This window comes from Ranitomeya variabilis, chromosome 5 (genome assembly GCF_051348905.1).
Source record: "Ranitomeya variabilis isolate aRanVar5 chromosome 5, aRanVar5.hap1, whole genome shotgun sequence".
In the NCBI taxonomy this organism is placed as follows: Eukaryota; Metazoa; Chordata; class Amphibia; order Anura; family Dendrobatidae; genus Ranitomeya; species Ranitomeya variabilis.
In genome coordinates this window covers 126375792-126664149 of record NC_135236.1, presented here as the reverse complement: position 1 = coordinate 126664149, position 288358 = coordinate 126375792, and the positions used below count along the sequence as shown (strand labels likewise).

The window sequence follows — 288358 nt, the reverse complement described above, 5'->3', positions numbered from 1 at the left end:
GTTACGGAACGTTCCCTAAATGTCAGAGTTGAGACACAGGATTTGTAGGATCCTGGTCCAGCGGTGGCCATGTCGTAGTCCATGCCCTGCTGACCTCCTCCTTCCTGTCTGCGCCTCATCTCATTGGTAGGCTCGTCACAATGATGACATCACGCCAGGCCTACAAATCGGAGGAGGGGATACTGACAGGTAGGAGGAGGCTTGCAGGGCTCTGTTTGGAAACCATTGACTACCAATATGGCCACTGAATCAGGGAATCATCTCTACTTAATATAAGGGCCAATTAATGGCTGCCTACATTAACTATAGGAAGTTTCTCTAGCGGTAATGGTAATAAAGCCATATTTATTGTCACCTGCATGTTACTCGGCACCATAGCTCGGTCTACTTGTAGAAAGTCTCACCAGAAAGTGTGGATGAGCTGCAGAGCTTTCTCAGCCTCCTGAGGACTTGGCATAACAAGTTAGAGGGCCGTACGTTTCAATGTTTAAATTCAGTATAATTGCCGTCTTGTTAAACCCCCCATCCTGTTGTATCAGGTTGCAATATAAGAGCCCCGTTTCAATTAATGATAACCATCTGTACATGTGGATTTCTGTATATGCAGATGTTATTCTCACTACGAAACCCTCCCGGTGCAGAGGGGGCGAGGAGCAGCCGCGTAGATGTGTTCCCTTTTATTGCCTCCCGCAGCTGCACTTCCCTACTCAAAAAGCAAATTTTCAAGTCTAAATGTAGAATAGCGAGAGCGAGCGCGAATGCTTTTTTGCAAATGAAAGCATAGCGTTTTTCATTTAATGATCATCAGCCCCTGTGCAAAGGGTTAATGGGACAGCATTTAGATGGAAATGTTCAGATTGTTTTGGTCGAGTTCCAGAATTGCAAATAAAAACAGTTCTCAGTGAGAAAGGAAGTTGCTTTGTTTGTAAATTAAATGAAGGGTTAACGCCCGGTTCACTTTCGGGGCCTGTGACCTTCAGTTTGTCATCAGAGCGTCAGCTCTGCGGCACAGGAGTCCAGAGACATCTCCGTTCTCTGCTGGTGTATGGAGCCGTCATGCTTTTCACTCATATCTGTTGGTTTTCTTTGTGGTCCAAAGAGATTAAATGGCTTGTTCTGTGCAATTGGGAAATTTAGATTCTGGATTCCCCTGGGCCAGGGACTGGCGTGTCTTATGTCTAGATAGTGACAGTACAATATGTATGTATGTTATTAATATATAGCAGTCATACTATATAGCACTGTGTGCTTACAATTGCTCATTTTGCCTTTCTACCCTGATAATTCTTCTCTTTTCCATTAGGTCTATGACATCACATGATTAATAACTGACTAGCTGAATCCTTCTAAGCTCGATTTAGAAACAGGAGGTCAATTTCTAACGACTCAGCCAAATCATACGGAGATGGGAATAAGGGGCTGTGGATATCTAATCTCTGTTGAGGGGAAAAAAGGATTGGGCATGTCCAGGTCCAACTTGACTTAACCTTCTTTCTCCCAACATATGTAGTCAGGAAAAAGAACGACCGATTCGATGGTCCGCTGCCGCTAGGGTGTAACTATGATGGGAGCAGGAGTTCCATTTGCACCTGGGCCCTAGAGCCTAGGGAGGCCCCAAGGTCACTGTGCCCCATATGAGAAGACCAATTATAAAGACCAGCCTGCTGTTGAAGACCTCACTCATGGGCTTCAACCTACGCCATTGGCTCTTCCTGCCAACGTCAACATGTTGGGACGTTGTTTAGATGATGTTTATAGCCACCTGTGGACCATTAAAGGCAAAGTGTCGGTTCCCTAAACTGGCAGGAGAGCCCAGCCGCAGTCCGCATTAGGACACGTTCAGTATTTGGTCAGTATTTTACATCAGTATCTGTAAGCCAAAACCTGCAGTGGGACAATCAGAGGAAAAGTATAATAGAAACATTTGCACCACTTCTGTATTTATCACCCACTCCTGGTTTTGGCTACAAATACTGACAAATACTGAATGTGTGACCGTGGCCTTAAAGCTATTATACCTGCAGCCTTGGGGTCCTCTGACAATGTCTACGTAAAGTTTCTATGTTCTCGCAGTTTTCCAGGTTCTCTCAAGATGATGGGGACGGTGAGTGTAGACAGTGTCTGCAGTGATTATGTTGGCACTATGTAAACATAATAAATAGATTATTTTTTTTTAGACCAAATAGTAAGAACTTCATAGATCTCACTAAATAGGAATCCAAGAAAGTTAGTTGCCCAGTGAGAGATTATTCAGCACATTGGATGCAGGGATTTCTCCGGCCTCCTTCACACTGCAGAACATTAGCGTTGTATTTCACAATGCATCTACATTTTGCTTTGGGGGTGACGAAGGGCTTTGAACGCTTGTTCCATTGTGATCCTTAGCAAATGCACCCCAAATAGCTGAGCAGCCCTGTGGTTGGTGCGAGTTTCCCCAACAGAAGCTTCTTTCCATTGCTCAGGCAATAAATAGTTTTTCTCTTTAACCACAAACCATGTGACTTTGGAATCTGCGCAGGGAGTGGTGCACACACAGCTACTTCTGTGTACACTCAGCCCGCTCCTCTGCCATCTCACCGGGGGCTGTCTGTACGGAGCCACCACAGAGTTACCTCCATGGATGCCCGCTAGATTTGGGGCGCTGCCACTCAAGACCAGAGACTATCTCACAAATTGTAGTCTGTTCTCCTAATGATATTTGGGAAATCTGCTGTAACCCGTGCCGCACATAATAATAATAATCTTTATTTATATAGCGCCAACATATTCCGCAGCGCTTTACAGCTTAACAGTGTCAAACACAACAGTCATAAGTAACAACATTAACAATACAATAATTAAAGCACAATAAGACTCCCCTGCTCGTGAGAGCTTACAATCTACAATGAGGTGGGGGAGATACAAAGCTCAGGTGTGTATTTACAATGATGGTCCAGCCATCTTCAGGGGGTGGGGGGTAGATGGAGATAGTGAATGGGCTACACACACAAACATAAAATGACTTTGATTAGTGAACGTGATAGGCCGCTCTGAACAAATGAGTTTTGAGGAAGCGCATAAAACTGTGGAAGTTGTAGATGGTCCTAATATCTTGTGGGAGAGCATTCCAGAGGATTGGCGCAGCACGGGAGAAGTCTTGGAGTCGGGAGTGGGAGGTACGGATTAGTGCAGAGGTTAGTCGAAAGTCGTTTGCAGAGCGCAGAGGTCGGTTAGGCCGATAGACAGAAATGAGGGAGGAGATGTAAGGGGGTGCCGCACTGTGGAGAGCTTTGTGGGTGAGAACAAGTACTTTGAATTGTATCCTGTAATGAATGGGCAGCCAGTGTAAGGACTGGCGAAGAGCGGACACGTCCGAGTAACGATTAGCTAGATTCATCCAGGTGTCACTCTCCATAAAGGAGAGACAAACAAGGGAATAAAAGACGTTTACTAGGACCACAGCCGCTACTGCTACATTTCTTTAACTTGATAGGAAATATGTGGAAAAGTACTTCTATCATATGTGCTGTCTGACCACTTACAGTGTCTTGCAATATTTTGAGGTCGTCACTGCTTAAGAAAATAATTAAAGGAGCAGTTGTATAGAGCGCTATAGGACTATGTCGCGGTATGTCACGATATTACGCACGTGATATAGAACGATTAAGACTTTCGTAGACTCATATTTTGCTGTGCCCACTAGCCATATGCACCTATGTTAAGCGAGCTAGCCTAAAGCCATGCTTACCCCCCCTGAATTAGGCCTGGTAATTCAGTGACCTGACATTTTGGTTAAGGACTTAGAAGATATAGCACCCTCCATCCAAGAAACCTCATAAAATGAACATTTTAGCTTGTCAGACGCAATTATATACTGCTAATAGCACTTTAAAAGGAATCTGTCAGCAGATTTTTGCTATGTAATCTAAAGGCAGCAGGAGGTAGGGGCTGAGGTACAGATTTCAATGATGTGTCACTTATTTGGCTGTGTGCTGTTGTTTACTTACAGTGAAGGTTTTATCACAGGACATTATCACTGCCCTGGACTGGTACTCCAGTGAGCAGTTGTCCAACTCTGCCCTGTCTTCTGATAAGCAGCTCACTGTTAATAGACAATGTACATTGTAAGGTTTCTCTTACTGAGAGTGTTGGGGGACACTCGCTTGACCGCGATATTTAAGCACACAGCACGGGTTTATAAAAGAAAGCAGTCCATACGGTTTATTAAGCCACATAAACCGGGTTAAGCACAGTTCATTACATAGAATACAACAGGCACCAACAGTCTCTTTGGTACCTGACGGGAGCTCCTGCTCCACCTTGCCGACTCTTCCAACAGCCTTTGGGTAAGCTGCCTAACAGGGATCACCAACTCGCCTGGTCAATACACAGTAGTCAGTCCAGATCTCACCAAAGGACTCCAGCTTCCCCACACCGTAACGGACACTGGCTCTGCAGATCCTGGTCGTCACCTCGTTACCACAGGTCCTGGACCCCGTCCTCCACCTATCAGCTTAGGTCCTGGACCCCGTCCTCCACCTGTCACAACAGGTCCTGGACCCCGTCCTCCACCTGTCACAACAGGTCCTGGACCCCGTCCTCCACCTGTCACAACAGGTCCTGGACCCCGTCCTCCACCTGTCACAACAGGTCCTGGACCCCGTCCTCCACCTGTCACAACAGGTCCTGGACCCCGTCCTCCACCTGTCAGCTTAGGTCCTGGACCCCGTCCTCCACCTGTCAGCTTAGGTCCTGGACCCCGTCCTCCACCTATCAGCTTAGGTCCTGGACCCCGTCCTCCACCCATTACCTCAGGTTACCAGGATCACGCCAGTGGCCTAGTCCACGTTCTCAGGTGCTCTCCGGACCCTAGTCATTCCTAGGCCAATCCAGCACCATTCGGGACCCTAGTCATTCCTAGGACAGTCCCCGGGACCCTAGTCATTCCTAGGACAATCCCGCACCGTTCCCAGGTGCTTGCAGGACCCTGGTCATTCCCAGGCCAATCCAGCACCATTCGGGACCCTAGTCGTTCCTAGGACAGTCCCGCACCGTTCCCAGGTGCCTGCAGGACCCTAGTCATTCCCAGGACAGTCCAGCAGCTTCATCGGTCAGGTCCATACACAGGTTCCACACAGGAACCACACAGGACCTGCCGGACACACCCCCCATGTGACCCACATCCTGGTCACATTATATACCTGAAACCACACCCCTGGATGTGTGTGTGGATGTGTGGCTAGTCTGACCCTCCCGTCTCTCATGACTAGCCTAGTAAGTCACCCAAACTTAACTATACACATTACAGAAACTCTTGAGGGACTACAGGTCCCAGCATAAACACAAAACATCAGACTTACTACGCAGACTCCCTCTGCGACACATATCGGCCATTCACAACACTGCCGATTACAGGTTCACCACGAATATCACCACAACAGATACGCCTCCATGCATATCTCGCAGAGCGCACAGAGCGCCCCCTAGCTGCCACAGGGGTCACTACACCATCACATATATCACAACATAGAAAGCTAGGGTGTGGACAGGGTTGTGTCACAACTGCTGCACCCAGTAAACTAATGGACACATTGCTGGAATCAGGGTCCCTTTCTGTTCATTATTCTGCCTCCTGATGAGGTAGCAAAATTCTGGTGACACTATCGCTTTAAATACCATAAGGGGGTTACATTGTCTTCTATATTGAAGGCTGTTGTAATGTAAGAGTGGTGGTCACACATGCTCACTATCTCTACATTCACATGGGGACCTTTGGGATGACCATTCTTAGAATCAGTAAGGGTCTCATCACGTAGACCCCCAGTGAACATATGTCCATTATCTATCCTGTGGACAGGTGATAAATGTTGAATATGTGACAACCTCCTTAACCATCCAACCCTAGTGAAGAGCTGATGCGGAAGGTGTGATAATGAATACTCTGGCATTAAATCTGCAGTGTATTTCTGTAACCAAAATGGCAGAGCGCTTATGTGTTTTTAATACTGAGAGTGTAGTAAGGCTGTGTTTCCACGTATCTGACCATCTTAAAGGGAATCTGTCAGCAAGATTTTGCTATGTAATCACAGGACAGCATGAGGTAGGGGTTAACACACAGAATTCAAGAATGAGTCAGGTCAGGCTGTGTGCTGTTGTTTACTTACACTAAAGGTTTTATCACTTGGTGATTATCGTTGCTGTAACTAGCTAGTGTGCGCATGCAAGTCTGGCTCCGCCCCCTCCTCTGATTAGCAGCTTACTGACAGTGTACAGAGTCTGGTGTGGGCGGGGCTAGCTTTTCAGCTCTGCTGCTTTCCTAATAATAAAAACTCTTGAATGTGTCAGAACGGTTGCACTCAGTAAACTAGGTGATACCGCACTGGATTCAGGGTCTGTTTGCTTACATCATGCTGCTCTCAGATAAGGTAGCAAAACCCAGTGACAGATTCCCTTTAATTATAAAGTCCTACAGAATATGCTGGCGCTATGCAAATTACATTTAGTATGATTTTTTATTTTTATTATGTTGTTTTTTTTCCCTTCAGTGTTGTGCAGAAACTCTGAAGGAAAACTGTCGTGAGCAATGATTCCATAGTTGTCTGATATTTCCCATTCATCTGACACCTCATTATTCCATAGTTGTCTATGTGATATTTCCCATTCATCTGACACATCATTATTCCATAGTTGTCTATGTGATATTTCCCATTCATCTGACACATCATTATTCCATAGTTGTCTATGTGATATTTCCCGTTCATCTGACACATCATTATTCCATAGTTGTCTAAGTGATATTTCCCATTCATCTGACACATCATTATTCCATAGTTGTCTATGTGATATTTCCCATTCATCTGACACATCATTATTCCATAGTTGTCTAAGTGATATTTCCCATTCATCTGACACCTCATTATTCCATAGTTGTCTATGTGATATTTCCCATTATTCTGACACCTCATTATTCCATAGTTGTCTATGTGATATTTCCCATTCATCCGACACCTCATTATTCCATAGTTGTCTATGTGATATTTCATATTCATCTGACACATCATTATTCCATAGTTGTCTATAATATTTCCCGTTCATCTGACACCTCATTATTCCATAGTTGTCTATGTGATATTTCCCATTCATCTGACACCTCATTATTCCATAGTTGTCTATGTGATATTTCCCGTTCATCTGACACATCATTATTCCATAGTTGTCTATGTGATATTTCCCATTCATCTGACACATCATTATTCCATAGTTGTCTATGTGATATTTCCCATTCATCTGACACATCATTATTCCATAGTTGTCTATGTGATATTTCATATTCATCTGACACCTCATTATTCCATAGTTGTCTATGTGATATTTCATATTCATCTGACACATCATTATTCCATAGTTGTCTATGTGATATTTCCCATTCATCTGACACCTCATTATTCCATAGTTGTCTATGTGATATTTCATATTCATCTGACACATCATTATTCCATAGTTGTCTATAATATTTCCCGTTCATCTGACACCTCATTATTCCATAGTTGTCTATGTGATATTTCCCATTCATCTGACACCTCATTATTCCATAGTTGTCTATGTGATATTTCCGGTTCATCTGACACATCATTATTCCATAGTTGTCTATGTGATATTTCCCATTCATCTGACACATCATTATTCCATAGTTGTCTATGATATTTCCCATTCATCTGACACCTCATTATTCCATAGTTGTCTATGTGATATTTCATATTCATCTGACACATCATTATTCCATAGTTGTCTATGTGATATTTCCCATTCATCTGACACCTCATTATTCCATAGTTGTCTATGTGATATTTCCCGTTCATCTGACACATCATTATTCCATAGTTGTCTATGTGATATTTCCCGTTCATCTGACACATCATTATTCCATAGTTGTCTATGTGATATTTCCCGTTCATCTGACACATCATTATTCCATAGTTGTCTATGTGATATTTCCCGTTCATCTGACACATCATTATTCCATAGTTGTCTATGTGATATTTCCCGTTCATCTGACACATCATTATTCCATAGTTGTCTATGTGATACTTCCCGTTCATCTGACACATCATTATTCCATAGTTGTCTATGTGATATTTCAGAGCCGGATGAATAAACGCTGCATACAGTGCTTTCTGATTCGGATGTGGACACCAGATTGGTACACGTCTCTGCATCTAATGTCTCCAGCAAAGACAATAAAATAACTGATCACACGACCCAGGGGAGATTCTAGAAACAATACGAGAATACTATCAGAAGCTATATAACTTGGAGGGTATGCACTCGGCTAATCACGCCGGGGACATACAGGCTAAAATAGATAAATATGTAGCAGACACGCCACTTCCTAGACTTTCCACAGAGATAACAGATGAGCTAGAGGCAGACATATCGACACAAGAGGTGGATGAGGCCATAAAAAATACTCCAAACGGGAAGAGCCCTGGCCCTGATGGGTTTTCCCCCCACTTTTATAAACTCTTCAGAGAACAGTTAACACCACACATGACAAGGACTTATAACTCCATTTCTGAGTCCTCAGGGTTTACGCATCAATCTCTGGCGGCCTATATCACAGTATTGCCAAAATCGGGAAAAGATCCAACAGTGGTCTCTAACTATAGACCAATTTCTCTGATCAATATAGACATGAAATTATTCGCGAAGATCCTGGCCAACAGACTTGCACCCCTATTACCATATATCATACATTCAGACCAAGTGGGTTTCGTTCAGGGAAGAGAGGCACGTGATGGAGTGTTGAAGACTATATCTTTGATCGCTCATGCCAGGACCTACCGGAAGCACCTGGGACTGATATCGGTGGACGCCGAAAAGGCGTTTGACCGAGTGAGGTGGAGCTTCCTTCAATCAGCTCTCCGACAGATAGGGCTGGGGGACAGATTCTTATACAAAATTGCGGCCCTATACACGAACCCGTCAGCTACAATTAAAATTAATGGATGGCTCTCGGACCCCTTTAGGATTCATAATGGAACAAGACAGGGGTGTCCTCTTTCGCCCTTGTTGTACACGGTGGCAATGGAACATTTAGCGGTAGCAGTAAGAAATAACCCTAGTGTATGGGGTATCAAGATAGGCCAGAAGCATTATAAAACTTCATTGTATGCAGATGACCTTCTTCTATACATCTCCCAACCTCATATCACTATACCTGCATTAATGTCTGAATTCAAAAAGTACGGAGAGGTCAGTAATTTTAAGATAAACTACACCAAAACTGAGGCACTTAATATTACTTTGCCATCGGAAGATGTGGATAGGGCAAAGGAGAATTTCCCATTTAAATGGCAGGCTGGTGCCATTAAATACTTGGGCATACAGGTCCCCTCAGATCTAAATAAACTATACACACTAAACTACGAAACCCTACTGAATAAAACTATAAGGGATCTAAAAAAGTATGATCAAAAAATGATTTCGTGGTTTGGCCGCATAAACACATTCAAGATGGATGTGCTTCCCCGGTTCCTTTATGTGTTCCAGACGGTACCGATCACACCACCTCGAAGTTTTTTTAAGACTATTAAATCAGCTCTAATACATTTTATATGGCGTCAGAACAGATCTAGGCTGAGTTACAGAACATTGACGAGACCTAAATCACAAGGGGGGGCGGGACTTCCAGACTTAAAGACATACCACCAGGCCTCACAATTGATCCATCTTTTTGATTGGCATTATAGACGGGAGACCAAACAATGGGTTGGACTGGAACAGGAGGGGTACCTAGTTCCATTGCGGAATTTACCGTGGATAGTGACCAGAAATAAAGAGAAAATAGGGGAGGGTTTTCGGGATATGATGGCTGGCGAGATCCTTAAGAGTTGGGACATGCTAAAATATAAGAAAAAATTAATGAGCACAACTGTCCCATTGTCTCCTATATTCGCTAATCCTGATTTTCCACCAGGCCTTCACTGCGAGAGGTTTTTGGGATGGAGGGTGGAATCCAATCAAAGAATATATCAAATAATATCGCAGAAGGGTCTTTCCTCTCTCAACGAGCTACAAGACGAATGTCCTACTCGTACACTATCTTGGTTAGAGTATGAACAATTAAAATCATTTGTCAGACGAATTTCTGGTGGAGAAGTACCACCACCTTCTCTGACACAGTTTGAGAGGATATTCGCCCAGCAGACACCCCCATCGCATCAGATTTCTCTTGTGTACAAATTACTAAACGAGGAGACTTCAACAGTTATCCCGGGATATATTAGAGCGTGGGAGGCGGAAATGGGATGCACATTTACTGAGAGGGAAATCACATCGGCATACCGCTGCGCTCATGGGATGTCTCCGGCCAGCCATGCCCAAGAGAAGAATTTCAAAATTCTTACTAGATGGTACCAATATCCTGTGAGGTTGCATGCCATATTCCCCTCGGTGGCGGATGGGTGCTGGCGCTGTGGGAACGCAAGGGGAACTTTGTTCCATATTTGGTGGCAGTGTCCAGGGATAAAGAGTTTCTGGGGAGAAGTATTCTCGACTTACAATAAAATATCAGGAGAGGATATAAATCTTACTCCGCACATGGCCATCTTGTCCATGCTACCGGGACCAATAGCCAAACAAAAAAGTAGTCTCCTGAGGTTTTGCTTGACGGCAGCCCGCATGGTTATACCTAGACATTGGCGTACAACGAAAATTCCGTCCATGATTGAATGGTTAACAGAATTCTCACATATCCACCATATGGAGGAATTGTTTGCACAGGCTTTGGGTGATAACTCTAGGTACTTGCGGACATGGCAACCCTGGATTTTATTTAGGGACTCTGGGAGTTTCGGGGCTCTCATGGAGAAATGGGAGGTACTTTCCCGGCAGTGAGGTTTCTCCTTGGCTTTCCTGGGCTGGTTTCAGAGGGCTGCGGAGGCATGATCCTTCCTTTCCCCTTCTCATTTTTCCTTTCTTTTTCCTCTTTTCTTCTTATCTTTCCTTTAAGTCTGACGTTCTACCATAAGCAAGCTGCAGTCAGGGATAAATGATATATTGGGCGGATTCTATGGATAAATATAGCAATTGGAAATAGACTTCTGCTTAGCGAAATAATTATCGAAATGGGGCAACAGGTGGTGCACAATACGAGATGCTAAGAAAGAATAGAATAGTTGAGCAAGGAACATATACAGCAATAACTAATAAATATGATTCTGTGATGATACCATATTTGCGTGAAGTAAAAAACACGTACTATTTTGGAGAAGTTTTGTAACTACTTTAGTCTATATGTATGTTTGTATTTGTGATATGTTGTACTATTTTAATACTTTAATAAAAGAGATTAAACATAAAATAACTGATCAGACACAACTGATGAATGCAAACCCAAGCTAAGGTCAGATTCACATATTCGGGGGCGCATTTCTCAGACCCAACTCAGATAACTATATTTACTCATTTTACTACCTTAACCTCTCAGTGACCGGGCAAAATCTTTCAAATCTGACCAGTGTCACTTTATGTGGTAATAACTCTTTAACGGATTCAACGTTTCTCATTGATTTTGAGATTGTTTTTTCGTGACACATTGTACTTTATGATAATGGTAAATTTGTGTCTATATTTTCTGCGTTTATTAATAAAAATATCAGAAATTTTCAAACAGTTATAAAATTTGCAATTTTCAATCTTTTGAGTATCCCATTAATCCATTAAGATATACCACACAAAAACATTAATAAATAGTATTTCCCTTATGCCTGCTTTACATCAGCACCATTTGTAAAATGTTATTTTATTTTGTTAGCATTTTACAACGTTTAAAAATGTAGCAGTAATTTTTAATTTTTTTTCAATGAAATGTACAAAACTTATTTTTTTAGTGACATATTAAGTGAGTTTTGACATGACTTTGGGGGTCCTATACATTGGAAACCCCCCATAAGTGATACCATTTAAAAAAACAGCGCCCCTCAATGTGTTCAAAATTGCTTTCAGCTAGTTTATTAACCTTTCAAGTGCTTTTCAGGAATTGATGCAGAGTGGCATAACGGGAATGAAAAAAAATATTTTTAGCATCAAAATGTTGATAACTTCTGAACAGGACACTGTAGCCGGCAGACTTTAAGGCCATTATTTGGCCACGAATTGTCATCGCAACCATCAGGACCACACGATCATGATCTCAGGGTGCTGATGGGGTTAAAGTGGGTGCTCCGACTCTCTGTTAACCATCTAGATGCTGTAGTCATTATTGACAGCAGCATGTAAGGGGTTAAACAACTATTGTAGGTACTACCACTGATCATGGCTGTTGCAGCAAGTTGTCAGCTATATTGTACTGCTGATAGCTGCAGGATTGTCACCCGTTATGGATGCCAGTCTCTTATAACACAGGTCAGTAAAAAGATGTATTGGTGGTCACTAAGGGGTTAGATACCTCCATTAATTCCGCAGCACTGCTATGTCTTTGGTTTGTGGGAGAAAACCAGAGTACCTGGAGGAATCCCACACAAACATGGGGAGAACATACAAACTCCTTGCAGATGTCGTCCTTTGTGGGATTTCAACCCAGGATCCCAATGCTGTAAGGCTGCAGTGCTAACCACTGAGCCACCGTGCTGCATAGTTGCCCATCTAATACAGGTGCTTCTCACAAAATTTAAAATTTCATCAAAAAGTTAATTTATTTCAGTTCTTCAATACAAAAAGACAAACTCATATATTATATAGAGTCATTACAAACAGAGTGATCTGTTTCAAGTGTTTATTTCTGATTATATTGATGATTATGGCTTACAGCCAATGAAAACCCAAAATCATTATCTCAGTAAATTAGAATACTTTATAACACCAGCTTCAAAAATGATTTTAATATCTGAACTGTTGGCCTACTGAAATGTATGTTCAGTAAATGCACTCAATACTTGGTCGGGGCTCCTTTTGCATCAATTACTGCATCAATGCAGCGTGGCATGGAGGTGATCAGCCTGTGGCACTGCTGAGGTGTTATGGAAGCCCAGGTTGCCTTGATAGCAGCCTTCAGCTCGTCTGCATTGTTGGGTCTGTTGTATCTCATCTTCTTCTTCACAATACCCCATAGATTCTCTATGGGGTTAAGGTCAGGCGAGTTTGCTGGCCAATCAAGCACAGTGATACTTTTGTTTTTAAACCAGGTATTGGTACTTTTGGCAGTGAGGACAGGTGCCAAGTCCTGCTGGAGAATGAAATTTCCATCTCCAAAAAGCTTATCGGCAGAGGGAAGCGTGAAATACTCTAAAATTTCCTGGTAGACGGCTGCACTGACTTTGGTCTTGATAAAACACAGTGGACCTACACCAGCAGATGACATGGCTCCCCAAACCATCACTGATTGTGGAAACTTCACACTAGACCTCAAGCAGCTTGGGTTGTGGCCTCCACTCTTCCTCCAAACTCTGGGACCTTGATTTCCAAATGAAATGCAAAATGTACTTTCATCTGAAAACACCACCTTGGATCATTGAGCAACAGTCCAGGTCTTTTTCTCCTTGGCCCAGGTCAGACGCTTCTGGCGTTGTCTATTGGTCATGAGTGGCTTGACATGAGGAATGCGACACTTGTAGCCCATGTCCTGGATACCTCTGTGTGTGATGGCTCTTGAAGCAATGACTCCAGCAGCAGTCCACTCCTTGTGAATCTCCTACAAATTTTTGAATGGCCTTTTCTTCATCCTTTCAAGGCTGCGGTTATCCCGGTTGCTTGTGCGCCTTTTCTTTAAAATATTTTCAAGGATGCGGTTATTCCGGTTGTTTGTGCACCTTTTTCTACCACGCTTTTTCCTTCCACTCAACTTTCCATTAATATGCTTGGATACAGCACTCTGTGAACAGCCAGCTTCTTTAGCAATGACCTTTTGTGGCTTACCCTCCTTGTGGAGTGTGTCAATGACTGCCTTCTGGACATCTGTCAAGTCAGCAGTCTTCCCCATGATTGTGGAGCCTCCTGAAACAGACTAAGGGACCTTTTTAAATGCTTTGGAAGCCTTTTCAGGTGTTTTTTGTTAATTATTCTAATTTACTGAGATAATGAATTTTGGGTTTTCATTGGCTGTTAGCCATAATCATCAACATTAACAGAAATAAACACTTGAAATGCATCCCTCTGTTTGTAATGACTCTATATAATATGAGTTTTACTTTTTGTATTGAAGAACTAAAATAAATTAACTTTTTGATGATATTCTAATTTTGTAAAAAGCACCTGTATGTAAGGGGCCTTCTGATTCTCCCCTGTCAGATGGTCTTTTTGTTGGTGTAGAGATAAGCCTCTGCCAGAGAAGTCACAGCGGCTTTCTGACCACAAAGGAGCATTCAACTGAGCCAAGCCTTTCTGTGTATGGGGGTAGTTTCGGGAGATGGGCGGACATTCTTTTGGGTGAGAGTTATTTAATGTGTATGGTCAGTTTTAGATTGTCAGACACTTTTGGTGGTGGCTTATCTCCAATAATAAATGTAATTTTCCTATTCTATATCTGGCCAAGTCAGGAGGTATACACACAGGTCTGATAACTATATTTTTTAAGAGAAGAGGACAGCTAGTTTACGGATCTTTCTTTTTAGAAGGAACCACTGTTTAATGGAATATTAATGTTATTCCAGTTAATTGCAGTCAATCCTTCTCAGTGGTCCTGGGTGCAGTAGGAGCAGCGTACAGACGGCACTGGGGTGAGAGCTCCAGGCATTAATGCAATTACCGTAGTCTGAGCAGGAGGCTGGTTACAGTAATAGGCGGCACTCGCAGGTATCACATTGCTGCAGACAGTTTATTCAATCTCCACTCATGAACAGCGGGATCTCACTGTACCACCTTAACTCTTTGCTCCCCTGCAAACGTTTTCACGTGCAAAAGAAGGGCTTCTCGTTTATTGGACACGTGGCAGTATCCCAGGTGTCGTATGAGACATTTCAACCTTTATCCGTGTAATATTTGTGGTGGTGCATGGAGGGCCGTCTGTAGTCCATCATTAGGCTTAGGTCTGTCAATAAAGAGAAGTCGAATGTTTTTCATTTTAACTAATGAGATTAGACAAGAACAATATATTTTGTGGATGATATACAATATGTATTCTTTATTATAGGCACTTTGTACATTGTAGGATGGAGCATTATGTGTATCTATTGCTTATCCTTCATTACGTCCCCAGAAAAGTTCATGTCAAAGTTAAAATTTTGGTAAATACAGTATTTCAGGAATTTTCTGAGTTTGAATGTTTTCTTTTTTTCCTTCGACTCTTGTTGCCACAAAATGTATTAGTCATTAAAAAGTTAATTGATTCCCATTACACATTAGACAAAAGTTCGTGAAAATGAACAAACTATTTTTCTGCGAAAGAATGTTTTCCCAAAAAAATAATTTGTCATTGATCATGTATGGCCAGTTTGTCCAACTGTAGTATCTGTTATCGACTAAAATTGTATGTAGGCGAGGTGATCATTAACTCAACGATCGTTGACTCAACTTTCGTTCAACCATCGACTTACTTCCATCTATTGCAATGTTCTCTAGTTGTGTTTTTGTGGGTCCTCCAACATTAGTGTAAAAAACATTAGTGTAAAAAAATGGATGATAAATTGTGTGAAGTGTGGGATCTCACATAAGTGGGTTCACTGGTGACCATTGAGAGTCCACCAGTCACACGTGGCAGTATCACTATGTGAAATGGAGGTTTCTTCTCTGCTGCGGATTTTTCATCTGGATTTGCAGTTGGGAAATACTCACTATATTACACTATATTGCAATAGCAGCAAACTGGATTTGATCAAGTAAAATATTGAAATAAATCAGAGTGGAAATTGTCCTGCGGAGTGAGTTTTTATATCTGCAGCATGTCAATTTCTGCTGGGGATTTTACGCTTTACAATGCTTAGGGTAAAATCTTAAGTAAAAATACAACTGATTTTTTTTATTTATCATTTTCATTTTACTTGCAGCTTTTACCATTAGGTTTGCTGTTAACATGGCTTAAAAGGCAGAGCATATCTTTTCTATTCCTCTACCTTTTTATTTGTATTTTCTTTTTCCTTTTTTTTTTTTCTTTTTTCTCTTACACTAGGTATTGCTTAGAGCGACCCTAAAGGCCCCGTCACACATAGCGATTTACCAACGATCACGACCAGCGATACGACCTGGCCGTGATCGTTGGTAAGTCGCTGTGTGGTCGCTGGGGAGCTGTCACACAGACAGCTCTCTCCAGCGACCAACGATCAGGGGAACGACTTCGGCATCGTTGAAACTGTCTTCAACGATGCCAAAGTCCCCCTGCAGCACCCGGGTAACCAGGGTAAACATCGGGTTACTAAGCGCAGGGCCGCGCTTAGTAACCCGATGTTTACCCTGGTTACCAAAAAAAACAAACAGTACATACTCACCATCTGATGTCCGTCAGGTCCCTTGCCGTCTGCTTCCTGCTCTGACTGAGTGCCGCCGTACAGTGAGAGCAGAGCGCAGCGGTGACGTCACTGCTGTGCTGCGCTCTCACTGTACGGCCGGATTTTTTAACGGCTTCAGGTTTCAAAAGACGCAAAGCCATTAATAGAAGTGACTTGTCTAATTCAAGTTTTTCACTTGAAAGACACCACTGTTCTGTTCATACAGGTAAATAAGAAAAATGGCGCAAAAAAAAAAAAGTAAATGAGCCAGGAGAAGCGCTTCAGGAAAAACGCTGCCAGTGTTTTCATGATGTGTCTTCGGCTTGAAAAAAATAGGTTTGACTCAGTTTAAAAGATGTTGTATGCACATACCCTGAAGGATACATCTTCTTTTTTTTTTTTTTATTCTGCATTCTCCACTGAGATGAAAAATCAAAGTGTCTGGCCTCCAAGATTTCTGCAGTGGTCTCCAGAGCTCAGGAAAAAGAAGGAGCGGATAAATTATCACTGCATTTCCCTGACTTCCGACACAACTCCGACCCCACAGAACTGCCTCACTACTGAGCATGTACATAAAGTACAGCACAGATTCATCTCATCTAGAACCCCACAGCACTCATCACTACTGAGCATGTACATAAAGTGCAGCACAGATTCATCTCATCTACGACCCCACAGCACTGGTCACTACTGAGCATGTACATAAAGTGCAGCACAGATTCATCTCATCTACCACCCCACAGCACTGGTCACTACTGAGCATGTACATAAAGTGCAGCACAGATTCATCTCATCTACGACCCCACAGCACTAGTCACTACTGAGCATGTACATAAAGTGCAGCACAGATTCATCTCATCTACGACCCCACAGCACTGGTCACTACTGAGCATGTACATAAAGTGCAGCACAGATTCATCTCATCTACGACCCCACAGCACTGGTCACTACTGAGCATGTACATAAAGTGCAGCACAGATTCATCTCATCTACGACGCCACAGCACTGGTCACTACTGAGCATGTACATAAAGTGCAGCACAGATTCATCTCATCTACGACGCCACAGCACTGGTCACTACTGAGCATGTACATAAAGTGCAGCACAGATTCATCTCATCTACAACCCCACAGCACTGGTCACTACTGAGCATGTACATAAAGTGCAGCACAGATTCATCTCATCTACGACCCCACAGCACTGGTCACTACTGAGCATGTACATCAAGTGCAGCACAGATTCATTTCAACTAAAAACCGAGATCCTTAGGTCAAGAACAAAATAGATATTTATTGAACATTTCATAGCTTTCCTAAATGTTTATGAAAACATTTACAGCACATCCTGCACTGATCTACTGAACCCAATTTATTATATATTTTAGGAGTTGGTCTATTTTATACTGACTCCACCAAAATGGACACCGACTCCACAGGCCTGCTTTCCACTGCATTGGCCATCTGAGATGCAGGAGGACTAGAACGTTTGTCTCAGTGGCGGACACTAGGGAGGATCACTAAGACAAATGTATAATCACTTTTCAGTACCAAGGTGAAGGCTGTCGTTTACTGCAATGCATATTTATACAGTTAATATGTCACAAAAACACTCCATTCATCACAAGACTTTGATTCTGCGTCTCCAAACGTCGGTTGCTATATTTCTTTACTTGTTGGTTCCTATTCCTTTTATAGTCACCACATTTTTCTTTGCTTTACAAATTCAGTGATTACAAACTATCTAATTTCCATAGGGTTGGATTCATATACAGTGTTTAGTGGCGGTTTTTAGAGGTGCTCTAAGGGGGTTGAATGTACTAAGAGTGAAATATGAAAATCTCTGTGTACAAGGGGTTTTTGTTTTGGAGTTTGGGATTTTTGCCAAAATTCAAGACTGAAGAAATGACTTTTTTGTATGGACTTTTTCTCCTAACAGTATGTGCACATGGTGTCTCTTTCAGGCATATTCCGCCTTGATCTCACCTGAAAAAAATGCTCGATAAATATTAAAAAGAATGCGCATATTCACTACAATGCCCAAATGCCTTGCTGTGCACTGGTCCAGTCTATTGTCGCCTCTTTTAATTACTTCCGACTTCTAAAGCCATCAAATGGCTAAGGCCTGTTTCACACGTCAGTGGCTCCGGTATGTGTGGTGACAGTTTTCTCACGTACCGGAGACACTGACTCACGTAGACACATTAAAATCAATGTGTCTCTGCACATGTCAGCGTGTTTTCACAGACCGTGTGTCCGTTTGAAAAACACGGAGACATGTCAGTGTTCGTGGGAGCGCACGGATCACACGGACCCATTAAAGTCAATGGGTCTGTGTAAAACACGTACCGCACACGGATGCTGTCCGTGTGCCGTCCGTGTGCCATGCAGGAGACAGCGCTACAGTAAGCGCTGTCCCCCCAGCTTGTGGTGCTAAAGCCGCCATTCATTTCTTCTTTCCAGCAGCGTTCGCTGGAGAGAAGGAATGAAAAATCATTGTTTTTTTTATTTTTTGTGTGGTTGAAATAAAGATCCTTGTCACCACCACCCTCCCACCCCCTGTGCGCCCGCCCACTGGAAATAAAATACTCAGCCAGCTCCCTCGATGCTTCCTCTCAGCGTCGCAGCTTGTCCTGTATGAGCGGTCACGTGGTGCCGCTCATTACAGTGATGAATATGCGGCTCCACGTTCCATAGGGGTGGAGCCGCATATTCATCACTGTAATGAGCGGCACCACGTGACCGCTCATACAGGACAAGCTGCGGCGCTGAGAGGAAGCATCGAGGGAGCTGGGTGAGTATTTTATTTCCAACGGGCGGGCGCACAGGGGGTGGGAGGGGGTTGGTTACCGGGAACTTTATTTCAACTGCAAAAAAAATTAAAAAAAAACAATGATTTTTCATTCCTTCTCTCCAGCGAACGCTGCTGGAGACAAGAAATGAATGGCGGCTTCAGCACCCAAAGCAGGGGACAGCGCTTACTGTAGCGATGTCTCCTGCACGGTCCGTGTGGTACCCAGTCGGCACACGGGCGGCACACGGCTGCCGCACGTGTGCCACACTGATGTGCCACGTGAGCACACGGACACAGATAACTCCGGTACCGATTTTTCCGGTACCGGAATTATCTGGACGTGTGAGACTGGCCTAAAAGAAATGACTGGTGCATTTTTCAGACGGCTTCCAGGCCGACACTATTATATATTTATATTTACTTAATTTAAAAAAAATAACATGACACGCCAACGCAAAGAAAGTTCCATACATCAGAGCTTTCCGCTCAGGGTTCACATTGGGGAGATTTTTTGGGTGTATGCCCCAAACATAACCTAAGCACTCTTTTTTTTTTTTTTTTCTAGCTCAGATAAAAAGTGAACACTGCAGCCAATCAGTGGCCGCTGATTTGTTATAGAGTTCACCTAACATCCCCGCTAGATATTGATCCCACTAGTGGCAGACACAGCTCTGAGTACAGAAGGACCGGAGCCGGTATAGGAGGTATGGTTTTATTTTGTTGTTGGCTTTCTTATTTCACCATTGGACCCATAAATAAAAAGTTGTCCAAAGGCATCCATATAAATTAAAATAAGGTTAGGGCAACCGGTACTGATTTTTCTCTATTAATTTCTTAATTGCTAATCAGCTGAAAAATCCAACTTTCTTTTGCCTTGTGATTTCTGCTCGCAGATAGGTAGTCAGGATATTAGTGCTTACATGATTTCATTATCCCACTTGCCGAGTTATCCTCCGCAGCACTGGCGATGTGAAGGAGATTTACCGTGAGCCATAGCGTGGTACACCTGCGCGGGATTCTAGCCTGTATCCATTCTGGCTTCCACGTTATCATTAAATGTGTTCTTTTTTTTTTTTTTTTTTTTTTTCTTTTTTTTGATTGTTAGCAATTTAAGTCTGGGACATTGTACTTAATAACACTAATGACTAATGTTTTATGGAAAAAAAAAATCAAGAAGAAATTAAGAAATCCATAACACGCGGGATTGTCACATCAGGGATCCAATTAAAATTATCATTTAAAAAAATATATTGTTTTTCTAATGTAAACTTGTGGGTTATAGGAGAAACAAAATTAATAAGATTTAATGGACTGAGCGACCATTAATTTTAATTTATTAATTTATTAGCAGCCGTTATTTGTACGTAACAGCAGAGAAATGTTATTATTCTGCTTGATCTACTCACTGATATAAACAGCATCATGGAGCGCTTGATTTAAATTGAAATCAGATCGCAGTCCCCTCGGTTTCTCCTGTAATATCAGCTTGTATTAAACAATCTGAGCTGCGCTGTAAGTACCCGCTCTTCGCCACATTCTCGGAGAGAAGACAGGTTAACCCTTCCAATTAATGGCAATGCCGAGAAATATTCCTTTATGCAACGCTCACTTATCCATTATGTCAAGACATATAGTTAATTAAAAATGCACCTAAGCCGTTTCCATGAGACTGTCTGGAGCCTGTGTGGCTACAGGGATGAATTGATAGTGGTTTCCATGGCCGTGGCCCTAGAGAGTGATGATAACATGTGCATGTAATGTATTTTTCCTTAAAGTAAGAAAGTCACCAGTAGACATATGCCCTTAAAGGGGTTATCCAATACTGGACAACTCTTTATTAATTAGCTAGAAAAAAAACACCCAACATTTTCTCCTTCCGCATCAGTGCTGTTTCTGTGTACTCGCTTGTCTGCTGAGGTCAACATTCAGCAGAAGCATCATGTAAACACTGCAGCCAATCAGCGACTGCTGATTGAGTGCAGCGTTCCTATTTCATTTGAGTAAAAGAAGCAGTAATGCCCAGGGATGTGGAATCGGTAAGCCAAACCTCCGACTCAGACTCCTCAATTTCCATGACACCAACTCCGACTCCACCAAAATGGGCTCCGACTCCATGACTCCGACTCCAGAGCCCTGCCAGAGCTGTGAAGTCTTTAAGCCAAACCTCCAATTCCGACTCCTCAATTTCCATGACATCGACTCCACCAAAATGGGCTCCGACTCCACGACTCCGACTCCAGAGCGCTGCCAGAGCTGTGAAGTCTGTAAGTGAAACCTCCAACTCCTCTATTTCCATGACACCAACTCCGACTCCACCAAAATGGGTTCAGACTCCGACTCCAGAACCCTGCCAGAGCTGTGGAGTTGGTAAGCCAAATCTCCGACTCCTCAATTTCTATGACACTGACTCCACGACTCTGACTCCAGAGCCCTGCCAGAGCTGTGGAGTCGGTAAGCCAAATCTCCGACTCCTCAATTTCTATGACACCGACTCCACGACTCCGACTCCAGAACCCTGCCAGAGCTGTGGAGTCGGTAAGCCAAATCTCCGACTCCTCAATTTCTATGACACCGACTCCACGACTCCGACTCCAGAACCCTGCCAGAGCTGTGGAGTCTTTAAGCCAAACCTCCACAGCCCTGGTAATGCCAATGCAGGATGTAAGGCATTATTTTTCTTATTTTTTTTTTCCACCTCGATGAATGGGATGGTCCAGTTGGTGATAAATCTTTTTAAGATGTTTCTTCTCTTGAAATGTGAAGTCACTTTCGAAAACGCATGCAGAGTAGAAGTGACTCACCTTTTACTGAATGCAAAGTAATTCTAAGGCTATGTGCACATGTTCAGGTTTTTTCACGATAACGCTATAAAACTCATTAAAAACACATACATTATGCATCCTGTCATTTAGAATGCATTCTGCATGTTTTGTGCACATGGTGCGTTTTTTTTCCACGAAAAAAACGCATCGCGGTAAAAAAAGCAGCATGTTCATTAATTTTGCGGATTTTCCACGTTTTTCCCGCAATTCTATGCATTTGGAAAAAAAAACGCATGAAAAACCGCGTGAAAAACGAGAAAAAAACGCATGCGGTTTTCTGGCAGAAATGTTCGGTTTTTGTCAGGAAAATTTCTGCAAGAAATCCTGATATGTGCACATAGCCTAAGGGCTCATTCACACATCAGTTTTTTGGAGGGGGAGGGCGCTCTTTTGTCAGACGCTCTTTATGAATCAGGAGTGTCTAATCAGTGGTGTTTGTCACAACAGAGCTCTTACTCCAGTCTCTGGCATAGAATGTCTGGCGTAATACCTCAACATGTCATGAATTAAACAAGCGTTTGCATCCTGCCCCCTCGACGCGTCCTGTCCCACCCCATCTCCACCCAGTTTCATGGAGCTGGAAGAAACTTGCATGAAAACGACAAAAGTCGCTAAATGTTTATGGAACTTTGGGTTACCCAAAGTTTTTGAAACTTTTCAATTCAATTTAGCAAAATGTACTTGATGAATCGAGGCCATTAATCTGATGGGCAAATACCATATTTTCCAATCAAATATGGAAGCTTTACCATGAAATACTTTTCGGTACAGACTCAAGTTACTGTTATTTGATAAAAATAGTCCAGAGGCACTTGATTCAATTTACAGAACATTACAAAGATATTTTTTTAGTTTTGATTATGCTCCATAGAATAGTCACGGAAAAAAGAAAAAAAACTATCCCGTTATAACAATACAGTGCTATAATGGCAAGAAACCTCAATGGCTTTATTCATAAGAGAAAATGTGAGAATGGGGGCAAAAGGCAAGACACCGTGACCCATCCAAGAGCCTACAAGATTGAGAGACATTGTTGTAAAGAATAAGAGGCCGTATTTAAACTCAAAGGGGTTTTACCACTAACAAAGTTCATTTTAATCAATAGATCTCGGAATAATAATTTCCACAATTTGATGTCTTTAAATAAAATGTCCCTGTGCTGAGATAATCTTATGAATGTGCCCCTGCTGTGTACTGTGTAATGGCTGTTTCTGACAGTACAGGAACACGGTCTGATCATACCACATCTCCTGGGCAGGGGAGGAAGCAAAAGAGTTTAAAGATCGGACAGAATGGGATCACAGCTGCTTCTTTCTTTGAGGTATAGCATTTTTTTAAAAACAGGCAGGGAAATGTTTCACCTCACAGAAAGAATCAGCTGTGATCACGTGCTGTAATGTCTGTATACTCTCTTTTGCTTCGTCCCTATGGGTAAGTTCACACTAGGCGTTTTTTTTTTTCTTCCAGCGTTTTCTTTTTCTGCAGCAAAACCCGATCTCTTGCCAGGAAAAAAGCTGCAGGAAAAAAGCATGTTTTTCTTGGTTTTCTGCTGAATTTTTTGTGTGTTGCGGTAGTTTTGGCATGCTAGATTGGTCTCTGATCAGCACGTACAGTGTACAACATGTTAGTGTTGGGAAAAAATAGCCTATTCCATAGAATAATGCTTTGGTACAAAAAACGCAGCAAAACAGGACACCTGCGTTTTTTGGTGCGTTTTTTCACCACTCATTCAAGTCAATGAGTGAAAACACTGAAAGAAGTGACATGGTCTATGTCCTAAAAAACATGCAAAGCACAAATACTGATGACAAAAAAACAATGTGTGCATGAGATTTATGAAATCTCATAGGCTTTGCTGGTACTGTAAAAAGCAGCTGAAAATTAGCATAAAAAAGCAGCAAAAACACCCTGTGTGAACTTAGCCTATATATATATATATATATATATATATATATATATATATATATATATATATATATATATATATATATACTGTATATACTCGAGTATAAACCGAGATTTTCGGTCCATTTTTTTAGGCTAAAAGTGCCCCTCTCGGCTTATGCTCGAGTCATTGTGCCAGGGGGTCGGCGGGGGAGGGGGAGCGGCGGCTGTCTCATCATACCTGCTCCCGGCGCGGTCCCTGCTTCTCAGATTGTTTGACGCCGGCAGCTTGTTCCTGTGTTCAGCGGTCACGTGGTACCGCTCATTAAAGTAATGAATATGGATGCTACTCCACTCCCATAGGGGTGGAGCGCATATTCATTACATTAATGAGCGGTGCCATGTGACCGCTGAACATAGGAACAAGCTGCCGGCGCCAGAGACCATCGGAGAAGCAGGGACCGCGTCAGGAGGGGGGGGGAGGGTGAGGCATGCGATATTCAGCTGTTTCACCACCTGGCTCTGTCTTCTGCACCCTCTGGCTGTGACATTCAGGTCAGAGGGTGCGATGACGTCGTTGGTGCGCGCCCTCTGCCTGAACAGTCACTGCAGAGACCCGGAAGACACAGCGGCGCGCGGCGGTGGAACGAGGACAGGTGAATATCGCAAGTGCTGCGGGCCTGAGCGACGAGAGGGAAGTATGTCATTTTTTTTTTTTTTAATCGCAGCAACAGCGTATGGGGCATAATATGCTATGTAGCATCTTATGGGGCCATCAACCTTTATGGAGCATTATATGGGGCAAATGTTTCTATGGAGCATCTTATGGGGCCATAATCAACCTTTGTGCAGCATTACATGGGGCATAATATTCTATGGAGCATCTTATGGGCCCATCATTAACCTTTTATACAGCATTATATGGGGCATATTTTAATATGGAGCATCTTATGGGGCACATCATGAACTGTATGGAGCATTATATGGGGCTCCTGATTCAATATGGATATTCAAAAACACTTAACCTACTGATGTCTCAATTAATTTTACTTTTATTGGTAGCTATTTTTATTTTTGAAATTTACCAGTAGCTGCTGCATTTCTCACACTAGGTATATACTCGAGTCAATAAGTTTTCCCAGTTTTTTGTGGCAAAATTAGGGGGGTCGGCTTATACTCGGGTCGGCTTATACTCAAGTATATACGATATGTTAAAATGTTAAAAGAAACTTCAAAATCTTGTACTTTTAATAGCTACTAAGATTAGTTCTAGACTAAGGGTACGTTCACACAGGACTTTTTTGCTGCTTTTTTTTGCTGCTTTTTTTTATGCTAATTTAGGTGCGTTATTTTGGTGCGTATTTGGTGCGTTTTTTGGGTACGTTCACACAGGACTTTTTTGCTGCAGATTTTTGCTGCAGTTTTTTGCTGCAGATTTTTGCTGCAGTTTTTTTTTATGCCAATTTTCAGCTGCTAGGACACCTCACAATGGCTCTTCACACCTCACAATGGCTCTTCACACCTTACTACCAGGAACTCCCTCACAATAGATCACAATCAGGACACCTCACAATGGCTCTTCACACCTCACAATGGCTCACAATGGCTCTTCACACCTCACTAACCACACCCCTAAGCTCTTGGCTGTGAGATCCCTTCCTGCTGGCCATGATTTTCTGCACAAAAAAACGCAGCAAATAATGCTACATGCGTTTTTGCAGCGTTTTTGCAGCGTTTTTTTCATCACCCATTCAAGTCAATGGGTGAAAAAACGCTGCAAAAACGCAGCAAAAATGCTGAAAGAAGTGACATGCCCTATGTCCAAAAAAAGCAGCAAAGCAGAAAATACTGATCAAACAAAAAACCAACGTGTGTGCATGAGATTTCTGAAATCTCATAGGCTTTACTGGTACTGTAATAAGCAGCTGAAAATTAGCATAAAAAAAAGCAGCAAAAAAAAGCAGCAAAAAAGTCCTGTGTGAACGTACCCTTAGAGGTTGTCCACTACTTTTTCATTCATGACCTATCCTTGACCTATATCCAGACACTGCCAGAAGACATAGCGGCTCCGCAACTGAGCACTTCTGGCTGACGATGAACAACACTGAGAACAGATGATCGGTGGGGATGCCTGGTGTTGGACCCCAACTGATCAGACTTTTATCACCTATCCTAAGGATGGGTCATCAATGTAAAAGTAGTGGACAACAGCTTTAAACTTCCTGTGAGTCCTGTTCTGTACCAAAGACTTTTCAGCAGGCTCATCATAACAGACAGGATTACAATGAAAGTTAGCACTAATATACACCGCTGAAAAGACCAGATCCACCATTCACATTAAAGTCACAGCTCACGCCTCTCCCCTCTTATCACAATAACCTTTGCCCTAATCAGAGCATGCTCATTACATACGTCAATTTAACTAAGGATGGTGTAAGTCAGTCTACAGGAGACTTAACCATTATGAAATTCATACCTGCAGAAAAGTTTGATTGTATATGCAAATTAGGGTTCTCCCTCGGTGGTGAAATTTTGGCTGCACCATTCTGCCCCCTGCTGTCTAAACTGAATCCTCATTCCTCTACATCTGTACTGACACTGCAGGAGCCATACTGGTGCACTTGCACAGTGTCAGTGCACGTCTGCACTGACGCTGCAGGAGCCGTACTGGTGCACATGCACAGTGTCAGTGCACGTCTGTACTGATGCTGCAGGAGCCGTACTGGTGCACATGCACAGTGTCAGTGCACGTCCGCACTGATGCTGCAGGAGCCGTACTGGTGCACATGCACAGTGTCAGTGCACGTCTGCACTGATGCTGCAGGAGCTGTACTGGTGTACGTGCACAGTGTCAGTGCACGTCTGCACTGATGCTGCAGGAGCCGTACTGGTGCACATGCACAGTGTCAGTGCACGTCTGTACTGATGCTGCAGGAGCCGTACTGGTGCACATGCACAGTGTCAGTGCACGTCCGCACTGATGCTGCAGGAGCCGTACTGGTGCACATGCACAGTGTCAGTGCACGTCTGCACTGATGCTGCAGGAGCTGTACTGGTGTACGTGCACAGTGTCAGTGCACGTCTGCACTGATGCTGCAGGAGCCGTACTGGTGCACATGCACAGTGTCAGTGCAGGTGTACTTTCATCCCTCCCTCCTGTCTGTGGCACATACTCGCCGCACACTGGACCACAGTTTTATGGTTATGTCCCTTGCAAAACTATGAGTAGTAGTATAAATTAAGTTTTGGTGGTGTCTGACTTCCTATAAATGTATAATCTCTGCCCTGTATAAGATTTGGTCCCTACTTTGTATGGTAAAGGTCAAGCAGGGACAATTGTGAAAATTGCATAAAATTAAATGGTCCTATTTTAGTTTTAATGTCCATTTAAGAAGATAAAAACCAAAGTAGGCCAATTCCTTTAGATGGCTGTGTTCCCTAACCTCTACTGTTAAGAAGCCCTCAGCAAGCTGCATCCTTCAGTAGCCTTTGGGCCCATTCACACTTCAGTAATTTTCTCGTACGAGAAAATCTGTCCAAATTCAATCCTTGATATATTTTTTTTTTTATATAGATTTTCATCAAAGTTGCTTATTGGCGTCCGAGTGCTATCCGATAAATGTAATATTTTTTCACGAACCCATAGACTGGCATTGCCGATTTTGATCCAACTTTGGACATGTCCATGATTTTGCATGGACTACCTGGTCCACGAAAAGTCACGAACATGTGAACGGCCCCATTCACTATTATAGGTACGAGTGCTACCTTTGAAAATCAGAAACAAACTGAAAGAGCCCTAACTCTGAGATTTTCTTGGCACTTCTTATGCACTCAGGTTATTTCTTGTCTTTATTGAAGTTGATGCCCTATAATACGTTTTTTTTTCTCTATACTTCACACATTTGCAGAGGCTTTTTTTACATCTTTGTTAGGTCCTGCCATAATTTATTTTCTCCCAAATAGCAATATAAAAGGGCACTAATGTCGAGAACAGGGGTGGCTGTACAGAACTGTAGATGGTACTGTGAGGCTTTAATAAAAGTTCTGCATTGTAAATATATGTGAATTGATAAATTGCTTTTTTGTATTATGCGGCGTCCCCATCACTGAGCAGGTAGCTCTAGCTTGCATCCACAAATTAATTTTCCTCCTAGTTCTGCTCGCACGCTTTCTGTTATTGTCGGCGTTCGTTACGACCCAGCACAGTTCTACTAGAGCTGCTTCTTTCCGACAACTAAATAAGCTACATCTCTAGAGTAATTTTCTGCTCCAGACCTCGCACACGTAGAAAGGTGTGACAAGAGCGCCAGTGTTCCTAATCTTAACTACTGCAATTTTAGTCTGAAGTAAATATCTGCTCACCCAGCCGTGCTATCGTATTACCGCGCCGGCATGTCAACAGGTCCGGCTGCCGAGGACATGTGCATATGGGACCGATAGATGGAAATTGTTTATGAAGAAAAGATTGAATTTCCTCCGCGATTCTGCTGTGCGCTACCGAGAGGGATGGGGGAGATGTTCACATTTCTGTTCTTAGAACTGGAAGTTTACTTTAAAGTATAATTTACACTAATGGAGGGGTAAAGACAGACCAAGTATAGGAGAATATACTCGATACTGTAAATTTTATGGATAAAAGTCACAAAGCAGATCAGTGAGTGTAGAAATGCATTCGGCCAGCGCGCAGTTTACAGGTTCACGTCGAATTTTGCAATCTTCTGCTTCAAAATGGGGTTATGCAGCTGCAGAGGTGTGCGTCACAGTGCCAACCATGGGACGACCACAGTCCCTCCTGCACGCAGAAAAGCAGTAATGGGCGAATATACCGTAGATCATTTTATATCTAACCTCCCCAAAGATAAAAAAAAAAAGAAGCTATTTGGAGTTTACAGCTCTGACAAAAATTAAGAGACCACTGCAAAATGTTCAGTTTGTCTGATTTTTCTCCTTATAGGTATATTTTTGAGTAAAATGTAAATTGTTCTTTTATTTTATTTATTCTATAAACTTCTGACAACATGTCTCTGAATTTCCAAGCAATAAATTTTGTATTTTTTTTCTGAAAAGGAGAAATGGTCAAAATTAAAACAAATAACCAGTGTTTTCACACCTCAAATAATGCAAAGAAGACAAGTTCATAATCATTTAGAAACAACAATACTAATGTTTTAACTCGGGAAGAGTTCAGAAATCAATATTTTGTGGAATAACCATGATTGTTAATCACAGCTTTCATGCGTCTTGGCATGCTTTCCACCAGTCTTTCACACGGCTTCTGGGCCAAAAATGTAAGCAGTTCTTTGTTTGATGGCTTGTGACTATCCATCATCCTCTTGATTACATTCCAGAGGTTTTCAATGGGGTTCAGGTCTGGAGATTGGACTGCACATGACAGGGTTTTGGTGTGGTGGTCTCTTAATTTTTGCCAGAGCTGTCTATAGCCTGATTATCTATTTTTCTATTATATATTTATTTGGCGGAAAAGATAAAATATTCCTCCAAGAACTATCAAGAAAGATGTCCAAATAAAAACTAGTGCCGGAGCATTTGGACTAACGTCTCTGCACATCCGTCCTATTGCTGTGGGCATCATTTACTTTTTCCGAAAATGCTGTTACATCACTGAGTTTTTACCCTGATTTTGGAAAATCTGTATATACAGTATATTTTTTTCTAACCAAGGACCATGATATCCTGAAATAATCGATCTGCTGGATTATTGGGATGGTATACGAATACCAGGTAGTTTAAGAAGCGGCTCTTGGTAGACATCCATGGTGTCATGAACCATGTAGAGAAGTCTAGGTATCATGTCCGCAGGTAGTTTGTCAGGAATGAGCCTGGTAGGTCAGGTTTATGATTGCTGCAATTACTAGACAGTTAATCTAGTACATTTCCTTTTCATGGAAAGTATCCTTAAGTACAATTTGCCAACAATTCTGTGTTTGCTCCAGGCTTGAATTCTTGTGTAAAAAAAAAAAAAAAAACTTGTGAAAAATCAGAGTATATACATAATAGGATATACGGTGCCGAGCTGATTGGAGAAGAGCACAAAGGCGCATTGTGAAGGGAGAAGGGCCCGTCAGCACCGTTACATAAGCGCTAGGACATAAGCCAGTATTATTCCCGCAGGATTTAGCTGATACTCATTTTTCCTTTCAAATATTTTGATTCTATGATTTTTATATAATTGCTTGGTCATTACATCAACACCAAATATAGTGTTATGTATTAAGGTTGTTTGCACACATTAAGTATTCAGTGCCGAAATTTCAGCAGGAAAAGCACTGTACAAAATAAGCGTGTTTTTACGTCATTTTTGGTTCAGATTGTTTCCCACTCATTAACATGCGTGAAAGGGTTGGCAAGCTGCAGAATGAAATCTGCAAGTCAAAAATAAGCAAGGTGTGCATGAGACTTCAGGATTCTCATTCACTTTGCTGGCATGCCCTTCAGGCTCTGTGACAAATCTGCAACGTGTGCACAAGACCTAAAGATTGTGCAGCAGAAAAACGACGGTGCAGATCTATGCTCTGGAAAAGCCCTTTTCAGCAGACGCACCGAGGACGCGTGCTACTTGTAGGCCGAGAGCTGGGTGTGACCCCAGTGTGACGGTGTGCATACAGTACGACCACAGTAAGGCGCACCAGGCTGCACGCTTGCAGGTAGTAGTAAGTGCACTGCACTGTCCTGGTGTACATCAGGAATCACTTATATTACTATTTGTCTGCCATAGGCCCGTCATACAGAATTTACAGTCCCCCAAATTAAACAACCAGCCAAGAAAATATGGGTTTTCTGGATGGGAAAAGCTAAACCAGCTGGATTGTGCATCAGTGGGGTATAATAAGTGCGATATCTGCCGAGCCCGCTGGATACAGTTACAGACATGAGCTATAGGTTTAGCTTTGGAGATGTACTTAGCCTAATACTCCTAGTTAGCGTCCCTTTCCCAAAGAGTTTGCCGTCATCTGTGATCTGCAGGGAAAACCATACGTCTCATGAGAACAAGGAAATGGCATTCACAAAGTGGGCATCTTACGTCATTCCAGCTTTCATATGATTTTTATCACAAACTTCGTTTTATTATCCTCTGTGGCCATTTTTAACTTCATTTGATTCTTTTTATCTTTGTTTCTCATAGTGGTGAAATTTACAATACAGACATAGCTGTTAGATGCATGCAGCAAATGGTGTGAATTTAAAAGGGTTGTCCAGTAGAGAAAAATAATGTTACTAAAGTCTGACTTTAAAAATAAATAAATAATTAATTTAATTAACTTCTACTTGCTTTTCCGATTCCCTGTAGCTTCTATGTCAACTCTTACCCAGTCCCTACTGGTCTCCATTTCCTGGTCCCATCTCAAAACCAAATGTGGCAGGAAATACCGGCTCTGCCAGTCACTGGCAGCAGAAAGTGATTATCTCAGCCATTGATTGGTTGGAGTGCTGGCAGAAGTGACTTGCCTCAGCCAGTGATTGGCTAAATTCATAGCAGATGTGGCCTGCCTCAGCCAGTGATTGCTTAGAATGGTGGAATAAGTCACCTGCCTCAGCCAGTGATTGGTTAGAGTAGTGGCAGAAGTGACTTGCCCCAGCCAGTGATTGGTTAGAGTAGTGGCAGAAGTGACCTGCCTCAGCCAGTGATTGGTTAGAGTGATGGCGGAAAGTGACCTGCCTCAGCCAGTGATTGGTTAGAGTAGTGGCAGAAGTGACCTGCCTCAGCCAGTGATTGGTTAGAGTGATGGCTGAAGTGACTTGCCTCAGCCAGTGATTGGTTAGAGTAGTGGCAGAAGTGACCTGCCTCCGCATGTGATTGGTTAGAGTAGTGGCAGAAGTGACTTGCCTCAGCCAGTGATTGGTTAGAGTAGTGGCAGAAGTGACTTGCCCCAGCCAGTGATTGGTTAGAGTAGTGGCAGAAGTGACTTGCCTCAGCCAGTGATTGGTTAGATTAGTGGCAGAAGTGACTTGCCTCAGCCAGTGATTGGTTAGAGTAGTGGCAGAAGTGACTTGCCCCAGCCAGTGATTGGTTAGAGTAGTGGCAGAAGTGACCTGCCTCAGCCAGTGATTGGTTAGAGTAGTGGCAGAAGTGACTTTCCCCAGCCAGTGATTGGTTAGAGTAGTGGCAGAAGTGACTTGCCTCAGCCAGTGATTGGTTAGAGTAGTGGCAGAAGTGACTTGCCCCAGCCAGTGATTGGTTAGAGTAGTGGCAGAAGTGACTTGCCTCAGCCAGTGATTGGTTAGAGTAGTGGCAGAAGTGACCTGCCTCCGCATGTGATTGGTTAGAGTAGTGGCAGAAGTGACTTGCCTCAGCCAGTGATTGGTTAGAGTAGTGGCAGAAGTGACTTGCCTCAGCCAGTGATTGGTTAGAGTAGTGGCAGAAGTGACCTGCCTCCGCATGTGATTGGTTAGAGTAGTGGCAGAAGTGACTTGCCTCAGCCAGTGATTGGTTAGAGTAGTGGCAGAAGTGACTTGCCTCAGCCAGTGATTGGTTAGAGTAGTGGCAGAAGTGACCTGCCTCCGCATGTGATTGGTTAGAGTAGTGGCAGAAGTGACTTGCCTCAGCCAGTGATTGGTTAGAGTAGTGGCAGAAGTGACTTGCACCAGCCAGTGATTGGTTAGAGTAGTGGCAGAAGTGCCTTGCCTCAGCCAGTGATTGGTTAGAGTAGTGGCAGAAGTGACTTGCCCCAGCCAGTGATTGGTTAGAGTAGTGGCAGAAGTGACCTGCCTCCGCATGTGATTGGTTAGAGTAGTGGCAGAAGTGACTTGCCTCAGCCAGTGATTGGTTAGAGTAGTGGCAGAAGTGACTTGCCCCAGCCAGTGATTGGTTAGAGTAGTGGCAGAAGTGCCTTGCCTCAGCCAGTGATTGGTTAGAGTAGTGGCAGAAGTGACTTGCCCCAGCCAGTGATTGGTTAGAGTAGTCGCAGAAGTGACTTGCCTCAGCCAGTGATTGGTTAGAGTAGTGGCAGAAGTGACCTGCCTCAGCCAGGAATTGGCTTGAGTAGGCATTTTCTGCCGTTTCCAATGTATCGAGAAATAACTATGAAGTAGAGACCACTGGAACCAGGTAAATGTGGCAATATGAACATTTTTAATAGTCTGTGCCTTTTTTATGAATTATTTTTATCCACTTGATAGTTCCTTTAAGGTCAGGGTCATTGCGAGGGGTGTTCAATTTATCTACCTGAATATGAAAACAAAATTTTCTAAGAAAATTGAACTTACTACTGTTCAATGTAATCTCGTATATACAATTTCACTGTGTGTTTGGTTCTAATTGAAGCCGCATACATTTTGCATATCTCCTACTGGGAAAACATTTTGGCTTGTGCAAATGCATCCTGAGTTAAAGGGGTTGTCCAGTACTAGTGTAGAGACCGCAGGTAAAGAAGGATGCAGGGACAAATAGGAGCCAGAAAGCAAATAGCGTTTTTTAACTTTCTTTTTAACTTCCAACCAAAAAGATAACAAACGTTTTCCACGCAGGGAACTTATATACAAGAACACAATCTCGCAGTAAATCCCAATTATTATATGGCCGCCCTGAACTACACCCGTAGAACGCGGCAGCGCCTCACTAGTGACTCCCTACTAAGATAAAGTCAACAATGGTCACTTATCAGTGCTGGTTCAGCGATGTAGTCCTGACGGGGAGGCTCCGACAACGCCGTAGTCCTGATGGCGGAGGAAGGAGGTGTCTTCTTGCGACGGGCCCAGGCGTAGAGTCGAGTCCAGAATGTCTTTTGCGGTGCTGCGTTCCCTCCTGCAGGCGGACGTTGATCCGAGGTAACAGCCTCCCAGTCCAGAGAAGAGTCTTTTTGAGGAGGATTAGGAGAATAATCAGTATCAGTCACAGCTGAGACGAAACCATGCGAGTCTGTAGCACTCTCTGGCAAGGTGTTCTCAGGGAGCGCGGTAATACTGTCCCTGAGCTGGTCAGCACTACCCCTCTGCCTGGGGGGTCGCTGACGACGAATGCGTCTCTTTTTGGGGGCTCCAGTAATTGCCCGCAGTGTCTGTTGCACGTTTTCCCCCTGCTTCCTGCAAGTCTCACTGCGGCCTGCACACTCACAGCAACTGCGCTGCAGTTTCCTCTCCTCAGAGATTTCCCGCGCTTCTCTGCCCCTGCTTTCGCGCGTTTTGCTTTTTATCCTCTCCTCTCCCTGCGTCACTCTGCCTCCTGTCACATGAGCCTGGCTTCCCATGCACCCCTCAAATCCGTCCCCCGGAACCCCGACTCCCGGCAACAATGGTTCCACCCGTCTGCACAGCTCACCAGGTCCCTGTCCCCTACATTCCCCCACCCTGTATGCTCGCCAGTCCCTGGGCGAGGCCTTCGCACTGACAGGTCGCCCACCTGACGGATTGTTCCACACTTGGGTCTGTCTAGTGTGTAAGTCAGGACTGTAGCGAGTTGGGGGTCTACCGGCAGTAGAACGTTCAGAACGTCGTGGCTCGGGTCCTTGTGTAGGGGGTGTTGGGGGAATGTCGTCAGCGGAAGGGTGACTGGTCAGGGGTAGTGTAGTAGTCGAGATAGGGGGAGTATTTTGACGCCGTTCTTCTTCTTCATCATCTTCTTCATCCCACCAGTGGTTGTTGGGGGACTCAGTCGTAGGTGGCTCTTCCCTGATTGCGGATTCCGGGGTGTCCGAGTCAACAGAGCGACACAACCGGAGCATGTTGCGATGAAGAATGCGAGTACCTGTACTTCCGAGGGCCTCAGACTGCACTTCATATACAGGTCCATGCGGGTCTATACGGCGAAGCACCCGATAGGGTGTTTTTTCCCAACGATGGTCTAACTTGTTTTGCGGTCTTTGCTCTCGAACGAGTACTCGATCACCTGGCCGGAACTCTGGGGGTTTTGCTGTAGGGGTGCTCCGATGCTCCACTTCCCGAATTCGAGTGTGTACCAGTCGGTGTAAGGTCTGCAGCCGATGCCGATGATCACGCACCCACGAAGCCATCCCTGTTCGGGGGCCTTCTTCCTCCGAAGACAGTTCCAGATCTGTCATGCCTTTTCCTGGGCGCCCAAAGACCACTTCATACGGGGTGCGTCCTGTGACTTGATGAACTCTATTGTTGTAGACCCACACTAGGTCAGACACGTACTCCGGCCAGCGGGCCTTCTGATCTTGTTCTAGCGCACGCAGCATTTGAAGCAAAGTCCGGTTAAACCGCTCACAAGCCCCATTTCCCTGGGGATGATACGGTGTGGTGCGTGACTTATCAATGCCGTAGAGGCGATGCAGCTCTTCCATGACCTTGCCCAAGAAACAGGCGCCTTGATCCGAATGTATTCGCCTCGGACAGCCGTAAACTTGAATAAAGTTCTTACAGATAGCGCTCGCCGCCGACTCAGCTGTCTGATCACGGGTAGGGATGACTACCGCGAATTTTGAAAAATGATCTACCATAACGAGGCAGTGTTCGTAGCCTTGATGCGCTGCTCCAATGGTAATGTAGTCTATCATTAATACTTCAAAAGGGGCAGACGTCGTGATGCTCTGCACAGGCGCCCTTTCCTCCGGTGACTTGGTTAGCTCACATTGTCGACATTGTCTACAGGCAGTTTGTACTTCCGCAAGCAGCCGAGGATGATAGAACCGAGTTTGCAGCCACTTAAACGTCCTCTTCACTCCGAAGTGTGCCCCGGACTCATGAGCTTCTTTAGCAACTGCGGCCACCACAGGCCCTGGTAAGACCATCTGCCAGGTCGGCTCAGAATCTGCCAGAGCCATGGTTAAGTGGCATAAGAGCCCGTCCTGAAGAGTTAGGCGCTCCCACTGCCGCAGAAGAAGGTTCAGATCTGACGGGAGAATTTGTCCAGGGGTTCTCACGGGCAATAGACCATTCGTTATCCACTGTCGCAATGGAGCTAGTTCCTGGTCTTCCTGTTGTAGCCGTATCCATTCGTCCCGACTCTGAACCAACAGTCCTGCAGCCGTTCCGTTCCCGGTCTGTTCCCGGCTCACAGCCGTCTGAGCAGCGCCCCCGATGGCGTAGGGGATTTCTTCTCCCTCCAGCTCCTCATCTCGGTTAGTTCTTGGGGGATTTTTCCGCAGACGAGATAATGCGTCAGCATGAACATTCTCCGCTCCTCGCTTGTAAAGGATACGGTATCTGTACTTGGCCATCCGGGCTACCCAGCGCTGTTCTAGGGCACCCAATTTCGCATTTTCCAGATGTGCCAATGGGTTGTTATCCGTGCGTATCAGCACCTCGGAACCGGCCAGGTACTCAGCGAACCGCTCCGTCATAGCCCACACCACGGCCAGCAGCTCCACCTTGAAAGAACTGTAATTGTCTGGGTTCAACTCAGAGTCATGAAGAGACCGACTCGCATAGGCGATCACTCTCTCCCGCCCATCCTGAACCTGAGACAACACAGCCCCCAATCCCTGAGAGCTGCCGTCGGTGTGTAGGATGAACGGTTGCGAAAAGTCCGCATAAGCCAACACCGGCGGCTCCATGAGAGCTGTCTTCAAGTCCCGGAACGCTGCTTCTTGTGGCTCCTGCCATTGTATCTTCTTTCCCCGTTCCTTGGGGGAGCTTCCTTTCAGCAGGACTTGTAGATTGTGAGAACGGCGAGCAAAATTCTTCACGAAGCGCCGGTAGTACCCAGCGAGGCCCAAGAACGCCCGTACATCTTTAGCGGTCTCCGGTGTGGGCCACTCCTGGATTGCAGCAATCTTCTCCTGCGATGGCCGGACTCCTTCGGCGGACACCACATGCCCCAGGTACTCGATCTGTTCCCGGAACAAGTGACACTTCTGGGGCTTCACCTTAAGCCCGTATTTCAGCAACCGGTCTAGTACCTGTTCCAGTCGGCACAGATGTTCCTCGAATGTTGGGGCGTAGATGATGATGTCATCCAGATAAATGAGAGTGGCCTCGAAGTTCAAATCCCCCAGACACCGCTCCATTAATCGTTGGAAGGTACCTGGAGCGTTGGCCAGCCCAAACGGCATTCGATTGAACTCAAATAGTCCCATGGGAAGGATGAACGCTGTCTTAGGACGATCTGCTTCTGTCATCGGGACCTGCCAGTATCCGCTGGCTAGGTCTAAGGTGGAAAAATATTTGGCCCGACCCAGCACGGAGAGAGACTCCTCGATACGGGGAAGTGGATAAGAGTCTCGGACGGTGCATGCATTTAGCTTACGATAGTCCACACAGAACCGGAGCGTGCCGTCCTTTTTCCGCACCAGCACGATCGGGGCAGCCCACGGGCTCTGACTCTCGCGGATCACTCCCTTTTGTAGCATCTGGCCTAACAACGTCTTTACTTCCTGGTACATCTGCGGGGGAATCTGTCTGTACCGCTCCCTGATGGGCACTGTATCTCCGGTCGGAATTCCATGTTCGATGGCCGTGGTACAGCCAAAATCATCTTCATGTTGCGCAAACACTTCAGCATAGTGTCCAAGGAGCCGCTGCACTCGCGAGACTTGTGATGGATCCAGACCCGGTAATTCTGCTCGCATATGTTCCAGAATAGTTTGACCTTTTCGTAACGCTATCAGCTCAGGATCCTGTGTAGACCGAACACTGACCATCCAGGGATCAGGGGAATCCACCTTTAACTGTAAAGTATCTGGAGGAGGCATCACTTCTAACGGTCGTAACACTTTGGCCATCTCACTTCGGACCCGTAGCACGACATCGTGTTCGTCCACATTCACACATCGCACTGGTACGGCCCCATTTTTAACAGTAGCCAGAGATCGGGCCACCAGCAGTCCTGTGGGCAAAGGGGACGTAAAGGTGGGCTCAACCTGCACTTGCACTCCTTCCAGAGGGATGCGAGCTCGGATGGGCAGGGATATAACAGTCTGTCCTGGGGGAAACGTCACTTCTGCTGTCGGGGAGGTGATTACTTTCCCTAGTATGTCTCCCTCCTGAAAGGTCTCTTGCACACGGACTTCCCTCACTAACTGTCTGAACACGGAGCCTTGAGGTGTACTGGTCCCCCACTGATTGAGTGTCTCTTGTGTGGTCTCCCCTAACAGCAAACTGCCAAAGTCCTTCAATACATTCATCCCCAAAGTCACGATATGTTGTGGGCTGGGATCCCCCCGTGTCAACACAACCCCCCGGCGGCCCAGGTCTTTCCCACATAAAGATATTTGCATCCAGGTGACCCCTTCCACTGGGATGGGCAGCTGATTGGCGGCCTGCAACCGGATTACGGGGCCCCATTGGGGTCTGACTGACACAGGGAAGTGTTTTCTAAAATAGGCCTCGGGCATAGTCGTGACTTGAGATCCGGTGTCCACCAGACAACGTACAGCCCGCCCTTCAAACTCTGCCCAAACCAGGGGGCAGCTGGCAACCAAATTTTCGGGACTTTCACCACCCATCCGCGGGGATTCTGACTCCGAGCGTCGTCCCCTTAGCTCGGAGTCCTCTAGTTTAACGCCCGCCGTGACGAGGCCCTCCCTCTCCGGGGGCACTCCCGTGCGAAATGTCCTGCCTCCCCGCAACCATAGCAAGCATCGGAGACCGGATAATATCCTGAACGAGCGCCACGAGCTGGACTCCCAGACCCTTGCCCCCGGGGTAGCTCCCTTGGGCTTCGCGCATTTTTTTTTACTTCGGCCAGTTCGTCTCGGATTTGTTTGAGCTCCTGCCGCATCTCCTGAACCCACGACGGCTCACCCCCTCCTGGTGCAGCGGTCTGGATAACCCGAGCCTCTCCTGTCAGGACCGTCACCCCCCTCTCTTGCTCCCGGGTGCGGGCCTCATTGCCTATGTCGGAGAAAGTCAGGTGCGGGTCGACCCGCACTCGTTCACGTAGAGCCTGTTTGGTCAACTCATCCCGCAGTCCCGTCACCAGTTGGTCGCGCAGGGTCACGTCGACATGTCCCATCCCCATACCATCTTTCCGCACGATTGCAATGTTTAGCTCTTGCAGAGCATTCATGTACTGAGTGACAGTCTCGCCCTCTTTTTGTCGCCGTCCAAACAACCGGGCCCGCAGCTCTCCCACGTCGGTGGGATCCCCGTGCGTCCCCTCTAACACATGTAACACCCCGGTAAAAGTATTCCGCTCTGTGGGGGGTCTCAACATCACTGAATCTCGGGCCTCTCCGTCTAATGCCATAATGGCTACCTCAGCTTCCAGGGCCGGGGTCATAGGATGCATTCTCAACAGCCCCCTCATCCTCTCAGTCCAGCTCCACAACAACATGTTGCTCCCATTAAACTTGGGCAAATTGTTTAACATGGCCCCCAATGAGAGAGAAGCTCTAGGCCCAGCCTCATCCTCCGTATCTTCTGGCTCCTTCTTTGGATCCTGCATCCTGCCGACTACGCCAAATGTAGGGACGGCAGGTAAAGAAGGATGCAGGGACAAATAGGAGCCAGAAAGCAAATAGCGTTTTTAACTTTCTTTTTAACTTCCAACCAAAAAGATAACAAACGTTTTCCACGCAGGGAACTTATATACAAGAACACAATCTCGCAGTAAATCCCAATTATTATATGGCCGCCCTGAACTACACCCGTAGAACGCGGCAGCGCCTCACTAGTGACTCCCTACTAAGATAAAGTCAACAATGGTCACTTATCAGTGCTGGTTCAGCGATGTAGTCCTGACGGGGAGGCTCCGACAACGCCGTAGTCCTGATGGCGGAGGAAGGAGGTGTCTTCTGGCGACGGGCCCAGGCGTAGAGTCGAGTCCAGAATGTCTTTTGCGGTGCTGCGTTCCCTCCTGCAGGCGGACGTTGATCCGAGGTAACAGCCTCCCAGTCCAGAGAAGAGTCTTTTTGAGGAGGATTAGGAGAATAATCAGTATCAGTCACAGCTGAGACGAAACCATGCGAGTCTGTAGCACTCTCTGGCAAGGTGTTCTCAGGGAGCGCGGTAATACTGTCCCTGAGCTGGTCAGCACTACCCCTCTGCCTGGGGGGTCGCTGACGACGAATGCGTCTCTTTTTGGGGGCTCCAGTAATTGCCCGCAGTGTCTGTTGCACGTTTTCCCCCTGCTTCCTGCAAGTCTCACTGCGGCCTGCACACTCACAGCAACTGCGCTGCAGTTTCCTCTCCTCAGAGATTTCCCGCGCTTCTCTGCCCCTGCTTTCGCGCGTTTTGCTTTTTATCCTCTCCTCTCCCTGCGTCACTCTGCCTCCTGTCACATGAGCCTGGCTTCCCATGCACCCCTCAAATCCGTCCCCCGGAACCCCGACTCCCGGCAACAATGGTTCCACCCGTCTGCACAGCTCACCAGGTCCCTGTCCCCTACACTAGGACAACCCCTTCTCGAGCAAAATGTTTGGTCCCCATAAAATAACAAAGCCTATACTCGCCTCCCGCGCTGGCGCTGTTCCGCGGCGTTAGCACTCGCGCGGAGTTGTGACAAGTTACGTCAGCGCCCAGTCAGAGCTGGCGTCACTGTCCCTGTCTTCGGACAAATCGATCATTAAGAGGAAGTCTGGGCTGCATCTGATCCCGCACCTCCTCATCATGTTCAATTTGTCCGAAGGCGGGGACAGTGATGTCAGCGCTGATTGGGTGCCGGGCACCACGTGTCACAACACCACACGAGAGCCACGGGGAGAGCGAGTGCCGACACCGCGGGAATGGCACGGGAGGCGAGTATAGGCTTTTTTATTTTATCGAGGCCAAGGGAGGTGTATGACAAGGAGTTGTCCAAGTAGTGGACAACTTCTTTAAGTCTTCTCCCATAGAATATTACTGACACAATGCTATAGCAGCACAGCCTCCTCCATATAGCTCTGTGTCATTATCTGGAATTTATTACATTTTACCTATACTTGTGCAGAAGAGAACGGTACCACCTTCATCGTAGATGGCAGCATCTTCTAGGAATGTCAGGAATTACTATTCCGGGGATCCAGATTTTAATAGCACTGTATATGATTACTAGAGGGGAAAGTCGTGCTCAGGCATGAATTCTGTATTTAGAAAGAATTTACGGAAGAATCTTTAACTCTGCAGACTCAGTGATTATTATAAGTAATTATTGGGTTTGGACTTCTGGATCAGCTACTTATTATACAGCGGGTGAAATAAGTATCGAAAACGTTACCAATTTTGTAAGTAAATATATTTCTAAAGGTGCTATTGATATGAAATTCTCACCAGATGTCCATAATAACCCATCCAATCCACACAAGAAATCAAACCATAGATGTCCATTAAATTATGTGTAATAATAAGAAATGACTCAGGGAAAAAGTATTGAACACCCTTACTGAAGTTAGTTAATACTTCGTACAAAAGCTTTTGTTGGTGATGACAGCTTCAAGACACCTCCTGTATTCAAATCCTGAAGGTTCCATAGGTTTCTTCTATTAACTCTGAGCTTTAGTCCTTTCCATGCATTTTTTATTGGATTTATAGGTCCGATGATTGGCCTTCTAGCAGCTTTATTTTCTTTCTTTGAAACCAATTGATGAGAGTTTCCTTGGCTGTGTGTTTGGGATCATTGTTTTGCTGAAATATCCACCCTCGTTTCATCTTCATCATCCTCGTAGATGGCAAAAGATTTTTTTCAAGAATGTCTCGGTACATTTGTCTATTCATACGTCCTTCAAATAAGTTTGCCAGCCCCTCACCATGATGTTCCCACCCCCAAACTTCACTGTTGTTATGCAGTTTTGGGGGGGCATGCAGTGCCTTTTGACCTCCAAGCATGGTGTGTATTATGGCATCCAAAAGTTCAATTTTGGTCTCATCTGACCAGACTATATTTTCCCAGTATTTCATGGGCATGTCTAAATGTTGTGCGCAAACTTTAAACTTGCTTGAACATTCTTTTATTCAGCAATGGAGTCTAGTGTGGTGAGTGTGCATACTGGCAATGGAGGTTGAGTGCATTACTAGTAGATTTCTTTGAATAATTTTTTACCTACTGATTCCAGGTCTTTCTGTAGCTCTCCACAGGTGTTTCTTGGCTCTTAAATAACTCTTCTAATATTTATTTTTTTCTCCTCTGTCTGAAATGCTGTAGGGAACACCTAGTCATGGCCAGTTTGTGGTGAGAAGATGTTCTTTTCACTTCCAAATTATGACCCCAACAGAACTTACTGTAACCTTCAGTAGTTTAGATATTATTCTGTAACCATTGCCATTAGTATGCTTTGTAACAATAAGGTTACAAAGGTCTTGAGACAGTTCACTGGTTTTACTTATCATGAGCTGTTTCTTGTGTGGCACCTTGGTAATGAGACACCTTTTTATAGGCCATCAGTTGAACCAGCTGACATTATTTTTCACTAAGTGGCAGGATTGCTTTCTAATTACTAATAGATTTCAGCTGGTGTTGTGACTTTCCGTTTCTTTTTTCACCTCTCTTCCTTCATGTGTTCAATACTTTTTACCTGTGTCATTTCTCTTTATTGCACATTAATTAATTTATGGACATCTATGGTTTGATTAATCTGCATGTGTGGATTGGATGGGTTGTTATCAAGATCTGATGAGCATTTCATGTCAATAGCACCTTTAGAAATATATTTACTTAGGAAATTGGTGGCGCGTTCAATACTTGTTTCACCCGCTGTAACTAGAGCGGAAAAAGAAGTGTGAAAAAACAGTTAGGATCACCCAAAAAATAGTTATTTTATTAACAGAGCACAAACAGTGATATGATATAAAAGCAACACAGGAACCCACACGGTACTAAGACAAGTAGTCACAATAGATAGAAGTGACACTTAAACAGCCTCTATGACAGGCATAAGGTATGTAAAAGCGTATGCTCTTATATATAGGCTGTATTTTATTGGCTTTATACATGACTAATTAGTCCTATGTAGGGACAGAGTAATCAATGGCATCCATCAAATAAGACAATGTAAGCACACAAATACTCCTGAAAGATAATAGAGGGTGCAACACAATATGAAACACTGAACCAAAAAAAATAATGTCAGTGGGACCTGAAAGCAGCAACAAGCGATCTGTGAGGAGTAGGGACCCTCAGAGGTGTGTCGTTGGCTGGTCCCAGTTATATCAGTAGTGCCCTCAGTCTTTTCTCAGCATACTGCTGTGTCGGGGGATATACTTTGTATGTAGTGATGACAAACATGCTCCGATAAGGCGTAATCCGAGCACCCGCGGGTGCTAACAGTGTCTTCTGCATGCTCGGATACTATGTTCATGTCTCATGGATGTTCAACAGCTGCAGCACATGTGGGGATTGGCTGTTTGTTAGGCAATGCAGCCACGGGGGATCGGAACGTATTATTCGAGCACACCGAAGATCCTTTGTTAACACCCGAGCATGCACGGATAGCACTGTATCCCAGCACTTTCGCTCATCACTATTTGTAAGTCACTGTGGACGCTCATGTAATGAAAGGACCTAGGCTACAGCAACATTTAACCCCTTCACGACCTCTGCCGTACTATTACTGTGGAGGCCGGGTCCCCTGCTTTGATGTGGGCTCTGGCGCTGAGCCCACCTCAAAGTCAGGACATGTCAGCTGTTTTGAACAGCTGACATGTGCCCGCAATAGCGGCGGGTGAAATTTCGATTCACCCGCCGCTATTAACTAGTTAAATGCCGCTGTCAAATGCTGACAGCGGCATTTAACCGGCGCTTCTGGCCATCGGGCCGGAAATAAGCGCATCACCGACTCCCGTCACATGATCGGGGGTCAGCGATGCGTCTGCATAGTAACCATAGAGGTCCTTGAGACCTCTATGGTTACTGATGCCGGATTGCTATGAGCGCCACCCTGTGGTCAGCGCTCATAGCAATGCAGGAATTCAGCTACATAGGAGCGATCTGATGATCGCTCCCATGTAGCTGAGCCGATCGAGTGGTGCCAGCTTCTATCCTCCCATGGAGGCTATTGAAGCATGGCAAAAGTAAAAAAAAATAAAAAAAAGTTTAAAAAAAATATGAAAAAAAATAAATAAATAAAAGTTTAAATCACCCCCCTTTTGCCCCATTAAAAATAAAACAATAAAAAAAATCAAACCTACACATATTTGGTATCGCCGTGTTCAGAATCGCCCGATCTATCAATAAAAAAAAAGGATTAACCTGATCGCTAAACAGCGTAGCGAGAAAAAAATTTGAAACGCCAGAATTACGTTTTTTTGGTCGACGCGACATTGCATTAAAATGCAATAACGGGCAATCAAAAGTACGTATCTGCACCAAAATGGTATCATTAAAAACGCCAGCTCGGCACGCAGAAAATAAGCCCTCACCCGACCCGAGATTACGAAAAGTGGGGACTCTATGAGTGTTGGAAAATTGCGCAATTGTTTTTTTTTTTTTTTTAAGCAAAGTTTGGAATTTTTTTTTTACCACTTAGATAAAACATAACCTAGCCTGGTGTCTATAAACTCGTAATGACCTGGAGAATCATAATGGCAGGTCAGTTTTACCATTTAGTGAACCTAGCAAAGAAGCCAAACAAAAAACAAGTGTGGGATTGCACTTTTTTTGCAATTTCACCGCACTTGGAATTTTTTTCTCGTTTTCTAGTACATGACATGCTAAAACCAATGATGTCGTTCAAAAGTGCAACTTGTCCCGCAAAAAACAAGCCCTCACATGGCCATATTGATGGAAAAATAAAAAAGTTATGGCCCTGGGAAGGAGAGGAGTGAAAAACGAGAACGCAGAAACGGAAAAGGGCCGCCGCTTGAAGGGGTTAAACTGCAGAGAAAACAACTCTATCTGAAGATGATGTTGACTGAGTGAGATAATTTGCTGCTCTTTTTTTGTACTTTATGTAATATTTCTCAAAGACTTAAAGGGAATTTGTCACCAGATGTTTCCTACCTCATCTGAGAGCAATATGAGGGATGTGTCACTTAGGCTGGGGTCACACATGCGTGTTTTACGTACGTAAGAGCGCAAAAACTACGTACGTAAAACTCGCATTACATACGGCACAATGCTTCTCAATGGGGCTGCTCCTATTAGCCGTATATTACGGTTCAGTATTATACGGCGTTCTACGGCCGTACAAAATCGCAGCATGCTGCGTTTGTCAGCGTATTGCGCAAATAATACGCCAATGAAAGTCTATGGGGGCGAGAAAAATACGGATTCCACACAGACCTGCAGTGTGACTTGCGAGAAATACGCAGCGCTGTTAGTGAAAAGTCGGTAATTCAATTGCCGGCTTTTCATTTCTCCTGCACAAACCCGACAGGATATGAGACATGGTTTACATACAGTAAACCATCTCATATCCCCTTTTTTTTTGCATATTCCACACTACTAATGTTAGTAGTGTGTATGTGCAAAATTTCAGCGCTGTAGCTGCTGAAATAAAGGGTTAAATGGCGGAAAAAATTGGCGTGGGCTCCCGCGCAATTTTCTCCGCCAGAATGGTAAAGCCAGTGACTGAGGGCAGATATTAATAGCCAGGAGAGGGTCCATGGTTATTGGCCCCCCCGTGGCTAAAAACATCTGCCCCCAGCCACCCCAGAAAAGGCACATCTGGAAGATGCGCCTATTCTGGCACTTGGCCACTCTCTTCCCACTCCCTGTAGCGGTGGGCTATGGGGTAATGAAGGGTTAATGCCACCTTGCTATTGTAAGGTGACATTAAGCCAGATTAATAATGGAGAGGCATCAATTATGACACCTATCCATTATTAATCCAATTGTAGGAAAGGGTTAAAAAACACACACACACATGATTTAAAAGTAGTTTAATGAAATAAACACAGCGGTTGTTGTAATAATTTATTGTTCTCTCAATCCATCAGGAACACCCTCGCTTTGAAAAATAATAAACGCACAAGATACATACCTTCTGGTGAACCGTCTCGTCCCACGAAGTAATCCATCTGAAGGGGTTAACTAATATTACAGGCAGGAGCCCTGCTAAATGCAGCTGTGCTCCGTGCCTGTAATCCCCGGCGAATGAATGAAATGTAGGTCATTGACCTACATTTCCTTCAGTCGCGGTGATGCGCCCCCTGGTGGATGTCCTCATATGACCTGGAGCGTGGGAAAAAGTTCCCAGGCTGCAGTTCATGAGAACATCCACCAGAGGGCGCCTCACCGCGACTGAATGTAAGTATAGATCCTGCTTTCCTTTCAGCACCCGGGGGATTACAGGCACGAGCGAGTGGTTTATCGCAGCTCTGCCTGTAATATTAGTTAACCCCTTCAGATGGATTACTTCGTGGGACGTGATCTGACATCAGAAGGTATGTATCTTGTGCGTTTATTATTTTGCCAAGCGAGGGCCTGGAAATGGATTGCGAGAACAATAAATTATTACAACAACCGCTGTGTTTATTTCATTAAAATACTTTTAAATCATGTGTGTGTGTGTTTTTTAACCCTTTCCAACAATTGGATTAATAATGGATAGGTGACATAATTGACGCCTCTCCATTATTAATCTGGCTTAATGTCACCTTACAATAGCAAGGTGGCATTAACCCTTCATTACCCCATAGCCCACCGCTACAGGGAGTGGGAAGAGAGTGGCCAAGTGCCAGAATAGGCGCATCTTCCAGATGTGCCTTTTCTGGGGTGGCTGGGGGCAGATGTTTGTAGCCACGGGGGGCCAATAACCATGGACCCTCTCCTGGCTATTAATATCTGCCCTCAGTCACTGGCTTTACCATTCTGGCGGAGAAAATTGCGCGGGAGCCCACGCCAATTTTTTCCGCCATTTAACCCTTTATTTCAGCAGCTACAGCGCTAAAATTTTGCACATACACACTACTAACATTAGTAGTGTGGAATATGCAAAAAAAAAAGGGGATATGAGATGGTTTACTGTATGTAAACCATGTCTCATATCATGTCGGGTTTGTGCAGGAGAAATGCAAAGCCGGCAATTGAATTACCGGCTGTTCACAGATATCGCGCTGAATGAAATCTAAATACAGAATATATATATATGTGTCTCAATGACATATATATATATATATATATATACTGTATATATGTTTTCCCTAACATTTGAGCACATAAATCCATTAGATGTCGGTTTTGCAAGCCTGCGCGAAAATCTCGCAGTACGGATGCCATACGGATTACATACGGAGGATGCCATGCGCAAAATACGCTGACACACCCTGACTACGGATCACTATTTTGGGAACATTTCTCCGTATTACGGCCGTAGTACGGACGTATAATACGTGGCGTATTGTCTTACGCCATGTGTGACCCCAGCCTTACTGGGCTGATTGCTGCAGTTTTGATAAAATCTGAGTTTAGCTGCTGCAGATTCTAGCAGTTCTCTGAATACTGAGCTTTGTATAACCCTCTCACCCCACTGATTGGCAGCTTTCTGTGTACACTGTGCATAGGCAGAATTCTGCCAATCAGTGGTGTGGTTGAGGTAATACAGAGCTCATGAATATGGAGGACTACATGGCAGCCGGTTTACTAGTCCCCTAGTGATAATCTCCTTCTGATAAAACAGTCTTTTTTTTTTTTCAAAACTACAGCAAGCAGTCTAGTAAGTGAAACATCATTGGAGTCAGGGCTTCTGTCTCTACATTATATTGCTCTCAGATTAGGTGGCAAACACCTGGTAATAGATTCCTTTTATGGCCCCAAACACATTAAAGGTAGATCAGCTGAACCTAACGATTTTGATGACACTGGCCGACTACCAGTTTACTAAAAAAGTTGATGTCTCGGGAAAGAAGATTTGTGAATGTTAAATATTAAGGCCCGATTGCTTTATGCACGAAGGAAATATGCGACCATCAGAACAGTAGGACCTGCATTTATATGGGGAATTGGGGAGAAGAGTTTTCGGAATGAATGTTCAGCTGACCGCTATGTAAGGTGTGTAGGCCCCTTTACTTATGACTGCTACCTGGCTGCATGTAACAGCAAAGGCTTCTAGTTACTCAGTGGTTAGCACTGTTACTTTGTAGCGCTGGGGTCCTGGGCTCAAATCCCACCAAGGACGACATCTGTAAGGAGTTTGTATGTTCTTCCCGTGTTTGCGTGGGTTTCCTCCAGGTTTTCCGGTTTCCTCCCACACTCCAAAGACATACTGATAGGGAATGTAGATTGTGAGCCCCAATGGGGACAGTGATGATGATGTCTGTAAAGCGCTGTGGAATATGATGGAGTTATATAAGTAAGCATAATAACTAAATACTCAGCAAATAGATCTACAGAATAATTTTATTTTTTCAGTTTCCAGTGCAGCACTGGTCTAGAATCAGGGAGGGGGTTTTAGGAAAGGACTCCGTCTCCTTTACCGAGTTTCTCTTCAATCATTATGGAAATTTTTTTTTCTTTCTCAGATTTCCAAGAATGTTGAAAAAAAAAAATTTCCTTAATGCACTCCCTGCGATTAAAAAGAAGTAGCATAATTTCCTGCTGTGTCTAAAACCAAATATTACAACCCAACACTAATTGGATTAAAGTCCTTCCCTTTCCAGTCCGGGGAATTATAGTATTCACCACTTAAAGTATTATTTATGTTCATGTTTTACATGTTAAGGAGAAAATGTTTTGAAGTTTACATTTTTTTCTGTTGGTGCAATATATGCCAAATGAAATATGCACATAAGTTTGGCAATTTTATTAGAATTCTTGGTCATTTAATAGGAATATTGATAGTTAAGATGTGTATACAGATATAATTTATCATGCAAATTGCTTCTTTTTAAAGAGGACCCATCACTTGCTCAAAAAAATAGAGTTAAATTCCTCTTTAAAATTCCTGATATCCCTTGGTTCTACCACAGCTTTCCGTTGTGCTCTGTGTAAATCCATTGCAGAGAAAATCACATTTGCTGCTTTTGGAGTGCAGTATGTGAAATCTCTCCTTGCAGACCAACTCTCTGGTAGCTTACACTTTCAGCTCATTTATCCACACCTCGCCAGTCACCGTTTGGCAGCATCAAAGACTACTAGATCTGCTGTCAAGCTGTGTGTGAGGACTATGAAGACATGTTCAGTTGTAATATAAGAAGAGATTTCACATACTTCTCAGACGCAGCACACGTGAATATCTCTGCAATGGAGTAATGCTGCACAAAATAGCAACAAAATCAAGGGAGCTCAGGGATTTTTACTGGGCATTTAACTTCACTTTTTTGTGCGAGTGACAGGTCCTCTTTAAATGAGCAGTCAGTCGCGCCCCCCAACAACACATCCCCGACACAGAGAAGGGGTGGACGTTCAGTTTTGTGTCAAACTTGGCTAGAAGTAGAGAAGACCAGAACTGGCCGCTGGTTATTAGTGGATATCCTGACAAATACTTTGAGGTACGTATGAAAACAGTTCTGTAAATATAAGTATGTTCTCTTATTAAAGGCACGTGGAAGTGTAAAACCAGAGTTCATGAAGTCTATTCTTTTGTGCTGCTGATCCATCTTCCTGGTCTTGGTAATTGGTACTTGCCAATGCAAAGTACAAGGCGGGTATTAAAATGAAAGAGTGGATTGTACATTACAGCGGAAAAAAAACCAACCAAGAAATAGAAGAAGTTTCTTTTTTTTGGTAATGGAGTTCCACAAGATTGGAAAACGTGTCACGGGTTTACCGCGACAGAGAGGAGCCAGAAGACCACAGCGTCTGATTTCTCCTACTCCTGCACTGATTAGAAGCACTTCACCTTCATATTAAATGGTGCTGGTTTCTTTTAGTAGTGCAGGGGTTAATCTGTTCAGTGGAGAGCTCCTGGAAGCTTTCCTGCATTATGGCTCTCAGCTGTGCACTGTTAGCCACTCCTATATAATCTGGGCCCTAGCTAGGACTCATTGCCAGAGTTAGCTCATCTGCATGGTAATAGACGATGGTTGGTGGTTGTTGAAGGCTTTTGATTGATTTATCTGAGACAGTTGCTAGGTTTTGGGTGTGTGCTAATTCCCCTCCTCCTACTTTGGTTTTACCCCATCGTCTACTCCCTGGTCTTTACCTCTGTCTGTGTGAGTATATTTATATGATTGGTATTTTCCTTTATCCCGGTTTCTATTACCTTGTTATTCTGGTTGGTGTATTATGGTGCACTACTACTCCCCTCTTCCCTGAGTAGGAGAAGGGTACAGATTGAGGGCGTATTCAGGAGCTAAAGCAAGGTACATGGCCCTGGCGTCTTCACCATTAGGAGTAATCTGTGGAAAAGGGACAGCTAGGGTGCCCCTAGCGTTAGGGACAGGGAAGGAGCCTCTGGTCCCAGGACACCCGACAACAGAGTTGTGACAACATGGCTGCCTTCTTGAAAAATAGCCTCATTGCTGTTCACAGATTTTGCGGTTTTGCCACTTTTCCCAGTTTACATCACTGGACCTGAGCTGCAATACCAGACCATAGACAGATATAGTCAAAGCAGCCATATTTCCTAATCCTCAACAAACCCTTTAAAAACCCTCATCCTTCTCTATAAATGTACGTATTAGTTATAATCTCTTTCAGATTTAAGGCCAGATACAGTGATATCACACTTGTGTTCCCATAGTGAGCACTAGTAAACCAGAGGGGGAAATTGTAAAATTCTTAGTAGTGTCATTTCTTTATGGCATAAGCAGGGAGTAGCGTTAGAAGCTAGATTATTTTGACTCCATCATGTTTACACCTCAAGACAAAAAGCATCTACGGTAATTAATGCTTTTGTTTTGTGATTTTTGCTGGGTCGGTTCATATATCTGCCGTGCTAGAGCTGTCGTAATGAAGGAGCATTATTGTCAAGTGTCAGAAATGGTGGCAGCTCAGTTGTGGAGCAGTAGGCCTTAGCACTTCAAGAAACAGATCTGTAAAATATTGAAGTGAGCAGCCTTTACAGGGAACCTGTCAGTAGCATCAACCCTCCTGAGCCGTCTATAAGGGCATGTAAGTCATAGGAAGCTGAATAAAATGATACCTTGATGTTTATCTGATGTATTATTTCAGAGAAATCCACAATTTTCTTATATGTAAATGAGCTGTTCAGGGCTATGGACCGGACACTGATCTATCTGAGAATCTGCCTCCAGAGCTCGTTTTGATGAAAATGAGGCATTACCAGTGTGAGACAAGTAACTATCATAGAACAAGAGAACTGAACTTTGTTTCATTATAAACTCATTTGCTGCAGCTCTCACAGCTCTGCTGTATTACAGCCCTGTCTGCCTGTGAGCTGGAAGCTGCAGATGTGTCCGGTATAATCACACAGCTCTGCAGTGAGAGCAGAGATCGGCCTATATACACATCACACTGGTAATGCCTCCTTTTATTTATAATCTCTGGAGGCAGATTCTCATACAAATCAGTGTTCGGTCCTTAGCCCTGAACAACTCACTAATAAGAAAAATGTGGATTTTTCCGGAATGAGACATTGGATCACAACTATCAAGGTATCATTTTACTTAGCTTCCTATAAACTTCATGCCCATATTGATAGTTTAGGAGGGTTGATGCTGCTGACAGATTCCCTTTAAAGAGTTCTTTCACACAAAACTAGTGTTTCACTGCTCTATTTATTTTCCCTGAAAAAGTTAAAACTTTTTTTGTAGAGCACACCAGTCCAGTATATCCAGGAACTTGTTATCCACTCTTGTTGAGTGTTCCTCTTCCTCAGCATTCTACCATCTTTATAGGTGCTGGAACTTCTTCTCTCACTTACCTCCATGCGTTGCATTTGTCATTGTCTAATGGCTTGCCCTCCCTGACCTGATAAAATCATCTCTCCATTATGTATACAGATTGCCCCAAGGAGAGGGTTCCACTCCTGATTTTGGCTTATAAATACTGATCTCAAATATTGACCAAATCCTCAGTGTGTACGTGGCCGTATGAGTGATTTTACAGTGGTAAGATGACATAACTTACTATTTAGTGACTTGCAGATTTAGTTTTCTGAAGTTACAGTGATCGGTCTATTAGCAGTGGCGGAAGCCGGAGTTCTCCTGAATGGTGGCAGCCTGATCTTACCTGCACAAGCCGTGCCCACATTACCAATGCCTGCCATAAGCAGTGCCAGTCACGGGGCCATATCGCCATCTACTAGCACATAGTATGTCCCACACTGTGAGGATGTGATGTTACCTAGTTGTGGGCGCTCTACAAACTCATTCACTTCTCACATCCCCAGCAAATTTGGAAGGTCTCCATCTTTTCCATGTATCTTTCACTGCTATGTTGCGAACTCTGCCATAATGATCTGGGTGGTGACCTTACTGTGAGTTATGGTCAGTGGGTGGTTCATTATAGGTGGGATGGTAGGAGCGATGGAGGGCGAAGATTTGCCTGAACATCCTCATTCCCCATCACACCCAGTGGATATTATAATCAGTGCAGGGAGACTCCTCTGGCACCAGATGCTTTCCCTGGAAGGTTTTTCACATATGTAAATTGTTACGTTTTTTTTTTGTCCACTAAATTCTTTTTTATTATTATTTTCATGGAGGAAACTAATTTTTTTTTGTCCCTTACATTGTAAGTTTGTTTCGTTTGTACTCAGATCATGTGTTGGCATCCCGTCGTTCCTGCCTGTTACCTATGAGATTAGGGTAAATTTAGGAAGATATTTTAATTTCTTGAAATGTATTTCTTTTATTCCCTTGTTACAGTAAAGTCCTAAGGATAGGTTAGGCTTCGTTCCCACCATGATCTTTTGGTGCTTTTTTGATGTTGCAGATTTTTTCATCATTTCAGCACTAGATATTTAGGTTACTTGTGTTTTTTTTTACCTGTTTTATCGCATTTTTGGCACAACGGTTTTTGTCTCTTGTGGGTATGTCCTGTTTTAAATTAGGAATGCACAAGCTTTTTTGGTCCTGCAGGCCATACTATAAATTAAACAGGTATTACTATCTGTGACATATCGAAAGGATATATAAAAAGAAGCAAAAGATAAAACCATAGGTCCTTATTGCACAATTGGTCTATGTGTGCACATGGACAACACACGGTGTGATAGTACGCTCATCTAGGCAATCCCTTTAAATGTAAAGCACAGTTCTTTCACGGGGAAGCAGCGTGGAAGACCTAGACTGTGCCCACCATCAGTGGATGTTTGTAAGCAGCAATGCCGTAAACGATCTTCACTGTGAATGGAAACGTTGTCATCCCCATGATCCCTGGAATGGCGCGCTAGGCCTGTGCTGAGTGTAGGTGGATGTTTGGTTTGTGGTCGGCTCTCGGAGGTGGCAGTGCCCTCAGAATTTGCATTTCTTTGAACAACGACAGCTTTCATACTCTGCTGATCACTGTTCAGCTGAGCCGGAAACAGCTTGTGCTTTTCAGAGGTTTGTGCCTTTCGCTTTTGATGTGTGCACAAAGCTTGTGCAAGTTAGGACGTCAGCGCCAATGCAAACTGTATTTACTTAACTGGCTGGAAGTTGTAGTCCATCTTTATTACAAGTGTATTATACCCACATTTAATGGTGTCACAAATAAGGAAGAATTCATCATGTCCAGCCCTTCATCTTGTGGCTGCAAATATTGGCAAAAATGTAAGAGGGGGTCTTCAACAGTGCGATCCGTTCGTATTTTTGGAACATACATGATAGGACTGAAAATACAGCAGTGTAATTGCATCTTAGCTAAGTAAATACATTGCTGTACTGACCCTGAGGAGCAGCCGATATTTATACTCCAGAGCTGCATTCCTAATTCTGCACTGATAGGATCGCCCACTGGAGCAAAAATCGCAGAAAGAGCAGAGGATTAAATTATGAAAACACAGGTTTTACCGATTCTTTTCTCATAAAACTATGTATCAATCTGCTCAGCTTCCCTGCTCCATAATATGACTCCTGCAGATTCTACTACATTTTCATAGTGACATAGTGATGGATCCGTCACATTGAGGGAAAAGACGTTACCCATTGCAACTCCACTTTTTTAATAGGCTTAGTGGGGGTCAGTCATTTTACCAGAAAAAAATGCTATTTCTGGCACATTGGAAGATATTAACGACACAGACTTTAACACATATATGTGCAAAGCTTTATTTAAGTAATTGCAATGCAAAGAGGATATTGCTCAAAAAGTAGCCGTGTACCAATCCTAACCTGATAAAGGTGCTGGGGTGGCGTCTGACAATTTCTAGCAGATGCAAGACGTAATCAGTGTTTGGAGTGGGATATTTGTTCAATCTCTGTTTTCACACGTAGTAGGAGGTCAGAGAAAAATAGAGAAAACAAAGGCCCACTCCTATGACATTTGGGAAGTATGTATAAAGAATGGGAATGCTCTCTCCAAAATGAAGAATGACTCCTCAGAATGTGGGGTCACACAGGCTCTGTTGTCACAAGAAAGGCAGTCTGCAGGTCACAAGATGGAGATCCCAACTCATCTGTTCTTTTTAATGTCTTTATCATGTTAAAATACATTAAAATTGAGCTTGACGTTTCGCAGTTACCAGTTGCTTCCTCAAGAGTTTCCAGTAGTTCAAGTTGAAAGTTTGTTCTAAGTTTGGTTTACATGAAGCGCTAGACATTTATTTAGCCAAATTAGGGCTGTTGGAATATATAAGCAGCATTCACATATACATCAGTTGTTTTCTGTGTGGGCTGGATACAGCTCTGGTAAGTTGTGCACTTTGTCCAGCTGTCTGTTACGCCTGGCTGGTCCTAGGTATGTTGTGAGCAGTGTTTCTCTCTCCAGCTTAGGGAGGAGTCCAGTGTCACAAGTAATTGGTCATAAAACTGACTTTGAATAAACTTTGTCATTTATTTCCCTCCATCATTTTCCATACTAAGGGAAGGGGGGGGGGGGGAAACCCTGTATATATTGTAGACTAGAAACTCTGGGTCATTACTGGCTGATTTTGCAATTTGATATGTGGTATGTTAAAGTGATTACCTGCCACACGAGGAGCAAATTCAGACAGCTGCCGTAACCCTCACTCCAGATTAACCCCACATGTAATCTATACCTAAGAAGAGTTATTTTGTCACTTTTATGAGTAATCTCACCTGTCACTACTGTCAGCCTGATAGCAAGGCCTCCGATCACAGGCAATTTATACAATTAATGCCTTGAAATCCCAATCTGAGGATGATGTAAGTTTCCTTGGGTCTTCTGGAATTCATTTGGCTGCTCACGATAGACATTAACTCATTGTAGTAGCCTGTGTGATGATGGGAAAGAGGTGCATGGATAGATCTGGAGGAAAACCAGTAGTAAATGAAGACACGTTGAGTTTTTGCAGGGAGTGCTGGCCTCACTATAAGGCCACGTTCACACCTTCAGTATTTGGTCAGTAGTTTACATCAGTGAATATTTGACATTCTGTACCAGTAGGTTGTCAGTTCTTGGTGAAAACAGATACTTCTGTTCTGGTGTAAAACTCTTAAAAATGTTACTTTATTCTGTCAGGGTTTTGTTGCATTGCAGATTATTATAAAGGGTTAATTCTCCTGTGGAACACATGCATAGACCCTGTGTAATCCCTATGGAGTCCTGTGTGTATAATACTAATAGATCTGGTAATCTGTGGTGTAGGTGTAGCTGGGAATCAGTAGGGTTGTTGTTACTCATGTCGTTATTTTATAGCTTTAGGCAAAATAAAAAAAATGAGCAAGAGCATAGACAACTTTTTTAATACCCAAGATTCCTTTGTCATGCCCGTGCATATCTCGTTAAATGTGGTGTTGGTCTTCTTGAAGCAGCCAGTGCTTGCTATGTCTCTAACGGGAACCTGTCAGTCATTTCATGCTGCTCAAACCACGGAGACCGTGAGCCAGAGCCGGACTGCAGGATTGCACCAAGTGTCGGGTGTTTCAGAGAAAGCATAGTCTAAAGGGCACCTGTCGCCAGGTCTTTGCTATCCCATCTGAGAGCAGCATAATGTAGGAAGAGAGACCCTGATTCCAGCGATGTATCACTTAGTTTATTGGGTGCAGCTGTTGTGACAGAGTTGTTAGATGTAACAGAGCTCAAATGCTAGTCCCACCCCACTACAGCTTTCTGTTTATTGATAGCGAGCTGCTTATCAGAGGAATGCGGTGTGGTCGGACATGGGCTTATGTGCCCTGTGGGCTAAGCAGTGATAATCTCCTGGTGATAAAACCTTCATTGTATGGAAACAGCACACAGATCAAAAAGTGACACATCCCTAAAATCTGTGTCTCAGCCGCTACATCACGCTGTCTTAAGATTGCATAGGAAAAACCTGCTGACAGATTCCCTTTAAAGATCTAGTCCGGCGCTCCCCCCGTCTGTCCTCTCTGCATTGCACCAGGTGATTGCCGTATCTCTGGCATGTGTGCACATAAGGAGAGACCTGTCATTCACATGGAGCGAAGCCGGTCAGAGTTGGGCCGGACTCGTCTTGTCTCTATGGTCCGCATGTGGGTCTTTAAACTAGATTTTCTTTGAAACACTGGAGTGTTTCATAATAAGGCTATGTCTGATGTGTAACCTGTATTCAGTCTATGGTGAATGCGTCCTGTGTAACCTGTATTCAGTCTATGGTGAATGCGTCCTGTGTAACCTGTATTCAGTCTATGGTGAATGCGTCCTGTGTAACCTGTATTCAGTCTATGGTGAATGCGTCCTGTGTAACCTGTATTCAGTCTATGGTGAATGCGTCCTGTGTAACCTGTATTCAGTCTATGGTGAATGTGTCCTGTGTAACCTGTATTCAGTCTATGGTGAATGCGTCCTGTGTAACCTGTATTCAGTCTATGGTGAATGTGTCCTGTGTAACCTGTATTCAGTCTATGGTGAATGCGTCCTGTGTAACTTGTATTCAGTCTATGGTGAATGCGTCCTGTGTAGCCTGTATTCAGTCTATGGGGAATGCGTCCTGTGTAACTAGTATTCAGTCTATGGGGAATGCATCCTGTGTAACTTGTATTCAGTCTATGGCGAATGTGTCCGGTGTAACTTGTATTCAGTCTATGGTGAATGCGTCCTGTGTAACTTGTATTCAGTCTATGGTGAATGCGTCCTGTGTAACCTGTATTCAGTCTATGGGGAATGCGTCCTGTGTAACCTGTATTCAGTCTATGGTGAATGCGTCCTGTGTAACCTGTATTCAGTCTATGGTGAATGCGTCCTGTGTAACCTGTATTCAGTCTATGGTGAATGCGTCCTGTGTAACCTGTATTCAGTCTATGGTGAATGCGTCCTGTGTAACCTGTATTCAGTCTATGGTGAATGTGTCCTGTGTAACCTGTATTCAGTCTATGGTGAATGCGTCCTGTGTAACTTGTATTCAGTCTATGGTGAATGCGTCCTGTGTAGCCTGTATTCAGTCTATGGGGAATGCGTCCTGTGTAACTAGTATTCAGTCTATGGGGAATGCATCCTGTGTAACTTGTATTCAGTCTATGGCGAATGTGTCCGGTGTAACTTGTATTCAGTCTATGGTGAATGCGTCCTGTGTAACTTGTATTCAGTCTATGGTGAATGCGTCCTGTGTAACCTGTATTCAGTCTATGGGGAATGCGTCCTGTGTAACCTGTATTCAGTCTATGGGGAATGCGTCCTGTGTAACCTGTATTCAGTCTATGGTGAATGCGTCCTGTGTAACTTGTATTCAGTCTATGGTGAATGCGTCCTGTGTAGCCTGTATTCAGTCTATGGGGAATGCGTCCTGTGTAACCAGTATTCAGTCTATGGTGAATGCGTCCTGTGTAACCTGTATTCAGTCTATGGGGAATGCGTCCTGTGTAACCTGTATTTAGTCTATGGGGAATGCGTCCTGTGTAACCTGTATTCAGTCTATGGGGAATGCGTCCTGTGTAACCTGTATTCAGTCTATGGGGAATGCGTCCTGTGTAACCTGTATTCAGTCTATGGGGAATGCGTCCTGTGTAACCTGTATTCAGTCTATGGGGAATGCGTCCTGTGTAACCTGTATTCAGTCTATGGGGAATGCGTCCTGTGTAACCAGTATTCAGTCTATGGGGAATGCGTCCTGTGTAACCTGTATTCAGTCTATGGGGAATGCGTCCTGTGTAACCTGTATTTAGTCTATGGGGAATGCGTCCTGTGTAACCTGTATTCAGTCTATGGGGAATGCGTCCTGTGTAACCTGTATTCAGTCTATGGGGAATGCGTCCTGTGTAACCTGTATTCAGTCTATGGGGAATGCGTCCTGTGTAACCTGTATTTAGTCTATGGGGAATGCGTCCTGTGTAACCTGTATTTAGTCTATGGGGAATGCGTCCTGTGTAACCTGTATTCAGTCTATGGGGAATGCGTCCTGTGTAACCTGTATTCAGTCTATGGTGAATGCGTCCTGTGTAACCTGTATTCAGTCTATGGTGAATGTGTCCTGTGTAACCTGTATTCAGTCTATGGTGAATGCGTCCTGTGTAACTTGTATTCAGTCTATGGTGAATGCGTCCTGTGTAGCCTGTATTCAGTCTATGGGGAATGCGTCCTGTGTAACTAGTATTCAGTCTATGGGGAATGCGTCCTGTGTAACTTGTATTCAGTCTATGGGGAATGCGTCCTGTGTAACCAGTATTCAGTCTATGGTGAATGCGTCCTGTGTAACCTGTATTCAGTCTATGGGGAATGCGTCCTGTGTAACCTGTATTTAGTCTATGGGGAATGCGTCCTGTGTAACCTGTATTCAGTCTATGGGGAATGCGTCCTGTGTAACCTGTATTCAGTCTATGGGGAATGCGTCCTGTGTAACCTGTATTCAGTCTATGGGGAATGCGTCCTGTGTAACCTGTATTCAGTCTATGGGGAATGCGTCCTGTGTAACCTGTATTCAGTCTATGGGGAATGCGTCCTGTGTAACCAGTATTCAGTCTATGGGGAATGCGTCCTGTGTAACCTGTATTCAGTCTATGGGGAATGCGTCCTGTGTAACCTGTATTTAGTCTATGGGGAATGCGTCCTGTGTAACCTGTATTCAGTCTATGGGGAATGCGTCCTGTGTAACCTGTATTTAGTCTATGGGGAATGCGTCCTGTGTAACCTGTATTCAGTCTATGGGGAATGCGTCCTGTGTAACCAGTATTCAGTCTATGGGGAATGCGTCCTGTGTAACCTGTATTCAGTCTATGGGGAATGCGTCCTGTGTAACCTGTATTTAGTCTATGGGAAATGCGTCCTGTGTAACCTGTATTCAGTCTATGGGGAATGCGTCCTGTGTAACCAGTATTCAGTCTATGGGGAATGCGTCCTGTGTAACCTGTATTCAGTCTATGGGGAATGCGTCCTGTGTAACCTGTATTTAGTCTATGGGGAATGCGTCCTGTGTAACCTGTATTCAGTCTATGGGGAATGCGTCCTGTGTAACCTGTATTTAGTCTATGGGGAATGCGTCCTGTGTAACCTGTATTCAGTCTATGGGGAATGCGTCCTGTGTAACCTGTATTCAGTCTATGGGGAATGCGTCCTGTGTAACCTGTATTCAGTCTATGGGGAATGCGTCCTGTGTAACCTGTATTTAGTCTATGGGGAATGCGTCCTGTGTAACCTGTATTCAGTCTATGGGGAATGCGTCCTGTGTAACCTGTATTCAGTCTATGGGGAATGCGTCCTGTGTAACCTGTATTTAGTCTATGGGGAATGCGTCCTGTGTAACCTGTATTCAGTCTATGGGGAATGCGTCCTGTGTAACCTGTATTCAGTCTATGGGGAATGCGTCCTGTGTAACCTGTATTTAGTCTATGGGGAATGCGTCCTGTGTAACCTGTATTTAGTCTATGGGGAATGCGTCCTGTGTAACTTGTATTCAGTCTATGGGGAATGCGTCCTGTGTAACCTGTATTTAGTCTATGGGGAATGCGTCCTGTGTAACCTGTATTCAGTCTATGGGGAATGCGTCCTGTGTAACCTGTATTCAGTCTATGGGGAATGCGTCCTGTGTAACCTGTATTCAGTCTATGGGGAATGCGTCCTGTGTAACCTGTATTTAGTCTATGGGGAATGCGTCCTGTGTAACCTGTATTCAGTCTATGGGGAATGCGTCCTGTGTAACCTGTATTCAGTCTATGGGGAATGCGTCCTGTGTAACCTGTATTTAGTCTATGGGGAATGCGTCCTGTGTAACCTGTATTCAGTCTATGGGGAATGCGTCCTGTGTAACCTGTATTCAGTCTATGGGGAATGCGTCCTGTGTAACCTGTATTTAGTCTATGGGGAATGCGTCCTGTGTAACCTGTATTTAGTCTATGGGGAATGCGTCCTGTGTAACTTGTATTCAGTCTATGGGGAATGCGTCCTGTGTAAGGCTACTTTCACACTAGCGTTAACTGCAATACGTCGCAAATGCGTCGTTTTGCCGAAAAAACGCATCCTGCAAAAGTTCTTGCAGGATGCGTTTTTTGAGCATTGACTAACATTAGCGACGCATTTGCGACGCATTGCCACACGTCGCAACCGTCGTGCGACGGTTGCGCCGTGTTGTGGCGGACCGTCGGGACCAAAAAACGTTACAAAACGTTACAAAAAACGGACCGAGCCCGACGCTAGTGTGAAAGAAGCCTAACTTACATTTAGTCTATGGGGAATGCGTCCTGTGTAACCCCAGCCAAAAACATTTGTTCTGCCATCATGCTCTGATCCATGCTGCCTCTGGTTTGGGCAGCTTGAGGCTATGTGCACACGTCAGGATTTTGTCAGGATTTTGTCAGGCTTTTTCATCAGGTTTTGTAGCCAAAACCAGGAGTGGGTGATAAATACAGAAGTGGTGCATATGTTTCTATTATACTTTTCCTCTAATTGTTCCACTCCTGGTTTTGGCTACAAATCCTGACAAAATCCTGACAAAATCCTGACGTGTGCACATAGCCTAAATCAAGTGACCAGTTCCCTTTAAGGCGATCGCTGTGCGAGTGAAGCCAATCATAGTAAAACATGCAAAAATAAAGTGATGTCATGAAACCCATTAAAACGCTTCAGAAAAAAAAAGTGACTTTTGGAATGTAAGTGATTGTGAAATAGCTGGTGTGGGTGACATGGCATGGCTTGCTGGTGTACGGTCTGACAGCACTTACTAGCATTGCTTGTGCTGTGTTTGCCGTGTCTTGGCAGTCTACCTTCACAACCAATTTTAATATTCCCATAAATCTGAAATGAAGCAACTTTTGCTAAGGGTCTAACTTAAAATATTTCCCATTCGTTTTGTTTCCACAGCTCCTGTAAAGACTGTGTCTCCATGGTAACAGACAGCATATTCTGTGTATTGTAACCCTACAGCCTTACATTCTTTTCCCATTTGTCCACTACGTTGTGCTGCCGTACATTTGGTAGGTTATCTATAAGTAGATGTATGGCAGGATCTGACTACAGCGTTTGTTTGCTGTCTGTTACCACGGAGACACATAGGTGTGCATCGAAACTGGAGAAACAAAATGATGATTTTATATGAGAAAAATAGAAAACAATGTTTAGAAAGGTGGACATAATGTATGATGTAATAACGTGTAACCCTGGTGTAAACTGTCCTTGTTCCTGACCAGCTTATAAGCCCTCTTTTCTCCCATGGTATACAGAACGTGTCTAGCACTATGGCTTACTTGGCAGACGCCGAGGCCTTGTGATACACAGCCGGAGCACTCAGCTACCCAGGGACCAGACAGCATGGTCATGGTGACCTTCGGTATAGTTTCAGGAAGATATGCTATGTGTGAGCTAACAAACAGCAAAAACATTAGAGTATACATTCTACCCTAATATATAAAGTACTTTTCTAGTAAAAAAAAAGGCTTCAGAGCTGACGAAAGGGAATCTGTTACAATCATTGGGACATATTTGATACCAAACCTAATTCGAAAGGACAATAAAGGGAATATGTTTGCAGGTTTGTTATGTAATCTGAGAGCAGCTTGATGTAGAGGCATATTACCCTGATTCCAGTGATGTGTTACTTACTAGACTGTTTTGCTGTTGCCATAAAATCAGTATTTTATCAGTAGGAGATTATCAAAACAGGACTAGGTGTCTCCTAGCTCCTTGTCCAACGCTGCCTCCACTGTTGATTAGTAGCTTTCTGTCCATATAGATTGTACAGGGAAAGCTGCTCATGAGTGGTGTAGGTGGGGTATACAAATGTCAGCATTCAGAGCTCTGCTAGATCTGTAGCAGTTAATACAGGGATTGCATCACAACTGCTGCACCCAGGAAACCAAGAATCGGGGTCTCGTCCCTACATCATGCTGCTGTCAGATTCCCTTTAAAGATGGGACAACCCTTTGCCGGGTGTCACAACCGATTTTGCCAGGCGAAGACACAGACCACCAGAAGTTTCCTCTTCAGCAGGCCTTACATGGTGGCCATAAATGACTGTCCATTTAGTACAGCGAAAGGACAAGTCTATCAGAGCTTCCCTCCATGCTGGTTAATAGAGGGGGCTCAGAGTGGAGACACCCCATGCTATGATATCCATAATGCCTTAAACAGCCATACGGACAAAGGGGTGACTTTGCAGAAACAGGTTTCCCCCCCAAAGTAGGACTTGCTGCACTCTAACTCCGTTTCTATGGAGAAAGTAAGTGAATGTGTGTGTCTTTTCCCCCAGGACTAGCACAGTCTTGCTGTTGAGATTGGTGCGGGTCACCTTTGACTTACCCTTTAAACATGACTTTTAGAGCTTTTTTTGTTAGAGGAAAGATGTACATATACACACGGTCAAAATTGTTGGTACCCCTCATTTAATGACAGAACAGCCCACAATGGTCACAGAAATAACTTGCATCTGACAAAAGTAAATGAAAAATCTATGAAAATGAACAAATGAAAGTCAGACATTGCTTTTCTACCATGCTTCCACAAATTTAAAAAAAAAATAAACAATAGTGGCCAGATTGCCAGCATATTGGCCTAGCACATTTATGACCATGCCCAGAATCGTCACTATTAGTTAGCCACACGTCTCGCCTGCCTTTAATAATACTGGCCGGGTGTGCAGTGGGATTTTTGGTTTGTTTTTGTTTGGGGGAAAAAAAGGGAAAATCTTTTTTACATGAAAAGTTGATTTGATTTATAAGGAAATTTGTCTGGGCACATACTATTTTATTGAGCGTCCATTTTCTGACCACTATTACAGGAAATGTTATTTTGGCCCTAGATGAAAATGTTATGGGCTTGGTAGAAATTCTGCAGTTACTGGAAAGACTCGGTAGCGGCACTGACTAACTGCTTTATATTAAAACTTTAGGCAGATGGAAACTATTCCAGTCATTCATTCCATAAGATTACAGCCTTGCACACCGCTATTAGCAGAGGAAATTAGGAACTTTCTATCACATTGCTGCTTCATGCTTAGAAGGCACCCAATACAGAGGTGCCATTGTGTAGACAAGATGGAAGCCACATATTTCTGTGCTTCTTGTCCATGCTTTCTTTATTCTCCATATCCTATTTATAAGGATCTGGGAAGCAGAGATCTAACCTGCTGTTTGCAGAGCGTTTGCCCTAAAGGCTGATCTAGCCGCCCCATATATACTACATTGTTATGGGGCATACACATGACCTACAATCTCTCCTTCCCACCTTGACATTGCAAAGTTGTACCTCCTTTGTATGCTCCATGACAACCTTCCAAGCAGCCTACTAACAGAAGCTTAGATCTGAGCTTTCTTGGTCACCTGTGAACATGAGATACTAGTAATCAGTTGCCTCACTGGCATTGAGACATTGGGTGGTCATTGAGTATGAAATGGGGACTTCTCACTGTCCCTACATGGGGACGACTCACTGTCCCTACATGGGGACGACTCACTGTCCCTACATGGGGACGACTCACTGTCCCTACATGGGGACGACTCACTGTCCCTACATGGGGACGACTCACTGTCCCTACATGGGGACGACTCACTGTCCCTACATGGGGACGACTCACTGTCCTTACATGGGGACGACTCACTGTCCTTACATGGGGACGACTCACTGTCCTTACATGGGGACGACTCACTGTCCTTACATGGGGACAACTCACTATCCCTACATGGGGGCGACTCACTGTCCCTACATGGGGACTACTCACTGTCCTTACATGGGGACTACTCACTGTCCTTACACGGGGACTACTCACTGTCCTTACACGGGGACTACTCACTGTCCTTACACGGGGACTTCTCACTGTCCTTACACGGGGACTTCTCACTGTCCCTACACGGGGGCGACTCACTGTCCCTACACGGGGGCGACTCACTGTCCTTACACGGGGACGACTCACTGTCCTTACACGGGGACTACTCACTGTCCTTACACGGGGACTTCTCACTGTCCTTACACGGGGACTTCTCACTGTCCCTACATGGGCACGACTCACTGTCCCTACATGGGGACTACTCACTGTCCTTACATGGGGACTACTCACTGTCCTTACATGGGGACTACTCACTGTCCTTACATGGGGACTACTCACTGTCTTTACATGGGGACTACTCACTGTCCCTACATGGGGACGACTCACTGTCCTTACATGGGGACTACTCACTGTCCTTACATGGGGACTACTCACTGTCCTTACATGGGGACTACTCACTGTCCTTACATGGGGACTACTCACTGTCCTTACATGGGGACTACTCACTGTCCCTACATAGGGACGACTCACTGTCCCTACATGGGGATGACTCACTGTCTTTACATGGGGACGACTCACTGTGCCTACATAGTCTGCTGCCACCCTGTTAGGCTGAACAGAGAAATGTTAAGAAATTGTCTTTTCCATAACTGGATAATGATTTGTTGTAGGAATGGCGGTTTGGTGTAATACATATACTAATATACTCAGTCATAGAAAACCAAGCATCTATTACTGCTCACAGTTGACATCCTGCATAAACCAGCGGTAATCCTGTTCGCTATCATAGATTTAATTGCTGTAAAGAAAGGAACGATAGTCCTCACCATGAACAGAGTCCACGAATATAATGTAAGGAAGATTGGGAGACTTTCCATTCTGCGTTAAAATATCACAATTTAAAGCTGGTGGGTGTGGACCCCCTGTGCCACGGACCGGGCTTACCTTGGAGGGCATGACTAAGTATCTACCGGGTCTTCACTAAGGTCTCAGATGGTGAAGATAAGCTGGGCTGCCAGTAGACACCAGGTACCACTCCAGGGCAGTCCCGGGACTGCAGAAGCGGTTACAAGGTACAGGAGGGCGAGACAAAAGCGTAGTAAGAGGGTCCAAGGTTGTTGGAGGTAGCATGGGATCACAGAACAAAGCTGGAGTCGGGGATGGAGAAGTCAAGCAGGGCATGTAAACAGGTCAGTTCGATAATGTCGATATGTTTAAACGAGGTGCTAGCAGGCTAAGAACCAACTTTTGGGTGAGGAAGGGAGGTTGTAGTCATCAAATATATAAGGTGAGAGGCTGGGGATGCAAATCTCTCATATCAAATCACTCATAGCGATGGTAAAGTACTGGATGAAACACACAGTGAGTAGGGCAGTGCTTTGAAGGAATGCGGGTGGTTGGCGTAACACACGCCTTTAGACTCAGAAGAAGCGTGACACGCGAAACAGCTGTAGCCAAAATGGTCTCCACATTCTCTGTGTTATGGAAACCACAAGAAAGTGATATATTATCCAGGGCTGTGGATTCGGAGTCTGTGTCCATTTTGGAGGAGTTCGAATTGGAGTTGGAGTCGGTATATAATGGACCGACGCCAACTCCTAAAAATATAGAATAAATTGGGTTCAGTAGTTCAGCACAGGATGTGCTGTAAATGTTTTGGGAATAATTTGGGAAAGTTCTGAAATGTTCTATTACTGATCTAAGGATCTTGGCTTTTAGTTGAGATGAATCTGTGCTGCACTTTATGTACATGCTCAGTAGTGACCAGTGCTGTGGGGTCGTAGATGAGATGAATCTGTGCTGCACTTTATGTACATGCTCAGTAGTGACCAGTGCTGTGGAGTCGTAGATGAGATGAATCTGTGCTGCACTTTATGTACATGCTCAGTAGTGACGAGTGCTGTGGAGTCGTAGCTGAGATGAATCTGTGCTGCACTTTATGTACATGCTCAGTAGTGACCAGTGCTATGGAGTCGGAAGTCAGGGGAAATTGCGGAATCAGAGTCATAGGACGGAGGTTTGGTTTACTGACCCCACAGCCCTGATTTTTATCACATAGTGGTGAGTGTCCCAATCTTCCTTACAGGTGAAGGTGCAGGTTTCCCAATTCTTTATGTATATATTAGGGTTGAACAATTAATATAAATGTTCAATTCTCTAGTTGCCTACTCCTGGCCTAATGGATATTGATCATGTGCACTAAAGAAATACACCAGACACAGTCAGCTGTAACTCTCCTTGATCAATGTGTGGCTCAGCTCCAAGAAGGGAATTTATTAGTGAAAACACAATGTTATATATCTCCTGTAAGGGGGCTCGGTTAGCTCTAAAATGGGAGTGATCGGATGTATTCCATTGGTTAGTGGGTTGGGCATGAGCAAGTCCATGGGCGGATCCATGAGGTCATCAAGGTGGGTTGGTCCGTGAGGTCATCAGGATGGGCGTCGCTGTGGGTGGATCCATGAGGTCATCAGGATGGGCGTCATCTTGGATACCAGACCATGCGGCATGCTAAAACAGGAAATGGCGGCCATCTTCAGTGTCTTCATTGTTGTCTGAGGAAAACTTATGTAAGGTTAAACAATACATGTTATAGGTTGCTTCTCCCAATTACCTTATGTGTTGAGGTTAATTAAGTATTTGATCTTATGGCTCTCCTCAACAGTCCCCCCTAAATACTTTTTTAACCTTTTCTTTTATCTTGATCCCACCGTGGTTCCCTAACCCATCGATGTTAAGTGTTATTATGACATCAGATGCTTCATGACAATATGGATGCTACTGACACCAGAGAATGTGTGACCAATTATGGGTATAGTGCGGAGGTATATCGGAGCGCGTTACCCATGTCCTCGGGACTTTCTGGCCTGCTGGATCTATTACTCTCCAATCTTCCATCTCCATGGTTACTTACAGTAAAATACACATGTGACTAACCCTGATGTACACATCCTAGATCTGACCGTCTTGCCCGGGAGGGGGAATTGGAGTTTTCACCAGTTTGAGACAAGTTTTCCCTTGTGGAAAACCTCCCTTTGTAGCTGGACTTTGACAAGCAGGTCAGATCCTACTCTGTCCCTAACTGTCTAACAATTTTATAATGTGAGAGATGGATCCAGGAGGCGCTCAGCAACCCTGACTGAAGTAGGAGTAGTCAGGAGCACTTGGTAGGGACCCTCAAATCTCGACTCCAGGAATATCTTTCTGATGAACGTCTTTACCAGCATGTAGTCACCAGGTTAGAAAGTATGGGTACCGTCACTGGAATCTGGAACTGGAATGGATGATAAAACTTGTACATGTGTTATTGACAGTTCTTTAGTAACAACAATTGCATAATTTACAAGAGTATCACTTCCTAAGGCTAGCTGTTGTGGAAAATATTGACCCAATCTTGGAGGCCCCCCCCAAAAGAATCTCGTATGGTGTGAGTTTGGTGGGACCCCTTGGAGTGTTTATGACTGAGTATAAGGCAACGGGCAAAATGTCTGTCCAAGTCTGACCTCCTAACTGGCTTTCAGTATTTTATTTTTGAAGGCGTCATTCAGTCTTCCTACTTTCCCACTGCTCTGTGGGTGATATGGAGTATGTAAACCCAAATCAGCTCCCACCAATGTCCATAGTTCCTTAGTCAGAGCAGCAATGAATACGGGTACTTGGTCACTCTCAATTACTCTGGGACCCCATATCTGCAGACTACTTCAGTCATCAGTCTCTTAACAGTCACTCTGGCAGTCATGTTGTTTACTGGATAGGCTTCGGGCTATCCTGAGAACATGTCAGTCACTACCAGTACATACTCGCACTTCCCTACTTTTGGCATTTGAATACGAGCGATCTGAATTCTCTGAAAGGGATAGAGTGGTTTAGCCAAATGTTTCTGAGTAACTTTCTGAGGTGGTGCTGGATTGCATGTTGCACACACAAGGCAGGACTTGAAATAATTTTGGGTGACTGTAGAGATCCCAAGTGCCATATAAGTCTTCCAAATTAGGTCACTCATCTGATTCTTGCCTCTGTGGGTGATACCGTGTGCCCATTCTGTCACTGAGGGGTACAGATTACGGGGTAGACAGACCTTTTTGTTCATCCTCCAGACTCCATCTTCATCCTTTTTAGCTCCTCCTTCTTGCCATGACTTCTTTTCATCATCTGATGTCTTGTCTTGATGTAGATGGATAATCCTCATAAGAGAGGCTTTAGTCCCTTCTTCAGTGTCTTGTGACACGTACACCGCTGCTTTTTCTTTCCCGAATGGATGCACAGCATAGGTCTTTGCTGTTTTGTCAGCAAAGAAGTTCCCCCTTGCTTCTGGAGAATCCAGTCTCCCGTGAGCTTTGATCTCGATCACTGCAACCTCTGAAGGTAGATTCAGAGCGACCACAAGTTCTTGCATGGTTGCAGCATGTTTTACAGGAGTTCCACTGGACGTTAGGTATCCTCTGGCTGTCCAGATACTGCCGAAGTCATGAGCCACTTGAAAAGCGTATCTTGAATCCGTGTAGATGTTGACCACCTTCTCCGTCGCTTCCTGACAAGCCAGCGTCAAAGCTTTAAGTTCCGCTTCTTGTGCAGACATGTGCGGTTGTAGCGATCCAGCTGAGATGATCAGGTCATGTGTAACCACGACATATCCCATATGGAACCTTCCTGTTTTATCTGCAAATCTGGAACCATCAGTGAAGAACGTCACGTCAGCATGTGGGAGTGGGTCTTCAGACACGTTTTTCTGGGAGGCTACTTCTTCATGCATTTGTTCAAGACAGTCATAATCCTCTGAGTGTGTAGAGGCATCTTCTCCGAGAGCATCAGTATCATCCACATCCCCCCTGGAAAGAGGAAGCAGCGTGGACAGTTTGAAGATGCTGCAGCGGACAAGAGTGACATTATCCGGAACCAAGAGTCAACATTGGAGTCTCATATGATGCTGCACCAACAGATGTTTAGGTTCCAACAATAGCAATTATGTCGTGTGGAGCCATTAAGAGAACTGGATGTCCTCATATGATATCAGGATTTGGGATTCCAAGAGCTGGTGCAGACTGTATGGCCTGTTTAAGAGCGTAGAAAGCTTCCACGGATTTTGTTCATAGTGGAAACACTGACGTCTTGAGGTCATCGTACAATGGCTGCATCAGCTTTGAGGCATCTGGAAACCTTTTGCGACAATAATAATTGATAGGTCAGCCAACTCATCCGAGGCCCTTGTCTTAGGTTCTTGGCAGAACAAAATACCAGAGTCCCATGTCTCGTCATTGGCAAGTGAGTCATCATTGAACACGATATCCATAACAGGCCAATATGCATCGCCTGCTTTAAGATTTGGCAAGGAAATGAGATCTTGCCACATGGCTGAGTAAGTCCTTTGGATTTGAAGCATGCTCCTGTAGAAAGGCATTGTCTACTTTTCTGGATCTGGAAGCTGGTTCAACAGAGTAGCAGCTCGCTGGGGTGTAAACTTGACATAGAGGGTGGGCTCTTCAGACATGAGCATTGGCACTGTTGGTGGTGGCACCTGAGGCGGGAGTAGAGATGGCACCGCGAGTACAGATGTAATCCCTTGTTTATGAGGAGCAGGAGGAGGTAACAGTCCTGGAATGAGGGGCCCTATTTGGGCAGCTCCAGTATCATGGTGTGGGGTCCAGGTGATGCAGGCAGTCTTAAAAGCTTTAACAGTCCTGTCCTCATTACTAATTAACCTGATTTCAGAGAGGCAGCAAATGCTTGGGGGGCTACACTTGTTTATTATAATTTCAACAATTTCCCTTGTACATGCATGAACAGGGAAACTGAAAATGCCAACACCAATGGCGGGAATTGTCAAGGTCTCAATGTGCTCACTAATATTTGCATACTCTAAAATGCGAGTTATTGCTGCACGAAGTTGTTGAGCACTAACGTCTGGATGAATAGGGTCATAAGTAGGGGTCACAGCATGTATGATCATTCTACATGGAAGATTGCCAGCTTTAGTCACCGCTATGTCCCCAACAGCTATCTGACCACGTGACTCAACAATGATATGACTGTCAGCTTGAATAGTCGCCCCTCCTGCTTCCACTATAGCTCTAGCTACACCTCCATTGTGCTCTAACCGAGAATTGGCAGCATTAACAATAGCGTCTGTCTCCATTGTTGTTATGTCACCCTTTCCCACCACTAACAAGGGTCCCTCAGGAAGTTCTTTTTCAAAAATAGGTTGCCAACATTCCCTCCCCTTTGTGCTTCCTGTGCTATTGGTATCCCCCTCCCACATTGAGCCCCCCCTTGATGCAGTCGCCACCGTCCCATACAGGTGTGCGCTTGGCTGCGAGACAGCCTGTGAGGTACTGGGTATAGGGTTATGTAGGCTGCGTGAGAGTGCTGTTGTGGAAGCATTGGGAGGAGAGGCCGCTGCTTGGAGCATCTCATGTGGGTGTGCGGCTAAATTGGCAGTGGAAGTGACAGTAGAAAGGGTAGGTGCTGGGGACGATCCAGGTGGGAGGACTGCTGGATTCACAACAGGAGTGATAGGGGAAAGGGTTGGTGCCCCATTGGAAACAACTGAGATAGGAAACATGGGTAAAGCCTGTTCACTTCCCGAAGGAATATAGTATTGGCCGTTAGTGGTCATTACTGGGTAACAAGGATTTGGTGATGTGGCGTGTAGCCTTAGTCTGAGATGTTCACCACCAGAACCAGCACATTCGCAATCCACAACATGGCCGCCGTCAGAATTATATTTACCACCAACAAGATGGCCGCCATCAGAATTATATTTACCACCAACAAGATGGCCGCCATCAGAATTGTATTTACCACCAACAAGATGGCCGCCATCAGAATTATATTTACCACCAACAAGATGGCCGCCATCAGAATTGTATTTACCACCAACAAGATGGCCGCCATCAGAATTATATTTACCACCAACAAAATGGCTGCCGTCAGAATTATATTTAGCACCTGGCTCTGGGCCACCATTTTGGCTGCTATTACATTTAACACATTGGCCATTAACAAAATGGCCACCATTACATTTACCACATGGCTCTGGGCCACCATTTTGGCTGCTCTTACATTTAACACATTGGCCATTAACAAAATGGCCACCATTACATTTACCACATGGCTCTGGGCCACCATTTTGGCTGCTATTACATTTAACACATTGGCCATTAACAAAATGGCCACCATTACATTTACCACATGGCTCTGGGCCACCATTTTGGCTGCTCTTACATTTAACACATTGGCCATTAACAAAATGGCCACCATTACATTTACCACATGGCTCTGGGCCACCATTTTGGCTGCTATTACATTTAACACATTGGCCATTAACAAAATGGCCACCATTACATTTACCACATGGCTCTGGGCCACCATTTTGGCTGCTATCACATTTAACACATTCGCCATTAACAAAATGGTTTTGTAATACACAACTCAAAACTCTATTCTTTCTATTCCTTTTCTCTTCTACCCAATTTCCAATTTTTCCTTTTTTTTTTTTTTTTTTATACAGACTTTCAGAGACTCTTTCTCCTGCCCTAGCAATAGACAACAATCCATTATCTTCTAGGATACCTTTTCTTTCTTTCAAGACAAGCTTCCACTCCAGGGGCTGTAACCATCCCCCCTTCTGGCATTCCACACAATTTCCACTAATGTGCATGAGTCTAACTTGCCATCTGAATTTGGCTTAGTGCCCATACGGCAGAACTGCATTACTTTCTCCATCTTTCTATAGATACACAGTATATATATCTATCTATCAAGATAACAAACACCAAACAAACAATAAGACGGGGGAGATGACTCAAACCTGAGATTCTAAAGGGAACTGAGTCTGCAGTACCCAGTTCCTATTGCTTCTTGTCACGTGGTCCCTGTCTGACTTCCGTGCTCCGTACTTTACAAACCAATTATTCCCTACTTTGTCAAATTGCTCCCTAACTTACCGGTCCCCGTGCAGAGTCAACTCACTCGATGTCACGGGGCAAAAAAAAAGAAAAACTATAAATTTAATTGGCCCAAACTGAGCCAATTCGCTCCAAGTTTCAATGAGCCGCTACACAATTTATTATGCCCGAACTGAGCCAATTCGCTCCAAGATTTACCGGGCCCCCCTAGGCCGAGTCAATTCACTCCAGGTCCTAGTCTCTCTTGTACAGAACTGAAAATCTTATCACAGGCGACAACCGTATACCACAGACAAAAATTATTTTTCTACACTTGCTTGCTTTCCTTCTCTATAAAAAAACCCTGCTTATCCCGTTCCAAACACAATGCTTTTCCCAACTACCAGTCATCTCATTCTGTAAAAACCTGTTTTTCCTGTTTATCACTTGCCTATCCCTCTGTAAGTGAGAAAAAAAAACAAACAAACATTGCTTCTCTTTAACTTCTAGTCATCTCCCCTCTCCACAACATGTAACAGGCAGTAGGCAACTAAAACGTGACGGTTCTTGCAATTAAATGACCAGCAGCGGAGATACCCTTTCTGCCGTCTTACAGATACCAAGAAAACCGGACACGGTCAGGCAATCTGCACAGGATACCCTGAAGGACACAGGTAAAGACTACAGATTATAAAAAATCAGCAGACTTACCGTGTTCTGTTAAGGAGTTGATCAGTCTCCAGGTTCGGGGTACTCAGTGCATCCAGCCGTTCCACTCGCCGGTTTTCAGGGTTCAGGGCTCTTCCTCTGCTGGCCCCACGTTGGGCGCCAAATATTAGGGTTGAACAATTAATATAAATGTTCAATTCTCTAGTTGCCTACTCCTGGCCTAATGGATATTGATCATGTGCACTAAAGAAATACACCAGACACAGTCAGCTGTAACTCTCCTTGATCAATGTGTGGTTCAGCTCCAAGAAGGGAATTTATTAGTGAAAACACAATGTTATATATCTCCTGTAAGGGGGCTCGGTTAGCTCTAAAATGGGAGTGATCGGATGTATTCCATTGGTTAGTGGGTTGGGCATGAGCAAGTCCATGGGCGGATCCATGAGGTCATCAAGGTGGGTTGGTCCGTGAGGTCATCAGGATGGGCGTCGCTGTGGGTGGATCCATGAGGTCATCAGGATGGGCGTCATCTTGGATACCAGACCATGCGGCATGCTAAAACAGGAAATGGCGGCCATCTTCAGTGTCTTCATTGTTGTCTGAGGAAAACTTATGTAAGGTTAAACAATACATGTTATAGGTTGCTTCTCCCAATTACCTTATGTGTTGAGGTTAATTAAGTATTTGATCTTATGGCTCTCCTCAACATATACACAATATAAGGAATAGTGATGAGCGAATGTTCTCTGGTAACGTCTTATCCGAGCATGCTCGGGTGTTATCCAAACATCTAGAAGCGCTTGGATAATATATTTGAGTCTCTGAGGCTACATGATTTGTGGCTGTTAGACAGCCTGAACACATGTGGGGATTGGCTATTTGTTATGCAATCCCCACGTGTTCAGGCTGTCTAGCAGCAGCAAATCTGTAGCCTCAGAGACTCAAAGATATTATCGAAGGGCTTCTAGATGTTTGGATAACACACGCTGGGATATGACGTTACCAGAGCATATTCACTCATCACTATTCCTTATATTGTGTATTCAGAAAGTATTGGGACATCTGCACATAATACCTACAGGGCCTTTTATGACATTCCCTTCTAAATCCATTGGCATTAATATGGAGTTAGTTCCACCTTTACAGCTATAACAGTCTCCAATTTGTTGGGAAGGTTTTCCACAAAATTTTGGATTGTCTGTGGGAATCTTTGCCCATTCATCCAGAAGGCGTGAGGTCAGACACAAATGCTCTTCTGTAGAAGAATGGAGCTTCGACCATAACCTCTGTTCGCGTTCATCTCAAAAGTGTTTTATGGGGCTCAAGTTCTTCCGCACCAAACTCCATCAACCATGCCTTAATGGGTTAACCTGGAGCAGAAATGGGCCTTTCACAAACTCTGCCCACAAAGCTTCATGCAAAAAATCATCCAAAATGTTTTGTCATGCTGAAGCATTATCATGTCCATCAGACTGCCAGAATTGTGATTCCTCGCTATGTTGAATGTGAAATATCTCAGAGGGAAGAAATGTCATGAGGTGACTTGTTCCAACAGTGGCACTGGCACCCTATTACAGGAGAACGCTGGCATGAGCTCTTCAGAACCAGCCAGACGGATGGCGAGGGACAGTATTTATACACTTGAGACTGTGGCAATGGGACTGAATAAATAACCTGAACTGATTAAGACGTGTATCCCAATACTTTGTCCACATAGTGTACGGTAATACAACATCCATACTGCGATCAGTTACATCATTAGAAGCCTCGTTGTTAGACAGGATGTATATGGATCCAAACAGGTGCCAAGGATCTCGCTGCATAGTTTCGTAAAGCCCAGTTTCGGATGTGTAGTCAGGTAGGAGCCTAGTTTATTCTACAGACTGGCACTTATATATTTGTCATATATATTAAGAAACTTGCAAATTGTCTCTTCAGAGAGGAAGAGGACTAGAACTCTTTCTTATTAAAAAACTGAAATGTTCTTAACATATTTTGCTAATAAATCATCAGTAATCTATAATAGTAATAATAATAATCTTTTTATATAGCGCTAACATATTCCGCAGCGCTTTACAGTTTGCACACATTATCGTCGCTGTCCCCGTTGGGGCTCACAATCTAAATTCCCTATCAGTATGTCTTTGGAATGTGGGAGGAAACCGGAGAACCCGGAGAAAACCCACGCAAGCACGGAGAGAACATACAAACTCTTTGCAGATGTTGTCCTTAGTGGGGCTTGAACCCAGGACTCCAGCGCTGCAAGGCTGCTATCACTCCTTATACTATTGTGGTGCATTTAGAACATCCCAACACATTGTACCAGGTCTATGTACCATAAAACACCAGTGACAATAGTGACTGTGGATCCCACATTACCTTCATGCAGGTAAAATAAGAAGGGAATACATTGTCTGCTGCCAGAGGGGGAAGGAGACTGATTCTGTTCAGAGCCCACTCCAGCTGTACAGATTAGCTTCAGTACCAAATCAAACATATGATAAGGATATCTGTATTGAATATTTAATATTGTAAATTACCATAAAACACATACTAGACTCATTTCTGGACTTTGTGTGTGACCATTATTCCTATTGAACGAGATACAGTGGCCTCCTATTACGGTTTCACAGTAATAGGAATTGGCTGTATGTATATGGCTATCCCCCCAAAAATGTCATACTTGTGGGCGCCTCAGCTACTTTTATGACTAGTCTCACTGACATATTGTAAGGGGTATTGGTCAGGAAATCCCCCACCAAAGGGCCACGAGTGCATGGTATTGAGAGGGAAAGTACCCGGAGCACCACATGTAGATGTAGCACGCGTGCCTCACCATGAACCCACCAGTGGAGGCCAGCTCTGGGATTCCCTCAGAGAAGCCTGTCTGAGGGAGCAGACGCCTGCCCAGGGCCTATCTCTCATGCAGGGAGGTGTGATTGCTCATTTCCTGTGTTTGGAGAATGAGGTTGTTTTCTGCGGCTCTTACTGAGGCTTGTGTGGGTGTTGAGAACCTAATTCTTACTCAGGGGACCTCTCCATAACCTCCTCACCTACACAGGACGAACATCCATTGCTTTTTCACTCACGCGTGGGCTGTGCAAAGCCTTTGTTTGAGGTTGCACTTAGTCACCAGCTTGTGAAATCCTGTGAGGGCCCATTCATGTCTGTGTGCAGGCTGTGTAGACTTTCACTGCAGTCCGCACGTTCTGTGTTTGCGTAGGGTTATTCACTGTCTCTTCCTTTCTCCTTTTCTGTCATCCCTTGGGTTTGCTCACTGGGATCAGCTTGGCTTCGGATTTGGTCCAAAACTTCATGGCTGATATTGGGCCTGTGGTCTGGTATTATATAATCTGTGTTCACAAAGCTCTGCCGAATTCACATGCAGAATATCAGCAAGACCAAGGTGGATGGTAGCCGGCCTTCGTCTTTCCTTCATCCATCAGTCTTGGCAGGGTTCACATCATGGTTCAGTGGCTCCACGTTCAGTGGCTCCATCTGGGCTTAAGTCTGAACCCTTGCAAAACTGGCATATGTGCAGATGGGGCCATTGACAGTAATGATGCAGACTGGGTCACAATGTGCTCTGTCGTACATCATTTTCAGACGTATACGCCTGGTTGAGGCTGGTGGCAAGCCATAGTTTACTATGTCTTGGTGCCTGCCTCCCATAGGCATATATGACCGTAAATGGTGCACGAGAGAGCACATTGTGACCCCGCCATCATTACTGTAAAATGGCACCGTACCGTCAGCACATACGATCGAATCCAGTTTTGGAGATGTTCAGACATGAGCCTCGATGGAACGGAACCACTGAGTGTGGGGTAAAATGCCATGTGAACATACTCGTTGATTGCAGTACGCTGGTGTACACCACAAAAGTATAATATATCAAGTTGTGTTTGCACTCAATGAATAAAAACATTGTGAAATAAAAAACAAAGTAATACTCAACTGCTCAGTCCACGGCAGCTCCAACATTGACACGCCTGTGTTCTTCGCCTCCCTGCCCAGGTAAATTTGGGAAGCACATGGACCAATGTTATTGAATAGGGCTGATCAGATGACCGATTATAGTATCTTCCATTTTTTGGGGAATGCCTATTTACGTCTATAGGAGAGGAAAAAACGGATCCCGCACAGATAGTTTGATCTTGTAAACTTCTTCAAATGTTAATGTATAAAAACAGATGTAAAAAAAGGCATATGGATGACACATGGATGGCAAAATGAAAATCATCCATTTTTTCCAGGATGAAAACTGACAGTATTTCATAATCTCATCTGAACCTGGACCTAGTGCAGAGACTGCACAGTTTGATTCCATTGATATATGATGTTTGATAAATTTGGGGCACCTATAGACTAGTCTTGCGTTTACACCACCTATTATTCAGCGGACATTTCTAGTCACGGTGTCAGATGTTAGGCCACAGTCCTTTTCAGCCAAACCACATCCCCATTGTCAAACAAGACTTCTAAAGTGTCTAAAACACATAATACGTATGGTAGAAGTCATGAAAGACTGTTTTCTTTGCGCCAGTTGTACCAAAATGTGCCAGATGAAATGTGTCCTCCTGGAGCCTGGACTTACGCAGTTATAGCAAATGTGAGCAGTATCTAGTCTCTAGTTTGTCAGCCTCTAGATAGCAGTAATACTAAATATGTTACCATCTGGAGTGATTGCACCTTTTACTTGAAAAATGGCTTGCACTTTTATTTAGGTTAGATATTGAGGATATGAGGTGGCCATAGTATAACAAGTGGTGAGCAAAACAAAGCTTTCTCCCTCCGAAGCAGAAGTGTCATTGGGAAATCTTCCCATCAAATGACTGAACTATTAACATCCTCTATCAGAGCTGTACAGCACAATCTCGCCGCCCTCCCGTCCTGTACCCAGCAGACATAATACTGTAAACATTTAGACTGTCAGCAGTGATGACATGATTTCCCATAACCTTGATCTTCTTCCACAATCCATCCCTTCTAAGTTATCCGTTAGTGAAGCATGACTCTGAGGATAAAGCGTGAAGACAGCAGGTAACATCTTTCTGACTTCACTATCTTTCTTGAAGGTAAGCGCTCACATTTTACAGCAAGAATACACATACCTTACGTTCCTGCTTTTTTCCCCCTTGCAGCTATTCTCCAAACTGCTTTAACACCATATCTTATTGACTGTGTCTGCCTGCTCTTATGGGCAGTCTGTCAGTACAAAATGATTGCTACTGTTCAAACCAATGACGGGTGCTCGGTGCACCCTTGGTGTGGCCAAGCGGTTACGTGCACCTTCCCGGTAACTTGTCGTTCATCAATCTCTGTCTTCCTTGGCATTTAGTCACAGATCTGGCTTTAGAAAAACCAGAGGAATTCGTAGATAGATGAAAGTGAAGAAGGTGTACTAAAATGTTTGGCCACACCAAGGGTGCACTGAGTGCATGTGCTTGGTTTGAACAGTCATTTGCTGTAAATGTTTGATCGATGCGTGTCTCATCTTTGGGGCCCACACTTATCACAATAGTGAGACCTCGTCTTGAGCTGCTGTGAATGGAGGGGTCCGCACCTCCGTAGCTTTCTCCAGTAACTTCTCTAGCGGAGTTCTTATATTTTCACTCTAGTGGAGCCCCTGAAAGAACCATCCATGTAAATCCTCCTCTCTGCTGATTGCAATAGGTCGTCTTTCTCAAGATAGATGCAGATCCCCGACTTAGGACCCGAGTGCATCCACCATTTATGGCATAGCCTGCCGTAATGGCGGTAAGTAGACTACTCCTTCTCCAATGACAGATTTTCAGTTCCGTCCTATACTATGAGTCCTCGCCATCTTTATCGTTGAATGAGACGTTGATTGACGGTCAGCTAGACCTTATTGTCACTGCTTGCAGTTGATCACGTGAACAAAATGAGTTTAACTGTTCTAGACGACAAGACCTCATGACATTAGTTCCAATCATGCAAGGTTTTCCCAAATATTGCTGCATTATACTGCGCCAAACCCTGCCATGGTACAATGTCCTGCCTGTGAAAGTTGTGGATGAGTCAGCTGATCCCGCCAGTGACACTGCCACTATATAAACTCTTCTGTATACTGTGTACACAGATCTGGGGTATTGTGATTGTTATTGGGCTCATTCACAGAAAGTGAGGTAAGCTGCTCTCTGTGGAGGAAATGAGTCAGCGACCGTTCCTCGCACTGCAGTGGGGGATGAAGAGGAAGTGACTGGGACCAGTAGGAGGAGGATTACACTGCAGCGAGGGGCAGTGCGCTCTATCGGGGTCTCTCACACAAAATGACTGCTGTCACTGGCCCTAAAATCTGATTAACGGATCACTTTTAAATACTTTATTTTAGATAATTTTGGAGGTTGTTTTTTTAGAACAATTGCAAATTTGCACAATTATAAAAAAAAAAAAAAAGTTTTAACTAAATTAACTAAATACATGTTCTTCTCTTAAATTCAGTCCCTAAGGGCTTGTTCACACGTCCAATTTTCTCATAGGAAAAACCTGGTTTTCATGGTTAGCACTCATGCTTTTGATTTTTTTTTTCATGGGGCTGTGTACATGTCCATTTTTTTTTTCCTTTGACCAAGCGATCCATGGAAAATATAGGAGACCAATTTTGATCAAAATCGTCAATGCAAGTCTGAGTCCAAGAAAGAATTGGACCGCAGTCGGATGACATCAGAGTGCAGTCTGATTTTCATGGACTGACACAATGGAGAAGGTGGAGAACCTTTTTGTTTTCTCCACATACCAGAAAAACTGATGACACTCAAACCACGCCTGTGATCAAAGTCTGATCAGAATAGTCGGTCTGGATTTCTCGTACATGGAAAATACTAATGTCTGAATGAGCCCTAAGTGCTCAGTTCAGAGACTGACTGCAGGTGATGGGCTAGTCAGAAGAGATTCATTAAAGGGAAGCTATTATCAGAAAATGGCCTAATTGTTTAAAACAGTTTTTGTTTCATGTATTTAAAAAAAATAATTGTTTGCAGTTTTTTTTTAAATTCATTTCGCAATCTTTATTTTAAGAGGTTGTCCGGTCTAATAAGTCAGCAGTCACTTTGTGTGATTGCAGGCTTATGAATCCCCCCAGCACAAAGACTCGCGGACAGAACCCGTCTAGTGGTCGCGGCCTCGCTCCATACATTTGTATTAGGTGAGGCTGCACCCCGTCTAATGACGCGGCCGTCCAGTGTGCGCAGCCTCGCTCCATACAAGTGTATGGAACAAGGCCGCATCCACTAGACGGGCTCTGGCCGGGAGTATGCACAATTCATATATTACCGTCGTTCTCAGCTCCAAAAACCGGTGAATCCTCGCAGTGCACAGTACGTGCACTGGGGAGATTCAGAAGTCTGCAGTCACACAGAGTGACTGCAGACTTATCATTTTAGACCAGACAAACCCTTTGCGAGATTATCAATATTATTTTTTCTTTTAATGCTCACACTGGCCACTAGAGCTTTTTTAGACTCATCCTTCTTGTTGTTTCAGGAAACAACATGTACATTAGCCGCAATGAACAGACTCTAACATCCTTTTGTATTGATGCATCTAATGAGCGTGTGCAAAAGTCATTGTGGAGGGAGGGGGCGCAGGGTCATCTTTGACATCATATATTGTTATTGGTGGATTCTGTGTTATCAGCTGTTTATAGAGGTGTTATTGTAATTCTGCATGTGATGGTACGGAGTCTGCTGAAAATTCTTCCAGAAAGAGCAGGAAGTGTGAGTCTAAAAAAAACCAAGTGACCGGGTGTGAAAATTGCAAATTACCAATTTTTATTTTTTAATATAGATTGTAATATGGCAAAAAAACAAACCAACAATAAGTCATTTTCTGATGATAGATTTCCTTTAAAAATAGTGTTTCTTAGACTAAACATTCAAGTGAAACGTGCCAAATTTGTTAAGAGAAGTGTGTCTCTTAGGCTTCTTTCACACTTCAGTTGTTTGGCGTCAGTCACTTCCGACATAGTGACGGATCCGTCACAATTGTTGAGAAAACTGTTCCAACGGATCAGTTTTTTTCACGGATCCGTTACTTGGGGGTTGTCTGGGAAAAGTATCTACTTTTTGGAGCATGCGCAATTGAAAAAACGGATTGGGGCGACGGATCCGCCGAAATGACGGTCGCGACGGATCCGTCGCCCATACGCGGCCATTCTATGGAATGACGGACGCGACGGATCCGCTGCGAACCGTCATTTCGGCGTTGACAAAAAAACGTTTCAATGTCCGTCTATGTCTAGACAACGTCCGCCAAATTTCGACGGATCCGTCTCATGACGGATGGAACTGACGACCATCCGTCACAATCCGTCGCCAATGCAAGTCTATGGGAAAATAACGGATCCGCCAAAAAAAAATGACGGATCCGTTATTTGAGGAAACTGGCGGTTTTAGACTGACGCCAAAAAACTGAAGTGTGAAAGAGGCCTAAGTAACTGTGGCGCATCTTGGCCTGCTTAAGAGTTGGTCACGTTCTCCTGTTGCTTCAGCTTTCTTCATACATTGACCAGAACTTCTGTCCAAAAAATGGCGGCTCATGGAGAGGAGAGGAGAATGTGAGCAGTCCATCAGATAATCCTGGACTTGTCTCAGTCTGTGCCACAAAGTAAATCCGAGATCCATATCACTAGCTGCTGAGCTTGGCTTTGTGTTTCGTACCTCTTTAATCAATGGATTTAAGTGAAAACTCAGTAAAAACCTGTACTCAGTGTTTTTCCTAGTTTACAGCCTGAAGGGGCTGTGGTGGAGTATTGTCGGTGTTATTTGAATCACTTAAAGGTGTTTTCCCTCTTCAATTTGTTTTGACCCCATCAGCCTACCCTATTTTGAGCTAATAATATCAGCTGTCCTTATCCTCCCCAGCTCCAGGGATGGCTCCCCACTAGGGTTGAGCGAAACGGGTCGTGCATTTTCATAAGTCGCCGACTTTTGGCAAAGTCGGCGTCTCATGAAACCCAACCCGATCCCTGTGCGGGGTCGGCCATGCGGTACGCGATCTTGGCGGCAAAGTCGCGTTTCGTATGACACGTTTAGCGCCATTTTTTCAGCCAATGAATGAGCGTGGGCAGAGTGATGACATAGGTCTTAGGGGAGTGAACGCCTATCATCATGTTATCGCTTGTGTGCAGTAGGGATTTGGAATGTGCAATACGAAATTTTCTGTGCTGGGACGGAGAGAGAGAGAGAGAGAGAGAGAGAGAAACTAAAGGTCGCTCAACCCTACTCCCCACCACTGCTCCCGGTGACTGTTTACAGGCTTCAGCGATGACCTCACTAATGCAACGGCCTTGACCACTGCAGCCAATCACTGGGCTCAGCGACTCTGACCTCTGATGTAAACAGCACAAGCTGCTGAGCCCAGTGATTGGTTGCGTCGATCAAGTTTACTGTAGTTGCGGCATCACCACTGCAACCTTTGAGCAATCATCAGGAGCAGTGGATGAGAGCTGTCAAGATGAGGACGGCTGATATTATTATTACACAGGGAAAGCTATGGAGTGAGAAAATGTGAAGATGGAAAACCCCTTTAAAGATTGTTTGGATGAATGTAGCAGGTCTCTCTGCATAAGAGATGTGTTTGGTGTGGCAATTGTCTTGCTGCACAGAACAGATGAGGCTAGCATGAAACTAGTGCATATAGCAATTGCTTGTGTGCACTAGACTCCCTCTGGTCAGTCCATTATGTGCACGTAACAGCACATGGCCTGAATTACACTGGTCAGGGCATAGCCTTAAGGCCCCGTCTCACATAGCGATTTACCAACGATCACGACCAGCGATACGACCTGGCCGTGATCGTTGGTAAGTCGTTGTGTGGTCGCTGGGGAGCTGTCACACAGACAGCTCTCTCCAGCGACCAACGATCAGGGGAACAACTTCGGCATAGTTGAAACTGTCTTCAACGATGCCGAAGTACCCCTGCAGCACCCGGGTAACCAGGGTAAACATCGGGTTACTAAGCGCAGGGCCCTGGTTACCAAAAAAAACAAACAGTACATACTCACCATCTGATGTCCGTCAGGTCCCTTGCCGTCTGCTTCCTGCTCTGACAGTGCCGCCGTACAGTGAGAGCAGAGCGCAGCGGTGACGTCACTGCTGTGCTGTGCTCTCACTGTACGGCCGGATCTCAGTCAGAGCAGGAAGCAGACGGCAAGGGACCTGACGGACATCAGATGGTGAGTATGTACTGTTTGTTTTTTTTTACATTTACGCTGGTAACCAGGGTAAACATCGGGTTACTAAGCGCGGCCCTGCGCTTAGTAACCCGATGTTTACCCTGGTTACCAGTGAAGACATCGCTGGATCGGTGTCACACACACCGATTCAGCGATGTCAGCGGGACCTCAACGACCAAAAAAAGGTCCAGGCCATTCCGACACGACCAGCGATATCACAGCAGGGGCCTGGTCGCTGGTACGTGTCACACATAGCGAGATCGCTACTGAGGTCGCTGTTGCGTCACAAAACTTGTGACTCAGCAGCGATCTCGCTAGCGATCTCGCTATGTGAGACGGGGCCTTTAGGTACAGTCCTGCCCGAACACTTATTTGCCCCCATTCACAGGGAGTTATAAGTAAATAATAAACATTTGAAGGCTTTTTTCCCCAGAAGAAATATCTGATTGTTTCATCCACAGTGCACAGTTTTGTATCTGTCCCACTAATCCCTTTTCTCTAGCTACACAGGGTATGAGAATGGTTAAATCTCCTCACTAGTGAAACATTGTAAGCGTGGAGTCTAGTTCCCACTCATGAAATAAAGTATGTTTATCATCTCAGCTATTCCAGAAGTAAATAAGAATGGCGCTTCTGATTCCAGTCCTGCAGTATTTGTCTGTTGCTGTCTCGTTTAGGACCACCAAGTGAGCTCCCAGCCTGGAAGACCCTCCGTGTCCCAGGGTGAGAGTGTCTGATCCGGACGGTTTGTATATATGTGAGCTCATGCAGCATCCTGGGCTCGTCTTGTATGACTCCATAGTCTGATTATAGCTTTGTTTAGCTGTATGTCAGACACGTGGGCACGGCCTTCACTGTTCCTCATGGATGTTTCGTTTGAATATTTTTTTAACATTCCCATGGTTATCTAAATATATGTTTTGAAAAATGCCCTTGGTTTCCTATTGACAATCTATCTGAGACAAATGGAGAGAATATAATATAAATATATATATATATATATATATATATATATATATATATATATATATATATTTATTTATTTATTTATACATTAATAAAAGCATTCCATCCGGTCTTTAATGCTGTTACCAGTACTTTGAAGTCTGTATCGGCGTTCCGTCCTGTGGTGGTTGTAAACAATAGCTGCTTATGATTGGCGCTTTTCTGTAGTTTTAACATGACCCTTAAACTACATTTCCCAGTATGCTTTGTGCAGAGCCAGCCCTCTCTATACTCTTTTATGATGGGGCTTTGTACCTGCACTCCTGACAATACAAACTTCTTAGATGTTGTCCTTGGTGGGATTTGAACCCAGGACCCCAGCGCTGCAAAGCAACACTAACCACTGAGCCACCATAATTGTTTTGGAGAGTATCTTCTTTTGAAAGGTTTTAAAAGGGCAAAACATAAACCCTGGACAGACCCTTTTATAAAATACCACTAATTTGACTTCATCAGGTAAATGGTAACTTGAAAAAATCTTTGATACTCAGACCCTTCCCACAAGTTATTAAACATTCTTCAGTATACCAGGAAAATAAGAATGGTAATAGCCCACCATAAAGCTTATAAAAATATGTCACAGGAAGACAGAAGTAAGCATAGTAGGCAGAAACATATGTGTGAGCCCAGTATGTGATACAACTCGGTAAGATGGGAATGTTACATTGTAAGTCATGAATTATCAGAAGCAACAAAGTAGAATGTAACAGAAGCAGATCAAGGACCAGCAGAGAACAAGAAGGGAAATACCAGAGAAAATACACTGTGTTCAGAATTATTATGCAAGTTGTATTTTGATCACATGATACTTTTTATACATGTTGTCCTACTCCAAGCTGTTCAGGCTTGAGAGCCAACTACCAATTAAGTAAATCAGGTGCTGTGCATCTCTGTAAGGAGGAGGGGTGTTGTCTAATGACATCAAAACCCTTTATAAGGTGTGCTTAATTATTAGGCAACTTCCTTTCCTTTGGCAAAATGGGTCAGAATCGAGATTTGTCAGGGTCTGAAAAGTCCAAAATTGTGAGATGTCTTGCAGAGGGATGCAGCAGTGTTGAAATTGCCAAACTTTTGAAGCGTGATCACCGAACAATCAAGCGTTTCATGGCAAATAGCCAACAGGGTCGCAAGAAGCGTGTTGGGGGAAAAAAGGCGCAAAATAACTGCCCATGAATTGAGGAAAATCAAGCGTGAAGCTGCCAAGATGCCATTTGCCACCAGTTTTGCCATATTTCAGAGCTGCAACATTACTGGAGTAACAAAAAGCACAAGGTGTGCGATACTCAGGGACATGGCCAAGGTAAGGACGGCTGAAAAACGACCACCTCTGAACAAGAAACATAAGATAAAACATCAAGACTGGGCCAAGAAATATCTTAAGACTGACTTTTCAAAGGTTTTATGGACTGATGAAATGAGTGACTCTTGATGGGCCAGATGGATGGGCCAGAGGCTGGATCAGTAAAGGGCAGAGAGCTCCACTCCGACTCAGACGCCAGCAAGGTGGAGGTGGGGTACTAGTATGGGCTGGGATCATCAAAGATGAACTTGTGGGACCTTTTCGGGTTGAGGATGGAGTGAAGCTCAACTCCCAGACCTACTGCCAGTTTCTGGAAGACAACTTCTTCAAGCAGTGGTACAGGAAGAAGTCGGTATTGTTCAAGAAAAACATGCTTTTCATGCAGGACAATGCTCCATCACATGCCTCCAACTACTCCACAGCTTGGCTGGCCAGTAAAGGTCTCAAAGAAGAAAAAATAATGACATGGCCCCCTTGTTCACCTGATCTGAACACCATAGAGAACCTGTGGTCCCTCATAAAATATGAGATCTACAGGGAGGGAAAACAGTCCACCTCTCGGAACAGTGACTGGGAGGCTGTGGTGGCTGCTGCACGCAATGTTGGTCGTAAACAGATCAAGCAACAGACAGAATCTATGGATGGAAGGCTGCTGAGTGTCATCATAAAGAAAGGTGGCTATATTGGTCACTAATTTTTTGGGGTTTTGTTTTTGCATGTCAGAAATGTTTATTTCTAAATTTTGTGCAGTTATAATGGTTTACCTGGTGAAAATAAACAAGTGAGATGGGAATATATTTGTTTTTTATTAAGTTGCCTAATAATTCTGCACAGCAATAGTTACTTGCACAAACAGATATCCTCCTAAGATAGCCAAATCTTAAAAACCCCACTCCAACTTCCAAAAATATTAAGCTTTGATATTTAGGAGTCTTTTGGGTTGATTGAGAACATAGTTGTTGATCAATAATAAAAATAATCCTCTAAAATACAACTTGCCTAATAATTCTGCACACAGTGTAGAAGTAAAGAACCAGATAAAGAAAAAGGTGGAAAAAGTCTGTAGTATGGTGCCCATAGCATTCTTGAGGTTTGTACTGTACTCGGTGGTCTCGGTGGAGGTGGTCTCCTAAAAGTATAAAAAAATCCATCATAAATAGAACTTGTGGCGTCTTCCATCACATCCCGAATTGCAGGGGGATTTTTCCTCTTCATTCTATTGGAGAATGTTGGCCATGTTAGCTGTTGTGGAAGGTCTCACCACTCAGAAGATGGCCCCCTGCCTTTACTTCTCCCATAGCGTCGTATGGCCTGGTTATAGGTTATGTACTTGCAAATTTAGCACAGAACTCTTACATAGAGAATATGATAATTATCAGCATGGGGATCCGATAATCTCCACGGCCATACTATAAACAAAATACATGATAATTCCAGGGATGTCAGCTTTCCAGGTTTCCTGTATTGGGGGATTTGTGATTTAGTCTGAGTGTTGCTTAGATGTGTATGACCGACCTACAGGCTTCAATAGCTAGAAGAAGGTCACCCGTGAGATGATCGTAGAGATAATCCTCTGCGTGTGCTACATGTGTCCTGTAGAACTTCTTCACATGCAGATGGGGCAGACGTCGGCTGTGACTGTGGCAGCAAAGCCTTTTGCAGTTCATAAGTGGCTGACTTGGCAACAATAGGAGTACAAATGGCAAGTCTCCGCTCCACTGGCCTAAGGCCAAGACTGGCAGTCGCTTGTGGTCTTTAGACGTGTTTTCTGGCAGAGGGCAAGTCCCAGCTAGAGCTCCATCCCCTTAAAATAACTTTCTCAAATATCTGAGTATTGTGACCTGGAGCTCAGCACATTCTCAGAAGTGTTTGCAAGTAGAATCAGAGCATCAGTCAGTGAATTATTAGTCTGTCTGTTAACATTTTTTCTTGCATACTGTGTTTTTGCACATTCCCTTTATATAACGACAAAAAAGCAAATTATTGTCCATTTTACAGTTTAGTTTTAAGCTTTGAAAGGTCTGAAAACTGGTTTAAGCAAGTGAATACTAATGTCTATCCCACACATACTGGAAGAAAACCCACCTTCGATGTCACCGGGAACATTAAAAGGGCTGAAATCTGCGGTAAAATTCTGCAACAGAAATGGACGTACTGGATTGATTTGGATTTTTTTTTTAGGCTCTCAAAAATGACAAGTTTTTTTTTTTTAAATGAAAATGCTCCCTCTTTGTGCAGTTTTAGGAGCAGTTTTTGGTTTCTGGAGCAGTTTTCAAAAGTTTTTCAAGTGTATTTGGAGATTTTTTTTTGCATCATTCAGATTGGACAGTGCCTAGTTTGGAGCAGATTCCACCAGGCACTACTTATAAAATGACATCTAAGAAAACACATGCACCTTTTCTTTTTTTTTTTTAACCGGGTGTTTTTCAAAATCTGAAGCGAGCAAATATGACCAGCAAAGTAGATTTACAATAGACCTGAATAGGAAAAGATTTTCCAGCATTTTATTTGAAGTGGACCTGTTCCATAAGGTTCCTCAAAAAAATTCTGTGTGCGATTGTTGAAAAAAAAATCATTTCTAGTCAACAGTCCCAATTTCATAGATCCGTCCCAGGTCCCGGGCCCCAGGAGTGATGGGGACATGCTACATATCTGTATTATGTGAATGATATGTCATTGGGAATTTTCTGCACATTTCCGTTTAGCAGTCTCTTAATTTCTAAAGCAGAAGGAGCATCTATAGCCCGGTGTACGTTCTGTCTGTGACCACGAGAAAAGGAAACAAAGTAGAACTGTTACAAGTAGGAATCGTTATGTTCGTTGTCATAGCAAAGAATCCTAATATTGGGGTATTCACATTTTACACAGGTTTGGTGTCAACCATTAGTGCTAGAACGCTACACACTAAGCTCTAACAGATGGTATTGCCATGACTTTGGCGTTATCTATAGTTTATCTTATCCGGCCATTCCTCCCTTCTCAGCTCTGTGACCTGTCAAATTTCCTGTATGTGTGTTCCAAGTCCACTGATGTATATATAGATAGATTCCTCCCTCCGTGTGGTCTGTGCAGTACCTGACCGCCTCCTCATTTCTGTGCAGAGGACCCTAATAATAAATCATGTCGCTCTACAGATCATAATCTCAGTATGGTGTATAGATATACCATAATCTCAGTATGATGTGTATATATAGATATACCATAATCACAGTATGGTGTATAGATATACCATAATCTCAGTATGATGTATATATAGATATACCATAATCTCAGTATGGTGTATAGATATACCATAATCTCAGTATGATGTATAGATATACCATAATCTCAGTATGGTGTATAGATATACCATAATCTCAGTATGATGTATATATAGATATACCATAATCTCAGTATGGTGTATAGATATACCATAATCTCAGTATGATGTATAGATATACCATAATCTCAGTATGGTGTATAGATATACCATAATCTCAGTATGATGTATAGATATATCATAATCTCAGTATGATGTATATATAGATATACCATAATCTCAGTATGATGTATATATAGATATACCATAATCTCAGTATGATGTATAGATATACCATAATCTCAGTATGATGTATATATAGATATACCATAATCTCAGTATGATGTATAGATATACCATAATCTCCGTATGATGTATATATAGATATACCATAATCTCAGTATGATGTATAGATATACCATAATCTCCGTATGATGTATATATAGATATACCATAATCTCCGTATGATGTGTATATATAGATATACCATAATCTCAGTATGATGTATATATAGATATACCATAATCTCAGTATGGTGTATAGATATACCATAATCTCCGTATGATGTATAGATAGATATACCATAATCTCAGTATGATGTATATATAGATATACCATAATCTCAGTATGATGTATAGATAGATATACCATAATCTCAGTATGATGTATATATAGATATACCATAATCTCAGTATGATGTATATATAGATATACCATAATCTCAGTATGGTGTATAGATATACCATAATCTCAGTATGATGTATATATAGATATACCATAATCTCAGTATGATGTATAGATATACCATAATCTCAGTATGATGTATAGATAGATATACCATAATCTCAGTATGATGTATATATAGATATACCATAATCTCCGTATGATGTATATATAGATATACCATAATCTCAGTATGATGTAGAGATATTACATTGGTGAAGAAAAGAGGAATGGTATAACACACATTAAAGGTTCATCCATTTCTGCCGCAAACTCAGCAGCGGATTTTGCCTCTCATCCAAAACAAAATTCACACCATTTACATGTGGATTTTCTTGCAAATTTGCCTTGGATTTCTCCTTATTCATGACATAGAGGGAAATCTGCAATAAAAATCCCCAAACTACAATTCACATGCTGCAGATTAGAAATGTCAGTTTATGCACAGAAGTTCGGGCCACACGTAGCGAATCTAATGTGCTTTTTGCCTGATTTTTGTTTTCTTACCACTGACGAATGCGGCAACAGTAATGTGGCTTTTGTCTTATTTTTGTGCATAAAAGTATTCACATAGATCCATACCCTCTAAATACACCATATTCATGTGGTTAGACTAAAATTAGTTTAAAATGCACAGTAAGTTCCAATATATCTACTTTATTGGTGATAGAATTCATTATATGTGTACATTTATTTACTTGTAGAACATTCCTGGCGAAGATGAGCATTCTGGCATCTTCGAACTAGGCAGCGTGTCGAGACTATCATATCCTATTAGATTTCTGGACTCTTGTAGTGCCGAGCATTGCTGATAAGCGCGTATGCCTTCTCTTTGCAGATCTCTGGATGGTAGGCTGCAAGTGTCCCATCGGAAAGGATTGCCTCACGTCATATACTGCCGCCTCTGGAGGTGGCCGGACCTGCACAGTCACCACGAGCTCCGGGCAATGGAAATGTGTGAATACGCTTTCAACATGAAGAAAGATGAAGTGTGTGTAAATCCATATCATTACCAAAGAGTGGAGACTCCAGGTATGTGACGCTGCAGGCAATGCCATGACTAGTGAGTCATACAGGGTAACACAACTAATTACATTGCAGAGATAATTGGCATGGTAATTAGCCTTTTAATATCTTGGGTTTACCTGCTGTTTACCCATAAGGAAGCAGAACTTTGCTTTTCTCCCTTTTCACGGTTGGCTCCTTGACACCTTTTGGGTCCCATATACAGTAGACTAAGATCAGCCAAATCCACCGATATCGGCAGGTTCAGACGAAAGTCTAACCTGTATGGCTGCCCCCATCTCTCCCCCAAAGGTGATGCCAGGGAAGAGAGGGCTCTAGAGAGTCTAGAACAGTATTTCCCAAACTCCAGTCCTCACAGCTCCCAACAGGTCATGTTTTCAGGATTTCCATAGTGCTGCACAAGTGGGAGAACCCCTGATACTTTCATCACCTGTGCAATACTAAGGAAATCCTGAAAACATGACCTGTTGGGTACCGGGAGGACTGGAGTTTGGTCAACACTGGTCTAGAACATCAGATTTCTGACATCTGATCCTTCTCTTCTCCAGGGGAAAAGTCACTACCTCTGGAGGCCAGCAGTGATTTTCTCACAGAGAACGCCTGCCCTTCCGAGTGTTTTATATATGGGGGAGTTGGGAGAAGTAGCTGGCAGCCGTGTATGAGTTTCTCTGGAAGTTTCTGTTTTAGGCTGACCAAGTTGTGGATCATTGCATAGAACTATATCACCCTACTTTAGGTATATACAGTCATGGCCAAAAGTTTTGAGAATGACACCAAAATTATATTTTCACATGATCTGCTGCCCTCTGGTTTTTATTAGTGTTTGTCTGATGTTTATATCACATACAGAAATATAATTGCAATCATATTATGAGTACCAATAGGTTATACTGACAGTTAGAATGAGTTAATGCAGCAAGTCAATATTTGCAGTGTTGACCCCCCTTCTTCAAGACCTCTGCAATTCTCCCTGGCATGCTCTCAATCAACTTCTGGACCAAATCCTGACTGATAGCAGTCCATTCTTGCATAATCAATGCTTGGATTTTGCTAGAATTTGTTGGTTTTGTTTGTCCACCCGTCTCTTGATGATTGACCACAAGTTCTCAATGGGATTAAGATCTGGGGAGTTTCCAGGCCATGGACCCAAAATCTCTATGTTTTGTTCCATGAGCCATTTAGTTATCACCTTTGCTTTATTGCAAGGTGCTCCATCATGCTGGAAAAGGCATTGTTGGGCGCCAAACTGCTCTTGGACGGTTGGGAGAAGTTGCTCTTGGAGGACATTCTGGTACCATTCTTTATTCATGGTTGTGTTTTTAGGCAAGACTGTGAGTGAGCCGATTCCCTTGGCTGAGAAGCAACCCCACACATGAATGGTTTCAGGATGCTTTACAGTTGGCATGAGACAAGACTGGTGGTAGCGCTCACCTCTTCTTCTCCGAATAAGCTGTTTTCCAGATGTCCCAAACAATCGAAAAGGGGATTCATCAGAGAAAATGACTTTGCCCCAGTCCTCAGCAGTCCACTCCCTGTACCTTTTGCAGAATATCAGTCGGTGCCTGATGTTTTTTCTGGAGGGAAGTGGCTTCTTTGCTGCCCTCCTTGAAACCAGGCCTTGCTCAAAGAGTCTCCGCCTCACAGTGCAGGCAAAAGCACTCACACCAGCCTGCTGCCATTCCTGAGCAAGCTCGGCACTGCTGGTAGTCCGATCCCGCAGCTGAAACAGTTTTAAGGTACGGTCCTGGCGCTTGCTGGTCTTTCTTGGGCGCCCTGGAGCCTTTTTGACAACAATGGAAGCTCTCTCCTTGAAGTTCTTGATGATGCGATAGATTGTTGACTGAGGTACAATCTTTGTAGCTGCGATACTCTTCCCTGTTAGGCCACTTTTGTGCAGTGCAATGATGGCTGCACGTGTTTCTTTAGAGATAACCATGGTTCACTGAAGAGAAACAATGCAACCAAGCACCAGCCTCCTTTTAAAGTGTCCAGTGATGTCATTCTTACTTAATCATGACTGATTGATCGCCAGCCCTGTCCTCATCAACACCCACACCTGTGTTAATGGATCAATCACTAAAACGATGTTAGCTGCTCCTTTTAAGGCAGGACTGCAATGATGTTGAAATGTGTTTTGGGGGTAAGGCTACGTTCACACGATCCGTTTTTCACTGCGGATTTTTCCGGTCCTTTTTCGGGGAAATCCGCAGTGGAAAACGGCGGTGCTTCTCTCGGCGGATTTGTGTCCTTTTTCTTCTGCGGATTCCACTGCGGGTTTCCAACTGCAGTTTCCTATTGGTGCTGTTGGAAACCCGCAGCGGAATCCGCTGAAAGAATTGACATGGTACTTCTTTTTTCCGTTGGCAAATCCGCGCGGATTTTCCAGCGAAAAAAAGGATCGTCGGCACAGCGGGTTTTGTTTTCCATAGGGTAACATTGTACTGTACCCTGCATGGAAAACGGCTGCGGATCCGTAGCTGCAATTCCGCTACGGATCCGCAGCAAAAAACGGATCGTGTGAACGTAGCCTTAAAGTTCATTTTCTGGGCAAATATTGACTTTGCAAGTACAGTAATTGCTGTTAAGCTGATCACCCTGACATTCAGGAGTATATGCAAATTGCCATTAGAAAAAATGAAGCAGTAGACTTTGGAAAAATTAATATTTGTCTCATTCTCAACATTTTTGTCCATGACTGTAGATAATAAGTAACAATTTTAAAGGGGTTGTCCGGCCTCGAGGTTCAGTCTGCAGTCACTCTTTGTGACTGCAGACTTGTGAATCATCTCATCGTGTTTACTGTGTGCTACGAGGATTCTCTGGTTCCAGCGTTGATTTGCAAACACACGGTCAAGATCAGCGCAAGTGTATTGAGCGAGGTCGGACGCAGTCTAGTCGGAAGGTGCCTGTTAGTATGTAAATTGCATATTTGCAGTCACATGACTGACCGTGCCAGCATTGTGGAATCCTCACAGCGTGCAGTGTGCGCGATGTGAGGATTCACAGTCATAGAGTGACTGCAGACTTGCAGCTTAAGAACAGATAACCCCTTTAAAGCATTTGTATTTTTGCTAAGGGAAGCTACACGTATTGTATGATGCTGCACATGGGCCTTGATCACTATTGGGGTTACATTGGTCATTGCAGTATTCTTAGCAGCTTGAATAGTGGGATCTACAGCGCTATTCTTGCTGTTAGAAATAAACATACCCTGATGGGCCCCATTAAAGTAAATTAGGGAAGTTTGGTTCTTTCGAAAAAAATAAATTAAATGGACCATTACCTGCGTTATAAATGGAAGCCAGGTGCTGGTGTGAACAGTTTGCAGACATATAACTCTGCAGTGACATTTTTACATAGGGCTGTATAGTTTGCATCTGCACTAGAAATATACAGCTGCAAGTGTGTGGGAGTCTGTATGGGGGAACAACCAGGTATCCTATATTAAGGTACAATGTCCCCCAAAAGTCCCTTATGCTGTGTTTGTGTATTAAAAAAATGGGTTAAAGGGAACCCGGCAGGGGATACATGCTGCAGAGATGGTGGGCAGCATGTATCAGCAACTGGCTGAGCGATCACACCATTACGTTTGTCTCCGAGCCGCGCTATTGACTAGTGGTAGGAGTGGGTCCCCAGCGGCTTCCCCCCCGCTGACAGTGACTGACAAGCCTCAGCCTATATGCGCTTACAGAGGATCTAAACAGTATGTTTTTCTCTGAAACTTTGCAGTGTTTCAGAGACAGACATACATGGATGAGATCGCCCAGTCAGTAGCGGATACTTGCTGGCCACGGTTTGGGCAGCGAGTATCAGATGTCAGGTTCCCTTTAATGGAAAATCTAAGCAGAGAATTTCCGAATGGAGCGGTTTCTGACGGAGTCTCGCCACCTCTATTAGTGCTATTTACCAAATTATTTGTTGGGTAACGTAGCAAAAAACGTCCACATGTCTACAAAAACATGCTCTTCTGTATTTGGTAATTTGTCAACCAACATGGCAGAAGTGTTGAAGTCAATGGAAAAACCCAGCAGTGTAGTTAATGGCTGTGTGGCATGTGCTGTCCACGTGGACAGACATCACATGCAATTGACTTGACTCGCATTGTGCTGCCCCTCCGGTGGCACATAGTATACAGATGATTCTCCTAAAATTAGAATATCATCAACATTAGCAGAAATCAACACTTGAAATAGATCACTCTGTAATGACTCTCTATAATATGAGTTTCACTTTTTGTATTGAGGAATTGAAATAAATTAGCTCTTTGATGATAATCTAATTTAGTGAGAAGCACCTGTATATACGTGAGATGTTCTGTCTTCTGTTTGGACAAAAATGACGATTAAATATTTTGTTGTAAATTCTAAAAGGTACATCTTTGTCAGAATGGGTTGTCAGCAATCCCATCACCTAGTAATGAGTAATAATGGCTCCGTGATAATTATTCCATAACCTTACCAATGTAGTCCCTGGTTGTACAATCTAAATAGACACTTTAACTTTATTCTTTTCCTTTGTCTCAGTTCTGCCTCCTGTTCTAGTCCCAAGAAACGCAGATATTCCCACAGAATTCCCTCCTCTCGATGACTACAGTCATTCCATCCCAGAGAACACCAACTTCCCGGCAGGCATTGAGCCCATAAGCAGCTACATTCCAGGTACGGATGTATAGTTTCTCTCTAAATAATACAAATGTATAGGTGTTGTTGGAACGGTGCTACCCCACATGAATTATAAAATGTAACCACCTCCCCTTATAATAGCTGTATAATGGTAAGAGCATACACAGGAACGCGGGTATTTTGGGGGCTTAAATATCCCCAAAAATGTTCACAACTGCAGGTAAAATGGTCACTTGATTACTCAGCAATCGCAGCACTAGCGTGTTCATCTTGTGCTATAAATTATCATTTTCTGGGGGAAAGCTATGAAATGTAAATTAGTTTATACTTTTAACCCCTTAACCATATATGATGTACATACCTGTCACAAGCACATGTCACTTTGTGCTCTATGACCACTGCATACGCCATGCTGATCACACGTTACAGACGTTACAGCTCCTGTGTCATTGTGATTAGTGGCAGGAGCCCAGCTGATATGCACTGCCGACATAGAATGTTTTGCCAATCTCAGGTGTTTAACTACTTTATATACAGTACAGACCAAACGTTTGAACACACCTTCTCATTAAAGATTTTTCTGTATTTTCATGACTATAAAAATTGTAAATTCACACTGAAGGCATCAAAACTATGAATTAACACATGTGGAATTATATACTTAACAAAAAAGTGTGAAACAACTGAAATTATGTCTTATATTCTAGGTTCTTCAAAGTAGCCACCTTTTACTTTGATGACTGCTTTGCACACTCTTGGCATTCTCTTGATGAGATTCAAGAGGTAGTCACCGGGAATGGTTTTCACTTCACAGGTGTACCCTGTCAGGTTTAATAAGTGGGATTTCTTGCCTTATAAATGGGGTTGGGACCATCAGTTGTGTTGTGCAGAAGTCTGGTGGATACACAGCTGATAGTCCTACTGAATAGACTGTTAGAATTTGTGTTATGGCAAGAAAAAAGCCGCTAAGTAAAGAAAAACGAGTGCCCATCATTACTTAAAGAAATGAAGGTCAGTCAGTCCAAAAAATTGGGAAAGCTTGAGTATCCCCAAGTGCAGTGGCAAAAACCATCAAGCGCTACAAAGAAACTGGCTCACATAAGGACCGCCCCAGGAAAGGAAGACCAAGAGTCACCTCTGCTTCTGAGGATAAGTTTATCCAAGTCACTAGCCTCAGAAAATCGCAGGTTAACGGCAGCTCAGATTAGAGACCAGGTCAATGCCACACAGAGTTCTAGCAGCAGACACATCTCTACAGCAATTGTTAAGAGGAGACTTTGTGCAGCAGGCCTTCATGGTAAAATAGCTGCTAGGAAACCACTGCTAAGGACAGGCAACAAGCAGAAGAGACTTGTTTGGGCTAAAGATCACAAGGAATAGACATTAGACCAGTGGAAGTCTGTGCTTTGGTCTAATGAGTCCAAATTTGAGATCTTTGGTTCCAACCACCGTGTCTTTGTGTGACGCAGAAAAGGTGAACGGATGGACTCTACATGCCTGGTTCCCACCGTGAAGCATGGAAGAGGAGGTGTGATAGTGTGGGGGTGCTTTGCTGGTGACATTGTTGGGGATTTATTCAAAATTGAAGGCATACTGAACCAGCATGGCTACCACAGCATCTTGTAGCGGCATGCTATTCCATCCGGTTTGCGTTTAGTTGGACCATCATTTATTTTTCAACAGGACAATGACCCCAAACACACCTCCAGGCTGTGTAAGGGCTATTTGACCAAGAAGGAGAGTGACGGGGTGCTACGCCTGATGACCTGGCCTCCATAGTCACCAGACCTGAACCCAATCGAGATGGTTTGGGGTGAGCTGGACCGCAGAGTGAAGGCAAAAGGACCAACAAGTGCTAAGCATCTCTGGGAACTCCTTCAAGATTGTTGGAAGACCATTCCCGGTGACTACCTCTTGAAGCTCATCTAGAGAATGCCAAGAGTGTGCAAAGCAGTCATCAAAGCAAAAGGTGGCTACTTTGAAGAACCTAGAATATAAGACATAATTTCAGCTGTTTCACACTTTTTTGTTAAGTATATAACTCCCCCTTTTTTTATTCATAGTTTTGATGCCTTCAGTGTGAATGTACAATTTTCATAGTCATGAAAATAAAGAAAAAATTTTAAATGAGAAGGTGTGTCCCAACTTTTGGTCTGTACTGTACATCTATCAATAGTGACAGCAGCACATGAACAGTTTGACAGATGAAGAGCGCTCCCTCTGACAACTCATCAGCACAATTGTGGACTGTTGATTGGTTGCCGTGCCAACTGGAGGCCTGACAATAACCTCCGGGTATGCTATACAATAGAGCCTATACGATACAGCCGGAGACGTGGCCTGATAGACTGTCTGTCATGCACTGGTCCCTGGGGGGACTAATAAATGTTATAAAAACAAAAAGGAAAAAATGCTTTCAAGTGTATAAAAAAAAAAAAATCCTCCCCCAAGTCCAAGTTTTAAAAAAAGGAAAATGTTTAATCTAGAAAAAAATAAACCTGTTTTAAGTCACATAATTGGTATTGCCACGTCCTTAACAATATGTGCTATAACCCTATATCATTATCATGTCCTTGACAATATGTACTATAACAATATATCATTATGTTTTGCCCACAGTGAATGCCACAATAACAGATATTGCACAAAACAATGCCAGAAGTGCTGTTTTAAGGGGTTAAAAATGATTGTTACCTAAAACTTGTGATGTGGATATAACTTGAGCAAAAACTGGTTAATGAATTTACCCAGAACCCCAAGTTTTATGTGATTATTAGGGTCCAGGGTGTTTAATCACCTAAGGATATTGTCAGGCGATGCGGCGGTGGTGCAGAAGCCGTGCAGCCATTGCTTTACCAACCTGTAGCAGGCCATTCGCACACGGAATCTTGCGGTGACTGACCATCACAATGGGCGTAGTCTTGGCTACATTCGGCCCGCTGCACACACTGTGTGCCGTACACTAAACCTTGCTGACCTTGGCACCGCTCACTATTTGGTATTGCAGCCTCTGTGCTTAGTTCCCATGGCCCTGACTGCCCAATAAGGCTACATGTGAACAAAGTTTTGATACCGTTTCCTTTCTCTAAGTAAATAAATACTTTTTTTTCGGGTGGTGAATATGGTGGAGGTAGAGAGAATCTCCCGAATGCTGGTGTGCAAGCTGCCGAAATACCATTGGCGCTAATGGTGAACTGTAGATGTGTTTGTACGTATATATTCAGCATCTGAGTAATCTGTTCCTTTTGTTCAGAAACACCGCCTCCGGGTTACCTGAGTGAAGATGGGGAAACTAGCGATCAAATGAACCACAGCATAGACTCCGGTAAGGAACCCAAAATCTACACCGTGAAAACTGCTGATCTGTTTCTGGAGATGTTATAATAACTCCTAGCATTATTATTGTATTATTCTTATTTTAGGGTCACCAAGCCTATCTCCAAATTCCATGTCCCCTGCACACAGTAACATGGGTAAGTTATTGGTTTCTAATTTATTTTCCCACAAAATGTTTGGGATTATTGTAAGATAGTGTATTTGGGTGCAGGATCACAATATATGCCCTTTGTCTACTTTCCGGTATACCACACCGCCTCCGCCAGCAAGGCGCAAATGTGCTTAGAACATGTCTGACAGATAATAAATGTGGAGCAAAGCAGGAAAGAGCATTTAGGTGGATATCTGTACTTTGAAAGTCCATGTGTTCCTGGTGTGGTCATTGGTTGGCATCTTGACGCTTGTAGCTGACTATGCACTAAACATTTATTTTTTTTGTCACCCATGTGTCAGAAAATGAGGCGACATAGGGTATATGGCCATGCGGTACAGATGCGTACAGCTCAGCTGCAGTTTGCTGTAATAAACTTGCTGACTGCAGCATTTTACCTAGAAACTCGCCTCAAAGTGCCCTTTGTGCTAGAAAACCACAACAGTCAGCCCACGGCCCGCCTTAGGAGAAACACCGGCCTTCACAAAGCTGCAGAACGTGCAAGATTTATGTATTTCTATGTAGAGGTCTCCTGCAGTTTAAAGGGGTCTTCTCCTGTAACAAAGTGATAGCATATTACTAGGATGTGCCATCGCTTTATGATCTGATCTAACCCCTAGGACCCCCACTGAGAATAAACTAGACAGAGGGCATCGCTTTCATGGGGTTTTATTCTGTGTATGTGCCCCCCGGCCACCTGACATTACAGGGGGCCGCAGCTTTCCATTGAACAGTGCCCATGGAAGTTAATAGGATGTTTGTGTTTTTGTGTGGATGTAGACTAGAGATACTTTTGGAAGGTAAAGATCCTGAATCAAAATTGGTTTTCACCCTAAGGCCGCAGTGATTTTTGATCAGTGTTTTATGCCAGAACTAGGAAAAGAACATACAGAAAAAAAACTATCATTGAAAGACTGACCCCTCCTTCTATGTCTTGGAGACACTCCTGGTTTGGGCAAACAAATACTGATGGAAAATCACTGATGTCTGAATGAGCCCTAAGGATCTTCTAGTTTGTAAGGCCTCATTCAGACATCCGTGATTCACCTGCGTCGCCGATCTTTGTTTTCAAGGATAGAACATTTACTCATTATAGTCCATGGAGCTGTTCACATGTCTGAAAAAAATGGAGATATGTTCAAGCCACCATCAAGTCTGTGGGTCTGTGAAAAGCTTGGCTAGACCACAGATGTCATCCGTGCGGTATCAATGTGGCATCTGTGTGACATCCGTATGCCATCTGTGTGACATCCATGTGGCATCTGTGTGACATCCGTGTGGCATCTGTGTGACATCCTTGTGGCATCTGTGTGACAGCCGTGTGGCAACTGTGTGGCATCTGTGTGACATCCGTGTGACATCCGTGTGACATCCGTGTGACATCTGTGTGACATCCGTGTGGCAACTGTGTGGCATCTGCGTGACATCCGTGTGGCATCTGTGTGGCATCTGTGGGGCATCTGTGTGACATCTGTGTGACATCCGTGTGGCAACTGTGTGGCATCTGTGTGACATCCATGTGGCATCTGTGTGGCATCTGTGTGACATCCATATGCCATCTGTGTTGCATCTGTGTGGCATCTGTGTGGCAACTGTGTGGCATCCGTGTGACATCTGTGTGGCATCCGTGTGGCATCTGTGTGACATCCGTATGCCATCTGTTACATCTGTGTGACATCCGTATGCCATCTGTGTTACATCTGTGTGACATCCGTATGCCATCTGTGTTACATCCATGTAACATCCATGTGGCATCTGTGTGATATCCGTGTGGCATCTGTGTGACATCCTTGTGGCATCTGTGTGACATCCGTGTGACATCCGTGTGACATCCGTGTGGCATCCGTGTGGCATCTGTGTTGCATCTGTGTTGCATCTGTGTGGCATCTGTGTGGCATCCGTGTGACATCTGTGTGGCATCTGTGTGTCATCCGTGTGGTATCTGTGTGACATCCGTATGCCATCTGTGTTACATCTGTGTGGCATCTGTGTGACATCCGTGTGACATCTGTGTGGCATCTGTGTGACATCTGTGTGACATCCGTGTGGCATCCGTGTGGCATCTGTGTGGCATCTGTGTGGCATCTGTGTGGCATCCGTATGCCATCTGTGTTACATCTGTGTGACATCCGTGTGACATCTGTGTTACATCTGTGTTACATCTGTGTGGCATCCGTGTGGCATCTGTGTGACATCCGTGTGACATCCGTGTGGCATCCGTGTGGCATCTATGTGGCATCTGTGTGGTATCTGTGTGACATCCACGTGCTGTACGTTGTGCACAGATTAAAGTGAAGGAGATGCTTTGAGGTTTTTTGTTTTTGTTTGCATAGTAAAAGATTGAAGCCACACCAATGGTACAAACTAACCCATAGACCAAGAATAGATCAGATAAACACTGATCATAATCCATTTTTCATGTACTAAAACACAAAAACTGCATGTGTGAATAAGGACATAGTTTTAGGCTATGTTCACAAGTTGCGTTTTTGATGCGTTATTTTCCCACACTCAAAACCCACTCTCTTGGCAGTAAGAAGCTTGCTTCAAAAAATCAGGTTTTACTTAGTTTTTGCTTTGTTTTGGTCTTTTTTTTGCTTTGTTTTTATCAGGGTACATTTGTCTCTCCGACCTTAATTTTGTCTTAATTAGTTGCTGTGATCTGACGCTGTGGATCTGCAGAGTCCTGTTTTATGCCCAGTTTCAGTGAATGAGTTTTCTGGTAGCAGCGATGTCCACGGTCATTAAGGCTTGAGGCCATGTGCACACGTTCAGGATTGTTAGCGTTTTTTTCGCGTTTTTTCGCTATAAGGCCATGTGCACACGTTCAGGATTTTTAGCGTTTTTTTCGCGTTTTTTCGCTATAAAAACGTGATAAAAACGCGAAAAAAACGCTTACATATGCCTCCCATTATTTTCAGTGTATTCCGCATTTTTTGTGCAAATGTTGCGATTTTTTCCGCGAAAAAATCGCATAGCGGAAAAAAAAGCAACATGTTCATTAAAAATGCGGAATTGCGGGGATTCCGCACACCTAGGGGTCCATTGATCTGCTTACTTCCCGCACGGGGCTGTGCACACCATGCGGGAAGTAAGCAGATTATGTGCGGTTGGTACCCAGGGTGGAGGAGAGGAAACTCTCCTCCACGCACTGGGCACCATATAAGTGGTCAAAAAATAAGAAATAAAATAAAAAACAGTCCTATACTCACCCTCGATGTCCAGCGCAGTGTTCCCGCCTCTGTGCTGCATGCTGGCTGGTTCCTGTAGCTGGTGTGCGGAGAAGGACCTTGCCGAATGACGTCACTGTCCTGTGATTGGTCGAGACCGCTCACGTGACCGTGACGTCATGGAAGGCCCTGCGCGCACACATCAGCTATAGGAATGGACGCCGGTGAGGAGATCTGATGTCTGCGGGTGAGTATAAGCATTTTTTTTATTTTTTTTATTATTTTTAAACGTTCTATCTTTTACTATAGATGCTGCAAAAGCAGCATCTATAGTAACAAGTTGGTCACACTTGTCAAACAGTATGTTTGACAAGTGTGACCAACTTGTCAGTCAGTTTTCCAAGCGATGCTACAGATCGCTTGGAAAACTTTAGCATTCTGCAAGCTAATTACGCTTGCAGAATGTTAAAAAAACGCAAAAAAAACGGAAAAAAAACGCAAAAAAAAAATGCGGATTTCTTGCAGAAAATTTCCGGTTTTCTTCAGGAAATTTCTGCAAGAAATCCTGAACGTGTGCACATACCCTAAAAACGTGATAAAAACGCGAAAAAAAACGCTTACATAAGCCTCCTATTATTTACAGTGTATTCCGCATTTTTGGTGCAAATGTTGCGATTTTTTCCGCGAAAAAATCGCATAGCGGAAAAAAAAGCAACATGTTCATTAAAAATGCGGAATTGCAGGGATTCCGCACACCTAGGGGTCCATTGATCTGCTTACTTCCCGCACGGGGCTGTGCACACCATGCGGGAAGTAAGCAGATTATATGCGGTTGGTACCCAGGGTGGAGGAGAGGAGACTCTCCTCCACGCACTGGGCACCATATAAGTGGTCAAAAAATAAGAAATAAAATAATAAACAGTCCTATACTCACCCTCGATGTCTTGCCGCCTCCTCGCACGCTGCCGTTCGGTTTCTGTACCTGGTGTGCGCTGAAGGACCTCGCCGAATGACGTCACTGTCCTGTGATTGGTCGTGAGCGGTCATGTGACCGCTCACGTGACCGTGACGTCACGGGAGGTCCTGTGCGCACAGACCAGCTATACGGAACGGACGCCGGTGAGATGTCTGGGTGAGTATAAGCATTTTTTTATTTTTTTTATTATTTTTAAACATTCTATCTTTTACTATAGATGCTGCATAGGCAGCATCTATAGTAAAAAGTTGGTCACACTTGTCAAACGCTATGTTTGACAAGTGTGACCAACCTGTCAGTCAGTTTTCCAAGCGATGCTACAGATCGCAGGGAAAACTTTAGCATTCTGCAAGCTAATTACGCTTGCAGAATGCTAAAAAAACGCGAAAAAAACGGAAAAAAAACGCAAAAAAAAAAATGCGGATTTCTTGCAGAAAATTTCCGGTTTTCTTCAGGAATTTTCTGCAAGAAATCCGCAACGTGTGCACAAATACTAGATGTCCGCATGCGAGGTCTCTGCACTGGCAAGTTAATCCCAGATCTAGAGGGATTGATTTAGCCTTGTCCTGATTACTCCGAGCTTTCCCTGTGTATCTGTGACCGCGTGTGTGTGCACCGGAGAACGTGGGCCGCAGCCACCGCCGTTCCTTTATCAGTTGTTGGCCACAGACTCTGGTCTTTCCAGCTCTGTGACTCAGTCCTTCCCATCTGCTGTAAGCTCTGGCTCTCGCTAAGCATGAGCTGATCTGCCGTCCCTTTGTGATAGATGCCCAAAATCTGAATGATTCACAAGGCAGGAGATGCAGCCAGCTGAGTGTGTCAGCGCTGTGTAACATAAGGGTCAGATGACCGCTAGGCACGCCGGATCTGTGACGCCCCAATATCACCGCCACAGTATCTGCATCTGTTCTTTTCATCCACAGTAATATGACCTAGTCATTTTATTCTGCGAGTCACCACGATAGCGGCAATACTAACTGTATAAAGTTTTCTTTTTATTTTATGTTTCATTGATTTTAAATATCAAGTTGTGGTAGACCACATTCACACAATCAGGATTTGGTCAGTTTTTTACCTCAGTATTTGTAAGCCAAAATGAGGAGAGGAACAATCAGAGGAAAAGTATAATAGAAACATATGCACCACTTCTGTATCTATCACCCACTCCTGGTTTTGGCTACAAATACTGAGGTAAAAAACTGACCAAATACTGAACGTGTGAACGGGGCCTCAGAGCTTGTTTGATTTATTTATTTTAAGTTTGGACTTTGGACACCCCCATACCAAACATGTTTCTTTATATTTTTTTATTGTAAGAATTTAATGAGAAAGAGGGAGGCATTAAAAGTGTAATTTTTTTTTTTTTTCATTGAACAGTTTTAAAAAAATAGGGTTTAAATTATTTTATTTACTTATGTATTGCAGTATATTGTAAAATATTTATGGGTTTTAGGGGTCTCCCTTGAAGTATTCTCTGTAACAGGACTTTATAAGGGGCAAAAAGATGCAGAAATGGGGACCTTCAGTAGGCCCCTGGCTGATGTAGTATGACGCAGCACCATGTAAGATGTGTAAGGGGTTAAATTGTTTCAATCAGAGCTGCCAGTTACAGTCAGAAGCCATAGTGTGTGCTCAGCTCACCATGTAATATTGATCGTCTGAAGAGGCCAGGAATGGCCATTAAGGTGTTCACTTCTTTGATGCCACCTAGCACCGTGTCCCCTTCATTGTTGCCCAACCTAGCACAGTGTCCCCTTTATTGTTGCCCACCCTAGCACCATGTCCGCTTCATTGTTGTCCAACCTAGCACTGTCTCCTCTTCATTGTTGACCATCCTTGCACCATGTCCCCTTCATTGTTGCCAAATCTATTACCGTGTCCCCTTCATTGTTGCCCAATCTATCACCGTCTCTCCTTCATTGTTGCCCAACTTAGCACCGTGTCCCCCTAATAGTTGTCCCAACTAGCAGGGCTGTGGAGTCTGTAAGCAAAGCCTCCAACTCCTCAATTTCCTTGAATTCCACCTCTGACTCCCAACTCCACGACTCAGACTCTGGCCCCACAGCACTGGTCACTACTGAGCATGTACATAAAGTGCAGCACAGATTCATCTCATCTACGACTCCACATCACTGGTCACTAACTGAATATGTACATAAAGTGCAGCATAGATTCATCTCATCTATGACCCCACAGCACTGGTCACTACTGAGCATGTACATAAAGTGCAGCACAGATTCATCTCATGTGCGACGCCACAGCACTAGTCACTACTGAGCATGTACATAAAGTGCAGCACAGATTCATCTCATCTACGACCCCACAGCACTGGTCACTACTGAGCATGTACATAAAGTGCAGCACAGATTCATCTCATGTGCGACGCCACAGCACTAGTCACTACTGAGCATGTACATAAAGTGCAGCACAGATTCATTTCATCTCCGACCCCACAGCACTGGTCACTACTGAGCATGTACATAAAGTGCAGCACAGATTCATCTCATCTACGACTCCACAGCACTGGTCACTACTGAGCATGTACATAAAGTGCAGCACAGATTCAACTCATCTACGACCCCACAGCACTGGTCACTACTCAGCATGTACATAAAGTGCAGCACAGATTCATCTTCACTAGAAGCCGAGATCCTTAGATCAGGAACAGAATGGACATTTATAGGTCATTTCATAACTTTCTGAAATTCTCCTGAAAATTTTTTACAGCACATCCTGTATTGAACTACTGTCTGTCCATATACCAACTCCACCAAAATGCACACGGACTCCAACTCCACGACTTTGACTCCACAGCCCTGCCGGCACTGTGTCCCCTTCATTGTTACCCCAGCTAGGACCGTGTCCCCTTCATTGTTGCATAGGCTTTTACTGTGTCTCCTTCATTGTTTCCCCACCTTGCACTGTGTCCCATTCATAGTTGCCCAAGCTACCACCATGTCCTCTTCATTGTTGCCCCTGCTTGTTCTGTGTCCCTTTCATTGTTTGCAGCTAGCACCATGTGCCCTACATTGTTTCCCCCACTAGCACCGTATCACCTTCATTGTTTCCCCAGCTATTACAGTGTCCCCTTCAGTGGTGCCTCAGCTAGCACCGTGTCCCCTTTGTAGTTTACCAGGCACTGGAATTAGTTTACCACAGTTTATCCTAGTCAGTTGAATAGAATTAAGTTGTAATACCGGGGACTGCTGATGATAAAGCTGTGCCTGATAAACAATGAGGGGGGTGGCTCCTTCAAACAACGACCACAAGTGTGAAGGATGGCACCAGAGAGATCACACAGTATCCCACCGCTGCCACCATTTGTGAAGGATCTGCACCTCTCCACCCCACCTGACGTCAACGTGAGGTTCCGTACCCCCTGGGGACACGTAAGGTCAGCTTGGCACAGTTCTACACAGACACCACCTGTCCACACGGGCCCAGGAAGGCATAGGGAGGTGGCCCACACAGTGACTGACATGGTAAAACAGTCACCCACAACCCTTGACAGGTTGAGGGGCCCCTTTCGCTAGCATTCGTGAAATAGCGCTTGGTCAGCCCGGTAGGACTGTCGCCAGTTCCTCGCTTGATATACGCCTAGTTCATTAACAGGGTTATATCTGTCCAGAAACCAACCCCGGTAGCATGGAAAAGTAAACCAAAATACAGACTTGTGCATTCATGGATAGAGATAAAAGAGCAGCCCAAGGTTAAATTAGATATTTAGTTGCCTTAACGGCCCACTAGACAATACACTAAAGATTACACATATGCATTGCTCCAATATGCAAATACAAAACAGTACATTTTCGCTGCACCCTGTAATTACAGCTTAAAGAGAATGTGTCTGCAGGTTTTTGCTATTTAATCTGAGATCAGAATGATGTAGGGGCAGAGACCATGATTCTAGGCATTTGTCACTGGCTTAGCATATTGCTGTAGTTTCATTACAGGTAGTCCAGCTAATTGTGTAACCCCTGATTGACAGCCTGCTGACAATGTACTCAGGAAGCTGCCAATACGAGGTGTTGATGACGGTATACACAGCTCAGCAGTCATAGCACTGCTACATCTACAGCATGGAAACCCTGGATTCTATCCAAACCCGTAAGTGACACGTCACTGGAATCGGGCTCTCTGCCCCTACATTAGGCTGTTCTCAAATTACCACACAAAAAATACCCTTGATTATAGATTCCCTTTAAACGCATGTATCTCCAGATAACGTCATTATTAGCTGTGCTTCATATAAAGTGCGGCTTTAGGGTTAGCCCTTTGGAAAGTGGGAGTCTTTTCTGCTTAGATCATAGGACTGAGCCATGCAGTGTGACATGACGGTCTGACGGATGCCTCTGTGGCACAGGGAGGCAAAGTGATCACATATTAGTCCCAGGCCACATCTGTTCCCGATGAGTGTTGATATCTTTGTATATTTTCACAGTAAAGTGGATTGTCAGCGATTCTGTAAGAATAATATATTACGATAGCGCTGCGTATTAATATTAATATAAACATGCCCCTGAGTGCTCTCCTCCTGATCCCGGGGAAGTTGGCCGGATGCAGAGTTTAGGTCAGGCGGTTTTGCTTGGCAGCGAGCCAGGCCTGAATATACGAGGGGCCTGTCCTTATCAGAGGGGTTGCAGCATTGTGGGAGTGAGATCAGCCTTACTTCACTCACTCTGCTCTTCCTCTTCTTAAAGAAAGCTGTGGTTTCTGAGGTGAAAACCTCTATGGTGTATTAACATTAAAGTGTGCCATTTCATTGCTTCACTATGAGAACATCGCACAGAAGACTTCTTCTTTACTTTTAATATAGAGCTCTAAAAAAATGTTACTTAAAAGGAACTTGACAACGGATATATGCTGCCCGATCCCCGGCTGTGTGATTTCAGCCATATATTTTTAACTCTGAAATGCTGAGGCGCCTCAGAAATAAACATTGTTTAATAGTCACGTAGCTGGTGAGTGGTGGGTACCTGGTGGCTTCTGCCTGCCTGCTGCCATGGACTGACCGGTCTCTACCTATACACACACGCAGGGCAGCATGTATCAGCTTCAGGTTCTCTGTAACGCCATGTTCACACGTTCAGGATTTGGTGAGTTTTTTACCTCAGTATTTGTAGCCAAAACCAGGAGTGGGTGATAAATACAGAAGTGGTGACTTGTTTCTATTATCCTTTTCCTCTGATTGTTACACTCCTAGTTTTAGCTCACAAATACTGAGGTAAAATACTGACCAAATACTGAATGTGTGAACGTGGCATAAGAGGCATTCCCCCTACATAAGTGGGCAGATTTACCATGCTAGGAAAGCTTGGTAATAAGCAGCAATGGTGATCATATTGGTTGTAGCTGAGGCTATTCACTCTGGCATCTGTGCCTATTCTCATGGATTTTGTTGAGGTGTTCAGAAACAATGAGTTTTCAACATGGAAATGCTCCTTTTTAAGAGTATGTGTACACAACTGGCTGATTCCACTTAAAACCTGCCTGTTCAGCAAAAAATGAATGTAATGCAAACCCAATGTGAAAAACGACATTGCTGTGCACATGTTCAGTCTTTTAATCGCTTTAGGCTATGTTCACACGTTGCATTTTTGCTGCGTTTTTTTTTTAACGCAAAGTTTAATGTGAACCTGTTGTTGGCAGCATTTCACTAAGTAAACTACAGGCGTTGTCAGGTTGGGGTTGTTACACTGGTTAAAATGATACCTGGGGTGAAGAAATCAGTCTTGTGGTTCTTGTGTAATCAGTGTTAGACGTTTACAGTTAATGATATGTCCGTGCTTTGGGGCAGGACTGTAGGCAAAGTCTCATCTTCCTGCTCTAAGCCAGAGAAACCAGCCGGACCTAGCAAAATCCTGCTGACGACAGGTTCGCTTTAAAAATAACGCAGCAAAAATGCAACGTGTGAACATAGCCTAGAGCACGGGCATTTCATTAACTGCAAACTTATAAGGCCACAGTCCAGAACTAGCAGCAATTTGGATGCAGGGCATGTTCGCGGCGTCCACAGAGCTGCCGTCTATTGAACGCAGGTGAGTCCACATGTATTCACTGAACTGTGCTGATTCACAGCTTCCAGTACAGTCTATTGCCAGTCTCCGCAAGAGAAATAGACATGCTGCGGTCTGGAAAGAAGCACCGCATGTCCGTCTCCGCAGGTGAGCCGTGGGCGTCTGTGGACACATAGTGGACATGAGATTTCTAGGAATCCTATTCATTATGCTGTAACATCTGGATGCTGTGAGTTGGATGCTGCATAAATATGCTTCATCAAACCCGCAGCAACTCCGGATCATGGGCACGCGCCCTACCACTGATTAAACAAAAACCACAAGACGGAATTCTTCACCCCAGGTATCATTTTAATCAGTTTAAGAGCGCCAACCTGACACTGTCTGTAATTTACTTAGCAAAATCCTGCTGACCGGTTCCCTTTAAAGCTCTTAAGTTTCTTACAGAAAGCAGATTTCTTTGCTTTCTGCTTTGTTTTTGCTGCATTTTTATTGCTGTGTTTTTGTTAGGGTACATTTGTCTCTTGTGCATGCTGATAAAGTTTAGTGCGTAAAAAAAATCTAATTCAGATTCATCAGGTTTTGCACACCAAAATGAAGCACAACCTGATACCTGCATTTTTGCAGCATTTCCTGCACCATCTGTTGCTTTCAGTGGGTGAAAAACGCTGAAAGAAGTGACATGCTGCATTTTGCAAAAAACACAGCTCTTTCACAAAACTATCAGGAATAAAAAAAACAAGGTGTGTGCATGATATTTCTGAAATCTCATAGACTTTGCTGGTACTGCAAAACACAGCTGAAAATTTGCATAAAAAAAGCTGCAAGAACGCAATGTGTGAACATGGCCTTAGGGTTCGGAAAACGGTGAAGCATTTACAAGAAGTGACCCGTTCATTATGTAGGGGACATCATTTGGAAGCCACCAGCTCTTTATAATTTAAACAATAGTAAAAAGACTCCAGCACTGCAAAAACATGATGGTAAGTTCTCCAGCAAAGCTTTCCTGAAGCAGCTTCGTCCTGGGAAACCACAGCGGCTGCACCATCAGAATAGAGGCATCGCGTGCTCTTACCATAAGGGGCTGTCCGGTGAAAACAAGCTATGACGTATTCACAGGAATGGTTATTACTTACTGATGTTCAGGTTGGAATTGCTGTAGCTCAGACCAATCGTCAGAACAAAAAAATTGTATTCCCCTGTAAAAAGCCCAGCTCAGCGTTCAGCAGCCCCAAATTGAAGGAAAGGCCGCACGTGAGCGCTGCTGTCCCAGTCTAGTGGGGATAAAAGGGGACAATTCTGTGGATCAGTGCAGGCGCCAGCAGTGAGACCCCCACTGATCAATAAGTTATCATATATCATGTGGATAGGAGATGATGTGTTTTAACCGGAAACCCATTTCAAGGCTCCGTTCAAAGCTTCTCTTACCTGTTTTGTCAGAGATCCCAGCTCCAAAAATGGCAGAACCTATGTAAGTAAGGTCCATCAGTACCTGTTGGGTCCCATCTCATGCAGGCTCTGGCTTCCCATTATGGCTGCTGTTATGAATGGCAGCTACGTGTATGAACAGAGCCTTAGGCCGGCGTCACACTTGGCGTAAGACAATACGCCACGTATTATACGTCCGTACTACGGCCGTAATACGGAGAAATGTTCCCAAAATAGTGATCCGTAGGCAGGGTGTGTCAGCATATTTTGCGCATGGCATCCTCCGTATGTAATCCGTATGGCATCCGTACTGCGATATTTTCGCGCAGGCTTGCAAAACCGACATCTAATGGATTTATGTGCTCAAATGTTCGGGAAAACATATATACAGTATATATATATATATATATATATATATATATATATATATATATATATATATATATATATATATATATATATATATATATATATATATATATATATATGTCATTGAGACACATATATATATATTCTGTATTTAGATTTCATTCAGCGCGATATCTGTGAACAGCCGGTAATTCAATTGCCGGCTTTTCATTTCTCCTGCACAAACCCGACAGGATATGAGACATGGTTTACATATAGTAAACCATCTCATATCCCCATTTTTTTTGCATATTCCACACTACTAACGTTAGTAGTGTGTATGTGCAAAATTTCAGCGCTGTAGCTGCTAAAATAAAGGGTTAAATGGCATCTGGAAGATGCGCCTATTCTGGCACTTGGCCACTCTCTTCCCACTCCCTGTAGCGGTGGGATATGGGGTAATGAAGGGTTAATGCCACCTTGCTATTGTAAGGTGACATTAAGCCAGATTAATAATGGAGAGGCGTCAATTATGACACCTATCCATTATTAATCCAATTGTATGATAGGGTTAAAAAACACACACACACATGATTTAAAAGTATTTTAATGCAATAAACACAGCGGTTGTTTTAATAATTTATTGCTCTCTCAATCCATCAGCAACACCCTCGCTTGGAAAAATAATAAACGCACAAGATACATACCCTCAGCTGAACCGTCACGTCCCACGATGTAATCCATCTGAAGGGGTTAAAATATTTTACAGGCAGTGCTCCGTGCCTGTAATCCCCGGCGAATGAATGAAATGTAGGTCATTGACCTACATTTCCTTCAGTCGCGGTGATGCGCCCCCTGGTGGATGTCCTCATATGACCTGGAGCGTGGGAAAAAGTTCCCAGGCTGCAGTTCATGAGAATATCCACCAGAGGGCGCATCACCGCGACTCAATGTAAGTATAGATCCAGCTTTCCTTTCAGCACCCGGGGATTACAGGCACGAGCGAGTGGTTTATCGCAGCTCGTGCCTGTAATATTAGTTAACCCCTTCAGATGGATTACCTCGTTGGATGTGATAGGACATCAGAAGGTATGTATATTGTGTGTTTATTATTTTTCCAAGCGAGGGTGTTGCTGATGGATTGAGAGAGCAATAAATTATTAAAACAACCGCTGTGTTTATTGCTTTAAAATACTTTTAAATCGTGTGTGTGTGTTTTTTTAACCCTTTCATACAATTGGATTAATAATGGATAGGTGTCATAATTGACGCCTCTCCATTATTAATCTGGCTTAATGTCACCTTACAATAGCAAGGTGACATTAACCCTTCATTACCCCATATCCCACCGCTACAGGGAGTGGGAAGAGAGTGGCCAAGTGCCAGAATAGGTGCATCTTCCAGATGTGCCTTTTCTGGGGTGGCTGGGGGCAGATGTTTTTAGCCACAGGGGGACCAATAACCATGGACCCTCTCCTGGCTATTAATATCTGCCCTCAGTCACTGGCTTTACCGCTCTGGCGGAGAAAATTGCGCGGGAGCCCACGCCAATTTTTTCCGCCATTTAACCCTTAAATTTAATAGCTACAGCGCTGAAATTTTGCACATACACACTACTAACATTAGTAGTGTGGAATATGCAAAAAAAAATGGGGATATGAGATGGTTTACTATATGTAAACCATGTCTCATATCCTGTCGGGTTTGTGCAGGAGAAATGAAAAGCCGGCAATTGAATTACCGACTTTTCACTAACACCGCTGCATATTTCTCGCAAGTCACACTGCTGGACCGTGTGGAATCCGTATTTTTCTCGCCCCCATAGACTTTCATTGGCGATTTTTTTTTTTGCGCAATACGCTGACAAACGCAGCATGCTGCGATTTTGTACGGCCGTAGAAAGCCGTATATTACGGATCCGTAATATACGGCTGATAGGAGCAGCCCCATTGAGAATAATTGTGCCGTATGTTATGCGAGTTTTACGGACGTAGTTTCTGCGCTCTTACGTCCGTAAAACTCGCATGTGTGACGCCGGCCTTAGACTCACACGGGCTTCACGGCTTCCTTGCTCTTTCACAGCTATGATGCTGCATATTTGAACAGATTGACATAACTTCTGACATTCCATTTATCTATTTTTGGAAAAGATTAAAAATACTTTCTCAATTTTGGGAACAAAATGCACTTTATGATTCTGAAGCCTGAAAATGCAGATTATTCACCATGCAAGCAGTAATGTTGACTTTGTGCTTTGTGTATGCGCAGATCTCCAGCCTGTCACATATTGTGAGCCTGCCTTCTGGTGCTCCATCTCCTACTACGAACTCAACCAGCGAGTGGGGGAGACTTTTCACGCGTCCCAACCCTCCATGACAGTAGACGGATTCACAGACCCGTCGAACTCTGAGCGCTTCTGCCTGGGCCTGCTCTCCAACGTGAATCGCAATGCTGCTGTGGAGCTGACCCGGAGACACATCGGTAAATATAACGTATCATACGTGGCCGAAAATAGGGATTGAGCTCACTTAGAGGGCTCACATAACCTCCTGGACAATAAGCCAGAGACTGAGAGAAATTACTGAAAATGTCATCTGACCGGATTGTACAAAAAAAATGCTATTCACAATCGAAGTAGCGACTCCCTATTGTAAGAACCTAAGTGCAGTTTTACAGCTCACATAGAAATATAAACGTGAATATATTCAGTTCTACATTACATTGTACTCCAGAGCTGCATTCACAATCCTGATGCTCGTCTTTGGCAGCTGTCAGGCTTAGCTGAGCTCTCATTGTGCCCTGAGAGTTATTTATCCCTGTTGTAAAAACAAAATTACTGTCCTGCAGATCGCCAGAGCCAGCTCTCCACAGACATGGAGTGATGTGGGATTTCTGCTCCGCAGAATTGTGAATGCAGCTCTAGAATGAACTTTAGGCTGTAATGTAATGACACCGATACGGTGTTAGACCATGTAGGGACACACCTCATTCATATGTGGAAAAGCAACACCCAGTTGTCTATTTCTTCTTCTGCTTCAAGAGGAATAATAGGAGTAGCTCAATAAAAAATATGGGCAGCCGAACTAAAATTGTATGAGGAATACAAGTATTTTTTGGTACAGACATGTCAGGAGCAGGGATGAGCGGACCAGTGGAAGTTCAGGTTCTGGTACCCCACCTGAGCTTTATTCCATAGTTCGGTTCAGGTACCAGAACTGTACCCAAACTTAAACCAGAATCCGGACCCCAATCGGGATCAAACTTTCAGGCAGGAAGATTCTTTTTCTTTCCCCCTCAGACTTTAAGACATTACAACGGACTTCCGGGAGATGTCCATGTTTGATGTTTAGCTCCGGACACTTACCTGTAATTGTCTGGTACAAAGCCTGAACTTTTAAGTTCAGGTTCGCTCATCTCTGGTCGGGACGGCTGACCAGGCCTCTTTAACCCCTTCATGACCCAGCCTATTTTGACCTTAATGACCTGGCCGTTTTTTGCACTTCTGACCAGTGTCCCTTTATGAGGTAATAACTCAGGAACGCTTCAACGGATCCTAGCGGTTCTGAGATTGTTTTTTCGTGACATATTGGGCTTCATGTTAGTGGTATATTTAGGTCGATAATTTTTGCATTTATTTGTGAAAAAAATGGAAATTTGGCTAAAATTTTGAAAATTTTGCCATTTTCAAATTTTGAATTTTTATTCTGTTAAACCAGAGAGTTGTGACACAAAATAGTTAATAAATAACATTACCCACATGTCTACTTTACATCAGCATAATATTGGAAACAAAATTTTTTTTTTGCTAGGTAGTTATAAGGGTTAAAATTTGACCAGCGATTTCTCATTTTTACAACTAAATTTACAAAACCATTTTTTTAGGGACCACCTCACATTTGAAGTCAGTTTGAGGGGTCTATATGGCTGAAAATACCCCAAAGTGACACCATTCTAAAAACTGCACCCCTCAAGGTACTCAAAACCACATTCAAGAAGTTTATTAACCCTTCAGGTGCTTCACAGCAGCAGAAGCAACATGGAAGGAAAAAATGAACATTTAACTTTTTAGTCACAAAAATGATCTTTTAGCAACAATTTTTTTATTTTCCCAAGGGTAAAAAGATAAACTGGACCCCAAAAGTTATTGTACAATTTGTCCTGAGTACGCTGATACCTCATATGTGGGGGGAACCACTGTTTGGGCGCACGACAGGGCTCGGAAGGGAAGGAGCGCCATTTAACTTTTTGAATGAAAAATTAGCTCCAATCGTTAGCGGACACCATGTAGCGTTTGGAGAGCCCCTGTGTGCCTAAACATTGGAGCTCCCCCACATGTGACCCCATTTTGGAAACTTGACCTCCCATGGAACTATTCTAGATGTGCGGTGACCACTTTAAACCCCCAAGTGCTTCACAGAAGTTTATAACGCAGAGCTGTGAAAATAAAAAATCATTTTTCTTTCCTCAAAAATGATGTTTTAGCAAGCAATTTTTTATTTTCACAAGGGTAACAGGAGAAATTGGACCCCAAAAGTTGTTGCCTAGTTTGTCCTGAGTACGCTGATACCCCATATCTGGGGGTAAACCACTGTTTGGGCACACGTCGGGGCTCGGAAGGGAAGTAGTGACTTTTGAAATGCAGACTTTGATGGAATGGTCTGCGGGCGTCACATTGCATTTGCAGAGCCCCTGATGTGCCTAAACAGTAGAAACCCCCCACAAGTGACCCTATTTTGGAAACTAGACCCCCCAAGGAACTTATCTAGATGTGTGGTGAGCACTTTGAACCCCCAAGTGCTTCACAGAAGTTTATAACGCAGAGCCATGAAAATAAAAAATAATTTTTCATTCCTCAAAAATTATGTTTTAGCAAGCAATTTTTTATTTTCGCAAGGGTAACAGGAGAAATTGGACCCCAATAATTGTTGCGCAGTTTGTCCTGAGTATGCTGGTACCCCATATGTGGGGGTAAACCACTGTTTGGGCGCATGTCGGGGCTCGGAAGGGAGGGAGCACCATTTGACTTTTTGAACGCAAGATTGGCTGGAATCAATGGTGGCGCCATGTTGCGTTTGGAGACCTCTGATGTGCCTAAAAAGTGGAAACCCCTCAATTCTAACTCCAACACTAACCCCAACACACCCCTTACCCTAATCCCAAATCTAGCCATAACTGTAATCACAACCCTAACCCCAACACACCCCTAACCCCAACACACCCCTAATCCCAAACCTAATCCTAACCCTAATTCCTACCCTAACCACAATCCTAACCCCAACACACCCCTAACCATAACCGTAACCACAAGCCTAATCTTAACCCTATTTCCAACCCTAGCCCTAATTCCAACCCTAACTCTAATTCCAACCCTAACCCTAAGGCTATGTGCCCATGTTGCGGATTCGTGTCATTTTTGAAAAATCCGCAGGTAAAAGGCACTGCGTTTTACCTGTGGATTTACCGCGGATTTCCAGTGTTTTTTGTGCGGATTTCACCTGCGGATTCCTATTGAAGAACAGGTGTAAAACTCTGCGGAATCCGCACAAAGAATTGACATGCTGAGGAAAATACAACACAGCATTTCCGCGCGGTATTTTCCGCACCATGGGCACAGCCGATTTGGTTTTCCATAGGTTTACATGGTACTGCAAACCTGACGGAAAACTGCTACCAATCCACAGCGGCCAATGCGCTGCGGATCCGCAGCCAAATCCGCACCGTGTGCAAATAGCCTAATTCTAAGGCCGGGGACACACATAACGTATAAAAAAACGGTCCGTTTTTCACGGACGAGAATCGCACAAATGTTTCAAAAACAGTGATCCGTGTGCAGTGCGAGGATGCAATTTCCGTATGGCATCCGTATGGCATCCGTATGCCGCGATTTTCTCGCAAGCTTGCAAAACCGACATCTAATTGATTTATGTGCTCAAATGTTCGGGAAAACATATATACAGTATATATATATATATATATATATATATATATATATATATATATATATATATATATATGTCATTGAGACATATATATATATATATATATATATATATATATATATATATATACATATATATATTCTGTATTTATATTTCATTCAGCGCGATATCTGTGAAAAGCCGGTAATTCAATTGCCGGCTTTGCATTTCTCCTTCACAAATCCGACATGATATGAGACATGGTTTACATACAGTAAACCATCTCATATCCCCCTTTTTTTTTGCATATTCCACACTACTAATGTTAGTAGTGTGTATGTGCAAAATTTGGCCGCTGTAGCTGCTAAAATAAAGGGTTAAATGGCGGAAAAAATTGGCGTGGGCTCCCGCACAATTTTCTCCGCCAGAGTGGTAAAGCCAGTGACTGAGGGCAGATATTAATAGCCAGGAGAGGGTCCATGGTTATTGGCCCCCCCCCCCTGGCTACAAACATCTGCCCCCAGCCACCCCAGAAAAGGCACATCTGGAAGATGGCCACTCTCTTCCGGCCGGGGTCACACTAGCGTATTGCATCCGATGCGAGAGCATCGGATGCGATATGCTAATGACCCTCGGTTCCTGCTCGCAGCAGAGCAGGAGCCGAGTGTCATGCGTCTGTGCTCCGATTCTCTCGCACAGGGAGGATCGGAGCACATCTGCGGAGGAGGCGGAGAAATGAATTTCTCCATCTCCTCCATTGCTGGGGTCCGCTTTTAACGCACGTCACTCGGATGATATCCGAGTGGTGTGCGCTGTCTCACTCGCACCCATAGGCTTATATGGGTGCGAGTGAGCCCAGAGTTTTCCTCGGTCCGAGACAATCGCAGCATGCTGCGATTGTCTCGGACCGAAGAAAACGGCCGACAAAAAGTCGGCTGCTGGGAGCTGCCCCATATGTTAACATTGGTCCGAGTGCAATGCGATTTTTTATCGCATTGCACTCGGCCGTTTAAAACGCCAGTGTGACCCCAGCCTCCCACTCCCTGTAGCGGTGGGATATGGGGTAATGAAGGGTTAATGCCACCTTGCTATTGTAAGGTGACATTAAGCCAGATTAATAATGGAGAGGCATCAATTATGACACCTATCCATTATTAATCCAATTGTTTGAAAGTGTTAAAAAACACACACACACATGATTTAAAAGTATTTTAATGAAATAAACACAGCGGTTGTTTTAATATTTTATTGCTCTCTCAATCCATTTTCAGACCCTCGCTTAATCTGGCTTAATGTCACCTTCCAATAGCAAGGTGGCATTAACCCTTCATTACCCCATATCCCACCGCTACAGGGAGTGGGAAGAGAGTGGCCAAGTGCCAGAATAGGCGCATCTTCCAGATGTGCCTTTTCTGGGGTGGCTGGGGGCAGATGTTTTTAGCCACGGGGGGCCAATAACCATGGACCCTCTCCTGGCTATTAATATCTGCCCTCAGTCACTGGCTTTACCATTCTGGTGGAGAAAATTGCGCGGGAGCCCACGCCAATTTTTTCCGCCATTTAACCCTTTATTTTAGCAGCTACAGCGGCCAAATTTTGCACATACACACTACTAACATTAGTAGTGTGGAATATGCAAAAAAAAGGGGGATATGAGATGGTTTACTGTATGTAAACCATGTCTCATATCCTGTCGGGTTTGTGAAGGAGAAATGCAAAGCCGGAAATTGAATTACCGGCTTTTCTATAGAACACCGCTGCGTATTTCTCGCAATGCACACGCATGGTCCGTGTGTATTCCGATTTTTTCTCGCACCCATAGACTTGCATTGGCGAGTCTCGGCCAAGATACGCTGACAATCGCAGCATGCTGCGAGTTCCCTCGGATCCGAAATACGGTGGAGAAAATATCGGATGATGGGAGCTGAACCATAGATTAACATTGGGCCGAGTGCTATGCGATTTTTTATCGCATAGCACTCGTCCGTATTACGGTCTAGTGTGACCCCGGCCTAACCCTTACCCTAGTTCTAACCCTAATTCTAACCGTAGCCCAAACCGTAGCACTAACCCTAACCCTAGTGGAGAAAAAAGAAAAAATATATATTTTCTTTATTTTATTATTGTCCCTACCTATGGGGGTGATAAAGAGGGGGGTTCTTTTACTATTTTTTTTATTTTGATCACTGTGATAGGTTTTAGGGGGCAGACCAGGGTTTCCAGCCATGGCCGATGATATTGCAGCATCGACCATGGCTGGATTGTAATATTTCACCAGTTTTCATAGGTGAAATATTACAAATCGCTCTGATTGGCTGTTTCACTTTCAACAGCCAATCAGAGCGATCGTAGCCACAAGGGAGGGGGGGGGTGAAGCCACACCCCTGGGCTGAAGTACCACTCCCCCTGTCCCTGTAGGTCAGGTGAAATTGGAGTTAACCCTTTCACCCGGCCTGCAGGGACGCGATCATTCTGTGACACAGCATATGCGTCACAGGTCGGATTGGCACCGACTTTCATGACGCCTACGCTGTCACAGGTCGGGAAGGGGTTAAAGTGGTGTAGCCTCTGTGGAGCCCTGATGTCTGGTCAGTGCAGCCGAAGCAGATTCAGGAAGGAGTTAATCCATCTGGGAAGAATGCTAATCTTCACTGCTTCTCACATCCTCAGTCCATGTTACTTTCACCCTCCTACATTTCCCTGTGCAGTAATCAGGATTTGGGGGAGGACATAACATTAGTGCAGCCGAGTAGGGGGCCACTACCACCTCCAAATCAGCAAGAAGCTCTTCTCATAGACAGAACTACGGGACTACAAAGGGCCCATATACTGCTGTAAAGTCGTAGCATCCGCTAACCGTGGCCCTCACCATCCAGGGCACGGGCCTTTGTCTGCTCTGCTAGGGCGACTGTCCCACAACTCTTTCCAGAAAGTGAACATTTGTGCCTGAGACGAAGTAACTGGAACAATTCAGTCTTCTCGTTTATTCAGTGGTTACAAAAAATTGTTTCCATTCTGGACCTTTGAGTGTTAGAATAGAAGACCTCCCATAATACGAAGCCTGTCCAAGAAGCGCTGCAGGAACCGAGTGTGTAACCTCAGCACACAAGAGTTCCCCCTTCTCCCCACACTCCCACAAGGCCGACCCAAGCTACAAGACTGCGGTGCACCAAGAAGCATCTGCTCTTGTGTTACTTGTTGGTTTTTTCTTTTTATATTTATACTTTTTTGATACTGAGATGTTTTGCAATAGTTGCACTTATTTAAAGAAACAGCAACACAAAATATCATGACTTATATAAACCAGTAATAAAGTTAAGGAATGTCGAGTAAAGCTTGTGTACAGAGGGAAATAAGTCTACTAGTACTTTGTATCTCAAGTTCTCTTCTTAATAAATCCTTGATGTAGTGTATCGTACACTGTATATAATATATTTATACATGGTGAATCCATGATTGGCAATATTTTTCTCTGTGCTAATTACTTGTTGTCCCCTTTCCAGGCTGCAGTGATTTCCAGCCTTGATTTTCCATATTCTGTGAATAGTGATTGCACAGGCTGCCGCAGTGTGTGCAGAACCTCGGCCTCTATTTTCAGAATACAAAGTTGCCATAAACTGTCTGCATTGTGTTGAGGGAGATCTGAGGGCGGTGGTGGCTTTTTATTTTTCAAAACCTTGCCCTGTTTTGTTACACGGAGAGGTGGCTGTTTGGGTCATCACATGTGAGAGAATGCAGGCCTTTATTATATTAAAGGGAATCTGTCAGCAGTTTTTTTGCTGTGTAATCTGAGAACAACATGATGTAGGGACAGAGCCACTGACTCCAACGATGTGTCATTTACTAAGCCGTGTTTTGCTGTTTAAAGAAAATCAGTGTTTTATCAGCAGGAGATGAGATTATTACTACAGGACTAGATGTCTGCTGCATCCGAAGCTACTGCTCTGTGTAACCTCCCCCCCACCACTGATGAGCAGATTTCTGCCTATGCACAGTGTACGCAGAAAGGAGCCAATCAGTGGTGTGGATGGGATCAGCATTCATAGCACTGCTAGATCTGCAGAAGATAAAATTGTGATTGTATCAAAATGACAGCATGCAGACCAGCAAGTGACACATTGCTGGAAAATCAGGGTATGTGCCCCTGCATCATGCTGCTCTCAGATTATACCTGCTGACAGATTTATGGATGGGGCGGATGATAAATTAATTGTGACATTTATTTTCCTGTTTCTTCCAGGTAGAGGGGTACGTCTCTACTACATCGGCGGTGAAGTGTTTGCTGAATGCCTCAGTGACAGTGCAATATTTGTACAATCTCCGAATTGTAACCAGCGCTATGGCTGGCACCCCGCTACTGTGTGCAAGATACCGCCAGGTAATAGGAGTGCTTCTTATTATGTGACCCAGCATCCTGTGCAATGCAAATGCTCTAGGATTTCTCACGTTATTTTTACATTGGATGCACAGATTTATTATAGGGGTTGTCCGTTACTTCGGTACTGATGATCTATCCTTAGGCACAACCCTGGTGCCTCCACCCATCACCTGGAGTCGGCTCCGCCGGCATCCGGGGGCAAACAGTGTACAGAGCCAGAACACACAACTCCATACAGGGTTTAGTGGCCACTCAGGGGGACTGCAGCTCAGATCCTATCCACTTCAATAAGAGCTGATCTGCAGTACCCAAGAGTGGCCACTAAACAGTGTATGGAGCTTGCAGTTCAGGCTCTGTCCATTGTGTACACCGCTGCTGGCTGAGCTGATAACATCTGATCGGTGGGGGTGCCGGTTGTTGGATCTGATATTGATGACCTTTCCTAAGGGCTCGTGCACATGGCCATATTTTCAGTCCAAGTGCGATTTGACAAAACATCAGATTGCACTCGGACCAATGTTATTCTATGCGGCCGTGCATATGTCTGATTTTTCGGATATGATCACACTTTGATCAAACTCTGATCTGTGTGATTAGCATAATCCACTCGAATCTCTCCGATGGGAGGAGAAAATACGCTGGTGTGACCCTAGCCTGAAGATGGATCATCAATGTCAAAGTAGTGGAAAAGCCCTTTAACTTTTTACGTGTGGAGCAAAAATATCTTTGTTACCAGGAAATCTGATATTATTGCTACCAATGCATGTAATTATATTAAAATCAAACTGTTTAACGTGTTTCCTTTTATCTTTGTATTATTTGGTCTTCGCTCACACTTTATTTTGGGATTACTTTTAGTGGCACTGATGGGCACGAAGCAATAGACGCCCTAGTTTCCACCAATATAGTTAGATCTGTCTGTCATTGGGCCACATTGACTTCTCTTCTCAGTACAGTGAGGCTAAGCTTTACCACCCAAAAAAGTTTGTCAAAGGGCTAGTATTTTGCATATGTCTGGCCAGTTAATGTTTTGGGGCACATTGGATGATATTGTGATTCTTGGATGAGTATGATCCAGCATTCCTACTAATGGCGTTCTAGTAAGACCATGCATGCATTAAGAGCCTGACATTCGCAGATGTGAGAGTAACAGAAATCTCTGTCGCAGGGTGCAATCTGAAGATCTTTAATAACCAGGAGTTTGCTGCTTTACTAGCCCAGTCGGTGAACCAAGGCTTCGAAGCTGTGTACCAGCTGACCCGGATGTGTACTATACGGATGAGCTTCGTCAAGGGCTGGGGAGCGGAATACAGGTTGGTAGAAGAGCTGCTCGTTCTGTGTACGCAGGACATGCACCCGGCTGCTCGTTCTGTGTACGCAGGACATGCACCCGGCTGCTCGTTCTGTGTACGCAGGACATGCACCCGGCTGCTCGTTCTGTGTACGCAGGACATGCACCCGGCTGCTCGTTCTGTGTACGCAGGACATGCACCCGGCTGCTCGTTCTGTGTACGCAGGACATGCACCCGGCTGCTCGTTCTGTGTACACAGGACATGCACCCAACTGCTCGTTCTGTGTACGCAGGACATGCACCCGGCTGCTCGTTCTGTGTACGCAGGACATGCACCCGGCTGCTCGTTCTGTGTACGCAGGACATGCGCCCGGCTGCTCGTTCTGTGTACGCAGGACATGCACCCGGCTGCTCGTTCTGTGTACGCAGGACATGCACCCGGCTGCTCGTTCTGTGTACGCAGGACATGCACTTGGCTGCTCGTTCTGTGTACGCAGGACATGCACTTGGCTGCTCGTTCTGTGTACGCAGGACATGCGCCCGGCTGCTCGTTCTGTGTACGCAGGACATGCACCCGGCTGCTCGTTCTGTGTACGCAGGACATGCACCCGGCTGCTCGTTCTGTGTACGCAGGACATGCACCAGGCTGCTCGTTCTGTGTACGCAGGACATGCACCGTATATCTGGTAATCTGGGATTGGCGTTCTCCAGTCTTGTTTCTGTGACTGATTAGAGGGGATGACATTCTATTTCTGGGATCTCCGAAATGGATTTAGTTGTGGCCGTGCTGGGTTCGGCCTCCATGTCCGGGGAGGTGACACCAGTGTGACAAATGTCATTATACGGAGGGTGTAACGCACACTGGCTGCCAGAGTGTAACATTCTGCTATTGTGGGAGCAGCAGACAGTCAGAACAGATCTTCCCTTTGCCTGCTGGGTTCCAGATGTTCAGTGACCATTTACGTATTTAACTCCTTACAGCTGGGACGGCTTATGATATGCTGTGGCTAAACCAGCAGAGTGATTTTCCAGTGCCTGGTGTGCAGTGGGTTAAGTCTCATCTTCCACACTTGACAGCCAGTTTCAGTCCTGGCCCAGAGCCAGAGGAACTAATGGAACCCAGATGTGCCTCTGTTTGGCAGCCTCATTACAGATCCTGAGGTTTCTTGCTCACATTTCACTTAACTTCTTCCTTTATTAACCTATTCATTACCATGCCTGCAGATCTCCGTGCAGACGACTTGTCTAAATTCAGAGCTAGCCCCCTAATGCAAAGTTGATGTAATTAGCATATAACAAACACTATGCTTTACTTATTTTTTTTTTTAAGAATTTATTTTTCCGGTGCGTATGATGTTATTAAGTTCTGTAGAGAAGCATATGGGGAAAACCACCAGGGAAAAAACTGGATAACTAGAGCATTCTGCCTTTTACTAAAATAAAAACAACACTGATCCCCAAAAAAGCTACATAAAGCAAAGCAACAACCAGAACGCAGAGTATATAGCCTGTCTCCTATTACAGAGTGTCAAGAAGCATCTGAAAAGAATGCCACGAAAACAGTCACTGAAAACGTGTCCGCTGTTGTGTATAGAAATTCAGGTGCTTTGTAATAAGAAAAGAAAAAGTATCTAGAAGTAGTTCTGGATCTGAAAAGCCTACGAGAGATATCTTCGTTAGTAAAATAAAGCATCACTGAAAGCTCCTTTATCCCCAAAACTGCCCAAAAGCTGCATATGTGGACTTCTTACTAGTTTACTGGAGACTTTAAAATGATAACTGGTCATACTGGTTTTGATCCCCTCTAAAAACCAAAAAGAATCTCCAATAAAGCCACAAAAATGTAGCAAAACATTGTTAAAAACAGCATCAAAGTCAGTTCTCTGCTGCCTGCATGACAGCACGCCATGATGCGTCTAAGCAAATGGGCTCCGTTCCTTCTTCATTCAGATGTTGTGACTTCTAGAATTACTCCTCATATGTATTTGTGTCTTTGCAGGCGCCAGACTGTGACCAGCACCCCCTGTTGGATCGAGCTGCACCTGAACGGCCCCTTACAGTGGTTGGATAAGGTTCTCACCCAGATGGGTTCTCCAACCATCCGATGCTCTAGCGTCTCGTAGAGCAGCGTGTCTGGGTCACAAACTCAAAGACCTGGAAAATAACAGAACTGCACAGTCCACCTAGAGCGCGAGCTCCGCAGCACAAAGGCAAACCAATGTGGAACTGATTCTTGACTTCATTCATCTGGAACCCTTCCCCTCTTGCAGCTGGTATGTTACCGGCTCCCAGCATTACTTTGGAAAAGAAACACTCAGCGGTTTTACCCTGCCAATACTGCAGGGCACCCCGTGACATCACGTATATAGAGAAGACTGCAATACACAACTTCTACAGACTTGACATATAGTTATAATTGGGAAAGTCACTGAACCGCAGTGTAAAGACTAAGCACACGTTTTCTGATACAGGGTACAGTTTTTTACTACAAATATCTAACAAAACTCTTAAGTGTTAGGTCTTCTCTCCTCCACTAGATGTGACCGTGCCTTTAAAGTACCACCTTTCCCATGGACCTGTGCTGCAGGGGTGACCCGTCACCTTCACGTCTTTTGTTCAGTTTTCTTCTCATCTTCATGCATTATAAGGTAATTCTGTTCACCATGTTGGAACAGATGTGTATCCTAAACGTGGGACAGGTTTATAGATTGGACCGCGGCAGCATTACTGGCACCTAGGCTCGTAGTCAGGTCCTGAGTTGGAAAGCGAGTCAGACTGGTCTTAAATGTCCCAAGAACTTGTAAAGGAATGAGAACATTTTCTGAAGCGCTCACATGTGTGACTTAGTGTCACCGCCTGAGCGTGAAGCTTGCTGTTCTACAGGTACATCTCACTGATAAACCCAGCTTGTGGTGGCTCCGATCTTGCCACGCAGGGCACAACTGGGTGGAAACCATTCCAGCTCATCTGGATAGCACTTTGCTTGATATTTAATCCCAACTTCTCGGTCAGGCTGGTTACCTTTTCTTTACCTGCGCAGGTATCTGGTCCATGTCCTGAGGCTCCTTTTTTTTCCTCAGTAAAGAGCATGTGTTCCTCCACCTTGTGCAGGCCCTAGCGTGTCGTACTAGCCAAAATCTCTACAAAACAGCTAGCTGCTCATTTGTGGTGAGCTTACAGCCCTCTCTATGGGGTTGGTCCTTGTTACTTATGGTTTCTGAGATCTCAGAGGAACGCTCCTTCTGAAGTTTATTGTTCTTGGCTTGTAGGAGATGAAATTCATTTCTTGCTGTCTGTAGCTTCCGGTATAGAGGATACCGGTGAAGTGCACATCCTCCATGGCGTTGGCAGAGGTATATGTCTTCTCCTCATGTACCCTTCTCCAGCGCAGTCATCCAAAATCCCATTAGGAACAACCTGCGCTGAGTTCCATAAACTACTGCAGTATGTAGTTGAGGTTGGGGCCGGCGTACCATATATTTGTAGCTTATTTGCGGGTATTCACCCCTATCTCTTTGTAGCATGAAACAGGGTTGCTTACAACCTGCAAGACATTTTTTGTGTTTTGTTTAAGAAACTCCTACCATTTCCTTTTTTATGAATTTGGGTCTTTTATTTGTATGATATTTCTGCCTCTTTTTCTGACTTTTTGTTACTTTAAGTTCTGCTTATGTGTTGTTTATGTACTTCAGAATTATGTTGTAGCAGAACCCATCATTTATGTCATCAAAATACATTTCTGGTTTTGATTATCTAAAGTCTTTTCGCCTCATCCAATCACGACAACAAATCAGGAAAAAAATCAATATATTAGTGGTATTCTGCAGAACAAGTCCAGTACTTTTATCTTCTCCCCCACTTTCAATGATTGTGTAAAGTTCTGATTGTGAATGTAAATAAACCCTTTATAGCCATCCTAGCTGACCATGAACCACAATGCACACAGCAGCCATGGCTCTACCGAGCCGAGTGTCACAGCCTCAGACATATATTCACTGCTCAAAAAAACAAAGGGAACACTAAAATCCCACATCCTAGATATCACTGAATGAAATATTTCAGTTGTAAATCTTCATTCATTACATAGTGGAATGTGTTGAACAATGAAACATAAAAATGATCAATGTAAATCAAAATGAATATCCCATGGAGGTCTGGATTTGGAATGATACTCAAAATCAAAATGGAAAATGAAATTACAGGCTGATCCAGCTTCAGTGGAAATGCCCCATGACAAGGAAATTATGTTCATTTGTTTGTGTTGCCTCCATGTGCCTGTATGACCTCCCTACAATGACTGGGCATGCTCCTTATGAGGCGGCGGATGGTCTCCTGAGGGATCTCCATCCGCTAACTCCTGGACAGTCTGTGGTGCAACATGACGTTTGTGGATGGAGCGAGACATGATGTCCCAGATGTGCTCAATCGGATTCAGGTCTGGAGAACGGGCGGGCCAGTCCATAGCTTCAATGCCTTCATCTTGCAGGAACTGCTGACACACTCCAGCCCCATGAGGTCTGGCATTGTCCTACATTAGGAGGAACCCAGGGCCAACCGCACCAGCATATGGTCTCACAAGGGGTCTGAGGAACTCATCTCGGTACCTAATGGTAGTCAGGCTACCTCTGGCGAGCACATGGATGGCTGTGCGGCTCTCCAAAGAAATGCCACCCCATACCATTACTGACCCACTGCCAAACCGGTCATGCTGAAGGATGTTGCAGGCAACAGATCACTCTCCACGGCATCTCCAGACTCTGAGCACATGTGACAGACGTGACAGTGTGAACCTGCTTTCATCTGTGAAGAGCACAGGGTGCCAGTAGCGAATTTGCCAATCCTGGTCTGTGGCAAATGCCAAGTGTCCTGCACGGTGTTGAGCTGTGAGTACAACCCCCATCTGTGGACGTCGGGCACTCAGACCATCCTCATGGAGTCGATTTCTAGCTGTTTGTGCACACATGCACATTTGTGGCCTGCTGGAGGTCATTTTGCAGGGCTCTAGCAGTGCTCCTCCTGTTCCTCCTTGCACAAAGGCTGAGGTTGTTGCCCTCCTACGGCCCCCTCCACATCTCCTGGTGTACTGGCCTGTCTCCTGGTAGCGCCTCCAGCCTCTGGACACTACGCTGACAGACACAGCAAACCCTCTTGCCACAGCTCGCATTGATGTGCCATCCTGGATGAGCTGCACTACCTGAGCCACTTATGTGGGCTGTAGAGTCCGTCTCATGCTACCACGAGTGTGAAAGCACAACCAACATTCAAAAGTGACCAAAACATCTGCCAGAAAGCATTGGTACTGAGATGTGGTCTGTGGTCCCCTCCTGCAGAACCACTCCTTTATTGTGTGTCTTGATAATTGCCAATAATTTCCATCTGTTGTCTATTCCATTTGCACAACAGCATGTGAAATTGATTGTCAAACAGTGTTGCTTCCTCAGTGGACAGTTTGATATCACAGAAGTTTGATTTACTTGGAGTTAAGTGTTCCCTTTATTTTTTTGAGCAGTGTATATAAAGCTGTGACATTCGGGTAGGAAGAACAATGGCCGGTCTGTGCCAGGATGATTTTTTTTTTTTTTTTTACAGAATACCTTAGTATAAGGAGTATATAGTAGTAATAGTAGTATTCTAAACAGAGGCTAAAAGTATACTGTGTAGTTTAGTTTACTTTTTTTTGTCTCCAAAACAATGGGTAATTATACTATGCCCAAGATGGAGCCTTAAATTAGCGGATGTGAACAGAGTCTAAATTATCGAATGCCCGGATCTGGTCAGGGGCTTTTTTTTAAATTATTCAATAAAACAAAAATTCTGCCACAATTCACAATACATGTCACTTCCGCGTGCATGTCTTATTCATAGTTTCTAAGGTAGACTTAGACTAGAAGTTAAACTCTATAGACTTTAACATGTTGATCCAGAGGAAGGCGAAAATAATAAAAAACCCCATGAAGCACTAATACCTCCATACTATTTGCAAGCAGCAACTTTCGCCAGATTTAGGGACATCTACTAAGCATTGTACTTCACCTTTCCACTTAAAAGAGGTTGTCCGCTACTTTTACATTGATGGCCTATACCTAGGATAAATAATCAAAGTCTGGTTGTCCAGGGTTCGACACCCGGGATCTGTGTTGGCAGCCCCTGGCCTCAAGTACTTAGACGGCCAGCTCCGCAAGTAAATGTAATGTCCGCCGCAGTGTACTATACATCTGCCTCCTATTGATTTGAATAGGTGGCGGATGTGTAGTACCAAGCCCCGTTCTCTACAAGTAGACGGAGCAGTTCAGTGAGTACTTCTGTCTGGTGGCCACTGACATTGATTACAGCTGATCGGAGGGAGTGACAGATTTCAGACCCCGGACGATCAACCATCGATGACCTATCCTAAGGTTAGGTCATCAATGTAAAAGTAGTGAATAACTTCTTTAATTTTCTTGGAACTGTAATGCCCGACCTGTTGGTCAAGAAAGAGTACAGTGGAGATAGATGAATAAGAAGTAGGTGAGAAAGTGCATAGAGCATTTTGACCATCATTTGTGTGTTTTATCTTGTTCATTATAATAGAACATTCCCCTCCCAAATTGTTTAACCCATGTTGCTTTTTTCCAGGATAAAGCAATTTCAAATGGAACAGATGCTAGAACATAAGTAATAGTGAATATCGCCTTAGAAATGGCTATGAAAAGTGTTGGGCAGTATTTGAAAAAAAAAAGCCTCATAATATGGGAAATTCTTGCCAATTACAACTCCATAAATTGACTCTGTTATCTATTACTCCAAAAAAATGAGCTATTGGAAAGAATGATATCACCACTGTGTATTTCATTAGTAAATCCACAGAGATCAGCACACACATTATTTATGAGCGCGCCTCCCCTACACCCCACCAGCTCGGAGCCATCAATGTCTGATAATCCTTAGTGGGGAAGGATCCCGAGACTTTCCACAATCGGAATCCCAATTTAGGGTCTTGTTTTATTTTAAAGTGTTACTCATTGTATGATGTCACTGGAAACCAGAACATTTGCTGCTGATGAAGACCGCTTCCAGCCTGAAGTGCCTCAGTCTTCTCCTGGCATGTATATTTACCAGGTCTGAATTCAAACACTTTTATTACTTGGAAGTAGAACATGGAAAAAATTAAATATGAAGAACTAAAGGGTAAATTACAAGTAAAGTTTGTTGGATGTTAAAGAGTCGTGATCAGAAATTGTATTTTTTTTTTCAATGAATGAGTAACACAAAGAAGGCCTACCACAAAAACCATCAAAAGAAATAAGAAAATGAGAAAGAATAAGAGTTGTTTAACATCGGCAGCACCCTCCAACATCCCGACCTAGGACAGGGGAGTAATAGAGCCAGCACAGTCATCCACGTGGCCAGCCCCTGACCCAACAGTGATTTGTCCCTTGTGATTGGCTACAAGTATGGCTCTCCCCGACCTGTCTAAGGGAATCTGACGGCAGCATGTCACCCCTCACACTAGATTAGCGCATGTAGTCCAGCAATACCTTCACATGGACAGTCTGTTTCTCTGTGACTAATATGCAGATTAGGCTAAAGGTAGATCTGCTACTTTTAGGCCCAATATAATGGTTGATTTGTTCAGAACACTGACAATCCGTATTGTTTGTTTATTACTAAAAGTTTTCAATAAAAATTAAAGGGAACCTGTCAGCAGGATTGTGCACAGTAACCTACAGACAGTGTCAGGTCGGCACCGTTATACTGATTACAATGATACCTGGGTGATGAAATCCGTCTTGTGGTTCTTTTTGTTTAATCTGTATTTGTAGTTTTCAGTTAATGAGATTTTCGTGGGGGTTTGTGTCTCTCTGATTAGATATTCATCTGTATGGCTTATGACAGGTCACTGACCCCATCTGTAATATCAATGGAATTATTTTATCTGCTGATATAGATTTTATTCTGAAAAAAAAAATTCAATTGCGCCATCTTGGTGGAGACAATTTTTTATGTTTCCCCCTCTAGCAAAATGGCGCCAGCGGCACCCGCACAGTAGCATCTATCGGATCGCCAATACATACTACTGCTTAGGTGTGGCAGGCACCATTTTGAGAGATTTTTTTTCTGAATAAATGTATATTAGCAAATAAAATAAGTACATGGATTGTGATCATGCTAGAGCGCAGGCGGAATGTGATTTTTTTTTATTTCGTTTCAAACCCCATTTAAAATAGGGGGCAGGTCAGTGAGGGATCAGTGACCTGTCATAAGCCCATACTGATAAATATGTAAGCAGAGCACCATATAAAGCCGCGCCCATATGCCACCACGAGAATCTCATTTAGGCTTCTTTCACATTTCCGTCGGTACAGGGTCGTCACAAACAGTCGGCCCGACGTACTGACGGACGTTGTGCACAATTGTGCACAATGTGGGCAGCGGATGCAGTCTTGCGACGCATCCGCTGCCCATTGTGAGTTCCGGGGAGGAGGGGGCGGAGTTCCGGCCACGCATGCGCGGTCGGAACTGGCGGATTCGACGGACGGAAAAAAACGTTACACTGAACTTTTTTTTTGACTCGACGGACCGCAAAAACACGACGCATCCGTCGCACGACGGAGGCGACGTGTGTCCATCCGTCGCTAGTTCAAGTCAATGGGAAAAAAACGGATCCTGCGGGCACATTTGCAGGATCCGTTTTTTTTGCCATAACGACTGATTGCAATGGCTCCCAGAAGATGGAAGTGTGAAAGAAGCCTAACTGAGAACTACAAATAAAGATTAGACAACAACCACAAGACGATTTCATCACCCAGGTATCATTTTAATCAGTATAACGGCACCGACCTGACACTGTCTGTAGGTTACTGTGCCAATCCTGCTGACAGGTTCACTTTAGTTTGGAAAAAAAAAAAAGATCTGAAGCCTCTGTCACTCCAGCTCTATTCCTCACCTAGTGCCACCTCCTCCTGCTTGACTAGCAGCTATTTTGTGTGACCTCAAGGCAAATGAGCCAACAGTCAAGCAGGAGGCGGCACTGAGTATGCAATAGTGTTGGAGTGGCAGAGGCTTCAAATCTGCCTAATTTCCATATAAATAATAGAGGAACAGACTGGCACTCTAAAGATATTGTGTGACTTGTTTGAAAGAGCTACATGCTCATATAAATAGTTTGTGGTGTGAAATCCTGCTGATAGATTTCCTTTAAGGGATTTTACATTTATAGGTTCTCATAAGAATCAGCCAATACCAAAAGATATGGTGCTGTGCGAGGTTAAAAAACAGGGTTTTTGTATACTCACCGTAAAATCCTATTCTCCGAGCCACTCATTGGGGGACACAGGACCGTGGTGTATGCTGCTGACACTAAGTGAATGCAAAAAAAGGGTTAGCTCCTCTTCTGCAATATACACCACCCACTGGCTCTGGCCAGAAGCAGTTCATGCTTAGTGTCTGTAGGAGGCACACTGGAATCTGCTATTCACACCATACTTTTTTTATTTTTCAGTTTTTTACTTTTTAAACCTTTTTTATGAGGAAGACTGGGGCGACTGACCCTTTCACGGCCTCCCCGTATCCTCTCCTCCGACGTGGGATGCCAGGCCAGAGCTATCTTGGGGCGACTGTTCCCTTCAGGGTGCCGATCTCCCCACACCAGCAACAGATGTGAACATGGAGTGTCGCCTCCATGTACCCGCTTTCTGAGCCAGGCTACAGCCGGACATAGCCCTGTGAAATCCTAGGGGAGTGAACCCTTAGGATACACATAGGCCTCCATGGCGTCCGTGCTGCTCCCACTGCACCACCACTGATGGAACAGCGGTGCTGCAGGGAGTTGGACGGTCCCTCTCCACCTCCCTGGGGCGAAGGAGAAAAAGTAAAAATAAATACTGAAGGCAACCACCCAGAACCTTCAGTCAATTGATAGGGGTTAGATTGGAATGGCAGTGTGCATGTTTGACCTATAATCTAAGTTTCCTGAATTAATTGGCTTTTTCCTGCAGCTGTGTACAAAAGGAATGGCATGGTGACAGTGCTATTTTGTAAAAGGAGATTAAAGGTTCCCCATCAAGGATAAAAAAAAAACATCCATTCTGAGGATCAGTGCAGATGTCACCAGCAGATCAGTTATCACCTACACTCTACCTGAAGTTGTCATTTCAATGCTGAGTGTATATTAGATATTGAAGTACACAGTAAAAAGGTTTTCCCCATTTCATAAAATATCATTTATAGGACGGGTCATCAACTTCTGATCAGTTAGTGTCCAACTTTTGGGACCTATTGTAAAAATGAATTGGGTATAGGACTGCCTGCCCCTAACAAAAGCGCCCCATCCACCCACAGTGCAGGTTACTGCAGCATGACCCCATTCACATGAAGAGAGCGTGAATATCAAGCCCAGGTCACCCAGATGTTGACAGGGATATAAAACGGTAGTCTTAGGCCATGTTCACACAGTGCGTTTTTTACCGCGGAACCGCAGCAGTTTTGCCGCTGTGGTTCCGCAGCTTTTTTCCATGCAGGGTACAGTACAATGTACCCTATGGAAAACAGGAACCACTGTGCACACGATCCTGAATTTCCAAAAAAAAGCCGCGCTGAATAGCTGCGGGAAAAAAGAAGGAGCATGTCACTTTTGTCCGAAACTGCAGCGGTTCTGCACCCATAGACCTCCATTGTGAGGTCAAACCCGCAGTAAAACCCGCAGATCAAAAATATATCTGCGGGTTTTATTGCGGTTTGTGGTGCAGAACCGCTGCAGCAGGAAGTGCGGGGAAGCGGCCGGAAGTGCGTGGGCGGAAGTGCTTGGGCGGAGAGACATGGAGGCATACCGTCGCATGGGGATCGTGTCGGCCGTTTGATTGATTTGGTCTGTGTGTGTGTGTCCCCATGCGACGCTAGTGCCACCATTGTGCTAAGTCGCCGTATGGGACTACTACTCCCATCCGGTATTAGGATGGGAGAGTTGTCCCTGTGTCCGGCGACTTAGCACAATTGTAAAGTTACACAAAACAGCTACACACAATACACATACATGACACACAGTACAGTACATACAACACATAACATAGAGTATATACTCACCAACAGCACACTTGTAGGCGAAGCCCTCGATCCTCCAGGGAAAAATCCCAAAATAAAAAATCAAATCCATACTCCCTGTCCGCAGAATCCATAAAACGAGTGTCCCACGCCGATCGGCTGCTCTCCGGCGATACACTGCCAGGAGCGAAGCTCCTAGCCGTGTATCGCGTACTGTTCCGGAGTTCAATGGCTCCGGCGTCTCGGTTAACGGCAGTACAGCTGCGTTGAACTTTCCCACGCAGCACTGCCGTTAAGCGAGAGTGCCGGGGTCAATGACCGCCGGTAAACTCGCTCGCGCATGCGCAGTGACACACCGACAGGAACTATGGCTCCTGTCAGTGTGTTATACGTTATATATATGTGTGATACGTGGCACTGAAATACGTGATACGTGGCACTGAAATACGTGGCACTGAAATACGTGGCACTTAGGCTATGTTCACATTTGCGTTGTGCGCCGCAGCGTCGGCGCCGCAACACACAACGCAAACAAAAACGCAGCAAAACGCATGCACAATGCTGCGTTTTGCGCCGCATGCGTCCTTTTTTTGATTGATTTTGGACGCAGCAAAAATGCAACTTGCTGCGTCCTCTGCGCCCGGATGCGTGCGCTGCAGTGACGCATGCGGCGCAAAACGCAAGTGCGACGCATGTCCATGCGCCCCCATGTTAAATATAGGGACGCATGCGGCGACGCTGCGGCGCCCGACGCTGCGGCGCAGACCGCAAATGTGAACGTAGACTTAAATAGCTGGATCGAGCTGGATCCGCGGGCTGTGATCTGGCCTACGCTCAGCACTCTGCGGAGCGCTGTCATTCAAAACACGTCCACTCATTTTGGTGTTTAGTCCCAAAATGGAGGATGGAAGAAGAAAAGGGTTGGACAAGGAGATTACATCATTTCTTTTTTTTTTTTCCCCCCACTGCAGTTAAAAGCTTTATTTGTGTCAAACACAGACAATCTGCAGAGAAAACTGCATAAAAAAACGCATCAAAAACCGCATCAAAAAACGCACCAAAAACGCACCTGCGTTTTCTGCCAAGAGCTGCGGTTTTAGTCCTCAAAAAAAAGGATTGAAATCAGGAACGTGTGAACATACCCTTATATGGAATCACAGCTGGAAATCGACACCGTATCAACCACAGACCAGACACTCGCAGAAGAACTAGTCTTTATCAAAACTGGTTCACTGGTGGATGGATGCGCGTCATACAGAACATACCACTGTTTCCCCAACATCTCAGAGCAGGGATGGGCGAATGAATATAAAATAGACTATTCAGATTTGTTTCTAATAAATAGACAGTTGGGGATCACTGATGAGAACATGTGCTAGACATAGGGGGGACATTAAATTCCTTGCTTTGAAGGAAATATACAAAAAGTGAGGAACAATCACTATAAGCACAACAGAAATGTGACAGTGTTATTCCTCATGGCCTCTTCAGTATACACAACGCTTCTCCCGATCAGTTCTCTTCATCAGAAGAAATGCCTTCAATTTCATCCCGGTCTCCTCCAATGGCCATCCAGAATGCTTTGGCAACCTTTGAAACAAAAGAAAAAAAAGAAGGTCAAAGGAACAAGTAGTTCTACCGGAATTAGCTTTCCTTTTTACACTATGAATGATACTGATAGTGTTGGAAAGTTTGAGACACCGTTGACTTTCAGGTTGCCTACACAACAGAGAATGCTAGACTGCTCTCCATGGACTTTCTGGTTGGAGGTCAATGTGATTGGGGGTGTTCGATAAACAGGTTACCATCTCCACCATTCAGCTCCGTGAGCTACTGTGTTTCTATAACTCCAGGGTTGAGTCGTGCTGGGCTACGCCATTTCTGTAACTCCAAGTCACTTGTATTGGCTGTAACGGTAGCAGTGATGCCTGCTCAGATTTTTCCATGATCGGTGAACTATGTGCTGCACGTGGCCATAAATTGTCGGGATAGGAATCCCCACCTCTTTATGGTGCTCAGACATGTGCATACACTAATTATACACTGCTGTCTTACTGGTCATGGCAGTCATTTATAGTCCATTTAGAAAGGAATCTAGCAGCAGGTTTGTACTTTCCAGTTTGAGGGAAGAATAAAATCGGGACGGAGACCCTCATTCCAGGGCTGGGTAACTTCCTGGCTTCTTGCTGTAGTTTTGATAAAACTGTATTCCATCTGGTGCAGCTCTACTAGCCTCCCAATGGTGAACTCCCGCGATGTGGTAGAGATGGGAAAATTGATGTCCATCAGCCAGGTGAGTAACGTGTGACCGCTGTACAGCAGACCTGCTAAGCTCCAGACTCTCCAGCATTCACAGCTTTTCTTCCGATTGGCGAGGCTGGCCAATTGTGTGTACTTCATGCTATAATGATGAACTTTGGCTAGCCTGTCTAACCTAAAGTAGATCAGTGAACGTATGGAGGTAAAGAGATTCACAGACCTCTCGTCTAGGGGGTCACAGATTGCCGACGGGCTAGAATACTGCAAATAGATTCACCCATCTCTAAAGGGATCTCATTACTATCAAGGACGACATTGCAGGAGTTCATCATTGAGAGACCAGCAGATAAGAAAACACTTATCAAAACTACAGCAAGAAACCCCATAAAGGGACATAGCGCTGCAATCATGGTGTCTGGCCCCAATTTACGCTGCTCTCAGATGGGGCAGAGTCAATCTAGTCACAGATTCAATTCAAGTGATCAAACCCAACTAACTAATGAAAATTGGACAGTCAGTCTCAGCGACAGAAGCAATCTACAATGCCGTCTCCATTGCAGAAAGCAACGTGCAAGATATCGCCCTTTTACAATCAACATAATGGTGAAAAATACTGGAGCTGTGATTGGGTCTACGAGCACAGATTCGTATTATAGAGTCGGCATTACCACTATGCAACTTACCTTTTCTGCATGAAGTTTCCTTTGTTCGTGTGGCAAAGAGGCAGCTTTATCTGATGAGAAGAATAAAACATTTTGGAAACTTGTGTGACAATTGAATATTGGAAGGAAAAACTTCAAAGGGGTATTCCCATCTCCAAAATCCTTTCCCAATATGTAGTAGGTGTAACAATAATAATATTAGCAAATACCTCTAAATAAAAATGTAATATAGTTCTTCTAATTAGCTATGTTGCTTACCCCATGTGCAGGGCATTGCAGCAGCTTAGATACCCATGGTTATGACCATTAACAACTGACTGTCATTATATGAGTGGTCATAACCATGGCTACCCAACCTACTGCACATGGGGCAAGCAACATAGCTAATCAGAAAAACTATACTACTAATTGGAGGTTTTTGCTAATATTATTATTACTACACCTACTACATATTGGGATAAGTTCTCGGAGATGGAAATACCCCTTTAACTATGTAACCTTTTGTCAAAACTGTCAAAGAAAAATGGTCCTTGTTGCCAATAGAAACCAATCAATGATCAGCATTCAATTCTTAAACTGTATTGGGAACAATTAAAGCTGCACCGTGATTGGTGGCGACATGCTACAATGACAGTTTTACCGATAGTTATAAGCTAGAAGGCCATAGTGTGTAAGGACTTATTACTTTTAAAGGGGACAACTAGTAAATAATTGTATTTTTCCAACAGCAAGAAACACTTCACAATAATAGATTGATTAATGCTAATCTGCCAAATCCATACAGCACTCCAGTACTTCTGTTCCAGTCTCGCTTTACTTCCAGCTGATCACATGCAGTCTGAACACGTGACTATGAAAGCCAGTCATAGACCTCAGCCGTGTCACGTTAGCCAAGCGGCTAGACAGCATGTGATCAGCCGGCTAGGAAGTGGCGACACTGGCGATGTAGGGCTACTACACTGGGGAGTTCTGGCAAGTTTACTACTTTAGAGCAGGGGAGGCAGTGAAAGTTCCCGAGGGACCACATGAGAGACCATGACTACTGTGGAGGGCCGAACCAACAGGCTGAAATCAAAATTAATTCTGCTTGATATTAATATAAAATAATAATAATACGTTTATTATTGTATCACATAATCTTGAGCAGAATTAACAGTAGGATTCCACATACATTCTCCTATATACAGTACGAGCCCCCACATAGCCTCCCTATATACAAACACATTGTCTGATGGTAATGTTACGAGTCCAGACTACAAGGTCACTGTGTAAACACTGTCAAAAGTGGTAACCTCATTTACAGATGCAGGCAAAAGGCCTGGGGCCACTGGCTAATAGTCAATGTCAGGTGAATCAGCCCATACATTTGCCCTGCAGTTATATAGCTGAGCTTCAGGCAACTTTTGCTTGGACTATGAGAGGTGAATCAAAACAGAAACCCTCCTCCTCTCCTTATCCACAGAACACATTTAAAGATTATTCTGGAAAACCCTTTAAATAGGAACCGATCTGTCACCTTGAGAAACACTATGTGCTTACAGCTAGAGGATTAATCTGCAAGAAAATGGCATTTATACCCCGTGTAGCCCGGTTTCTGGAAGTGCGGACACTGAGAGAACAAAGTTTTATTCTCCCTGCAGCTGCTCGCTTCCAGTCATTGGGGCGGTGCAAGGAGCCGGCACAGTCACCCCTCACTATACACTGAACACACCTGTAATCACTGCCCACCACAGCCTGCTGTGCAGCATAGGGGTGCAGTGTGGATGTAGTGTGTGCAGAGCAGGCTGTCAATCAATGTACCGGGGAGGGATTACAGAGCGATGACTGTTCACAGCTCCCCCAAAAAACTTAATTTGCAACCTGTAGCCAGCTCTTCTAATAAACTGGCTGCACAGAATGTACCTGCAGATTAACCCTATGTCTGCAGGTAACTAGCATTTTTAGAGGTGACAGGTTCCCTTCATAATGCAATTTTGCTACCTAACCAAACATCTTTGGCAAAACCATATTGAACAGTAGTGCGATACCCAAAATCCTTTTCAACATGATGAGTGCTACCTTTCATTTCCTGAAGTTTATTGAAAAGTCGTCCGAAATTTTCCAGATCCCCTTCCCCGGACGTAAGGCTGGCAAGCTCTCGAATATCAAGATCCAGCATAGGGTCTGGGGATGACAACAGTTAGTTAAAACCTGTGACTTGCTTTACTTTATATTTTTCATGTATATTTTTTGCCGGATGAGGAGACCTGATGAAAAAAAAACAGCTCAAAAATAAAATGGAATCTCTGGAGCTGCAAGAAAGGACATTACACGACCTGTTGTAGGTTATTTTAAAGCGGACAGTCACTTCACATATAAAGCCCGCAGTGATTGGTTATATGGAGCCCGACTTCTTGCGCAAATGTGGGTATCACTGGCGGCTAATACATGTAGGCGACATTACACTAGTAGGCACGGTGAAGGGATGACTACAACATGACCCCCCTATACCGCTTCTTCATATGTTCCTCATCCATAATGCTTCCAATGTAATCCAACCACATGATTGGTAATGGAGATAAATCACTTCTTGTTGCTGCTCGGAAGGCCAAGATTTCTCTGGCGGAATCTGAAAATGATCATCAGGGCACATGATAGAAACCTCACCTACTACAGTATCGATCTGAGAATCACCAGGACTGCCGGAATCACCAGCTCGCCCCTGATCGGTGGAAGGCAATGTGGCGGCTCCACCGGACACCTGCAAGGAACCATTAACAATTTAGCTTGAATTTTCTAGATACTTTTGATCTGACATCTCAGGCATTTATGACATTCTGCGGATTTAGACACCAAACACACCACATTTGTTCATTGCCATATTGATCTTGATCATCCCATAAAACTCACATTAGCCTGTGGATCCCCATTATTCCCTGTGCTGTGGTTCATGGCCGCCAAGGAGCTGAAGATCCCGTAAGATGGTTCTAGAATTATAAGGAAATGGAGTAAGTCAACAAGTTGGGGGCACGTCTGAAAGACAAACACATGGAAGATCCAGAACAGGAGATTTGGGGGAGCTAAAATGCCATTCCATTAGGATGTGGAGAGAAAACAGATTTCACACAGAATCTTTAGAGGAAACCTATCCATTGCCGTGATCCGTGATAGGTTTAATCACTAAAATATGGTTTGTTCAAAATGTATTAGTTTCATGGCAGTGACAGTAGGACAGGCTTACCAGTAATACAGCTTAAAGACAAGCTGTCAAATTTTACAATACAACATTTATAAACAGATCTCATGGACCTGATGTGGCCGATGTGTTCATTTTGAAAATCCATGTATAATCCCATCTGAAATTTGAAACTCAAGCTGCTCCTATCTAGCCAGACTGACAGCTCCTCAGTGTCCCTCCTCCCTGCTGAGGTCGCACACTGCTCAGTACAACCTGTAGGAGGTGTGTGTTGGACTCATCACATGCGCATTTCACTATCAGGTTTATAGAACCATTCTAACATGGATTTTCAAAGTAAATACCTAAGACTCATCAGGTCTAAGACATATTGAAGAAATAATACAGCTTGTATTGTAGAATCTAGGGAGAGATTCGATTTAAAGAGGTTTAATCATTTTAAGAAGTGATGTCATGTCTCTAGGACAAGAATACCCTTATTATCAGTGAGGAGCCAACCATTGGGACCCTAACTGATCCTTAGAATTAAGGTCTAGTGCGCTCATTCACGGTGTTTGCCTGAATGATGGCACCCTGTCCTACTGATGTACAGGGAACCCCTTATGGTAACTGGCAGAGTCTCCAGCTTCGTGCAGAGCAGATGGCCGGGTGCATCACTGTGCTGCGGAACATCCTGCTGCAGTACCCGCTTAGGACCAGGTGGGGGCGCGTAGGCTGGACCAGCACAGATTATAAAGCAATATACTCTGGAGATATGCCAATGACCTTTTCAAAACCATTTTTTTTTTTAGACATTTTTCCACCACTTACCACTCTTCATCTCCACGTTGGACCATACATTGGCATTAAGAGCTTGAATTATCCGAGTGACACCAGTGGATTCTGGGAAATCATCTACACAACAGATTAAATGTAAGTGAACAGGATGAACATTCTTGGTTGATGGGCAAAATACCAACTAAAGTTGCCAACCTACCATCTTCATCTGGCAGCTCTTCAGGGTTCACTTCCACCAACTCGAAGCCATGCTGTATGCACCACTCCTGTGCCGCCTGTCGGCTGACGCCTGCGCACAAAGCAGTAACACCATTAACCACAACACCTACCCAGCAGGGCCTAAAATAATGGAAAATAATGCGGCCTAACAAGGAACAGAGAAGACTGACGCAGCCCCCTCTGCTGGACAGAGAGGGCTGCACGTGACGGAGCATATCTACTAACTCCATGATCATCATAGCGCTACTCCTCACCTGTATCACAGGCACGATCACACACCAAGATCATAACATCCAGCAGCCAGTCCTCCAGCAGTGGAAGCCAAGACTTCACCTTCTCCAAACCCGATTTCTGCCATTAAATGTGAGAATACAGGGTTATAGGATCACAATATTCACGATTCAGTCACCTTAATGTTTAAAGGGAATGTGCGTTATTGAAGGTGGAGTCCGATCTGCAGGCAGCACATTATAGAGCAGGAGGAGCTGATCACTCTCTGTTTTGTAGGAAATGTTTTAGTAAAACTTACTATTTGAAATCCCGAGTCCAGTGGGCGGTCCTACTAGTGATTGACAGTCTTCCCTGTATGACTGCATGCAGAGACAGCCGTCAGTAACAAGCTAGGACCGCTCACTGGACTCCTACACATAAAAACACCATGGATTTCAAACAATGAGCTGCAGTTTTGAATGTCAGCAAACGTTTCCTGACAAAAAAAAGCAAAAAAAATTATTGTGGAATGAAATAAAGAAAAAAAAAAAATACAAAGAATGCAAATCTGCCGTTGGGCTTCTACATTGAACACTGTAAAACTAGTAAAAATAACCTAGTAACTCTTTGCTGCCAGGTAATACAATTATGGTCATACCAAATGGTTATGCTTTTCTGCTTTAAGAAATAAGCATTTAAAAACAAAGAAAAAAAAAAAAAAAAAAAAAGGGGGAAAGTTAGTTTATGTCACCATCACTTTCTATTTTTCTAGAATTCTTTAGGTAAGCTGTCTCTGTTTTGGTTAATACCACTGTAATAATAATAATTTATGTACTACAACTTTGATAATTTTTATTTCTTTTTTCTCTCCATTTATTTTTTTCTCGTCTATGATGTTCACCATACAGGGTGAGTAATGTGACCTCTTATATGCCATGGTCACTTATCAATGTATCCAGGGGTTAAACTGTGGTGACCAGACTTTGCTCTGACCGCGGCAGATACATAGGACAGTACACCTGGTGTTCATAGATCTAGCACAGTTCTTCAGTGCACTCACTATATGCGCCCTGCGTCTGCCGGACATGTACGATGGAGCATGACAAGCGTTATTATTATTAGAGCGCAAGTGCTTTATAGCGTTTCACCTGTAAAATTAATCGGGACATGAGTATATGATAGCTAGTGGTCAATCATTTCATTACGGACAGAGGATACGCTGCCGTCAGTCACTGTTGGCGCCACTTATCTCCCTGGGCTACAATGATTGGGCAATTAAATTCCAACATATTCGTTGATCCTCCTGACAGCAGATGACCTGACTTTAGAGCGGCAGTCTTCCGGACTGATGCACAATACGACCCCCTGCATTTTCACCCTTTGATGTGTGAAGGGGCTCTATCATGGATGCAACTGCCCTCACAGCACAATTCATCCATGATACATTACCTCCATGAGTGTGGTAAGAAAATAACTTTCCCCCATTTACCCTATTTATACACTTCAGCTATTCGAGGAGTCAAGTGGTATTCTGTATACGGAAAGTTAATTGCAGATGACCAACCAGCTATGGTTCATTATATGAATGAAAAAGAACATGCAAATGGGATGACGCATCACAATTCACCTTTATTTTTATTAAAGCCGATATATACAGTGCTGTGCAAAAGTTGTGGGTGCGGAAAAATGCTACACAGTATAAATGCGTTAAAAAAAACAAACATTTTATCAATTAACAAAATGCAAAGTGAATGACCAAAGTAGAAATCAAAATCCCATCAATATTTGGGGTGACCGCACTTTGCACTTGAACACAGTTTTCGAAGGAACTCGGCAGGGAGGTTGCGCCAAACATCTTGGAGATCTAACCACAGATCTTCTGTGGATGTCGCTTGTGCAAATCCTTCTGCCTCTTCATGTAACCCCAGACAGACTCGATGTTGAGATCAGTTTTCTGTGGGGGACAAATCATTACTTGCAGGAATTCTTGTTCTTCCTGACGCCAAAGATAGTTCTTAATTCCATTGGCTGTAAATATCGGGCCAATCAGAAGCCTCCCTGATGCCATTGCACCACGGATAAGTATCTGCCAGTAATTCTTAATACTGAGGACTCCCAAACAAATGGACAACATTGAAGGCTGTAAATGATGCACTGGTTGACCAAAAAAATCTTAGCGCACACCAGAAAGAAACCTCATGCTTACTTTCCTTCTAAATTGGTAGATGTCCAGCAGTGCCGTCAGCTCAGAACCGGCATCAACCAGTGATATTCAGCCACACCCATCTACTATTTGTAAAGTCCGTCCAGAAGTGGTCGTCAATGAAGAATACCATCCAAAAAGCCATTACCTCAACACTGGAAAAAAGGCCAAACGACTCAACAAACATAGGAACTGGGGTGCAGAAAAATGGCAGCAGGGGCTCTGGACTCAGGAGTCAAAATGTGAAATATTTGGCTGTCACAAAAGGCAATTTGTTTATCAAAGCGCTAGAGAAAGGCACAATGAGTGTCTGCGGGTGACGAATGGCGGAGGCTCCTGGAAAGTCTCAGCCTGAATTTCAGTAACTGGAGTTGGGAATTTGGTCAGGATTAATGGTGTCCTCAATGCTGAGAAATACAGGCAGATACTTATCCATAAGGCAATACCATTAAGGAGGCGTCTTACTGGCTCCACATTTATTCTGCAGCAGGACAATGACCCCAAACATACAGCCAATGTCATTAAGAACTACACTGTGTGCAGAATTATTGTGCAAGTTGTATTTTGGTCACATGATACTTTTTATACATGTTGTCCTACTCCAAGCTGTTCAGGCTGAGAGCCAACTACCAATTAAGTAAATCAGCTGATGTGCATCTCTATAATGAGGAGGGGTGTTGTCTAATGACATCAAAACCCTATATGAGGTGTGCTTAATTATTAGGCAACTTCCTTTCCTTTGGCAAAATGGGTCAGAAGAGAGATTTGACGGGTTCTGAAAAGTCCAAAATTGTGAGAGGTCTTGCAGAGGGATGCAACAGTCTTGAAATTGCCAAACTTGAAGCGTGATCACCAAACAATCAAGCGTTTCATGGCAAATAGCCAACAGGGTCGCAAGAAGCGTGTTGGGCAAAAAAGGCGCAAAATAACTGCCCATGAATTGAGGAAAATCAAGCGTGAAGCTGCCAAGATGCCATTTGCCACCAGTTTTGCCATATTTCAGAGCTGCAACGTTACTGGAGTAACAAAAAGCACAAGGTGTGCGATACTCAGGGACATGGCCAAGGTAAGGAAGGCTGAAAAACGACCACCTTTGAACAAGAAACATAAGATAAAACGTCAAGACTGGGCCAAGAAATATCTTAAGACTGACTTTTCAAAGGTTTTATGGACTGATGAAATGAGAGTGACTCTTGATGGGCCAGATGGATGGGCCAGAAAGCTCCACTCCGACTCAGACGCCAGCAAGGTGGAGGTGGGGTACCGGTATGGGCTGGTATCAAAGATGAACTTGTGGGACCTTTTCGGGTTGAGGATGGAGTGAAGCAACTCCCAGACCTACTGCCAGTTTCTGGAAGACAACTTCTTCAAGCAGTGGTACAGGAAGAAGTTGGTATTGTTCAAGAAACACATGATTTTCATGCAGGACAATGCTCCATCACATGCCTCCAACTACTCCACAGCGTGGCTGGCCAGTAAAGGTCTCAAAGAATAAAAAATAATGACATGGCCCCCTTGTTCACCTGATCTGAACCCCATAGAGAACCTGTGGTCCCTCATAAAATGTGAGATCTACAGGGAGGGAAAACAGTCCACCTCTCGGAACAGTGTCTGGGAGGCTGTGGTGGCTGCTGCACACAATGTTGGTCATAAACAGATCAAGCAACTGACAGAATCTGTGGATGGAAGGCTGCTGAGTGTCATCATAAAGACACTAATTTTTTGGGTTTTGTTTTTGCATGTCAGAAATGTTTATTTCTAAATTTTGTGCAGTTATATTGGTTTACCTGGTGAAAATAAACAAGTGAGATGGGAATATATTTGGTTTTTATTAAGTTGCCTAATAATTCTGCACAGTAATAGTTACCTGCATAAACAGATATCCTCCTAAGATAGCCAAATCTAAAAAAAAAAACACTCCAACTTCCAAAAATATTAAGCTTTGATATTTATGAGTCTTTTGGGTTGATTGAGAACATAGTTGTTGATCAATAATAAAAATAATCCTCTAAAATACAACTTGCCTAATAATTCTCCACACAGTGTACTTTCAGCATAAATAAGAGCATGGAGTCCTAGAAGTGATGATTCCGCCCCCACAGAGCTTGGATATCAACATCATTGAGTTTGTGTGGAATTATATGAAGAGACAGAAGGATTTGCACAAGCTTACATCCACAAAAGATCTGTGGTTAGTTCTCCAAGATATTAGGTGTTGAGTTCCTTGAAAAACTGTGTACAAGTGTACCTAAGGGGTTGTGCCCATAATCTGGAATAACAGCTTTTTGGAGGCAGCTCACCTGCGCCGAGTCTAAAACTCTGCACCCTACATTACGAGCACAGTGGATGGGATTTCTATATATTCCATGCCCACTGTGCTGTCATTTGACATTATGTAATCTCACCAACAGTACGGGTTTACGAGCCGCAGCATGTCAGTTATTCGCAACAGAGACACTAGTCTCCGCTGCGTAGTCTCACCCATAGCCATTCATTACATGCGGTAAATCCACATGATTTACTGAACTGCATCCAAAGAGCTGAATTATCCTGATCGTGGGCACTCAACCTTAAAGATTTAATGGCAAACGGCGGTCACACCAAATATTGATTTAGATTTCTCTTTTGATCATTATGTTTGCATTTTGCTAATTAATATAAACAAACTATTAAGGCTTCTATTTTTTAAAGCAATCTTACTTTTGCAGCATTTTGTTTTCCACTCAAATTTTACACAGAACTGTATATATTATATATTAGACTTACACATACAGCAGAAAATCTGCACGTTTCAAATCCACCATGGCCTCGCTAGTAGCAGTTTTATTTCGTCCCCTATCTGATGCACCACAGGCAGAATACAGACAAGCAGAAGTGGCGGTCTGTACTCCGCTGACTGGGGCACAGCACTGAACAGCTTCCCCGCTAGTTTACCATAATTCTCACTAAGCATTTACAAATGTGGATTAGATGTGTATGCTTTAATATCTGAAGGTGAACTTGGATTTTCAGGTGGCTACATACTTCAAATTTCCACTCCGCAGACAAACAAGTAGTGGAAGCTATTTCAGAGTGTTTATCCGTTTTGGAGGAAAAAAACATTGCCTGAAATGTTTTCTTTGGTATCCACACATTTACTCAACAGCTGCTGAATCACTCATGTGAAAAGTTAGGGAAAAGTAGCAAACTCCTACAAAGCATACCCTCAGCCTCTACACATTACTTACCTCCTTTCTTCAGCTTTGACATACGATGCCCTCCACTGTTGGGTAGATGGGTCATTTTAAGGATTTTGCTCAACCCTGTGGCTTATCCTTTACCTCCCCGATACTTCAGACTTTTGGTAGGCCTCCATAATTGACCCTTGATGGTCTTAACCTCTCTATATATCAACCTTCTTCTGTTGTCATCTCCTATTCTTCACCTTTGCCATTTACCCATTTAGGCCTCTCTCAGCCTTTCTTCCTTCATTGAAGAGAACTTTACAACAACCCCAATAACCTTGATTCTGGGTATTTATGACCCATTTAGGCCATCAGCATTTAGATGGGTTGTCCATAGAAACCAGGTCTACTTGCTGATAGGTGGGTGTCCCATCGCTGAGACCTGCACTAATCGGTAGATTGGAGTATTTTGGCCCCATAACAAATTGGTGCTGTAGCTCAAATGCCTGACTGACGCTTTACTCTCTAGGGGGCCACCAGAAAAAGTAGAGTGCAGCAGTATGCAACCGCCTAAGGAGTTAATGGAGGGCGGGTTGGGCATGAGCTTCATCCTAAAGAGGATAAAAGTTCCCCAATCTCCTGATCTGTGAAAATCCCAGTGGACTGACTCCCACCGATTAGCAAGCTATCACTTATCCTGTAAATGTCGCTGTTCTTCTGAATCTGGTTAGTTTCTCTTTTGTTCCTGCTCTGCTCCGTACCTAAGATATGGCCCATTGTTCCCTGTGCGTAAAACTAGTCTTTCTATCCAAGTGGGTGTGGTAATCAAAACCTCTCCATGGGCCAGTTCTTGACAATCGCGCCTAGTTGTATAAAAAGACTAGATTTACGCACAAAGAAGAAGGGATCACATCTCAGAAACAGAGGTGTGTGAACAAAAGAAACACAGGATCCCCTTTAAGGGTTTTCAAAACATTGACTCGTGCAGAACATGGTAATGTCTACTTTCACTATGTGACCATGGACACTTACCGATGTGCTGTCAAAATATACAATGAAAGCCTGGACGGACTCTGCCACCGGAGTGGTAACATGTGCTGTGCTGGGTACAATGCAGATATTCACATTGGCAGAGTAATACTTGTTGTCTATCCTCCATGGGTACTGTCGCACGTCCTCGGCTTCTTGTACCGGTGCAGGAAGCTGTTCTGCTCCAATGATTTCTACAAGAACCAGAGAGTTTAATGTATGGAGCTAAGATGACTTGGAAGCTGGGGACCAAACTAAATCTTGTCAACTGGAAGAAAACTACAATAGTACATGGGGGACAAGCCGGACTCAAACTCCCCTCGACGTCACTGGGGGTCTACTTGTGCATAATCGGTCAACTTCTTTTTCATCTACAGATTTGCAAGACAAGTTTCTCTACTCTTCGTTATTATCAGATTGCCTCTGTCCATAGAAGAATGTTGGTGATTTAAGGTGGCGCAACTGCTTCAACCTCTTCATTCTCAGGATCGGCGGGGGTCATGGCAGTTAGATGTCCTCCAATCATTAAAGGGGTTTCCCACAAGCAAAGTTAATTTTAATCAATAGATTTTGGAAAAATAATAACTTCTACAATTGGATGAGTTGAAATAAAATGTTCCTGTGCTGAGATAATCCTATAAATGTGCTCCTGCTGTGTACTGTGTAATGTCTGTGTCTGACCGTACAGGAACATGGTCTGATCATACCACAGCTCCTGGGCAGGGGAGGAAGCAAAAGAGTATACAGATAGCTCTGATCCCCTGCTGTAATGTCTGTATATTCCTTTTGCTTCCTCCCCTGCCCAGGAGCTGTGGTATGATCAGACCATGTTCCTGTACGGTCAGACACAGACATTACACAGTACACAGCAGGGGCACATTTATAAGATTATCTCAGCACAGGTACATTTTATTTAAACACATACAATTGTGGAAGTTATTATTTTTCCAAAATCTATTGATTAAAATTAACTTTGCTCATGGGGAAAACCCCTTTAAATAATGGCTGATCCTGGTGACATGCACTATACCTTTTACTATAGGTCAAACACATGTGACTACTAAATTCCCAGTAACTAAATATTATTTAACTGTGGAAGCCACCATATAAATATTTTCCCATGCTTCAGCCACATTTTCTTACTAATGTCACTGACTCTTTTCCCATTGAAATTAACCATGTTGTATCGTTCACTCTGATATAACAGGTGGGATCAAAAAAAGAACCCAGTAGTGGCCGTTTAATCCCTCAGATGCTGCAGGTAACATCAACTGTGGAATCTGAGCATTTAGACAGAGCGGGGGCAACTGGCCTAGTACAGATCAGTACTGAAGTATTGCAATGCATTAATAGAGCGATTGTATGATCAAATTCCCTAGTGGGACATAAAATTTCAAACAAATTATAAAAAAAAGCAATATAAATAATGACAAAACTGCATGAGTTTCTACCCAGAAAAAAAAACCCTAAAACTTAAAATGGAATTAATAAGGCTATGTCCATACAAAATGATAGATGTCAGAAATGTGCGCCATTGTATCAGGAGCCTGCCTTGGATTTCCAGTTTAAACTGCAGATCCGCACAGGAATTGGCCACATTTATTGGGGATAATCAAAATGCCATTACCTAAAATTAAAAAAAATAATGGGCCTTGTTCTGCAAGTATTTTTATTGCAGATTTTGGCACTAAAAATGTACACATTTCAGGACCTCCCCCCAAAAAACACCTCTCCATGAGAACAGATTCCCATTCCTCTTGTCAAAGGGGAGTGTAAGTCTGATCAGAGGTGTGATAAGAAATATTGGACAGGTCCTTATCACAATTGTACCATGGATTTAGGAAGAAAAGCTTGGAAACGATGGTTTCTCTTCCAGATTCTCTGGCGGCCATGCACGTCATGATAAAGCAGAGTAGTCCTCCTGATCAGCCTTGCTTCTCCTATTGACTTTCTATTAAGTCTCCCAAACTACAGCACCGTGCCTCCTCGCAGACAGTTGTAAAACACAGAGCGGCCGCCTCAGACAGGCTGTGCCTCCAAAACAAATGTTATCCCAGGAATGTGCTTTGAACGTGTGCCTTCCGGGCCTGGCTACCAAGAGGAACCCAATGTGAGCGAGAAATGTGCACACAGCACCAACAAGGTTTCTGTCAGGTTTCCCGACAACTGGCTTTGCGTCACCTCCTTTATTGACAGATATTAAAGCCACCTCGTCCACAACTCCACCACAAATGCGCAACGCTCGGGTTATTCTACATGGGGCGTCCTATATTCTGGGCCCAACACACAAAAAACAGCACCACAAGCTGGAATGAAGGGAGACAGCCACTGCAAGCCGGCTACAGAAAATCATCGCAACGTTGGCCAACTCCACCCAACGTGTAAGCCTGGATATCAAGGTCGTGGCACACAACCGGCTCCTCAATTTACTCAGTGGAGGTTTTAGTTTGTAATTATTATTTCCTTACTGTTATGAAATTGAACTTTCCTGGAATATCTGGTCTGGTACACCACACATGTGGAGAGGAAGAGCTGCAGTGTAAAGCAGGGAGGGCAGCTCTGGTGGTCTCCCGCAGGACAGGGAGTGGTAATGTCCGTTTTTGTTTTATTTTGGGTCATCTGACTGCTGAAGTGAATGATTGGCTACAAACCCCAGGAATTTCTAGGAACGTAGTGATTTTACATGGGCATATAAACCGCCAGTAATGAGTTTAGGCTGGTGATCGTGAGGTGGGTCCGATAGCTCAACCCCACCAGTCATACAAGTTACATTATTGCCAGTTTATATGATGGGATCAGCTGCTGACCAATAATGATTAGGCTTCAGTCACATCCGTATGCAGTGTCCGTGTGCTGCCCAATTTTTTAATCTGACAGTACATGGACCCATAGAGGTGTTCACACATCAGTTAAAATGACAGCTCCGAGAATGAGATCTGTGAAACTCAGAGGATCTAAACAAATTGCAACTGCAGGCAGCAACTAACAGAATGGTTTTTAAAGGGAGAAATGCAAAGTCCTACATCTGGGCAAGAAAAATTATAAAAACATATACAGAAAGGGAGGAATAGAGCTAAGCAACAGCACGTGTGAAAAAGACTTGGGTATACTAATAGATCACAGACTGCACATGAGTCAACAGTGTGATGCAGCAGCAAAAAAGGCAAACACAGTTCTAGGCTGTATTAAGAGAAGCACAGAGTCTAGATCACATGAAGTAATAATCCTCCTCTACTCCTCCTTGGTCAGGCCTCAACTGGAATTCTGTGTCAGTTTCTGGCAACCACATTTTAAAAAAGACATTGGAAAACTGGATCAAGTTAAGAAAAGAGCGACCAGAATGGTGACCAGTCTGTAAACTAGGTCCTATGAGGAATGGTTAGCTTGCAGAAGGGAAGACCGAGAGGTGACTTAATAGCTGTCTACAAATATCTGAAGGGATGTCACACTGTAGAGGGATCATCCTTATTCTCATTTGTACATGGAAACACGATAAGCAATGGGATGAAACTGAAAGGGAGAAGATACAGAGTACATATTGGAAAAAAACAGTAATTAGACTTACTGGTAATTGTATTTCCAGGAATCCATCCTGACAGCACACTGGAGGACGTCCTTCTTATCCATGATGGGACAGGAAACACGAGAGGTTAAAAGGACCCTCCCCCTACCACCCTTCAGTGTTTTTCCAAAGTAACACATCTGGATGGATGCAAAAACAAGTTTTATTACAACAAAATAATCAATCATACAAATGTTACATCACATAAGTATAAAGATCAAACAATAGGGAGGGAACTAACAGTGCTGTCAGGATGGATTCCTGGAAATACAATTACCAGTAAGTCTAATTACTGTTTTCCAGGTCACCACCTGACAGCACACTGGAGAAATACCAAAGGAGAATGGTATTTAGGGTGGGACCACTGCTTGAAGTACCTTTCTACCAAAGGCCAACTGAGGCGAAACTACATCTAACTTATAGTGTTTAGAAAAGGTACTAAGATTAGACCATGATGCAGCTCTACAGATCTGGTCTGCCGTAGCCCCCCCTTTCTCCGCCCATGATGTGGCCATGGCCGTAGATGAGTGGGCTTTAAGATTAACCGGGGAATTTAGACCTTTAGCTTTGTAGGCTAAATCAATTGTAGATTTTATCCACCGTGCAATAGTCGCTTTAGACGCTTTTTTCCCCTTATTTGAACCCCTGAACTGAACGAACAAGTTATTGTCCCGTCTCCAGGGTCTAGATAAATCAAGGTACCTGAGTACTGACTCTCTTACATCAAGGTTATGAAAAAATCTTTCTTTTTGATTTTTAGGGAATTGGCAAAAAGACGGTAAAATAATCTCCTGATTCATATTAGTATCAGAAACGACCTTAGGGAGAAAGGCCGGATCAAGCCTTAGTACTATTTTATCATCAAAGATCTGTAAATACGGGTTCTGTACCGAAAGAGCCTGTAGTTCCCCCAATCTTTTTGCCGATGTGATCGCAACTAAAAATGCGGTTTTAAGAGAGAGTTTGTTAATGTCTATGTCTCCCGTTATATCCCAGGACTGATCACACAGAAAATTCAGGACCAGATTAAGATCCCACGGCGGGACTGATTTCCTAATGAATGGCCTTAGCCTCTGGACTGCTCTAGAGAATCGACTAATCCAGGGGTGGGTAGATAGAGAAAAATCAAAAAATACACTTAGGGCCGCTATTTGGACTCTTAATGTACTTGGTCTAAGACCTTTTTGAAATCCTGACTGCAAGAAGTCAAGAATTTTTGGGATATCTGGATGGTCAGTATCAACTGTCATCTTCCCACAGAATGTTTTCCATATTTTTGTGTAGATGGCAGATGTCACCGGCTTTCTGCTGGCTTGAAGGGTAGAAATGACGTCATCTGAAAGACCTTTTGCCCTCAAGACCTTCCGTTCAGGATCCAGGCTGCCAACTGAAGCGCTCCTGGGTTCTGGTGTAGAACTGGACCTTGTAGAAGAAGATCCTCTCTCTCTGGTAACAGGAGGGGTTCTTCCACCGATAGTTTTTTTAACAATGGAAACCAACTTCGTTTCGGCCAGTGAGGAGCTATGAGGATGACTTTGGCTCCGTCCTCGCAGATTTTCCTGAGTGTTCTTGGAATCAATGCCAGAGGTGGAAACGCATACAGAAGACCGTCGTTCCAGGGTTGTGACAGGGCATCGATCGCAGCTGGGCTTTCCCAGGGGTTTAGGGAGTAAAAGGTTTTGACCTTTGCGTTTTGCTTTGTAGCAAATAGATCCACAGTCGGCTTCCCCCAACGATGACAAAGATCTCTGAACACTTCGCTGTTTAGTTCCCACTCTGTAGGGGGATACACTTTTCCTGCTCAAGAAATCCGCCAACTGGTTCTTGGATCCCTCCAGATGTACAGCCGAGATTGACCGCACCGACTTCTCTGCCCACTTGAAGATCTGTTCCGCCAGATCCTGTAATGCCAGATGTCTTGGGCCCCCCTGATGTCGAAGGAAGGCTACGGTCGTCGTATTGTCCGAGAAGATTTTTACATGCTTGTTCTTCAGCAAATGTTGTGCCGCCGTTAAGACCTTCCAAACCGCATGCAACTCCCTGTGGTTTGATGACTTCTTGCTGTCCTTTCTTTCCCAACGACCTTGGAAATATCTTCCCAGGACATGACCTCCCCAACCTTCCTGACTTGCATCTGTCGTGACTGACAAACTCGGGGTTTGAAGCCATGGTACTCCCAGCCGGAGATTCCTGGAGAGAGTCCACCACACCAGAGATCTCTTGATCTGAAAAGAAAGATTCAGTCTTTGATTTAGAGAGTTTTGTCTTCTGTTCCAGCTCCTCAGAACTCCCTGCTGAAGCTGTCGGGAATGAAACTGGCTCCATCTCACGCAAGGGATGCAAGCCGTCATTAGCCCCAGTATTATCATCCCGTCTCTGATCGTATTTCGGCCTCGGGAGAAATGATGGACCTTTTTTACTATACCCTTTAGCCTGTCTTCCGGAAGGTAGGACATTCTTGTTTCTGAGTCGAGCATGACTCCTAGGAATTTTATTCTGGATTTCGGTATTAGATCTGATTTCTTCCAATTTATGATCCATCCGAGACTCTCTAGTGTGGAGATGAGGAACTGACAGTTGATCCTGAGCTGGTTTACTGACTCTGCCGCTACCAAAAAGTCGTCTAGATAAGGGATTACCATCAAATCCTGATTTCTCAGATATGCGACTACCTCTACCATAAGTTTTGTAAAAACCCTGGGAGCCGACGCCAGGCCGAAGGGGAGACAGCGAAATTGAAAGTGATAGATCTTCCCTTCCATGTTTACCGCGAACCGCAGGAACTTTTGGTGGTTTAAGTAAATGGGAACATGGTAATATGCACTCTTTAGATCTAGAGTGCACATCACCATACCCCTTCCCAACAGAGGAATGGTCGATCAAATTGACTCCATTTTGAATCTTTTGTATACCACCCAGTTGTTTAGGTGCTTCAGATTTATTATCGTTCTCGACTCTCCCGATGGTTTTGTTATCGAGAAGAGATTCGAGTAATGACCTCTGTACTCTTCTTGAGAGGGGACCGGAACAATTGCCGCCATTTTTAGGAGGTCCTGTATATCCGACCACATGGGGGGAAGATGATTTTAGATGTGTGCTGGACACCAGAAATCTTTCGGGCGGAAGGGAGGAAAATTCGATTTTGTACCCCTGGGACACCACCTGTAACACCCAAGGACTCGTTGTTATTTCCCTCCAACCTTCTAGGAATCCGGCTAGACGACCCCCTACTCTGATGGCGTCATTTTCTATGGTAGCTAGACCTCTGACCTGAGTAACTCGAGTCTTTGGTTTTGGGTCTACTGTCTCCCCCTTTCTGGTAGCTCCATCTACCTTGCTTCCCTTTACCCCTGTAATCCTGTTTCTGATTATAGCGGGGTCTCCGAAAGGGCTGGAATCTTTTAGGCTTTTCTTCGGGGAACCCCTTTTTTACATCTGAGGCTTTCTCTAAGATATCGTCGAGGACCGGTCCGAAGACCCTGCCCCCAGAGAAGGGTATGGAACATAGTTTATTTTTGGAGTGCATATCACCCGACCAGCTTTTGAGCCAGATAGCTCTTCGGGCTGCATTAGAGAGAGATTGACCTCTAGCCGCAAATCTAACAGTCTCCGCAGACGCGTCTGCCAAAAAGGTGGTTGCCAATTTTAACAGAGGCAGAGATTTCAGGATAGTATCTCTAGGAGTTTTGGCTATTAATTGATCCTGAAGATCATTTAGCCACAGGTCCATGGAGCGAGCCACTGATGTTGCTGCAATATTAGCTCCGATAACCGCCGAAGAACTCTCCCAGGCCCGTTTTACAAGTCCATCTGCCTTTCTGTCCATGGGCTCTTTTAAATTGGAAGAGTCCTCAAAAGGGATTGAGGTTCTTTTGGACACTTTAGCCAATGGAATGTCTATTTTAGGAATATCGACCCATTCTTTAACTTCATCCGGGTCAAACGGCAAGCGGAGTCGGAAATCTTTAGGGATAGTCAATCTCTTCTCCGCCTCTTCCCATTCCTCCAAAATCATGGATCTGATATGGGAATTTACTGGAAACACCTTCGCAGTCTGTGAGCGCAGGCCACCAAACATTTCATCTTGAACCGAACAAGATGGTTGTGGATCCTCAATTTGCATAGTATGCCTCACCGCCTCCAATAATTCTCCTGTGTCTGCTGCGGAGAATAAGTATTTTCTCCCTCTCTCTGGAGGGTCTCTGCTCTCCTCTTCCTCCTCTATATCCGATACAGCAGATAACGAGTCTCCTGAAGAGTAATCGACCCTCTGTCTTTTGCTCGGTCTCTCTGAAGGTGAGGCTTGGGGTAGTACCAGACCTGATACAGAAGCCTGGACCTCCTCTCTTATCATGGCTCTCATATTTGACATAAGAGAAGCCTGCTCCTCTCCTATGATTCTGCAGGTGCACGCTTCACATAGGGGTTTCTGCCAGGTATCTTTCAGCTTGGCTGCACAAATAGGACACTTTTTGCTTTTGCCCAGCTTCTTTAGCGATTTTTCTGGCAATGAGGCCGCCTATAGAAAAATAACAAACTCTAGGATAATGCCCCATTTTTTTTTTTTTATTTTTTTTTAGTATCCATGGTACCGGCCCCCTGCCTACTTACTAGCGCCGTGGACTCCTGCCCTTCTCTAGCTGCGTCCTCCATGATGCACCGGAGATCGCTTACTGCACATACCTTATATTTCTGCTCGTCTGTTCATCTGTACAGCGCTCCTGCGCTCACTACCGCTTCCTGTTTCGGAGACGCCGCCCGCCCCCCTCAGCCGCAAACCGGAAGTGACGCGCGGCCGGAAAGAGAGGATGGTGCAGCGCGGATTTCCTTCCCCATGCCGGCCGCATGGAGACGCCGACATCCGCAGAGGCCACCGGCGGGATCGCATGCACCAGGGGGCGTGACGGAAGGATCGAGAGCCCCCGGCAGGGGGAAGCGATCCTCATACCAGGAGCAGCGCTACACTGGTAGGCAGAGGGTCCCTCGGGCGGGTGTCAGCCAGCGGGTGCCTCATGGAGGGAAGGGTGAGGCAAAGCCCCCCCGATCCACAACCCCCCCGCACAGAACGGTAGCTTCCTCTCGCCGTTCCTATCCATAATGGGACAGGAAAAACACTGAAGGGTGGTAGGGGGAGGGTCCTTTTAACCTCTCGTGTTTCCTGTCCCATCATGGATAAGAAGGACGTCCTCCAGTGTGCTGTCAGGTGGTGACCTGGAAAAACACCTTTTGACAGTGAGGGCAGTAGCGCAAGTACCAGTGGGGCAGAAGGGGGCAGTCGCCCCAGGCCCTATGCTCTGAGGGGGCCACCTGGAGCTACGCTACTGAAACTGTATTGGCGTGCACAGCACACCCATAGTTTCTAAACTCTGCCATCCGGCCGCTTGATGAGAGTGGGAGAGTCACGCTCCCTCTCCCATCATCCCCTCCACAGCATCTGACAGGGGACTACTCGGCGCCCGCTGTCCAAAGATGTACGAGTGCTCGGAGCAGCAGGGGAATAAGGAGGAGAGATGAGTATTGTATTTATGGGGGTGCATTATACAACGGTATATGGAATTTGCCTATGGGGGGTGCATTATACTATATAGAGTGACGAGTCTGCTTATGGGGGTGCATTATATACCATATAGTCTGTCTATGAGGAGTGCACATTATACTATACAGAAGCCTATGGGGAGTGCACATTCTACTATACGGAGGCCTATGGGGAGTGCACATTATACTATACGGAGGCCTATGGGGAGTGCACATTATATCATACAGAGGCCTATGGAGAGTGCACATTATACTATAAGGAGGCCTATGGAGAGTGCACATTGTACTATACGGAGGCCTATGGAGAGTGCACATGATACTATACGGAGGCCTATGGAGAGTGCACATTATATTATACAGAAGCCTATGGAGAGTGCACATGATACTATACGGAGGCCTATGGGGAGTGCATTTTACTATACGGAGGCCTATGGGGAGTGCATTATACTATACAGAGGCCTATTGGAAGTGCATTATACTATATAGAGGTCTAGGGGGAGTGCATTATACTATATAGAGGCCTATGGAGAGTACATTATACTATATAGAGGCCTATGGAGTACATTATACTATATAGAGGCCTATGGAGAGTACATTATACTATATAGAGACCTATGGAGAGTACATTATACTATATAGAGGCATCAATCATACAGTGTTGGAGACATCAAACAGTTTGGGGGCTACTGTTGTGAACTCTATTTCTGGGCTCCCTCTTGTGGTCACAAGTGGTACTGTGTGAGTTGTCTTTCTGCAGGTTTGTGACTGGCATCAGCTGTCTCATTATCTGTGGGCTGGATTTCTATTTAAGCTCACTTGGACTCTCAGTCTATGCCTGCTGTCAATGTATTCAGTGCTATTCTGATTCCTTCTGACTACCTTGCTACCAGTCTCTTCAAGAGAAGCTAAGTTTCCGTTTTGTTCATTTTTTGATCATCAGTGTTCAATTTGTTTCTTGTCCAGCTTGCTTATATGTGATTTCCCCGCTTGCTGGTAGCTCTAGGGGGCTGAGTTTCTCCCCCCACACCGTTAGTTGGTGTGGGAGTTCTTGAATTCTCAGCGTGGATATTTTGGTAGGGTTTTCCACTGACCGCACAGTTCGCTATCTGTCTTCTGCCATCTAGTATTAGCGGGCCTCATTTGCTGAATCTGTTTTCATGTCCCTTTGGTGTCAATTGCTTCTTCCACTCCTTCTGAGGTCCCTGAGTTTTTGTCGGACTACCAGGATGTATTTGATGAGCCCAGATCCGGTGCCCTGCCTCCTCATAGGGATTGTGATTGTGCTATAAATTTGATTCCTGGCAGTAAGTTCCCTAAGGGACGACTTTTTAATTTGTCTATACCAGAACATGCCGCGATGCGGAGTTATATAAAGGAGTCTTTGGCGAAAGGACATATTCGCCCATCCTCCTCCCCTCTTGGTGCAGGATTTTTTTTTGTGGCCAAGAAGGATGGTTCTCTGAGACCTTGTATAGATTACACAGGTCAACAAAAAAAAATTTTTTTTCTGGTGTCCAAAATATTTTAATGAATTTGGGGTATTTTTGGGGTGCTGATTCTGAATATGCTATCAGTTTTGCCAGATTGGCTCAAGTTTTTGACATTTTTGGTATCTTATTTATAGCACTTGTTGGTAAATGCGACGCATCATCTCATTAATTTCTTTGGATTAGTACTTGAACTGAGCAGTTCTCAATATAGTTTTGTGTTAATTAGTGTTCTAAAAGTTTGTTCATAGCTTGATTTTTGCACTAACTTTATGTTGTTGTCTGTTTTCCAGTGAAAAGCATGAACTCATCAAGAAGAAGTTGTCTTAACGATCCAGACTCATTCTGTTACATTTGTGGTGAATACACACTGCCAAAACATAGAAGAAACATAACAGACTTCGTAAAAAAAGTGTATTTTGCCTATTTTGGGGTTATGCTTGGGGACCAAGACAAGTTTTGGGCACCACACATAGTGTGCAAAGCATGTATCGAATTATTACGAAAATGGAGCAAAGGACAAAGAAAAAGCTTCAAATTTGGTGTTCCAATGGTGTGGAGAGAGCCAAAAAATCATCATGATGACTGTTATTTCTGTGCAGTGCAAGTGCAAGGATTCAATAAGCATAAGAAACGAAAATGGGAGTAACATGGAATCTGCAAGAAGGCCTGTCCCTCATTGTGAAGATGTGCCTGTACCTGTGTTTACCATAAATAACAGTCATCATGATGATTTTTTAGCTCTCCACACCATTGGAACACCAAATTTGAAGCTTTTTCTTTGTCCTTTGCTCCATTTTCGTAATAATTCGATACATGCTTTGCACACTATGTGTGGTGCCCAAAACTTGTCTTGGTCCCCAAGCATAACCCCAAAATAGGCAAAATACACTTTTTTTTACGAAGTCTGTTATGTTTCTTCTATGTTTTGGCAGTGTGTATTCACCACAAATGTAACAGAATGAGTCTGGATCGTTAAGACAACTTCTTCTTGATGAGTTCATGCTTTTCACTGGAAAACAGACAACAACATAAAGTTAGTGCAAAAATCAAGCTATGAACAAACTTTTAGAACACTAATTAACACAAAACTATATTGAGAACTGCTCAGTTCAAGTACTAATCCAAAGAAATTAATGAGATGATGCGTCGCATTTACCAACAAGTGCTATAAATAAGATACCAAAAATCTCAAAAACTTGAGCCAATCTGGCAAAACTGATGACATATTCAGAATCAGCACCCCAAAAATACCCTAAATTCGATGAAATATCTTTGGCACCAAAAATGCTGTTGACCAGTGTTATCGTCTTCTAAATAAAATCACGGTCAAATTTCAGTATCCTTTGCCATTATTGTCTGATCTGTTTGCTCGGATTAAGGGATCCAGTTGGTTCACCAAGATAGATCTTCGTGGTGCGTATAACCTTGTGCGTATCAAGCAGGGGGACGAATGGAAAACAGCATTTAATACGCCCGAAGGCCATTTTGAGTACTTGGTGATGCCTTTTGGACTCTCTAATGCTCCTTCTGTGTTTCAGTCCTTTATGCATGACATTTTCCGAGAATATCTGGATAAATTTATGATTGTGTATCTGGATGACATTTTGGTCTTTTCTGATGATTGGGAGTCCCATGTGAAGCAGGTCAGGATGGTGTTTCAGGTCCTGCGTGCTAATGCTTTATTTGTGAAGGGCTCAAAATGTCTCTTCGGAGTACAGAAGGTTTCCTTTTTGGGTTTTATTTTTTCTCCTTCTACTATTGAGATGGACCCAGTCAAGGTCCAGGCTATTCATGACTGGACTCAGCCTACATCTGTTAAGAGTCTTCAGAAGTTCTTGGGTTTTGCTAATTTTTACCGTCGCTTCATCGCTAATTTTCCTGGCGTGGTTAAGCCCTTGACGGATTTGACCAAGAAAGGTTCTGATGTGACTAATTGGTCTCCTGCGGCAGTGGAAGCCTTTCGGGAGCTGAAGCGCCGGTTTTCTTCAGCTCCAGTCTTATGTCAGCCTGACATCTCTCTTCCTTTCCAGGTCGAGGTGGATGCTTCTGAGATTGGAGCAGGGGCTGTTTTGTCGCAGAGAAGCTCTGATTGCGCTGTGATGAAGCCTTGTGCCTTCTTTTCAAGAAAGTTTTCGCCTGCCGAGCGGAATTATGATGTTGGTAATCGGGAGTTGTTGGCTATGAAGTGGGCATTTGAGGAGCGGCGACATTGGCTCGAGGGAGCTAGGCATCGTGTGGTGGTCTTGACTGATCACAAAAATCTGATTTATCTCGAGTCTGCCAAGCGCCTGAATCCTAGACAGGCTCGTTGGTCGTTGTTTTTCTCCCGTTTCGATTTCGTGGTCTCGTACCTGCCGGGTTCGAAGAACGTGAAGGCTGATGCCCTTTCTAGGAGTTTTGTGCCTGACTCTCCGGGAGTTTCAGAGCCGGCTGGTATCCTCAAGGAGGGAGTGATTTTATCTGCCATTTCCCCAGATTTGCGACGAGTGCTGCAGAAATTTCAGGCTGATAGACCTGACCGTTGCCCACCAGAGAGACTGTTTGTCCCAGATAGATGGACCAGCAGAGTTATTTCCGAGGTTCATTCTTCGGTGTTGGCAGGTCATCCTGGGATTTTTGGTACCAGAGATTTGGTGGCTAGGTCCTTCTGGTGGCCTTCCTTGTCGCGGGATGTGCGTTCCTTTGTGCAGTCCTGTGGGATTTGTGCTCGGGCTAAGCCTTGCTGTTCTCGTGCCAGCGGTTTGCTTTTGCCTGTCCCGAAGAAGCCTTGGACGCACATTTCCATGGATTTTATTTCAGATCTTCCAGTGTCTCAGAGAATGTCTGTCATCTGGGTGGTGTGTGATCGTTTTTCCAAAATGATCCATTTGGTGCCCTTGCCTAAGTTGCCTTCCTCCTCCGATTTGGTTCCTTTATTTTTTCAGAATGTGGTTCGCTTGCACGGCATCCCTGAAAATATTGTGTCTGACAGGATCCCAGTTTGTGTACAGATTTTTTGTGCTAAGATGGGCATTGATTTGTCTTTTTCGTCGGCCTTCCATCCTCAGACGAATGGCCAAACCGAGCGAACTAATCAGACGTTGGAAACTTATTTAAGATGTTTTGTTTCTGCTGATCGGGATGATTGGGTGACTTTTTTGCCGTTGGCTGAGTTTGCCCTTAATAATCGGGCTAGTTCTGCTACTTTGGTTTCGCCTTTTTTCTGCAATTCTGGTTTTCATCCTCGTTTTTCCTCGGGTCAGGTTGAGCCTTCTGACTGTCCGGGGGTGGATTCTGTGGTGGATAGGTTGCAGCAGATTTGGAACCATGTGGTGGACAATTTGAAGTTGTCACAGGAGAAGGCTCAGCGCTTTGCCAACCGCCGTCGCGGTGTTGGTCCCCGACTTCTTGTTGGGGATTTGGTATGGCTGTCTTCTCGGTATGTTCCTATGAAGGTTTCCTCTCCTAAATTCAAGCCTCGCTTCATCGGTCCTTATAAGATTTTGGAAATCCTTAACCCGGTGTCTTTTCGTTTGGACCTCCCAGCATCGTTTGCCATTCATAATGTGTTCCATAGGTCTTTGTTGCGGAGGTATGTAGTGCCTGTGGTTCTTTCTGTTGAGCCTCCTGCTCCGGTGCTGGTTGAGGGCGAATTGGAGTACGTGGTGGAGAAGATCTTGGATTCTCGTATTTCCAGACGGAGGCTTCAGTATTTCGTTAAGTGGAAGGGCTATGGTCAGGAGGATAATTCCTGGGTTGTCGCCTCTGATGTTCATGCGGCCGATTTGGTTCGTGCCTTCCATGCGGCTCATCCTGATCGCCCTGGGGGTCTTGATGAGGGTTCGGTGACCCCTCCTCAAGGGGGGGGGTACTGTTGTGAACTCTATTTCTGGGCTCCCTCTTGTGGTCACAAGTGGTACTGTGTGAGTTGTCTTTCTGCAGGTTTGTGACTGGCATCAGCTGTCTCGTTATCTGTGGGCTGGATTTCTATTTAAGCTCACTTGGACTCTCAGTCTATGCCTGCTGTCAATGTATTCAGTGCTATTCTGATTCCTTCTGACTACCTTGCTACCAGTCTCTTCAAGAGAAGCTAAGTTTCCGTTTTGTTCATTTTTTGATCATCAGTGTTCAATTTGTTTCTTGTCCAGCTTGCTTATATGTGATTTCCCAGCTTGCTGGTAGCTCTAGGGGGCTGAGTTTCTCCCCCCACACCGTTAGTTGGTGTGGGAGTTCTTGAATTCTCAGCGTGGATATTTTGGTAGGGTTTTCCACTGACCGCACAGTTCGCTATCTGTCTTCTGCTATCTAGTATTAGGGGGCATCATTTGCTGAATCTGTTTTCATTCCTACGTGTGTCTTTTCTCCTTACCTCACCATTATTATTTGTTGGGGGCTTCCTATATCTTTGGGGTTATTTCTCTTGAGGCAAGTGAGGTCTTGCTTTCTCTTTAGGGGTAGTCAGTTTCTCAGGCTGCGTCGAGACGTCCAGGATTTTAGGCACGTTCACCGGCTACCTTTAGTGTGTTTGGATAGGATCAGGTTTGCGGTCAGTCCAGTTACCACCTCCCTAGAGCTTGTTCTATGTTTAGTAACTTAGCTAGTATTTCCTGTGATCCTCAGCCACTGGAATCATAACAGGCTACAAAGGGGTTAGTATACTGTGTAGGTGATATTATACAGTGAGAGGGCATCATACTATGTATAAGAGAGCATCATACTGTAAATTAAGTGATCACTTATCGTTATAGGGGAACTCAAGTTACTGTGACTGTTAAAGGGGCACACAGAAGGCATTATTACTTTCTAGGGGAGCAGAATGTAAACACTGTGTTCTAGGGAACTTACACACTGCATTACTGTATTCTAGAGGTTTGTTTACCAGCTAGAGGGCACATGTAAAACCTATTCATATACAGTACAGAGCAACAGTTTGGACACCTCATTTAAAGATTTTTCTGTATTTTCATGACTATGAAAATTGTAAATTCACATTGAAGGCATCAAAACTATGAATTAACACATGTGGAATTATATACTTAACAAAAAAAAGTGTGAAACAACTGAAAATATGTCTTATATTCTAGGTTCTTCAAAGTAGCCACCTTTTTGCTTTGATGACTGCTTTGCACACTCTTGGCATTCTCTCGATGAGCTTCAAGAGGTAGTCACCGGAAATGGTTTTCACTTCACAGGTGTACCCTGTCAAGTTTAATAAGTGGGATTTCTTGCCTTATAAATGGTGTTGAGACCATCAGTTGTGTTGTGCAGAAGTCTGGTGGATACACAGCTGATAGTCCTACTGAATAGACTGTTAGAATTTGTATTATGGCAAGAAAAAAGCAGCTAAGTAAAGAAAAACGGTCATCATTACTTTAAGAAATGAAGGTCAGTCAGTCAGAAAAATGGGGAAAACTTTGAAAGTGTCCCCAAGTGCAGTGGCAAAAACCATCAAGCGCTACAAAGAAACTGGCTGACATGAGGACCGCCCCAGGAAAGGAAGACCAAGAGTCACCTCTGCTTCTGAGGATAAGTTTATCTGAGTCAACAGCCTCAGAAATCGAAGGTTAACAGCAGCTCAGATTAGAGACCAGGTCAATGCCACACAGAGTTCTAGCAGCAGTCACATCTCTACAACAACTATTAAGAGGAGACTTTGTGCAGCAGGCCTTCATGGTAAAATAGCTGCTAGGAAACCACTGGTAAGGACAGGCAACAAGCAGAAGAGACTTGTTTGGGCTAAAGAACACAAGGAATAGACATTAGACCAGTGGAAATCTGTGCTTTGGTCTGATGAGTCCAAATTTGAGATCTTTGGTTCCAACCACCGTGTCTTTGTGCGACGCAGAAAAGGTGAACGGATGGACTCTACATGCCCGGTTACCACCATGAAGCATGGGGGAGGAGGTGTGATGGTGTGGGGGTGCTTTGCTGGTGACACTGTTGGGGATTTATTCAAAATTGAAGGCATACTGAACCAGTATGGCTACCACAGCATCTTGTAGCGGCATGCTATTCCACCCGGTTTGCGTTTAGTTGGACCATCATTTATTTTTCAACAGGACAATGACCCTAAACACACCTCCAGGCTGTGTAAGGGCTATTTGACCAAGAAGGAGAGTGATGGGGTGCTACGCCAGATGACCTGGCCTCCACAGTCACCAGACCTGAACCCAATCGAGATGGTTTGGGGTGAGCTGGACCGCAGAGTGAAGGCAAAAGGGCCAACAAGTGCTAAGCATCTCTGGGAACTCCTTCAAGATTGTTGGAAGACCATTTCCGGTGACTACCTCTTGAACCTCATCAAGAGAATGCCAACAGTGTGCAAAGCAGTCATCAAAGCAAAAGGTGACTACTTTGAAGAACCTAGAATATAAGACATATTTTCAGTTGTTTCACACTTTTTTGTTAAGTATATAATTCCACATGTGTTAATTCATAGTTTTGATGCCTTCAGTGTGAATGTACAATTTTCATAGTCATGAAAATATAGAAAAAGCTTTAGATGAGAAGGTGTGTCCAAACTTTTGGTCTGTACTGTATATATCGAACTATACAAGTTTGGGATCACCATAATCGTGCTGACAAGGGAACCCGGTCGCCAAGTCTTTTTTACTGCATAATGAACACCATGGAAACCAAACCAAATAAGCACAAAATTGGAGATGGGTTTTTCTTTTTCTTTTTTATCATCACTGAACCCCTTAGTTACTGAGTCATATATCCCTTTGGTTTTGAAAATATTTTTTCGTGACAATTTATCATAGTTCATGATAATGTTAAATTTAGGTTGATATGTTTTGGGATTATTTCTACAAATATTAGAAATTTAAAAAAAATTAAAAAAATTGCAATTTTCAAACTTTGAATGATTATCCCTTTAATCCCAATAGTCATACCACTCAAAAACATTAATAAAGAACAGTTCCTGCATGTTTGCTTTCCATCAGCACCATTTGGAAAATGTTATTTTATTCTCATTTTAGAAGGTTTAAAAATGTAGCAGTCATTTTTCATGGAAATTTACAAAACGTATTTTTTTTTAGGAACCTGTTCGGTTTTAAAGTGACTCTGGGGGTCCCATATATTGGAAACCCCCAAATGTGAGACCATTTTAAAATTTGCACCCCTCAACATATTCAAAATTGCTTTCAGGTAGTTTATTAACCCTCCAGGTGCTTTTCAGGAATTAATGCAAAGTGGCATGACAGGAAAGAAAAAGTGTATTTTTACCCCCTAAATTTTGATAACTTTTGAACAGGCCGCTGTAGCTGTCAGACTTTAGGGCCGTTATTTGGCATTGAACCGCCATGGCAAACATCAGGACCACGCGGTTAAGATCTCAGGGTGCCATTGAGGTTAAAGAGGGAGACCCCACACTCTGTTAACCATCTAGATGCCATAGTTACTGTTGACAGAAGCATTTAAGGGGTTAAACGACCATAGTCGGTGCAATCACTGATCGTGGCTGATGCGGCACGTGGTCAGCTATAGTGGACAGCCGACAACTGCTGGATTGTCCCCCTTCGGGAGAGGCTATTCTCTTATATCTCAGTAAAAAGACGTAGTGGTGGTCACTAAGGGGTTAATCTCACAGCCCTCATATGTCAAATGGAAGAATACACTGAATTGTGTCTCCTGGAAGAAGTGGAGGAAACGTGTCCTGAGTGGGGCATCTGCAGTAAGACCCCCACTACCCTATATAATGCTGATCCTGCAGGGGGCGAGCTATGGGGTCTGCGTACCCCAATAGTTACACCCTGGCTCTATGTACCCGGATACTCGGGGGAACTATGGCGGAGACAGAAGCCTTCCCTGTCATAGACTACAGCAAGGTCCGTCACCTCCAGCCCTCCCCTCCAATACACACACATGCGGCCTTACGTGTCACCAGGTCTTCCCCGGTAAATCCAGCAGCACAGCTAGTGAGCAGCACACAGGGGACAGAGGCCATGGCTGGGCCGCTGCCTCTTCCGTACTACTGCCCAACACACTTCCGCATGGCAACAACCCAACTTCCTCATGGCAACTGTCACACTTCCGCCCTGCCTTTCCCGTATTGTGCTAGATGGAACATTCCCTCTCCCCCTGTTTTAAATGGTATGCTCTGGAGTGCGTCTCGTCGTCATGGCAGCACAAGCAGCGGTGAAGGGCTCCGATCACCGGGTGGATCCATGGCGGGAGTATCGGGGGGCGCGGATCCTGTGGGCCGCCTGCTGGTTCAGGTAGGACCCTGGGGACAGTGGGAGGGCAGGTGTGACCGCATGGCGCCCAGTGTCTGTCACCCAGTACGGTCACTATACTGAGATAGATACAGCTCCATAGAGTTATACAGCATTGACCCCTCCCGCCTCCCCCAATATTCTCTTTTTTTTCCACTTCTTCCCATAACTTTTTTATTTTTCCGTCCACACAGCCGTACCACAGATTATTGTTGTATTTTTTTGGCGGGACAAGTTATAGTTTGGAATGACGCTGTTCGTTTTACCCCATATTGTACTGAAAACCAGAAAAAAATGCAGAGAAAAGGCAAAAAAATCCGTAATTCTGCCTTGTCTTGTGGGGTTTGTTTCTACGGTGTGTATTGTGCAGTAAAAATGCCAGAGCCGCATACAAGGAAGTATCGAAATCAGAGCAGCTTTATTTAAAACACGAGACCAAAAAACGCTGCTTCAAAAACGCAATGAATAAAACGCAAGTAACGTAATAGGCGCAAAAAATCTCCAAGAGCCTCATCACGGGAACGTAAAGTGATTTATCTGGGGAGTCTGCACCCTGCTGTTAGTCTGGGCCGCACACGCCTGTAAGAACTGCAGTCTGTCCTGTAAGGAGAGCCATAACATATCTGACATATGCAGAAGAGAAAGGACCCGTGGCCAACATGGCTGACTCTTGTATTACAGGTCCAGAATGACTTGGAACATCTGAAGAAGGATCTGCTGCAGACGGGTCAGGAGACGGGAGCCGCTGTGGATGTCCAGGCCCTGGAGACGGCCATTCATAGGACAGAACTGGGGCTAAGGGTAAGAAACCTATATGTGGTATATACGTGTCATCATTCCTTAAAATATACATGTCAATTTAAAGGAATTCTTCCCTTTCAACATTCTTTACCTGACAGGCTCCGTTTTATATGAAGCAACAAATTGAGGTTACATTTGCCCTCCTCAAGTCCAGAGCTGCCCAGATCTGTTGATTGACTACAGCAGTGACGTCACTTGGATAACGCTGCAGCCAATCACTGATTTCTGTGGCTCGTGCCTTTTACGTTGGCTGAGATGCTGAGCGCAGTGATTAGCTGCTGTACTGTTGAGTTGATGTCACCACTGCAGCCGATCAGCAGAGATGGGGGCAGCTGCAGAGTCGCAGTGCTGGACCCAGGGAGGATAAATATAAGGGACGCTCACATCTGCATACGTAAGGGAGCTGAGATTTGCAGCCAGAAAAGTTGGAGAGTGTCGTGCGTTTTCTCTCCTCGCCTAGCATCCATATGACATGCGTATGCAATGCGTTTTAACATCAGTTTTTACATACAGTAATTCTCTGTCATTTCAAGATAGTTTTCTAACTAATGATAAGATCTTATTTGCAGACATAGATAGATGATAGATGCCACTGAGATATATTATCAGTGCAGTACAGGTGGAGCTTACTGTACATGTATTTAGCTAATAAATATTTTTTTTTTTAAATGGCGTGGGGTCCACCCTATTTTTCTTACCCAGCTGAGGGAAAACCAACAGCCGGGGGCAGATGTTTATGGTCTCGGAAAGGAGTAATAAACATGGAGCTTCCCAGGCTATTTATATCAACTCACAACTGTCTACTTAGCCGTTACTGGTTATTAACAAGGGGTGACTTTCCCAAAAAATTACTTGTGGTCCCCCCCCCCTATTTTTAATAACCAGCAAAGGCTAGGCAGACAGCTGCGGGCTGATATTAATAGCCTAGGAAAGGGCCATTGGTATTGCCTCCTTTACAAACTAATAACATCATCCGCTCCAGAAATGGTGCATCCATTAAATGCACCATCTCTGGCACTTGGCCTCGGCTCTTCCCACTTGTCCTGGTGCAGTGGCAAGTGGTATAATAATAGTATTGGGTTGGTGTCAGTTCTGTAATGTCAGCTGACATCAGTCCCGGGGGTTAGTAATGGACAGACATCTGAAAGACACCCCCATTACTAACCCTGTCAGTTTAAGTTAAAAAACAAACACACAGAGTTATTTGAACAAAAAACTCCCCTACCCTCTTTTATCCATTCATTAATACCCAAAGAAAAATAAAAATCCTCACCTGTCCACTGATAATCTATATGTCCCGCCACGAGCCCAACTCAGCCACATCTGGATGCATTGCTGGGTGGTGACATAGAATGCTACCGCTCAGCCCTGAATCCTGGAGATGCTGTGCGTGAGAATGCGTCTTCACTACCAAGCGCTGACGTCAGGAAGGTGAGCAGAGTTCATAGCCGATGAACTGCGGTTGCCTTACTGATGTCACTGATCACACTATGAGAAATTTTAGTCCTCAACTGTCTGCTTTGCCTCAGCTTGTTAAGAACAATATGGGGACCACACGCCTTTTTTTCTTTTATTCCATCTATATATCTGTTCTATTCTTACAGTTCATGCTGTGAATTTACTGTTTTTGGCTGATGAAATGTCAGGTTTCCTATGAGATGGCTGCGTCAAAATCACGGCACACTCATGATCCATGTGCTGTGTGATTTTTTTCCTTTTATTATTTATTTTTTCTCGCATCCATTGACTTTTTTTGGGTGAGTCTCAGCCGTTTTACGCGGGCATATGTAGCATGCTGCAAATTTTTCCTCACCCCAATTCCAGATGAGGAAAAACTCGCAGATGAGCTTTGCCTAATTAATTAACATAGCAGCACGTGTAATGCAATGTCTTCTCAAATTGCACCTGCCGAGCTTAAACACAGATATGAGCGCACCCTTTCACAATTTATTTGGAAGTTGTTCCCTATCCATGGAATAAATAATAATTTCCCGATCGCTGCAATCCCCACCTTCTGAAAAAAAAACCCATGTTAATGGAGCAGTGGTTGATCATGTGCATCTCCATCCATTAATGGGAGTGCTGCTATCTCCGGTTCCATAGAGATTGCATGGAGTGGCAGTGCGCACGACTGACCGTCGCTCCATTCACATGGAGCTCTTCAGACTCAGGTTCTCGGGATCGGCGTGCGTCTCAGCGGTCCAACCCCCAAGCGATCGGGAAGTTAACGCCTATTGCATGCATACTAATTAAAACTTCCAAACTGTGTGCAACCCCTTTAAGTAAGGCTACTTTCACACTTGCGTCGGTACGGGTCCGTCACTATGCGTCGGGCCGACGCACGTTGTGAAATTGTGCCACGACGTGGGCAGCGGATGCAGTTTTTCAACGCATCCGCTGCCCATTCTGAAGTTCGGGGAGGAGGGGGCGGAGTTTCGTCCGCGCATGCACAGTAGAAAATGGTGGACGTAACGGACGAAAAAACATTCACTTGAACATTTTTTTGTGCTTACGGTCCGCCAAATACTGACGGATCCTGTGCATGACTGACGCGACGTGTGGCCATACGTCGCAATCCGTCGCCAAGTCAATGGGAAAAAAAACGCATCCTGGGGGCACATTTGCCCGGATTGTGACGTACGTCACAGGACGCAAGTGTGAAAGTAGCCTAAGATCTGACTTTAAAATGTGTTGCTTACACAGCTGTAGGGTTTGTATGGGCCTGTCGGAGCTCTCCATGCGTGAGCAGAAATGGATTCAGGCTAGTTTTGAGCTTCTCGCCCTACACAAGAATAGCTTTATTTACTGACTGCAAGCTGAAATCGTAAAAGCTGTAAAGATTATTACAAAGTTGTACATTTTGTAAGCTGATCCGTGAAAACAAAATGTTGTAAATTACTGATGAATAATGATGAGCAAACGTGCTAGAATAGTGTGTTATCCGAGTATCTTGGGTGTGCTCGAGTAATATGTTCGAGTCCTTGCAGTTGCATGTATTGAGGCTGTTAGACAGCTGCAATAGTGATGAGGGAACGTGCTTGGATATAGTGTTATATGAGCATGCTCGGGTGCTAACTGAGTGACTTCGGTGTGCTCGAATAATATGTTCGAATCCCCACGGCTGCATGTCTCCCGGCTGTTTGACAGCAGCAATGCATGCAGGGATTGCCTAACAGACAGACAATCCCCACATGTGTTGCATCTGTCAAACAGCCACGAGACGTGCAGCCGCAGGGACTCAAACATATTATTTGAGCATGCGGAAGATACTCGCCCAAGATAACATGTTATCTGAGCACGTTCACTCATCACTACTGATGAACTAATGCTTTGTGTAGATGTGTTGCAGATTTCTCTGCCTAAATTCACACTTGCAGTGTTGTCGGTTTGGCAGAAGCACACCCAGGACTACCTAAGTTACATCAGCTGCAGCCCAATGACCATTGTGCAGGACAATAAGGAGAAGTATACACCAGCTGTCTATAAATGGTGAGTGCCCCCACGGATGTACATTAGTGCCAGTGGGGTGATAAGGAGTCATAACTGCGCAATTTCATAACATTTATTACATAGGACTCCTCAGCATGAAGCTGCAAAACTGAACCAGAAAGCATTGGCGCCAGATCTCCTGGACAGTGGACCACATCCTCCACCAAGTCACGTGTCCCCCGGGCAGCAGGTCAGTCCAGTACAAGTCAGGTACTGTAGGTTGGGATTGTTGTGTTAGCATCTCATCAAGGAAGGTGACAGATTGTCATGTAGGAAATCTTATCAGGAGCCATTGTCTGCTACTGTCAGTCATACCCTGCCGTTAACACTTTTGGTGTTTTCACCCCAGTTTCTCCAAGCTTCTACAAAATGGGCTGAGCAGGGGGTATGACACCACGGCTTGTAATGACGATTTGTGATGTTCTCTGAGCAAGAAATCTTACTCCAGTCAGGAACCAGTTCTGATTTCTGGTGCGTGCACCTATTAACGAATCGGGAGCATCTCACTCCACCACATCGTCTCATCGAAACCGAAGAGAAAATCGCCAGTCCTAATTAATCATAGCCGTCATATTTTAAATAAAGTTTCTTTGTTTTTGATACTTCCTGGTATTTGGCTTTGACAAAACTTTATTAACACACTCATGTGCGTTACATGCATTTTTTTTAGTGAGTTTCCGGATATGTTTTTTTGTGCCTGCAGATTTTCTGCATCTAATGTAAGTCTATGGGGAAAATCTGCACATAAAACTCAGCGTACCCGCAAGAGAAATTGACATGTTGCGGGTTTGAAACACGCACCGCAGATCGGTTTACGCAGCGTAAATAAATCCCATCCACATTGCTGGAACTGTAAGATTCTGCGTCAAAAATTCATTCTGGGAACTTAACCTTCAGCATACCACCTATGACCATGGGGGAGCCATGTTTTCTGGAGTTATCACTGCTTGTCATAATCTGGACATCAGACAATAATTCTAAATTTGCCTGCCAGCTGTAAAGTTTTAGTGAGAGAGGGGAAAAGGTTTGAGCCTCCGCTATAATGAAGCCCCATGTAGAAGGCCAGGTCCAGAGAAAAATATGTTGAATATCAGAAGCAGGCTAAGGCTGCCGTCACACTATGAGTATTTGGTCAGTATTTTACCTCAGTATTTGTAGCCATAACCAGGAGTGGGTGATAAATACAGAAGTGGTGCATATGTTTCTATTATACTTTTCTTCTGATTGTTCCACTCCTGGTTTTGGCTTACACATACTGATGTAAAATACTGACCACATACTGCTAGTGTGACGGCAGCCTAATAGTTGTTTTAGAAGTTGATCTTCGCCAAAATCCTCCTCAAATACTGCTTTAAAAACACCTAAAAGACTTTTCCTATTAATTTCTATTGGACATCATCTTTGTGTGTTCATATGAGGAGTTTTCAGGATTCTTTTTTTGCCTGAAGAGGTTTCGAATAACTCCTGGTGGAAAAAGAAGCACAACCTGATGAAATCCGCTCCAAACTATCAATAGGCTACGAAAACACTTAGCAAAAATACTGTCCAGAACCTTTTAAGGAAAAAAATACTCCAAAACTCCCCAGAGAAGGAGCGTTTCCTGAAGCAGTTTCCACTTAGGGGCTGGTTCATTGAGATCGGCGTTATACAAGCCAAGGAATCCGTCAGCAGGTTTTGGCTATATAATATGAGAACACCATGAGGTAGGGGCTCAGACTCTGATTTAATAATAATAAATAATAATCTTTATTTTTATATAGCGCTAACATATTCTGCAGCGCTTTACAGTTTGCAGACATCATCATCGCTGTCCCCATTGGGGCTCACAATCCAGGTTCCCTATCAGTCTTTGGAGTGTGGAAGGAAACCGGGGAACCTGGAGGAAACCCATGCAAACACGGGGAGAACATACAAACTCCTTGCAGATGTTGTCCCCAGGACTTGATTTGAAGCCAGGACTACAGCGCTGCAAGGCTGCAGTGCTATCCACTGAGCCACCGTCCTGCCCTGATTTCAGTGATATGTCACATACTAGACTGGGTGCTGTTGTTTCAGTACTATCAGTGTGTTATCAGCAGCACATTATGACTGCTGGACTAGCTGCCCTCGTGCCCCCTGGTCCAACCACTGATTAGCAGTTTTCTGTCAATATACAATGTATATAGAAAGCTGCCAATCAGTGGTGTGGGTGGGGTCAGCTTTCTGAGCTCTGCTACATCTACAGCAGAGAAAAACTCTTAGGCTATGTGCACACGTATTCTGGTCCTCTGCGGATTTTTCCGCAGCGGATTTGATAAATCTGCAGAGCAAAAACGCTGCGTTTTTGCTGCAGATTTATCGCGGATTTACCGCGGTTTTTCTGCAGATTTCACTGCGGTTTTACAACTGCGGTTTTCTATAGGAGCAGCTGTAAAACTGCTGCGGAATCCGCAGAAAGAAGTGACATGCTGCGGAATGTAAACCGCTGCATTTCCGTGCGTTTTTTTCCGCAGCATGTGCACAGCGTTTTTTGTTTCCCATAGGTTTACATTGTACTGTAAACTCATGGGAAACTGCTGCGGATCCGCAGCGTTTTCCGCATCGTGTGCACATACCCTAATTGCGTCACCCAGTAAAGTAAGGGTATGTGCACACGTATCTGTGAGGGCTGCGGATTTTTCCGCAGCGGATTTGAGAAATATGCAGTGCAAAACCGCTGCGTTTTTTACTGCGGATTTATCGCGGTTTCTATTGCGGTTTCCGCTGCGGGTTTACACCTGCAGTTTTCTATTGGAGCAGGTGTAAACCCGCAGTGTAATCCGCACAAAGAATTGACATGCTGCGGAATGTAAACCACTGCGTTTCCATGCGTTTTTTTCCGCAGCATGTGCACTGCGGATTTCGTTTCCCATAGGTTTACATTGTACTGTAAACGCATGGGAAACCGCTGCGGAAACGCTGCGGATCCGCAGCAAAATCCACAGCGAGTGCACATAGCCTTAGTGATACATCTCTGGAATCAGGGTCTATTTCCCTACATTACGCTGTTTCCCAATGGAGAAGCAAAAACCTGTTGACAGATTACTTTTAATTAAGGGACATGCAGGAGTAAGATGCATCTGATTAATTGAAAAGCGCACACCACTTAATGAGTTAGGTGCATTTTACAAGTGCTGTGTGCCTCCAACAGAGATGTACTCTAGCCAGGGATTGGAGTACATTTCTGGAGTAAGTTATGTCACCAAAATGACAACTTTGCGTGCATTAGACAAACAGGCGTAGGCACGCCTTATGTCACCCACCAGAATTTTGGCATAAACACCTTAATGAATTAATTATTCGAGTTTTTAAATTCCTCAAAAAACTTAGCATGAACATATTTGAAGGCCAAGCTCAGACCGGCCTTAATGCTGGGCCGGCTGTCAGTCAGTGCCAGGGATGCGGTTACGGCTGTCGCTCTCTATACACAGAGTAGTGACTGAACCCGCACCAGCGTCGCCCCTGTGACTGGAAGCCGAACACTGCCAGGGGGATTAAAGTTTGTTTCCTCCCGCCAGCGGGGCTCTCAGTGCCGTCACCGCAAGGTGTTAGAATGCTATTAACATCAGTGGATCCGTGAAAAACAAATGCAACACAAATAAAAAATGTATATTTTCCATTTTCATCTGAGTCTGATGGATCCCCATAAACTAATATAACAAGAGTCTGATGGGAATGAGAACAGGACCTGCTCGGAGTCTCACGGGCCGGACACACAGATCCATTTTTAAAACTGATGCGTGTATGGATCGATGAAACGCTATGGGTCCGTGTTCTGTCCACTGAATAAACGGACCACACATTGACGGGTTAATGGATGTGTGAGTGTAGCCTTAGCGTGACCCTTGGGAATTCCAGTAAATGTTATGTCACAGGTCTTTTTCTTACATATTCCATATGTTACATGTGAGTCAGTATTTGTGAATTCCTATTTTCTAACTTGTTTTCTATTTCTGGCTTTTTTGTGTTATTTTAATATGGAGGAAAGCACACACATGGCTGCCCTCCTACAGAGTGGATTCTGGGAACTCTGCACCCACAGAGGCTCCTGAGCTCCCCTGTAGTGGTCACAGCACTTATGAATCACACTACAATGAAACTTGGTTCAATAGCAGTACCTCTTTGTTTTATTTTATGACCGATCATCATTCATACAAAGATTTGTTCCAAGACTTCGCCATACACATTTCCGATGAAATTGTATAACGTATCTGGAAAATAAAGCCATCCATTTTTTATATATAGCAAAAAATAACCCTTCGATAATCGTGAATCAACACCCACGCGAGAAGCTAAAACAAAAAAAACAACAATATCTTTCATTTTTTGAACACTCAGCACTTATACATTATGCCATTGGCAATAGTTGAGCGCCATCGATTCTTTGGAACGACTACAAACGTTCATCATTCTAAACTCCATCGCTCTTCGCTCTTTCGTCATCCAAAATCCCAAGGAAAAATGATCGATTTTGTCAAAAATTGTCCGTTTTGTCCAACTTCAGGCTAATGTGTATGGGGCCTCTAACCTAAGTGCAAAAAAGGGCAACATGTCACACTCACTCTGCAAATTGAACACAGATCCTCAACAAACTTTTCCTCAATCTCCCAATGGCCAATGCTGATAGCTCAATAGCAAAAATGTAATATTAGATCCCAGGAGTATGAAAAATAAAAACATTTGCTCCTACTAGTAGCTGCATCATATATTTCATTTCATGCAATGCAAATGATTAATTCATATTGAGCATATATTGTATAGCACCATTAATTCCACAGCCCTTTACAGACATCGTCATCACTGTCCCCGATGGGGCTCACAATCTAGATTCCTTATCAGTATGTCTTTGGAGTGTGGGAGGAAACCCACAGGAAGAACATACAAACTTCTTACAGATGTCGTCCTTGGTGGGATTTGAACCCAGGACCCCAGTGCTGTAAAGTAACAGTGCTAACCACTGAGCCACTGTGCTGCCCTATACTTCAGGTGTACAGTATATCAGGGATTTATAGAGCATACGTCGGCATAGAATCACATAGCTGCATAGTAAATACATTCCTAATTTTACTTTTACCTGGTCAGTAAATGTAGCTGCAGTTCTAATTAATATCCCCATACTTGTAAAATTGGAAATCATTCCCATTTTTCATCTGATACTTCTATGATAGAATCACCCAGGATAGTCCCTTACAGATTGAAACCTATCCCTGTACCCGATATATTATGGCTATTCTGTAGAATAAAGGAACCTTATTTAATTGACCCATTGCTGCCACCTGCACCTCCCTCGGGCAGAAAATTGCTTGCGGCAGCGACTCTCCAACACCTGCTTAAAAATACATATCCTGTGACAGGGCACACGCACCTCATTTCTTAATGGAGTGAGAGTGCTGCTTTACCAGCTGTTCCTCATGCCTGGCATGCAGGCGGGCGCCGTGTTATTATTAACTAGTTAGGGTTCCAGCTGGGAAATTGCCACCTATAATTTGCCACCTTCTATCCTTCAAACAAGGTAAGCCTCGGTTGGCATAATAAAGCTTAGATCCTGATGGTGAAATGCCGTGATTGAGTAGGCCACAGCTGCGACGTGCGTGACAGTCGCAGAGTATTTGGCCGCAGCTTTATTTCTCCTTTCTGAACACGTTTTGCAAGATTTTATTCACTTATAAGGCCTCATTCAGATGCCCGTGAATCACGTATGTATGCCATCTTTGATTTTCACAGCTTGAACTCATCCCATTATAGTCTATGGAGCTGTTCGCACATCAGTGGTTCTGTAGACCACGCATCCTCAAAAGAATGACGGAGACTGGGTCATTTTTTTGTCTGTGTCATGGGTCAAAATTTTCATTTTTTTATGTTTTCATGTGTGAAAAAATACTGATGAAACACTGGCAGTAAAAAGTGACAGACTGGTTAAAATGATCAAAAACGGTCAATGTTTTTACATACGATAAAAAAATCCCTTATGGTCGAATAAGGACTGATAAAGCTGTTATAGTCATGTTTATTCTGTTAGGAAAACCGTGTAACATAATGTAATATTATATATCTATAGCTAAAGATGGCATTTCTGTAGCTTTCATCATAAGAATTTTCACAATAATTACAATCTCATCATAATATAGACTTATTCCAGTAGTTGGGCCCTTACTATGCAGCCTTTTTTGTATAATTTCATATGGAGGCTGTGACGCAGTGAGGGGTACGGTGCTGGATGGCGATATATTCCTTCCATCAAGTGCCTCTCGCACTGGTGAACAGCAGGGAAGGAGGTCAAGATCGGGCCTGGACCTTCTCTGCTATCCTGGGTTTTTTGGGTAACGCCCGGATTGCACAGCTGCAGGTCTTAGGACAGCATAAATAGACAGAACTCCTCATAGTGTGTTTTTGGGTTGAGAAAGCTGAGGGATGTTTTGTTTCAACATCAGACCTGACTGGACTGGCACGTCCGGGCCCTAACCTGTGTTGTTTAAACAAGCCGGACTTTTGCTTTGTCTGATGAAAGACTGTGTTTTTTTTCTGCTGCTAGTATGAATAAAACGCTGAGCTGGAATTGAAAACCTGCGTGTGCTTCTTTACTGTTTCCCTGCCATTGCCGACCGAATCCCCACGATTGGTGGCTTGAAGCGGGCACACACAGTGAGTCAAGCGCTAAAACCAGATGTTTGTGCTTCTGGCCGGCTGCCTGTGTATGTCCTGGGTAAAGGGATTGTGGCAAACCCAGATGGGGATTTCAGCAGAGATGGAGGCAGTGGTTCAAGCGCTCATGAAAGCCACCTAGCAGCAACAAATATTTTACCAACAATAACTGGAAACCACCCAGCTGCTGGTACAGCACCTGACGGCACAAGAGACAGTAGGAACTCCGCGGGCAGTGCATGATATCTGGAAAAACAGTCCATTTGGCAATCCCCCAAAATGGAATAATCAGATGACACTGATGCCTACCTGGACATGTTTGAGAGAGTGGCCGAAAGCGGGTGGGTTTACCCCAGGATCAATGGGCAGAAGTCCGTTTCTGACATGAGGACCACAGAAGACCTACTGTGACTTACTGGCTGAGCAAGCGATGGACTACACAATCTTCATGGGTGAGATCCTGGCACGACTTGGCAGAAATGTGTTGGTTCTGGCTCACCTCTTCCGATAAGCCTACGACCTGCAGTAACCACCACTCGACCAAGCCACTGCACGACCAGCTCTGCCCTCGCCTATTGTATCCTCACCTAACCCTTGTAGATTGTGGGCCCTCGCGGGCAGGATCCTCTCTCCTCCTGTACCATTGTGACTTATGTTGTACTGTACTTGTTTTTATTATGTATACCCCTCCTCACATGTACAGCACCATGGAATAAATGGCGCTATAATAATAAATAATAATAACAATAATAATCTTGTGCATCAGTGGGAGTTTAACTATTCCAAACCGGCGAGGTCGCAGTGTTATGACTTATTGATACTAAAGTGGTTGCAGCTCGAGGTGTTGTGTCCCATTGCCATTTTGGACCACATAGTGACTGACAAATTCTGGAGGGCCTTACCACACCCCCTCCAGCTCTGGTTCGAACAGGCGTCCCCTAGTAATGTGCTCCAGATGGTGAACCTTATAGAGGGGTATGGGGCTACCTCACCTTGAAATTAGCCAAGACCAAGGTATTGTGAATTCTGTCCAGTGTGTCAGGTGACCAGATCCCAGCTGCATTTCCAGAGTCCTTTTGTACCTCTACTAATTATAGATGTACCGTTCGAAAGAATAGCCAAGGATACGGTAGGGCAAGTAATTAAGTTCATCAGTGGTCATCAGCATATTCTGGTAGTCCTTGATTATGGTATCCGGAGACCGTTACTCTGCACCATATGTCTGCTAAACTCATAGCCAAAGAACTAATGGGCATGTTCTCTCGGGTGGGTATACCTAAGGAAATTTTGACAGACCAAGAGACTCCCTTAATTTTTAAGGTCATGAAGGAACTTAGCCAGTTGCTAAATGTTAAACACTTGCATATGTCTGTTTATCATCCACAAACAGACAGCAGAAAAGTTTAACAAAACATTAAAGAACATGCTCAAATAAGCTGTATTCAAGGACAGAAAAGACTGGCGTCTTCTGCTGCCCTATTTATTTTCGATTTGCGAAAGGTGCCCCAGGCATCCACGGGGTTCTCGCCCATCGAACTGTTGCATGGCAGACATCCCCGGTGGTTGTTTGACATGGCCAAGGAGGCAAGGGAGCAAGAACCAACCCCGCATAAGAGTGTGATTGAACACGTCGCAAAACTACAGGTAAGGATGGAGACAGTTCTGTCTCTTGTCTGGAAGCCTTTGCTGTAGTAAGAATAGCGGACTCTCTGTCCATTAAACAGGTTCAGGAGGCCCGGAAATTCGTTAGGCAGAATACAGATGTCTCCTCCACACTCCTTGGGCGTACCTCGGTAATCTAGCATGACATTCTCACTGAGCCCCAGGCCACAGTCCATCAAAAGCCGTATCTGGTGCATGAGGCTCGGCAACAAGCCATCGAGGAAGAGGTGAAATTGATGCTACGACTAGCTTGCTTGACTAGCTAGCTTGATAGTACTAATACCTAAGCCGCATGGAACGTAACAGTTCTGTAATCTCTTCCGGAGACTCAATGAAATATCAAAATTTGTCGCCTACCCCATGCCTCGGGTGGACGAGTTGATAGAGCGAATGGGGCAAGCCCAGATGTTTTCAGGTCCTAGACTTCACAAACGGGTATTGGCAAGTGCACTTGATTGAGGCCGCCAAGGATAAACCGGCCTTTATCACACATGAATTGCTGTATCAATATAAGGTATTACCTTTTGGCTTGCATGACACTCCGGCAACATTCCAGCGGTTAATGGATATCCTCCTCTGTTCCCTTCGTCGGTATGCCTCAGCATACCTTGATATCATGGTCTATACCGCTAACTGGGCAAGTCACCTACCGAAGGTGCAGGTGGTAGTGTACTCCCTCCGGCAAGCGGGGCTGACTGCCGGCTCAAAGAAATGTACCATAGGGTTAGGAGAAGCTCAGTACCTAGGGTATATCGCTGGATAGGGAATCCTCAAACTACAGGTGAAGAACATAGAAGCGATACAGAACTGGCCCTGCCCTCACACGATGAGTAGATTTATTCACAATTTTGGCACACTGTCGTCTCCGTTGACGGACTGCCTAAAAGGGAGGAAATCCGCAGTGGTCCGATAGGATGCTCAGCCCGAGGAGGCTTTCGTGACATTGAAGTCATTGTTGTGTGGGACACCTGTCCAGGTTACCCCTGACTTCAAAAGGGAGTTTATCATACAGAAAGATGGCTCGGAAGTAGGACTAGGCATGGTACTGTCTAAGAAATAAAAGGGGAAGAGCACCCCGTGGGTTACCTGAGCCGAAAGCTCACCCCAGCCAAAATCAGGTACAGTGTAGTGCCTCGCCTTTAAGTGGGCACTCAGATCTCTTTTATTTGCTGGTGAAGACAATCCGCTTGGTAACGATCATCCGCCTCTTACGTGGATGAGTCAAGCCAGGGAGGGGAATGCTCAGGTCACCATATGGTTCCTGTCCCTACAAAATTTCTGTTTACAGTGGAACATTGGGCAGGCAAGCTACAGGGGAATGCAGATGCCTTATCTAGAGTCCACTGTATGAGGTTTGTCCATCCCCTCCTGGTTGAACAAAGGGGGAGTATGTGGCGCATTGAGGGGTATGGTGCTGGATGGGAGCTATATTCCTTCCAGCAAGAGCCTCTCACACTGGTGAACATCACGGAGGGGGGCCAAGCCCTGTCCTGGACCTTCTCTGCTTTGCCGGGTTTTTGGGAGTAACCCCCGGATTGCAGAGCTGCAGGACTTTAGGACAGCATAAATAGACAGCTAGAAACCCTCAGATTGTGTTTTGGGGTTGGGAATAGCTGAGGCATGTTTTGTGGCAACATCCGGCCTGAATGGACTGACACGGCCGAGCCCTAACCTATGTTGTGGAAACAAGCTGGACCTTTGCTTTGTCTGATGTAAGACTGTTTTATTTTTCTGCAGCCAGTGTGAATAAAACACTGAGTTTGGACTGAAAACCTGGGCGTGCTTCTTTACTGCTTTCCTGCTATTGCCTACCAGAGCGAATCCCCACAAGGCAGAGAGTATATAGCTAACTGATTAGCCTGGTAAATAATTTGCGCTCTAGGCTCCTTGCGCTCGGCTGTGCTATATCTGCTACACTGGCAGACAATCCTTTGGCTTAAATGTATAGACCCCTTTTGACTTCAGAAATATCTCAGTTTTTATTAAGAAAGAAATCGAAAAATCACATTTGCTTCTACATTCCTCAACATTACTATTATAACACCAAGAAGGAAGTCACGGAATTTTGGAAATCGCAGCTTTGATAGCCATGTCAGTGATATGCAGAAATGCTCACACTCCTATATATGATAATGGTTATCAGTGCACTATGGTGGTACATTAGCAAACTTGACAATAATTTTTATTTTGCTGGGAGAGTCCTGAGAATCTGAGGACAAAAGAGGTGGGGTTGTTTAGGCAAACCTCCACCCCCTCCAAAAAATATAATAAATCATGGCAGTTCATGTATTTTTGAGCAATATTGAATTAAAGAACACAATATATTGACATAATCAGCAAGGGTGAAACTAGTAGGTGCTGGCATGGCATGTGCCCCTGGTATGGTGTTCCAGGGGTGCAAAGAACCACTCTGCTTCAACCGAAGTATGCAGATACAGAACAAGGGCAAAATATTAAATTAATGTTTACTTAGGGTGAAGGTAAGTCTAGATAGAATACTAATAAACAGACTTAACTGTGTTTTTTCAGGAAAAGACTTTCCTTCACACAACCCTCGTAAAAGAATAAAAATCAGCTTGGCACAAAGATGTGTCTAGCTGGAGGCTCTATCAGTCAGCAAGAAAATAACATGTGGCTTTGTGGTGGGCATGCTGTGTGTATTGTATGTATGTCTCTGGGGGTCATTTATAAGATTTATAGATACATTCACATGTAGAAAATAGTATTGCAGCATAAATAACAATTCCATACGTGTGACCGGTATTGTTTCTGCAGCGTGTGCATGGATTTCTGCAATGGAACAGAAGCAGACATGTTTGTATAGTTTTTACCTCAATTTTGAAAATCCAAGGCAAGTAAGATGTGATTTTAATTTGTCTTCACATTGCGGGAATGCAGCCTTAGGTCAGTTCAACTGGTGTATTTTGATCATTATTTTGCAGGCCTTCAGCTTACATAAACCCCTCTGTAATACTAAAGTATCCTCCTCTGTGTTGATTATTTTACAGAGTTTAGTGTCATCTGCAAATATTGAAATTCTACTCTGTATGCCCTCTACAGGGTTATTAATAAATATGTTAAAAAGAAGAGGGCCCAATACTGACCCCTGTGATTCAACTGTTTCCTGTTACTTAATCTCTGTATTCCATTAATAACAACCCTCTGTTTCCTATCGCCGAGCCAGTTGTTATCCTAATTGTCCCTTATTCCCATTTCTCTTGTTCTATGTATCAACCTTTTATGTGACACAGTATCAAACAGCTCTGAAAAGTCAAGCTAGAGGACATCCACTGCATTACCCTGGTCCAGCCCGGAACTTACCACCTCATAGAAGCTGATCAGAATAGACTTAAAGGACCCATCTCTCATAAACCCATGTCAATGTTGGGTCATGAGCTTATTCTTACTGAGGATAGCATCTTTTAGAAAACACTCAAACATTTTGCCCACAGTTGAGGTTAAACTTATTGGACTATACTTTCCAGTCTCAGATTTGACCCCCTTTTTGAATATTGGCCCCACATTTGCTGGGTAGAAAAGCACAAAGAAGCAATCATCAGCTCACCGGGTTGTGAAATGCCTGGGAAGAGGGTGCGGTGCACGGGGGCTTCAGGCTGGTTTCCTGAGCAAGTGAACCATGAAAAAATGTGGAAAATCCAGCAACCGCAAGGTGCATTAAAACATCACCTTTATTTGTAGATTATTTGTAGATTAAAACATGAACGAAACAAAATTAAAAAGACATATTAGCGCTACCGTTGACCCATTTTTAGCTACTCTGGCCCTTAATCCTGACCACATTTGCCAGTCGTGTGGTACAAATGCTGTTATTATGGAATCCTTGAATATTTTATACTGGGCTTTTTTTTCTGCAGCGTGTGAATGAGATTTCATGCCTCTGTAATACACACTCCGAAAATATGGAATGAAAATAGGTCGTGGGAACAGACTCAAACAGTGGTGGGGTCTGCATTCAATTACCTCTGCACTCAACATTTTTTTTAACACCCAAAAAATTGTAAGGCAACCTATATTTTACATTATTTGTCTCGCAACATACATAAATGTACATAAATGTCTGTGCACACGTCGAGAAGAAAAATGTTGACAACTGAATGCTTGTATTAAAATTCTACTTTTTCTAATTCTGCCCCGTGTGTCCGTCTGTCTTGCAGCACAAGCTGACTTTGAGCACACGCATCATGTGTAATCCTGAGAACCTGACTCACCGTGACCTCCTCAGTCAGAGCTATGGGATCAGCCTGCCCCTGATCAGCTGCAAACCGAAAACATCTGTAAGTCTGCCAGCCCTAATATTCTCCTCCTCACAGTCACAGCGTCTTGTAGGAACAGACAGCACCGCGTCCTGTTACTTTTTGTAACTTAAGCATACAGATCTGCTTGCTCATCAATGAAAATGGTAATAGGGATTAAACAACCCATCCATGGTCCTTACTGTAGACAAAGCCCGGATTATCGTCTGCTTACTGTAGGGCTTTGTCTCTCATACATCTGGGTGTATTGCAAAAGTAAAACCAGACCGACAGAATACATTTGATACAGAGGTTTATTATTCAGCTTCATTGTATCTTCGTGCATATTAAAGGACCTCCTCACCCAGAACGAAAAATTACAGGGAGAGAAAAGCTGTTGAGTTTCTTTCTTATGACAAATTAGTAAACCTTCTGTTTAGCCATTTGAACAGTGTCATTGAATGTGTAACCAGCTATATATACAACTTTATGGCTATAGAATTGCAAACCTCTGCCTATAATTATATTGAAAAGTAGTTAAAGGGCTATTTCCATCTCCAAGACTCTATCCCAATATGTAGTAGGTGTATTAATAATAATATTAGAAAATACCTCCAGTTAGAAATATAGTATAGTTCTTCTGATTCTCAGTCACTTACCCCATGTGCAGGACATTGCAGTAGCTTAGATAACCATGGTTACGACCACTCATACAGTGACAGTTAGTTAGCTGTTAGTGGTCGTAACCATGGATATCTAAGCTACTGCAATGTCCTGCACATGGGGTAAGTGACATAGAGAATCAAAAAAACTATGCAATATTTCTAACTGGAGGTATATGCTAATATTATTGTTATTACTATACCTACTACATATTGGGATAGGATCTTGGAGAAGGGAATTACCCCTTTAAATTAGACTATAATACACAGTTAAAAAAAATCTATGTCAACACATACTTGCTAAGCGTATTGACCTTCAGGCAAATTCCTGGCTATTAGTCTATTGGCGCTTTAAATGTAAATTTTAGTACATATTCCGAATTATAAACCAAACTTAAATGAAAGCTAGCATTAGAAAATGATCTAATGATTAAATCAGTTTTTTTGAGTTACATATATTTTTTATGTTTTTTTAAACATAGCGCAATCCGTATTCAAACTAAAAATAGAAATCTTGCAATTTTCACGCTGGCCACCAGGGAAAATTACAAGCTTACTAATTTAATTAAGATCATGATATGAAAAAAGAACATTGCCAAATAAAAAAAAAAGATACATGTACCACAAACACCTGAATTACACAATGTCACTTTCTGATGATAGCTTCCCTTTAATAGTTTCATATAAGCCTTCTTAAAATTAACATCCACCCAGTTTTGTATTTTTTAACACTTATAACAAAAAAAACCCACAATAAATTTCAAACAATTGCATTTTTTAGACCTTTTTTTCTAATGTTTTTCAAAGCAAATCCTATGGCTACCAAAACAAGAAGCAGCAGGACATTTTGTTTAATTCATGCATTCATTTCATCATCACATGCTCCCCCACTAGCGGTCATTTTTTTTTTACCAAAGTGCTGTTCAGTTTGTGAGGAAAGCTGCATTAAAGGGAATCTATTTTGCGGTGTAATCTGAGAGCAGCATGGTATAGGGCCTGATACCTTGATTCCAGTTATGTGTCCCGTATTAGGCTGTGTGTTGCTGTTTCAATAAAATCAGTATCAGCAGGAGATTCACTACAGGACTCTGTGTCCCATGCCTCCTAGTCATCTGCTCTGTATAACCCCGCCCCCACCACTAATTAGCAGTTTTCTGCCTATGCACAGTGTACACAAAAATCTGCCAATCAGTGGTATGGGTGGGTTATACAGGGCTCAGCATTTGAGCAATGCTAGATCTACTGCAGAGAAAACAGTGATTGTATCAAAATGAAAGCATGCAGACCGGCAAGTGACACATTGCTGGAATCAGGGTCTCATCCCCTACATCATGCTTCTCTTGGATTACATAGTAAAAATCTGGTGACAGATTCCCTTTAACAAGAAAAGGTGGCCAACCTCTTTAACTAAAAGATCGGAGGGAGTGCAACTACTGAAACTCCCACTGATCGGCAGAATAAGCGACGTCCACATGTGCGACTTGCCCTTTAATCACTATATGACTGCAGTGATAGCCTGGCGTTGCACATGCATGATTGCCCCTTTAGTGAAATGAAGGCCACACATCCCTTCTCCTGGCGACCATTGGGGTCTCAGTGGTTGGATCGCCACTGATCTTGTGCTTATTCTGTGGTATATGAGAACATGTATCTGGAATACTCCTTTTATTTAATATCTCATAAGAAAGCAGCAGAGAAAAATGGCAAGAAAAGCGATGAAGAACGCTGTGTGTGACAACGGCCTTCTGGTTCCTGAGATCTCGCCCATGTTCCCAGGGCTCCTGGATGGAGAATGTGGTTAGTTAGGGCTTCACGGGTGGCAGCCTTGGATTTCACTCCAGTTTCCAGCTGAAATAATCACAACACTCCATTTCTACTGCAATATAACAAATAGTGTAAAGAGCATGAGCTGACCGGATCCCGGCCCCTGCTGGGCTTGTTCCCTAGATTTTAGTAGATCACTGACGGCATTGTGCAGGGGTCTCCCGTGCTGAGATACCCAGCTGTCAGGCAGCGCACACCACCAGGAGAAACACTGGAATAATATACATTTCATGCCCTTGTTGGAGGTTGTCACGGAGGTTTACTTTCATTGTAATCAAATTGATGTTTCCATTGCAATGTACTTACTAAACCAGTAATGAGAAGCGTGACAATTTCCCTGATCGGATGGGAGGTAATTGTGTGTGTAGGGATGGGGGCCATGATATTATACAAGAGAGAGGGGGAACAAACAAAAAACAAGCCCGGAACTAATTGCCGGAGAGTCGGAGCTGATTGGAGTCAGCGTTCCTTCCACCTAGAATCTGGGGACGCTCCGCTATGCTCCATCTGGGATGACAAGGAGAGGAGGATTCTGCTGGTAAACAAATTAATCTTTGGAAAGGTCACCATTTGTTTAAAGTTTGTATCCAGTGCTTGTCATGTGGAATGTGAGATTGGCTGTCATTTCGCACGGTGAGCCTCCGACATTGCTTCTCCACTACACACAAATCCCTGGAAACCGCTCGGTGCCTGCTTGCAATGCCATGGACGGCTGCGTTACATCTGTCTCTGGACAGGCAGCGCGGGCCACCACTGAATTCCAATAAGATGGGCCCGCTCTTCTCTGCCTGGCCCTATGCCCACGTGCAAAGCATCAGGCAGATTGAGCCAGCTCCTATCTTCCTCTCGCAAACCCCCATCCTACCATCCTTTTCTCCTTTCTGCACCGCTGGTGTCACCCGCTCTGCGAAACAGATGTGGCGTTAGCAAAAGTTCTGCATGCGTTCCCCTTACCACACCTGCCGGGTACATTGCCGATGAGGACCAGAAATGGCTCTGGTGCCACAGGCAAAAAATGGCTCTATTTCTAATAGTGCATAGTGTCTGGAGAGTTTCCAGGGAACATGTCACCTCTTCCTGACAGGCTAGTACTATAACAGGACGTAGCAGAAATGATGCATTCCCAGCGTTCACTGGGTTAAATCTTCCTCCTTACAGGTGCCCATTGAGAGGGTCGCCAGAGGCCCCACCGTCAGTCATCTGTCCGTCCTGCCCGCCTCTCATCGTATGGACGCCTCTCTACCTCCACCACCAGTGCATGAAAAAGACATGCAGAAAGGTGAGAGGTGTGAATGCAGACCCCACGGCCACCACACCGGGGGACAATTACCACTAACTGCCACCTGCTTTCCCTATGGCCAGTGACTACATAATGTATGTGGGAAATTAGCCCCATCAGCTGAGATCAGGACATCCGACGTCCTCTTATAAAGATGGAATTCATTATTGTTTGTATTTATTCTTGTTGATGATTTCTGTTCCAAAGTCATCGGTGAAAAATATTCTTTCTGAAAAGTGACAGCTGGTGTGCAATACAAGGAAGCCATTTTCCCAATTTATTTATTTATTCAATTTCCTGTATTTTACGTATGTTCTGTTTGCACTGGAATTGTTACATTTATAGTATAACTATTATTATACTATATATTATATACTATGCTGTAATATATTACCTTCTGTTGTATCCTTAGCCTGTACAGAAAACATTAGAGCTCTGTGATCACTTATAGACGTTGTTCTGTTTTATTAGATGGGTAAAATTGCAAAGTGTTTGTAAAAACAAGCACATTTACCACTTCTTAAAAATCCTGTCAGTTCTTAAGAACGGAGGTTTTTTTTAATTGTATAGTTTACTGCTTCTTGCCTAGGTTACTGGCCACCTCTGCAGACTATCAGAGGTGGCCGGTTTCCTAAGCAAGGCGTGCAACACAAGTTTATTGCAATATTGCTGGATCCAAGCAGTTTCAGAGCCCCTCCGCTCCACATATGCAGCATAGACAAAGCTGCCAGTGTTAGAGAGCGCACTGTTTGGATCAGCAGCCCAGACTGGCCGCCGTCCTGAACTTTCAGTCATCACAAGCGCACCGCTGCACCCAGCTAGTAGGAAGCTGTGAGGCAGGGGAGTGGTTCACTCCTGAAGATCAATAATGAGAAAACTCTGATTTATGTTCACTGACACAAATGAGAAGATGGAGAAATCTTGTTCTCCATCTTTTCCTCACAGTGTGCTCTGATTTGCTCATCTGAGAGAATCTGAGCAAACTCTGATCAGTGCATAATCAATAAGATTCTCTCGGATGAGCGAATATGCGGTCGTGTGACACCAGCCTAATCGTTATGTTTCCCTTTGAGATTTGCCTCTGGCAGATGTCTAATCATCTCTCCCTAATGGAAACATATGCACACTTATCTGAAGTGAGCGTGAATGTGTATGGGGAAAGTCAGCAAAGAAAGAGCATTCAGCTGGCTGCTAACTAAGGTGTCTGTCCGCCTTCACAAGACCATCAGTAAATGGTAAAAGCAAGCTGCTGTGGATCAATCTGTACTCTGACCGAGGGGCTGCACGACAATTGCCCCTGACGGTTCTTTTCAGACCAACCCTAAGGCCGGCGTCACACTGGCGAGTTTTACGGACATAAGAGCGCAGAAATTACGTCAGTAAAACTCGCAAAATAAACGGCACAATTATTCTCATTGGGGCTGCTCCTATCAGCCGTATATTACGGTTCAGTATTATACGGCTTTCTACGGCCGTACAAAATCGCAGCATGCTGCGTTTGTCAGCGCATTGCGCAAAAAAATCGCCAATGAAAGTCTATGGGGGCGAGAAAAATACGGATTCCACACGGACCAGCAGTGTGACTTGCGAGAAATACGCAGCGGTGTTAGTGAAAAGTCGGTAATTCAATTGCCGGCTTTTCATTTCTCCTGCACATACAGTAAACCATCTCATATCCCCTTTTTTTTTGCATATTCCACACTACTAATGTTAGTAGTGTGTATGTGCAAAATTTCAGCGCTGTAGCTGCTAAAATAAAGGGTTAAATGGCGGAAAAAATTGGCGTGGGCTCCCGCGCAATTTTCTCCGCCAGAATGGTAAAGCCAGTGACTGAGGGCAGATATTAATAGCCAGGAGAGGGTCCATGGTTATTGCCCCCCCCCTGGCTACAAACATCTGCCCCCAGCCACCCCAGAAAAGGCACATCTGGAAGATGCGCCTATTCTGGCACTTGGCCACTCTCTTCCCACTCCCGTGTAGCGGTGGGATGTGGGGTAATGAAGGGTTAATGTCACCTTGCTATTGTAAGGTGACATTAAGCCAGATTAATAATGGAGAGGCGTCAATTATGACACCTATCCATTATTAATCCAATTGTTTGAAAGGGTTAAAAAACACACACAGACATGATTTAAAAGTATTTTAATGAAATAAACACACAGGTTGTTTTAATATTTTATTGCTCTCTCAATCCATTTGCAGGCCCTCGCTTGGCAAAATAATAAACGCACAAGATACATACCCTCAGCTGAACCGTCACGTCCCACGATGTAATCCATCTGAAGGGGTTAAAATAATTTACAAGCAGGAGCCCTGCAAATGCAGCTGTGTGCTCGTGCTTGTAATTCTCCGGCGAATAAATGAAATGTAGGTCATTGACCTACATTTCCTTCAGTCGCGGTGATGCGCCCCCTGGTGGATGTCCTCATATGACCTGGAGCGTGGGAAAAAGTTCCCAGGCTGCAGTTCATGAGAACATCCAGCAGGGGCGCATCACCGCGACTCAATGTAAGTACAGATCCAGCTTTCCTTTCAGCACCTGGGGGATTACAGGCACGAGCGAGTGGTTTATCGCAGCTCGTGCCTGTAATATTAGTTAACCCCTTCAGATGGATTACCTCGTGGGACGTGATCGGACATCAGAAGGTATGTATATTGTGCGTTTATTATTTTGCCAAGCGAGGGCCTGCAAATGGATTGAGAGAACAATAAATTATTAAAACAACCGCTGTGTTTATTTCATTAAAATACTTTTAAATCATGTGTGTGTGTGTTTTTTAACCCTTTCAAACAATTGGATTAATAATGGATAGGTGACATAATTGACGCCTCTCCATTATTAATCTGGCTTAATGTCACCTTCCAATAGCAAGGTGGCATTAACCCTTCATTACCCCATATCCCACCGCTACAGGGAGTGGGAAGAGAGTGGCCAAGTGCCAGAATAGGCGCATCTTCCAGATGTGCCTTTTCTGGGGTGGCTGGGGGCAGATGTTTGTAGCCACGGGGGGGCCAATAACCATGGACCCTCTCCTGGCTATTAATATCTGCCCTCAGTCACTGGCTTTACCATTCTGGCGGAGAAAATTGCGCGGGAGCCCACGCCAATTTTTTCCGCCATTTAACCCTTTATTTTAGCAGCTACAGCGCTGAAATTTTGCACATATACACTACTAACATTAGTAGTGTGGAATATGCAAAAAAAATGGAGATATGAGATGGTTTACTGTATGTAAACCATGTCTCATATCCTGTCGGGTTTGTGCAGGAGAAATGAAAAGCCGGCAATTGAATTACCGGCTGTTCACAGATATCGCGCTGAATGAAATCTAAATACAGAATATATATATATGTGTCTCAATGACATATATATATATATATATATATATATATATATATATATATATATATATATATATATATATATATACTGTATATATGTTTTCCCGAACATTTGAGCACATAAATCCATTAGATGTCGGTTTTGCAAGCCTGCGCGAAAATCTCGCAGTACGGATGCCATACGGATTACATACGGAGGATGCCATGCGCAAAATACGCTGACACACCCGGACTACGGATCAATATTTTGGGAACATTTCTCCGTATTACGGCCGTAGTACGGACGTATAATACGTGGCGTATTGTCTTACGCTGAGTGTGACGCCGGCCTAAGGCCACGTTCACACTCTCAGTATTTTACCTCAGTATTTGTAAGCCTAAACCAGGAGTGGAACAATCAGAGGAAAAGTATAATAGAAACACGTCACCACTCCTGGATTTATCACCCACTCCTAGTTTTGGCTTACAGATACTGAGGTAAAAAACTGATCGTGTGAACATGGCCTAAAGGGGATGTCCAGAATTAGAAAAACATGGCCACTTTACCAAAAACAGCGCCACTCCTGTCCTTAGCCACTGTGTGGTATTGCAGCTTAACACAACATCTTTCACTTCAGTGTAGCTGAACTACAATGCCAGATGTAACCCACAGACGGAAGGAAAACAGCCATGGTTTTTTTGTTTGTTTTTTTGCGTTTTGTTTTTAACTGTGGACAATTTCTTTCTGAAATATCAAGCATATAACGTGTATTTTACTCTATTTATATTTTACAGTTTTACAACTAAATACATAACCTTTACTGTATTTGGACAACTTATTTTAAGGGTTCTTCCTAAGTTAGTAAGTTTCCCCTATCCACAGGACAAGGGGTCAATGATCACTGGGGATTCGACCGCTGTGACCCCCGTTGATCCTGAGACCTGGGCTCTGCACCCGGCTGTGTAGTGTGGTCTAGAGGCTTGCATGCGTGACCCTTGCTCCTGTCATAGGGATTGCTGGAGAAAGCAGAGCAAAGCCACGCACACGATTTCATAGCTTAATACTGTATTAATCTACAAAAAATATTTTAAAGTGAATGTGTCACCAGGTTTTGCCACCTAATCTGGGAGCAGCATAATGTAGAGACTGGAGCCCCAATTCCAGCGATCTGTCACTTACTGGGCTGCTTACTGTAGTTTTGATGAAATCACTATTTTATCAGGTGATTAATATTAAATCTGCTGCCGGGTAGTCCTCCATATTCATCATCTTTGTGTTACCCCTGCCCTCAACACTGACTAGCGGCTTTCTGCCTATGCAGTCAGGGCCGGCGTCAGCAGGCAGGGGAGGCCCACTCGCCGTCGGGGACACCGGAACGCTATGGGCGCCCAGTGCCAATGCTGGTGCCTGCAAGTGGGCATCCCACGGCTTGCTCCAGGCCTCGGCACTTGCGATACTTACCTCTCCCCGCTCCACTGCTGCGGTGTCTTCCGCATCTCCTGACTGTCACGTTCAGGTTAGAGGGCGCGATGACGTCACGTCTGTGTGTCCTCTGCCTGAAGGCCAAGGAAAAAGAAACCGAACATGTGGAGTTTTAGGGTTAAAATACCTTTATTGGTGAGGGTAATAAGAAGTAGCACTACATACAGAAGAGTTGCCTGTACAGGTTAAAAAATGAATGAAACATGATTATACATAATGATAAAAAATATATTAAAAATGGAGCCGCAAGAAAATAGATGAAAAAATAGTATATAAATATATCAGCATAAATAGCGAAGTATTAGATAATTTAAGAAATAACAGGGGCCCACAAGAAATTGCCTCACAGTGATAGTGTGACTAAAAATTGGATCACAATATCAATGTGACTGAGATAATAACGCAGTCTGGATACAAAAAAATGTATATATATCAGAGGTACGAATAGCCAGGCTATATACAATAGAAATAGGTGCAAATGCATCAGCAGCAAAAGTAATACATCACTTCATCTAATATATAGCGTGTACAAAATATAGGAAAGACAAGTGAATAAGAACAAGATATGCAAGACCTGTGAAGGAGGAGTAGTGATTGCAATATATCAATAGAGCAAGTTAATACAAGCATGTTGGAGTAATCCAGGATAAGATGGAATAGTGTGGACATGGGCACAATATTACCTGTGTGGCTCACGGTCACTGGTGCGGCACACACCACGCGTTTCAGAACGTATCATGAGCAGTCACAGTGCAGAGAGAGGGAAGACGCTGACACTGAGGAGTCAGCGGCCAGCGACGAGAGGCGAGTATTTCATATCTTTTTTTATGTTTGGAGCATCATATATGGGGACCATCACATACTAGAGCATCATATATGGGGCCCATTATATACAGAGCATTATATGGGGCCCATCTTACACTGGAGCATTATATGCTGCCCATTATATATGGAGCATTATATGAGGCTGATCATGTAGCATAATATGGGACCCATTATACAGCTCTGGCAAAAATTAAGAGACCACTGCAAAATGTTCAGTGTCTCTGATTTTTCTCTTTATAGGTATATTTTTGAGTAAAATTAAAATTTTTCTTTTGTTCTATAAACTTCTGACAACATGTCTCAGAATTTCCAAGCAGTACATTTTGTATTTTTTTTTCTGACAAAGAAAAATGGTCAAAATTGAAAAAAAAAAACCAGTGCTTTCAGACCTCAAATAATGCAAATAAAACAAGTTCAGAATCATTTAGAACCAACAATACTAATGTTTTAACTCAGGATTACATTGATTACATTCCAGAGGTTTTCAATGGGGTTCAGGTCTGGAGATTGGGCTGCCCATGACAGGGTTTTGATGTGGTGGTCTCTTAATTTTTGCCAGAGCTGTATATGGAGCATCATATGGGGCCCATTATATATGGAGCATTATATGAGGCCCATACTGTATGGAGCAATATATGGGGTCCATTATATACTGTATGGAGTATTGTATTGGACTCATACTGTATGGGGCTCATTATACTCTATGGGGCCCATCCTATACTGTATGAAGCAATATATGGGGCCCATCATATACTGGATCATTATATGGAGCCCATCATATACTGTATGGAACATTATATGGGACCCATTATGTATGGAGCAATATATGGGGCTCATTATTCTTTATGGAGCATTATATGGGGCCCATTATACAGTATAGAGCAATATATGGGGCTTATTATACTGTATGGAGCAATCTATGGGGCCTATTATATACTATATGAAGCAATATATGTGGCTTAATATACTATATATGTATAATATGGGGCCCATTATTCTATATGGAGCAATATATGGTGCCCATAATACTGTATGGAGCAATATATGGGGCTCATTATACTGTGTGGAGCATTGCATGTGGCTCATTATACTGTATGGAGCATTATATGGGGTCCATTATACTGTATGGAGCATTATATGGGGCTCATTATTCTGTATGGAGCATTATATTGGGCTCATTATACTGTATGGAGCATTATATGGGGTCCATTATTTTGTATGGAGCAATATGTGAGGCTCATTATTCTGTATGGATGGAGCACTATGTGGTGCCCATAATACTGTATGGTGCAAAATGTGGTGCCCATAATAATGTATGGAGCAATATATGGGGCTCATTATTCTGTATGGAGCAATATATGGGGCACATTATTCTGTATGCAGCAATATATGGGTCTCATTATTCTGTATGGAGCACTATGTGGTGCCCATAATACTGTATGGAGGACTATATTGTCAGGTTTGTGACCTATTGTAGAATTTACAGTAGATATCACTCATGTAATGTAAGAAGTGAAATCTTTGGCATTGTAATATACCTATATTTCTCTGCTGTATCTGTGCACCATGAGTTGTGGTATGTGTTAAAGGGGCCCACTGAGACTCTTTCGCCCGGGGCCCACAAAATCCTGGAGCCGGCCCTGTATGCAGTGTACACAGAAAGCTGCCAATCAGTGATGTGGGCGGGGTTATACAGAGCTCAGCATGTAGAGAACTGCTAGATCTGGAGCAGATAAAACGGGGATTTTATCAAAATGACAGAAAGCAGCCGAATAAGTGACACATCGCTGGAATTAGTGTCTCTCCCCCTACATTATGCTGCTCTCAGATGGAATAGCAAAAACCTGGTGACAGATTCCCTTTGCTAAGATATATAATTTGTGTTAGCCCAGTGCTGCATTCATAATTCTTCAGGAATGATGGCAATGAGATGTAGAAAAAGCAATGAGCTAGTTCACATGTACACAGCTTGGTCAGTGTGTGGACAGGTAATCGGTGGCTGTACCCATAAAAGCACAGAGGGCCTCAATATGAACCCCATCGGCACTTTCTACATCTACACGGCACCGTGGCCACCATGTGTGTATTTACCCTCCTTTACTCACTACATTATAGTAGCTCAGCTAATCTTTGACACTTCTTTCATACACAAGTTTTTAAGAAACACTTCTAAATGTCTCCATGTATGTTAAGCATTTTTCTTTTTTTCCTTTCGATTTGTGGATTTTATATTTTGTAACATTTGAAATGTGCTGTTTTTGTGTTGCTTTTCAAGTCTACATAAGGCCCCACATCCGTGTCTCCAGTACGTGTGGTGACAGTTTGCACACGTACCGGAGACACGTACACACGTAGATCCATTCAAATGAATGGGTCTGTGCACAAGTCAGTGTGTTTCCACGGACTGTGTGTCTGCAGGCAAAACACCCTGACATGTCAGTTTTTTGCCGTCAGCACGGATGGCAAAACGTCCCACACACGTGCACACGGAGAGCACACATTGATGTCATCCGTGTGACACGGACGGCCGCCGGGGAAGAAGCGCTACAGTAAGCGCTGTTCCTTGGAGGCAGGTGCTGAAGCCGGCTCTCATCATTCTCCCCTGCTCTGCCGGCGAGCAGAGGAGAATGATGAGCATTATAGTAAAATCTGAACCACAGCAGGTGGTGGCTTTTGGGACTGTTACCCCCATCATCCAACACCTGCTGCCGCTAATAACAGTGACAGTAGGTGCGGATGATCGGGATATTCCACAGCCGCTTACTGTAGCGCTTCTTCCCCGGTGGCTGTCTGTGTGGTACTGATGCGGCACACGGGTGGCACACGGTTGCCACACATAGTATACACACAGATATCTCCGGTACTGTTTTTTTCCAGTACCGGAAATAAACGGACATGTGAAAGGAGCCTAAGGCAGTGAAAAAGCGTCATAAAAACGCCATACCCAGAGCATGTTGGTGTTAAAAAAAAATACCATTGACCCCAAGAAATTTACAGATCAAAACATTTTGTATAAAGTATTAATATTATTATTATTTATTATTATAGCACCATTTGTTCCATGGCGCCTCACATGTGAAAAGGGGTATACAAAAAAAAATTTGAGTAAAGTAATCTTAAACAATATAAGTCACGACCGGTACAGGAGGAGAGAGGACCCTGCCCGCGAGGATGCACAACCTACAAGGGTTGGGTGAGGATACACTAGGTGAGGGTACAGCTGGTCGTGCAGTGGCTTAGTCATATATATATATTGCTATATATATTTCACTTTGGACTATCGTTTCACTTGTGCACACACTGCCACAGTTGCCATATCTTACCCATGTGTGTGAATGGAAACATGACTGCTCAAATTTTCATATTTGTGGTCATGTGCCAACTAGACTCTCCCGGGAAAGTCTAGTCTGCATGTGACAACAAGTATATATAACAAACATACAGGGGAATCCTGACAGTGTCCTTACCGCACGCGGTCATGATTCTGCAGTCACATACAGCGATTTGACTTCACATTTCAGCCCTGAAAGCGTCTTTAAGTACAAGGCAGGTGTCTGATTACAAACTGGTTGAATGGTTCCGATGAAAGCTGCAGGACTGTGAATAAGTTCTTGTATACAGAAGTCATATTTTTCAGATTTTCGATACACTTACGATAATGCTCCTTCCTTAGGAATCCTGAGTCTGATACAGAGAGGCCTTATTCCTCCAGCTGCTCGTATTACGTTGGTTCCTCCTGCTATAAAGCAACAACCTCTGCCCGTGCATGGTGTCCATGCAAGAAGAGCAGCCACGCTTCTGCAAGGCAAAGGTAAACTTTGGGGGGAAAATGTATTTAAAAGGAGTCTGCCAGCAGATTTCTCCTGAGAACTAAGAATGACAGATAGTCCACCTAAACACATGTGAAAACTATTTTTTATTGTTAATGATTTGTGTGCAAATGATGTTGCATATGTGCAGTCTCAGGCCAGGCAAGGAACACCAGGTCCATGTGTCCTGAGTGATGGTGTCAGTGCTGAACTGCACCTGTCCTGGTTGTTCCAGGTGCCCAGTAGGGTGTCTGGTGGGGGTATTGGCTTCTCTAAGTTACTGTGGTATATTCATGAGGGGATGGCTCCTCCCGAATCTGGCCCCCGAGGGAGATGATTGACAGCGAACCGCTACTCCTCTGCAGACACAGCAGCCTATCAGTCACTTTGAGGAGGTTAGGAGGCAGGCAGAGGCGGAGGGAGCGCTCCCCTCATTAATCATCTGATTTATTTATTAGGGCCCCAATTCATCAAGCCGTTTTTTGGCGTAAAATTTAAATTTTACATAGGATAAGCTATCAATAGAAAACTAATGGCCAACCTCATTGCTTACCATGATTACAACTGACAGAGGGCGCTTGTTCCAAATTGTTAATTTTTGTTTATACCTATACCTATAATTGGGAGTAGATTTAACCTTTTATAATAAAAAAAGCGAGATAGGAATATTGATTCCCAAATATTTTCAATCCAGTATACTGTTATCTATTGGCATTATTACTGACTTTAACCAATTTGGGACTCATCCAGAATATAGTCCAAACTTTCCACCAAGCTCCCGGTAACGACTCTTGTACCTTCTTCTCCTAGACGCACACCTTTAAATGAATTTTGCGCACACTGTTCATGAAGAATGGCGTGAAAAAGTCAATCTCGATGACTCCAGGCTTATAAGTCCGGGGTATTCTGCCATGTCTCTCATTCGCTAATTAGCACGGGCTTAGTTTTGGAAATATTATTTTCAAAAATTACATCAAAGGTGGTGTGAGAAAATCAGTCACTGTTTCTGGAGTTCAAAAAAAATACTATGTGCTGCCTATAACATGATAGAAGTCAACTGATTCCCCATCATTATAACACTCTTTTTTTGCGACTTACACTTCCAAGCAGAACATACAGAGATTTTTATTACCACCCGAATTATTTTGAACCAGAGAATTGCATTACTTCATTAGAAATGATCTTTATATTACCAATTACGCACTCTAGTACAGTAACCAAGGCCCTCTCTAGAGTAAGATTATCAACGTGACCAATACCCTTTTTAACACATTATTGTTGTTCTATCACCATAGCCTCTGATATTACTGCTTGGAATGACCATGGCCTCCTAATTATTGGTTTATATATGACCTAATTAAGCAAAACCCATCTGTCCGATCACCCAAAGAATGTAAGAGCAGGCAACGACATTTTCTAACTCCAATGTGACGCCATGAGTTTGGATTCTCCTATTAGTTCATCTCATGCCATAGCCACTGAATTTAGAGAATTCTCTGCTCAGAACGTTTTTTTTTTACTGTTATTATACTGTATATTCAGCAAATTACACGCACTGAGTTTGTTTGTTTTTTCTTAAATGAGGGGTCATGTAAATGACAAGAAAAATTAGGGCTCCATTCCTCAATTTTTCCACAGATTTTTCGAAGTATTTTTAAAGCTGCAGATATACAATAATACATGTGGTAGATCGGCTCACTTGGCTTCACATAGAGGTAGACACAGAAACGCTGTCTCTTTAAATCTTCCACTGGTTTATTAAAGGTACTGCATAAACTAGTGCAGTTTTAGCAAAACGAACACATTTTTTCTGGCCTAACGGGAAAACAAAAACATAAAGTATGGCACAGTCTGTATTCTGCGGGACATAGCTCTGGAGCAAACAACCAAAGTTCAGCTTTCCTTATCATGAAAACAGAGCTCTGCAGCATGCACCTCCAGACATACCCAACACTGAATGAGCCAGAAGGCGGGGTATTTATCCTCCGGACTCCACTCACTCTACAGCTGCTCACTCAACCTAGCCCTAAACATGGCTGATTAACCCCTCTCAGCACTTTGTGTACTGGAGTGTTTTCCTAGGTTCATATCACTGAAGCTAACAACCACAGTGATACAGATCTCTCCTCCAGTACTTTGTCAATGACTTTGTCACACACCATACAATACCTGAATAATGCTTCAATAGAGAATTTAAATAATATCGCTATCATATACTTCCCCTGGAAAAAGGCCAATAATACTCCCAGTATTGCTGTCCAAATAATATCATCTTATAGATCTGTAATCAGCAGAAGACACAGAGGACTGTGCTGCTGCCATTCTTTAGCTGCACAGCTCTCTCTATTGCTTCACAGACAACTGGAATTGGAATATTTTTCAGCTCAACCCTCGGGTCATCTGTGGGATTAGTCCTCAGAGGCCTCAATGTAAAGGGAGCCCTGTCCAGTTGGCCAAACTAGTCATTACCATCTTAATGGGTATTTATGACGCTAGTTTTCAAGTTGGTAAGCTCTATGTTTGTATACATTTTAAGGGTTGTCTGGTCTTATACAAATCGCAGACTCCTGTATTCCCTGTGTGGGTGGGTGGTCACATAACTTTCATGTATGCAATTTGCATACTTGCGGTCATGTGCCAACTAGACTCACCCAACTTCTGGTTGGCACGTAACTGCAAGTATGCAAATCGCATATATGCAGTCACGTGACGGCCCACCCGCACAGGGAATACTCGAGAATCATGACATTGTGCACACTGTCACGACTTAGCAGCCCGCAATCACATGGGGTGGATGCAGACTTTTCTTCTGAGATCAGACAACCCCTTTAAAGGCAGTTTTACATTTTTCAAGTTTCTTGAGCCTATAGGATTGTGCTATCAAAAAATAATAAAACCACCTTTGCTCTAATGGCCGATGTAGAAGGCACGGGCAGTTGAGCCTAGTGATTAGCTGCAGTGGTCACTCCTGCTATAGTCATGACATCATTGCTGTAGCCTATAAACAATAAACTGGGGGTAGTAACAGGGAGATGGCGCTGGAGCAGGGAAAGGTGAGGAAAGCCCCCCATACACATTAGAACAATGTGAACCAAGCAAACGAACAGCGACACCTCCGGCTGACGGTCTAATGTATGTGGGGGCCCTGAACCATTGATTATCTGGGGATTTAAGGGCTCTGCATATCAGATGTATGGTCAGTTCTTTTTCTCCAGGAGGAGCTGCCACCGGATATGCCTTACTCATAGATAACACAGGGCTGCACCTGTGTATGGGAGCGACAGCCGAGATGGCTCCTCGACCAACCATCAGCTGAACCATCGATCAGTCTACAGCTACCTAATGTGTATGGCTGGCTGATCGCTCATTTTATTATTTTCGGCTAGCTCAAGACTATGGGCTAAAGGAACTTGAAAACAGAACTTACTCATACACCAGGTCCAGGGTGTATTATATATTTTCTCACGCTGTGTGCATTTCACCATCTTACAGTCAGAAATGCTATGAAGCCAGCAAACCCAACCTTGGAAGCGGAACACATCCGTAAGAAAGCCAGCAGTCCCTGTGATGAATCTGAGAGTCCGATACCAGACAGTGGTGTAGAGACCCCTTCAACACCCCATAATGTGTCAGCCAAGACTACAAGGACATTTACCAATGTAATGTGGAGGGAGGAGCAGGGCGATGGATCTCCGGAGTCACAGGTAGTTGATTTTAAAATCATTATTTCTTTATATACAACCATTGCACGCAATGCTGTAGGGATGAAGAAGAAGAAGGGCAGAAAATAAGTCACTATTTATGCAATAAATGTGACATTTTAATTAAACGATCTACTGTATTATACCAGATACTGACTACATATGTTAAATGTTGGTAACAGTCAGATTATAGTGATCTTCTTGGTGAAAAAATTGAAAGTCACCATGACAGAATCCTGACAGACCCTATTATAAGTCATTGGGGTCCATCATGTGTTTTACAATGGATCTGATACAGGTGCATCTCACAACATTAGAATATCATCAAAAAGTTAATTTATTTCAGTTCTTCAATACAAAAAGTGAAACTCATATATTATATAGAGTCACTACAAACAGAGTGATCTATTTCAAGTGTTTATTTCTGTTAATGTTGATGATTATGGCTTACAGCCAATGAAAACCCAAAAGTCATTATCTCAGTAAATTAGAATACTTTACAACACCAGCTTGAAAAATAATTTTAAAATCCGAAATGTTGGCCTACTGAAATGTATGTTCAGTAAATGCACTCAATATTTGGTCTGGGCTCCTTTTGCATCAATTACTGCATCAATGCGGCGTGGCATGGAGGCGATCAGCCTGTGGCACTGCTGACGTGTTATGGAAGCCCAGGTTGCTTTTATAGCAGCCTTCAGCTCGTCTGCATTGTTCTTTTGCTCACCTTATGTTAGCTAGTAACACCATTCTCTTTTCCAGGATGCATGGGCATTAGCCCCATTTACTCCAGACACTGGTCACTGCTTCACCATCCATAATGGTTTAATAAACGACAAAGCGGCAGAATTTTTGGCCTTTAAACTGCATTACTGTCTCGGCTGGGAAAGCTTTCTGCCCTTTTTGGAGAGCTTGCAGAAGTTGCTCCAGGGCTATGCCGTACCTACAGCAGTGGTAAATGGAGACAAGATGAGAGCAGCTACTCTGGATCAAGAGCTGGGCAGGACACCATCAGTATCCCAGCTTCTATCTGTCTTGGAAAACAGATCCTGGGTTCAGAATTTCCTGAGCAGCCCTGGACAGCGTTATAAGGGCAGAGATGGAAAGGCGGCCGCAGCTCAGAAGATCCAGGCCACATGGCGAGGCTACAGAGACAGAGTGGCATACCTAGCTTATCGACGGCAGAGGTGGGCCGCTGGGATAATTGTCATTGCTTGGCTTCTGCATGTACAAAGAACCCGGGTAAAGAAAATGTTAGGAGAGTCCAGGGAACGTCATTTACAGAACTTTCGATCCCGAAGAAAGGTGAGCAATTGGTGGATTTTTCAAGGTATAATATATAAAAATTTTATTTTATATATAATTACTGTCATTTAATTATATTCATTAGACTTAAATAATATAAAGTAATCTTTTGTATTTAATTTTATTTTTATTTATTAGACTTAACAGTGAAAAAGGGAAATCAGATACTTGGTTTTTTGTTTGTTTGTTTTTTTATTAACGTATACTTCCTGCTTTGTCTTGATAGAAAGTGTAGCACACTATGAGAACTTATCGTAGCTACAATGAATGAGAGTTAGTTTCATACTCTCATTTTCAGGATCCTCATCTCTGGGTCCAGACTCCGTGTCCTGTATTACCTGGAGTCTATATAGTGATTTGAATAGGCACTATGTAATGCATATACAGTAGGGGAAATAAGTATTTGATCCTTTGCTCATTTTGTAAGTTTGCTCACTGACAAAGACATGATCAGTCTATAATTTTAAGGGTGGGTTAATTTTAACATTGAGAGATAGAATATCAAAAATAAAATCCAGAAAATCACATTGTATAAATGATATCAATTTATTTGCATTTTGCAGTGAGAAATAAGTATTTGATCCCTCTGGCAAACAAGACTTAATACTTGGTGGCAAAACCCTTGTTGACAAGCACAGCAGTCAGATGTTTTTTGTTATTGATGATGAGGTTTGCGCACATGTCAGGAGGAATTTTGGTCCACTCCTCTTTGCAGATCATCTCTAAATCATTAAGATTTTGAGGCTGTCGCTTGGCAAATCAGAGCTTCAACTCCCTCCATAAGTTTTCTGTGGGATTAAGGTCTGGAGACTGGCTAGGCCACTCCATGACTTTAATGTGCTTCTTTTTGAGCCACTCCTTTGTTGCCTTGGATGTATGTTTTGGGTCATTGTCTTGCTGGAAGACCCAGCCATCACCCACTTTTAATGTCCTGGTGGAGGGAAGGAGGTTGTCACTTAGAATTTTTACGGTACATGGCTCCATCCATTCTCCCATTGAAGCAGTGAAGTAGTCCTGTGCCCTTAGCAGAGAACCCCTCCCAAAACATAATGTTTCCACTTCCATGCTTGACAGTGGGGATGCTGTTCTTTGGGTCATAGGCAGCATTTCTCTTCCTCCGAACATGGCGAGTTGAGTTAATGCAAAGACCTCAATTTTTGTCTCATCTGACCACAGCACCTTCTCCCAATCACTCACAGAATCATCCAGGTGTTCACTGGCAAACTTCAGACGGCCTGCACATGTGCCTTCCTGAGCAGGGGTACCTTGTCGGCACTGCTGGATTTTAAACCTTTACGTCGTAATGTGTTACCAATGGTTTTCTTGGTGACTGTGGTCCCAGCTGCCTTGAGATCATTAACAAGTTCCCCCGTGTAGTTTTAGGCTGATCTCTCACCTTCCTCATGATCAAGGATACCTCACGAGGTGAGAATTTGCATGGTGCCCCAGATCGAAGTCGATTGACAGTCATTTTGTATTTCTTCCATTTTCTTACTATTGCACCAACAGGTGTCTCCTTCTCACCCAGCGTCTTACTTATGGTTTGTAGCCCATTCCAGCTTTGTGCAGGTCTATGATCTTGTCCCTGACATCCATATAAAGCTCTTTGGTCTTGCCCATGTTGTAGAGGTTAGAGTCTGACTGATTAATTGAGTCTGTGGACAGGAGTCTTTTGTAAAGGTGACTATGTAACACAGCTGTCTTTAATGCAGGTAACGAGTTGATTAGGAGCGTCTAACTGGTCTGTAGGAGCCAGAACGCTTAATGGTTAGTAGGAGATCAAATACTTATTTCTCACTGCAAAATGCAAGTAAATGTATATAATTTATACAATGTGATTTTCTGGATTTTATTTTTGATATTCTGTCTCCCAATGTTAAAATTAACCTACCCTTAAAATTATAGACTGTTCATGTCTTTGTCAGTGGGCAAAATTACAAAATCAGCAAGGGATCAAATACTTATTTCCCCCACTGTACGTCTGCAAAGTGTCATGTATAGGACGATACCCAAAGGTAATAATTAGGTATTACAAAAAAGATGGCAAGCCATGTCAGGGCAGTGCGAGCTTCTCCGGAGAGCATTTAAATGTTGTCATCCTGAGCGCCTCCTGTGATTACTCCGCAACGTTCTGACATGCGGCACAGGAGGTTTAGAAATCACAAGAATCGCTCAGTGCTGGCAATCGAGTGCTCGGCGCGGAAGTTCATACTGCTCTGGACCATCTGCCATGAAGTGCTAACGTGGATGCAGGACCAAGGTAGTCCAAATCTTTTTGCTCACGTCTATCAAATCAATCGAGGCTGTATTAACGTGTCGCGGCCAGGGCGTGTTTTTTGCCCTGATCACTGTAAAATCGTTGTGGTTATACCACAATAATGAAAATAAAATGTACCACGGTTGCAATGTGAAAAAAGGTGCAATGAGAAAAAAACAATCACATTAACAGCCAAAGATTTGAGAAGACTCAAACGGGAAGCGACCAGGAAGCCATTATCCTCCAGTGCTGTCATATTCCAGAGCTGCCACCTTCCTGGAGGCCCAGAAGTACCAGGTGTTCAGTGCTCAGAGACATGGCTGTGGTAGGGAAGGCTGAAACCTAACCACTACTGAGTAACACTGGGCCAAGAAATTTCTGAAGACAGATTTTTCAAAGGTTTTATGCGCTGATGAGATGAGTGACTCTTGAGGACCAGATTGGTGGGTCCAGGCTTGGATCAGCAATGGTCACAGTCCTCCACTTCAACTCAGACGCCAGCAAGGTGGAGGTGGGCACTGCTATGGGCCGGTATTATTGATGATGATGAGCTAGTTGGACCTTTTCAAGTTGAAAATTGGCTCTAAATCAACTCCTGAACCTACAGCCAATCTTTAGAAGACACTTTTTCGGACAGTTGTACAGGAAATGTCTGCATCTTTCACGAAAACCAAGATTTTTATGCAGGACGATGCTCCATCGCATCATCGAAAGACTAATGCCATGGCCCCTTCCTCACCTGACCTAAACCCTATTGAGAGCTCATGACTGTTGGTGACAAAAAACGCGGTCACTGATATATTTTTTTAATTTTAGGAATGTATTTTAGTACATTTTCAGTTGTTTGGTTATTATTCTCACAATAACAGATGAAAATAAACGATTGAGATGGGAAAACTTACATTTTTCATTTAGTTGCATAATGGTCTGCACACAGTGATATTCTCCTAAGAAAGACAAAACCTCACTTTTACTGTCTTAAATATTCAGGTTTATTAACCTTATGTTTGGACCAACATCAATGTAGTTGTTCAATAGTAATATGAATTATCAAAAATACAAATTCCCTCATAATTGAGCGCACGGCGTATAATGTAATCCTAATGACGAGGTACACGTGACATCTGAGGCTGTATAACCAGTCATAAAAATCCAATCACTGTAAATATTGACGCTTTACAGGTTCATTTGTCGCACACATCGCTCTGTATCCTCTAATCTGCAGCTTGTGTTTAATTATCCGCTCTCATATCATCCAGGCAATTAATAAATACACAAATATGAAAATAAATTAATGTGACAAAACATGACTATAAATTGACGGACCATTCTGCAGCACGAGCGCCCTGCAGCTACATGAGCATGAATTGACACGTAATGTACACTTCAGTCCTCCTCTTTAGCTTTATTCCACTTCTCATTTTATTTCCAGAGATTTCAGAGGAATTTTGAAGATTAGGATTTCTCATTTTGGGGGAATCTTTTCTATGGTCGATTTTCAGTAGTGTTTATTTAATGTAAGGAAAGACCATGACCCCTATATAAAATGCCTCCGTAGACAACACATTTGCAAACATAGGCCTATTTACCCTTCCTTCGTGCATCATTCATCTGGATTTCTGGATTATTTCTTTATAGAATATCACACAGCCTGCGTTACTTCATCTAGTGTACTTTTTGTATGTAATGAGGGACTTCTTTCTGTTTCATCTTCTCTCCATTATTGGCAAATGGCTTTTTTTTCACTGTTCTTTATGATGATTTGATCCAAGTGTTATGGTTCTTGTCTATTGATTACTTTCTAGAAATGGATCAGTCTCCATTATTTAAGGTTATTTTGTTGAATATCATTATATGACTGCACTTTTCATGGACAGCTTGTGTGTGTACATATATATATATATATGCACTGCTCAAAAAAATAAAGGGAACACTTAACCCCTTCCCGACCTTTGACGCATACGCTGCGTCATGAAAGTCTGTGCCTTCCCGACCTATGACGCAGCGTATGCGTCATGGAGGGATCGCGTCCCTGCAGATCGGGTGAAGGGGTTAACTCCCATTTTACCCGATCTGCAGAGACAGGGGGAGTGGTGCTTCAGCCCAGGGGGGGTGGCTTCACCCCCCCGTGGCTACGATCGCTCTGATTGGCTGTTGAAAGTGAAACTGCCAATCAGAGCGATTTGTAATATTTCACCTAAAAAACTGGTGAAATATTACAATCCAGCCATGGCCGATGCTGCAATATCATCGGCCATGGCTGGAAATACTAAAGTGACCCCCCCCACACCCACCGATCGCCCCCCCAGTCCTCCGTTATGGGGTCCGGTCCCCTCCGTCCGCCTGCCGGCTCCCCCGTCCTCCTGTCCGCTCCCTCCTCGCTCAGATCCCCCCCCCCCTGTGCTCCGATCACCCCCCCTGTGCTCCGATCCACCCCCCCACCACCCCTCCATACTTACCGATCCTCCCGGTGTCCGGCCGTCTACTCGCTGGGCGCCGCCATCTTGGAAAATGGCGGGCGCATGCTCAGTGCGCCCGCCGAATCTGCCAGTCGGCAGATTCCTTACAAGTACATTTTGATCGCTGTGGTAGGTTCTATCACAGCGATCAAAATAAAAAAAATAATAAATAACCCCCCCCCCCTTTATCACCCCCATAGGGACAATAATAAAATAAAGAAATTTTTTTTTTTTTTCCCACTAGGGTTAGGGTTAGAACTAGGGTTAGAACTAGGGGTAGGGTTAGGGTTACGGGTAGGGTTAGGGGTAGGGTTATGGCATGTGCACACAGAGCGGATCGGCCGCGGATCCGCAGCGGATCCGCAGCGGATCCGCAGCGGATCCGCAGCGGATTGGCCGCGGATCCGCAGCGGATCCGCAGCGGATGGGCCGCGGATCCGCAGCGGATCGGTAGCGGATTGGCCGCGGATCCGCAGCGGATTGGCCGCGGATCCGCAGCGGATCCGCAGCGGATCGGCCGCGGATCCGCCGCGGATCCGCAGCGGATCCGCAGCGGATCCGCAGTGGATTGGCCGCGGATCCGCAGCGGATCCGCAGCAGATTGGCCGCGGATCCGCAGTGGATCCGCAGCGGATTGGCCGCGGATCCGCAGCGGATTGGCCGCGGATCCGCAGCGGATTGGCCGCTGCGAATTCGAAGCAGTTTTCCATCAGGTTTACAGTACCATGTACACCTAAGGAAAACCAAATCCGCTGTGCCCATGGTGCGGAAAATTCCGTGCAGAAACGCTGCGTTGTATTTTCCGCAGCATGTCAATTCTTTGTGCGGATTCCGCAGCGTTTTACACCTGTTCCTCAATAGGAATCCGCAGGTGAAATCCGCACAAAAAAACACTGGAAATCTGCTGTAAATCCGCAGGTAAAACGCAGTGCCTTTTACCTGCAGATTTTTCAAAAATCGTGCGGAAAAATCTCACACGAATCCGCAACGTGGGCACATAGCCTTAGGGTTAGGGTTGGAATTAGAGTTAGGGTTGGAATTAGGGCTAGGGTTTGAAATAGGGTTAAGATTAGGCTTGTGGTTAGGGTTACGGATAGGGTTAGGGGTGTGTTGGGGTTACAGTTGTGGTTAGGGTTGGGATTAGGGTTACGGTTGGGATTAGGGTTAGGATTAGGGTTGGAATTAGGGTTACGGGTGTGTTGCGGTTAGGGTTGTGGTTAGGGGTGTGTTGGGGTTAGGGTTGTGATTAGGGTTATGGCTACAGTTGGGATTAGGATTAGGGGTGTGTTGGGGTTAGTGTTGAAGTTAGAATTGAGGGGTTTCCACTGTTTAGGCACATCAGGGGTCTCCAAACGCAACATGGCGCCACCATTGATTCCAGCCAATCTTGCGTTCAAAAAGTCAAATGGTGCTCCCGCCCTTCCAAGCCCCGACGTGCGCCCAAACAGTGGTTTACCCCCACATTTGGGGTACCAGCGTACTCAGGACAAACTGGGCAACAACTGTTGGGGTCCAATTTCTCCTGTTACCCTTGCAAAAATAAAAAATTACTTGCTAAAACATAATTTTTGAGGAAAGAACAATTATTTTTTATTTTCACGGCTCTGCGTTATAAACTTCTGTGAAGCACTTGGGGGTTGAAAGTGCTCACCACACATCTAGATAAGTTCCTTCGGGGGTCTAGTTTCCAAAATGGGGTCACTTGTGGGGTGTTTCTACTGTTTAGGCACATCAGGGGCTCTGCAAATGCAATGTGACGCCCGCAGACCATTCCATCAAAGTCTGCATTTCAAATGTCACTACTTCCCTTCCGAGCCCTGACGTGCGCCCAAACAGTGGTTTACCCCCACATATGGGGTATCAGCGTACTCACAACAAACTGGGCAACAAATATTGGGGTCCAAATTCTCCTGTTACCCTTGTGAAAATAAAAAATTGCTTGCTAAAACATCTTTTTTGAGGAAAGAAAAATGATTTTTTATTTTCACGGCTCTGCGTTGTAAACTTCTGTGAAGCACTTGGGGGTTGAACGTGCTCACCACACATCTAGATAAGTGCCTTGGGGGGTCTAGTTTCCAAAATGGGGTCACTTGTGGGGGGTTTCTACTGTTTAGGCACATCAGGGGCTCTGCAAATGCAATGTGACGCCCGCAGACCATTCCATCAAAGTCTGCATTTCAAATGTCACTACTTCCCTTCCGAGCCCTGACGTGCGCCCAAACAGTGGTTTACCCCCACATATGGGGTATCAGCGTACTCAGGAGAAACTGGACAACAACTTTTGGGGTCCAATTTCTCCTGTTACTCTTGCAAAAATAAAAAATTCTGGGCTAAAAAAATATTTTTGAGGAAAGGAAACACATTTATTATTTTCACGGCTCTGCGTTATAAACTTCTGTGAAGCACTTGGGGGTTCAAAGTGCTCACCACACATCTAGATAAGTTCCCTTGGGGGTCTAGTTTCCAAAATGGAGTCACTTGTGGGGAGTTCCTACTGTTTAGGCACATCAGGGGCTCTGCAAACGCAACCTGATGCCAGCAGAGCATTCCATCAAAGTCTGCATTTCAAAACGTCACTACTTCCCTTCCGAACCCCGACGTGTGCCAAAACAGTGGTTTACCCCCACATATGGGGTATCATCGTACTCGGGACAAACTGGACAACAACATTTGGGATCCAATTTCTCCTATTACCCTTGGGAAAATAAAAAATTCTGGGCTAAAAATCATTTTTGAGGAAAGAAAAATTATTTTTTTATTTTCACGGCTCTGCGTTATAAACTTCTGTGAAGCACCTGGGGGTTATAAGTGCTCACTATGCATCTAGATAAGTTCCTTGGGGGGTCTAGTTTCCAAAATGGGGTCACTTGTAGGGGAGCTCCAATGTTTAGGCACACAGGGGCTCTCCAAACGCGACATGGTGTCCGCTAACGATTGGAGATAATTTTCCATTCAAAAAGTCAAATGGCACGCCTCCCCTTCCGAGCCTTGCCGTGCACCGAAACAGTGGTTTACCCCCACATATGAGGTATCGGCATACTCAGGAGAAATTGCCCAACAAATTTTAGGATCCATTTTATCCTGTTGCCCATGTGAAAATGAAAAAATTGAGGCTAAAATAATTTTTTTGTGAAAAAAAAGTACTTTTTCATTTTTACGGATCAATTTGTGAAGCACCTGGGGGTTTAAAGTGCTCACTATGCTTCTAGATAAGTTCCTTGGTGGGTCTAGTTTCCAAAATGGGGTCACTTGTGGGGGAGCTCCAATGTTTAGGCACACGGGGGCTCTCCAAACGTGACATGGTGTCCGCTAAAGATTGGAGCCAATTTTTCATTCAAAAAGTCAAATGGCGCTCCTTCCCTTCCGAGCCCTGCCGTGCGCCCAAACAGTGGTTTACCCCCACATATGAGGTATCAGCGTACTCAGGACAAATTGGACAACAACGTCCGTGGTCCAGTTTCTCCTTTTACCGCTGGGAAAATAAAAAAATTGTTGCTAAAAGATCATTTTTGTGACTAAAAAGTTAAATGTTCATTTTTTACTTCCATGTTGCTTCTGCTGCTGTGAAACACCTGAAGGGTTAATAAACTTCTTGAATGTGGTTTTGAGCACCTTGAGGGGTGCAGTTTTTAGAATGGTGTCACTTTTGGGTATTTTCAGCCATATAGAACCCTCAAAATGACTTCAAATGTGAGGTGGTCCCTAAAAAAAATGGTTTTGTAAATTTTGTTGTAAAAATGAGAAATCACTGGTCAAATTTTAACCCTTATAACTTCCTAGCAAAAAAAAAAATTGTTTCCAAAATTGTGCTGATGTAAAGTAGACATGTGGGAAACGTTATTTATTAACTATTTTGTGTCACATAACTCTCTGGTTTAACAGAATAAAAATTCAAAATGTGAAAATTGCGAAATTTTCAAATTTTTTGCCAAATTTCCGTTTTTTTCACAAATAAACTCAGAAATTATCGACCTAAATTTACAACTAACATAAAGCCCAATATGTCACGAAAAAACAATCTCAGAATCGCTAGGATCCGTTGAAGCGTTCCTGAGTTATTACCTCATAAAGGGACACTGGTCAGAATTTCAAAAAACGGCAAGGTCATTAAGGCCAAAATAGGCTGGGTCATGAAGGGGTTAAAGGGAACCTACCACCCCGTTTTTTAAAAATTAGATAAAAATAGTGTGAAATAGGGGCAGAGCTGGGCTTTACATTAGGGCCTTTTCGGTGCCTTTACACCCCCGTTAGGCTGCCCAAATACCTTTTGTGAAGTGGCCGTTTTCTGCTGTCACTCAAGTGGGTCAGGTCGGATGGGCGTGGTCACAGCGCTGTTTGTCCCCCAGGATCCTGCTCATCATTACGTTGGTGGCGTAGTGGTGTGCGCATGTCCAAAGAAGATCCACTGCCCAGGAGATGAATAACGGCGCGGTCTTCGCTATTCAGCCGTTTACCGTGGGCGCGGCCATCTTTCCTGTGGCCGCGCCTGCGCAGATGGAGCGCTCTGCTGCCCGGGACTTCAGGAAAATGGCCGCCGCGATCTCCATCTGCGCACGCGCGGAATCCCGCGGTCATTTTCCTGAAGTCCCGGGCAGCAGAGCGCTCCATCTGCGCAGGCGCGGCCACAGGAAAGATGGCCGCGCCCACCGGTAAACGGCTGAATAGCGAAGACCGCGCCGTTATTCATCTCCTGGGCAGTGGATCTTCTTTGGACATGCGCACACCACTACGCCACCAACGTAATGATGAGCAGGATCCTGGGGGACAAACAGCGCTGTGACCACGCCCATCCGACCTGACCCACTTGAGTGACAGCAGAAAACGGCCACTTCACAAAGGTATTTGGGCAGCCTAACGGGGGTGTAAAGGCACCGAAAAGGCCCTAATGTAAAGCCCAGCTCTGCCCCTATTTCACACTATTTTTATCTAATTTTTAAAAAACGGGGTGGTAGGTTCCCTTTAAGCGATAGAATATAACTCCAAGTAAATCAAACTTCTGTGAAATCAAACTGTCCACTTAGGAAGCTACACTGTTTGACAATCAATTTCACATGCTGTCGTGCAAATGGAATAGACAACAGATGGAAATTATTGGCAATTATCAAGACACTCTCAATAAAGGAGTGGTTCTGCAGGTGGGGACCACAGACCACATCTCAGTACCAATGCTTTCTGTCTGATGTTTTCGGTCACTTTTGAATGTTGGTTGTGCTTTCACACTCGTGGTAGCATGAGATGGACTCTACAACCCACACAAGTGGCTTAGGTAGTGCAGCTCATCCAGGATGGCACATCAATACGAGCTGTGGCTAGAAGGTTTTGCTGTGTCTGTGCAGCGTAGTGTCCAGAGGCTGGAGGCGCTACCAGGAGACAGGCCAGTACACCAGGAGATGTGGGGGCCATAGGAGGGCAACAACCCAGCAGCAGGACCGCTACCTCAGCCTTTGTTTAAGGAGGAACAGGAGGAGCACTGCCAGAGCCCTGCAAAATGACCTCCAGTAGGCCACAAATGTGCATGTGTCTGCACAAACGGTTAGAAAACGACTCCATGAGGATGGTCTGAGTGCCCAACGTCCACAGATGGGGGTTGTGCTCACAGTTCAACACCGTGCAGGTCGATTGGCATTTGCCACAGAACACCAGGATTGGCAAATTCGCCACTGGCACCCTGTGCTCTTCACAGATGAAAGCAGGTTCACACTGAGCACATGCGACAGACGTGACAGAGTCTGGAGACACTGTGGAGAGCGATCTGCTGCCTGCAACATCCTTCAGCATGACCAGTTTGGCAGTGGGTCAGTAATGGTATGGGGTGGCATTTCTTTGAAGTGCCGCACAGCCCTCCATGGGCTCGCCAGAGGTAGCCTGACTGCCATTAGGAACCAAGATGAGATCCTCAGACCCTTTGTGAGACCATATGCTGGTGCGGTTGGCCCTGGGTTCATCCTAATGCAGGACAATGCCAGACCTCATGTGGCTGGAGTGTGTCAGCAGTTCCTGCAAGATGAAGGCATTGAAGCTATGGACTGGCCCGTTCGTTCCCCAAGCCTGAATCTGATTGAACACATCTGGGACATCATGTCTCGCACCATCCACCAACATCACGTTGCACCACAGACTGTCCAGGAACTGGCGGATGCTTTAGTCCAGGTCTGGGAGGAGATCCCTCAGGAGACCTTCCGCCCGCTCATCAGGAGCATGCCCAGACGTTGTAGGGAGGTCATACAGGCATGTGGAGGCCACAAACACTACTGAGCATCATTTCCTTGTCTTGAGGCATTTCCACTGAAGTTGGATCAGTCTGCAATTTGATTTTCCACTTTGATTTTGAGCATCATTCCAACTCCAGACTCCATGGGATATTCATCTTGATTTACATTGATCATTTTTATGTTTCATTGTTCTCAACACATTCCACTATGTAATGAATAAAGATTTGCAACTGGAATAGTGTTCCCTTTATTTTTTTTGAGCAGTGTATATATATATATATGTTTTTTTTCAACAGAAACATTGCATATTTGTATATCTGTGATCCTCTAAATACTTTTCTAGAGAGTTTGGCGCATGTTTTTGCCTCATTGTGTATGCATCCTTTGAACATCTTTGCTATAAAACCGTTTTTGCCTGGTCAATAAAAAAAGAGTTGATTTATGTTCCCAGAGACAACTCCAATCTTGTCCATGCACTATGTTTGTTATTGCTTTTCTTAAAGGGAACATTTCACCAGGTTTTTGTTACCTCATCTGAGAGCAACATGATGTAGAGAAAGAAATCCTGAATCCAACGATGAATAAATTAGTTTACTGAGTGCAATGATTCTGACACAATCACAGTTCTTAGATTTAGCATGAAACAAAGCTGAGAAAACTGCCCCCGCCCACACCAGTCTCTGTATGTACATTGTCTATAGACAGTGAGCTGCTTATCAAAGGAGGGGGCGAAAGCACCATGATGTAATTACAGAGATCCTGATTCCAGCAATGTGTCACTTACTATGCTGCTTGCTGTAGTTTTGAAAAATCACCGATTTATCAAAAGGAGTATATTGCTGGTGGACTAGTAAACCTGCTGCCATGTAGTCCTCCATATTCATGAGCTCTGTATAACTCCGCCCCACCACTGATTGGCAGCTTTCTGCTTATACACAGTGTACACAGAAATCTGCCAATCAGTGGTGTGGGCGGGGTTATGTAGAGCTCCGCATTCAGAGAACTGCTAGATCAGCAGAAGATAAAACTGTTATTTTATCAAAATTACAACAAGGAGCCCAGCAAGTGTCACAGCTGGAATCCGGGTCTCTGTGCCTATATAACTTTACTTTCAGATGAGGTAACACAAACTTGGTTAAAGAATCCCTTTAAGTAATGGTTAACCCAGTAAACCCTCTGCTACAGCTCCTAATGTTTGACTTTTGAAATTTCTCAAATCTACCAAAAACATAAAAATTGGTCATAATTGTATAAAAAATCTGTTCTACTATGGAGTAACCATTGGGAATGTTTTGCTATTGTTATGCAGATTTTAAAGGGGTTGTCCAGCAGGGCATCACTTTTCCCAGACTAGTCCTGGCATGGATCTTCTGATCACATGACATCCGCCATGAAATCCATGTAAACGTGATGAAGCCGGTGTATCTTCCCCAGCCTCATCAGTGCGCTGCGCGTGCCAAGCAAGGCTACACTGTTGACCACTCTGCACGCAGCTGCCGAGGAGGATCCTTTTTAGGTTCCTAACCTCCACTTTTCTGGTTGCCAGCGTCCTTACTATATAAACTGACTAGCTCAATCCTTCTAAGCCCTATGTAGAAATAGGAGGTCAATTTTCCCTGCATGAGTCATCAGTCACTGCAGAAGCCCCTGGTAGTGTGAGGACAGAGCAGCTGGGTCAGGAGATGAAGAGGGAATGATAAGTGCAGGGACAAGAGACTTCCTGTTCCAGATAGAGCAGAGAAAAGAGAAGAATTAGCTGGGTAGAAAGGCAAAATGAGCAATTGTAAGTACACAGTTCTATATAATATGACGACTGCAATATATCAAGAGGTTAAAAACTTTGATGGGAGGAGGAGAGCTTCTTTAACAGACCCACCACTTGTAGATCCTGAGCCATGGCGATCTCATGACAACGCTTCCTCCCAGGGCTTAGCCCTTCTCCAGCCTTGTCATAGGCTCAATAATTGGGTCCCCATCACCCTTCACCCCAGTGTGCACAGAAATTCCTCCATCTATGTGCACCGGTTAGGATGGGAATGGTGGCTCGGAGGATTGCACATCTCTAGTGGGAAGGATAGAGTTATAATGTTGTGGGGCGGGCGGTGCGATTTGTAGGGTCACTGTCATCCAGATGTTGGAAGCTAATGGCGCAGAGATGGCCTAATTTATTCCGAGAGGAACAGATTGTACATCCCGTCTACATTTCGATATCAAACCTCTCCTCACTTACGGTGGGATTAAACACCTCTCTGCTGTCATTGCTCCGTCAAGAAGTATTTAACACGGCCTTTTAATTAGTGCGCACCATTTCATTTATATTTGCTCTACCTCCCCCCACCCCACACTTTCCGTGTTAATTCATATTCTTTTAATTAAAGCGAGTACGGCCTTAATCTCCCCTCACCAGCCGCATCATGCAGCCTCCTAATTAAATTAATTGGGGAGGGAGGGTGTGTGTGTGGGGGGGGGGGGGGGGCGGAGATGTTTTTAAAGCATATAATTAAATCAATTAATATAATTTAAGCTTGGATTAACCGTACGGCAGGATGAAGGAAGGAAGCTTAAGACCCCCCTCGCCCTCTCTCCGATAAGTGTGTTCCAGACTGCCTCTCTCACTCATTGCTCTTCCCTTGATTTTTTAGCATCTGGCATCCAACTGGAATCACATCAGGACGTGCAGGAGGAGCATTATCCATATCCCATCATTAGGTAAAGAGCTCTTAGCCTCCAGATCTATCAAGCACCTCTATTACCCAGCACATTACGCTTCCCTGATTGAGTTCAGCGCGGGGACCTTCTCTTATTCAGATGGGTCTCTGCAGGAAAATGTTCTCGACATGATGAGAGTGATATTACCAGGCCCGCACTAGAAGCGGCGTTTAATTCGGGGAGTTAAACAAATAAACTCATTATGGGATGTGGGGGATAAGGAGGGAGATGAGCAGCCGAGGGGCCATTTCCTATAATTTGCTTTTCATCTGTGTGAAATGAGTTAAGAAACTTCTGTGTGTGTAATGAACAGAGCCGTGTGACTACATGTGTATTGTGTGTTCCACGTATGTGCATTGTGCCCTCCCAATATTTCTAGCATTCATTGCCTTTTTACAAAATGCACAATTTGCCTCTAGTTTTGGGAGCACGGGTCCACAGCTTGCGTCTGTGTTACTGACTGCGCTCCTGCTTCTCAGATATTCCAAACATTCACCTACCGTAGCCCCCCGCGGGTCAGGTACCCCCTCGCCCCGTTCTCACGCTTGTCGCTTTGGGATATCGCTTGTACAATGTTTTTAATCAAATGTGCAGTCAAAATGATAAGCTACATTGTCGGAAATTATTTAGTTCTAATTACCAGCAGATGGGCTGCTTTATCTGCACCTAGGGCGCGCGAGCAAAAGGAAATGCTGTGTGAACAAGAATAATTAAGAAGTTGAATAGTGTTTTTTTTGCGCTTAAATAATCTGCCGTTTCATGTTAATTAGCACTAATGTAATTATTTAATTACATTTATGAATTAGAGGAACTTAAAAAGAGGGTTTCCGTGCAAAGTGCAGGCAAATAGGTGTGCAGGGGCCCCTAGGGAAACCTTCCCCCCCACCACCACCACCACCGCCGCCGCCACTCCGTGAGAGCTGGGGATGCAGACTGTACACCGCTCCTCTATCTGGGTTACTAGTATGGGCTTAGTGAGTAATAGTGGCAGCTAGGAATAAAATGGCTATGAGGAGCAGCCAGACAATTTTACGGTCATTTAACATTTTAACCAACATGTTTTAGGACCCCTGGAACCTACAATACTCAGTTCAAGACTTTCTCTGATATGTTGACAGCTATCATAGCTGTGAAAAAGCTTCTCCAGGGTTAAAAAAATGCATCTCCATGGATTGTCTGGTATTGCAGCTCATCCCTGTTTAGGATAGGGCTATATGATAACTTTGGCCAAGCGACAGGTTGCACGGGCAAAGATTGCTATACGCCACTGCTACATTGCGAAAAGTGCAAGTGATTCACAAGGTACCATAATAAGCAAAAGAAAGTCTAATTGATTGGGACTTATTGTGAGTTCCTTGCAACTGGCAGTATGATGGCTCAGTGGTTAGCAGTGTTGATTTGCAGCGCTGAAATCCTGGGTTCAAATCCCACCAAGGACAACATCTGTAAAGAGTTTGTGTGTTCTCCCCGGGTTTCCTCCCACACTCCAAAGACATACTGAGAGGGAATTTAAATAGTGAGCCCCAATGGGGACAGTGATGATGTCTATAAAGCGCTGTGGAATATAATGGCGCTATATGAGTAAGAATAATATATGCGGTTAATAAGATGGGTTGCAATGCCAGCCCATTTACTTGCATTATGTTGCATTCTTTAGCTGTCTCATGGCCAAACTTGCTGTGTATCCCCTTCCTTAAAAAGGTTATCCATCTCTAAAAAAAAATAAAAAAATTCACCTGTCCTGTAGATCCAGCACAGATGGCGGTCCCCCTGGTCTTTGTTTACATGTGGCCGGCACTTGACTACTGAAGCAAATCAGTGATCACGGCTCCCATTGCTTTACAGTAAGGCCAGTGTTATGGCACGTGACCACTGAGGCCAGTGAAGGCCCCAGCCAGTGACCATACAGCTCCTTGTAAACAGAATAGGAGGACCGCCAGAGCGTCACCGCTCGACCTGCAGGTAATCATTGGCAATGTCCTTCTTTTCTCAAATTTGCAACAGTTTTTTTATTTTGATTTAAAAATGTGATAATCCCTTTAAATGCATGGGACTAAACTGCAGTACTGAACACAGCCATTGGCCAGAATGGCGCTAGTGAAAAGCAGACCTTATGTTTTAATTATGGTCAAACCTCCTGAAGAAAGTAAAGCAAAAATTTCAGTTGTAGAATAATATCTTTGCAAATTCCATAAGTAAGAAATCCATTACAACCAGTATTAAAATACACACAAATGCCATATTTATTAATGCAACACATTGTACACCTTCTTACACACCTTCTTATTATACACCTTCTTATTACACACCTTCTACTTACACATCTTCTTCTTACACACCTTATTACACACATTCTTACACATCTTCTTCTTACACACCTTATTACACACATTCTTACACATCTTCTTCTTACACACCTTTTTCTTCTTACACACCTTCTTACACACTTTCTTGCACACCTTCTTCTTCTTACACACCTTCTTCTTACACACCTTCTTCTTACACACCTTTTTCTCCTTACACACCTTCTTACACACCTTTTTCTTCTTACACACCCTCTTCTTACACACCCATTTCTTACACACCTTTTTCTTCTTACCTTCTTCTTACACACCTTCTTCTTACACACCTTTTTCTTCTTACACACCTTTTTCTTCTTACACACCCTCTTCTTACACACCTTCTTACACAACTTCTTCTTACACACCTTCTTACACACCCTCTTCTTACACACCTTCTTACACACCCTCTTCTTACACACCTTCTTACATACCTTCTTCTTACACACCTTCTTACACACCTTCTTACACACCTTCTTATTACACACCTTCTTATTACACACCTTCTTACACACCTTCTTCTTACACACCTTATTACACACATTCTTATGCACCCTCTTCTTACACACCTTCTTCTTACACACCTTATTGCACATCTTCTTACACACCCTCTTCTTACACACCTTCTACTTACACATCTTCTTCTTACACACCTTATTACACACATTCTTACACATCTTCTTCTTACACACCTTTTTCTTCTAACACACCTTCTTACACACCTTCTTCTTGCACACCTTCTTCTTCTTACACACCTTCTTCTTACACACCTTCTTCTTACACACCTTCTTACACACCTTCTTCTTCTTACACACCTTCTTACACACCTTTTTCTCCTTACACACCTTCTTACACACCTTTTTCTTCTTACACACCCTCTTCTTACACACCCTCTTCTTACACACCTTTTTCTTCTTACACACCTTCTTACACACCTTCTTACACACCTTCTTCTTACACACCTTCTTACACACCTTTTTCTTCTTACCTTCTTCTTACCTTCTTCTTACACACCTTCTTCTTACACACCTTTTTCTTCTTACACACCTTCTTACACACCTTCTTACACACCTTCTTCTTACACACCTTCTTACACACCTTTTTCTTCTTACCTTCTTCTTACACACCTTCTTACACACCTTCTTCTTACACACCTTTTTCTTCTTGCACACCTTCTTACACACCTTCTTCTTACACACCTTCTTACACACCCTCTTCTTACACACCTTCTTAGACACCTTCTTACACACCTTCTTCTTACACACCTTGTTCTTACACAGCTTTATCTTACACACCTTCTTCTTACACACCTGCTTTTTCTCACACACCTTTATTTCAGAAGAACTTTGCTGGAACTACACAATGCTTCCTAAATATCCCACATACCGTGAACTCCATGTTCCCAACAGATTTCCAACATGTCGGCCATGTGCCCTGTTGGATCGTGATCCTGAATAATTGGTAATGATTTATTCTTGTCCATTTCAGGCTACACAGAAAGACAGAGAAGTCAGACCCCGGACCTGCATATCCAGCAGAACCTGCAGATCGGGCGGCTGTGCGACATAGCAGGTGACTCCCAATCTCTATGGTCTGGTTCGGTGGGGAGATTTCCCAAGTCTAGTGAAGAACATAGGAGCAAAGCTGTTATTTATTTGACTCGAAAATGAGAAATGATGTGTGAAATAGTTTGCTGTGGGCAATTATATGGAGCAATAGGAGTAATTACTGGGTGCAGTTACATAAAGCAATGAGTAGATAGAGATATAGATTGTGTATAGAGCATTAGAAGGAACCAGAGCGAGAAGTTATTGTAATTGAGCAAGAAAAAGAGTTATAGACAGTCACGCATCTGTAAAATAATGCAAGGGATAGAAAGCGATTGCTGTCTGAAATACTATCTACTAATAATCACAGAGGACTAATAAATAAATGATAGATATGAGACTGAGAAATGCATAGATTTGACATAGATACGAGAGATGGATGGATAAATAGACGTGAGATAGGTGTATTATTATTATTATTTATTATGCTTTGCTCATATAGCTCCATCATATTCCGTACATACATACATTATGGGCACTGTCCCCATTGGGGCTCATAATCTACATTCCCTATCAGTTCTCCCACTCAAACACCGGAAAAACAAACTTTAATGATAATAATAATAATAATCTTTATTATTAACATACAAACTACTTGCAGTGGGATTTGAATTTTATTTCTATAGTGCCAACATATTCCGCAGCACTGTACAAATCCGTGGGGGGGATATGTACGAACTATATAAGACTTTACAGATCAATACATCATTCAACAACTAAAGAAGAGCAATCTTACAATCTATGAGACATATATGAGATACATAGATATTGATTTTTATTTATTTTAGTCACTTATATAGCACCAATAATTCCACAGCGCTTTACAGACATTATCATCACTGTCCCCATTGGGCTTTCGATCTACATTCCCTATCAGTATGTCTTTGGAGTGTGGGAGGAAACCGGAGAACCCAGAGGAAACCCACACAAACACGGGGAGAACATATAAAGTCCTTACAGATGTTGTCCTTGGTGGGACTCCAGTGCTACAATGCTACAGTGCTAACCACTGAGCCACCCTGCTGCTGCGATATGAAAGAAAGAAGGGAGATGTGAGCTAGATATGTATCAGATGCAGAGATATGAGATACAATAATTATCTGTGTAGATAAATGCATGGTTCTGAGATTGATACATACAGTGGAGGCATAGAAAGATAGGAGCTATATTATGGAAAAACATGGATATGTGAGATATTAGACAGTTCCCGGATACATCCATAATCTATTTTGTAATTTAATTAGAAAAGTGAAGGCCCTCACAAGTGACATGGAAGACGTGTTTCATATTTCTTCTATTGGTATCAATGTATTTCCATACATATTTATAGAGTATAATGACGATATTGTAGAGGGAAGTGCACAAAAATGTACATATATATATATGTGTGTGTGTATATATATATATATATATATACACATGTATGTAAATGTAGAGATCTATACATCCAAGAAAATCTTACTAGGTGATTGTGGGTTTATTGTGTGCCCTTGCTATATTACATCCTGTATTAGCGTGGTAGTTATTAGATTAATTACTATAGACTTTGGGGTGTAATAAATATTCTTTATTAATACACGGTTTTGTCTGTTAGTCGTCGTTCATACAATACATAGTATAAGGAGCAGAAAGCGCTAAGGCGTCACTAAGTTGTATATTAATTGTTAGTAGTCAAAGCTGACATTAATCATTAATATCGGACCAGAGTAGAGGTGCAGGAGTCCCCCTAATATTTTGGCGGGGACTTCCCTCTGTACCAGATATTATGAGAACAATGGATTTTATTCTCGTGTGCTGTAGTATACGGATACTGACTCCTTTTTCGTTACCTAATGCATATTCCATTGATTCGAGGCGCCGGCTGTAGGAAGTGGAGCACACACCATTACATATGCAGAAACACTAACGGCACAATGATAAATGCAAGTAATGGCCCTCTGTATACAAAACGTCCTGATTAGTCAGGATCCTGGCATCGCCTGTGTTTATTGTGGGCTTTTCTCCTGTAGACCCCAACGTGGATGTCATCTATATTTCCCCTGTGAAACTGGATGAGGAGACGGAGCAATATTACCGCAAGCTTCTGGGTCTGCGGGCGGCGGTATTATCTGGGAACCCCCAGGACGCCACTGAGCTGCATGACAGATTTACCATCCTCACCCCTGAGGCTGTGGACAGATTCCCTGTAAGTCCTTATGGCAACTAACATCATATCACAAGCAAATCAATGCTGGAATAATCTTTATACTCTATAGGGTGATATAGGCCGGATATACATGTGTATACAGGAAGATCGGCCCCTCTGAGACCCCGCCATTCTCCAGTCTGCCCCTTACACAACACATTTTGTCTCTTTTTATCTCCATTTGATTCTCTTAGTGTTACTGCCACAATATAAGCCAGGAGGGCGCATGGGATGAGTTAGCGTTATACAAAAGGCTGGCAGCTTCTTCTCCGAGTGACAGAAGGATAATTCTGCGTGGATCAAATAAATACAGATGTGTAGTAATTAGTTGTATTCCCAGAGAGGCCATTTCTGAGGCACTAAAGATGTGAGCGATTATAGTATCACCTCAACAGCTTTTATCAATTTAAAGAGCTCAACTACAGCGGAGGTCACAACCCAGCCACGGATTAATCAGGGGGGATTCTGATGGCTAAGCAGGGGGCGCAGCCAGTGCTCGGAGAGAGGCAGCTACCCTGGAAATGGTGGAGCTCCACGGCTCATAGACCTTTCATATCTCTACTATAAAAAATATATATAATCTGTATATATATATTTGAAAACAAAATATTTATACCTAGATAGATAATAAATATATATAAATATATATATATATATATATATATATATATATATATACATATATATATATATATATATACACATATACATATATATGTAAATATATACATATATGTAAATATATTATCTATCTAGGTATAAATATTTTGTTTTCAAATAGCTGAAGCCATGTATTTAAAAGACAAAATAAAAAAAATAAAAAATTTACATTTATTAGTTTTTTCTGTATCATTTTCTATCTCAGTTAAAAAAAATCCATTTCTAACATATATAAAAAAGTAAATTCAGTCTGACTAGTTTACATGCATTATATTATTCTAATCATTACGTTTATTAAATGATTACATTTTTGTAAGACATATTGCATTTATTATTGAGATGTAATTATCTGAGATATTTGTAGAAATAAATCCATGTTCTCCTGTGCCCTCACACTGTGATATGTATATGAATGACTGGTATATAATGGAGCATGGTATATTTGTATGTGTAAGATGTGAAGTTGTTACTGGTTGTGGCTGCTGCCCACTAGTGGTGAACAGCTGTGCTGCAGCTTCAGACCAATACTGATATAAAACATTGGTATCGACAAACCACAGACGAGTATAGTCCTTGAATTAACGTTTATTCCATGCAAAAAAAATCACAAAGGAAACTTCTCTTAAATAGTAACAATAAAATGAGAACCACTGGAAACCAGTTATCAAAGGACACAATGTGACCAGCACAATTGCCAACGCCTTTAGTGTAAACCAAGTAATGATTAGTCGGTGCCTCTCAAATCACATTTACATGGGGACCTTCGCAAGAGCAGCCGTGGAGCGCAAACATACAGAGCCGCCATGGAGACGGAGTCTGCGTGCCACGCGCCAGTCGCCACCCCCACAAAGATCCGGACCAGGGAAGCCGCGCATGCGCACTACGGACCAAGAGGGACAAGCGGAATTCAAATAGTGCAAAGAAAGCTGTGTAATAAAGTGACGGTGCATAATTGGTTTTAAACAGAATAACACGTGAGATAAGCTATGAAGTTAGTCATAAGAAAACAATCACGGAAATACAACCACCATATTTAAAGTGACAGCGTAAAATAGTGCAAAATGTGATTGCTGTCTATTCAAAAATGTGACAATTAAAAATATACCATGCAGGCATGAATAAGGATGAGTGTACAAAACATAACCAAACAGGTTAATTATAACAATAGAACACTTGGAGAACATGAAGTGCATCAACACAGATAAATTTAAATATTGCCCAAATCCCAATAAACATAAAAAAATATAAAAATAATGCAAAGAACGTCACACATTCCTGTGATTTGCTGTTCCATTCAAGTATGGATATGAAGATCCAGAAATTCATTTTGTAAAAACTTCTTTTATGGCGTCCATTGGATGGAAGATGGTCTCCATAGGAAGAGAGCTGAAGTCACAGTTCAGTGTATTAGGCAGGACGCGCATCATTCAGGCATACATACATCAAAAGGCCAGGTCTAGGATATTAAGAAAAAGTGGTTATAAGAACAGCAAGAAAAATGAAAATATACATATTAAGATTAAAAAAAATAAAAAAAACCAAAAATGGCCAAAACCCCACCCCCCCCTAAAAAAACGTGTTTGATGTCATTATAGAAAAGACCCGAAACCGAAACCCTCATTGAGGCCACCCGGAGTAACTGTATTGAGTCGGTAAATCCAGCGACTTTCTACCCTAGCCAGGGCTTTGAACAGGTCACCGCCCCGTGGGCTCAGAGACACCTGATCAATTGCTTTGATTTTAAGTTTGCTGGCATTACATTCGTGATGCAGAAAAAAGTGGCGGGGAAGAGTTTTTAGTGACTCCACATCCTTAGCCATCTTGGCTTTCTCTATATCGCGTACGTGTTCTCTTGTTCTTATCTTGAGTTCACGGGTAGTCATCCCAATATATACTTTGTTACATGGACATTGGGCGTGATAAATTACCCCTTTTGAGGCACAAGTAAGTCGATGGCGAATTTTAAAAATGCGATTGCCCTGAGAATTAGAAAAATCTTTGCTCTTGATATGGTTCTGACACCCTTTTTCAGAAAGTACACGGAAAAAAGCCATGTGTGAGATCACTTGCTCCTTTCACTTTTTTATCATTTGGAGAGTAATGACTTCGGACAAGTAAGTCACGGAGGTTGTCCGATCTTTTGGCAGTGATCAATGGTCTATCTTGAAGGATATTTTTCAAAATAGGGTCAGAACGTAAAATGACCCAATGCTTAGTTACAATTTCCACAAAAGCCTTCCATTGACAATTGAAGGGGGTGATCAAGCTCACCTGTGTATCTTCATTATTTTTGGATGAGGTCTGATAGAGGAGATCATTGCGAGATGTCAAACACGCTCTTTTATAGCCCCGACGGATTTGTTGATGGCTATATCCTCATTCCCTGAAGCGGCCATAAAGATCCCAAGCCTGATTTTCTTTGCCTGATGAAGAGACGTATGTAGTCTCGAAAGCTTGCAATTTGTTACCATCTTTTCAGTTAGCCATTAAAAGGTATCAACCACTGAGGACTCTCAATTCTGCCGTGTGATTTCTAGAAGTGTGTTCTAAAAGTGTGGATTACATTAGAATTAAAACCTGAAAGATGTATACAGACTGTGCCCTGCTACCTGCCACCATCGCACTCTAACAAGCATCTCTATTCTTCCAACAGGTATGTTCATCCAGCTCTCCTACATGAAGCGCACATAATACATCACCCAGCTTTGCGCATAGACTTTCCCCTGCTCCTAGCATTGTGATGGTATGTTCATCCAGCTCTCCTACATGAAGCGCACATAATACATCACCCAGCTTTGCGCATAGACTTTCCCCTGCTCCTAGCATTGTGATGGTATGTTCATCCAGCTCTCCTACATGAAGCGCACATAATACATCACCCAGCTTTGCGCATAGACTTTCCCCTGCTCCTAGCATTGTGATGGTATGTTCATCCAGCTCTCCTACATGAAGCGCACATAATACATCACCCAGCTTTGCGCATAGACTTTCCCCTGCTCCTAGCATTGTGATGGTATGTTCATCCAGCTCTCCTACATGAAGCGCACATAATACATCACCCAGCTTTGCGCATAGACTTTCCCCTGCTCCTAGCATTGTGATGGTATGTTCATCCAGCTCTCCTACATGAAGCGCACATAATACATCACCCAGCTTTGCGCATAGACTTTTCCCTGCTCCTAGCATTGTGATGGTATACCTTTCAGCTAACCCCCAACTTACTGTGTGATATTTATGACCTTGTTTACTTAGTCTTGATTGTATGCATCTGGTCGACCCTTAATTCTCTGACCAAGATGAGCAGAGACCACTCCTCTCTGCTCCACACCTGACCGCACTTAGTTTTCCATATATTGCATAGCACAAGTCCGCAGGACTTTAGTCTGCCGTGTGATTTCTAGAAGTGTGTTCTAAAAGTGTGGATTACATTAGAATTAAAACCTGAATTGAACCTGAAGGGAACTGAAGGTAACTGGCCTGACACTGTAAACAATGTTTCTGTTTGTTGTCACTTTTACCCCTATAATCTTTCACTTTCTGCAACCTCCCCCAATCCCCACACCAAGTAAGGAACTGTTCATCTCCTCTTCAATCCTCCCCATCCATCTTACCTCCTCCTCAGAACTGTTCCTTAACATACAATCCTCTGTCTCAAAGCACAGGCAGCCCCCTCACGCTCTCTCCTGCTCCCACCTGCTAACACTATCTCTGCTCCTTCTCACTGCTGGTGATATCTCTCCAAATCCTGGTCCTCCTCACCATATTCCCACAGTCATTTCTACCTCCCATCCACGCTCCATCACAAACTTCCGTAACCTCTCTAACCTTATACCCATTCGCCCAGCCCCCGCTTCCCCAGTCCCACTAACAGGAGCTCTGTGGAACGCTCGCTCTGTCTGTAACAAGCTTTCCTACATCCATGATCTTTTTGTTACTACCAAACTTTCCTTCCTCGCCATCACCGAAACCTGGCTCACCCCTTCTGACACGGCCTCCCCTGCTGCACTCTCTTACGGTGGCTTCCACCTTTCTCACACACCCCGCCCCAGCAGCAAGCATGGTGGAGGAGTTGGTTTTCTCCTGTCAGATAACTGCTCCTTCACCACAATCCCACTGCCACCCTCTGTTACCCTCCCTTCCTTTGAGGTGCACTCTGTGCGCATCTACTCCCCCTCCAACCTCCAACTGGCTGTCATTTACCGCCCCCCAGGGCCAGCCACCACCTTCTTTGACCACTTCACCACCTGGCTACTTCATTTCCTTTCTGCGGACATCCCCACTATCATCATGGGCGATTTCAACATACCCATTGACACTTCCCTCTCAGCTGCCACTAAACTTCTATCTCTCTCTTCCTCCTTCGGCCTCACTCAATGGTCTTCTGCAGCCACTCACAAAGATGGTCACACACTGGACCTCATCTTCACCCGCCTCTGCTCCCTATCTAACCTCTCTAACTCGCCTCTTCCTCTCTCTGACCACAACCTTCTCACATTCTCATCTCTCTCCACTCCATGTCTAGAGTCCCCACCCCACAAACTTTCACACCCTCGCAGAAATCTTAAACATCTTGACCTACATTCATTCTCTGAATCCCTCCTCCCTCTCACAGACATAATTTCCATACACAATGCGGATGACGCTGCCGCTCTATATAACACCACAATAGCTGTAGCTTTGGAATCTGCTGCCCCACTTACACATACCAAAGCTCGCAAAATCAACAGACAGCCCTGGCACACCAGCCTGACCAAAGAACTGAGGCGAGCTTCCAGGGCTGCTGAGCGCAGATGGAAAAGATCCCACTCCAACGACCACTTAATCGCATTCAAACAGTCCCTCACTACTTTCAAGACCGCACTCGCCACAGCTAAACAAACCTACTTCTCATCTCTCATATCCTCCCTATCTCACAACCCTAAACAGTTATTCAACACCTTCAATTCTCTCCTCCGTCCCCCAGCACCTCCTCCCTCCTCACTTATCTCTGCTGAAGACTTTGCCTCATTCTTCAAGCAGAAGATTGATAACATCAGAGACAGTTTTGGTCAACAAGCCCCAGAGCCCTTCCTCCCAACTTCCCTACCCTCCACCTCCAAAACCAACTACTCCACCATTACAGAAGATCAACTCGCCACTCTACTCTCAAGATCGCATCTCACCACCTGTGCACTTGACCCGCTCCCAACCCACCTCATCCCAAACCTCACCACAATCTTCATCCCAACCCTAACCCATCTCTTCAACCTATCACTAACAAATGGTGTTTTCCCCTCAAGCTTTAAACATGCCTCCATCACACCTATCCTCAAAAAGCCCTCTCTTGACCCATCCTCTGTATCTAGCTACCGCCCTATATCACTTCTCCCCTATGCCTCAAAACTACTGGAACAACACGTCTACCTTGAACTGTCCTCCCATCTCTCTTCTTGCTCCCTCTTTGACCGCTTACAATCTGGCTTCCGGCCACACCATTCCACTGAAACTGCCCTAACTAAGGTCACCACTGACCTTTTAACCGCCAAGAGCAAGCGACACTACTCTGTTCTCCTCCTCCTCGACCTGTCGGCTGCCTTTGACACAGTGGACCATTCCCTATTATTACAGACCCTCTCATCCCTTGGCATCACAGACTTGGCCCTATCCTGGATCTCATCATACCTAACAGACCGGACATTCAGCGTCTCCCACTCACACACCACCTCCTCACCTCGCCCCCTATCTGTCGGAGTCCCACAAGGTTCAGTCCTTGGGCCCCTGCTCTTCTCCATTTACACCTTTGGCCTGGGACAGCTCATAGAATCTCATGGCTTTCAGTATCACCTCTATGCTGATGACACACAGATCTACATCTCTGGACCAGATATCACCTCCCTACTAACCAGAATCCCTCAATGTCTGTCCACTATTTCATCCTTCTTCTCCGCTAAATTTCTGAAACTTAACATGGACAAAACAGAATTCATCATCTTTCCCCCATCTCACGTGACCCCCCCAACGAACCTATCCATTACAGTAAATGGCTGCCCACTCTCCCCAGTCCCACAAGCTCGCTGCCTCGGGGTTATCCTTGACGCTGATCTCTCCTTCAAACCACACATCCAAGCCCTTTCCACTTCCTGCCGACTTCAACTCAAAAATATTTCACGAATCCGTTCATTCCTCAACCAAGAATCTGCAAAAACCCTAGTCCATGCCCTCATCATCTCTCGTCTTGACTACTGCAACCTCCTGCTCTGTGGCCTCCCCTCAAACACTCTCGCACCCCTCCAATCTATTCTAAACTCTGCTGCCCGACTAATCCACCTGTCCCCCCGCTATTCTCCGGCCTCTCCCCTGTGTCAATCCCTTCACTGGCTCCCCATTGCCCAGAGACTCCAGTACAAAACCCTAACCATGACGTACAAAGCCATCCACAACCTGTCTCCTCCTTACATCTGTGACCTCATCTCCCGGTACTTTCCTACACGCAACCTCCGATCCTCACAAGATCTCCTTCTCTACTCCCCTCTTATCTCCTCTTCCCACAATCGTATACAAGATTTCTCTCGCGTATCACCCCTACTCTGGAACCCTCTACCACAACACATCAGACTCTCGCCCACCATCGAAACCTTCAAAAAGAATCTGAAGACCCACCTCTTCCGACAAGCCTACAACCTGCAGTAACCACCGATCAACCAACCGCTGCACGATCAGCTCTATCCTCACCTACTGTATTCTCACCCATCCCTTGTAGATTGTGAGCCCTCGCGGGCAGGGTCCTCACTCCTCCTGTACCAGTTATGACTTGTATTGTTCAAGATTATTGTACTTGTTTTTATTATGTATACCCCTCCTCACTTGTAAAGCGCCATGGAATAAATGGCGCTATAACAATAAATAATAATAATAATAATAATAATAATTCTAAATATTTTTCAAAGCCTGATTTTGAAATTTTTCCTGGCTAGAGCAGATACGTGTGATCCGCAGATGTTGTCCGATTGGAATTCCATTAATGGTAGATTGGCGATGCGATGAACTCACGTGTAACAACGTGTTAGTAGCTCTAGGCTTCCGATACACATTAGTCTCTATCAATCCCTGAGAGGAGACACAAACATCCAAGTCCAAAAAATTAACCTGTCGGCCATAGGAAAAGGTGAGTTTAATATTAAGATTGTTTGCATTAAGTTTGGCCATAAACCAATTGAGTTGTTCAATTGTTCCCTCCCATATAAAAAATACATCGTCAATATACCGGATCCAGTGGTGCACCTTGTCAATGTGCTCCACTGGATCACTAAGGAAAATATCCCTCTCCCAGGCACCCAAAAATAAATTAGCATAGGACGGAGCACAGGCGGCCCCCATGGCGGTTCCCTGAAGCTGGAGATATATTTGATCTGAAAACATAAAACAATTATGTGTGAGTATGAATTGAAGAAGCTGTAAAATGAAATTAGAGATAGGTTTCTCTACATTTTTTGCATGTAATAAACGTTAATTCAAGGACTATACTCGTCTGTGGTTTGTAAATACCAATGTTTTGTTGTGATTATACTATTTGGAGTTTTTTGTCCTCTCTATGAACTTTTGGGACATTTGTTTAGTGTCAATACTGATATAATGCTAATTTGACTACAGTATCCTATAATGTGAAATCTTCTACATTACAGTCATGACATATTTTATCAACTTGGCAATTATTTTTGCCATCTAGCGTAACACTACAGTAAATGGGATTTTCTAAAAAATAATCCCTTGCACACTATGCATTAAGGAGAAATACATAAAAAATACTTGTAAATCCCTTTGAATTACGTTACCTCCTTTACACCATATGTATTACTGATAACCTCAGTATTGTAGCTTCTTATATTAACAATGTGTTTTTATTCTCAGATATACAGTGAGGGAAATAAGTATTTGATCCCTTGCTGATTTTGTAAGTTTGCCCACTGACAAAGACATGAACAGTCTATAATTTTATGGGTAGGTTAATTTTAACATTGAGAGATAGAATATCAAAAATAAAATCCAGAAAATCACATTGTAGAAATGTTATAAATTTATTTGCATTTTGCAGTGAGAAATAAGTATTTGATTCCTCTGGAAAACAAGACTTAATACTTGGTAGCAAAACCCTTGTTGGCAAGCAGATCAGTCAGACATTTTTTTGTAGTTGATGGTGAGGTTTGCGCACATGTCAGAAGGAATTTTAGTCCACTCCTCTTTGCAGATCATCTCTAAATCATTAAGATTTTGAGGCTGTCGTTTGGCAACTCGGAGCTTCAACTCCCTCCATAAGTTTTCTATGGGATTAAGGTCTGGAGACTGGCTAGGCCACTTCTTTTTGAGCCACTCCTTTGTTGCCTTGGCTGTATGTTTTGGGTCATTGTCTTGCTGGAAGACCCAGCCACGACCCATTTTCAATGTCCTGGAGGAGGGAAGGAAGTTGTCACTCAGGATTTTACGGTACATGGCTCCATCCATTCTCCCATTGATGCAGTGAAGTAGTCCTGTGCCCTTAGCAGAGAACACCCCCAAAACATAATGTTTCCACCTCCATGCTTGACTGTGGGGACAGTGTTCTTTGGATTATAAGCAGCATTTCTCTTCCTCCAAAAATGGCGAGTTGAGTTAATGCCAAAGACCTCAATTTTTGTCTCATCTGACCACAGCACCTTCTCCCAATTACTCACAGAATCATCCAGGTGTTCATTGGCAAACTTCAGATGGGCCTGAACATGTGCATTCTTGAGCAGGGGGACCTTGCGGGCACTGCAGGATTTAAAACCTCTAACGGCGTAATGTGTTACCAATGGTTTTCTTGGTGACTGTGGTCCCAGCTGCTTTGAGATCATTAACAAGTTCCCCCCGTGCAGTTTTAGGATGATCTCTCACCTTCCTGATGATCAAGGATACCCCACAAGGTGAGATTTTGCATGGTGCCCCAGATCGAAGTCGATTGACAGTCATTTTGTATTTCTTCCATTTTCTTACTATTGCACCAACAGTTGTCTCCTTCTCACCCAGCATCTTACTAAGGCTAGGTTCACATTGCGTAATTGGGTGATCGCTAACAGACTGCGTTGCACGGCGAAAATGTTGCAATTAACGCCGTGCAACGGGTCCTTTAGCGCACCCATTGACAGCAATGTTGTTTCTGCCTGAAGCGCATCGCTAGCGCGTGCCTTTTTCGGCTCGCGCTAGCGATGTGCCGTTCTTTTGTGGCGCGCCTCGGATGCTGCTTGCAGATCAGGGATCTGCGAGAGCGGGGACGTTAACGCGACCCCTAAACGCGACCCCTACAAATACATTGCGTTAGCGCAATCCGCTAGCGCTAAACGGATTGCCCTAACGCAATGTGAACCTAGCCTTATGGTTTTGTAGCCCATTCCAGCTTTGTGCAGGTCTATGATCTTGTCCCTGACATCATAATGAAGCTCTTTGGTCTTGCCCATGTTGTAGAGGTTAGAGTCTGACTGATTAATTGAGTCTGTGGACAGGAGTCTTTTATAAAGGTGACTATGTAAGACAGCTGTCTTTAATGCAGGTAACGAGTTGATTAGGATCGTCTAACTCGTTTGTAGGAGCCAGAACTCTTAATTAATGGTTGGTAGGGGATCAAATACTTATTTCTCACTGCAAATTGCAAATAAATTTATATAATTTATACAATGTGATTTTCTGTTTGTTTGTTTTTTTATATATTCTGTCTCTCATTGTTAAAATTAACCTACCCTTAAAATTATAGACTGTTCATGTCTTTGTCAGTGGGCAAACTTACAAAATCAGCAAGGGATCAAATACTTATTCCCCCACTGCACAAGATATGGGGTATATAAAGTATGCGGTATATATATTATGCAATATATATATAGTATATACGTGTGTGTGTGTGTGTATATATTATTCTATATAAGCAAGGATAAGTAAATAAGAACTATTACACATAATCCTAATTATATATAACTATTATGTAATTAATAATGTATAGTTATTCATCTTACTTATATAGAATAATATTCCGCAGCGTTTTACAGACATTATCATTACTGTCCCCCTTGAGGAGCACAATCCAGGTTCCTGATCAGTCTGTCTTTGGAGTGTGGGAGGAAACCCACACAAACACGGGGAGAACATACAGACTCCTTGCAGATGTCCATGGTGGGATTTGAACCTGGGACCCCAATGTGGCAAAGCAACAGTGCTAACCACTGAGCCACCGTGCTGCCATTGTACAATATATGCTACATTTACAAAAACATAATATAAATTACAAAGCAGTATAGGCCTGCAATATTAGGGTGCGGTTTTTCATAGAAGCAGTCCCAACAGTTTACATCCATTTACATCCAACTGATCTCTTTGCTTTTCTACATGTCCATATATTCTTATGCCTTAATACAGTCACAATTTATATATCGAAATTAAAGCGATTTAGAGGAGCAGACATCGATGGTCTCTCACTACCCGACCTCCAGGCCTAGCTGTAGCGCCCCCGTACATCTGCTGCTCCTAGAGAACAGTAAGAGCAATGCTGCCCCTTCATTGTGACCATCACTGGGGGTCAGGGGTCCGGCCCCCACTATCACATTGTAAACTTTTAGCTATTGTTCTCTTTTGTACATCTTCTTCTATAATATTGGTAGAAATATATATACCGGTAACTTTTTTTAGTATCCTTAAATGAATGGTCTGGCCAAGCAGGCACTAGCAGAATGTCTGGTCGCCTTCTAATTAGAAGGGGAAGGGAGAGAGAGAAGTTCAGAAGAATAAATATAAGAATAATGCTCTCTAACTTTCCCTTTTCTATTTCTGTCCTGTGCTATTGCAATGGCCCATTACATGGTAAGTTCTTTTCTGCACTGATTACCTTTATATACCATTGTTTCCTAAACATTGATCTTTTTAACCAAGTTTAGCCAGTCTAATATTAACAAACAAGAATTAGACATCCATTTACTTATCTCCCCCGGAATAGAATTTTATATACAAATATAAAAATGTTATTTTATTTCCTCCAAACCTGGGAAAAGTCCAAAGAAAACAATGTACGGTATATATTATGGGAAAGTCTTATCTTTAACCTAGTTCAATAATGGCAAATCCTTTGTCCAGTAGATATACATTTTTTCACAAAACATTATATATTCCCAGTTAGCATTTTCCTTTTAATTGTGAGTTATTTCTCAAGACCAAGGAGAAGAAGTACCGTATACGGCCTGTGAATAATATTAAATTGAGAACAATTATGTTATATAGGAGCTTATTTTTATACTAGGAGCTTATTTTTATACATAGGTTTTCAATTATCCGAGGGTATTAGGTCAGCTCCCAATGACCATTTACTTTTTTAAGTCTTTTTTTTCCCCCCTCCTAATTAGAAGGGAGATGACTGTGGGTGGGCGAGCGTTTTAATTATAATGCATTGTTTGTAGTGATGAGCGAACGTCCTTGGATAAGGTGTTATCAGAGCATGCTCGAGTGTCTTCGGCGTGCTCGGATAATATGTTCAATTCCCCACGGCTGCAAGTCTCACAGCTGTTCAACAGCCGCAACACATGCAGGGATTGTCTGGTAGACAATCCCTGCATGTGTTGCAGTTGTCAAATAGAAACGAGACATGCAACTACGGGGGCTCGAACGTACTATTCGAGCATACCGAAGTCACTCGACTAGTATCTGAGCATGCTCATATAACACCTTTTCCGAGCATGTTCGCTCATCACTAATTGTTTGTCATTGTTTCATCCTGCAATATCTTCAATTTTATTAGAAATTTTCTATTGAATTGTATCTATCTTCATATAAATAAATAATATTACTTTGTGTGTGTGTATATATATTATTATTATTATTTATTGCACTTATATAACATCATTAATTCTACAGCGCTTCACAGACATTATCGGCACTGTCCCATTGGGTCTCACGACCTATATTCCCTATAAGTATGTCTTGGAAAACCCACACAAACACGGGGAGAACATAGACTCCTTCCAGATGTCGTCCTTGGTGGGACTTGAGCCACTTTACAATTTTCCAGGGTTATCTCCATACCACCCAGTTGTAAAGAAAAACCATGGTCACAAGATCACTTTCACCATCTTACTTAGAGTCGATCTTTAAAACCAATTGTAAACTGAGAAGAATATTAAATATTACAAAGAGATGAAAAATAAAAATTAAAGTATTGCAAAATAGAATGACTTCCCAATCTCTTTTCCCCATGACAGAATCACCACATGTGCCTTTCCACGCTACTCAAGTACAGTCCAAAGACTTTGCAGCGCATTCGAAACTTGACTCAAGGCCGGGAGACGTACATTGTTGGCAGAGTCCCACACGTTGATGATCTGACCGTGGCAGACATGCTTGGGGTCCCTGTCCTAGGCACGGAGCCCGACGTGGCACATCTCTACCGCACCAAGTCAGGAAGTAAGCGGATATTCACAAGTGCCAACATTCCCACTCCTCCAGGACAGTACGATATCTATAGCCAAGAGCAGGTGAGAAACTTTGCCAATTATGTAAAACTAGATGGTGGCCGATTCTAATGCATCAGGTATTCTAGATAATGTATGTAGTTTATTTATGAAGTTTTCAGAATAATGCAATTTATACACAGGATTCGGCCAGCCGGGCGCGTCCAATTAGCGAAGCGTGGTTCAAATTCTGCGCCAATTCACGGCCGGACTGCGCCTGTCGCTGATTGGTCACGCCCAGCCGCGAACAATCAGTGAAGCCAGGGCCGGCTCCAGGTTTTTGAGGGCCCCGGGCAAAAGAGTCTCAGTGGGGCCCCTCTCTTTAACACATACCACGATTCATGATGCACAGATACAGCAGAGAAATATACCACAGCCAATTAGCGGATAACACAGCCCACGTAGTATATACCACAGCCCACGTAGTATATTGCCCAGCCACATAGTATATAGTAAAGCCCCCGTAGTATATAGCACAGCCTCCGTAGTATATTACACAGCCCACGTAGTATATAGTACAGCCCCCGTAGTATATAGCACAGCCCCGTAGTATATAGCACAGCCCCGTAGTATATTGCACAGCCACGTATTATATTGCACAGTCAAGTAATATATTGCACAGCCACGTATTATATAGCACAGCCACGTAGTATATAGCACAGAGGCGTAGTATATAACACAGGCCATGTAGTATAGAGCACAGCGATGTACTATATTGCCCAGCCACGTAATATATACCACAGCCACGTAGTATATAACACAGCCCATGCAGTATATAACACAGCCCACGTAGTATATTGCCCAGCCACGTAATATATTGCACAGCCACGTAATATATTGCACAGCCACGCAGTATATAGCACAGCCACGTATTATATAACACACCCCATGCAGTATATAACACAGGCCACGTAGTATAGAGCACAGTGATGTAGTATATTGCCCAGCCACGTAATATATACCACAGCCACGTAGTATATAGCACAGAGACGCAGTATATAACACAGTCCACGTAGTATATAGCAATGTAGGCACCATATCCCTGTTAAAAAAAAAAGAATTAAAATAAAAAATAGTTATATACTCCCCTTCCGTCGGCCCCCGAATCCAGGCGAGGTGTTTACCGATGCTCCTCGCGACGCTCCAGTCCCAAGAATGTATTGCGGTCTCGCGAGATGGATGACGTAGCGGTCTTGCATGACCGCTACGTCATCATCTCGCGAGACCGCAATGCATGGACCAGAGCGTCGTGAGGAGCAGCGGGAAAGGCGACAGAAGGTGAGAATATAATGATTTTTTATTTTGTTTATTATTTTTAACATCAGATCTTTTTACTATTGATCCTGCATAGGCGCATCAATAGTAAAAAGTTGGTCACGCAGGGTTAATAGCAGCGTTAACGGACTGCGGCATAACGCGGTGTAACGCAGCCATTAACCCTGTGTGAGCGCTGACTGGAGGGGAGTATGAGGGGGCACTGACGGAGAGTAGGAAGGGGCAAATTCACGGCCGGACTATGCCCGGCCGGCTGCGACCAATCAGCGACGCGGGATTGCCGTGACAGTCAGACAGACAAACAGACGGAAGTGCCCCTTAAACGATTATATAGGTAGATGCCCTTATAGTCCTGGAATTATGTGTATTTTACCCATGGCTCCTTCACTTACAGGTCACTGATGTCTCTAGGGCATGTATGATTTCTTATTTATTATCATTTTTTACCTCCATCATATCATCGGGACAGATTTTTAACACTTGAAAGTAAAGAGTGAACTATCCTCATTTGCTGGGGTCAGAATACACATTCATCTATTAATTTGTGGTGTTGATCCTGATGATGGCAAAAATTAACCCCTTAAGCCTCATTCAGGCATCTGTGACTTTTCATATGTCCAAAACGCCAAATCCACAACACCCCCCCCCCCCCAAATTAAAACGCTTCTCCTATACATTGCAGTGTTCATCACGGACAGCCATTAGTGATTTTCATGGATCCATAGACTTCCATGACTCTTTTTGCAGGCACAGGGTCCACAAAAAACCCCACAGGCTTGTGAATAGTACCGTAGACTTTAACGGGCATCTGTTCTATTTGTGAAAAACGCAGAACGTGCCCATGACTGATGGACGTCTGAATGGGGCTGTTGGGGAGATTTTCATTGTTGTACGAGGATACAGCTGCATGTCTGGGCAGATACTTTCTATCCTAAGTCATGGGTCAAGGCTCCTTAAAGGGTCAATATTGACTTTTAGGATAACTACTTCCTAAAGGTGGTACTTGGGTTCTAGTCCTCTTCCTCTCTATTTGCATATTTAATTTGCCAGAGGAGCATTGCATGGCCTATAAGTCTCCTTATACCAGTTTGGCACTTTCCTCAAGCAGAAACATTAAGCTTTAAATCCCCTAGGCAGGTACACAAGCCTTGATAAAGGTCCAAGAAGGACCGAAAAGTAGTCTGCAGTAAGTATTATTGATTATTAAATGCAGAACTCCCGATAAAAAGTTTATTCCTAACTGCATGCCAAGGGCCGTGATTTACTATTACTTACTCTTGAGGATTGACGTCCTACCACTGAGCACCGGGACAGAGCCATGAGTGCTCACCCTACACAATTCCCACCAACTCCTTCTTTACTTGAATCCATTAGATCACCTATAAATGCCTGATTATTTTTAATATCATAATTTTATCTTTTAAATACCTGAGGCAGGGCATTTCATAGGTCAACATCTTTTTTTTTCTCTGTAGTGTAAAATCTATTTTGGTAAACCCTTCTCTCCATCATAGTTACATAGTTATTAAGGTTGAAGGAAGACTTTAAGTCCATCTAGTTCAACCCATAGCCTAACCTAACATGCCCTAACATGTTGATCCAGGGGAAGGCAAAAAAACCTATGTGGCAAAGAGTAACTCCACCATGGGGAAAAAAATTCCTTCCCGACTCCACATACGGCAATCAGACTAGTTCCCAGGATCAACGCCTTATCAAGGAATCTAGTGTATATACCCTGTAACATTATACTTTTCCAGAAAGGTATCCAGTCCCCTCTTAAATTTAAGTAATGACTCACTCATTACAACATCATATGGCAGAGAGTTCCATAGTCTCACTGCTCTTACAGTAAAGAACCCGCGTCTGTTATTATGCTTAAACCTTTCCTCCAGACGTAGAGGATGCCCCCTTGTCCCTGTCTCAGGTCTATGATTAAAAAGATCATCAGAAAGGTCTTTGTACTGTCCCCTCATATATTTATACATTAAAATAAGATCACCCCTTAGTCTTCGTTTTTCCAAACTAAATAGCCCCAAGTGTAATAACCTATCTTGGTATTGCAGACCCCCCAGTCCTCTAATAACCTTGGTCGCTCTTCTCTGCACCCGCTCCAGTTCAGCTATGTCTTTCTCATACACCGGAGACCAGAACTGTGCACAGTATTCTAAGTGTGGTCGAACTAGTGACTTGTATAGAGGTCATGTATGCCCCCATGTTATAGCGACTCCAGGTATGAAAAGATTATTAGACAGCTCTCTATACTAACCATGCTATATTTATACATAGTAATTACTTCACCCTCCAAGCCATTGCTTCACTTGAGAATTGTTCTAAAACTTTTTTTGGGTGTCAAGCCTTTTTCCACCATATAAAAGAAATGTATGAATCTCAGTTCATTTTGTCACTATATCATAAATCAGTATTTTAAATTAACAAAATTAGAAACTGACAATTATCCTCCTTGAACCATTTTGCTATTATTCATATTAGTGGACCAAAAAAGTAATACTGATATGGTCACATGACACCCATAGCTAGAACCACTGTATGCCAAGAGTGTCCTTTTTCCTAACTTAATTTTACCGCAAAACAAAAAAATGCTAAACATTGTATGAAGGGTATAGAAATATAAGATTAAATGAACAGTAGTATTGGATCCCACCTCTTAATCATTGAGTTCAGACTTTTCATACAGTGCCACGTCCACTGGTGTACAATCTCCAGCCCCTCGCCAGGCCGTCGGCCTTTAATAACATTTGTGACTGTACAAGTCATTCTGAAGAGCTCACCGATACCGTGTGGTCCTGTAATAGGATGCCACGGGTTTAATAAGCTGGTTAACAAATTTGTTCCCTCCTGAATATTCCACCATCAACTGGAAATGTTTAGGAACTGCAGCAACTCGGCCACAAAGTACAGACCATGTAAAGTTACAGATTAGGGTCACCGAGTCCTTAGCAACATTGTGCATAAAAGTCACCAAGTCTCTGCTGACTCAGTGACTACATATCTCTAAACCTCCTGCGGCATTAATGGAGTTATCCAGTGACATCACAAGCTGCGCTCTTCCACATTGGAAGTTATTGGTGCTGATGGCATTAAGACTAGTCCACTATCGGCAGGTATTGTGCACATGTCCTAGTCTAATGAACAGGACACGTGTCTGATACATGTCAATGTACCCGTCTCAGCAGTTGTGCAGGTTGTAACTTCAACACCTGTCACTTTTGATACGGAAATGAGTGACTAGATATTGCCAGATATCTGGTTAATATCAACAGGAGCTTCAAAACATGTTTTTTATGGCTAAGAAACTGTATCTAAGCCTTACATCACGAAGAACATTGCCACAGAACAAGCCACCATCGGACTCTGGAGCAGTGGAAACTTCTTAAAGTGAACCTGTCTGCAGGCATTGTCATGTTGACATTGTTACACTGATTAAAATGATACCTGGGGTGAAGAAATCTTGTGGTTCTTGTGTAATCAGTGTTAGAAGTTTTCCGTTAATGATATGCTGTGCTCCAGGGTGGGACTGTAGGCAGAGTCTCATCTTCCTGCTCTAAGCCAGAGAAACCAAGGAAAGACCTAGGAAAGACCTGCCCACAGGCTGCCCCAAAACAAAAACACGTTCCTCATCATATAGACAAAGAGAGACAGCCTGTTTGTTTTTCGGGGTGGCCTGTGGGCAGATCTTTCCTTGGTTTCTCTGGCTTAGAGCAGGAGGATAAGACTCTGCCTACAGTCTGGCCCTGGAGCACGGACATATCATTAACTAAAAACTTCTAACACGGATTACACAAGAACCACAAGACTGATTTCTTCACCCCAGATATCATTTTAACCAGTGTAACAGCCCCAACATGACAGTGCATGTAGTGTACTTAGCAAAATCCTGCTGACAGACTCACTTTAAATGGAGTGACGAATTGCACTTCTTTATGTGGCAGTCTTAGTAGCCCCTTAGTTCCAGGGAAGGGAAATCTTAATGCTTCACCATGCAAAAGACGTTTGGCAAATTGAAGCTTTCAACTTTGTGGGAACAGATTGGAAAAGGCCCGTTTCTGTCCCAGTGTGATTATACCTCCAGAGTACAAGGTCTATATTGGCATGGTTGGATGACTTTGGTGTGGAAGAACATGACTGGCCGCACAGAGCCCTGACCTCAACTCCATCCAAAACGTTTGGAATTTACTAGAACAGAGATTGTGAGCCAGGCTCTCCCGTCCAACATCTGTATCTGACCTCACAAATTCTCTTCTGGAAAAATGGGCAAAAGTTCCCTCAGACACTCCAAAAATCACGTATAAATCATGTTATAACTGCAAATAAGGGACCAACTCCATAATGTAAGGATTTCGCAGGGGATGTGATAAAAGCTTCTATAGGTGTAATGTGTAGGGTGGTCCAATACTGTGGTCCATGTAGAGTACCAATGACTACGGCATTTAGTTACATACATTGGGGCTATATGTTCTGTGTGTGGCAGGATGATTTCTGCTAAACAAGCACCATGTATGTGATTTTATGGATCTTTAGTACAGAAGACTTTCTGGCCCAGGATGATATTGTCGCCCAGAAGCCATGCTGTGTGTATCAGAGAATCAGAGAAAGTGTACCAAAATTGCATTGTGTGAGCAAGGTGTGAAGGAATAACTTTTTGATTCAGTCATAGGAATGTACAGTTCCTCCTTGTAGGTAAAAAGGACCATTCCTTCTCTTGTCTAACTTTCCATTGCCTGTAGAAGGGGTGAGCCACTGAAAATGTCACATCCCCATTGTAAATAGAAGATGAAACCAAGCTGCCATCTTCACAGGTGCCATCAGTTGTGTCTGTCTGAGGGAGGTAAGGTGAAAATATATTGGGGCCAAAAGCACCTGTTAAATATTAAGCCCATTATTATTTACCTCGTAATATATTCTGGTGAGACCAAAGCCTTATGGCTAAAACCATTACCACATGTGGTGGCTATTGGCCACATGATTTGTTGGGTGCAGCCATTGGCCATCGGGCTGAGGGGTCTTACCCTGAGACCCAATATATTGTTCCTTATTTCTTTATATAAAGTTATCATACAAACAAGTGTGAATACTACACAGGTCATGGTGAAATAGTAGTTTCTTGTGGTGATTACAGCAAAACTAAAAACAATTAATAAGAATGAGGCCTTATTAAGAAATTGCAAATCTGCTGCGTTTTGCTGTGATTTTCTGTTAATAACTTCATTAGTTTGGCAGCATTTAGACCGCAGACCATCCTGGGGGGTCTTCTGTGCATCTGATTGAAAGCAGTATTGGACTGATGAAAAATTGTGACCCATGTCTCTCCATGAGTAGCCACCATTGGCCATCTACCCCTGACAGCCGCTGTCCTCGATCACTAATATTTCGGAGTGTTTGATCTGGTATGTGGATGTAGATGATGGGCTTCTTAGGCCAACCATCTACTTCTATTTACTCCATTGTCCTCCTTTGTGTACAGCCATCCATATTATATCCTACCACTGATCTATCGCATTGCTTAAGGCTACAGAAACCTAGTATATTATGGAACACGGAAGTGTAATGATTCCCCAAAGGTTAAATAGACTCAACTTTGCCATATAAGCCTGTTTATAAACCTATATATGTCATGTTCCCCTTTGTATATTGTCCTTATTGTTTTGCGTTCTTCAATATCTGCATTTCTACCATATTCACAGTTCTTCAGTTCTCTGAGCCAGCTTATAACCGATAATCTGCTGGTGACCCGCTGGTTATTTAAAGTGGACAATGAATGTGGCAGCAACGGGAGCGCTTTTTGTGACACTGCTGCACACCTTCCATCTTATGCCTGGGCAGTGAAGGAGCGTCAGAGGTACAGCGCCGAAACCTGGAGGCAGAAGTGGTCACAGGTGAGTCCATTTTCCAGGTAATGTCCCCCAAACTCATCACAGATGGGGTTAACAGACCTGCATTGTCAGTAACAGCAGCTTCAAAGCCTCGGGATCCCGCACACCGGCAATGCTTTAATGTCCTGTTATTCCCCGACCTGTTCTGTTCCTTAATGAGGACAATGTAAGAGTGTCATCGGCAGCGGCACAGCCGGTGAACGCTGGCAGGTTATTAAAACATTACAGCATCTTGATGAAAGACTTTCCTGCAGGCTAAGAACGACAGAACAAGACTCCATTCCACTGCGATGATTAGAAATGAGTGTATGTCTCTGAGCGCTAAATTATGTTAATAGTTACAAATTGAGGTATTTGCATAACAGTTTATGATACATAATGACAAGTTCCCCTTTCTCTGTGTGTGTCACATCATTGAGACCTGTGCCTGCGAAAGAAGGATGAAGCAGATAGATGATTGAGAAGCTGTCCTTGTCATCTCAGGCTGGCGCTGCCATCCTCAATACTCCATGGCCACCACCCACCATTGCTCCTTTCACTATTTACTCCAATCGCTTGTAAAATGTGGCCCCCTAATATCTGCTAGTGCTCTAAACAAGCACAAATGCAATTTATCACTATGTGTTTATCTTACATTATATTGGCTCATCTAGATAGAGATATTGATACTTGTATTCTCATCAACTCGAATATTGAAACCACCGCCTGTAACTAATATTGTGTAGGTCACCTTTGTACCCCTAAAATATCACACATCCGCCAAGGCCCCACTGAAAGTGACCTTTGGTATCTAACCCCAGGACAGCAGCAGATCCGCTTCAAAAGGGTTGTCTCTGTTCTGAAAATCACAGTCCCTGGCGCCATTTGTTGTAAAAAGTCAAACTGCACCTTATTGACCATCCCCAGGTCCATCGCTGAGTCTCTGCCACCGCTACCGGTCTCTGATATTGGTTGCAGCACTGACGTCACATCAACAGCGTAGCACCGAATCCCTGAGCACAGCGCCTCTGGCCTTGTACATGGGCCCTACTCTGAGCTCACTGATGGTCAGTGTGACGTCACTGTGCACCTACCGGCGGACCTGTGGACAGGGAGTAAAGCTATTTTTTAGACCAAACTGAATGGTATTTTCTGAAAGGAGACATCTGATGAGTCCTATTGTGTTGTGAGGTGGAGCCTTCATGGAATGGACTTGTTTTTCCAGAATATCCCACAGATTCTCAATTAATTTGAGAATTTGAAGGCCAAGTCAACACTTGAACTCTTTGGCATTTTCCCTACACCAGTCACAAACAATTTTTGCAGTGCGATAGGGCAGATTATCCTGCTGAAGAAGGCCACTGCCATTAAGGAACATTGCTGCCATGAATGGTTGCACTGTTTAGGTAGTGACATGCACGCCAGGAGCCAAGGTTCTTCTGCCAAAATATCAACTAATGCATTGCACTGTGCCTCTAGGTACCATCTCTTCCCCTGGTAAGTGACACACATGTACTACCTGCCTACTTGACGTGAACGACGCGATTCATCAGACCAGGCCCACTTCTTCCATTAATCCAGTCTAGTCCTGATGCTCATTGTACTTGCTTTTGGTGGGGGACAGAGGTCACCATGGGGTACAGCCCCATACGGAGCAAGCTGTGATGCACTGTTGTACAGACACACTTCTGTCTCGGCCAGCATTAATGTTCACCCGATTGTGCGATCGTACAGTAGCTCTTTGGGATCAGCCAAGAAGCCTTTGCTGCCTGTGCACATCAGTAAGTCTTTGGCACCCATGATCTTTCTCTGGCTTGTCTTTTTTGGACAACTTTTTGTAGATAAATAAAACAAGTGTCAGCTCAACACTCTAGATAGAATCCCACCCATCCACAGAATCCCCTAGGCAGGACAGAGGTCTAATTTTCTTTTTTTGGGGTAGGTACCAACCACTGCATACTATTTACACCCCACAACACCTGTCATTTTGGAGAATCTTTGTCAAGCAAAAGGACCTAAGAATAGATTGTCAATGAATGCCCTGTGGGGGTCCGAATTCAACAAGTCTCGTTGACACGTCATGGTGTTGATGTGCTGGGGTCACGGGTGTCAGACTTCCAGTGTTCAAAAAAAATTGATGGCTATTCCTAAGGAAAGGCCATCAAATTTGTTTGTACCAGAGAACCCCCAATCAAAAATCAATCTCAGGAGGCTAAGAAACTAAGTTGGGGTATTCCAAATATGATGCATCATATAGACAAAATGTTGTTTTTTTTGTTTCCCCGTAACAAATTTAGCATAAATCCATAGTTCAAGCTAATGTAAGTAACTTTGTACTATATCTTATCTATCTTATAAGAGAATTATGCTTCTTTCTCCACTTATGAGCCTCTTTTCTGCCTACTTCCTGAACTTTTTATTCACTATGAAAAAAGAACACCTTTTCTTATACTTTATGGAGAATGGAGGGGCAGCAGGAGTGAGGAGCAGAGTGAGAAAACAAGCAAAGATTGTGCTGATCTTTCTGCCAAGTCTTGTATCCCACCACAGAACTGGATTTGAGAACAGCATGAAGTAAGGGCAGAGACCCTGATTTTTTTTTTTCTATAAAATCTGTTTTATCTGCTGCAGGACTACCAGTTCTAAGCTCCATATAACCCCACCTACACCACTGGCAGCTTTCTGTGTATACTGTGTGTAGGCAGAAAGCTGGCAATCCGTGGTGGGGGCAGGAATATGTAGAGCTCATGAATATATAGGACTACATGTTGGCAGGTTTATTAGTCCTCTAGTGATAATCTTCTGCTGATAAAACACTGATTTTTTTTCAAAACTACAGTAAACAAACTAGTAAGTGACACAGGGTCTCTGTACATTAGGCTGTTCTTAGATAAGGTGGTGAATTTAATTGGTCAACCATGTACTGGATTAAATAACAATGGCTACTTCTGAAAATGATACGACAACCGTCTTCCATTATATTCGGTCCAAATAACTTCAATTGAGTTGGGCAGTAATTGTAGATGTACTGCCCGGATGGTACAAATTATTAGTGTTTTTAAAGAATTTTGCCACTTTGCTTGACCAAAGGTCTGTTTACACACCGACGTAGGGCACGACACGACCGCTGATCGGGAACTTTTCATTTGATTGCCTGTTTACACAGGCAGATCACTATACTAGATCACTCCGTTCGCACAGGATGCCATGGTTTACACAGCACAGTGCCTTGCCAAGAAAGATCATCTTTTACTTTGCACAAAAGATCATCTCACCCGCTGAACGAGTGTTTTGCCTGTTCATCAGGTGATGGGCAACTTGTTAACTCTGCAGAATAATTGCGAGACCATCGTTTTCAACAGCGCTTGATCACAATTATCCTACAGTGTATATATGTAAGGAAAAAGAGGGGAGAACATTTTGGCATAAAAATGTAATCCATATTAACCATCTAAGTGACAAAGGAGTCTGCGCCGGATGTATCGTTAATCACGAGCTGCTGTGATAAACTCACCGCAGCTAGCTTAATTCTAAATTTAGGAGATTATCAGTTCGTCTACCCCATTATATACATATTTTTATAACGTCTGCAATTATTTGATTTTTCGAGTGTAGCGCCCACATTTATCAAAATACTGACGAATAAATGTTGCTGATATAATTGAGTATTTTCGTCTTGATCTGTTCCGCCTGTACTACAAGCGATAAATCCCATGGTGCAGTACAGCCTACCTCTTCAACACCTCTCGCGCCCCCCCTTCCATCTTTTGTGGGCAGGCAAAAAAAGGGTTAAGTAATCTTTCTCACTGTGGGGTTTTGGCTGCATTCCCCATATCTAGGGCAGTCATCAGACTCCTGCTGTTCGCTGTGTTCTGCTGACAAATGACGAGTGTGAATTCCTTATGGCATCCCCTGTTTGCAGGAAAATGAGATCAGACTCAGACAACAGACCCTCATGCCGCCCCTTAGCCAAACCCTAAGATCAGGAGATGGGGGTCGAAAGCGTGACCTGCCATAACCCCCAATATTTCTATAGGGAAAGTCCGGCTCGTGGATCCGTCCCTGCGCGAGATGATTGACAGTAAAGATCTGAAATAATATGCCGATCACAATGGCAGGGTGTTAATCAGTTCTGAATATCCCTGTCTGGAAATGAGCGTTAAATGCTTATTCTTATGAGAACCTTGCCCTGAGGGGCTGCATTTAAAAATCTATTGTTCAGAGCAAGTCTCCCAAACGGGGGTCTTCCCAGCAGCGAGGCATTAGCACATAATTTCCAAATCAGCTTGCAAAGAAATATGATGTTTACAAAGCTCCATAGACGTTGTATAATCACTATATCTTAAAGTGCTACTATTTGCCTTAAATATTGATACAAGAGTCCTAGATGGCGTGAATTAACCCCGTAGATGCCAGTAAAGTGCACATTGGGGGGCTAGATATACAGGGAGCGATAAGTTGTAAGCTAGTAAATCAAAGGAGACATGAAAATATATGAAGACAAAGATGTATACTTAGCCGCAGTGATCTATGGGGATGTGGAGGCTGATAATAATATCATGAAAAATGATACGGCGATAAAGAAAATGATATAATAACGCACAGGGCAATTTAATAAGCAGCAATATAATATCATGTAGAGCAATGTGTTTGTGGGCCCCCCAGGTATCAATCTCACGTTCTGCTCACTATTGATTTAATTCACTTGTATCCCTCCGTGTTAATTTTTCATATGCTTACAAAGCAACCCTTTGATTTTCTGTCACTCGTTAATTACACTGTTTTGCCATTAAATAGAAGGCTTTGTGTAAACTAATTACTAGGTAATCATCGTCGACCGCGAACGCGCCGCTTGTACCTTTTTATTCCATCCTACAAAATAAAATAAAAAAAACACAACAAAAACCGTTTCACCGTCTGCGCTCAAGCCCCCTCTCCACTTGCAATCATTAGCTCCCACTAATTCACAGCGTTACTGCCGAAGAGAGGGGGACTTGTAATTGTGGCCATATCAGTACTGTTAATTACCGAAGTAGAACATTGAAATGATGCCAAGGACCATTGTTAGAAGCAAATAAAAAAAAAAAAAATCACACACAGACCCAAGGAAAAAAAAAAGAGTTTGAAATGTTATTTTCACCATCTGGGGAGCAGAATAGAGAAAAACAGCAAGAAAACAGCAGTGACAAAATATCCTAGCTGCAGCTCCGGGCTTCATGGGCCAGATGGAGGGAAGAGATTCCACCCCATCAATTGGATGCGGAGGGCCAGGTTCCAGCAGCCGAGCGGAGATGTGCAATGTGTTCTTCTTACAGGACCGTTGTTAACTCATTTTCTGCCAGAGAAGAAGTATTTCGGCATTCTTTTGTTCGGCGCCATAATGCAAGATTCCATAGAATCCTAGAACGTTAGAGGTGGAACAGACCTCCAGGGTCACCGCGTCCAACGCCGGATTCACGAAACCATAATTTCTTAGTATCCCACACAGAGAACATGCCAGTACAAACCCTACTATCCCCTGTGAATAGTACTGCCATTTTCAGTATAGGCATACTTGTGTACAGTTCTAATAATTAGCATAGACAGTAATTTTTCATAAATCGACAATAGTAATGGTGAAGGTGCGTTATAGTCATATGTGACTGATATGCCACTCTTTAAAGGGGTTGTACACTACTCGGAAAACCCCTTCTGAATCCCCTTTGTGAAATAATAACACTTATACGCAACCCCTTTTAAGATAGCCAGTACGACATTTCCTTCTTAAACTAGACTAGGTAGCAGGATTTTGCTATGGTGAAATGTTGCATGCTTCTATCGAGGAAGTTACTTTACCCAAAATGTGCATCCTATGTGATTTTTTTTTTAAGCTCCTCTAAAGAGTACCTATCCTGTCACCCAAATCTTGTATGAAGGCATGATATCGCTGTCCTCATTCACCACAATAAGTTTAAACTGCTTTTGGTGCAAACACCAGCCTAATGTCTGCAGGAACTGTCTCCATTATCTTGCCATCCTCTGCTTTTAAGTGAGTGTATCCTCTTCATCGTTGTTCTGCCAGCACTATAGGACCTAGAATTCCCTTTACCCCAAGGACAAGTATTACTCCTACTACTGTCTAGTGGCTCGCCTGCACTGAACTGAATGCTCGCCTCTCTGACACACAGTATGGCAAACAGGAGCGCTAGAGCAAAGATCTGCCCCCCGCCTCCCGGTAATCTGTATCGGGGTCTCTGATAGAGACACATTACACTTTAACAGCAGTAAGATAGCAAAGGGAGACCCCTAGTGGCCAGCATTGGCTTGTGATTTTTCTTGGGTAAGACATCACAATTTATCCATTTATCACATCATCTGTGATTTTTTCCCTTATGTACGGCACTACTGTATAAATAACATAGCGCTATACAAAATAGAGCAGGGGTGGGAGATTCATTTTCCCAAAGGTCCACACGACAGACCATGATTATTGTGGAGCCCGAACAAATACGCTGAAATTAATTCTGCTCAATATTAATATAATATAAAAAAATAATTATTAATAATTGTATGACTTAATATTGAGTAGAATTAAGTATGCCGACATCCCCCATATACAGTGTGACCCACACATAGCTCCCTACATACAACAGGAGCCCCCCACAACCCCCTCATTCAACAACCAAAGCAATCAATCTATTCGGCCCATACATATGTAAACTATAACAAAAAAAACTTTAAAAATTCTCTTATTTCGTTTAAAAACCCAATACATAAATACACACACATTTACATGGAAACCCAGTGATTTAGAAAAAAAGAGCAGAAATGAGGGAGATAGGGACTAGTTTTGCCCTTCACAATTCCCTTCCTGACAGCGGAGGTTGGCCCATAAGTTGAAATGGTATGGCGCCCCTGCTCCTCATTGATTGCCCCTATGTATCCCTACCACTGCTCTAACTGCACGGAGTGGTATGGATGGATTTCCGAGCAAAGGGAACCATGATCACTGGGGCATACTATGCTTCACTGCTGCGGAAATTGCGGGAGGCCATCAAAACCAAGAGAAGGTGTCCGCCTTCTGCAAGACAATCCACCAGTTCATAACTCACATGTTGCCCAAATGGAAGCATGCTCCTGTGGCTGTGAAATTCTGCCGCATGGCCCTTGGCCCCATGGCACCCGACCTCACACCATCGGACTTTATCCAGATGATGAGATTCTGATTTCCAAAGTCACAACGTGGCTTATGGAGCAACCCGTCGACTTCTATAAGCGAGGTGTTTACAGTTGCTTAAAGAGGTGGGAGAAGTGTGTGTCCATAGGTGGCACCTATGTAGAGAAGGACTAATAACTGTGCCAAGTTTCATTGCTCTCAGTCCACAGGAAGTGAGTCACGGGAAATCTTTAATGGACTCCCCTTGTGTCTATATATACAGTGGGTACGGAAAGTATTCAGACCCGTTTACATTTTTCACTCTTTGTTTCATTGCAGCCATTTGGTAAATTTAAAAAAAGTTCATTTTTTTTCTCATTAATGTACACTCTGCACCCCATCTTGACTGAAAAAAAAAACAGAAATGCAGAAATTTTTGAAAATTTAATAAAAAAGACTTAGACTGGAACTCTGGCCCCAGTACTGGGAAGCAACAGTGTTAACCACTGATTTATATATTACCCATAAAAGGAAATACCGCATACAATGTACTAAAAATGAATAGTACTCCCAAAAATATTACGGAAACACTCAGTGCACCTAAAATGCTAGCTAAATAAGCCTTAGCATACACAATATGTAAACGATATCAGTACGTCACTTTCAGTTGCACACAGTGAATTGTATCATACAGGGAAACCATCATGACTGAATTGCATTTATTGTATGCACACTATACGATCTGATGCAGAATTGATTCTTTGTTTTTATTTTTTTCCTTTGAAGCTGCTCCCCATATGTCTACCGTGCATACAATCCATCTGTGTATTTATTGGCATAGGAAATGGATTTTAAGTTAAGATTACAATAATAATATAGATTTATGTGCAGCTAATGAAAAGAAGCAATAATGTCATAACATATAGAATTATTTATCTTACACGTTTATATATATAAATGCCTAGAGAATAAGGGTGAGAAGAGGCAAATATCTGCTGAATGCTATCATCATTTATTCATTACCCAATATTTATATATCAGTTACATCCAACCGAGGGTACGCTCACATCACTTCCTGTCCCGAGAGGGGCTCACAATATAATATACCTATATATAATAATACCTTTATCCTATTGTCTTTTTGTACAAATACAGCTGTACTTACCCTCTGCAGCCACAGGTGCAGCTTTCCGCTGCTGCTTTCCGCTGCTGTCTCTGGTCTTTGTTGATATGGCTGCAATAGTGACGTCACTTTGGCATTTGGTGATCGCTGCCATCTACATTGGCATCACCCCTGCGCCCAGTGATTGGCTGCAGTGGTCATTAAATGTCAACATAATGTCAACGCTGCAGTCATATTAACAAAAAACAGAGGCAGCTACGGCTACGGTGAGCAGTGGCTGGATATTTTTATGTAGAAAGAGCCAATGTTAAAAATACAAAAAATGTGATAACCCCTTCAGGCATTTTTACTTTTTCTAGGGTCGTTTTTATTGGATTCCAATAAAAGCAATTTTGAGAAGATGCCTACGTAAATTTTTGTAGGACATACAAAGGCCATGCACGGTCTGCTGTCCTTCAGATGTGATACTGATAACCACTACAGAACTTTTGTTTTATGGCACAGGAACTACGAGTGTCTACATAAGGAAGGGGTCACACTTGCGAGTGCAATGCGAGAAACTTGCGTGAGTCTGTCTCCTCAATACCCGGCACTGCCGCCGGCACTCGGACAGGAGGGTTCAGCTGCATAGAAATACATGCATCCGCATGCTCCAGTCCTGAGTGCTGGGTATTGATGCGATAGACTCGCGTGAGTTTCTCGCATTGCACTCGCAAGTGTGTCCCCGGCCTAATCTTCACAGTTAGGGTTCGGGCACACAACCGATCATATTGGATGAGTTCATGGGATTCCATGAGGCTGTGCAAATGTTCGATTTTTTCCTTGAACTGAGTGGTCCTAGGAAAATATCGGAGGCATGTCTGATTTGATCTGAGAGTCGGATCAAAATCTGCAATGTAAGTCTATGGATATGTGAAAAACATCGGACCACATGACGTCCGAGTGTGGTCCAATTTTCACGGACTGACAGAATACAGAAGGTGGAGAAACTTTTTTTTTTTTTTGCTTTTAAGTTACAAGAAAAACTGATGCCATTCTGATCAGAGCCTGATCCGAATAATCGGACCGTTTTTCTCGGAGGAACCTACCCTCATGATGTATATATTCTACTTCTTGCTCTTGATGTAATGTAATGTTGTGCTTCTCATATCAATTTCACTCCCACATTAGGAAAAGGCCCTGCAGAGGATTGCACAGGAACTTCCACAGGTCTTGGCGCACTATGCACAGCCAATAAACAGGAGCCGTTATCCAACATGGGACTCGTTCCTACAAGTATTAGTGAGCCAAGGTGAGTGCTCGACTTTGTCCTCTTGACACCAGTTGAACTTGTGACAGTAAATTGAATGACATTTTCACCCCGTAAAGGCAATCGGTCAGCAGAATATCACATTCCAAACTATTCATATGCGCATGTAGCTCTTTTCAAGAAAAGTCCAGCAATACCTTCATATGGCCAGTCCGTTCCTCCATTACTGAGACATCAACATTTTAATTAATATGCAAATAGGACAGAAGAATTATTTGAAGTTCTGAAAGCTCTGTCACTCCAGCTCTACTCCCTGCCCAGTGTTGCCGCCTCCTGCTTTACTGACCGTCTCTACGATGTGTGACTTCAGGCAAAGGAGCCATCAGTCAAGCAGGAGGAGACTGTGCTGGGCGGGAAATAGAGCTGGAGTGACAAAGGCTTCAGATCTTCACCCTCATTTGCACATCAATCCAAACACTGAATTCTCAGTAACAGAGGAACTAACTAGTCATGTAAAAGGTATTGCTTGTCATGTTTTTTAAACAGTTGCATGTGCTTATGCATTGTTTTGGGGAATTAAATCCTTCTGACAGACTCCCTTAACCCCTGGAGCTTTTTTCAGTTTTGCGTTTCCTTTTTCGCTCCCCTCCTTCCCAGAGCCATAACATCTTTATTTTTTCGTCAATATGGCCATGTGAGGGCTTATTTTTTGTGGGACGATTTGTATTTTTGAACGACACCATTGGTTTTACCATGTCGTGTACTATAAAACAGGGAAAAAAATTCCAAATGCGGTGAAACTGCAAAAAAGTGCAGTCCCGCACTTGTTTTTTGTTTGGCTTTTTTGATAAGTTCACTAAATGCTAAAACTGACCTGCCATTATGATTCTCCAGGTCATTATGAGTTCATAGACACCAAACATGTCTAGGTTCATTTTTATCTAAGTGATGAAAAAAAATTCCTAAAAAAAAAAACAAAATTGCGCAATTTTCCGATACCTGTAGCGTCTACATTTTTCGTGATCTGGGGTTGGGTGAGGGCTTATTTTTTGCGCGCCGAGCTGATGTTTTTAATGATACCATTTTGGTGCAGATACATTCTTTTGATTGCCCGTTATTGCATTTTAATGCAATGTTGCGGCGACCAAAATAATTTAGTTCTAGCATTTTTACTTTTTTTGTCGCTACGCCATTTAGCGATCAGGTTAATCCTTTTTTTTATTGATCGGGCGATTCTGAATGCAGCGATGCCAAATATGTGTAGGTTTGATTTTTTTTTTTTTTATTGAATGGGGCAAAAGGGGGGTGATTTGAACTTATTTTTTTTTATTTTTTCATATTTTTAAAAACATTTTTTTTTTACTTTTGGCATGCTTCAATAGCCTCCATGGGAGGCTAGAAGCTGCCACAACTTGATTGGCTTTGCTACATAGAGGCGATGCTCAAATCGCCTCTATGTAGCAGAATTACGGATTGCAGACTACATGCACTACCGACCCCATTCCCTCACATCTCCTCCAGTCTCTCTCTCCAGTCGTCAAAACTCACCTATCTACAATCTTTAATCTCTCCCTCTACTCTGGCATTTTCCCCTCCTCCTTCAAACACTCTATCATTACTCCATTACTAAAGAAACCCGCCCTCGACCCATCCTGCACAAATAATTACAGACCGGTCTCCAATCTCCCCTTCATCTCTAAACTATTGGAGCGCCTGATCTACTCCCGCATTACCCGCTACCTCTCCACTCATTCCCTCCTAGACCCTTCACAGTCTGGTTTCCGCCCCCTACAGAATCTGCACTCCTCAAAGTGACCAATGACCTTCTGACAGCAAAATGCAAAGGTGATCACTCTCTGTTCATTCTTCTTGACCTTTCTGCAGCTTTCAACCCTGTTGACCACCCTCTCCTACTCTCTAGGCTCCAGTCACTAGGCATTAAGGACACTGCTCTCTCCTGGTTCTCTTCCTATCTTTCTGACCGCTCCTTCAGTGTTCTGTTCGATGGCTCCACTTCATCTCCTCTTCCTCTCACTGTCGGGGTACCCCAGGGCTCAGTCCTTGGCCCCCTTCTCTTCTCCCTCTACACGGCCCCAATTAGACAGACCATCAGCAGATTTGGCTTTCAGTACCATGTTTATGCCGATGACACACAACTATACACGTCATCCCCTGACCTTACCCCCGCTGTACTACAGAACGCCACTGACTGTCTGTCTGCAGTCTCCGACATCATGTCCGCTCTCTATCTGAAACTTAACCTCTCCAAAACTGAACTTCTTCTGCTCCCACCATCTACTAACATCCCTAAACCTGACCTTTCCCTCTCCGTGGGTGGCACCATAATAACACCCCGGCAGCAGGCACGCTGTCTGGGTGTTATGTTTGACACCAATCTCTCCTTCACATCCCGTATACAATCTCTTGCCCGCTCATGCCGCTTACACCTAAAGAACATCTCTAGAATCCGCCCTTTTCTCACCATGGAGACAACAAAAACCCTCACTGTCGCCCTAATCCACTCCCACCTGGACTACTGCAATGCTCTATTAATTGGCCTCTCCCTTACTCGACTTTCCCCTCTCCAGTCCATCCTTAATGCAGCAGCCAGGGTCGTCCATCTAGCTAATCGGTATTCAGACGTGTCCGCTCTTCGCCAGTCGTTACACTGGCTGCCCATTCATTATAGGATCCAATTCAAAGTACTTGTTCTCACCCACAAAGCTCTCCACAGTGCGGCACCCCCTTACATCTCCTCCCTCATTTCTGTCTATAACCGACCTCTGCGCTCTGCAAACGACTATCGACTAACGTCTGCACTAATGCGTACCTCCCACTCCCGATTTCAAGACTTCTCCCGCGCTGTGCCAATCCTCTGGAATGCTCTACCACAAGATATTAGAACCATCCACAATTTGCATAGTTTTAGGCGCTCGCTCAAAACACATTTGTTCAGAGTGGCCTATCATGTTCCCTAATCAGTCATTTTATGTTTGTCTGTGTAGCCCATTCGCTATCTCCATCTACCCCCCACCCCCTGAAGATGGCTGGACCATCATTGTAAATACACACCTGAGCTTTGTATCTCCCCCACCTCATTGTAGATTGTAAGCTCTCACGAGCAGGGGCGTCTTATTTTGCTTTAATTATTGTATTGTTAAAGGGAACCTGTCACCCCCCCCCCCCCCAGTCGTTTCAAACTAAAAGAGCCACCTTGTGCAGCAGTAATGCTGCATTCTGACAAGGTGGCTCTTTTAGTTCTGGGTGCTGTAACTAGAGAAGTAATCAGTTTTATAATTTGTCAGAAATACCTTGTCTTCAGTCAAGTAGGCCGGCGTTTCCCCCCTGCTTCAGACAGCACACAGCTGTCACTCACATCTTCTTGGCGCCGGGCGCCGCCTCCTCCTCGCCGCTGTTTTCAAAAGTAGCCGGCGCCTGCGCTCTCATCCCCTGCCTGGTGCAGGCGCAGTGAGCGCTGGCCGTCTTTCCTCATATGCAGCCCAGCTGACTGCGCCTGCGCGGCTGCCCTGCCTGTGATTCCCAGCCCCGCAATCTGACTGTAAACCCCCCGGGGAATGAATGGAAAGCGGGGTGACCTGTAGTTGCCTTGAGTCGTGGTGAGGCGCCCTCTGCTGGATGTCCTCATATGAACTCGAGCGTGGGAACTTTTCCAAGGCTCCAGTTCATGAGGACATCCAGCAGAGGGCGCATCACCGCCACTTAAGGTAACTACAGGTCATTCCCCTGCAATAGATTCATTCCCGGGGTTTTACAGCCACGAGCACTGCTTTAGCACAGCTCCTGGCTGTAAAATGATCTAACCCCTTCAGATGGATTTACTTCGTGGGACTTGATCTGAGCGACGGAAGGTATGAGATATTGTTGCTTTTTTATTTTTCCTTTGTTACAGAACGAGGGTCTTCAGGTGGATTACCAGTATAATAAAATATTACAATACCCTGTGTCTTTATTTCATTAAAATACTTTTAAATAATGTGTGTGTGTTTTATTAACCATTTCGTACTATTGGATTAATAATGGAGAAGTGTCATAATTGACGCCTCTCCATTATTAATCTGGCTTAATGTCACCTTACAATAGCAAGGTGACATTATCCCTTCATTACCCCATATCCCACCGCTACACAGGAGTGGGAAGAGAGAGGCCAAGTGCCAGAATAGGCGCATCTTCCAGATGTGCCTTTTCTGGGGTGGCTGGGGGCAGATGTTTTTAGCCAGGGGGGGGCCAATAACCATGGACCCCCTCTAGGCTATTAATATCTGCCCTCAGTCACTGGCTTTACCACTCTGGCGGAGAAAATTGCGCGGGAGCCCATGCCAATTTTTTCCGCCATTTAACCCTTTATTTTACAAGCTACAGCGCCCAAATTTTGCACATACACACTACTAACATTAGTAGTGTGGAATATGCAAAAAAAAAAGGGATATGAGATGGTTTACTGTATGTAAACCATGTCTCATACCCTGTCGGGTTTGTGAAGGAGAAATGAAAAGCCGACAATTGAATTACCGGCTTTTCTATAGAACACCGCTGCGTATTTCTCGCAAGTCACACTGCTGGTCCGTGTGTAATCCGTATTTTTCTCGCTCCCATAGACTTTCATTGGCGATTTTTTTGCGCAATACGGTGACAAACGCAGCATGCTGCGATTTTCTACGGCCGTAGAAGACCGTATAATACGGATCCGTAAAATACGGCTGATAGGAGCTGGGACATAGAGAATCATTGGGCCGTGTGTAATGCGTATTTTACGGATGTATTTTCTGCGCTCATACGTCCGTAAAACTCGCTAGTGTGACGCCGGCCTTAGGGTAATGGGAACTGGTGAGCGATTCATTAAAATGCAGCTATCAGAGATTGACTGTGTCATTTGAGGCTATGTACACACAATGCGGATTTTGCTGCGGGTCCGCAGCAGTTTCCCTTGAGTTTACAGTACAATGTAAACCTATGGGAAACCGAAAAAGCTGTGCCCACGCTGCGGAAAAAAACGCGCTGGGACGCAGCGGTTTACATTCTGCAGCATGTCAATTCTTTGTGCGGAATCCGCAGCGGTTTTACACCTGCTCCATAATAGAAAACCGCAGTGGAATCCGCACAAAAGCCGTGGTAAATCCGCTATAAATCCGCAGGAAAACGCAGCGTTTTTGCCCTGCGGATTTATCAAATTTGCTGTGGAAAAATCCACAGTGGACCATTCTACGTGTGCACATAGCCTAAATGGTTAGCAGCAGAGATCGGAGCCCAGCTCTGATCGCTGCTGTTATCAGGTGCCGACTGCGTTACAGTCTACGCCTTTGGAGAGAGCTCCGCTCCTAAACTCACACTCGTGGAACAGTTATTTTAATTTTCACTAAGGGGTTAAAAAAGACATCTGAAATGTAAAAACGTGTCCCTTTAGTAACCCTAAACATAATAATCTAAAAAATACAGATGATTTACATTTGCTTGTATGTTTTCTGTTTAGTGTCTTTTTCTTCTGTTTATTCCAGGAGGCGTTATTGAGGCGTTCCCACCGGCAGACAGTATTACCTGCCTAACTATAGACCTGCTGATCAGCCCAGATGGAGAAATCCACATGTTGTCCTGTGGGGACCAGATTCACAGCTTCAGCCCATTGCATTGTGTAGGCAGCTCTGTTCCTCAGTGCTCCGTGCCCCCCGACATACTGACGTCAATGTGTGATGGCATCGGAGAGGCCTGCAAGACCCGTGGGGTACTTGGATATTTGTCCTTAGAACTGGTAACATTCATAGACCCTCAGAGTCTTGAGCAAGTGGTAAGATGCTAACATACCGTATATGTTATATATATATTGTGTATACGCACCTTTAGAGGACTGATCTGAGTTTTCATGGACACCCATGAGGCCTTACTTCACCTCTAAGGCTACTTTCACACATCAGGTTTTTTGTATCAGGCACAATCCGGCGAATCTTGGAAAAAACGGATCCGGCGCAGATTGTGAAAAACTGATGAGACGGATCCGTTTTTTCGACGGATCCGGCTAGCATATCTAGATATTTGGATAAAAAAAAAATTGGCGCATGCTCAGTTTAAAAAACCGTAATCCGGCGCCGGAATCTGTCATTTTCCGGATCCTGCACCTTCCGGCTCCCATAGGCTTCCATTCTAGCAAACAGTCGGAAGTGCCAGATCCGGCGCTTCCTGCTTTTTCGCCGGAGACAAAAAACGTTGCTATGGACGTTTTTTCCAGAAACTGGAAACGACAGATTTGCCGGATCCAGCGATAACCGGACAAAACGCAATGTCATCCGGCACTAATACGAGTCTATGGGAAAAAAATGGATCCGGCGGCAACATTCACCAGATCCGTTTTTTTGAAATTTAGCCGGATTGAGCCTGACAGGCTACTTTCACACATCAGGTTTTCGCTAACACATCCATAGATGTTTCTTTCTTCTCAAACCTCACTTGTCTCATCACAGATTTCCTTTTCGTTAGATTTCATAAATTTTCCAATATACATTCTGCAGAAGTTCCTCATGATTTTCAGGATCTCTGCTGTCTGTCCATCTTTATCTCTTGCCAAGTCCTGCTCACACAATTGAACGGCTCGTTATAAGGCATACATGTAGTAGATTGTTCCAAGAACAATGTGCCGGAAACCATCTGCAATTTGGCAAAGTTTTGAAATCTTATTTTTCAACTATATGGCAAGTACAGATCATGGTAAACCACGTGCGAATTTTGCTGCTCAGTTACCATCCGCATAGCAAAAACCCGATAAAAGTGTAACTGATAACTGCAGCAATTCTTGCTCCCTTGTGATGACCACGTACCACTCATTTTTATCCAGAAGAAGCTACAGCAATCAGAAATCTTGAAAACTTTGAGGAAATGATAAAGAAAATATATTAGAAAAGTATATAGCTTATTATATTATATTTTACAATGAATAACTTTTGCTGAAAATAGAATACTTTTTTAAAGAGAATCTCACCAGATTTTTGCTATGTAATCTAAAAGCAGCATAATGTAGGGTCTGAGACTGATTCCAGCGATGTGTCACTTCCTGGTCCCCTCGCTGTCATTTTGTTATAATCAGTGTTTTCTTTGCAACAGATCTAGCAGTGCTCTGAATGCTGAGCCCCATATAACCCCACCCACACCACTGATTAGCAGGTTTCTGCCAATTCAGTGTACACAGAAAGCTGCCAATCAGTGATGGGGCGGGGTTACACTGAGCAGAAGACCAGGAGGCACAAGACACCTAGTCTTGTAGTGATAATCTCCTGCTGATAAAACACTGATTTTATTGAAACAGCAACACACAGCCTAGTAAGTGATACACCACTGGAATCAAGGTCTCAGTCCCTACATTATGCTGCTCTCAGATAACATAGCAAAAACTTGTTGACGGATTCCCTTTAAATTTCTTGGATTTTTAATATTACCACAATACCAATTAACCCTTACTAATATGTTTGCATATCCTTTGTATTCCAAACCAGGTACTGCTTAGATAATAAATAAGCTTAGATAAAAAAATTACAAATACACATTTAATGAATGAATTAGAAGCCTCTGCCACACAGACACTGCCAGAGAGTTGTCAGCTGTATACAATGCATTGACTTTAATCACTGCCCTTTTTGACAGCTATCACCTAGTCACACCGCTTAGTAAAAGTGGCAATATGACAGAGCTTTGTTCCTGGCAGCAAAAACAATGTGAATTGTTGTGGTCATGTTTGTCCATCTCTAAATAACAGAAGTGGACAGCCCCCTTGTGGGCAGCTCGTTACCAGCTGCCGATTAGCGCTCCCCTCGCCCCCTGGAGCAGATCCTTACGATGACGGATTGGATCTTTAATAGCCCAGCAGATTCCTGCCAGTTGGTTATTAAGGAGAATCCCGGCAGTGATTCATTTAGAGGGCATTTGCTTGTGAATATGATTTAGAAATTAGCAGGAGTTTAGCAAGAGGCTGAGACTGGCTGACCTCTTAATAATGTTATAATGATGCCATTTAACATCCGCCGCTTACACCACTGACTCAGCTCAGTGCCACCAGAGTCGTTTCTCGCTGGCAGGCAGCACATAGGGGGAGACCCTAAATCTGACCCAGCATTGAGCACTGAGCAGGACAGATGTCCGTGTGCAGAATGTCAAGTAAGCGAAGTGGCCGACCTCTTAATTGTGACTATTGCCTTTGCTCACTATGACCTTGCAAAAGTCATTACACTCTTATACCAAGAATGCAAATGCAAGACAGCAATTTCCCCCGAACTGTGCACATGCGTGCTTCATGTGTTCATGTTACAGAAGCTGTCCATTAAAGGGGTCAATACAGATGGCACATTGCTGAAGGGAGGCAGCTGCTTTAAGACCACTCCTGTCAATGTGCTTGGGAGCTCCTAATTAAATGGCTCCCCTCTGGCAACATCCCTGATCTAAAAGTATAAACCATGAAGTTTGTAGACCACTGATTTTATTTTCCGCAGGCGTCTTCGGCATTAGATTACAGGGTGTGCCGACCAAATAGCCTAGTTATGTCCCGCTTGGATTAATGGCAGTCGATAGAACTTGATTCTGCTCATTGATCAGGACATGGACATGAGCTGTGTGTCAGACATTGTTCATTTTCTTTCTTTAGATTTGGGCAACAGACCTAGACTTGTGTTATAGTGATCAACTAGCAATGACCCAACTTTTGCTCTATCTTACCAATGGGACACTGGACTGTAGAAACAGCCGCCTGACTGTGCCACTGGTGCCAAAGAAAGTGGGACGCCCCAGACACAACGCTCAACCAGCACAGGTAAATCCGAAGATCGTCTCGCTTCCTTTACCTTCTCCGAATTATAAAAAAAATAGTCTACTTACAGGGCGAAGCATACGTCAGAGCGACTTGTACCATCAGAATATAGTATGCTTACACCCAGTCTGTCCCAGTATCACATTAGTAGGGTCCACTAACAATGACGGAGCTGTAATGGTCTATGATTGTCCTATCCCTTCCTGTACTACTTCCTGACGCGCGATTAGACGTAATCCACCAGTCATTTGATCATGTCTGTTTATAAAAGATTTCATGACTGGGAAATCTGTGTGAGTCGCCAGAGATGGAGGTGTAGATAATTGGTAGAGGTCAAAGAAGCAGAGGAACCTTTTAATATCATGGTCATGGGGGAACTGTGCCGAAAATCGTGCAAATCTTTAATATGAAAACATACTCTAAATGTGAGTGAACTTTGCTGAAATCTTTCAGAATTAATTGCTGATTGTGTATATGAGCAGAGCTCACTCTGGTGATTTGATCAAGCTCTTTCCCATGATCTGATGTTTGTGGTCATATCCACAAGATATGCCATAATGGTATGGTAAGAGTGGATCCCAACAATAAGACCCCCAACTATGTCAAGTACGGGTCCCTGATGCGCGGTACTCTCAGTGGATAGAAGGTCAAAATTCCCATACTGGTCTGTGGGCGTCTCTCCATTAATTTGTATGGGAATTCTGACCACCAATTCACTGACAGCCGCGCCAGATGGGACTGTGTGCTGAAGGTAGATTTGGGTTTTGTTGGTGCCACCTTTATCTGCCATTTATTGCATATATGTTCAAGATAAGAATACAGCTATAAAATAAAATGTTCTTCTGTACGGTCACTGGTATGTTATCAGTAGAGTGCTCATTTCTGTGATGGTGGGCATAGATACAGATAAGTAAATATTTAAAGACCACCAATGCAGAATATTACCCCAAATATACAGCACTGTGCCACCAACTGGACAGTGTAGGTTGTGGACAATGTAATTTGGTTTATCCGTCACCACAAACACCATCAACACACAAAGCCAATCGGCCAAACAACCACAAAGAAGTCAGAATATATTAAAAAAAAAAACACATGTACTTTATTACATTACACTGACAAGAATAAAAATGGATCACGCAGTGCATGAGAGGACAAGACGTGGTCTACAATATCAATAGGAGTCTAAAATGTAGAACGATGAGCACCCAAAACCCAGGCTGAACAGTAGAGGTGGCCACTAGGTCAGATAAAGACAATCCAGGAAACTGGTAATGTACAGAACACACAGGTCAAAAGTGAGCACATACCCCTGCTTGCTGGGATTCTGCCCACTTGATGCAGATAAGTATAAGGGCTCGTTCTGACGAGTATGTTACACGGCCATGTGCTGTCTGTGTAAAGATTGGACGTCACAATGACCAATCTAATTCCATAGAGATGTTCATATCAACGTTTTTTCACATGGATCGGGTGTCTATGTGAAAAAAATCACATCATGTACTATTCTCTTCCATGTCTCGGGTGAGACTCAATCAAGTCTATGGGTGCAAAAAAAAAAATTAGATCCCATACAGAACATCGTAAGACCCGTGTGCCATCTCATTTTTACAGATACATTGCCATTATTAACCTAATAAACTGATCATGTACATTTTTGAATGAAAACAGATCACACCCGGACATAAAAAATAGACATATAGATGAAAAATTGCATGAGTTTTCTGGATGAAACGCAGTCAATTTTCGATACTCTTGTCTCTTTCATATGAACAATCCTATGATCAAGATACAGTAGTCTGCAAAATAATTTCCACATGATGGTCCATCGAAGTAATAAAAAAGAAATCTGACAAAAATACAGCTACTAGGGATGTTCATGCAGGCTCTGCGGCTATATTCGGCCTTGTTAGGATCGTGCTTTGTGCTAACAGTGTCATAAGTAAGAGAATTTATGGTTTTGATCATGAACTCGCAGACTGGTTGGATGTGTGGGCAGCTGAGATTCATTCCTGCCATATCCACACAATTACTGATGTTCTATTCACATCTTTTCCGTCCCGTTCCTGCTGTTTTCTCATTTAATGAAGTTTATCTCCTCTTCTCCCCTTTCAGTAAGACGCAGTGTAGTGTGACTCACCACGCTCTTACCTTTCTAGCCCTCACTACATTAACACCCACTTTTCCCTATTTATGAACCCCCTTCAATAAAAGAATACATTTTCTCAGTGCTGCTGCTCCTGTAATTATGTATAAAACCAATCACTCATTATTTGCAAGATAGATGAGGCTAAATAAGCACAGCATTAATAATTTACAAGACTCTTCATTATGCCAGTGTATGGGCTGTGAAGACCCAGCAAGAGCAATGCCAACCCTTAAACAATGGCGTTCCATCACCGCCGCCCCATCCTGCTTCACGCTTGTTAAACAGAGACATGGATTATTCTATCAAACGCTCCTCGAGTTTCTGCCCCCCCACTGCAAGTGAACAGCTTCTGAAATGCACCTCCTATAGTCCCCCCTCTGCACGTTAATGACTCCAACCATGGGTGATAATAATTCTGCAAATATTATAAACATGATTAGCTTGCACTCGGAGATTGATTGCGGCAGAGTTTTCCAAGTGCTCTTGTCAAGGTTCACGCTGGCATTTCATTATATTCGATGGGATCAAATGTACCGAATGATCTGTAAGGTTGTGATATACAGGCACTCCTTCAAGGCTTACACATTGTGTGATCGCATGGTCAGAATAATGTAGGCAATATGGGAGAGGGGACTAAAAAATTACACTAATCAAACCACTAGTATTAAAAAATCGGGAACCAGATTTATGATAGTTGTCTAAAAACATAAGTGTGTTTAGGGAAATTGGTTAAAAAAAAAATAGCAGTAGTCATTTGTTCAAACCCTTCCAGCGTCCGCGCCACTGCTCCGGTAGACCCCTATGGTCTTCATTTATTGGTCCTGCAGTGATGACATGCAGGACACCTTCTGGTCAGTTCTGCCAATCCCTGACCTCAGTAATCCTATGCTGTTCTAGCCACTAAGGCCAGTGATTGGTTGTGGAGGTCACATGCAAGGACAACATGTTATCACTGCCGCCCGGGATGTAAAAGGAGACCACCGGAGTGATGGTTCTGGAGCTGCAGAAGTTTTAACAGATGAGTATTGATTTTTTTTAATTATTTTTCAACTTCCCTACACTTAAGCTGGTTATTCACATTAAAAAACTGTCAGCTGAATGGTCATTTAGCTAACAGCTCTCTCCCAAAACTCCGCCATACACCAGACCACTTACACTGACGGACCGCGAGAGAAGTTTGGCAGAGGCTTATCCTTTGGCTAGGTGATAACTTGTTTTCACAGGACAACCCCTTTAGGTATCCAAACAACCATATATGACCATGTGTAAAACTATTCTAAATAATGCATCACATAAAGTGGAGCTTAAATCGTGTAGGTTTGTCCACCTTAAAGAAGCATTCCTTACATAGTTTTTTTCCTCTTAATATATTGCATTCATCACATTATATAGTACTGTGTACTTACAATTGCTCATTTTGCTTTTCTACTCACTTAATTCTTCTCTTTTCTCTGCTCTATGGAGAAGCATACTCCTTGTCAACAAGTCATTTGCCTCTTCAACTCCTGTCCCAGCTGCTCCGCTCCTTCCCCCTGCCAGGGACTTTTGCAGTGATGATTCATGCAGGGAAAATAGACTTCTGAATATACCAGAATATACTGTACTTTCATATACAGTAAACTTGATCTGAGGTATCACAGGAACCGTTTCTATTTAAAGTCTGGCTGGATCACTTCATTCCTTATAAACCACATCACAGTGGTTTATGAGGAATTAATCAATAAAACATAAACCAACAAGTCCATGCAATAGTGGTGGTTGGCCCGTCTGGCTTAGAGTCCAGCTTTATAGTCCTGTAGCAAAGGCACTCAATCCAGGAGATCTGCACACCTCCATACACACAGCCATGTGTGAGGCTAACAGCTCTCAATTTACAAAGTCAACCACACCCAGGGGTGGAGATATGGTGAGCAGCCAACTCTCCTAACTCTTCAGCTACTCACAGTCAGTCAATCTGTCATGGACAATTAACCTATTTTAGTTTTACATGTACTAAAGCATTACTCCAAGTTTATCTACCAAACACTGTGTCCAACAGCCACTTTACAAACCTCCCCCCTCTGCCTAAAGCCATGGGCTTGGCACCTTCTTCCACTAGTTATAGGATTCTCGAGAGGACATAGGTGCTACCATGTAATTCCTGGCTACATGTTCCACGTGCAAGCGAAAATCCTGCAGGGCTAAAAGCTAGAAGGTAACACAAGCATTTTTCTCTTTTTCCTCCCTCATCCACCTGAGTGGGGCATGGTCTGACACTAATTTGAATTTCTGCCCTAAGAGATAGTATCACAGTGTGTCCATCGCCCACTTTACAGCTAAGCATTCCTTTCCTACAATGGAATAATTGTTCTCACATTTTGACATTTTCTCAAGTAAAGAACAGGATTCTCTTCTCCATGTAGCTCCTGAGAAAGGATCGCTCCCAATCCGACTTCTGAGGCATCTGTTTAGAATACAAATTCCTTGTTAAAGTCGTGGGCAATCAGCTTACACAAATCTACTTTCAGTTCTTGAAAATCTGTCTCCAGCTCCAACATCCATTTGGCCATGACTGATTTTGTCCTCTTAAGGAGATCTGTCAGGGGTACAGCCACCATGGCAACGTTTGGAATAAACCTCCTGTAGTACCCTACGATTCCCAGAAAGGCCTTTACTTGCATTTTTCAGAGTGGTTTCGGACAATTTTGAATTGCGTCCATTTTATTGATCTGGGGTTTGATGTCGCCTCTACCTACTACATATCCAAGGTATTTGGCCTCCTCTTCCACATGGCACATATTTTTGGATTTATAGAGAACCCGCCTTCCTAAGAGCATAAAACACCATCTAGACCTTTACTAGATGGCTACCCCAGTCTGGGTTGAAGATTATGTTATCGTCCAGATATGCAGCAGCGTAATTTTTATGGGGTGCGAGGATCCAGTACATGGCTCTCTGAAAGGTGGCCTGAGCTCCCTGTAGTCTGAACTGCCAATATCCCTTTGTTAGCTCCAAGGTGTTTATGTACCTTTCCGGACCAAGTCAGCGAAACACGGCATTGGATATAAAGTGAACTTGGAGACATTGTTCAGCTTACGATAATCATTACAGAATCTCCATTCTCCATCGGGATATCAAAATACAGCTGCTGGCCAAGCACTGTGGTCCCAGGCAATCTGCCTGGGGGCCGGATAAAAAGGTAATCGATGGCTGTAAATGGCCCACGGGCCTGAGGTTCCCCACCCTTGGTCTATATAGTCCTGGTATCAACAAATGCTCCACTATTTCCTCTCTGACCTTAGTAACCTGGTACAATAACTCCCCATTCATCATAAAATAAGGAAATCTAGTGTCTTCCACCGGCTCATGTGCTATGCCGTTTAAAACAGTTAAATTATTGAATACTTCTTTTAGAGTTAGGCCTCTATGATGGGTGGACCCAATATATTTTCTCTGGTCACCCCTATCTCAGGAATATCTGCCTCAGGGAATACTATCTCCTCGTCTCCTACCATTGCACAGAAGGGAAATGCGTCAGACTCTGGAGGTAGTGAGACTTCCTTAGGGCCAACCCGTCTCATACCCAAGCAATCTAGGCATCAGAATGGAGTGGGTTGCCTCCCTAAGGAACCGTTAACCCCCTGATACCTTTCGACCAGTCCGATAAAAGTCATCGGCGTTCCTGGGATATACCTGGGCAACTCAAGTCTGCATCGAGCTCGGAAAGGAGTGTACAAAGCGGTCCATTACAACTTTCTCTACCATCTGCGCCGGGGTAGAGGATTCCGGCTGCAACCAATTAGAGTCCAGCTTCTTATTCCAGTCCTTTAGCAAAGGCACGCAATCCAGGAGATCTGCACATTTCCATACACACAGCCATGTGGGAGACAAACGGCTCTCAATTTAAAAAGTGAACCACACCCAGGGGTGAAGATTTGGTGAGCAGCTGTCTCTCCCAACAATTCAACTGCTCAGAATCAATCTGTCATGCCCGGTTAGCCCCTTTTAGTCCTATATGTACTAAATTTATATTCCAACCACTTGGTTTCCGATCTGTATTAATTGCACCTGTTTTCACTCGTTACCTGTATAAAAGACACCTGTCCACACACTCAATCACTCACACTTCAACCTCTCCACCATGGCCAAGGCCAAAGAGCTGTCTAAGGACACAAGGGAAAAAAATTGTAGACCTGCACAAGGCTGGGATGGGATACAGGACAATAGGCAAGCAACTTGGTGAGAAGGCAACAACTGTTGGCGCAATTATTAGAATATGGAATAAACACAAGATGACTGTCAATCTTTCTCGGTCTGGGGCTCAATGCAGGATCTCTCCTTGTGGGGCATCGCTGGAGTCCTGGGTTCAAATCCCAGCAAGGACAACATCTGCAAGGAGTTTGTATGTTCTCCTTGTGTTTGTGTGGGTTTCCTCCTGGTACTCAGGTTTCCTCCCACACTCCAAAGACATACTGATAGGGAATTTAGATTGTGAGCCCCATCGGGGACAGCGATGATAATGTGTGCAAACTGTAAAGCGCTGCGGAATATGTTAGTGTTATATAAAAATAAAGATTTATTATTATTATTATTATTATTATTATGAGAAAGGTCAGGAATGAGCCCAGAACTACATGGGAGGACCTGGTCAATGACTTGAAGGTCCCCCTGCTCACGCCAACACGTGTCCAGGCCCGTTTGAAGTTCACCAATGACCATCTGGATGATCCAAAGGAGGCATGGCAGAAGGTCATGTGGTAAGATGAGACCAAAATAGAACTTTTAGGTATCAACTCCACTCGCCGTGTTTGGAGGAGGAAGAAGGATGAGAACAACGCCAAGAACATCCACCCAACCGTGAAGCATGGTGGTGGAAACATCATACTTTGGGGGTGCTTTTCTGCATAGAGGACAGGACGACTGCACCATATTGAAGGGAGGATGGATGGGGTCATGCATCTCGAGATTTTGTGCAACATCCTCCTTCCCTCAGTAATGGCATTGAAGATGGGTCGTGGCTTTGTCTTCCAGAATGACAATGACCCAAAACACACAGCCAGGGCAACTAAGGAGTGGCTCCGTAAGAAGCATTTCAAGGTCTTAGAGTGGCCTAGCCAGTCTCCAGACCTAAACCCAATAGAAAATGTTTGGAGGGAGCTGAAACTCAATGTTTCCCAGTGACAGCCCTGAAACCTGAAAGATCTGGAGAAGATCTGTATGGAGGAGTGGGCCAAAACCCCTGCTGCAGTGTGTGCAAACTTGGTCAAGAACTACAAGAAAGCTCTGTAATTGCAGACAAAGGTTTCTGTACCAAATATTAAGTTCTGTTTTTCTATTGTATCAAATATTTATTTCATGCAATAAAATGCAAATTAATTACCGTATATACTCATGTACTGTATAAGCAGAGATTTTCCGCACATTTTTTTTGTGCTGAAAACGCCTCCCCTCGACTTATACACGAGTCACGCTCTCAGAAAGCCGGAGGGGGAGCGGGGAGCCGGCGGTCAATGCTCAACCTCCGTCGCTGCATCTTGGTCCCTGCATCTCTGTCCGGGAGCCGGCAGCTTTCCTGTTCCTTTGCTCAGCAGTCAGGTGGTCCCGCTTATTAAGGTAATGAATATGTACACGTCTCCACTCTCATAGGCGTGTAGCGCATATTCATGACCTTAATGAGCGGTACCCTACAGCACAGGAAGAAGCTGTCGCGCCAGGACAATGGAGATGCAGGGACGTTCAGCGACGGCGCGAGGAGGGTGAGTATGACGGAGGAGGACGCCGAGCCCAGCATACAAGATGGGACAGGGGAGCCATGCATACAAGATGGTATGGGGGGAGCCATGCATACAAGATGGGATGGGGGGAGCCATGCATATAAGATGGGACAGGGGAGCCATGCATACAATGAGGGGACGGGGGGAGCCGAGCCATGCATACAAGATGGGACGGGGGAGCCATGCATACAAGATGGGATGGGGGGAGCCATGCATACAAGATGGGAGGCGGGGGAGTCATGCATACAACAGGGGGAGCCACACAGAGCAGGACAGGATGGGGGGAGCCATGCATAGCGGGATAAGAATGAGGGGACAATGCATACCCAGCTTATACTCGAGTCAATAAGCTTACCCAGTTTTCCGTGGCAAAATTAGGTGCCTCAGCTTATACTCAGGTCGGCTTAAAGTTTTTTAAAGATTCTGTTGCTAAGTTGAAGTGTAAATACAATAAAAATTACAGACCTCTTCATTCTTTTGTAGGTGGGAAAATTTGCAAAATCAGCAGTGTATCAAATACTTCTTTTCCCCACTGTGTATATATTGTTCACTTTTAGTGGGTAGAAATCAGCTGCTATTATGTCTCCTATACACACAAACAAGAAGGTTTTCTGTTCCCCTTTTTCTGTGTAACATACCCTGTGAAGCACAGTAGCAGTATAGGTTGTAGCTGTAAATCCAACACTGTAGTCAGAAAAACACTTACTAGAAATCTGTCTCTGCCTCTTTTCCTCATGTTTCTCCTGCCTCTTCCTTCCCTTCTCCATGGACTTCAATAGGCTACTGTAATCTGATGTGTCAGTGAGCTGGCAGTCCATTTTGTCTTGAGACAGAGTATAGCTGTTTTTCCAAGTGGGTGATGACTTCATGAGGTTCCACTTATACTGGTATGTGGAGAAAGAAGGATATTTGTCTGGCAAATTTTGTAATTTGTCTCTCTATAGTGGCTTGATCTATTGATTTATGCAAAATTTGTGAAAACAACAGTGCCATGGCAGATGTCATGTTACAAGTGCTTTAAATTGACCATGAAAAATCAATATGTACAAGAAATAATGTGCATATACATCAGTGTGTACATGAAATCAGCTAGCCCTACAGAAGAGAAAGCACGCTCCTTTTAAATCACATACAAAATAAATAAAATATATACTGACCTCTGTTCCAGAGGTAGGAACATCTTTCTCTAAGCAAGAACATTAAGAGATGGAAGTGTCACCCTTGTGAATTGATTTGCAGATTACAGTTAAACTGCGAGTTGCAGGTATTCTTTTCTATATTTCTGGCGAGTGCTCCTGTGTCCTCTATGAGAAATTTCTCCTAGACTCGTCTGGTGGTGTCTTATCTCGCAGAGAATAATAGGATCGGCAGTACGAAATCAGACATGACCTATACTTATCTCCACCGACAGATGAGACACCTACACATATCTGTCAGCCGATCCCTATTGTATCTGCTACTTTGACCAACATCAGTCTAATGTTTATGGTGACATTAACTCCTCTGACAACCAAAAAAAAGTCAGAAGACTGTAGGTAAACCTGCCATCCAGAAGCCACCCTTAGAGGTCTGGCAAGCTGAGATCCCGATCCCGGTAGTTGTCTGTGGAGTCCATGAAGAAAAAAATGTGACTTCTAATCCTAAAGAGACACTACTTTATATAAAATGAGGAAAATCAATCATGACCACCAGTAGACTCCTGAGCCACTATTAAATGGAGCAAATTAAATACTAGAGTCTTAAAGTCAAGACACAGGCGTGTGTCTAAATGGTCCTTAAATAGGTCCAGGAAGATGATGCAAAACTGTCAGCAGAACCAGGGGAAGGTGTTGTGAATTCTGCTCTTGGGCTCCCTCCGGTGGTTGTAAGTGGTAGCGCTGCTGTCTCTGAATCGCAGCATTTATCAGGTGTTTTCACTTTTTGCAATTTGGACAGGGCTATTTAGTCTTGCTTCACCCTTTAGTCAGTGCCAGTTGTCCATTGTTCCTGGAGGATTCACATCCCTGCCTGGTCTCTTCTGCTTTGCAGTTCTTTTCAACAAAGATAAGTTCTGGCCTTGATTTTTGCTGTCCACATGCTGTGGTCTTATTGTTCAGTTATTTTCCATGTTTTGTCTTGTCCAGCTTGGTCTGTATAAGGATTTGTTTAGCCAAGCTGGTATCTCTGGAGATGCAGATATACCCTCCATGTCTTTAGTTATCTGTGGAGTTTTTGTATTTTCTGTGGTGGATATTTTCTAGTGTTTTAATACTGACCGCATAGTACTCTGTCCTGTCCTTTCTATTTAGCTAGAAGTGGCCTCCTTTGCTAAATTCTCATTTCAGTCTGTGTATGTTTTTTCCCTTTCCTCTCACAGTCAATATTTGTGGGGGGCTGCCTGTTCTTTGGGGATTTTCTCTGAGGCAAGATAGTTTTCCCTTTTCTATCTCTAGGGGTAATTAGTCCTCCGGCTGTGTCGAGATGTCTAGGGAGCGCTAGGTACATTCCACGGCTACTTCTAGTTGCGGTGTTAGGTTCAGGGTCTGCGGTCAGTACAGGTACCACCTTCTCCAGAGTACGTCCCATGCTGCTCTTAGGCCACCAGATCATAACAGGAAGGAAACTGAGCCCAGGGTACCCGGGACAGGTGTTTAATACTGGCTCTGTGTTACACCACTGCCTGCATCCCTGCATGGCTTCCCATCCCCCATCATGCAGGGACAGCGAGTTACCACTCCTGGGCGTGCTGTAAGCTCCTTGTCCTCTGCTTGCTGTGCATTTTTCCTGATAGCATAATTAGGGCTTCCTGGTTCTTAAAGAGACAGTGTGTGCGCTCATAATGTGTTCCCAGCCAGTTGCTGGGAGTCACTTAGTACTTAAGGCACCTCCACATGTTGGGAGGTGCCTGAGCAACATTCTCCTTTAGTGTTGGTGCAACTACTAAGTTGCCAGATCCTGTCCCTGTTTCTGAATTCTGAACCTGTTTTCCCTGGGCTGTATACCTGACCCTGTTTCCCTGGGTCTGTATGCCCAGGCCTGTACCCCCAAGCTTGTGCCTGTGCCTGATTTTGACCGTATTAGGACCTATCCCTGAACCTGTTTGTATCTAAATCTGGATCTTTCGCTAAACCTTCTGTTTCTATACCAGTACCTATCTCAAGACTCTCTGTGCCTGAACCAGTACCTATCTACCTATCTCTTATCCTGCAGTATCTTATGCCGCACCTATCTCTAAAACCTGCAGTGTCTGAACCAATACCTATCTCCAAACCAGCTGTGTCTGAATTAGTACCAATCTATATTCTGTTGTTGCTGTGCCACATTAGTGAACTGTTGGTACAATTGCTGCTTCATTGTAAGTATTCTTTGTGAATCTGGTCCTGTCTGGCCTGCCTGTACCTGTCCTTGTGTTTGTTCTGTGTGTTCCTGACCCTGTCTGTTCTATGTTACCCTGATCTTGTCCTGCTGGAATCTGCAGTTCCCTGCCTGTCTGCACCTGCGCTTCCCTACCTGACCACACCTGCGGTTCCCTGCCTGTCTGCACCTGCAATTCCCTACCTGACCACACCTGCGGTTCCCTACCTGTCCACACCTGTGGTTCCCTGCCTGTCTGCTTCTGCGGTTCCCTGCCTGTCTGCTCCTGCGGTTCCCTGCCTGTCCGCTCCTGAGGTTCCCTGCCTGTCTGCACTGTTCCCTGCCTGTCCGCACCTGCGGTTCCCTGCCTGTCTGCTCCTGCGGTTCCCTGCTTGTCCGCTCCTGAGGTTCCCTGCCTGTCTGCACTGTTCCCTGCCTGTCCACACCTGCGGTTTCCTGCCTGTCTGCTCCTGCGGTTCCCTGCTTGTCCGCTCCTGAGGTTCCCTGCCTGTCCGCACCTGAGGTTCCCTGCCTGTCCGCACCTGCAGTTCCCTGTCTGTCCGCACCAGCGCTTCCCTGCCTGTCCGCACCTGCGGACTGGAACCTTTCCCGTCTATGATCCAGTTCTTCCTGAAGCTGTTCCTGTCCGTCCAGTCTGAACTGGGTCCTATCTCTACCAGTATATCAGCCGTGCCTGCCTGCACCTGCCAAAATATCAGTCGTGCCCACCTGCACCAACCTGCCTGTATACCAGCCCTGTCTGCCTGAAACTGCCTGTCCGTGAATCAGCTGTGCCAGTCAGTATACCTACAGTATCTGGCTGCACCTCCCGTTACTGTGTCCTGTCCCTTTGCGTGTCAGCTTGCGTGCGTTCGAGGTCTGTCCTTAAGTAGCACCTGGCGTCCATCGGGAGTCAAGTCTAACCCCACCATCAGGGGCTCTAGCAAAGAGTCAGGTGTTTGCTTAACAGCGCCCCTCCAAGCTCTCCTCAGTCCACGACCCACGCGTGCCGCCTGCATGCGTAACACTACAGGGAAACCAACGAGGTAGCGTTCTTACTCTTGATGGAGTTATGTTTATATACATATAATTTTGTGTGGGCCACAAGCTCACTTTAAGGCATTATCCTTTTTGCTATTTTGGATGGCTCGATGGGCGGCACATAAACTGTAATAAATATCTACTTTTAACACAACCGTTAGAAGTCTTTTCTGTAGACGGGGAAGGCAGTGTAAACACAGGGAACACAATGGACCAGGTCAGCTGTAAAACTCAGCCATCGATACCCTGCTCTTTGATTCCTCACAAAGGTTTTGGATTACAGCCTATAAAAGGTATTGATCAGAGAAAGCCATAAAGAGCAGTGCACACATGGTGCCCCTGTGGGAGACTGTAAGAGAACAGGCTGCACCATTTTTATGTACCCCATCATTCAATGTCCTTTGTGATACACGGACAGGGACCACTTGTGTTTACTGAACACAGACGCAGGTACATAAGTGCTTTGTCCCCTATGTGAGGCTACAACATATCACTATTTCTCTTGTGGATTATTAGACTGAAACGAAGACCTCTTTTTCCATGGTAGAGTACTGATCTGTGCAATTACTTCAAGGACAGATGTATCCTCCTTCAGTGACGCTAGATGCAAATAGTACGATGTGATGTCAGCAGAATAAATGTCCTGCAACGGAGGTTTAATAAAAAAAGTCATCTCTCTCATGGGAAATTCTGTTTTTTCTCTATTCCAGACAATAATTTTAGACCGAGTTGCCGTTCTCAGCACCCGGATGGTTCACACAAACCTTTCACTTGTGTATTACAATGTCTTCTTCCAGATGTGTAAAGCCCATGGCATTGGTTATGATGTAAAGGTGAGATATAAAAGTATAGATAATATCCATGTGCTTAAAATGGAATAATATTAGTGTAAATAGCTAAAATGTGCAGCTGATCTCCTTCCGTAGAGCTCCAAAGAGACTTTCTGTTAATTTACATTGGCCACACTGTGGTTCATCCGTGGCACAATGTACATTCAGACACATCCATGGCAGGTCCTGTAGCTTTTAATGTTGCCTGCAGTTTTAGGCAGGTGTAGGAAAGATGCTTTAAAGTAATGCTTTCAAAATTAGAAGTGTTCATTTATTTTTGTCAATTTAACAAAATGCAAAGTGAATGAACAAAAGAGAAATCTAAACCAAATCATTATTTGGAGTGAACCCCTTTTGCCTTAAAATTAGCATCAGTTCTTCAAGGTATACTTACACATGGTACTCCAAGATGTTTGGTACAACCTCCGTGCCGAGTTCCTTCAAAAACTAACGACAGTGCTAAATAATAATTATAATATTATTTCTATAGCGCCAACATATTCTGTAGGACTGTACAGTTAAGCGGTGACATGTACAGTGACACACAGTTCAACAATTACAGGAGTAGTGAGGATCCTGCTCACAGGCTTGAAATCTATAAGGAAATAGGGGGGACACAATAGCTAGAAAATACCCGTCATGTGTGGTCCAGCCATCATTATAATAACTAGGGGTTCTCATATAAGCTGTATGATCCGGGCATCAGCTGGTATCTAAGTATACAGTTACCAAGTGCTATTGGATTCATGGAGGATGTGGAGACTGATGAGTAGGAAGGACCAGATTATGTGGAAAATTTAGAAAGAGGGAACAGGGAAGAGTTAGATTAGTGAATTGAGGTACTAGGCCTGTCTAAGGTGTTTTTAAGGCACTTAAAAATGTGGGAGTTAGGAATTAATCGGATCATATGGGGTAGTGCATTCCAAAAAACTGGTGCAGCATGAGAGCAGTCTTGGAGATGGACTTGCTAGGTTCAGATTATGGAGAATGTTAGTCTTAGATCAGTTGCAGAACTAAGAGAATTGGTAGCGTAATAGACAGAAATGAGGAAGGAGATATAGGTTGGTGCAGAACTGTGGAGAGCTTTGCGGGTGAGAGAGATAAGTTTGTATTGTATTCTGTACCTGACGGGCAACCAGTGTAATGACTGGCACAAGGTGGAGGCATCAGTGTAGCGGCTGGACAGAAATACAACCCTGGCTGCCGCATTCAGGACAGATTGGAGTAGTGAAAGTTTAGTTAGAGGGAGACCGATCAATAGAGAGTTGCAGTAGTCCAGCCCAGAATGAATAAGAGTGGCAGTAAAAGTTTATGCAGTCTCAAAGGTGAGAGATGGTCAGATTCTGGAGATGTTTTTAAGATGCAGGTAACATGAGTGAGTGAGCGATTGGATATGGGGAATATAGGAAAGTTCTGTCGATGTAGACTTGTGCAAATCCGTATGTCTCTTATCAGTCCAGCGCACTTACTACCATATTTCTTCACCGCAGTTTCTATGTTTTTGTGCACATTTGAGTGTCTTAACCTTGTTTCCATGTTGTAGCTGTGGTTTCTTGGCCACGGTTCTGCCAAGATATAGATGTACCTGTGTCCCACTGGTTGCTGCCTGTCAATGACCTAACTAGAGTCTGATGGGCCCTGGTGCAAAATTTGGATCTGGAGCCCCACCTGCATATTGTCCAGATGTATGAGCCCCTGTAGCGATCTAGATGCTATAAAGGCATACGTGTTCGCCCCTCATGTAGTAATGTCCCCATTCTGCCGTTATCCTGTAATAATTTCCACATCCTGGCTCCTTCTTGTTATATTGACTCCATCATGGGCTCCTTCTTGCAATGTCCTCAATCCTGAACCTTTTCCAGTAATAATGTTCTCCATCTTGGACCCCTTCTTGGTATAATGTCCTCTATGCTGGGCCCCTGCTAATAATATTGTCCCCATTCTGGTATAATGTTCTCCATCCTAGGCCGCATCCAGTAATAATGTCCCCCATCCTGGTATAATGTCCCCAATCCTGAGCCCCTTCCAGTAATATTGTTCCCATCCTGGTATAATGTCTTCCATCCTGAGCCCCTTCCTATAATAATGTCCTACATTCTGCTGCTCTTTTCCAACATATTTTTAAAAAAATCTACAGTACATACCAAAAGTTTGGACACACCTTCTCATTTAAAGATTTTTCTGTATTTTCATGACTATGAAAATTGTACATTCACACTGAAGGCATCAAAACTATGAATTAACACATGTGGAATTATATACTTAACAAAAAAGTGTGAAACAACTGAAATTATGTCTTATATTCTAGGTTCTTCAAAGTAGCCACCTTTTGCTTTGATGACTGCTTTGCACACTCTTGGCATTCTCTTGATGAGCTTCAAGAGGTAGTCACCGGAAATGGTTTTCACTTCACAGGTGTGCCCTGTCAGGTTTAATAAGTGGGATTTCTTGCCTTATAAATAGGGTTGGGACCATCAGTTTTGTTGTGCCGAAGTCTTGTGGATACACAGCTGATAGTCCTACTGAATAGACCAGTGATGGGCAAACTTTTGAGCTCGGTGTGTCAAAATTCGCCAAAAAACCGAACATAACTTGGGTGGTGTGTCACCTTGATAAAAAAAACATAATTTTGCGACATGTATAGTTTAAATAACAAATATGTATAATTATAATTATTTAACTTACCTGCTTAGTGACTTCTTTGTTCATCTGTCAGTTGGTTTCTTTTGTTGGTCTTGCTATTATTTAACTTGTGTGGGGTGCCGTGAACTAAGATAAGTGAGGGGGAGGAGGAATTCTTGCGATGGCGAACCTGTGGCACTCCAGCTGTTGCGGTGGTAACTCAGATATTCTCTTAATAATTGCATCTTTATTCTGCATATCATGAAATAGAACTGGTGCACATCTTAAGAGAGTATCTTTAATAAATTCTCCCTCACTGAGTGCTTTTCCATGCTGAGCTATGGAGTGAGCAATGCTCAGACTTGCAGATGTTAAATTTGTAGAGCTTTTTACAAATTTAAGGATGGAATTAGATTGGCTCTTATGAAGGTGTAGCTGCCTGGAAACGTATTCCTTCCTTTCATCCTCACTTTTTTTCAATAGCTGGGAATGATTAGTTTCAAAATGTCTATTTACATTCCACGTTCTGCTTACTACCGTTTCACTACATAGAACGCAAAATGATCTGCCATTTTTTTCTATAATGCCATACATCTCAGTCCATGTCTCTTGAAAGGGTCGGCTACTGCTACTACCACTCCCTTTACTTAACTTTGGTTTTTTATTTTGTGGCTTCTCCATGAGAGAAGATTTATAGTTAGCCCTGCAGGCAATTAGCAGAAATAGGGGTTAATAAGGATGCACCACAAACAGTAATGGTGGTGAAATGGAGTCTGTACTATGCTGCAAGATGGCGTTCCTAATGGCGGGAAACGGCACCCATAGCACAGGCCTCTTCCAGCCTCCCCCTCACTTACCTCAGTAATGGCCAATGACACCCCACAGTTCACTGGATGATGGTTGCTGTAGTAGTCACAGGGCCTGCAGACAGCAATCACAGGGCCTGCAGACAGCAGTCACAGGGCCTCCAGACAGCGATCACCTCAGGCCTCAGAAGTGCATCCCAAGTGCAGCCTGGGACCTCCGGCCGGCGCAGCAGGGAGCAGCGCAATGCCGCCCAAATAACAGAGCTAGGGCGCAGAGCGTCTAGGCATGGGACCGGTAGGTCCGATCTTTCCGGCCGGCAAAGCAGGGAGCAGCGCAATGCCGCCCAAACAACAGAGCTCCGGCGCAGAGGCTGGGACTTCCGGGAGCTGCGCCGGGCCTACCGGAAGTCCCAGGCCTAGACGCTCTGCACCGGAGCTCTGTTGTTTGGGCCCACAGACCTCCTGCATGGCATCCGACCCGCACGGAGGCCTGGGACTTCCGGGAGCTGCGCCGGGCCTACCGGAAGTCCCAGGCCTAGACGCTCTGCGCCGGAGCTCTGTTGTTTGGGCCCACAGACCTCCTGCATGGCATCCGATCCGATAAAAAATCGGAACGGCTTGCCATGCAATGTAAGGAGGCAATTTCTATTGGGCCGCGGCCGGCGGCCTGCGTGTCACTGAAAATGACTACGCGTGTCAGCACTGACACGCGTGTCATAGGTTTGCCATCACTGGAATAGACTGTTAGAATTTGTATTATGGCAAGAAAAAGCAGCTAAGTAAAAACCGAGTGGCCATCATTACTTTAAGAAATGAAGGTCAGTCAGTCTGAAAAATTGGGCAAACTTTGAAAGTGTCCCCAAGTGCAGTGGCAAAAACCATCAAGCGCTACAAAGAAACTGGCTCACATGAGGACCGCCCCAGGAAAGGAAGACCAAGAGTCACCTCTGCTTCTGAGGATAAGTTTATCCGAGTCACCAGCCTCAGAAATCGCAGGTTAACAGCAGCTCAGATTAGAGAACAGGTCAATGGCACACAGCGTTCTAGCAGCAGACACATCTCTACAACAACTGTTAAGAGGAGACTTTGTGCAGCAGACCTTCATGGTAAAATAGCTGCTAGGAAACCACTGCTAGGGACAGGCAACAAGCAGAAGAGACTTGTTTGGGCTAAAGAATACAAGGAATGGACATTAGACCAGTGGAAATCTGTGCTTTGGTTTGATGAGTCCAAATTTGAGATCTTTGGTTCCAACCACCGTGTCTTTGTGCGATGCAGAAAAGGTGAACGGATAGACTCTACATGTCTGTTCCCACCGTGAAGCATGGAGGAGGTGTGATGGTGTGGGGGTGCTTTGCTGGTGACACTGTTGGGGATTTATTCAAAATTGAAGGCATACTGAACCAGCATGGCCACCACAGCATCTTGCAGCGGCTTGCTATTCCATCCGGTTTGCGTTTAGTTGGACCATCATTTATTTTTCAACAGGACAATGACCCCAAACACACCTCCAGGCTGAGTAAGGGCTATTTGACCATGAAGGAGAGTGATGGGGTGCTACGCCAGATGACCTGGCCTCCACAGTCACCAGACCTGAACCCAATCAAGATGGTTTGGGGTGAGCTGGACCGCAGAGTGAAGGCAAAAGGACCAACAAGTGCTAAGCATCTCTGGGAACTTCTTCAAGATTGTTGGAAGACCATTCCTAGTGACTACCTCTTGAAGCTCATCAAGAGAATGCCAAGAGTGTGCAAAGCAGTCATCAAAGCAAAAGGTGGCTACTTTGAAGAACCTAGAATATAAGACATAATTTCAGTTGTTTCACACTTTTTTGTTAAGTATATCATTCCACATGTGTTAATTCATAGTTTTGATGCCTTCAGTGTGAATGTACAATTTTCATAGTCATGAAAATACAGAAAAATCTTTAAATGAGAAGGTGTGTCCAAACTTTTGGTCTGTACTGTATATATACTGTATATTCTTCTTACCTTCCCGGCTCCCACAATGCTTGGCTTCCTCTTCTATAGCCTGCAGCATAAAGCTACTTTCACACTTGCGTTTTTAGCAATCCGTCGTTTTGGGCAAAAAACAGATCCTGCAAATGTGCTCGCAGGATGCGTTTTTTGCCCACAGACTTGTATTAGTGACAGATGGCCACACGTCACGTCCGTCGTGCGACGGATCCGTCATGTTTTGGCGGACCGTCGTCCCAAAAAAACGTTCAATGTAACCTTTTTTTGTCCGTCGTGTCCGCCATTTTCAACCGCGCATGCGCGGCCGAAACTCCACCCCCTCCTCCCCGGACTTCAGAATAAGCAGTGGATGCGTTGAAAAACTGCATCCGCTGCCCACGTCGTGCACAAATTTCACAACATGCGTCGGTACGTCGGCCCGACGCATAGTGAAGGACCCGTACCGGCGCAAGTGTGAAAGTAGCCTAAGCCAGCAGCTGACCTTGGCATGCCCACCAGGAGCTGAGCTTGACGTCATTGCTGTATGCTGCCCGTGATGGGCAAACCGACTTCAGCTGCCGGCCCCTGAAGGATCATATATTTACTGTATATTACGAAGTGCCCAACCCTCTATATTCACTGCATTTTGGCCAAAATTAAAACCAGTTGCATTAAGTACCTTATAGGCTGAAAATCAGCTCCTTAAAAAGTAGTATGTAATATTAGGACAATGGAAAAAACCTTTAAACAATGTGGAAAGCACTGAACTGATAGAAATGGTGAACTGAATTGCAGTGGTGAACAAACCATGGCTATGACAGGATTGTGACTGAGTGCATGTGGGAACAGTAAATCATCATAACATGAGGTCCAATAAGGCAGGCCATTCTATAGAAGAATAAGTGTTGGAGGATAGAGACGTTTGTATTTCAATCCCTGGCTGACAATGGGTTTATTATTGAAATGTAAATCTGGCAGATAATCAGCCATTGACCCCTGACACCATCCCCGTACATGGCAGCAGGTTATCTTAGAACTTAATATATATTGATTATTCAGACTAATCATGTCACAAATACCACATTTTCTTTACTTGGCAGGAAAAACAAGGGACAGTGTTTGCGCTCTTGGAAAACCAGAAAAGGCATCGCATAGGAATGATGTGAGTATCTCAATACAATCCTGGAGATTTCTGGCCTTAGACATTTTCATAAATTTTACCTGGTGATATGAAAATCAGTTATTACCTAGCCATAGAGATTGCTTTATTTTTCTGCAAATGGAGTGCTTCCCATGGGGTCTGCTGGGGCAAAAAAAATTGTCTTACAGAGGACCTTTCACTACTTTTTTTATTCATAACTACCTACCTCATCATAAAGTGGCTGAAGAGCTGATTACATTTTTTTTGTTTCCTTTTTCTTTGTGATCACTGTTGTAGAACGTCTGTGGATGGGAATGTGTTTTTATTTTTCTCCCTCTATAATGCTGGCCAATCATAACCATTTTCAGTGTGATCATGTGACACTTGAGGTTTCTCACTGACGACGGCTTACTCCCGTTGGTTCCAGCACCAGTAGAGGAGAAAAGCTGCTGTGTGGGAGCGCCTTAGCAATGAAGATCATCGTGGTAGCAGCATTTATCACATACAACACTCTGGGCAGGTATCAGGGAATAAGGAGATTGGTGGTACGCCCCGATACCTGTTATAGGCCCAGCGTGTTGTGTGTGACAAATGCTGTTCTCATAATGACCTTCATATTTCTTCATTCCAACGCTGTAGCTCTCCTCTTCTTCCGGTACTCAACAGAAGATAAGAGTTCTCATCATGATCAAAGGACACGCATCAAGTCTCACCAGATCAAGATGAAAAACCTGTTTTGACATTGTTTGTGGGCTTTTGTATTTGTTTTCCTCTATGACTTTGTCTTCCTATGATTAGGCAGAGTCATATGGGTTAAACGTAAACCCTTCCAGAGAAGAATCACTGATGGCGCCCCCTTCGTTGAAGGAGAAATTTGCCTATTAGCTGCAGTAAAACTCAGAAATCTATGTCTCAGCAATGCAGTGAAGAAAAAAAAAGAGAGGAAAAAAAAAAAATTTAATCGGCTCTGCAGTCACTTTTTGATGAGGTAGGCAGTTATCAATACAAAAAAGTAGTGATAGGTCCTCTTTAAATCCCATAGATTTGGATGGAATGGAAGCTTATTTAAGCCTCCTTCATCAATGCACGTTTTAAGTACGTCTTTTATGTTTTCTCAGAGCACAAACTCTCTATAGTCCGTATTATTTTTGCAGTTTGGGTGTCTGCAAAAATAAACTGGAGAAATGTTCATTTTTGACTTGAGTCACGGGTCAAACTCGACCATTCATATCAATGGGTTTGTGAAATAAATTGACAGGTTGTGAAAGCCATCCATGTGCTCTGTTCATTTTTTTTTTCTACAGAGATTTTCAACATATGTAAACTAGGGGAACAGGACATCCAATAAAATAATATGCTAAATGTTAGAAACCAAGGTATAATATGAATACAACTTGTAATATTAATATCGAAATTCATATATAATCAAATAACGATAAACCAGAAAGGGAGTTTTATGTCCAGAGCACCCGGCGATAAGGTCAACAAGAATCAAATGTTTAATGTTCTCAGAACGTCATACGGGATCAATAGTTATTTGATGAGATAGGATTCAACTAACTGTACAGCAATTAACAAAACAAAAAGATTGGAGGAGAACGGTGTTTTTTCCTGAGACCCTTCATGCTCCTATTTTTCAAGGCGCTTTATGTTTTTGAATGGTGGTGTGTTTTAGAAGTTCCCTTTCTGAGTACCAGGTTGTCACCCTGAACTGTTTTCTTTGTTGTGCATTGTGGAGGGTAGGATAGCTAGGATACGTTCACATATATTAAAGAGGTTTTCTACCCTAGGTTCTGTAAGGATGGATGCCTCTTCCCAAAGAAAGAGAAAAGATAATTTTTCAAAAAATAATTAATGTGCTGAAGCATGGAGAGATATCTGAGTTTGAAAGATTGCTTTTTTGCTGCAGCTGAAATCATGTGTAAGAGTTTTCCAGCTTCATTTTCACATTTGTTTAATGAGATCTACCCACCCGAAGAGGACCCAGACCATGTCAAGGGGTACAAAATTGACATGTGGCCTGATTCATCAATACCAGCGTGAACACCGTCAAGGGGAGTTATGGAGTCAGATGCTCCTGATTCATGAAGAGGTACATGGACTAGAGTGAGATTTCTGGTGTACGGAACGCTACAGCTAGTTATGAATTAGACAAACTGTGGTGTCCTGTCCCAGCTACACTCATTTTGGCAGAGCTTGGAGAAACTGGTGTCACAACTCCAAAAGTCACAAAATGTTGGCACAAATCTGACTTACACCTAATTTTTGTGACTTTTCAAAGCTTTTATGCCAGAATTCTGGCGTCCAAGCTTTGTTAAATCTGTCCCATAGTGTTTTATTCTTAGCCAAAATCTCTTTCTCTATCACATCACGCGACCATAGACCGTGTGTGATGTCTTCTTGGGGAAAGCCACTTTTAAAAACATGCATCTGTCGGAAAAATGCCCATCTTGTAGTCTCTGGGGTGGGAGATGAGATGTATGATCTGTGGAAGAGTTTTAAGGTCATTTCAACATATCTGGTGGGAGCATTTTAAGGGAATAAGTCAGCATTGATTGTTCTTCCGAGATGTGAGTGCCAGGTAAGGAAAGTCTACAGCCAGAAGGACCTGTTGTGGTCGAGTGTGATACTGTATTTTCAGAGTGCAGAAAAATGGACCCTTGTGACGACAGAAGTGCCAAGAACTGTATGGAAAGATTGGTCCCACACAGGTGATTGGTTGCCAAGGAGGCATTTAGTAATGGCACCTGTTTGAACTTGTTATCAGTATAAAAGACACTTGTTCACAACCTCAAATAGTCACACTCCAAACTCCACTATGATGAAGACCAAAGAGCTGTCGAAGGACACCAGAAGCAAAATTGTAGCCCTGCACCAGGCTGGGAAGACCGAATCTGCAATAGGCAAGCAGCTTGGTGTGATGAAATCAACTTTGGGAGCAATAATAAGAAAATGGAAGACATACAAGACCACTGATAATCTCCATCGATCTGGGGCTTCACGCAATATCTGACCCCGTGGGGTCAAAATGATCACAAGAACGGTGAGCAAAAATCCCAGAACCACACGAGGTGACCTAGTGAATGACCTGCATAGAGCTGGGACCACCATAACAAAGGCTACCATCAATAACACACTACGCCGCCATGGACTCAGATCCTGCCAGACGTGTCCCCCTGCTTAAGCCAGTACATGTCCGGGCCCGTCTGAAGTTTGCTAGAGAGTATTTGGATTATCCAGAAGAGTATTAGGAGAATGTCGTATGGTCTGATGAAACCAAAGTAGAACTGTTTGAAGCAGAAGCATATGAAGGTCCTGGAGTGGCCTGGCCAGTCTCCAGATTTCAACCCCTTAGAAAACCTTTGGAGGGAGTTGAAAGTCCGTGTTGCCCAGCGACAGGCTCAAAACATCACTGCTCTAGAGGAGATCTGCATGGAGGAATTGGCCAACATACCACCAACAAACAGTGTGTGCCAACCTTGTGAAGACTTACAGAAAACGTTTGACCTCTGTCATTGCCAACAAAGGATATATAACAAAATATTGAGATGAACTTTTGTTTATGACCAAATACTTATTTTCCACCATAATTTGCTAAATAAATGTTGCCAAATCAGACAAGGTGATTTTCTGGATTTGTTTTCTCATTTTGACTCTCATAGTTGTGGTCTACCTATGATGTCAATTACAGGCCTCTCATCTTTTTAAGTGGGAGAACTTGCACAATTGGTGGCTGACTAAATGCTTTTTTCCCCCACTGTATGTAGTCTTTGGTAGTGGGGGTAAGGAGTCTCCACGGGTCACATGGGATCAGACCAGATAAAATAGAGAGCAGGGCTGATGTGACTGGGCTTGTTCTGCTCATTGTTCCCAATCTGTCTAGATCAGCCTGTAGAACCGCATTAAAATCTCCCACCATCTCAAGGGTGCCCATAGATTTACCTGAGAGAAAGGCCGGCAAGGAAGTGTAAAAGTCTTGGTTGGGTGTCGTGGGAGCATACTTGTTTAGTAACGTATATGGCTAATGTTGGGTTATCAAGAAGAGATCTGCCCTATGGATCTGTATGTGAGTGTATGATGGAATGTGGCAAGGTTTTTTTTAGGACAATGGCAATTTCCCTGCTCTTAGAAGTGCAGGAGGCCTCTAGAAAGCAGCCAATCCAGTTAGCTTTTAAAGATTGGTGATCAGTCCCACTCCAATGAGTTACCCGGAGGATGAAATATCAGAGTTTAATGAGGTTTTTTCCCACTTTGCAGGTATATGCCAACCCACCACATTCCATGAGATGCCATGAGATTATCTTGATGTTTGTGGAAGTGGTGTAGTTATTATCACTTGTAAGATAGTATGTACTCATCCTTTCTCTGGGAAGCTCGGTAATGGAGACCAGATGAATTGGTGTAAGCAGGGGGAGCCGTCTCTTGGAAGGAGTGATTCTAGGGGAAGGATCCTACCAGAGCCTAAGGGAAGGGTAACTAAACTAAACAAAAGGAAAATAGCACAAGACTTAATTCACATATGTGGCTTTTAGGACCAAGTATAGACAGAAGGACATTTTCTTCAACAACATTAATAGACAGTTTTGTAATAAACCCAGGGTGGGGTGTTTAAGCAGAAACTTGTTACAAAAATTCAACCAATTACAGTCAACCATGGACCAGTCAAGGATCAGGGCAACTAAAGTATCTGAACTGCTGCTGGGTCATCAAATAGGAGAGGCTTTTACTAACTATGGTACCAAGCCAAGATGGAAATTGATGTTGGAATGGGAGATTTTTTTTACTATTAGGCATTTGCAGATTGGGGAGAATGAACACCTTTTCTGAGTGCTGGAAGTAGAGTAGTCTTGGAAAAGCAAAATCTATTGTAAGTGTATTAAAGTGATTCAAGCTGGATAATAATTGTGATGCATTTTAGACTGTGATCTAAGTTTACATTTATTAATTGGCCTACTTTGGTCTACTATGTTACTCCAATTTGTGACAAATTTTGGAGCATGGGGTTGCATTTTAAGCCACACCGTTCCCCTTGGCAACTTGTCAATAGACATTGCCCCCAGTGTCAAATGTGTCAGACCATGATTAAAACATAATAAATGTGCTGCAAGGCATGTAAGTGTTTTTGGACACAAATTATGATCAATGTTAGATCAAGAAAGTGACCACAGAGAAGCCCATATAGATGTCCCGGTGCCTCATCTGATTAGTAGGCCTGTTGCAACGTTTAGTACGCGTTGTGCTGCAAAAGTACATTGCGCTGACTCTACTAATCAAAAGAAGTACTTGGGGATGCCGGCAGGTAGGAGGAGGTTGTCTGGGCTTAGGACTAGTGGCCATGGACTACTCACATGGCTTCTGAATTGTGGTCTGCTTATCTCTAGTAGCTGCCTCCTCCTTCTCAATCTGCACATTTAGGGACTTGAGAAGTCCACTAGGCACAAGCGATCTATGATTGAAGTCCTAGGACAAATAAAGTGATTTTACCAATATGCTGCAGATACTGGGTTTGCCATGGGTGCACCTTTGTGCCAGTATTACGGATGCAGGTCCTAATCCTACTGTAGTTCTACGGGCCCAAACAGACCACTTCATATGTCACTATAGCCCCGCCAGTTTGGACCCTTAGCAGGACTTGCGTCACACAAGTGCCAATAAAACGCTTGTCTGAAACTGGCCTTACAATGAGAGCTGTATTGACACTATTGATGTGGACACCCACCCCTGTATATTTTGTCAAGCAGCTCGAGAGACTGAAATTAGTGTGAATGACAGGAATAGGCATGGTCATGTATAACTTTGCATAAGTGGACAATTATTAATAGGCCAGTCCCTTAAGTTTGTAGTAAGGCTAAACTTCTACATATGAATAAATGGTAAAATAATGCATGCATTGGGGCACTGACCTGCTTCTTTCTGATTCTCATTACCAGGAGCATTGCTGAAGACCTCCAGGGAGCACTGATGACCTTTGCACGCAATCTGTTCATCATCCATCAGGAAATATCAGCCCCTAACATGCAGGGAGAAACTAATTTCAAGGTGAGTTGTTAATTAAGTAACGATTTCAGCTCTGTTTTGGCAGTCACTGGGCAGGAACGTGTACAGAGACGCTTCATTCTTCATGAGAACATCTTTCAGTGTCTAGTAATTACTGTCCTGCACGAGAGACAGAGAGTTAATGATCGGCACGAGGTTCCTATCACTGGGAGATTATATGTAACAATGAGATGATTTATACTGAAAGGTTACCTACATCAATAGTGAAATGGTCAGACACAGCCAATAGTTATAGCCAACATTGTTATGGGACATTAAGTTGTAAGTAGATATTACATAACACTTGTAAATCTGAGAGAATAGTTGTATGAAATATGTGCAGAGACATTATTATCTCTTTGGCTGCATTGAATAGAAATATTCACTATATTACCTTAGACAGTTGTTATATTCTCCTTGCTCACATGCCAACATATGTCCTTAATTGTCACCAGATTTCATAATAAACATTACTAAACAGATATTTTAGCCTTTATGAGGCTGGTGTGTTTACTTTAGAAATCCAAGTCAGAATGGTTGCATAATCCTTTTGGAAAGTCTCCTCCCACTGAGCATGACTGACAACTCCTCAGTGTTCCTCCTCCCTTCTGAGATCTCACACTGCTTGGTACAAGCTGCAGCTGTCAGGTTGGGAGGTCAGAGAATTAATACACTTCATTTAATGAGCACTCTCACTTTATAACATACCCATTCTAATATCAGGATTAAACAGCCATTTTTCCATGTATAATAATGTATGTGGTTTGTGTTGTGAAATCCTCTGGCAGGTCCACTTTAATTAATCTGGTTTCTCCATAACTTGAGTTAGAGCAATAGTACGGGATTTGTTTATACAGAAATGTGAACATTTGATCTTTTACAGTGAGAGTACATGACTCCATCTATTGGAAGTTGTGAAAATGTAACTATTGTACAAAGCAGGGGCGGCACTGTGGACCAAGGGGTGAAAGTAGTAATTAAAGGGGTTCTACTGTCAAGTAGGACATAAGGACATCATAGAGGGGAGTCCCTGGGTCTGGCAGACTGAACAGCTGTCATGTTTTACTAGGTTTTGTTCAAAATATGGCTGTCAAAATCAACTGTCTGCTGGATTCGCTGGTGGCTGGACATGCATTGGTCTCCACCAGTGAGAAAGAGGTTCCATCCACCCAATATAAATGTAATGCTCCTATGGCATTGTCCATTGGTCATCATTGATAACATCATAGCAATGTAAAAAAAGTGGTGAAGGTAATGCAGAGAAGACATGTTCTGTGTCTTCCCTGCAATGTCCAATAAATAGTTCACTAAAAACAGTGCTCATATTAGCTGTCATATCACCATAGCCACAGCTCCATGCATGAAGACATGTAGGGACCACATAGATCATGTGTTCCCTGTTAATCTGAGCCCAGTAGTGTAACATAAATGCAATAATACATATATATATGATATATATAATGAAGGGGGAAAACATATCCATACACATATAACTAACAGGGGGCATTTGTTTGTTTTTCTGTGCTACAACGTTCCATGTTGCATATCTGCAACATTTCAAAGGTGATATTTTTTTTTCTGTTCAAAACAACCCCAGACATGAAGGAATTACTAAAACCACACTTCATGACATAATAGAATCACATTGTCACTTCGTCTCCCAAAAATGTAGCATAACTTTATGAATGAACAACCATGCAGTTTGAAGAATCTGGGACCCAACGCAAATTCGGAACAAACAATTATCATGTGTTACTTATCACATTGGTCTCCTCCAGTGGTTAGAAAAGACTTATGGGGCCCTCAAGGTCTTTGCTGTGAGCTCAACTTTTGCCCAGTAGGGTTCACTGATTTTTTTTTATTATATTGAAAAAAAGTGTTTCATCATTGTCTTGGATCTGATTTTCATCAGTGTTTGGCTAGTGTGCCAGTTTTTCCCATCAGTGTTTCATAAGTTTTACACATGAAAAAGTGACAAAAAAACTGATGGAGGTTTCTCTAACTTTTCCTATCAAACAGTCAAGAAAAATGGAGAGTACACTGATGGCATCCAAGCGCTGTCCAGTTTCTTCAGACCCATAGATGTGCATTGGAGAGTTTGTTTTTTTTGAGCATCCCACTAAACTATAATAGGTATGAGTTCTATCCGTGAAAAACACAGACAAAACTCGTACGTGAAAAACTGACATCTGAATGAGGCCTTGTAGTTATGAATGAATCAGTCATTCCAATGGATGAACTTGAGGCATGGAACAAAACCTATTTCCTAAACCTATAACGCAATACTATGTTATTTCTGGAATATCAGATCATTTCTATACAGTAACACCTGACTGACATTCACTTTCTAATTTCCAGGAAACAGTACAAGAAATTGAAGCGATTCTTGGAGTTACAGAAGAAAACAAACTAAAATTTGAAGAATAATGTTAGACCATTCTTCTAGACCCCAAGATCTAGACTGGCCGGTAACCACCAAGAAAACTGAACGCATAGAATATCCTCACAAGAAGGTCAACTATGACGGAAAACAAGTACAGAAGAAAGAGCATAATAACCAGCAGTTAATCCAGATTATGGAGTAGATCGTGCTATTTTAATCTGCATTTAGAATGTATATGTGGCTAACATATAATTGTGTCTTCTGTAATCCGGTACAAGAAGGGTATTATGAAAATCCTAACCAAGGATGGCTTTCTAGGTTAAATAAGGACTACACTTAGCACAAGTCAAAATGCAAGATCCTGGAAAGCATATGTGGTATACGCCATTATTCTACATGCCTAATCTCTAACCCTATGGATGATTTTGTCAACTAGTAAAATAAAATGTGTTCGTATTTTATATTGTGCTTTTCATATGTTCACTCTATTACTTCACTCTGCATGCAACATTTGTGCTTCTGTTAAGGCACCACTCCAGCGGGGGGGGGGGGGGGACGTTCAGCACTGAAGCGATGCTTAAAATCTATATTCCCTGTCCCCAGTCTTATACTTACCAGCCGCCATCTTCAGCTGTTCCTGGCGCTGCTCCGGTCGGTCTCCAGTGTTTGCTGGGTGAGTTGGAGGTCAAAAGTCAATGTAAGTCTATGAGGGGCAGAACAAGGCCAGAACAAGGATCTCATAGACTTGCACTGAGAGCTTGTGGCCGTTACCTCTGACTTCTAGTCAGACAAAAGTTGCTGTTGCAAGATGGCAGCACGTGACTGGAGCATTGCCGGAAACAGCTGAAGACGGCGGCTGGTAAGTAGAACACTAGGGGCGAGAACTTAGATTAGTGACACCACTCCAGTACTGAAATAGAAAAAACAAATGCTGGAGTGGTGCTTTAAATATACATTATTGATGGGCAAGAGAGGGCAACCATCAGCTAGTGTGACAATCTGTGGAACTCCAAGGGTGAACACACTGGATCGCGGTGACTAACCTCCCTCGGGTGAACTAACCTAATGAGGACCACCCTCTATACTGAGAGCGTCAGGAGCAGGCCCAAGGGAGACTATCACCGCGATGGCCGGTACCAAGGAATGGCCCATTGGAGACACAAGAAGGACAACTGGTCAGGGATTGCTAGGGAGAAGGGGCAAGACCTGAAGTATGGCGGGGTACAGGATACAGGAGGGACGGCCAGGAAGAACCAAATAGACCACAGGTACGGAAGAGAACCAGAGACTAGAGAGGAGTAGGGAAGACGGGCACTAGAAGGAACAAAAGAATGGAAGGAGAAAGGTTACTCGGGGATAAGATAAATCGGGTATATACAGGAAGCAGGGAATCAGAAGACACGGGGACACAGAGTAACATATGAAGGCCAAAATCACTAGAGAGCACAAGTGATAATCGGGCACCTCCTACAGGTAGAGGCTGCCTGATATACCCAGTACGTACCGCAGGTCTTCCGGGTCAGGAGCCTCTGGTGGCATAAGGAACCAGCGGTGCGCGCAGCCGCGGTCTAAGCTGTGAGGTGCGCATGCGCATGTGAGAAGATCCCGGAGCCGGTTGCAAGACTGGAAGTGAGGACGCTGAGCGGCGCGCTGGGGTTCGAAAGACAAGCCGGGACGCCGAAGGAAGGTAAGTATGAGGGAGCAGTGTGACTGTACCCCCTTCTTTACAAGCCCTCTTCTTAAGGCCGGAAAGAAATCTTGCCAGAATACGGGGTGCTTGGATGTTTTCCCGAGGTTCCCAAGACCTCTCCTCAGGACCAAAGCCCCTCCAGTCAATTAGAAAGAAAGCTCTCCCTCTCACCCTCTTCTTGGTAAGTATATCT

The 288358-nt window shown here is 43.7% G+C and overlaps 3 protein-coding genes across 3 annotated transcripts in view; 2 read left to right on the top strand and 1 right to left on the bottom strand.

Annotated features, from left to right (window-relative positions):
- The window catches only part of SMAD3 (SMAD family member 3), a 135517-nt gene extending 10265 nt beyond the window's left edge, over positions 1–125252 (top strand). The window contains exons 2-9 of the mRNA XM_077263257.1: positions 89674–89867; positions 94385–94519; positions 97737–97808; positions 97906–97956; positions 112178–112390; positions 120068–120205; positions 121374–121518; positions 123497–125252. Of these exons, the coding sequence (XP_077119372.1) occupies positions 89674–89867; positions 94385–94519; positions 97737–97808; positions 97906–97956; positions 112178–112390; positions 120068–120205; positions 121374–121518; positions 123497–123620 (1072 nt within the window). The 3' untranslated portion in view covers positions 123621–125252. The remainder of the gene's footprint in view (positions 1–89673; positions 89868–94384; positions 94520–97736; positions 97809–97905; positions 97957–112177; positions 112391–120067; positions 120206–121373; positions 121519–123496) is intronic.
- Positions 125253–133713: 8461 nt separating this feature from the next.
- AAGAB (alpha and gamma adaptin binding protein) lies at positions 133714–164800 on the bottom strand. Its single transcript, XM_077263255.1, has 10 exons — positions 164662–164800; positions 146218–146408; positions 139863–139959; positions 139589–139678; positions 139423–139506; positions 138327–138403; positions 138084–138177; positions 137496–137600; positions 135459–135508; positions 133714–134106 (listed from the first exon to the last, which is right to left on the bottom strand). Exons 1-10 carry the CDS (start codon positions 164729–164731, stop codon positions 134029–134031), a joined length of 936 nt encoding a protein of 311 aa, XP_077119370.1. The 5' UTR covers positions 164732–164800; the 3' UTR covers positions 133714–134028.
- IQCH (IQ motif containing H) lies at positions 164755–286936 on the top strand. The gene is made up of 21 exons (XM_077263254.1): positions 164755–165002; positions 165681–165800; positions 169195–169289; positions 169374–169479; positions 181787–181906; positions 185509–185629; positions 194932–195069; positions 198560–198771; positions 199528–200070; positions 213641–213707; positions 217535–217618; positions 219663–219838; positions 232726–232998; positions 239952–240143; positions 249548–249668; positions 255140–255426; positions 258265–258429; positions 271413–271535; positions 278016–278077; positions 283987–284095; positions 286451–286936. Exons 1-21 carry the CDS (start codon positions 164778–164780, stop codon positions 286517–286519), a joined length of 3408 nt encoding a protein of 1135 aa, XP_077119369.1. The 5' UTR covers positions 164755–164777; the 3' UTR covers positions 286520–286936.
- Positions 286937–288358: the final 1422 nt, after the last annotated feature.

Excerpts from the sequence above, each read along its gene's own strand:
- IQCH (XM_077263254.1), top strand. The coding sequence starts at position 164,778 with ATGGCAACAACCCAACTTCCTCATGGCAACTGTCACACTTCCGCCCTG. Across the intron at positions 278,078-283,986 it reads AGGCATCGCATAGGAATGAT|GAGCATTGCTGAAGACCTCC; the intron begins GTGAGTATCTCA and ends TCTCATTACCAG. Across the intron at positions 284,096-286,450 it reads AGGGAGAAACTAATTTCAAG|GAAACAGTACAAGAAATTGA; the intron begins GTGAGTTGTTAA and ends TCTAATTTCCAG.
- AAGAB (XM_077263255.1), bottom strand. The coding sequence starts at position 164,731 with ATGGCCTCTGTCCCCTGTGTGCTGCTCACTAGCTGTGCTGCTGGATTT. Across the intron at positions 137,601-138,083 it reads TCAGATCGATACTGTAGTAG|ACCCTATGCTGGATCTTGAT; the intron begins GTGAGGTTTCTA and ends TGTCATCCCCAG. Across the intron at positions 135,509-137,495 it reads TAAACTTCAGGAAATGAAAG|ATAAAGCTGCCTCTTTGCCA; the intron begins GTAGCACTCATC and ends TCTTCTCATCAG.